Here is a 210,795-nt window from a genome sequence, read left to right as displayed (position 1 = left end):
AGCAGTGGTATCAACGCAGAGTACTGATATCTCGGAACAGAGAGTTCAATAAATATATATATATATATATATATATATATATATATAAGCAGTGGTATCAACGCAGAGTATAGGGTGATCAACCGTTCCAAATTTTCTGGGACATCCCGATTTTTGGCTCTCATTAGAAACGTCTCGAAAGAATCTCAAACGGAACGCTATTTGCCCCGATTTTTCACATAACATAAAATAAATAAATAAAACATAATAATAGATCGTTTTTAATTTTATTTTAAGAATTTTATCAATTTAGTTTTAAATTAATGATTATTTATATTAAACAAGCTGAAAATTAGAAACTTGCACATTGCTTCCATATCATTTTATTTCGCTCGCGAAGCTTAAGCTCCTTAAAGCACAAGCGGGTTTTTAAATATTGACTTCCTCATAGAGGAAAATATCTCAAAATTTGCGAAAGTTAGGATATGACATTTCTCAAAAAATTCAAAATTTTATTAAAAATGAATTTTTTTCACCAATCCTCACTAAATTCAATACCCAACCATCCTTTAATAATACTCTACTCATGTAAAAAAATTTAACACGATATCTCAAAATTTGAATAACTTAAAGCATGTACAGACATTTCTTTAAAAATTCAAAATTTTATAAAAAATGAACCCTTTCACCGATTCTCGTCAAATTCAATACAAACCATTCCTTAATAATAATCTATCCATGTAAAAAAATTTAATCGAATATCTCGAAATTTACGAAAGTTACAACGTGTACGGACATTTCTCAAAAATTCAAAATTTTATAAAAAATGAACCTTTTCACCAATTCTCACCAAATTCAATACTAACCATTTTTTAATAATATTCTATCCATGTAAAAAAATGTAACTAGACATCTCGAAAATTGCGGAAATTAAAGGTTGCACAACACATCGCGTACATACACACATACATTTTTTAGGAATATAATTTTTCGATGTTTTTCAACACTCTGAACACATTGGCATAAAAAAAACTCGACAAAAAATTTTATCACGAAAACAAAACTTCCTCTATGAAGAACCAAAAATAATAGAAGGCTATGTTTTATTGATTGTTTGATATTGAATATGAATAATAAATACAAATCAAAAATAAAAGTCAAAATAGGAGTCAACTCGAGAACCTAATTAAATTAATCAATCTAGGATAAATTAAATACAAAATAAAAAGTCGAAGATTGGTTATAAAACGAAAACTCAATAAAATTGCAATATTATAACTGCATTAATTCGTTTCGTAATTAAAATTATACAAATAAAAAAATCCCGATTTTTTTTTAACGTGTCCCGATTTTTTAAGGTCGATATCCCGAAATTGGTTAATCAAGAGTTTGATCACTCTACATAGACGCAACGGCGGATAACGAGTCCGATAATGTTATCGCGTCACGCATATATATTTGACGGCGTATTTCGACGCGTAGTTCGATCGCCCCGCGTGATTTATCATACGCGATTTATGGTCATTGAAAATTTTACGGCCGACATTTCTCGTAATCTCGCGTGACAGCAGATATATGTGTACGCGAATTACGATACGATCTGTTCTCGAATTTATACAAATGTCTCGGTTATTTAACGCTGACGAGATGGAAGAACGATAGCGTGAAATTGATGACGCAATTATTGAAAGATGCAGAAAATTTTAAATATTTTACTAAAAAAATTAATTTTTTGTATTTTTTTTACATATGGCATTAGGTTTATTGAGTTTACGTAAAATCGCGTGACTAAATTTGACATTTAATATTGTTAGATTACTATCGGCATCGTCTTCGGTAATGTCGGATCAATATATCAATATATTAGGTGTACAACTTTGCTTCCGCCGTTTTCCTATAGATGGCTTTAGCGGTAAGTAGTGGTCGAAATAAATAGATCATAGACGTCATGCGATTAAACTTGGGCATCTGTCAACATAACCCCATAGAAACATTAGTCGATTTGTGTCTGCATCATAAAGTTATTCTCGATTGAAAATGTCAGTTTACGAGCCAAATTCTCGTCATTTGCGGGAGGTTTTAATTTTCTGCTTCAATATGAAGAAACCTGCGGCTGAGGCTCATCGAATGCTCTCAAATACTTATGGTGAAGCCGCTATTAGTGAAAGAACGTGTCGTGAGTGGTTTCAACACTTCAAGAACGGTGATTTTCACGTCGAAGACCGGCATAGCGGTGGAAGAGAGAAGGTTTTCGAAGATGCAGAATTGGAGGCATTACTTAATAAAGACTCGAGTCAAAGTCAAAAAGAATTGGCACGATCATTGGGAGTGACTCAACAAACAATTTCAAAACGCCTCAAAGACATGGGAATGATTTCGGAAAAAAAAACGGCGGAAGCAAAGTTGTACACCTAATAATACGATTAAAATGATAGTGTGTAAAATTTTAAATTATATTAGTACATGTTTGATAAATACACCTTATATAGTATCGAATCAGCATTTAATGTTAAGATATATCGATCTGATGGAAAAAAAGAGATAGCAAATTATTTAAAAACGAGCGAGCAAAATATGCAGCGAGAATAACGAGAGACTAACAATAAGATAAAAGAATATCGACGCGCTAGAAACCGATACTTGGCAGATAACTTATGAAGATATACATTTCAAGAACGAAAGTCGTCTATTCGTGATGTAGCACGCAATTTCGTTAATAAATTATCCGTACGTTGCAAAAATAAAGTGATACATATCGCGCTGACCACGTTTTAAGCAAACTATTATTTAAACAAATATCTAAATCGAAATGTTTAAAAAAAACATATTATCATATCATGCGATTTTTCATATGTTCTCGTTTCTGTATGATATTGTAAATCTAAAATATATAAAAAGATAAGTGTATTATAAAATATTTTATATATATATATATATATATATATATATATATATATATATATGTATGTACAGGGTGTCCTAGTCCACCCCTTCACCCCTTTTCTTTCAAAAACTAAGTATTTTAAATCAATTAGTGCCAAAAAAACAAATAATTATTTCAATAAATACATTATAAATAATTTTCTTAAAAACAATTATTTTTTTATACTAATTGATCTGTCTCATTATTCTGTATATAAAAGTATTACGGTAAGATTATCGAAAACTGAATATTTTACGAAATATTTTATTTTTTATATCAAAATATATCACATTAAAATATAAAATAACTCAAAAAGTACTTAATGAAAAAATACTTTATTATAGTGTTTGGAAAGCTCTCGAGATAGGCTACAAGAATATGTAATGAAAAATAGGGGATTCCATTTAAGAAATTAAAGGTGTCCTTGACTTGACCTTGACGATGCCATCCAAGGTCAAACCAATGACACCATCTTGTGTTCCCCTCAAAACCATACAATTTTTGTTCAAAACGGGGTGTACTAGGACACCCTGTATATATAATATAAAATATTTATATAAATATATAGTATTAATGAGATTTCTAATTTATTTGATCTTTTTATATTATTGTATATTATGTAACTTGTATTATTTCTTGATTGGATATTATATAAATTATCGCTTGCATAATTTATTTACAAAAATTTCAAAACATATGAATAAAAGAGCAAAAAGCGTGACATTATGTAATATTATATATACCAGTGATTACAATATCACGCGTTTTCGTTAAAATGCAGCATTTAAATTTCCTCTGAATAATTCACAAATATAAATTACACGTATCGTAATTTTTTTTTTCTTTTTACGTTAATTTAATAAATTGCAATATACGGGTAAATGTGTTCTTTTGATAGACGTTGCAACGGAACATGAGCTTGTGATATGACATGATAATAGTCCCTGTCTTAACACAATGTTGTTTCATGTAGCTCGATATTAGGGCCGCTTTCAAGGTCCGCTGAAAGTACATAGATGACGTGTAATGAAGGCGCGTTTCCTCGATCGGAAGGAAATTCTTTGCCCGAAGCGAGGAACGACTTGGCATGAATCGAAGGCCGACGGAGGTAAAAAGGGAAAGAGGATTGAATTTCGCTCCCACCTCCAAAGGATAGTTTCGAGGTCGACGGCTGTCGACCGACCCAAGCCGATCAATATAGCTACAGGTGTCCGAAAGTAGTATTTTTATTCCTGAAAAAGACATCATCAATGTGCAGGAAAATGGGCGTATAAGACATTTGGTTCGTGACATTTGGTTAAATTCCTTTATCAAAGTGTATGTAGTCGTATGATTAGTAAATTATAGATGATTAATAAAAAAAAAAATACAATAATTATAAATATTATATGTTGTATAACAATCTTAATTTTAATAATAGATTCTTCGATCAATCATGAAATTTATTTGGTTATATTAAAAATTATAAATGAGCTTTTCTCTCGAGAAGTAATTTTCTGAGATCTAGTTAAATAACGAAAGTTCAATGTTTATCTAAATGCGTATGTTTTACTTTCTCCTGATAATTTTAATTTGAAATTTTTGCTGAGAATAATCAACTGTATCGTATATCGTTACAATAAGCTACATATGTGTGTTGTTTTTCTTCGTAAATAACAAAAGAAAGTAAGAGAAGCAAATGAACTTCAAGCTTGCTTACGATCGCTTTAGCTACAGGTGTTTGAAATTCCGAGCACGCGAGCTCGTTATATACTACGTGCGTTTCGCTTACTCAAAACGATTTCATACGAACTTGTATGAAGAGGGTAGAATCCGTATATAAAGAAAATAGGGAAAGCTAGTTACATTTCGATATTGACACGCGTGTTTTTAACAATCGCAATTTTATATTTGTCTAAATATTTTTTTTTTTCTTTTAATATTAAAACAGAACCACTCTTTATTTTCGTAATACGAAAATTAACTTACATCATATATAACACGGTTCAACGGGAAAAAAAAAAAAAAAATACCGGCTCGTTTCTTATAGATTTTTGACGCTGAACACGAATCCGGTTCCGAAATTCCATCACGTGAGAATTTTGAGAAATTTGCAATTAAAGATGCAAAAAAGGGCTATTTTCACGAACTTTGTCATATTATAGCTACAATATGTGACGTGCTGGAGAAATTTTATTGTAATTAAGATAAAGTATGTTGTTAGGACTTTCAATCCTCAAGAGGAATTTTTGTCGGTTATAATTAATAAAATATCCATAAATAGCTGTCAATTATATTTAAACTTAATAATTTTTTAGATCGCTAAATACGAATTCAATGTCAAAACTATCAAATTCAAAATGATGGCCTATATTATGGCGGATATCAAAACTTAAAAAATATTTAGATTGCAATCTAAACATTTGAATCCACCATTTTGAATTTAACAATTTTGACTAGTTAGTTAATTTGACTTTTAGATTCGTATTCAGCGACCTAAAAAACTCTTAAAAGTTTAAATAATAATTGAAAGCTATTTGATAAATCATCAATGACTCAAGTCACAGCTAACTTCTGCAATACACCCCATATTTAACCATGGATATCTTATTAACCATAGCCGACATCAAAAATTTCTCTTGAGAGTTGAAAATCCTAATAACGTATTTTATTTTGATTGTAATAAAACTTCTTCAGCACGTCACATATTGTAGCTATAATACGACAAAGTTTGTGAAAATAGCCCTTTTTGCAACTTTAATTGCAAATTTCTCAAAATTCTAACGTGATGGAGTAATTTCGAAACCGGATTCGTATTCAGCGTCCAAAAACCTATAAGAAACGACTAGTCCCGTTCCGGTGTTAAAAAAAAAGTCATTTTTTGTTGAACGGTGTAATTATAGATCCGAAATTATATTTAACAATTATATATTGTATAAAGGTGTAGAAGAAGCTGTAATCAAATACGAATATAATGTATTATATCTATTGCAGTTGAATATTGGAAAACGCTTTCCATTTGAATGTTTATTATTTTTCTTTTCTTTATCTTGCTTTATTTAGCTCAGATATTTATTTAATATAACTCTAATCTTCTCTCATATCTTCGGATTAAACTATATGCCTATAGAGATCATCATAAAGGTTGGAGTGACAGTCTTTCATATTTCTATCCTTCAATGATCTGGAAAGAAGAGGTCTCTTCCATCCCTTTGCTCTCTTTATGTAGAAAGAGTGATATGAAAAGGTGTATCCACACAACTACGTGCATCAGGCGCGTCTTCTTTCTATCTTGAGATATTTTTCTCAAGAAGATGCAATAAACATGCAACGGAGTTCTTCTTACCAAACGTGCTCACGTTTATGCACCTGACGCTGCGTAGGAGAAATATATTCAGCTGACGCAGAAAATACAAAATCGATAATATATTTTCAATTCCCAGAAAGAATAAATTGTTCAACAATGTTTCTCTTAATCAATCTTTCATCCATACAGCTCCCTCTTTCCTATCGCTTGTTTCTAACTTTTATAAAATTAACGATACCCACACATTTAATTAGAATAAATTGTTGCTTGAAGAATTTACGAAGTAAATTTCGTGAAAATGCTTTATCTACTTGCAAGCATTTTAACAGCTGATCTCCCCTGACGATAGTTTGTTGAAAACTTTTCTTCAGCCGTCTTTCGTTTTCCGTGTGATTTAACAGTACGGACAGTCACATAAATATCATTTTCTAGCAAGTTGGGGTGCGAGGGAAGGAAAAGGGGGTGGGGGTAAATAACGTTCTCCAAACGAGCCACTATGCGATTTAGGTCGGCCGTTCTCTCTGGTTTACGACAATCCGTGTGGCGTAAATGTGCCCAATTTGCAATTTTCAACGTGTAATCGCATGTATATCGTGATTGATCGCGATGGGATAACGGCCGATAGGAAAATGTGTCCATTTTCGGAGATGAGGCACCATCGACTGTACATATCGATCGACACTCCGAGGGGAATAAGTAATCGTCATGCGCCTTGAAATGCGAAACTGGGACACTAGGTGGCCCTGTTGCATCCTACGCAATAATGCTGTTGACAATAGCGCATCGTCAGGTTAAAGTAGACTCAGACACGCCACTATAACAATTGTTATTATATCCATACACGGAGAAACGAGTATGTTACATAACGTAATGTAATGATACTAAAGCTCACGATCTGATTGCTCGATTTGAAGTATCATAATTTTATGATACAATTTAATGAGACGTATTTCAAAGAGATACATAAACACATTGTTTTTTATTTATCTGTGTTCTTGTTTCTAGAAACATTAATTTTGTATGTTATCATACTAATGTGCACTGATAAAAAAATATAGTTGAAATTATTATAAATTCACTATAATTTATCAGTATATGATTGTATATAGTATATATAATAGTACATGCATATATGGTTGATATTATTAGTGTTATAATAAGATTTGCTATAAAAATAATGATGATGACTGTAAAAATGAGTATCCTGACTATAACTTTTTACCAATGCAATTATAGTCAATTTTATCATCGATTTTATTATCAGTGTAAGAGGAAGAATTAAGAATGTTTAGAAGATACTTTAATAAAAATTATAAAAAATACAGAATACAAAGGAAAAGAATCAAGCTTGGTTAAATCAGTAAGATCAATGATATAATTTGTAAGCTTTTGCGAAAATCATAATGTTTAAAGAATGTCAATATCTTATGATAAGTTTTATTTTAAAGAATAATGGTCAGATTCTTTTTCACTATAATTATTAAGTTTATCATATTTAAATTTGCTTAGAAATATTTTCTGAACATGAAAATATCGTGCAATTAAATTAAGTGAAAATAAAAGTTATGAAAAGATCCCATACAGCACTGAAGCTTGCAACAACATTGCTGCAACATTGTAATATTGCATATTGCAGTTTAATGTTGCAGAAATATTGCAAAAATATTATTTTACAATATAACTTTAGCAATGTTACAGCAACATTCCGAAAATATTACAAAAAAAGTATTCAATAATCGCTAGTTCATTCGTTTACCACTATGCGGCGCATATTGCGCTATCTATTCCGCATTTAATTTTTAGTCATGATGATTATATAAAATTTACAAAGAGCGGCTAGTAAGATTAAAAAGATATAATAACTATTTTTGTTAATTTAAGTCGTATGATATGACCCCAATACAGGGGCTCAGACATTGGACTAAGAATTCTTTTAATAGTTTCCATTCTTATATAAAATCAAAAATTTGATAATAATTTTCTAATATGCAAAAGATACTTCAGATTTCAATAAATCAATTTTGAGATTATATAAAGACAAGAGAGATGTGAAAAAACTCGTTGTATGCGTAAATTCACTACAATCTTTTTGCATCCGGATATCTGAATATTTCGGATACAAAGAAATTGTGAATTTACACAATTGTAAATTGAGTTTTTTTTTATTTCTCTTAGATATTCTCTGTCACTGAAGGAAGTCGAATGTGTATTGAAAAATTTACATTTTATAATTTCGTTATTATTATAATACAGAAAAACTATATACACGCTAGATCCTGACTCTTATAGGCCTAATTTCTTATTATTTTTTTCATATGTTAAGGATATTATGTCGATAAATATACATAAAGCATTATTGCATATATATTATATTGCTATGTTGCTGCAATATTATATTGCAATATTTCTGTAGGCGGACATTTTACTGTTGCTGCAATATCATAACAACGTTGCAGCAACATTTCGCAATGTTTCTGGAATATTGCAATCTTGCAGAAAAATGTTGCTGCAATGTTATTGCAATCTTGCGGTGCTGTATGGGATGGATGATAATTTTGACTTGCAAATTAAATGAAAATAAAGGTTACGAAAATTGATATTTAATTGAAGTTATAACGGATAATTATGATTTGTCCTCCAATAATCCATATTAGACACGAAAGTTGGTAATATTAAAAATTATATACAACGAAAAATTCACGAATTAGTATTAATAAAAATTTCAATAAAACGATTCGTTTTGTCACATTTTATGATCTTATGTAAATATCAATATTTCTTCTTTTTATGTCTGACAAGTTATCGAGATCATCAGATGCGTTTAACTTTTTTCAATCATTCATCAGCCATACTCACTTGTTTCTTTTCGTTCCATTTTAATCCGCCATTTATTTTAATGCCGCGTTCAATAAGCGCTCGTGGTAATTGCATTTTTATTTGATTTAATTCCGGCTGACGCGTAATTAACGTTCTAAGACCCGACTCGTAGCAAAACGAAGGGTAGACGCGCGAAAGGACGTCAGAGAAGAAATGCGTGATCGCGTACGTCCCGGTTCGGGAAACTGGGTCAAACGGTGACCCTCTTGCGGTAAATAACCGGAACGATACACACCCAGCGCGGAAATTACCGACGGTAATTTACCGGGGCGGCCTAACAAACGACAGGCGCGAAATCGCGCAAACCACAATCTTTGCGAATTTAATGAAAAATCCAGAGCGAAAGAGTCAAATGGAAGGCTAACACAAAAACATTGAGCAATGCGTATGGAATGATTGCATTAAGTGATAAATATAAATTACGATCAAATGCTATGTATATTGAAGAAAATCTTTTAAATTTAGAATTACTAATAAAAAAGAATATAATTTTTTGACTCTATTATTAACGATATCGGTGATGCATTTAAAAAAATATATTTAAATGAAAGAATTATTTATATATCTTTAATCAATTTTATATAATTAAAATATTATTTTCATAGTAATTTGATTTTTCAATAATGTTAATACTTTTAAAGAATTATCTATTAAGACATGTTAGCAAAAACAGAAGTTGACATATGTTTCTAAAAGATATAAAATAGTTTAATTAAATATATATTTAATTTAATCTTAGTATCTAAGAACTCGAAAGTATAAGGATTTCGAATATTATATCCATTACGTCAAATGTCAACGGAAAAAGTTATTAATACATATATATATATTTTTTTTTTAAATAATTAGTCAACAAATTATGACGATAAATTATAATTATGAAAATTTTTACCAATTTAAATAGAGCTTTATCTATAGCGTTATAACGCGATTCAGATTATATGATCTCGTCGGGCACCAAATGTCAGACTTAGATCGAAGCTCGTGCGGTAATTTACATAGAATTTCAATTCAAGAATATATATCTATATATACTTGAATATATTATACCGTGCGCATGCGGCTGTATTAATAGAATGGCGTCGTCGCTTTCGCCACTTTTTCCCCAGCGACCCTATAAATTAAACGTCTAGCGCGCGCGATGAACTGGCAAGAAATCTACGAATTTAAGACAAAGAGATAAAGATCTTCCCGATTTTCGCGATTATTTCTTTTCAAAAGCTGCATCGTGATTGGCTGCTTGTCTCTGTAAAGACCATAAAAGAAGTCTCGTACATACAAAATAGAATAATTCATATTTATATAAATGTAAGAAGAATTTATATAAATGTCGAAGATAGCTTCAGAGAGAAATAGGACTTTTTACTCTATTTTGCAATATGCATTCGTGGCAACATTTTTTTCTCTCTTTTCTTTTTAATTCCACGCTGTCTGAACACAAATAATCGTTATGATTTCGCTTTTGAATACAACATTCTTCTCGAAATCAGCGTGCGATTGTCGAACTATGCAATCCGAAAAAGTCCAGTTTCGCTCGATTTAATCGCAACGATTCACGAGCATTCACAAGTTATATGAGTAATATATTTTCTTTTGTTTTTACTTTTTCATTCCGTAAATCCGCAAACATTTTTCAATTGCGTGTGTGTGAACGCGATTATTTATCAAATCTCTCTTATAAAACAGATATTGCTGATAATCGAGAGGCAAATATTAATCAATCGATTATAATGTAAAAATATTCTTGAATTATAAATTTTAATTATGTGTGCAATTTGTTATATTAATATTAATAATATATGAATTTAATGCTACCATACACACAGAGAATATCATAATTTAAAACTGCAACGATACTTCATTCAATGATTATTCATAAAGTTTTACTTATTACATAATTTAGTTTTGCGCTTCTAGATATATTCTACGGTCCGATTAAATCGCAATCAATTTCATTTATCAAGAACGAAATATATACGCGAATGCAGTGAACGAAAAATGAGCAACAGCAGACTTAACATGACGAATTTTTTTAAAAATGCAAAAAGTGACGAATTTAATAAAACCCGGAAAAACGTAGATTGAATCTGTTCAATATGCAAATTTAGTTGACGAGGTTTTGTAGCAAAAACCTAATAGCTCTCTTTAAAAGATGTGTCTGTATACATCGCTCTGGCTATGATTCAAATTCGGGATTTACCTCTATTTCCTAAGAGAACTACATTAACTTAAACCACCACAGGATAATCTCGTTAAACTGTAGGCGCGATTACGATTTGTCTCGCATCTATCAGATATATCTCTTTGAACAACTTATCTTAAAAAAAAGGTTCTGGCGCAATCTGTTTTACTCCAGAAAGGAGTGCGAATGTTGGATTATTAATTATGTTCTTTATCTTTTTTTCGCTTCGATGTAAATTAAATTTTTTTATGTAACAAAAAGAAAGGAAGTCTTACACATTTCACATTAATTCTTATGAATTTTTAAGATAGCCAATTTCCATATTTTTATGTAATTAAAAAGAATTACAGATTCTGAGAATGTAATTATGTAATAGTGAAGCATTCATGCACAAAATGGATTACACTTGCAAATCTCTCAACGTTTAATAAGTACGGAAAAAAATGTTGTCACTTTAAAAAAAATTTTTACATGTATTTCATTTATATTTTAAGTAAAGAAATAAAAAGAGAGAGAGAGAGAGAGAAATTACTTTGTTTCAATATTAAGTTGCCATTATTATGACTGAGCCTTTGTACTGTAATTATATTGTAATCGTTCATCATTAATCATATGTAATATTTCGCCAAATGCTATTACAGTTCGTATGTCAGATATTTTTATTATTTATTAATTCTCATTAGTAGAAAATAGCAAAGCGTGCGTAATACAAAGCAATTACGCCGTGCGAGACGCAAACGCATGATAAACAGTATATTACAAAAATTGATACATCTCGCATTCGCCAAGTATTTCCTGCTATAATAGCGGATCATCATCCGTCCTTTTTATTCCCTTTTTTTTCTTCAAAGTTCATGCCAGCGCAAAGTCGGTATCTCGGTTTTCCAGTGTTAAAGAGGATAAACCAATTACATCATGATTACGCTAATTATTATCAATAAAATTCTATTATCAATAGATTATTATCAATAGAATGCGACAAAAACTTTATTGGTACAGAAATCTAATATTCAGCCTTCGGAGCTCTTGTTATTATATCGTTCAACAAAAATGACTCTTTTTCAAACAACGGAACGAGACAAGTCGTTCCTTATAGGTTGTTGGACGCTGAACATGAATCCGGTTTCGAAATAGCTCCATCACGTTAGGATTTTGAGAAATTTGCAATTAAAGTTGCAAAAAAGGGCTATTTTCATGAATTTTGTCATATTATAACTACAATATGTGACGTGCTGTGTGGAAAAGTTTTATTACAATCAAAATAAAGTATGTTGTTAGGACTTTCAATTCTCAAAAGGAACTTTTGGTGTCGCTTATGGATAATAAGATATCCATGATAGTTAAATATGGGGTGTATTGCAGAAGTTAGCTGTGACTTAGGTCATTGACGATTTACCAAATAGCTTTCAATTATTTAAACTTAAAAGTTTTTTAGATTGCTAAACACGAATTCAATATCAATATTGTCAAATTCAAAATAGTGAAGTCAATATAGCTAATGTCAAAACTTAAAAGATGTTTAGACTGCAATCTAAATATTTTGAGTCCGCCATTTTGAATTTGACAATTTTGACATTCAATTCGTATTCAGCGATCTGAAAAACTCTTAGGTTTAAAAAATAATTGAAAGCTATTTGGTAAATCGTCAATGATTTAAGTCACAGCTAACTTCTGCAATACATCCCATATTTAAACCATGGACATCTTATTAACCGACACCCAAAATTCCTTTTGAAGGTTGAAAGTCCTAACAACATACTTTATTTTGATTGTAATAAAGTTTCTCTAGTACGTCATATGAGAAATCATATGTTTTGGCATTTTCAATTATTTAATTTTTTGATAACACATCAACAAACAAACAAACAAAAAAAAACGGGACTAGTTATTTCTTATAGGTTTTTGGATGCTAGACATGAATCTGGTTCCGAAATTGTTCCATCATGTCAGAATTTTGAAAAGTTTGCAAGTAAAGTTGCAAAAAAGGGCTATTTTCACTACCTTTGTCATATTATAGCTATAATATGTGACATGCTGAAGAACACATAATGGAGAAGTTTTATTGCAATCAAAATAAAATACAATGTTAGGATTTTCAACTCTCAAGAGAAATTTTTGATGTCGGCTATGGTTAATAAGATGTCCATGATTAAATATGGGATGTATTGCAGAAGTTAGCTGTGACTTAGAACTTAGATCATTGACGATTTACCAAATAGTTTTCAATTGTTATTTAAACCTAAGAGTTTTTTTATATCGCTGAATACGAATTCAATGTCAAAATTGTCAAATTCAAAATGGTGGACTCAAATGTTTAGATCGCAATCTAAACATTTTTTAAGATTTGGCATTCGCCATATTGAATTAAATTTCTCCAACACGTCACATGTTATTGCTATAATATGACAAAGTTTGTGAAAATAGCCCTTTTTGCAATTATAATTTCAAATTTCTCAAAATTTTGACGTGATGGAGCAATTTCGGAACCGGATTCGTGTTTAGCGTTAAAAAATCTATAAGAAACGGCTAGTCCCGTTCCGGTCTTCTTCTCTTTGGTTTTATTTTTAAATTGTATTATCAAAGCTCTTGTAAAATTTTCATTAACACACTTTTTCTTCCACAGAATATATACATTCGCTTTCCAAAATGATTAAAATAAGAGATCCAATTTTATATTTTTTATATTGTAAATATTATGAGTATATTTAAAAAACGAAAATAATAAAGATAAAAAATGAACGTAATGATTTCTAGAAAATCCCTGCAGGAGGATGAACAAAGGAGTTAATGAGCGCGTATAATTTTCGCATAGTGAGTTACGAGAGATAGTTTGGCAAACGAGATCGCATATAAAATTTTCGAAGCATCTCTTTGACTGCGTTTGCATTGTAGCGACGTTACACATAGTGCCTTATTTATTTTATGCACGAATAAAACCGCACAATCCGAGCGTGAGCTGGTGCTCGATGACATACGATAAAAAGAGAATTTCGAGACATGCAGTTGACATACTTCCTTTGTAGGATAATCGCCGGAGCGCGTTCAGAAGACAGGTACACAAATCGATATACACATTTCCATCTTCATCCCGGTGTGCATAAACGTTGAAAGACACGTATGAAATGCAAATTTGTGTCTTATATATATCTGATATTAAATATTAAAAAATTTACGATTGTAGAATTAATTGAATTAGTTTGTAAAAATTGTTTTTTGAAAAAATTTATTTATTCGATTAAATATGTGTTGACTAATTAAATATACAGGGTGTCTCATTTTAAAAGTTCCACCCTCATAACTTTTCAGGATCAACGTTTGAAGGAAAACGACTCGGATAAAAGTTATAGGGAACAAGGGGGACTGTCTAATAGTGATCTTGGATTTGACATTAAAGGTCATTTTCAAGGTCATTTGAAGGTCAACTTCCGTTTTTTAAACGGAACCCCCTATTTTTCATTACATATTCTTGTAGCTGACATCGAGAGCTTTCCAAAACACTATAATAAAGTATTTTATTAAGTACTTTTTGAGTTATTTTATATTTTAATATGACATATTTTGATATAAAAAATTAAATATCTCGTAAAATATTTAATTTTTGATAATCTTACCGTAATACTTCTATGTACAGAATAATGAGACAAATCAATTAGTATAAAAAAAAAATTGTTTTTAAGAAAATTATTTACAATGTATTTTTTTAAACAATTTGTTTTTTTTTTGGCACTAATTAATTTGTCTCATTACTTTGTACATAAAAGTATTACGGTAAGATTATCGAAAACTGAATATTTTACGAAATACTTTATTTTTTATATCAAAATATGTCAAATTAAAATATAAAATAACTCAAAAAGTACTTAATGAAAAAATACTTTATTATAGTGTTTTGGAAAGCTCTCAATGTCAGCTACAAGAATACTAAATAAAAAATGGGGGTTTCCATTAAAGATTTTAAAGTTGACCTTCACATAACCTTCAAATGATTTTCCAAGGTCAAATCAATGGTACCATCTTATGGCCCCCTCGAAACCAAACAACTTTTGTCTGAAACATTTTTCTCTTCCGGGCTTGGTTTTTAAGATATTTGCCTGAGGAGATTAAAATGAGACACCCTGTATATATATATGCGCATATTAAAATATAATCTACAATTCATGGTTTTAATTAATTTTTTCTATATATTTCTAAATTTTTAAATACTTAAAATTTTAAATATTTGACGAATAATAAGAGTATACATAGTTTGAGTTTTCAAACAGTATTTATCAAGTTTTATTGACGTAATTCCATAATTTTATCTCGATTAAAACTCAAATACATATTTTCTTAATTAAATTATTCCATAGTAAAATATAAATTCCCTTGTGCAGAAAAATAAAAATCCTCTATCTTGTATCAAAACAAAAAAAATTTTATCCGTCATAATTGAAAAAGTTAGCGCTCTAACGTAGCCGCTCTCGTTATTCTCTCCGTATTCTTTGTTTACACCCATTGGAAGTCATATATAGCGGAAAGTTTATTGCTGATTAGCAATAAAGCTAATTACACATCAGCTTCATTACACGTGGAATTTCTCGTTATCCTAATTAACTCCCACACGCGCAATCAAAATTGATATCTCTCTCGAAAGGATAAAGATAACTATGCGCAACGTATCATCATCATCCTATAAAGAGCCGAGAAGGGAGTGACGGAGGATGCTCGCTTGAATTTTTCATATTCTCATTCGCCACAAAAGACGAAGCGATGATATAACAAAAGGGTACAAGAATTGGAATGTGTGGTTTATTAAGAGGATAAGACGAGCAACGCGAACGTGACTTTCGTTCCTCCGCAATGCTTTCAGAGAAATTGCACGAGACAATGTTCTTTTCCAAATTGATTACGAATTCTCGAGAGGAAAGAAAGGGCTTGTGGAAAGAGTAATGGCGCTGAATATGTAGACGCTGCCGAATATTACCGTCGCCCCTTCACGTGTCGCGAACGTTCGCCGACAGAGATTCGAACAAACGATGAAATTGAACAGCGAATGGGAAAGCGTTCCTCGGCGGCTTTTGACGTTGAAGCAAATCAAATTAATTTACACTCTCGAAACACTGGGGGAGATTGCGCGGGGTTCCTTTAATAAATCCCGTTACTCGCGTCTTTCAGTATCTCGCGTGCCGGATACGCCGACTGATTCGATACAGTTTAGTTTCTCCTACAATTGTCTGCTCAAAGAAGGAGTTTACTCCTCTATACTAAATCTATCGAATTTTGCAATGTTCTATAGTAAGTTTACAATCCGTGCAGCATGTATTTGAAATACATCTTATTATAATTTGATTTATACGGTATACATAACACGTGTATTTGTGTTCGGCGAGTGCTCTAGGTATAGTTATGCTAGTTGCGATCGGAATTCGTGCCCGGAAATTTTCTTACTATTTTCATCATTTTTGTGGAATAAATGTAAAGCCAAATGCAGAGATCGTCGGTGATATTTATACGACTAACTCATAAATATTTATGTAAAATCATATTTTACAATGTAAGTTTCCTTTAGCGATTTCATTTATTTTTCCATGTTCTATATTTTATATATTAATTGATCGAGAAAATTCTTCGAAAGCTTTCACGATTTATAAATTCCAGGACGAATTTGTTTACGTTTATTTCATTTCTAAAAGACACAGTCCTAAATAAGTATTAAAATATCCGTATTTTTTAATTATACGTTATGACATTTGATTTAGGAATTTTAATGACGACATATAAATCAGGATTAATCAACTTTTTAAATCTTTTCAAACGTAAAAAATTGGAATATTTTTTTAATTACATAAGTTGTACAACGAATTGAACGCAAGTGAAAGTCAGGTTCGATGGAAACTTTCTTTAAAAGAAATGTATGTATTTGCGTGAAAACTGGTTGAATTTCGAAGGATGACACTAACCCTGATCTTCTCCCTTACAGAAGAGTTTAAAGATGCGAGAGTATCTTTAGAAGTGAAATTTGCGGCATTGTTTGCCGCTTGACTGACCTCGTTTCGTGTAAATCGCTCTATTCTTTCTGCACTCTTCAGAGATATGCTTGAACGTTATCATCATTGTGATACAACTTTCAAGAAAACTCAACCGCTGTGTCGTTCAGTTTTTTCATAGCCCCGTTTCTTTGAGAATTATTATTTTATGAGCATAAGAACACAGGAGATAAAGAAGCAAGCAATGACCGATAACGTATTGTTTCTCGTAGCGTGAGAGAGAGGAACATATTGTAGCTCCAAATATATATCATAACATTTATAATTATCTAGGAATATTGTTGTGGTGTTCCAGAAATTATTATTTCGAGTTTTTTTATAACATCGTTCAACAAAAAATGAATCTTTTTCGAACATCGGAAAGGGACTAGTCGTTTCTATAGGTTTTTGGACGCTGAACACGAATCAGCTTTGAAATTGCTCCATCATGTTAGGATTTTGAGAAATTTGCAATTAAAGTTGCAAAAAAGGGCTATTTTCATGAATTGTTTCATATTATAGCTACAATATGTGACGTGCTGTGTGGAGAAGTTTTATTACAATCAAAATAAAGTATGTTGTTAGGACTTTCAATTCTCAAAAGGAACTTTTGGTGTCGCTTATGGATAATAAGATATCCATGACAGTTAAATATGGGGTGAAGTTAGCTGTGACTTAGATCATTGACGATTTACCAGATAGCTTTCAATTATATTCATTTAAACTTAAGAGTTTTTTTATATCGCCGAATACGAATTCAATGTCAAAATTGTCAAATTCAAAATGGTAGACTGAACTGTTTAGATCGTAATCTAAATATTTTTTAAGGTTTGGCATTCGCCATATTGAGTTAAATTTCTCCGACACGTCACATAATGTTGCTATAATATGACAAAGTTTGTGAAAATAGCCCTTTTTTGCAATTATAATTTCGTTGCGTGCTGTTTAGCCAAGTATTCTACGTGTTCCAATTATAAGAGTCAATTAACAAAATCAGGACGAAAAATCGTACCGTGTGCCGCAGGCTTTAGTTGTGACTTAGGTTTTTGAAGATTTATCAAGTAACTTTCAATTATATTTATTTAAAGTTAAGAATTTTTCAAATCGCTGAATACAAATTTAATGACAAAATTATCAAATTCAAGATGGCGGAATTAAATGTTTAGATTTTGACATCCGCCATATTGAGTTCACCATTTTGAATTTGGCAATTTTGACATTGGATTCGTGTTCAGCGATCTAAAAAACCCTTAAGTTTAAAAAAATATAATTGAAAGCTATTTGGTAAATCGTTAATAATCTAAGTCACAGTTAATTTCTGCAATATACCTCATATTTAAACATGGATACCCATACAGCACTGAAGCTTGCAACAACATTGCTGCAACATTGTAATATTGCATATTGCAGTTTAATGTTGCAGAAATATTGCAAAGATATTATTTTACAATATAACTTTAGCAATGTTACAGCAACATTCCGAAAATATTACAAAAAAAGTATTCAATAATCGCTAGTTCATTCGTTTACCACTATGCGGCGCATATTGCGCTATCTATTCCGCATTTAATTTTTAGTCATGATGATTATATAAAATTTACAAAGAGCGGCTAGCAAGATTAAAAAGATATAATAACTATTTTTGTTAATTTAAGTCGTATGATATGACCCCAATACAGGGGCTCAGACATTGGACTAAGAATTCTTTTAATAGTTTCCATTCTTATATAAAATCAAAAATTTGATAATAATTTTCTAATATGCAAAAGATACTTCAGATTTCAATAAATCAATTTTGAGATTATATAAAGACAAGAGAGATGTGAAAAAACTCGTTGTATGCGTAAATTCACTACAATCTTTTTGCATCCGGATATCTGAATATTTCGGATACAAAGAAATTGTGAATTTACACAATTGTAAATTGAGTTTTTTCTTATTTCTCTTAGATATTCTCTGTCACTGAAGGAAGTCGAATGTGTATTGAAAAATTTACATTTTATAATTTCGTTATTATTATAATACAGAAAAACTATATACACGCTAGATCCTGACTCTTATAGGTCTAATTTCTTATTATTTTTTTCATATGTTAAGGATATTATGTCGATAAATATACATAAAGCATTATTGCATATATATTATATTGCTATATTGCTGCAATATTATATTGCAATATTTCTGTAGGCGGACATTTTACTGTTGCTGCAATATCATAACAACGTTGCAGCAACATTTCGCAATGTTTCTGCAATGTTGCAATCTTGCAGAAAAATGTTGCTGCAATGTTATTGCAATCTTGCGGTGTTGTATGGGTATCTTATTAACCATAACTGACATTAAAACATTTCTTTTGAGGGTTGAAAGTCCTAACAACATACTTTATTTTAATAAAACTTCTTCAGCACGTCACATATTGTAGCTATAATATGACAAAGTTCGTAAAAATATTTTTCTTTGCAACTTTAATTACAAATTTTTCAAAATTCTGACGTGATAGAGCAATTTCGAAACCAGATTCGTGATCCAAAAACCTGTAAGAAACGACTAGATCCGTTCCGGTGTTTTTTTTTTTTCCCTTGGATTGTGTAATTATACGTTGATAAAACTATTTCTATAAATTAAAACTTGTATATCAGAGATATATAACTCCTTGTTGATACCTTTTGATTAATAGTACAAACATGCGTTTCTCGTAAAGTTTGCACGATTTACACGGCCACTTTTGTTCTTCCAACAATTCGTACTTAAACAGAGATTTTTCCCTGCATGTAATACAATTACATGCAGGGAAAAATCTCTTTGATGATTACTCGGTGGCAAAATTTCAAAAAGTATCACAAGTACATGTGAAACTACACCCGTCTGTCCGTTCAACTTTTTTTTTTGTTCATGCCTCATTGTTACATAAATACTACGATTGTTAATACATACGTTTGTAGTACGGCATTGAACAGTTTAGAATGAAGCAAGCTTATAATTTTTAAAGTTTCCCTTTTAAATGCAAACGCAACGACAAAAAGCATCTAGAATAAACGCTTTGCAGCTTGTCTCATTATTTAAAAATCTATTTCTTTTTGTCCGTTTTAACGCGCAAAGTGACACTTTTAAGCGCGAGCACAATCATGCAAATTAATTCAATTTTCAAAGTAACAGGGAAAAATCCCCAAAAATGTTTCGCAAGAGTTCGATACTTTTGTCGTCGCGAAACAACTCGGATTTAAAAGAATGTTTGTTAGATTTTATATATGCGTCCGTAAATAAGAAAGCTCGCGTTTCCCAAATAAAACATCGTATGCCGACACTTTGTTTCACTTTGGGTAGCAACGAGGCCGATTGCAAATCAAGAAAGTGAAGTGGGAAATATTTCGACGATCTTTCATACTCGCGTTGACGAATGAAACGCGATTCTCGGGCTTGCTTTTTGGATCAATGAGGAATTCTAGTTCGGTAAGATTCATATAAAGTAAAATTACAACTGCTGGGAGATATGAAAATTGCAAGAGCACAATTGAATCTCGATCGCCGGAAACGCCAATTTGCGAGATAAGAAAAGACGCCGCAGAATTATCTTTGTGAGGGTAAACGTGCACGAGGGCTTTGTTGGCATCTTGCCAACAGTTGTGCACTTTGCGTCATGTCAAATTTATTGGTTTTCGATGGCTGTAAAATGGCGACCACGTTAACATGGCTTATTAAAGTTTGCTATTGACTTATTAATAACGAAACCGTTGCTTCAAAAATTCAATAATGTAACTTTAACAATTTAGTTTAGCCGAGCGGGGTTTTAATTAATTTTGTTCAAGATTAGAAGTGTATAAAAGAGAAAATATAATTTTATATTTGACAATTTCATTAAATATCATTTTATTAAAATATGATATCCGATAACTCTTTTCTAGAAATTAATAATTTTATTTTATATAGATTAATTAATGTTATGTTATTTTTGCGACCGTTTACGGATGAACAAATGTGAAATTTCATATTGCGGACACGAAGTTATTAAGCATGCGACAAAAAAGCTCTAATTTTTATCGCAAACACAGGCGCCAACCATTATTCAACAATCAATGCGGTTTGACTGATTTTTCTTCCTTTCCTTTTTACTCGCCGACGATCATTTTCATATGGCCGATTGATTTATAGCGTTGGCTGACATTTTAATTAAACTTGTCGAAACGTTATTTTTCGACTGACGAAAATTGCGTGATAATAAAATTTTCCGCGCGTTTGTGATGAATAATATCAATTATTCATTTCATCTATTATAATTTGTTCTCATCTAAATTATTTCAACATTTCTCTCTCTATCGAAATAGAAAAATCTTTAAATGCCCTTTCGAATATTATTCAACGAGTAAGATGAGAGCCATATATCTGAAAGATACAAGTCAGCGTAATATTTCGTCATAGGAGTCTATCCGTATCGGAAATGATATTGCGCGCTATCGACGCATTTCCTTTTACTAAATCCGTTTCGTTTGTTGAAAGATTCTTGAAAAACAAGCGTTCGCAAGAGGGCGGAGAGCGCGAAGTCGTTATTTCAGCATCGAGAAAGACTTAAGAGGACAAGGCAACAGATTAAAATTATAATATCTTGTCATCATTATAATATTTGTATGTGTACATTGTACAAGTTAGATGACACTCTATAAGTTCGCAAGATTACATAAAGAATCTCCGCTTCTTACATCGTCACAATAAGGATCACAAAAAGCATCATAATAAAAAATGTTGCAAAAAAGATAGAAAATTTCTTATACAATTCTTAGGTATCTCTTTCTCTCTTTCTCTCTCTCTCTTTCTTTGCGTGTTTAAAAATAGCTTTTAATTTTAAATTTAATTATTTATACAAAATTATGTGTCTCGAAAGAGAATTGCAAATATAATCGTATATAGATTGACTGAATATGATAATATTTTGGTCCGATATTAAAATATTGATTTTACATTTTGTGTGTGGGATATTAAAAATAATTATATCTACAATAATTATTCTCTTTCTCTGTTTCTCAAATATAGGATATAGCTGTAGCGAAAATATAAACACGAAATAATTATAATCGGATTTGTATATATGAATGACAGAATTATTTATCAAATTATATTCGTCACATTAAGACAACGAATTTACGCTCGTCATTTAATGCAAAAATAGAATCAATTTTCGAATTACATTTAAAAGACAGACACAACATTCATGTGTACGTCATGTACACACGCTTGCTGTTAATTGTGAAATATCCCGACAGACACAACGTGACGATTTGTCCAACCTGTTACTCTCGGATGCACTTTAGAAGTTTCCAAATTACAGGCAAATTAACGACTGACATCGGACGAATTCGATCGCATTAAGAAGGGCGCAAAGTACGCGGATAAGGGGCGGCTGGAAAGACGAGTAATGCCAGGCTCCGAGTTCAATCTCTCGTCTCTCGTCTCCTACGCGTGTAACTTAATTACGATCGTATATACTGGTCGAAAGTAGAGACTGACGCAAAACAAATCTTCGCTCTAATCTAACAACCGGGGCAACCTGTTACTTGCTGCTCGAAACTCGCCAAGTTATATCAAACTGGCGGCACACGAGATCGACCGCGGAAACCGCCGTGCATCATCCACCGCCTCATCATCTATCGCCTTGTTAATCCAGGCGACTGCGAGATATATACTTCGCAACACTTCCAATCGGTCGCTATCGTGCGACCGCGATCTACTACCGTCAACTTGATTTCCCGACCACGATTTGTCGCGAGACTTGAAAGATTGACTAAAAGTTTTTGCGAACGGTAATCCTACCAAATTATATTAAATTCATACTTTTACAGATGATGGAAGGCGATGGAACATTTCTCATTTTTTTAATTAAGTAATTTTTCGATTTGTTACTCTTGTAACAAGTAAAAAGAATTTTTATGTATTAAGGACAAGGATAAGTTCCTATAAATGAATATGTAATTTTCATAATAATGTGCAAGAGATTTATGTTCATTATAATTACATGCATTATATGAGATTTAAATCTTATATATTTTCTCTTTTCAAAATATATTATAAATTGAAGTAAAAAAAAATATATTTTTTCTTTTTTTTTTTTAATATATTGTAAATTGAAATAAAAAAATATATATATATTTTCTCTTTTTAAAATGTATTATAGATTAAAGTAAAAAAATTGCGTAAGTTCTACTAACTGTTCGCAATTTACGTTGTCAGGTCACCAGCATTCTTCATCGCAATCTTCTAGCATATTTTTTGATTTAATGCAATCTAGATTTACGCTACTGCTAGTCAACCCTAAATCAACCAAACGTATTATATGCCTCGCCATTTTAATAGAAACTATATACAGCCTGCTGGAATCTGTACAACGGAGTCGTGATTAAACGTATACAAATTCATCACGATTTGTAATCAATTAACACACCTGAAAATGGACTTGCAACCAAGAGTTTGTAAGTTAAAGCAATTTGCTGCGAACGATGCTACTTTCGTAAATAGCTTCCTTAGATATATTTCTTTAAATATATCTTCACTGCAATCTACACAAACAGCTGTTACTTGATTTATCCCTAATGTCCCTAGTACACTGTATATAGTATATGCTGTATATTGTTAGTATTTGTATTTGAGAAATCGGCCGTGAAAAACAAGGTGGCCGCAGTGAAAATCGTTTTATATATACAAATACAGTATTTTTGTTTGGCTCGATCACGATCGATCGCTTCTAAGAAGGTCGCTATAACACCAACCTGTTACTTGTCGGCAGCGCGAACCTCCAAGAGGGGAATAAGAGGCGCGTGTGTGCGACCCCTCGAGCGCGCTCGACCCTTCGGCTCCCTTTCGCACGGATGCACGTGCTCTTCCTTCGAGTATTGTCCTGGCAGCGCGCTCACTTTTTCCTCTTCGATAAGAACGTCCAAGCCGTTGGATATACGCGCCGGATACAGCGTCCGGGAGGAGAGACCGATGTCCTGAACGAGCGATATCGCGCGAGTTTGGAGGGAAAATGAACCGGATGTTGTAACACCGCGATACCCCAACGAAGCGACCGTATCGTCGGGCAGGCAGCCCGGCTTGCACTGCCCGGGTCTACCGTTTCTCCCACCGAAGGACCGCCACCGCTACCTCATCCCTTACCCCCGCCCCTTGTCAGTATGCCGCGACAATCTCCCCTTCACCTCTCATCCACCTACCTACCGCATCAGCCGCGTTCTACAGCGAACGAACGAACGAACGAACGCGTCCTTTTCCGAAAAAGCTCACCTCTCGCAACCCCACCTGACACCCCCGCCCCCCTTCTCTTCCTTCCTCCCCCTCACCCTCAGAGTCCGCTCGACGAACAGCTCAGAGCGCAAGCTCGCACCCCTTACTCTCGAGGGTTAGCGGCAACAAGCCTCCGTCTCACGGCCGACCGATGCAGGACGAAGGACGAGACCAAGACATCGCATCAGGGGCGAGCGTGCTTCGTGTCGGTGCGTACGTCGATCTCGACTACTATGTATATCATGTTACGATTCGAGACTCGGTAGTGAATGAATATGATATTAGCTGAATGGGGAGGATAAATATGCGAAGAGAAAGAAGCTAACGCTGCGGGATTAAAGTGGTATAAGAGTAAAAGCGCAGTAAAAGCAGCAAACTTTGGAAAGCTTGAAATTTAAATTGCTATTATAAAATTAATGCATGGTCCATTTGTTGCAAATTTTCTTCTCCCGATGTGGCAAATATATTTAGATGTGATGATTCTTAAATATCCCAAGAGATGTATAGCAGATGCTTGAGAGAAGATGATCATATATAATTTGTTATATCAGTTTTAAACCACCCAGTTATTAATTTTTTTCCTCAATTGACATATCCTCTATTTATTGATGCGAAGTTTTATATGAATTAATATCAACTTGTCACGACGAATCCGACACGTACGTACTTACAATCGATTTTAAACGGTTAATCATACGCAAATGTTCGTTGAAGGATGAATAAATAGGCAGCTCATGGATATAAATCTGCATTATCCCTTAATCCAGGGACTGCGAATATGAAACGATACATAAAGCGGAGGTTGCAGTGAATACATAAAGAGACGGGGCATGTATACATGTATGCAAAGGAGCAAATCAAAGTACACATGGCGAAATTTCGACAACGTTGAGTTGGTTGGCGCACTGAATCTCGTATTCATTATTATCGTCGAATATGATTTATGCAAATCGGCTACGTGAACAAACCACGTAGTTTCCTCGTCGACATGTTTAATCGAAACTGCTGGATTGGCATCGCTGAGTCTTAATTTCACTCATGATAAATGGCGACACGTCTCGTGCGCGTGTGCGCATGCGCGTGTTATATGAGACGAGACGAAATAATGTTCTTGATGCAGCTCGTAAATATTTCTCCTTGAACATAATTCTATCGAAAACGTAAATCTATCGTCCCGCAACACAGTTGTATGGAAAATTATGTACCCTGAAGAACAAAAATAAATATATATTAAGGAATTTCATGTCCCATGAGAATCAGCTGATCGAAAGCAAGCTTGACATATTGAAAAGATAACTTCCTCTTGGTGTGAGTCGAGTTTTCTTCAATTATTTTTAGTTTACATGGTGTAATAATTTTAGTTTATAAAAAACTCAAAAAATATATATATATATATATATATATATATATATATATATATATATATATATATATATAAAAGTAGTTACTCTCTTTTATCTTTTAAGCTCAAAGAAATAGACCGTAACAGATATCAAATTAAATGGTTCAAACCGAACTTTATTGCGGTTGCTTTCAAAAGCTACCTGTGTTAACAAACGAAGAGATATGCATAATTTTTTTATAATGATATGAATATTTTGACATGAAAAAAGTTGTAGCGCTATTTGAAACAAATACAACAATGTATGATATAATGTAAATATTTTACATATTATACGAGTTTTAATTTGAAATATCGCGGGCGACATCTACCTTTTCAATTTCGGTCCTGCAATATGGCTAACTTCGGATTGAGTATTATGACACATGTCAATCTCTAAGTGCCGATTTACAACAGGTGATTTAAGCCCTAAGTCTTAAGAAATTGACCAATCACAATCAAGTATAAGGAGGATACTTGACTGTGTGTAGTCAATTTCTTAAGGCTTTGGGCTTAAATCACCAATTGTAGACCGGCACTTATGCACGAGCCAGAAGTTGGCCATAATGCAGGGCACCAATTGAAAAAATAGACGTCGCTCGCGATATTTCAAGTCGATAAAACTCGTATAATATGTAAAATATTAACATTATATCATACATTGCTAAATTCATTTCAAATAGCGCTTCAACTTTTATTATATCCACATTATTATCCATAAATATCCACGTTGTTATAAAAAAATTATGCCTACCTCTCCGTTCGTTAACACGATAGCTTTTGGTAGTAACCACTATGCTCGCAATAGAGTTTCAGTTTGAACTCTATTTAATTCGATATATTTGTTACGATCTATCTCCTTCAGTTTTTTAAATAATAAAAAGGTATGACCACTTTTGTTAGAACATCCTGTATATACACTCATATATGTACGTATATATCCCTTCTAAACTATAAAATTTTTCAAAATTTGTTTTTCAATGATTAATTTTGTTAGGGAAAAACTCGTCGAAAAATCCATAGTTGAGATGAGTCTTGGTATTCTCTCCATCTGTTCGCGGCATTCTCATTATTTCTCTGAAGACCGCAGAAATAAGTCCTACGAGACGTCACGCCAGCGTCACTACCTAACCTGATCGATTTCGCGCTCGCGGAGAGGAAGTTTCCTGGCGAAGGCTCAGGTCGGGCTCGTGCCTCGCCTGTATCCCTGCCCCTCCATTGTCCTGCAGCCCCCTCCTACCATTCTCTTGCTCGGACTCGGACGCGAGCCGTTCGAAGGGAGTAAGCGGCGAGGAGATTTCGCGATGCGCAGGCGACGTACCGTGTACCGCGCGCGTGTTTCAGGACACTCGGCTTATTATACGGTTGGAGGTGTCAGAGAAGAGGAGAGAGAGAGAGAGAGAGAAAGTTCCGGCATACGGGGAGACGCGGGAGGGCGGGAAGTGGGTGAAATAGAGGAGGATGTCGAACAGTGTCGAACAGTGCGGAAAGTTCCGTGGCGGTGAGATCCAGGTGAGGTTAGAGAAACGCGCTACTCATGATAGAAATAGACCTCCGACGATGATGCTCGTTATCCATTCAGAATAAAAAGTATAACAGGCCTGAACTCCAGTTTCTCTCGCCTCGTAATAATGAGGGGATATACAGCTTTTATTCCTCCATGTTCTCTGTAAAAAGTTTTTTAAAACAGATATTAAAGAAATTTTTTGCGTTTGATTTTACGTTGAAATTCGAAGAGTTTCGCTTGGAGAATCATCCAGAGTTTGCGTAATTTTTAACAAATATGTCGATATTTTAAACAACACACACATTCATGATAGAAACATTGTGAGAAATATTTAATATTATTAATATTTAATATTAATAGAATCTCATGACGCAAAAATGTGTGTTAACAGAATATCACGTTGCGTATATTAAATTTACATTGCTCAATAATGTATATATTAAAAACTATAGAGGTCGAGTGTTTAATATACTAAAAAATATTGCCAATTTTTTCATGCGTGCAATATAAGCACAAACTGTACGAGCAAAAAGCCTCTTCCATATTTTGGGATTCTCGAAATATCAAGTTAAGGGGTCTTCCTAGACACTCCTTTAACATTCTGAAAATAAGACGATTTTTGGAAATTTTTTTAAAGAAAAGTATGAAACATTAATTTTAAATTTTACACGTTTATTAAATAATATTTCAAGTATATCCTGAATTTTTTCAAATGAAAATATTTGTTTGTTTCGAAGTTATAGTAATCCAACCAGAATATCTAAAAAAAAAAAATTCTTGTTCATGGCGAACGCGATTCTAGCCGTTATATTTATCTGAAATAAAAAAAAAACAAAAAGATTCTTAATCTGTATGAGTGTGGCTATCGCGTAAACTAAAATAAAAAAAATATTGAAAAATAAAAAAATGTCAGCGTCTTAAAAAAAAATTTCATTTTTCATCAAAAAATTGATTTGTTTTGCAAGTCGCAAAATTCGAATTTTGCAAATATCGATTTAATTCTGGTTTACACGATAGCCATACTCATACAGAAGAATATTTTTGGTTTTTTTTTTATTTCAAATAACTATAACGACTGGAATCATGTTTGCTACAAACAACAATTTTTCTTTTTTTAAGACATCTTGGTTGGACTATTATAACTCCGAAACAAACAAATATTTTTTTTTGAAAAAATTTCAGGATATATTTAATAAACGTGGAAAATTTAGAATTAATATGTTTTATATTTGTCTTTAGAAAAATTCCTAAAAATCCCCTTTATTTTCAGAGCGTCAAATTAGGAAGACCCCTTAAAACTCAAGCTAGAAGTTGAAACATCGGGCTTGAAACAAAAGAAATAACAATTCACTTTTGCCTCTGTGGATTTTTCTGGAAGTTCTCGCTGACTCTGCGGTACTTGAATATTTACTATTTCAATAATTAGGGAGAAATTGTGTTTTTAACAATTTACATTAACAATGGTGGAATGCAAAGCCATGTCGAGGAATCCTCTTTCATTTCTCGGTGCAACTCACTGAAAAGAATCCGTACTGTGCTTTGACCGTTGATTGTTCTATGAATTCTGGCACCGTCATTAAATTCTTACGATGCAAGAATGTCTTTGAAGCGCTCTGTGAAATACACTAGCATTATTCAACCCGCGAAATGTTGCTGGGAAAGTTAAAGTACAATAGAAACACAAACACGTCGACTCAGTTATCTTACGAAATATATTTTACGGTTCTCGTCCACGTGCTCTTTGTTAATCTCGGGAGAGTAAAAATCGTTTGAAAGGTTTGCTTTATAAAATATGGAGATAAAGAATCTTCTTATATTCTAGTTAAATTAATATTTCAACTTGCAATTATATAGAGATTAGCGGATTAAAAAAGACTGAAGTTAGGATATACATATAATTCTTGTTAAACTGTTTTCAAAAACTTTTAAATGAATCCCTATAACAATAAATGTGTTTCCACATGAGATATAAGTATCGTAAGGATTAAATGAATAGTTTTTATTCTTTTTGCGTTTCAACTTCGCGTACAAAAATATTGTATTAACGGAGAATATTAATAACTGTTCCTATGTATAATATAACGTATCGTACACTTTCTAGCCGAGAAATTACAATGAATTCCTTCAATAGTGGTCCTGAATTAATCTTTTGTGCAACGGGACTTACGCAAAACACACACACACACAGTAGGACAGTTCCATACTCGAATATGCAATGCTTTATGAGCTTTGTATCGAAGAGGCGGAAGCGTGCTCACGCAATGCAGTGGATCTTACAATTGTATCAGAAACACCCAACTACGTGCATTAATACACACAGGACAATTAGAGATATTCATCAAGGAACGAAAGTGGAACATCGATATTCCGATTTCACGCTCCATTCGAGATAATCGATAAACGGACGAACGATCCATGCTGCAGTTGTAGCCGATCGCGATTCATTCATACACATCGCCTGGTTAATTAGAGAAAAAGAAAAGTTCGGGACCAGTTCCGTTTAATTTCTCCTCTCGCTAACTTATGGCAGAAACAATTTTCCCGCTCGCAGAAAAATTTTCTCATTACTCCGATACCACCAATGGCACACACCGGCTTCATCGGTCAAGAGCAAGTACGATTTCATTCGCCAATTTAATAGAAATCTCGATGGTAGCCCAACTTCTAAAGTCGTGTATTATCGAACAAGAAACGAATTGAATTCTTGGAAATTTTTTACTCTCAATATATATAACGATTATATAGTCACCGTGTATCGTCCTCTTCCAACAAAAGTAGTAAAGCGCTCGTGACTGTTACTAGAAAAAAAGAAAATTTTTTTATATAGAGATTAAAATGCGATTCACATCTTTTCATAAAAACATTGGTAATAAAATATTCTTTTTTGCTAATGTTACGTCCTGGCGACTCCACGATTCCTTCCTTTCGCGACGTTACCGTAATGATCATCAGTTGGTGATAAGAATGAATCGTTCAATAAACACAGCATCTTGTGCCATACGTTTCTTTTAAATACTGTCATTTGTCAGATGGAAATCATGCCGGTCTTCTCGAGATAAATAAAAAATAATAGCTACTCCTTGCAGTAGAATTTCCGGCGGAAGAACAAGGAGATAACAAGAAGAGATAATAATTTTCTAACGGACAAGTAAAACTGGATCAATAACGATAAATTCTCCTTGACAAAAGATTTAATAACCACAGCTGCATCAACGTCAATAAAAATAATTATAAGGAAGTAAGACCCTTTTCTAATCAGACCATGTGCGTAAGGGTCCCTCGGAAAAGTTAATGTTTAAGGAATTTTTAACTTGATATTGTGAATTCACCAACCGACGATCAGCACGGGTAAAAATATGAAAGTAGGAGACACCTCCTGCCGAATGAGGACACCGTCACGATTCTAATTCGTTAAAATCTTGAAAAATCCCTACTTTTGCATAATTTTAATTCCTTGAAGTTTTGGAAGATCCCCACTCTTAAAATTAGAATATACCTCCACAAGAGGATTATAAAAAAAGAACTCATAAGACATTCGAAAGATACATTTTTTTACTAACCTCACATTTTTATTCTGCAATCTTCAGTCTAACGCAGTCTTACTCTGTGCTTTTGCACCGTAATTCACGAGTTAGTTACTTGTGCAAGCAATGTCCTCACTCGGCATCATCTCCAGAGCAACCACGAGTCGAACATCGGACTACTGACATGAGACATAGAGCGAAACAATGTCCAAATTCGCCAACCCTGCACTTCTGAATCACTATTAAAAAAATAAGTCTAATTGAATAATTTTTCCTTTCCAATTCATAACTATAATTCAACCGCAGAATGTTTCATTCTTTCAAAATCATTACCCGTTTCGGCAATAATTCCTAGAAAGTTTAATCTTAATCTAACACAATGCGAGCGACTAATTTTATACTTTCGACCATTCTTAATATATACATTTATTGATTTATATATAGATTTTGATTTTATTTTTCTTATTTTATAATTAAATATACTTTTATATTGTATTAACCAGTCGGAACCCTAATGTTAACGATAAAATGTTTGCCTCATCACTCTGGCTAATGTCCTCCATATTAATGTAACACCCGCGAACTAAGATATACATACACGTACACTCATCAAGAAATTATAATCGACAATATTTTATTTTTATTTTTATTAATCATGTATATTTACCATTTACTTTAAAAATATGAATAAATTTATTTTTGTTAATTAAAATCAAAATAACTGTTTATTAACCCCCACTCATTCCTAGTCGAAAGATCGCACTTGGTCCCATCCTGGGGACCATCGTGATTAAAAGAGATTAAATTCTCTTACCGAAAAGGGACCACCAAACGAACGTCTGAATAACCAGCGTAAAGCGACTCAATCGTTTACCTGCTTTTCAAACCTGTCAGTTCGTTCGACCCGATTCCAAACGTCACAAGACGTTTAACTTCGGGATAATAAAAGATAGTTGTTGCGCCCTTTCGTCGACTCATCCTCCCCCGAGACTGGACGTAACACTAAAATAAAATCTGCATCTTATATTTTTAATGCAACATGGATAGTAATCTGCATGAAAAACCGTACGAGATTATGCGGGAAAGTGTCACACATATGTGTATGTACAGGATGCTTCCGCAACATACATATCAGTAAATTGGGTTGCCTATCTGCCTATCGGCAGGGGCATACTGTTTATATCTTATCTGTGTTATTTTATCCAGTGTTGGGAAAGTTACTTTATAAAAGTAACTCGTTACCGTTACCGTTATTTTTTCTAAAAAGTAACTCGTTACCGTTACTCGTTACCAATTTTAAAAAGTAACTCGTTACCGTTACAGTTACTAAAAAGTAACGAGTCGTTACAATTTCCGTTACTTTTTTACAATACAAACTAATAAATTATTTTGCATAAGAAAAACTTTTAAAAAATTGTAAGCAAGATTTCATTCAAGGTTTATTACAAAATAAATGATTAAATTTTATCGAAATTCTTTATTAATTTTTAATAAAATTTGTTGCTCCATAGTATCATCATTTAAATGCCCTCTTTGTGGTGTTAATACAGAGCCACCGATGCTAAACATTCTTTCTACAGATGCACTGCTTGGTAGAGCTGTATTATATTTAATAAAAAGTTTTTTAAGTTTTGGATAGTCGTTTAACATTTCTATATTACAATTATTTGATTTAAAAAACCGTTGCAATTCTTCTTGTTCAGATTCATTTCGCACCGTTTTTTGCTCAAAAATGAAAAAATCATCGTGATCGTCAGATTTTCCAGCTTTTGAAGAATTTTCAGTTGATCGGATTCCCAATAAATCCTCCAAGTAATTTTCAGCACGTTTTCTTTTTTCTCCGGTTAACCAGTTTAACTTAAATTTTGGATGTAAACATGCTGCTATTATTAATTCTTCTGTTTCAAATATTGTACGAAATCTAAAATCAAATATAGTAAATTAAGCGACATTGTTTGTTTTATTGAAATTAATACTTTTGAATCAATAGTTTAAAATAAAATAATATTTTTCAATTAAATCCTTATTTAAAATTAAATAACATATGTATTAATCAAATTAATAAGTTACCTTTTATTTAAACCTTGCTGAATAGCTTCAACTAATGAATGGCAATCTATAAGGTCAGATTTATTGAGATTTTCTAATTTTCGTTGCAAGGTACTTAGAACTGGTAGTAAATGAGAGCTCTGCTTTTCCGAAAAGATAAAGCTCTCATTGGATATCGCGCGTCGCGTCATCGCACTGGTCTGCAAGAGCCATAAGTTGATCAATCACATTCAAGCATTTTTACAACATAATAAGAATGCTAATTGGTCGATTTGCTTACAGCTTTACGGTTAAGATAAAAATTTTATCACGCACAATAGCAAGAATAATATCTTAAATAAATCAAAAAATTTGAAAAAAGTAACGATAAAAGTAACTGTTAAATTCGTTACTCGTTACTGAAAAATGTAACGAAGTTACATTTTCCGTTACAAATAAAATTTGTAACGCCATTACCGTTACGGTTACTGAAAAAAAGTAACTGTAACGGTAACGGCGTTACAAGTAACGCGTTACTCCCAACCCTGATTTTATCTGTGTTATTTTATTTATATTATTAAATATTACAACTATACACTGTACCAGAGTAGTAAAAGCCGACAACTCTTTCCTTAGTTCCATCGGATTTGCATTCCGACTTTATTTTGCAAGCCGAGTTAAGTATGCCCCTGCTGATAAGCAGATAGGCAACCCAACTTACTGATGTGTATGTTGCGGAAGCACCCTATACGTGTGGATGGGTGGCTTTCAAAAATTTAATCAAAAATTCGATTCTGCTACATTCCTTTAATCTTTAATTGTTCAAGTGTAAAATTTGCATGTGTATTTCTGTATAAAGAAACACGATGTATTTTCAGAAATAGTCCGTTTGCATTTGCGCGAATTTAGATGAGAGACATAATTATTATACTTTATTATTGCGCCAATTATAATTATTCTCGTCAATTTTACACGAGCGCAACGTTCCTGCCAACGTTTATTTCGAGAGAATAGAATTTTGTAGTCAAATATTATTCCGACTGTCTCCGAGCTCGTAACTATTTTACTTCGTTAATTCCATAATTATATCAGTATGCGGACGTTATCTCATAACATCATTTCAATTCAGTCGCATATGCAAATTTAGCTACGCGCTGCAAAATGTCACGGTTCGGCTCTCGCTAAACAGTCTTTAATATAGGATATAGGATATAGGAAAAAGTAGGGTAAAACCGAGTACTTTTTTGGATTTATCTTCCTACACAAAATCAGAGAGTGAAATATTTGATTACCAAGGATAACAAGATTTTTTGGGAAAGTCAAAATATCCGTTTTTGCATTATCGGTAGGGTAAAATCGGGTACCTATTTGAAAACATGTAAAACATCGTGATAATTAAATAATTTAATTCATAAAAATTAAAATTTTATTTATATAAATATTAAACTCCATATCTTAAGTAGACAATAAACGGATAATTTTAACTTTTTTCGGATAATTATTTGTCCGATTTCTGAACACTCAATTCAATATCTGAATTTCCTGTATTAGGATTGTATCAGACAAATTAATCTGATAAAAATAGTTATTATATCTTTAATATTACTAACCGCTTTTTGCAAGCTTTATATAACCCAGGGTTGGGAAGTAACGCGTTACTTGTAACGCCGTTACCGTTACAGTTACTTTTTTTCGGTAACTGTAACGGTAATGGCGTTACAAATTTTATTTGTAACGGAAAAAGTAACTTCGTTACATTTTTCAGTAACGAGTAACGAATTTAACAGTTACTTTTATCGTTACTTTTTTAAAATTTTTTGATTTATTTAAGATATTATTCTTGCTATTGTGCGTGATAAAATTTTTATCTTAACCGTAAAGCCGTAAGCAAATCGACCAATTAGCATTCTTATTATGTTGTAAAAATGCTTGAATGTGATTGATCAACTTATGGCTCTTGCAGACCAGTGCGATGACGCGACGCGCGATATCCAATGAGAGCTTTATCTTTTCGGAAAAGCAGAGCTCTCATTTACTACCAGTTCTAAGTACCTTGCAACGAAAATTAGAAAATCTCAATAAATCTGACCTTATAGATTGCCATTCATTAGTTGAAGTTATTCAGCAAGATTTAAATAAAAGGTAACTTATTAATTTGATTAAACATATGTTATTTAATTTTAAATAAGGATTTAATTGAAAAATATTATTTTATTTTAAACTATTGATTCAAAAGTATTAATTTCAATAAAACAAACAATGTCGCTTAATTTACTATATTTGATTTTAAATTTCTTACAATATTTGAAACAAAAGAATTAATAATAGCAGCATGTTTACATCCAAAATTTAAGTTAAACTGGTTAACCGGAGAAAAAAGAAAACGTGCTGAAAATTACTTGGAGGATTTATTGGGAATCCGATCAACTGAAAATTCTTCAAAAGCTGGAAAATCTGACGATCACGATGATTTTTTCATTTTTGAGCAAAAAACGGTGCAAAATGAATCTGAACAAGAAGAATTGCAACGGTTTTTAAAATCAAATAATTGTAATATAGAAATGTTAAACGACTATCCAAAACTTAAAAAACTTTTTATTAAATATAATACAGCTCTACCAAGCAGTGCATCTGTAGAAAGAATGTTTAGCATCGGTGGCTCTGTATTAACACCACAAAGAGGGCATTTAAATGATGATACTATGGAGCAACAAATTTTATTAAAAATTAATAAAGAATTTCGATAAAATTTAATCATTTATTTTGTAATAAACCTTGAATGAAATCTTGCTTACAATTTTTTAAAAGTTTTTCTTATGCAAAATAATTTATTAGTTTGTATTGTAAAAAAGTAACGGAAATTGTAACGACTCGTTACTTTTTAGTAACTGTAACGGTAACGAGTTACTTTTTAGAAAAAATAACGGTAACGGTAACGAGTTACTTTTATAAAGTAACTTTCCCAATCCTGGTATAACCATCGTGATTAAAACTTAAATACCTAAAAAACTTAAATAAGGATAGATAACGCAACGCGCGCCACATAGTGGTAAACGAACGAAGTAGCGATTATCAAAAACTGTTTTTTGTAATGTTTTTGAAATGTTGCTGTAACATTCTCATGAAATATTACAATTCCATATTCCAATAATGTTTCAACAATATTACATTGCAACTTGCAAGATTGTAACATTGCTGCAATGTAATTGCAATGTTCTGTGCTGTATGGGTAATGATTGTTGTCCCGATATCGATCTTCTTTGGCCCGAAAATTTTAAACTTTTTTCGAAATAGAAATATTGTGTGCACGTTGGCACGGTTCATCTCAAAATAATGTTGACATCAATCTACAACTAATAATACGAGTTAGCCAAAGATAATAGCATTTATCACGAAGAAACAGAGGTACCTGGTTTTACCCGCTTACCTGATTTTACCCTACTTCCCCCTATATAAAAGTTTACGTATATAGATTTGAATTAATTTAACACTCGATCAATTTCTTCCGCGCAAAAAGTTGTGATCAATTTTTTCTTTGTTTCTCTTTTCTTCTTTTTTAACAATGCAAATGTTCTGAAAAAATTTCTTTAAGCACGCGCAGATGATAATATTAAGAAAAATAAAAATGATGATAAATATAAACAAGGCACGCGCCTATTAATAAATAAAGAGCCACCAGAGCAGCTTTGCTTTTGCCGGTTATCAGGCAATTTCGACGGAGCGGGGATAATAGCGTCATGCACGTGCCTTCGCACATAAGGGTGCATGAAGTGATTCAATTTCTCGTAGGACCCGTGGTGTACGTTGGAGTTGAAAAAGGGAATATCGGGGATGCTGCATCATCCTCTCGTGTAACGCGTCGCTCATTACGGATGCTTGCATCCACTCGAATCCTGCGTGATAATCCGCGGCCGGATTATCACGAAAATTGAAATAACTATGTGATTACACGGAAAAGAGACCTTTTCTCATTCATCCTCTCCGTCTCTCCCCCCCCCCTTTCTCTCCCACCCCCCCCCCTCTCTCTCTCTCTCTCTTTCTGTGCTAGATGCTAATAACGATGATAAACGTTCGCGTTGCATCTTTCGTACAGCTTCCTCTTCCGACAGCCGCGACGGACATGTCTCCTGTATCTCAGAAGATGAGATATTAAGAAGGCGGAAAGTGGCGGCGCAGCAATTAATGAAGAAATTCTCCTACGCAATAGTAAATCTATTCTCCAGCATTTTTCGTATTCGAGTATCATTGAATTAACATGCGATCTTACGGTACAATAGGAATATATCGACAATTTTGGGAACAAAAGCTAATTAATTTTGTAAATCGAAATGTTTAATTATAGACTAAGCTCTATACTCGAAGTAACAGTCGTTACTTTCAAATCAAGCGTCATTTCAAGGATATTTAATCAAACCTCGAAAAGTGAGTACGTATTTTAGATTTTTTTGCAGCGCAACGAGTTGATAAAGACTTTTAATTTTTTTTACGATATAAATACAATATTATTAACTACTTAAATAATAATGTTCAATTCGAATTTATTTTGTTTCGTAACACATAGATTATAATTAATATTTTGTATTATTTATAAGATATGAGACAAATTTAGAGACAATCTTACGAAATAGGTTTCAAGACTTTATTAATATCTAAACGATTTGTTTTATCGTTTATTTTTTTTATGTATTGTCTCTTAGATTCCTGACATTTTGCCATCTTTAAGTAGATGAGATTGCCTGAAAAATATAACGGTGATTTATAATTAATATTACTCTTTTTTTAAGGCGCTTTCCTAGTTTGATGCTCTGAAAATAAAGGCGATTTTTGGAAATTTAAAAAAAAAAGTATAAAACATATTAATTCTAAACTCTGCACATTTATTAAATAATATTTCAAGTACATCCTGAATTTCTTTCAAACAAAAATATTTGTTTATTTCGGAGTTATAGTAGTCCAACCAGAGTTCCTTTCAAAAAAGATTTCTGTTCGTGGCGAACATGATTCCAACCGTTATCGTCATCTGAAATAAAAAAACCAAAAAGATTCTTAATCTATATGAGTGTGCCTACAGCGTTAACCAGAATAAAAAAAAAATATTGAAAAATAAAAAAATGGCAACGTCTCAAAGGAGAATTTTATTTTTCATCAAAAAATTGATTTGTTTTGCAAGTCGCAAAATTCGAATCTTGCAAATATTGATTTAGTTCTAGTTCACACAATAGCCACACTCATATAGAAGAATCTTTTTGGTTTTTTTATTTCAGATGATTATAACGGCTGGAATCATGTTCGCCACAAACAACAATTTTTTTTTAGACATCCTGGTTGGACTACTATAACTTCGAAACGAAGAAATATTTTACTTTGAAAAACAAATTTAGGAAATATTTAAAATGTTATTTAATAAACTTGCAAAGTTTAGAATTTATATGTTTTATACTTTTCTTTAAAAAAATTCGCCAATAATCGCCTTATTTAGAGCGTCAAACTAAGACCCTTAATTCTTTCGTAAATTGTTTTAATAGACAAATCAAATGAAACAACTCGACATATAAATTTTCTGTAACTTTGTCTTTCATATAACTTATTAATGCAAAATAAGATTCATAGCTCTTACTAAATACTTTTTATATTTCGTCATTTCTTCATTACTATCATCATAATATAAAGACATAGTAGAGCATATTTATTTTCAAGCGTAATATAATACTCTCGAGTTCTGTGACACGTAAATATATAATTAATAAAGTTTATGGAAAAATATATTGCACAAAGAAATCAAATCTTATTTCTTTTTTAAAAAATCCTCCCAATCACCACCAACTAGGTCATACGGCTTATCGAATTATATTGGCTATCGAGCTATTCATAGACGCGACAGAAAATCGCAGAAAACCGAGAACGGACACTCTTACGTCCTTCGAAACACGTGTCGTTCAATTCTAATGTCGATTGAACAGGTGTGCGAAGTTCTCCAAGACAACGGCTCAATTTCTGAAACGAGTTAAGAATAACTTCCATGTTAATAAGTAAAGTACGAAAACTTCTTCGCGTACAGAAATGGTTCGCGTGCTTGTCTCTATCCAGGAAAAGCTAAAGGACTTCCGGGCGCGTGATAATGGAGATTGATTTGACGTAAGCGATACGTGTATTCAAGAAGAAACTATACTACTATGACTATGCTACCGAAGAAACTATACTACTGTAACTGTACTATTAAAACTATACTGTACTATAGAAAAATCATCAACGTTAATTGCGATTAAAAGAAAAGTTAATAATTATTAATGATTAGATCTCTACAAAAGTACAAGCAATAATTGACAAATATTTTGCACATCTTTTTAGCTTGTATTTTAGATTTTTTGACCCATTCAAATTTATTTTTTTTTCGAAACACGTAGATTATAATTAATATTTTGTATTATTTATAAGATATGAGACAAATTTAGAGACAATCTTACGAAATAGGTTTCAAGACTTTATTAATATCTAAACGATTTGTTTTATCGTTTATTTTTTTTTATGTATTGTCTCTTAGATTCCTGACATTTTGCCATCTTTAAGTAGATGAGATTGCCTGAAAAATATAACGGTGATTTATAATTAATATTACTCTTTTTTTAAGGCGCTTTCCTAGTTTGATGCTCTGAAAATAAAGGCGACTTTTGGAAATTTAAAAAAGAAAGTATAAAACATATTAATTCTAAACTTTGCGTGTTTATTAAATAACATTTCAAATATATCCTGAATTTTTTTCAAACAAAATTTTCGTTTGTTTCGGAGTTATAGTAGTCCAATCAGAATGTCTAAAAAAAAATGATGAATATGATTCCGTTATAGTCATCTGAAATAAAAAAACCAAAAAGATTCTTAATCTATAGTTCTTAATCTGGATATGGTTATCGTGTGAATTAGAATTAAATCGATATTTACAAAATTCAAATTTTGCGAATTACAAAACTAACCAATTTTTTGGTGGAAAATGAAATCTTTTTAAGACGCTGCCATTTTTTTATTTTTCAATATTTTTTTTTTTATTCTAGTTCACGCGATAGCCACACTCATACAAATTAAAAATCTTTTTGGTTTTTTTATTTCAAATGACTATAACGATTGGAATTATATTTGCCACAAACAACAATTTTTTCAAAACACCCTGATTGGGCTACTATAAGTCCGAAACAAACAAATATTTTTGTTTGAAAAAAATTCAGTATATATTTGAAATGTTATTTAATAAAAAGTTTAGAATTAATATGTTTTATACTTTTCTTTCAAAAAAATCCCAAAAATCGCCTTTATTTTTACAGCGTCAAATTAAGAAGATCCCTTAATAAGACATTATCCATTCGGTACCTGATGATGTTTAATGCGGAATAAAAAGATTAGGATTTAATGATTACCGATGATAAATTTGGCACACACTAGCTAATGCGTATATCTCAGAAATCTCGTTTAGATTTCGTCTATATATAGAATCTATTTCGTCTATGTATAGAAATGAGATCATACATTATTTGGAGATAAGTCAATATATTTTACGCTATTAACATATTTGTAAATGCCAACGAGAAACACGACAATAATTAAACAATCACTACTAACGTAATTATTGTTATAATTATATCTGATAATAAGTCGTTATATATCAGGGTTGGGAAAGTTACTTTATAAAAGTAACTCGTTACCGTTACCGTTATTTTTTCTAAAAAGTAACTCGTTACCGTTACTCGTTACCAATTTTAAAAAGTAACTCGTTACCGTTACAGTTACTAAAAAGTAACGAATCGTTACAATTTCCGTTACTTTTTTATAATACAAACTAATACATTATTTTGCATAAGAAAAACTTTTAAAAAATTGTAAGCAAGATTTCATTCAAGGTTTATTACAAAATAAATGATTAAATTTTATCGAAATTCTTTATTAATTTTTAATAAAATTTGTTGCTCCATAGTACCATCATTTAAATGCCCTCTTTGTGATGTTAATACAGAGCCACCGATGCTAAACATTCTTTCTACAGATGCACTGCTTGGTAGAGCTGTATTATATTTAATAAAAAGTTTTTTAAGTTTTGGATAGTCGTTTAACATTTCTATATTACAATTATTTGATTTAAAAAACCGTTGCAATTCTTCTTGTTCAGATTCATTTTGTACCGTTTTTTGCTCAAAAATGAAAAAATCATCGTGATCGTCAGATTTTCCAGCTTTTGGAGAATTTTCAGTTGATCGGATTCCCAATAAATCCTCCAAGTAATTTTCAGCACGTTTTCTTTTTTCTCCGGTTAACCAGTTTAACTTAAATTTTGGATGTAAACATGCTGCTATTATTAATTCTTTTGTTTCAAATATTGTAAGAAATCTAAAATCGAATATAGTAAATTAAGCGACATTGTTTGTTTTATTGAAATTAATACTTTTGAATCAATAGTTTAAAATAAAATAATATTTTTCAATTAAATCCTTATTTAAAATTAAATAACATATGTATTAATCAAATTAATAAGTTACTTTTTATTTAAACCTTGCTGAATAGCTTCAACTAATAAATGGCAATCTATAAGGTCAGATTTATTGAGATTTTCTAATTTTCGTTGCAAGGTACTTAGAACTGGTAGTAAACGAGAGCTCTGCTTTTCCGAAAAGATAAAGCTCTCATTGGATATCGTGCGTCGTGTCATCGCACTGGTCTGCAAGAGCCATAAGTTGATCAATCACATTCAAGCATTTTTACAACATAATAAGAATGCTAATTGCTCGATTTGCTTACGGCTTTACGGTTAAGATAAAAATTTTATCACGCACAATAGCAAGAATAATATCTTAAATAAATCAAAAAATTTTAAAAAAGTAACGATAAAAGTAACTGTTAAATTTGTTACTCGTTACCGAAAAATGTAACGAGTTACTTTTTCCGTTACAAATAAAATTTGTAACGCCATTACCGTTACAGTTACCGAAAAAAAGTAACTGTAACGGTAACGGCGTTACAAGTAACGCGTTACTTCCCAACCCTGTTATATATAGACCGATCTCAATTTTAATTAATTTAAATTTAAAATAATATCCTTTCTCGCTCTTTCTTGTACCATACAATAATTGTCTCAAGTATAGTAAATAAATATTTTTTTATTCTTAGTTATCATTCGCTACGTTTAATTAATTCGATAACTATTTTATCTTAACGTGTAAAGATTCGAATTATTTTGAAATACAAAGTGCTGGACTGCGCGACAATTGTTATAATCAATAGGACTTTTCTTATAATCCTGCTCGCGATTCCGTGACATAGGCACACATACAATTTTATCGTCAATGTCGTCGTCAAAACCCGTCAGACGATATCGCGCATTATCATAGATATTGGCCGAGAGCTTTAGCTTAGAGGCTCCGATACGCGTTAACGGTTCTCATAAATAAAAAATATCGTTCCGCCGCCGATGCGATGGAGCGGCATCTTTGCCAGGAGTATCCCGTCGTCTCTTCGGTCGAGAAGCCCCGTATCTCATCTTTTTCTCGTCTTTTCGAAATACCCGGATTCTTCCACTTTTTGCTCGCAACGATCGTACTGCCACTTATTACCTTCTCCATATCGATACTACTTCGACATCGAAAAGGCCGGTTTTTCTTCTTCAATGCAACTTTTCTCTATGGCCTTTATATTTTCCAAGTGCGCATAAGATGTGAACGCGCGATGATTTTCAGATAAAAATATAAAGTTTTTCCTCAACACATCATCATACGATGATAAGATTGTGCAAATAATGTATTGGAAAAAAACGCGTATATATAAGATTGTTAGCTTTATAAAAGATAGGAAAAGCTGCAATATTAATATAAGAGTTCTGTATATATTTAATACAAAAGTTATATTAAATATTACAGCTTTCCCTTCAATAATAAGTATCGATTGGCAACCTGGTTATATTCTGCCCAATCGTAAACGGCTGTCTGTCACATCGCTGTTAGCAGTCTAGATATAATATAGAAGTCTATAGTCACATCGCTGTTAGCAGTTTAATATATACAGGATGTCCCCAATCTAAATGGCAAAACTTCAAGAGCGTATAGGGGAGCGAAAAACTAAGACAAGAAGTCCTTTAGAGGTTTGCTCGTTTTTGCTATTTTAGAGAAGATCACAAAAATTCAATCTTTCATTGTCAGTTGCTCTCTTGAGTTGATTGGCACCGAATAAACTTTCCGCTTCAAGGTTCCTTACATATGTAAACACTTGATGTTATCCTTTACGGTGCCAATCAAGAGAGCAATTAAGAGACCGAATCAGAGATGCAGTCCACCAAATATCACTAGAACAACGTCTAGCTGCAATTAATGAGGTCAGTGCTAGATGTAATGCTTGCATTGCTGCAAGAGGGCAACATCTTGAACAATATCTGCATCAAATAAATGATAACATAGATAAAATGTAAATAAATAAGTAAAAAAACAAAAACTTGTTTTATTTCTTTTTTGTGATTTTCTCTAAAATGGAGCGAAAATGAGCAAACCTCTAAAGGACTTTCCGTCTTAGCTTTTCCGTCCCCTACACGCTTCTGAAGTTTTGCCATTTAAGTTGGGGACTCCCTGTATATAGAAGTCTGTAATCGCGCGCGCGCGTTCAATAATTCCTTCGATTTTTTCTTATTCCTCGATAGTTTGAAAGTCGATCTTTGTGCTATCGTGAAATTGTAATAAAAAAGTGTGAAAGAGAGAGAGAGAGAGAGAGAGAAAAGAGTTTTTAAAAGCGGTACTATATAGGATGCTTCACCAAAAGTAGCCACCCTTTTTTATCTTTTAAACTAAAAGAGATAGATCATAACAAATATATATAAAAAAAAAAAATTAAATGCTGCAAACTAAACTCTATTGTGAGCATAGTCGTTGCTTCCAAAAGCTATTTGTGTTAACGAACGGAGAGGTATGCATAATTTTTTTTTATAATAATGTGAATATTTTAATATGAAAAAAGTTCTAGCGCTGTTTGAAACAAATATAATGATGCATGATTTAATGTAAATATTTTAGATATTACAGGGGTTTTATGGGCTTAAAATATTGAGTGCGATATCTACCTTTTCATTTCGGCCCTGCGATATGGCCAACTTCTGACTCGAAATCATTTGAATTTATGATCAAATGACATATGTCAATCTCTAACGTACGAGTCAGAAGTTGGCCATATCGCAGAGCCGAAAATGAAAAGGTAGACCTCGCCTGCGATATTTTAAACTTTAAACCCATAAAACTCGTATAATATGTAAAATATTTCTATTAAATCATACATTATTGTATTTGTTTCAAACAGCGCTATAACTTTTATTATATCGAAATATCCATATTATTATAAAAAATTATGCATACCTTTCCGTTCGTTAACACAGATAGCTTTTATAAGCAACTACCCATACAGCACCGCAAGATTGCAACAACATTGCAGCAACGTTTTTCTGCAAGATTGCAACATTGCAGAAATATTACGAAATGTTGCTGCAACGTTGTTATGATATTGCAGCAACAGTAAAATGTCCGCCTACAGAAATATTGCAATATAATATTGCAGCAACATAGCAATATAACCCAGTAAGCAATTTGATAACAAATTGTTGCCAAATTGGCATCAAATTCGCTCAAAACTTGGTAACAAATCCAGTGCCATCTGTGTCCGCATTAAGCTTGTGTTTTGGTGACAAAGCTTGTTGACAGCAAATTGACGGCAAAAACCGAGCAAAGCTTGACATGATTTGACGTCAAATTGATGGCAAAAATCGAGCAAGATCTGCGCAAGACAATCTGATAGCAGATTGTCAGCAAAAACCGTACAAATTCTGCAGCTTTTGGCCATTCATATAAACGTATATATTTAAATAGATTTAAAGCCTTAACCCTAAGTAACAAAATGATGATAAGTTTTGGTCATAAAATGACCATTAGATAATTAGACATTATATAAAATCATATATTAATATGTTAAAACATATAGGTAAATTCAAATAACTTAATTTATAAAATTAAAGATCTTTTTGGACAGAAATTGTTTGAATAAGTGAAAATCGAACAATTATCTGTCCGATTTGCCAAAAATCAATTCAATATCTGAATTTCCTGTATAGGAATTATGTCAAAAATTGAACTGATAGAAATATATATATTATAATATTATTAGCATTTTGTAGGCTTTATATACACTCATGACAAGAATTTGAATACGGGTATAGATAATGAATAACGCGCCGCATAGCGATAAGCGACTGAACTATTTTATAATACTTTGTAATAAGCTGCAGATTTTGTTCGGTTTTTGCTGCCAATTTGCCATCAGATTGCGCACTCTAGATCCTGCTCAGTTTTTGCCGACAATCTGATGTCAGTCATGTCAGCAAGCTTTGCTCGGTTTCTGCCGCCAATTTGCTGTGTAGTTATGTTAGCAAGCTTTGCTTGATTCTTGCCGGCAATCTGCCAGCTTAATCAGTAATAACAACTCTTGTACCAAATTTGTAGCCTTTTTGCTGACAATAATTTGTAGCAAGCACTTGGCAATATCTGTTAGAACAGACCTGGCTGACTGGGAATATATATGCAATAATGCTTTATGTATATTTATCAACATAATATCTTTAACATATGAAAAAAATAATAAGAAATTAGGCATATAAGAATCAGGATTTAGTGTGTATATAAATTTTCTGTATTATAATAATAACGATATTATAAATTGTAAATTTTTTGGTACATATTCGACTTCCTTCAGTGACAAAGAATATCTAAGAGAAATAAGAAAAAACTCAATTTGCAATTTTGTAAATTCACAATCTCTGTATCCGAAATATTCAGATATGCAAAAAGATTGTGGTGGATTTACGCATACAAGTTTTTTCACATCTCTCTTGTCTTCATATAATCTCAAAATTTATTTATTAAAATCTGAAGTATCTTTTGCATGTTAAAAAATTATTATCAAATTTTTGATTTTATATAAGAATGAAAACTATTAAAAGAATTCTTAGTCCAATGTCTGATGCCCCTGTGTTGGGGTTATATCATACAATTTAAGATAATAAAAATAGTTATTATATCTTTAATCTCATTAGTTGCTCTTTGTAAACTTTATATAATCATCGTGACTAAAAATTAAATGCGGAATAGATAGCGCAATATGCGCTACATAGCGGTAAACGAATGAACTAGCGATTATCGAATACTTTCTTTGGAATATTTTTGGAATGTTGCTGTAACATTACTAAAGTTATATTGTAAAATAATGTCTTTGTAATATTTCTGCAACATTAAACTACAATATGCAATATTGCAATGTTGCAGCAATGTTGTTGCAAGCTTTATTGCTGTATGGGTACGCTCACAATAGAGTTCAGTTGGTGATCACTTTTGGTGGGACACCCTGTATATAATATGTATTATAAACGAGGTAAAAAATGAGCCACCTTCTCAGCTGTTGTATGAGAATAATTTTGTAGAAAATTTTCGAAAGGAACGAATTACGATTTACTCGATGTTACCCAAATAATCCACGTCTCTACGAATCAAATTGAGTAATAATGAACTGGAAAGGAAAAAATTGAATCAGAAATTCCTAACCTTTTCTCTTTTTCAAAAGCGATATCTGAATAGAATATGTGAACTCTTTACTTATGTTAGCTTCGACAAAACTTTAATAATTCGATTCTACGGGTGGCGCAAACTTCGTTGCGAATCATTCTTCAGGTCAGCCTACGCGTGGGTGATACTAGACTAGTAATAGAAACCCGTTGCACTATATACAGCAATATTTCATCTATCCTAATGGAATAGTATAGGGATTTCGTATTATTCTCCTGACGATAATATAAGTGTGTCCGGTGCGCACGTAATTGGGAATTTTGTACTATATCGATTACATATATGCGTGCACACATAGTCATTGCGGCGCAATTAATTATCCATTTAATAATTTAATTAAGTACATGCGTTATTAATCAATTACTTATTTTAATTAATGACATATTCTCGTCTCTCATCTGTCTCATTCAATATGGTCGCACGAACCGTATTGTTTCTCATATCACGCAATTTTATCACACAACCATTTTGAATTAATATAGTATTCTCCTAACAGACAGCTATAATTTGTCGCGTAAAATATTTCAGTTATAATGAAGATATAATTTGTGCTAATTTATATATTGTCGACTGATCTAACTTGTGATATTGCGATAGATAACACAATAATTTGATTAACGAAAAAGCTTGTTTAATATATATGTCCATATATTTTTAAAATAGTCTTTACAAACTATAATCCTATAATTATAGATCTTGACAAGGTAATTTGAATAAAATTTAATCTATGATACTGTTCAGTAAAAAATGACTTTTTTTTTAACACCGGAACAGGACTAATTGTTTCTTATAGGTTTTTGGACGCTGAACACGAATCCGGTTTTGAAATTGCTCCATCACGTGAGAATTTTTAAAAATTTGCAATTAAAATTGCAAAAAGGACTATTTTCACGAACTTTATCGTATTATAGCTACAATATGTGACGTGCTAAATAAGTCTTATTACGATCAAAATAAAGTATGTTGTTAGGACTTTCAACCCTCAAAAGGAATTTTTGGTGTCGATTATGGTTAATAAGATATCCATGGTTAAATATGGGATGTATTGCAAAAGCTAACTGTAACTTAGGTTATTGAAGATTTACCAAATATCTTTCAATTATTATTAAAATTTAAGAGTTTTTTTACATCGTTAAATACGAATTCAATGTCAAAATTATCAAATTCAAGATGGCAGACTTAAATATTTAGATTGCAATCTAAAGATTTTTTAAGTTTTGATATCCGCCATAGTGAGTCCACCATTTTGAATTTGACAATTTTGACATTGAATTCGTATTCAGCGATCTAAAAAACTCTTAAGTTTGAATAAATATAATTTAAAACTATTTGGTAAAGGTAAATCATCATTGATCTAAGATCTAAGTCATAGCTAACTTCTGCAATACACCTAGATTTCTTATTAATCATAATCGATACCAAAAATTTCTTTTGAGAGTTGAAAGTCCTAACAACATATTTTATTTTGATTGCAATAAAACTTCTTCAGCACATTACTTATTGTAACAATAATATGACAAAGTTCATGAAAATAACCCTTTTCTGCAACTTTAATTGCAAATTTCTCAAAATTCTGACGTGATGGAGAAATTTCGGAACCGGATTCGTATTCAGCGTTCAAAAATCTATAAGAAATGACTAGTCCCAGAGTTTTTTATTTTTTTTTTTTTAACTGTGTAATATATATAACTATTTTTTGCAAAGCAATAGAGAATAGAAACATTGAATTTTTTTTTATGTCAAATTTAAAACTGATTTCTCATAGAAACAGTCAGAGCAGAAAAGGGATTCATGTTGCACTAGATTACAAGTTTCAGAAGAAATTTATAGAAATTTATTTGAAAAAATTTATATGTATGGTTCTGTGTACAAACTTCGACAAATAGTAAATATTATTTGAAATAAATCTCAAAAATTCTGTTCTGATTTACATTTTTTGATAGTCAATTTCAAAAAAGGAATCTACTATACATCACCGAACAATTGTATAAATCTTACATTGAAACCTTGTAATATTGCATGGAAGTTGCGAAATGTTTCTGCAATGTTACTGCAAGTCTACGACAACGTTGAAATGTTCGCACTGAAATATTACAATGTAAGATTCAGAATTGGGAAGTAACGCGTTACTTGTAACGCCGTTACCGTTACAGTTACTTTTTTTCGGTAACTGTAACGGTAATGGCGTTACAAATTTTATTTGTAACGGAAAAAGTAACTTCGTTACATTTTTCGGTAACGAGTAACGAATTTAACAGTTACTTTTATCGTTACTTTTTTCAAATTTTTTGATTTATTTAAGATATTATTCTTGCTATTGTGCGTGATCAAATTTTTATCTTAACCGTAAAGCCGTAAGCAAATCGACCAATTAGCATTCTTATTATGTTGTAAAAATGCTTGAATGTGATTGATCAACTTATGGCTCTTGCAGACCAGTGCGATGACGCGACACGCGATAACCAATGAGAGCTTTATCTTTTCGGAAAAGCAGAGCTCTCATTTACTACCAGTTCTAAGTACCTTGCAACGAAAATTAGAAAATCTCAATAAATCTGACCTTATAGATTGCCATTCATTAGTTGAAGCTATTCAGCAAGGTTTAAATAAAAGGTAACTTATTAATTTAATTAATACATATGTTATTTAATTTTAAATAAGGATTTAATTGAAAAATATTATTTTATTTTAAACTATTGATTCAAAAGTATTAATTTCAATAAAACAAACAATGTCGCTTAATTTACTATATTTGATTTTAAATTTCTTACAATATTTGAAACAAAAGAATTAATAATAGCAGCATGTTTACATCCAAAATTTAAGTTAAACTGGTTAACCGGAGAAAAAAGAAAACGTGCTGAAAATTACTTGGAGGATTTATTGGGAATCCGATCAACTGAAAATTCTTCAAAAGCTGGAAAATCTAACGATCACGATGATTTTTTCATTTTTGAGCAAAAAACGGTGCAAAATGAATCTGAACAAGAAGAATTGCAACGGTTTTTAAAATCAAATAATTGTAATATAGAAATGTTAAACGACTATTCAAAACTTAAAAAACTTTTTATTATATAATACAGCTCTACCAAGCAGTGCATCTGTAGAAAGAATGTTTAGCATCGGTGGCTCTGTATTAACACCACAAAGAGGGCATTTAAATGATGATACTATGGAGCAACAAATTTTATTAAAAATTAATAAAGAATTTCGATAAAATTTAATCATTTATTTTGTAATAAACCTTGAATGAAATCTTGCTTACAATTTTTTAAAAGTTTTTCTTATGCAAAATAAATTATTAGTTTGTATTGTAAAAAAGTAACGGAAATTGTAACGACTCGTTACTTTTTAGTAACTGTAACGGTAACGAGTTACTTTTTAAAATTAGTAACGAGTAACGGTAACGAGTTACTTTTTAGAAAAAATAACGGTAACGGTAACGAGTTACTTTTATAAAGTAACTTTCCCAACCCTGAATATTACAATGTAAGATTACAGTAATGTTACGGTGCAATGTATTTGTAATATTGAAATGCATTGCTACAAATATGCAAAACGCTTCAAATTTAATAGATAAAGTTTGAGAATACATATATAAAGACATCCAAGAGAAATAAGAAAAAAAATTGTGAATTTACGCAATTACAACGAGTTTTTTCTCGTCTCTCGTGGATGTCTTTATATATTCTCCAAGTTTATCTATAAAATTTGAAGCATTTTGCATATTAAAAAATTATTATCAAATTTTTGCTTTTATATAAAAAGAGGAACTATTAAACAATTTTCTGTTATCTAATTAACATCGCTATTTTATAAATTATTTACAAGTTTAAGAAATTGATAATGATTAAAAAATTTAATTCATTAAAATTAAAATTTTATTATATAATATAATTATTATATAATATTATATAATATATTATATAAATATTAAACTCCATATCATAAGTAGACAATAAACGGATAATTTTAACTTTTTTCGGATAATTATTTGTCCGATTTCTGAACACTCAATTCGATATCTGAATTTCCTGTGTTGGGATTGATATCAAACAAATTAAACTGATAAAAATAGTTATATCTTTAATCTTATTAACCGTTCTTTGCAAGTTTTCATGTAATTATCGTGACTGAAACTTAAATGCGGGATAGATAACGTAATGCGCGCCGCATAGCGGTAAACAAACGAACTAATGATTACCGAAAACTGTTGTTGTAATGTTTTTGAAATGTTGCTGTAACATTCTCATAAAATATTACAATTCCATATTCCAATAATGTCTCAACAATATTTCATTGCAACTTGCAAGATTGTAACATTGCTGCAATGAAATAGCAATGTTCTGTGCTGTATGGGAACCGTTAATATACATATCGTAACTAAAAAGGAAGCATCGAATAAATTGTTAAATATCATAAGAATTACTTTGAAATTTTCAGTTTTGTATGCTAAAATAAAAGAGGCATTTTCCATCTAAAAAGCCGAAATTTAATTTCCAACGCCAAACTTTATTACCGAGAAATCGATAATAGCTAGATTGTTCTGTGCAAAGAAATATTCGTTGAATTATTAATACAAAAATCCTCATACATACGCAAATATTATATTTTACGGGCACTCTCTATCTATTGCAATTTCTGACGGGGGAACTTAAGAAAAGCAATACCTATCAACAAGAGAATAGATTGCCCCTCACTTTACTTATTTAACAGGAAAAATCGAAATCAAATCGATCGTACGATCGTGTTATTTTCACATTGTTGATGGATTTTGTCGATTAGGTATATAGATTATAGATATATAGATTCGCCGATTCTACTTCGGAGATTTAATCTTTATTGTCAATTGACCTGAAATAAAGAATAATTGAGAGACACGTAACACGTGCGATCGAGTAAAAATACGTTGGGGATCAATTTTTAAAAGTGTACGTGAGCATTTTATCGATAAGCTTACCTCTGAAAAAATTATGCAAAATTTGCGATATCTAACTATCGAACGATATAGAGAGACTATTATATTCTCTATAAATTATAATTCAATCGTGAATATATATAGCCTGGCATCATATCAAATTTATTGCACGTTACGATATAAAAATTGTTGTCGAATAATCCGGATGTTAATGATACGCCAACAATGGACGTAGAAATCCGATAGAGAATTTGTTATAATTATAGCATTGTCGATGTCGAATTATTGTATATAATTATTATGGAATGATTATGCATATTCTTACAAATACGCGATTACCTATTTTATTCACGAAAAATTAACTACATAAAATATTTTATATATATATACAGGGTGTCCTAGACCACCCGTACACCTCTTTCCTTTCAAGAACTAAGCATTTTAGAGAAAAACGTTTTGAACAAAAATTGTATGATTTTGAGGGGAACACTAGATGGAGTCATTGGTTTGACCTTGGATGGCATCGTTAAGGTCAAGTCAAGGACATCTTTAATTTCTTAAATGAAACCTATTTTTTATTGCATATTCTTATAGCTTATCTCGAGAGCTTTCCAAAACACTATAATAAAGTATTTCTCATTAAGTACTTTTTGAGTTATTTTATATTTTAATCTGACATATTTTGATATAAAAAATTAAATATCTTGTAAAGTTTTCGATAATCATACCGTAATACTTTTATGTACAAAATAATGAGACAAATAATTGTTTAAAAAAATACATTGTAAATAATTTTTTTAAAAACAATAATTTTTTATAATAATTGATTTGTCTCGTTATTCTGTATATAAAAGTATTACGGTAAGATTATCGAGAACTGAATATTTTATGAAATATTTTATTTTTTATATCAAAATATGTCAGATTAAAATATAAAATAACTCAAAAAGTACTTAATGAAAAAATACTGTATTATAGTGTTTTGAAAAGCTCTCGACATAAGCTATAAGAATATGCAATAAAAAATAGGGTGTTCCAGAAATTAAAGATGTCCTTGACTTGACCTTAAGGATGCCATCCAAGGTCAAACCAATGACACCATCTTATGTTCCCCTCAAAATCATACAATTTTTGTTGAAATCGTTTTTCTCTAAAATGCTTAGTTTTTTTAAAAAAAGGGGGTGTACGGGTGGTCTAGGACACCCTGTATACCGAGAATAATCATGATCTCTCTATATATACTTAAGTTTAACAAACTTTTTTTTTTTTTTTTTTTTTTTTTTTTTTTTTTTTTTCCAGGAAATCTTTATGTACTTCAGATGCAATATAAAATCGTATAAAAATACAACGTAAATATAGCAATTTGTTTTTTATCGTGTTTTTTACTATGTCATAAAGATTTGATATAAGCGTATTTCTTTAAAGGGTTTGCTAAAGAAACATAATGGGCTCCTCATATTTAACAGAAAATTTTCAGAATTAATTTACTGAACCGAGTCTTCCCTCTCTTCTCACCACGGTAGATAACAAAATAAGTTATTGCGTCGTATAATAATTGAGTTAAGGAGATTATAACGCAAAATGACTTGCAGAAATAGCACACGCCGTTATTCTTGATAAAAATTTTTTAAGAGGCAACAAAGTCTGAATATTTCTCTGATAAAATTTAAGAGATGCGTAAAACGCGCGGAAATGACATAAGCATGAAAGAGAGAACGAAGAGTGTTTTAGCATCGAATGTCACACGAGAGGAGTGTTCGTAACTCTTCCGTGAAGATCACAAATCAATCAGGAACAAGTGGGGCATCGTGTAAATTAAAACAATCACGCGCTCATAAATCCATTGAAATAGAGATTACTATTCGTGTCGTTTTTGGACCGGACGTGGACGTTAAATTCTCAGAGAATTTACATTGAAACATTGTAATATTGCATGGAAATTGCGAAATGTTTCTGCAATGTTACTGCAAGTCTGCGGCAACGTTGAAATGTCCGCCCTTAGAAATATTACAATGTAATATTACAGTAATGTTACGGTACAATGTATTTGTAATATTGAAATGCGTTGCTACAAATATGCAGAACGCTTTAAATTTGATAGATAAACTTTGAAAATATATAAAGACATCCAAGAGAAATAAGAAAAAAAGATTGTGAATTTACGCAATTACGAGTTTTTTCTCTCTTGGATGTCTGTATATATTCTCGAAGTTTATTTATTAAAATCTGAAATATCGTGCATGTTAAAAAATTATTATCAAATTTTTGGTTTTATATACGAATGGAAACTATTTAACAATTTCCTGTTATCTAATTAACATCGCTATTTTATAAATAATTTACAAGTTTAAGAAAATGGTAATGATTAAATAATTTAATTCATAAAAGTTAAAATTTTACTTATATAGATATTAGACTCTATTTTACATCTTAAGTAGATAATTAACGAATAATTTTAACTTTTTCGGATATTTATGTATCCGATTACTGAACAATCAGTTCAATATCTGAATTCCCTGTGTTGGGATCGTATCAAACAAATTAAACTGATAAAAATAGTTATATCTTTAATCTTATTAACCGTTCTTTGCAAGTTTTCATGTAATTATCGTGACTGAAACTTAAATGCGGGATAGATAACGTAATGCGCGCCGCATAGCGGTAAACAAACGAACTAATGATTACCGAAAACTGTTTTTTGTAATGTTTTTCAAATGATGTTGTAGCATCCTCATGAAATATTACAATTGTATGTTCCAATAATGTCTCAACAATATTACATTGCAACTTGCAAGATTGTAATATTACTGCAATGTAATTGCAATGTTCTGTGCTGTATGGGATCACGTGTATTTTTCAACAATTCTCTTTTATCTTCGAAAAATTAGCATAATATTCGATTATTTATAAAAAATAATAGTTTACTCTAAATAGACAATAAATAGAAACATTCAGATAAAATTCAATTTTAATCAAAATTCTAAAATAATTAACACTTCGATCATTCTCTTTTCAATTAATGTTTAATGCGAGGAATTGGAGACGCAAATGCGTGTATTCGAGTACTCTCGTGAAATATGTCTATTTAATATCGGAGAGTAACGTCAGTTGTTCTCCGGGGGAGTTTAGCGAGATCCAATTGAAAATTTATCCGAGCCATCTAATCCACTCGCGAACTGACTACCGATTGTACGTCGAATTTCAACGGCGGATCGTTCGCAATCTATCGAATTCCACGCGTGCACGTCGTTATTAACGTACCGAGTGAAGTATGTACGTGAGAGCGCATCGCGCACGGGCTGTCAGCCTCCTCTTGAAAAGGAGCAGTCGATCGATCGACGAGCATATTACAGATACAGCTACTGACAGTGAATAGACTATGTATTTTCTATACAATAGCCCATTATATTGCAAGGGAATAAATCTTCTCTAAGCATCGTATCGCTAATCAAATCGATGTATCTTTCTATTTCGATGCTCGATCAAATTGCGATTAACAATAAGTCTTTAAAAGAATGCATGTATTTATATTTATTTAGATGAATATCTATTTAAATAAATATTCGCGAATTATTCCTCTTTTGTGATCAGAAATTTTCGAGTTTTTTTTTTTTTTTTGTTCTTTGTAATAACTATTCTCGACTTAATGATTTTCATATTTAATTATTTCATATTTAATTCGTATTTAATTTGTGCATTAAAATAAATATGATTTAGAATTTTAATACTGTCATTAAATTATAACATTAGTATCTTTTCAGCCTTTCTTTAGATATAAAAGGATTATATTTTGTAACTTAATATTTCTCTAATCTCTTTATAATCTCATTTTTTCTTTTCTATGTAACATTTATTCTAGTTATACATGTATTTTCTTTATCATGTAGTTGATAAATTAATAATTTATAAAAATTGCTATATACTTATTAACATAATGATAATAAAATATAAATAACAATATTAACAATATATTTTTTGATAAATTATAGAAAGAAAATTTCAGAGAAATTTACGTCTAAAAAATTTTTGATTAAATTAACTGTGTATGTAACTTTTTCTATTAATTCTTTCTAATAATTTTATTAATTTATTCTATATAATCATGTAATGATTATATAGAATAAATTAAATGTTCTAAAGCCCGTATCAGACTATGCATTGAAAATTGAAGATTGAAATTTGACAAATGAAAACCAAAGAAACTAAAATTTCCTTGTCCTGATTGGTTAAATTTCAATCTTGAATCTTTGTTCTCAAAATCTTCAATGCGTAGTGTGATACGGGCTTAAGGCGCTCTAAAAATAATTGAACAATTTATTAAAACAATTCACATATGTACGATTTAAAGAAATCAGTTTTATTCATTTTATCTGAAATCAAATTAATATCGAGCGTATGAAACCGACGGAGCTGCTTGAAACTTGAAACTATTTCGTCACATCACGTAATGTTCACAATCATCGCTGTCGCTGCGATAGCAATATAGCATTACGTATAACCTTATTGTGCTTTAGATAGCGAGTAATCTCGCAATGTGTAAAAGAAGTTAAAACAAAGCTTGTTTTTTAATCGTACGTATAAATTGTAGATTATAATCTTATTGTAAAATTCTGGTAGAGCGCAGAACATAATTAATATCTTTAGATAATTGTCATAAATATAGAGTAATTAACAAAAAGTTACACATAGATAACTTAACCTAAAAATATTTTTCTTAGAACTTTCTTTTTCAAATAAAATTTGGAATTATTTGTTTATAATTTATGAAAAAACTGATCGCTGATATCTGAGATCAATTTCTGAAATATATTGCGAATCAATTTAAGTTAATAAATAGAATTTTGTAACAAAAATTTAAGACTTTATAAGTAAAAGAAATCCTTTTTTTTGTCCTGCAGATCTTGCGATCTAGGATTCAATTGGCAAGAAGAGAAATCGATACATTTACCATAATTTATTCAAAAACATTAGTGTCTGGAAATGGGAATGGGTGAATGATTTAAATTGAACATTTTATATGGTGGGTCTTTAGCATAAAAGAAATTAATTATTTTGTCTACAGATAGCCAACTTGAACAAAATCAGAATATGCCAAAAGTTGATTTGTTAAAAGATGCAGGGAAACTCAAATTTATAGATGTAGTATACATGAAACGCCTAGAGGAGCAAAACCTGCAAAGAGCAAAAAGGGTACAGGGATATCGCAAATATAATAATCGCTTGGCTTTTGCCTTAAGCCTTGGAGTCATCGGGATTTATACATATACAATATATTCGGTTAAACAGGAAAAATTCTTAGACGATTTTGAGGAGCCAGAAAAGAATATCGAGAAGCCTGTATAAAATAATTAGTTTTGAATGAAAAACTTTCTAGTTTATTAAAAACTTCACTTTGTATAAGCTTGTATATAATAGAGAGTTTATGAAGCGATATTTTTCTTTTCAAAGATCATATTCTATAATTTATTCATTTATAAGAAAACTGCGTTTTTATTTATAATAAGAAATTAGTATTTGAAAATGTCCACTCCACGATTGCCACCGCTTCCATCTATCCGAGACATATTAAAACTGTACCGATTGAATGCTGTGAAACGTTTGTCTCAAAACTTTCTTATGGATCAAAATTTGACTGATAAAATCATAACAAAATCAGGACATCTCACTGGGAGCCAAGTATTAGAAGTTGGTCCTGGCCCAGGTGGATTAACCCGGTCGATCTTAAAACGGATTCCGAAACGAGTAGTAGTTGTTGAAAAAGATTTAAGATTTAAGCCGACTTTAGAGATGTTAGCGGATTCATTTGAAGCGATTAATGGAAGAATGGACATAATATACGACGATATCAGGAAAACAAACATAGAAAGTTTATTCTCGATGGAAGAAAAGAGAAATTGGGACGAGAAAGCTCCGGATATATATATCATAGGCAATTTACCGTTCAATGTATCGACACCTCTCATAATTAAATGGCTACACGCGATAGCCGAACATCGGGGACCTTGGGCATTTGGTAGAACGAAAATGACATTAACATTTCAAAAAGAAATAGCGGAACGTTTAGTGGCTGATGTCTCAGGCGAACAACGATGCAGACTGTCGGTAATGGCACAAGCTTGGACGTTTCCAATACTTCGTTTTATTATACCTGGTATATAATCGAATGGCTTACTCTCTTCGCTTTTATTTACATAAATTTGTTTTACGAACCTTTATTCTCCTAATTTGTAATTTGCAGGCAAAGCTTTTGTTCCACAGCCAGATGTCGATGTAGGAGTAGTATCGTTTACACCATTGGTCAAACCACGCACGCAACACGATTTTAAACTATTTGAAAAAATAACGAGGCACGTGTTCAGTTTCAGACAGAAGTATAGCATACGATGTATCGAGTAAGTTTGTTTGCTGTCTATATCATTTACCTATTGCGATAATAAACAAAATTAAAACGAATAAAGTTTTTGTCTTATTTTCTGTTTCGCAGGACTTTATTCCCATTGCATTGCCGCAAGGAGTTAGGTCTGATGATGTATAAATTGTCTGACTTGGATCCAAAGCTTAGGCCCACGCAACTTACCGTAAATGACATCGATAGGCTAACGACCGCTTATAAATATCTGGTAGAAAAACATCCGGAAGTCGGTGTATACGAGTATCGCGCGTCTCGCCATTTATTACCGTTAAGTAACACTAAAAACGTTGTAGTAGAGAATTATACGGAGGTGCCGGAAATGAATGTCTAACAGAGATGGTTTATACTCAGAAACACATAAACGCATCATATTTAAATTTTATTAAATCGCAGATTTGTAATGCAGCAGACTAATTTGTTACAATAAATTTCGGTTATAGAATTGTGAAAACTTTTCTGTAAATATACATTTATATACATATACGATACTATGGCTTAGTTATTAAATAAAAATATAGTACAATATACAGTATGCATTTTTTCTAGTGTTAGACATAGTAAAAATGCTGTTAATTATCTTGAAAAAAGAGAATATATATATATATAAAATTGCGAGAGGAAGGGAAAAAAAAGATGTATTCCTTCAGTTTCACAAAAATTCTCAATACTGATTGTACGAGATAATATATATTACGTATCCTCTCGTCTTAGATACTGCTGATTCACGTGAATATTATTCCTCAATATTATTAATTTGCGAACCCTATTACCTCTAATAAAATCTACTCTATTATTGTTTTCATAATGTGCGATATTGGCAAAAAGAATCGCAAATGGAAAATAAAAGATGAATAAGGATTTTAATATTCGTAAATAATTTGCGAGAAGAAAACGTTATATCCAATACACCGGTCGATATCACAGCTACTCGTTCTTTTCTGAAGGATATATAGATAATTATAGATATTAAATAATTTTATGCTTACGCAGAGACATGTATATATGGATACTTAGAATTATTCATTAGGAATCGATAGAATTGTGCGACTCGGTGCCACGTAACATTCTAATTACAGTAACATAGGAAACTCAAGTTTCTTCAACGTACTGTAACAATCGAATGCATGATTATACCTGAATTCGATAATAACTAGACTTACGTGTTGCTCATCGACAGTCGCGTATCGATGAGCCGAGGAAATCCTTTGGTCCAGCGCGCGTTCCCTCTCTCTTTCTCTCCAAGAATTATTATTTATTCATCTGGAGATCATGTACACGAATTCGTATAATCGCTTAAGTTTCGCGCCATTAGAAATACTCCATCTTCAATATAAGCGCGTTCAAGGACGACAAATGCGATAACGTCGCGTGACGTTCACGTTTATTACATCTAAACCTTCGTTAATTTCTTGCTACACCGCAAATCATGATGTTGGGAAGAGCTCCTCGACGTTTACGCCAAGCACCGAGTGACTGTGCGTGAGCCTGTAACGTTCTGCACCATCTCTTCGTTCTCGCGCCGTCTTCTGCCTATAATAACATATAAATTAATTTGCCATTTTCATTCTCATCATTTCATCCATAATTTTTTTCGTAAATATCTTACTTTAAATATAAATGTCTCCTTGGAAGACAATTCCTGTATTTCGAAATAATCTTCGAGATCCGTTTCACAGCACACTATACATTTATCGAGGTATAGCGGCTCCTAAAATGATGATTACAATAAAGAATATAGATTCGCGATTATTAATATCACTGAATGATAACGAGAAAAAATTACAACGTGGAATATATGACTCACACGTAGTAAAGAATATCGTCCAAGTTTTTCTTTGACGAGAAGTAGAGTAGCTTCCTTGATGCCTATTTGCTTCGGAAAGAGCGAGTTGTCATTAAATTCAGGATGCTCGGCGTTCGACTGAAAATGTTTATTGTTTATTATGATAAAGGGGAAAAAATTTTCCCTTTAGTGTACATAAGAGTGTAAAAAACAAAAGAAAAAGAATAAAATAGAGAAAAATAGAGTAAAATAACGACCTAATACAGAAAAATAAGAATTATAAGAGAATTACAAATTTTGAGTTATATACTAGCAGAGACATCAATAATGAAATGTTAATCCGTGTTAAATGAAAGATAATAACGCAATACGTGTTTAAATGGAGTTAAACCCATATGAAAGAAATCCATATGATTCAATAATCCATTAGCTTCCAAACATATTTTATTTAAAGGTTTGAATCTTCCATAAGAAATGCGATGCTGTTCTTTATGAAAAAGTAAATTATTTCTGAGAGGCCTAGCTGGAATATGTAATCTTACATAAGTGCAATAAGTCAGGACAGTCTATGCAGCTATTCATGAATTTAAAAAGGAACAGTCCCAGATAGCACAAGGATGTCCTTAGGACGTCCAAAGGGCATCCAGGACATACATGTAGGATATCCTCAGGATATCCCATTGAAATCCTCAGATCTCCTCTGGATTTCCTGAGGAAGAGTAAATGATAGCCGTATATTAACCTCTGGAAAATCCAGGGAGATCCTGTGGAACATCTTAAGGATTTTTATGTTAGGGATATTTTTCGTATGTTTCAAAGAGCATATTTTAAAATATAAATATAAATTAAAATTATGTTTTGTTATTTACTGCCAATATTAAAAATCTAATATTAAAAATAGTTCACCGTTCTTTAATATTTGAGGCTTTCGTGCTGTACATGAATATTTTAGGTTTGGCTCCCGGGTTTGAGTTGTGTAATATTTTCTAAACAATCCAATATCTGAATTCCCTATGTTGGGATTGCATCAGAAATTGAACTGATAGAAAATAATTACATTTGTAATTTCATGTCAGTTGCTCTTTGCAAGCTTTATATAATTCTCATGACCAAATCTCAAATACGAGTTCGCGTGTTGCATAGCGGTAAACAAATGAACTACCGGTTGAATACTATTGTTTGTAAAGTTTTTGGAATGTTGCGAACAGTAACATTTCTCATGAAATATTAAATAAATAATAATTTTGGATATATGAAAATGTGCGCATCAAATTCAATTATTAATATTAAACGAAATTAACGTTAACAATTAATTGCACATGTATATGTCCTCTGCAAATCCAAAAGACATCCAATATAATAGACAGGGCAGATATATCCTACAGACATCCAGGGGTTATCCAGTGGACATTTATAGGACATTGATACTTAAGATTTCTAAATTATATAAAATAGCCGACACAACTAAAAATAATTATGTATGCATATTAAATTTTTATAAATATATTTATAATAATATCTTAAAACATCCTACAAATGTCCTGAACCGTCCTGGACATATTCAGGATGATCCTGAGGATGTTTTGTGCTGTCTGGGGTATGTCTAAAAAATTTATTCAATTTCCTAAAGCTAGCAGATTAAGTTTATTTAAAATAAAATTATAAGAATAATCATAAGTAGGCTTGAGCAGGCATGGACTTATCAGTAAAAAAGTTAATTTTTCTGAAAAAGCGATGTTGGATGCGCTCAATTAATAGAATATTTATCCTAATAAGGGGCCCAAACAAGGGAGATATATTCCAGCTGTAGTCTGATCAGAGAGCAGAACAATAATTTTACGGTATTTATATTACAATATTAAAGTATTTACAAAAGTGAATAACAAAGCCTAATTTCTTGGAGGCACAGTTCGTGATCATAAGAATATGTTTGTCAAAGAATAAATCAAAACTAAAAACTACTCCAAGATCACGAGTAGAATATCTTTGACAAAGGAGTTCCATTTAAAGAATACTCGTTTAACTAAAAAGTTCTTTTAAATGTGAATTTTATTTATTTTGTATATAAAATTAAGTGTAAGGAATTGATAATATGTTTACCTTGCCGTTTGTGACAAGCATGGCAGTGACAGGTGCGAGTTTGACAGTTCGACCGCGTCTCCAATTATTGTCAGTCGGCTGTGCTACCAGAAGACGCCCTTCGAGAACAAATCTAGCTTCCTCGTGAGCCCATTCCAAAATCTCAACGGCCATCTAGCATAAATTTTATCAATAGTAAACGACTACAAATATCTTACACATATTAATTGTTTTAGAATTTATTAAATATACAAAATAAAATAGAAATTTAATTGCATTACCTTTCTCAACTTGATATTCACCATATCCTGTTCGCCGATGGACCGTCTGCCATTCTGGATAATTGATATTCTCCTCCATAATTTTGTCGACGTAACATCTTTCGCCTCCTATTAATGAAACATATATATCTCTTTTCATGTAACAATTTTTTGCACCATACTACATAATATACTTACAGCATTCATATGTTCCAAATGTAACTCGATATTTGTTTGAGCTTGTTTAAGTCTCTTTTTCGGTTCTTGAATGTCGGGCCGAACAGAAGGCGTTGCTTTGAGCAAACGTGCCAGCAGAAGCGGATATTTTGTAACTCTTTGGACGGGAACCTGAAAAAATAATTGAAAATAAGAATTTCTTTTAATTAGAGAAGTTAATTAAAGAATTAACAGATTGATTAGAACGGATTATATGACGTTACCATTAAAAAGGAATTCAGATTCATTCTTCGCAAAACCGTGTTTTCCATTTGAGATACCCTGAGGAAAATGCGTAAAAGCTCCTTTTCCTTTTCCAAGTTTTGCAACAGTAAACTAGCGCTGCCTTGGCGCGTGCAATAGCTCTCGAAAGCGTGAAGCATCCTTTCCGACTCGAGGAAGATCTTGCCCAGGTCTACCGTCAGAAGATCCTCGTCTCCGGATTCCTACACGATCGAAGAAATCGTATGTAAATGTAGTTGCAGCGTAAAATTTTTCAACACATATGTGTATCTAAAACTAACATAGATTTCCCACGCGATTCTTTACCTGAGCTAGTTCCACGCTGTCCTTTAATTTCTCGGCCAAAACGACATTGTGCTCGAGCAGCTCCTCGACGTTCAGAAAGATCGCCGTCAGTTGCTCCGACGTGAGAAGACCCGCTCTTAACATCGGTCGATGAAACTCCTCGAGTATGATCTGTAGATCTCGGCCATATTTTTGTTCGGTCTCCACGATTTCCGTGATAATCTCTTTCCGCTCGGCGCGCTTCTTCGAGCACTTCCGGCAAACAAAGGGTGCGTAAACCACACCGCTGGAATAGGCAAAGTAGAAATATATCTATATGCGATATATCCGATGGATAATACTATTTGAAAAGAACTTTATCAACATCAAAGGAAAGTAAATGCAATCGAACATGGAGCTCGCGAGCGAATTTGTATGCATAATCCATGATCGCAGATGAAAGTGATTGTCGCATGCAACTTGCCAGACGTAAGCATATCGCATTATCGATTCATCAGACATCTCAACTGCATTCTTCGATAACGAAGAACTTTCGCTCTCGAGCGAATAAAATCGATAGCGGGAGAAAGTTGGGCCCGCTGTCTCTGGCACTTGTCGCGTAATCTAGTCGCACGAATTACATACATCGATAGAAAGAGCGCCGCGTTATCTCACTTTGACACAAGACACAGATACAATCAAAAGGTATAAGAAATAGTGTGCGAGAAAAGAGTCGATTAACCACGGCTTTTGAGAATTAGGCTCGGCGTTAATTCAGAAAGAGGAAGATGTTCCCCGATTAATTTCTCACGGGAAGAGAATCGGTGTTTAAATCGCTATGACGGATGCGGATGGATCGACCGCGAAAGGTCCGCAAGCGTAACAAAACGACATTCGTTCCCCGATCCGCGAGATTGCACCTCCAGGAGGTCGAAATAAGCAAAACAACGTTTTATTCGAAGATTTATACTTTGTTCGGAAGCGAAACGAGCGAATTCCTAATAAACTGAATCTCTCTCACGATCGAAATCCGGCTAGCCGTGGAACCGTTATAGCTTCTCTCCGGATCATCAAGCGCTACCTACGCGAATCCGGCTAAGAGTGATAACAGTTTACGCGGACGTCAAAGTGCGTTAAAAACGAGTTTCAAGAAATGTTCGCGTTCATGTTGCGACTCAAACGGGACGTGAAAAGCTATAAAGACAAGCTAAGTTGAAACGCGAAAGCGCTGTATCCATCAAGATTTCGCTTATTAATGTACATCATTCGCGCGTTAAATAATATATACCGTCGCGCGCGTAACAGAAAAAAGAAGACAAAGATAAGCAGAACCGTTAATCACACACGCGCGATCGTTTCTCGCGAACATATATTTCTCCAATAATTATTTATATAATCCTCGCTGTATAGATTCTTACGGTTTAAAAGCAACATCTTTATACCAGGTACGACGTTTCCAAGTGAATTAGTAGCAACTTTAATTTTTATCCAATAAAGATATACGATTGTTAAGCTGCGTTTTCCCGGGTACATCTGTATAATATTGAAACACTATAACGGTCTCAATCGCCGATTTAAACTCTTGCGATCTACCTATCCGTTATGAGAGGATCCAGTCGCTGCTCGCAATCCTCGCATAGCTTCGCAGTACCCGAGATCACTTGCGGTATTCCACTCAAGAGACTTCTCGGACCGGAAGAGACATTGTTGCCCGTCCTCCAGCGTCTTGCGACACCGCGAGTGCTGCTGGTTTGGCTGCTCTCGGACCCGACCCCGCTATCGGTTCTTTCTATGTCGACCGTTCTCGACTGCAAAAACAAAAAATAAAAAATTCTTACAGATTAGATTAATGAGAAAGATTTGTATATATTAAAGTAGCACACATAATCTAGAAATTTCTGAGATCTTGAAAAGAAAGCTTGTTTGCAGAATTTTATTCGCCGATCAAGAATTACGCTAAACTTACCTTTAACGTCTCAGGCGAGTTCGTCAAAATGATGTTACATTCCTCGCTGCTGTCGGACACATTGGAAATCTGCGAGCTTTTAGAGCTGAGATCGCCCAGGCTTGTCTCTTTCTGCTCGTACAGAGCCTCCAGGTCTCTCTCGGCATCATCTTCCTCGTCCTCGTCCTCATCCTCGTCCTCTTCCGCAGGGCGTGTGCAATCTTTAGAATCCATCAGAAAATTCAAGAGCTCGAACTTTGTGGAGATGTTGTTCTCATCCTCGGGCGACGTCGACATCTTCTTGAAGAAGTCTTCGGGACTCTTGGACAAGTAGGCCTGAGCTAGGTCCTCCGAATTGGATTTCTTGAAAACTTCCTCGGATAAATATGGGCCAAGAAACTGATCCGGTGTGACTTTTTTATAGTATTCGACGTCGCCAAAGTAAATTCTGTCCTTGATGTAATCCTCCGTGGGTGGCGGGCTCAGCGGCAACGGCGGCGGCTCGTCAGGTATCTCCTCGTAGATTGGTTCCTTGATCACTTCGTAAGGATTCTCCTCGAGAAAGAGATTCGTCGAGATAAAGTCGCCGTCCGAGTTCAGACTAGACGATCGCGAATAATTTGCTTCGAGTGTGGACTCGGAGCTCTCATATTCTTTGCTTTTCAACAAGCTTTGCTTCAGAATCTTCAGGATGGCCTGGCCGCTATCCTCGTCGAGGATCTCGCCGTTCTCGCGAGCTTTTCGTAGGGAGTCTTCGAGCAACTTGGAGATCATAGCTTCTTTCGACAAGTCGGACGAATCTTCAACATCTTTGAATCGCGATTTAGATTCCGATCGCGTCACTTTCTCATCGGATGTGTAAAATCTCGAAGACTGATCAGCGTCCGAGGACTTCATCTCAACGCTCAATCTCTTCTGTTTCTCGAAATTCGGCGTCGGCTGTTCCACATATCGACACGGCGAGAAGGTTTCCTCGCTGGACGACGCAGGTGTTTCTTCGTCATTTGTCTTCGAGCTCATCTTGCCATTCTCGACGATGTGATTATCCTTTCCGATCTGTTTGAAACGCGAGTCATCGTTTGCCGACTCCACCACAATATTCGATCTGTAATCCTCGAGTATCACCAGAGTGCGATTCTCCGCAGAGCTCTGGATCTTCGGCGGATTCTCCGAGTTCACGGAGATCACTGTCGGATTGCACACGCTGTCTTCTCCACCGACACTGATGGTCACTTTGTTATCCCGCGCCGGTTCCGCGCTTGTATTCTGATCGCCGTTGATCAGGATGGACGTTCTTCTGGACCCCTTCGAGCTAGAATTCGGGCCAATCTGCAGCCGATGAACTAGCGGCGACGAACGCGGACTCACCGTGATTTTGCAAACGTTGTTCTCGGGCGAGTTGATCTCGATCTTTGAGGATCCATACGAGCTCGCCGAGTTCCACGACGCTGTCGATGCCGACGAAATTGTTCTCCGATGATCTCTAATCGAGTTGATGGAATTCTCATCCGCGCTGGACTCACCGATCTTGAAGCAATTCCTCTGCCTACCGGGTGGCGGAGACCAACTGGTGGGTCTCATCGTACGGAAATGCTCGTTGCTCGGGTCGGAAATATCGCTACGTGCGTCCAAAGGCGGCTCGGCCTCCTTCTCGACATCGTCAACTCTCTTCTTTTCGAGCTCTACCTTAACATTCTTATTCGCTTCGATCTCGCAATCGGACTCCTTAAACTCGCCTGTTTCTGCCTCGATCTCTTCTGTCTTGCCTCTTCTTTCCGGCGGCCTTTCCGCATCTGCGTCCTCGCGTGAAACTGCGCATGTACCGATGGACGACTTGATCTTCTTGCTCAGACTGAACCGCATCGTGTCCGAGAACAGCACGTCACCCGCCGAGACGTCCGGTTTACTGAATGACCGGTCGCTTTGGCTTCGCGTCAAGAGGGATTTTCTCGAGTTCTCTGCGGGCAACGGTCGAGGGGAAATTAATCGGTAAATAAAGCGAGTAATTGAAATGACGGTGTGTTTTAATTTTAACTCTCTCTATAATGCACATGATTTTTCTCGTATAAAAGTCTTTTAATAATTATATTTAAACGGAATACCAAAAAGAAGAAATACCATATTAAATATCATGTTAATATGATCAATATATATGTACTTGTAATGTGTATTCCTTTAAAAAAAAATTTAACAAATTTTTAAAACAAATTTATATTAAGAAAAACTAAAAAAACATTCAAAACTGACAATAAGTAGAAATATTAAAATCAACCTTCACCACAATCGAAACTTCCGATAAAATGTACGAATTGTTCCCTTATCTTTGCTACAGATCAATTTTAGAATTTATTTATAAAGCTGAATCACCATTTGCCACGCTTGCAATAATGATTCTGCGGGACGAGTTGTCTCGAGCTGTAAGAGAGCCACGTATTCTATATAATTTTATGTTCAAATAGTCGGCAATTTATTTTATGTCCAATTTTCGCGCTTTGTGTTGGTAATAGATACATTTCTCGGTTTCGCAAAGCGAGAAATTCCGTTCTTTTCTCACGGATCTGGCAAATCCCAGGAAGGAAAACCGCAGATGTAAAGCATGAAACTGGAATCGGATATGCATGAAAAGTATACTCGGTGATTTGATATTAAGATTTAGCCGGATGCGCGTCTGAAGAAAGCTGATACTCGTTTTTATGCAGATTTATGACATTTATGATATTATTTCATAAAAATAAATTCGCACAGAAAATTCATTCAATTTATTCATTATAATATTATAATTGCTTTATACATCCTGATTAAAAGTAAGAAATTCATGTAAATTAATTATGTTGCTTTCATAAATTATTTTATAAATTAATTATACAAGGTGTCCTAGACCACCCGTACACCCCTTTTCTTTCAAAAACTAAGCATTTTAAAGAAAAACGTTTTGAACAAAAATTGTATGGTTTTGAGGGGAACGTAAGATGGTGTCATTGGTTTGACCTTGGATGGCATCGTTAAGGTCAAGTCAAGGACACCTTTAATTTCTTAAATGGAACACCCTATTTTTTATTGCATATTCTTATAGCTTATGTCGAGAGCTTTTCAAAACACTATAATAAAGTATTTTTTCATTAAGTACTTTTTGAGTTATTTTATCTTTTAATCTGACATATTTTGATATAAAAAATAAAATATTTCATAAAATATTCAGTTCTCGATAATCTTACCGTAATACTTTTATGTACAGAATAACGAGACAAATCAATTAGTATAAAAATAGAATTGTTTTTAAGAAAATTTGTTACAATGTATTTTTTTAAATAATTATTTGTTTTTTTGGCACTAATTGATTTGTCTCATTATTCTGTACATAAAAGTATTACGGTAAGATTATTGAAAACTGAATATTTTACGAAATATTTTATTTTTTATATCAAAATATGCCAGATTAAAATATAAAATAACTCAAAAAGTACTTAATGAAAAAATACTTTATTATAGTGTTTTCGAAAGCTCTCGAGATAAGCTACAAGAATGTGTAATGAAAAATAGGAGGTTCCATTTAAGAAATTAAAGGTGTCCTTGACTTGACCTTAACGATGAAATCAAATAAACAAATCCGAATTATAAAAAAATTTAAGTATCACAAAATAATATAATTTTTAATGTCTTTATAAAAGAAAATAGTTGTAATTAATATTTTTCCTAATTTATGACAAAGCTTTTGATTGTGAATATCCCCTGAAATAAATTGCAAGAAACAAAGAAAACGAGTAATTTGCAGAAAAAAAAGATATATACAGGGTGGGGCATTTATATTGAGACACCTAAATATCTAAAGAACAAAGCAAGATAGAAAGAAAAGTTGTTCGGTTTTAAGGGGGTTGTAAGATGCCATTAGTTTAACCTTGGATGGAGACGCTTCGGAGATTTCAATGTCAATCTTGTTTTATTTTCTTTACACCAATTGATGTCTCTCATTTTTTGAGCTTAAAATATTAAGGTAACATTATTGCAAAATAAATAATTTTATGACATATTTTATAGCTTATATAAAATTATGTCGAAGTAAAGTAATAAAATAAAGTATAAAATATCTCCCCAATAAACACTGTTTTGTAACTTTTACAGAACATTTACAAAACAGCTGTTCGCTGTTGTGGTAACCGTTATGTCCACGATTAAGTAACGTTTAGATGGAAATGTCAGCAACATTATTCTTGTATATCAAACATAATAGATACATGAAATTAAAATGTAATAGATACATAAAATTTATATATGAAATTACATAACTATAACAGAACATAGTAAACACTGTTCTGTAACATTTACATAACATTGACAGAACAGATATGGTAACCATTATGTCAACTTTTAAAACGTAATAGATACATAAAATTTATATATATAAATTACGTAACTGTAACAGAACATAGTAAACACTGTTCTGTAACATTGAGAGAACAGATATGGTAACGATTATGTCAACTTTTAAATGATGTTTAGATGAAAATATCAGCAACATTATGCCTGTATATAATACGTAATAGATACATAAAATTTAGATATAAAATTACGTCATTATAATAGAATTTAGTACACACTGTTCTGTAATATTTATATATTATTTACAGAACACATATTATCTGTTCTAGTAACCATTATGTAATTTACAGGTAACATTTAGATCAAAATGTCACGTATTATATACAGCAACACTATGCTGTATATAATATGTAACAAAATGATAATAACAAATAACAAATATCTAAAATTTAGACATGAAATTAAGTAACTATAATAGAATAGTCTTTTTTCAGTCTAATCATTGATAAATATATATATTAATAATACATATATATTTATCAATGATTAAAATGAAGAAACTATTCTGCTATAGTTGAATATACAGCGCAAAATTATTGATTGGATAAAATTACTAATGGTTGTTTTTTTATTAAAATTAAGAGAATTAACTTATATTATTTATGTTTAGAAAATCGTGTATATATAAAGATATGGATATATATAACAATAAAAACTTGATTTCTTGAACAACTCTTTATTTCCACATATGCTAAATTGTTAAATAAATGAATCTTGTAACAAATTTATGAATAAATCTTTTAACAAATATTATTAATATTTATAAAATTAATTTTTGTTTCAAATTACAATTATAATGATAATTTAAATTATATTACATAATTTTAGATATTTTTTTTAAGAGAAAACTTTAAATATACTAATAGCTAATAATAATTTCAAACTTAAATAACAAATTGCACTTATATTGTATTAATTAATATACTTTGCAAACAATTAGAATCACAAAATTAAAAAGAATCAAATTCACGTATTTTTGCAAAAAAAATGTCATATGGTCGTAGAACTGTTTAAAAAAAGCATTTTAAAGAGAAAATGTTAAGTTTTATTACAATTAATAGAATTGATGAAAAAATTGTTCTCTACGTACTCGCCTATTAAAGTTGAAGTTTTTTTCTACAATTACAAAGCTCATTTTAAAGTAGCACCACTTGTAATAAAATCTGTATAAGAAAAATCGTTAGAAAAATCTCCGTTAGAGCATTGGAAAGTTATGTTTTCTAGCTTTAAAATCTGTTTTAAATATCATTCTGTGATAATTTTTTCGAAAAGTATATCAATTTGAATTTCATCCTTTCTACGCCTTTTTACGCCGAAGTACAATAATTTCCTAATTTTGTTGCAAAATATAGTACACTAATAACAATTAATAATATTATAAATTAATTAAATTTAGAAATATTATAAATTATAAATTTATTATAATAGTAATTAATATGATAAATTTAAACTTCACGGTACACTCGAGTATTCGCGATATTATTTTTTGTTTTAACGCTATACATCAATAAGAAATGAGTTTTTTAGGCTTCTCCCCACATGAAAACTATAATTTTTACATCCATAAACTTTTCATAAACACACTTGTCAAAATCTTTGAGATTCATGTATGATTCGTTAATTATAACACATTTGTTAATAATATAAGTGTGTACCGTTAGAATAAATCTAATTTAAACAAAAATGGAAACGCAATTCGATTTTCATTTGAAAGAAAAACAATAAAGCAATTATACTTTTTGTAATTAAAAAGATTGTTAGATAAACTATTAAATGTATCAACATAATGCATACTTTAATTCTACTAATTCTCCTAAAAGAAGTATTTAACTCAAATAATGACGTTGAGAACTCAAAATGAAAAGAGTGCAGACTATGATTTTAGATTTTAGAACATAAAAATTTAAAAACTTAAGTATTTAACACTAAATCTACCGACAACTTATTTATACCAAATGCAGAAATTTTTAAACTTTGATAACGTTTTGACCGATTGTTTAACCAGTCGTGGTAGGTTTAGTGTTAAAATCATTCAATATAAAAAAAACATTAGTTAAAAAAAATATTTCTTATGTTAATTAAGACTCTAGGCCAATAAAAAAAAGATCATAAGCCGAAAGCTCATAGACTAATAAGAAAAAAGATTATAATGAAAAAATAATAAGCTTTTGAGACATTTAAATAACTTGCGGATTTGCTTCTTCAGAGTCTTTTTGTTGTCTGCTAAGCCTTTGACCACCTTGGCGAAACCATTCTTTCGTGATGTCTTCAAACTCTTTGTTTGTGAATTGATGTTGAGCCAAAATTGTTGCTGAATTATTAAAAAAATTTTACATTAAATTAAATTGCATATTTTATAAATTTATTTATAAATATAAAAATATATTTTACCTTGTATTCCCGTCAATATAAACTTTAAACTACTTATTTTAAAATGATTACGTAGTCCTTTCCAGGATGATACCTTGGCAACTTCATTAGAAAATAAAGTTCGATATATACGAATTAAATTTTCTTTAGCGGACCCTCCGCCTATGCGAGATATATACAGCATCTTTAGAAATAAAACATACCAATAATATAATTTACATTATTCTATTTAAATAAAATTTGCATTTAAATAACTTAATTAAACTTACAAATTTGTTGTACTCATCTGCATTTTCTGATAAATTCTTTTCAAAAGCTATTATTTCATTTATACTCTTAAACGGAAAAGATTTTTGTATATTTGATGTATCCCTGGCAGAGTCTTTAGACTTATGTTGGTTATGTTGTGTTTCTATGTTTTTTAAACGAATATCTATAGTTTGTATGTCTAATGAAATTGTAGTTATAGCTGTACATATTTTTTCAAAATTATCTAAAAAATTAATAATATTGAGTAAACAATGCCATAAAGAGATATTAATAAAATTATAAGATAAAAAGTAAATACAAAACCTTCCATTTTATCTGACATTTCTGACACTAACGTATATACATCCTGCATATCTAGAAATATTAAAAAAGTATTAGATTACTCATAATAAACAATAACTATAATTTAAAAAAAAACCGTTTTATTATAGAGATAATAAAAATGGAATAAAAGAATTAAAATAAAAATTACTTTTGTGAGGTACTATAGTTCCATCAAGAATTTCCATATCAATATTATTAATAATTGTTGAATCCAAAATATTTGAGATTGATTGAATATTTTTGGCTGATTGTGAGACATTGTGGATTGATGGTGGATTTGGTATAATTGAACGTGAGTCATCAGAATCAGATTCAGATTCATTATCATAAACTGTATTTAGTGACCGTTTTGTGCATGACTTCTTTATTTGATTTGTATTATTTTCATCGCTTGAAGAATAATTCGTTGCTCTTTGTCTAGCCTCATCTAATGAATCTTGATTAGGACAAAACCGTAATTTACAAATTACATTATTTTTTTAAAATATTAAAAAAATAATTACATAAATTCTGAAGTAAAATATAAATTACCATAATATCCATGAAATTTGATAGGATAAAGTGTCCATTTAGGATTATTAGTAACAGGTGGAGTCTGTTTCACAATAAACATGTTTATATTTTTTACCGATGGCCATCAGCATTCTGTTAAATTGGAAGAAAGCCATAAAGATGGAACTTCTGATACGATCTCTTCTTCATTATTCCCATCGCTTGGAAAAGTTACGACAGCGAAATTTTTTACCATTATTAATAATCTGTAAAAAAGTAAAACTTGTTAATTAATTTAATATTGTTTTCAATTATATATTCTATCAATATGAGTACTCGCCATAAACATATATCTTGTTGGTGCAGTAAAGGCAAGATCACAGCTTCTTCGTCACATAAAGGCAGTTTTACACATTTTAATTTAATATCAGACAATGGAATAGTAATTAACTCATACTGTGACTCGTTAATTTTTTTAATTCCGATATTTAAAGAGTTGCATGGAATGCGAAAAAATGATTTAATATTTAAATACTTTTTGCCAATAATGTAAATCTGTTTATTTTTAAAATAAATTGTCGTAAGTGAAATCGTTGTACCATCTAACAAAAGATAACAATTATCAGCAGTTCTTGTACTTAGATAGAAACCTTTACATTGAACTGATTTTATTATCTTTTTGCCATTTATAATACGTACTTTTGGTATTGGATAATTCTTTTCTACATTTGTTATATTAAAATTATCTTCTTCTTTACAACGATTGACTAATTGTTCTAATGGCCGACTCGAAGATCTAATTCTTGATTTAATTTTTTGCATGTAATTTTCGAACTTAAACGCACTAAATTTATTTAACACTCCCCATAATTTTACATAATAACACAAATGAATTAAATTATGAACGTTATATGATAAATATTGACGACCATATAATGTGCAATAATTTTCAACAAAATACAATAATAAACTGTGTGCATAATCAAGCAGTTGTACGCAATATTCTTTGCTACATAAAATTCGAATTGCTATGCTCAGACTCAAAAAATGAACATATTTATCACGTGATAATTTTTTAAAAAAGATTATTGGCCCAGTATATAATAATAATTGTCTTAATTCGGTGGCTTTAAAGCGATCAACCTCATCTAATTTCCTTGGCTTTCTAGCAAATTCCTTAGGTAGGAATAATGACATAGATAATAAAGAAGTTGAAGCAAGAGTTATCTGAGTTGCAACCATACGAACATTATGTTTACCTTTAATCCAAAACTGCAACAATTTTTTCATTACTCCTAATAGTACGAGATGCATGTAGTCTAAAGGAAATTGAGTAACCATTCCAATGTTTAAATCTTCAAGATTTGAAGTGATTTTATGGTGTTCTTCTTGTTTTCTTAATTTAAAAGATTCATCTGATCTTAACATTGCATTAATTTCTGGGTACGTTACTCGATTTTCTATGTAATCTCCCTCTTGAATACAATTACCGCATCCAAAATACGCATTATGTCCTTTAGTTCCCTTGATAAACGATTTTGCAGGAGCATCGCAGATAAATACGTTCAATTTCACAGTTATTTTTTTGCCGTATTCTACAATGCCAGTTCGGAAAATTTCTAAACAATCATCCTTAAAATATTTCAAAAAAGTATTGCAACATTTTGGCTTTTCAAAACCATGATAAACACCAATTATAAACGGTTCGGTGTAAATATCTGCAACTATACTACCTAAAATAGGCCAAAATTGACTCCCAGAAGATTTTGTTAAAGGAAGACCATCTATATTCACATTAATATTTATCTGAGATGGTAAATTATTTCGACAATAATGCTTACGAATAGATTTTTTCAAACTATCATCTAAACCTGCATGATAATATTTTCCTGGTGTCATTTCAATAATGTCTACTTGTTTGGGCGTTTGAAATAGAGTTCGAGCATCAATCGGAACATTATGGCCGTATTTTACTAGAATTTTCAGTAAACTACTAATAGCAGAATGACTGACACGATTTTCAATAGCCCATAATCGGATGTCGTTAATAAGTTCTGTTTTACAAAATTCTGTTTTAGAAAATTTATCACTTGAAATACTTAACTGAAGACTATTTTTATCAATACTAATTTCCGAATGTTCAGAAACTAAATCATGATTATTTTCTGTACACTTATGAGTGTTCATTACATTGGAATAATCGATATCAATTTCTTTTAGTACATTTTGCTGCTGAGGTAATTGTTCGATGTTACCTGGCCCATTCGATAAACTTACGATATTATTTTGAATTTCCAAATTTGAATTAATAGTCATTTGGCAGATATTACGAAATTTTTTTAAGAAAATACGTCGCCGCTGCCTTGGCGTTAAAGAATTAATGTCTAGTCTTAATTTTGATTTGGACATAATATAATTTTATAAAGCAATAGGAAATAGATGAATTGCGATTATGTATACGAATATAGGTTTGGGTTTGCCTGATATTATTGTTTATATTATATTTTCCTTTTTCACTGAAACAATATATAGGAAGCTTATATGGAGAATTAAAAATATTTTGACAAATAAAAAATGTTTTAAGACATTTGCAGTTTTTTATCGAAACAAACTAATTCAATAATTAAAATATAATTTATGTAATATTTTAAGGACGCTAATAGAAAATTTCAGAAAAAATGCAATCTATGTTTCTTAAATAGTATTTCATTTATATATGAAAAATTTGATTTCTCACAATTATGGTGAAACAACCTACATAATTTTTTAATGTCTTTTAACGGAAATATTTTTGTAATGTATTTTAGTGTTGTAATTAATTAAACACGAATAATTTTTTTTGTTACGTTGCATGTTATTATAAACTATAAATTATAAATTAAAGTAATTATATAAGCATATTGCACGCATAATATTTACAATTTTTTAAGACCTATAACTTCATTATGTAATAACTTGTAATAATTAATGCTATCATGTTTAAATATTTTATACTTGAATAAAAATCAGTTTACATCAAATTAATTCACGATCAAATACCAAATTGAAAAATTAAGACTCATGCATAGAAAATATTTATTAATTATAAGATTCTATTTCATTTGCAAAAAATTATTATGAAAACAGTCAATAATAAACTTTCAAAATATATGAAGTATTCGAAAAAATATATCTACAGTTTTTTCTAATGCAGATATCTTGTTCAACAATATAAAAGCTATATTTCATAATTGATATCATTTATCATTGGAATTACCATTACGATCATTATAAAAAAATTATAAACCGGAATTTAGTATGCCGCAATGCAATAAAAAATAAAAAATCTATAATTAAGAAATGATGTAACTTTACACTCGAAATATTCAAGCTTCTGATTCAAAAAGTAGTGCAAATAAGAGATTTCTTGTTTTTCTCATTATATGACCGTGCAACAAATATTGTAAAAAAAACATGGGAAAAATAATGTTGCATAAAATAAATCGTACTTACTATAAAAATGCCAAAATATAAAAATAATGAGGCAAAACTAGGTGTATCTTTCGCCGGCACGAGGTCCTTTGTCCTTTGTTAGGCGCACGTGGTTTTCAGTTTTCACGTGGTACGCGATGTATCTTTTGTTCACTGCACAAGAGGAATTCAATCTTTAGCATAGCTTTTTTACCACAAGACAACAATTATCATTTGTTGGCATTAATTATTAAGTTAATATTTATTTCATACTTACCAATATCTCGATACTGTTCACACTTTCAACACAATTTTTTCACACGCACAACTACTGTTTTCGTAGATTTGGCCATATTGAAAAGTAAAGCCTAGCGCGCAGAAGCTTGGGATGCTTTGTACGATGATTGCGCACTAGAGCTGCGTTCGGAAACATTACCCGTGTGCACACGAGCGACGTTCTATCTTTGTTTAACTTTTGGTACATAACAAAGATAGAACGACACTCGTGTGCACACGAGTGATGTTTCCGAACGCAGCCTTGCACGCATAGACATAGTATATCTAGACCGAGCGTTTGCCTTTATTTAAGGAGTGGGGGTAAAGATACACGTAGAAAAGGACATACTCTGTTCCGTGCTCCTTGCGTTCTCTCTCGCTCGCAAGTAGCAGCGACTATGTCTATGCTTGCACGTATACTTAATACGACTAACAATAAGCCAATCACAGACTTACCCCCTAGGGCATGTTCACATAACTTACACAGATGCATAATGTAGAGAAAAATTTACTAATTATGCGTCTTGCACAAAGAACATAAGTAAAAAATTTCAGTAAACGTATATTTACTTAATAATTACATAATATTCTATATGTTATAAATGAACAAAACAAAACTATGACGTATCAGTTATGTCAATAACGTAATGAATCTATAATTGTTACATAGAAATGTTATGTCATTTTGTCGTTACTCTATTATGTAACATTTATGCAATTTGGTGAACATAAATGTGTATACTCTAAAAGTTTCGTGAATGCCACGTAATTTTAACGACATAATTGACACGTTATGTTAAATATACATAACATTTATGTATTTTGGTGAATGTAAATGTATATACTCTAAAAGTTTCATACATGTTACGTAACTCTAATGATATAATTGAAATGTTATGTTAAATACGTAACAATTATGTATTTTGATAAATGTAAATGTGTATACTATAAAAATTTCATAAATGTTACATAACAGAAAAATAGTATACATATATCATTCAAAAAAAGATATCTGGTGCATATTTTAAAATTTTTTTTTTAATATATAATTTTATTTTCCACATTTATAACTCTATATTAAGAAAATATGTTTCAAATACGTTTTTCTCAATGATATTATATGCATTTATCATCTTTTCAGAACACTTAAAAATGTCAACAATGGTATATATTTTTTTATGTGTAATACGATATGGAAATTTTGTTATTACTAGACATTACAAGTGTGCGCTTTGCGTGCGCCACACGCATTTATCGTGTGCGTGTGTGTCTGTGTATTACATATGTGTGTGTGTGTGTGTGTGTGTACATATATTATAATTTAACAACTAAGCTTCGGATAAAATTTTGATAAAGGAAAAATCGTCTTAGAATTAATTCAAGAATACGACATTTTAAGAACTAAAAGTTGTTTTGAATCACCCTGTATACACACAAAAAAAATCAAATGTGGTACACACACAATAAATGTATATGGTGTGCACGGAGCACGCGTTTGTGATGTTGTAGTTCTTCTCTAAAAAAGGCATGATTGATATATTGTTACCGCTTTTAAATTATAAATAAATATATCGCAACTTTCCTCTCTCAAAATCTTTCATTTTCTTGTTTCTGCATAATTCTCTTCCTTTTACGAATTCTTTTTACAAGGTTTTAACAAAAATGTATACATTGACATCAATAAAATAATGTTAATGTTACATGTTTAACATAACGATACACTTATGTCGTTAGAGTTATGTAGCATTTATGAAGTTTTTAGAGTGTACACATTTACATTCACCAAAATACATAATTGGTACGTATTTAACATAACGTTTCAATTATGTCATTAGAGTTACGTAGCATTTATAAAACTTTTAGAGTATACACATTTACATTTCACCAAAATACATAAATGTTACGTATTTATTATAACGTTACAATTACGTCGTTAGAGTTACGTAGCATTTACGAAACTTTTAGAGTATGCACATTTACGTTCACAAAAATACATAAATGTTACGTATTTATTATAACGTTACAATTACGTCGTTAGAGTTACGTAGCATTTACGAAACTTTTAGAGTATGCACATTAACGTTCACAAAACTGTATAAATGTTACGTATTTATTATAACGTTACATTTACGTCGTTAGAGTTACGTAGCATTTACGAAACTTTTAGAGTATGCACATTAACGTTCACAAAACTGTAAAAATATTACATAACAAAGTAACGACAAAATTACATAACAATTCTATGCTACAATTATAGATTTATTATGTTATTGATATAACTGATACGTTATAGTTTCATTTTAATGATCTGTAATATATACATATAGAATATTATATAATTGTTACGGAAATGAGCCCTGCGTGTTTACTGGGTCGTAAACTATTAAACTTTTGGCCATCATATCCCTATAACTTTTTATGCAGAATATCGCAAGATATCGATTTATGTAAAAAAATTGGGATGTTTCTATTTAAAAAAACAATATTGACATTGAAATCTCCGCCTCCACCCAAGATCAAACTAATAGCACCACCTTATGGCCCTCTTAGAACCGAACAACTTAACATAACTTAACTTGTGTCTGAAATATTTCTTTCTATCTTGTTTTATTTTTTAGATATTTAGGTGTCTCGATATAAATGCTCGACCCTGTATGTATATATATATTTCTACAACTTTTAGTAAATAATTTTTAAACGAGTAAATGGATCTAAATCAAATTTTGCACTAATATTTATTAGAGTTTTCTTAATACAGGGTGGCCTATGTAAAGTGTTACAAGTCAATAATTCTAAAAATATTGGTCAAATCAAAAAGTTGTTTATGAGACAATTTCATGTTCCAGAGACGTTTCTATGTAAACATAAAGTCGCCTCCGCTCCCCCTTCAAGAGTGGCGGGGGTTAACTTCATAATTTTAAATGGAAGCTTTTATAAAATGTTACATATTTGGATTGTACGGGAAAAAAATATCTGAATTTTATCTAAAACATTTATTTGAAAAATGCTTCTATCAAAAGTTACAAGCATTCAAATTTTAAAGAAAAGTGCATTCAAACTAATAATAAAACCATAAATTAAATGAAAGACCATAGTTTCTCTATTTTTTTTACTTGATTTAATGTTTAAATTATTGTCCATTCTCATCTAAACACTTATTAATTCTTATTTTATAGGAAATTCCATTTGAAATTATAAAATTATCCCCCGTTTCTATTAAAGGGGGAGCGGGGACAACTTTACGTTTACGTAGTTAGAAAGACCCCACGAATACATAAAATTTTTCGATTCGACAAATATCTTTAAAGTTATTGGCTTTTAATATACTTTAGGCCATCCTGTATATGTGAAAATTTCTATTTCATTCGCAATATTTTTTCCTTGCCAAATTTGTCAATAAATGATTTCAATATATATATGCGATTTTATTTCATAAGATATTAGTAATTTTAAACTTAAATAATTTCTAAACTGTTAAGAAAATTGTGTTCAGGTTTTGTACAGATACTCAGAAAAAATAGTAAAACAGTTTACGAAATTTCCATGCTTTCAATGTTTTGACATATGACCTTCCTTAACTGTATTGATTATCAGCTATCACGACATCGAATCTGACACTGTTGTAAATAATAATAAAATTTATAAAATAAAAAAAATAATAAATAATAAAAAATAAAGAATAGATGCTTCTTATCTTTTAATGTTTTATTTTTGTAATTTTAATATTCACAATCAGTCAAAATTAATATACTCTGACACTAATTAATTAAATAGTCAAAATATAAAATCAAAAATTTTTATCCTCTTTTCTTAAATTGTAAAAAATATAATTTAGATAAAATATTTACATTTTTCTAATAAATATAAATATATAATAAAAATATCGGTATACATATATACGAATATTTTTCGTATATATTTTTCGTATATATTTTTTCGATATTTTATAAAGAAAAATTTTAAACGTATATATAGCTTTTATCATTCTAAATTAAAAATAAAATTATATAAACATTTTGCTGGAAATGCGAGGGTATAATTCGCGATTATTAAAATTCGCTATTGAAAAACACGAAACGCGTTCAAGTTTCAAGCATTTATATAGCAAATAAGGTGTTCTCACAAAAAAAAAAAAACATTTCACCCACTTTTACCGAGTATCTATAGGAAAGTTAAATAATGCAGCAAAGAAAAAAAACTCAGAAGTGGCCAACAAAGAGAGAAAGGTGCGGCAACGCTTAAAAAGAATGTCGTTCTTAAAGATCTTAGACAATGAGACAGCGCTGTTCGACGAAAGAAAAGCGTGAGCTAAATGAATGAAGCGACAAGGTTCCTTGTTCACGCAAGGATTTATGCCGCCGCGCACAAAACGAACGTAAAAGACGTTTCATGATATACGGATCGTGAATCGCTGCTGTGTGAAAAAGGGTTATCGAGTCACTGCCTCCTGTAGTCGGTGCGAAAGAGTGAAAACGTGAGACCTCTCTCTCTCTCTCTCTCTCTCTCTCTCTCTCTCTCTCTCTAAAAAGCATAATTATACGGTTATGGACCGTGCGCGCGGATCAAGGAAACTAACCGATGATTTATGAGACCCGTGGGTAAACAACGACGGCGCGAAGGAGTCAAGGTTCCCAACTCGAGATACTCGATCAGATGCATTTATTACGGGCGCAGCACGTGACTGATGCAGCGCGGAGAATGATCGATAGTTTCTTTGAAAATTCTCCAAATAAATATCAGAAAATATTCTTTTCTTTCGTTTATCTGTATTGTAAGATGAAAATCGAGAGAAAAATATTTGGGGCTCCGCCGAGACTCGATCCATGGATCTTCCAACTCTAGTTAGACAGCCGTGTGTCGCTAGCCTATGAGCCATTTAACGTCCCGAGATCAGAGTATTTTTCTTACGGGTACATATTATATATCTGGATTCCGCTTCAGGAATCTTACAGTATGTGTTTGGTCTTTTCTCTCATTTACTTTCTTTTAACTATTTATAAATAATCTCGCGTAGCCCACATAAAATGCATATTAATTCAATTACAACATGTAATGCATGTACAAATATTAGATCTCTTTTTTTATCCACAATCTACATCTTATTTCAATATTTTTTTCTGAATAATGAAAAGAATTAAGAAAATTCTATTCACATACAATAGGATTATAATATATTGTATGTATGTATATTCAAAAAATTATTAACTACTAATAGAAATAATAATAAAAATAAAATAGCACAGACTTGAATTCCTATGTATTGAAACGTGATCCGAATCAAACAACAGATACGTTTCAACTTAATTACAAGAAGACTGGCAGCATTTATTAATTTACGAAGTGGAAAGAGTGTAGCGAAAGCGTTCCTTTATGTGAATCACCGTCTCATTCAGTTATTATTACATTATACCTGAATTATCGTACGCGCACCCATACAGCACAGAACATTGCAATTACATTGCAGCAATGTTACAATCTTGCAAGTTGCAATGAAATATTGTTGAGACATTATTGGAATATGGAATCGTAATATTTTATGAGAATGTTACAGCAACATTTCAAAAACATTACAAGAGACAATTTTTGATAATCGCTACTTCGTTCGTTTACCACTATGCGGCGCGCGTTGCGTTATCTATCCCATATTTAAGTTTTAATCACGATGGTTATAAAGCTTGCAAAAAGCGGTTAGTAATATTAAAGGTATAATAACTATTTTTATCAGATTAATTTGTCTGATACAATCCCAACACAGGAAATTCAGATATTGAATTGAGTGTTCAGAAATCGGACAAATAATTATCCGAAAAAAATTAAAATTATCAGTTTATTGTCTACTTAAGATATGGAGTTTAATATTTATATAAATAAAATTTTAATTTTTATGAACTAAATTATTTAATCATTATCAATTTCTTAAACTTGTAAATAATTTATAAAATAGCGATGTTAATTAGATAACAGAAAATTGTTTAATAGTTCCCATTTTTATATAAAAGCAAAAATTTGATAATAATTTTTTAATATGCAAAATGCTTCAAATTTAATAGATAAACTTGGAGAATATATAAAGACATCCACGAGAGACGAGAAAAAACTCGTTGTAATTGCGTAAATTCACAATCTTTTTTCTTATCTCTCTTGGATGTTTTTATATGTTCTCAAAGTTTATGTATTAAATTTGAAGCGTTTTGCATATTTGTAGCAATGTATTTAAATATTACAAATATATTGCACCGTAACATTACTGTAGTCTTACATTGAAATATTTCTGAGGGCGGACATTTCAACGTTGCCGCAGGCTTGTAGTAACATTGCAGAAACATTTCGCAACTTCTATGCAATATTACAATGTTTCAATGTAAGATCTATGCAACGTTTTTGCAATCTTTCGGTGCTGTATGGGCAATATAGAATGTGAAACCGATGAAAATAATTCACGATATGTATCGCACGCGTATATGAATCGGATTGTACGGCCGTTCGCGCGTACAGGAGAAATGAACGTAAAAAGATTCACGCCTGGGAAAAGAAATCGGCATTTGGATTTTATAATTCGAACGCGTCGCGCTCGCTCATGCTTGAGCTTAGAAAGTAGAGTGAGAATAGCTAATTAAAACATCGTAATGGGGGAAGACTGGAGATAAACGTACAAAGCAATGAATGGAGATATGTATACTCTATATCCTTGAAATACATAAACATATGTACATCGAATATATTATACGTATAGATTTAAATTTCTTTAAATTTCAAGCAATACAGATATTAATAGCAAAACTTATTTATTCCATAAAATAATTAAAATTTAGAAATATTTCTTTTTAGCTTCTGAATTTAAATTTTAAATTTTAATTATATTTTAAGTTTATATGTAATGCTTATTAAACACTCGTGGATGCAGAAACCTTTTTTGGTAATATCATGTACATAATTAATGATTATTTTCATAAGTTGCGTTCAATGACCTTTCTCTCAAGATTGATGACTTGTATTAAATGCACGTGTACGCGAGCGATAAATATGAAGGCGTATATACTATAAACGAAGAAGAGAGAAACATACATCGTGTCCATAAGGCGTTTCGTCGTCGTGTCGCTTCTCTCTCTCTCTCTCTCTCTCTCTCTCGTCAGCAGTTATCTAACGCCGCGCAGTGCATTTACACCGGAAATACGATCATCGGAAGTCATCATATAGGGAATTTCTTTTATTCTTCGTTACACATTCACATACCGCCGCAAGCATAAAAGTACACGATCACATTTCATGAGCAATCATGAATAGAGATCGGGCACAAGAGGCGTTTACGAAGAAAAAGAAATTTTGCTCCGAAATGCCTTAAGCCTGTATCAGACTATGCATTGAAAATTGAGATTAAAGATTGAAGATTGAAATTTGACCAATCGGAACAAAGAAATTTCAGTTCCTTTTGTTCCGATTAGCCCAATTCCAATCTTCTTTAATCTTCAATCTTCAATTTTCAATACGTAGTCTAATACGGGCTTTATACTATCTATGTCTCTCGCAAATAAAGTTTACTTTTATCGTCTTTTTCCTAAAAAATAAATTATATTTCAAAAGAACCGAGAAAAGGAGAAAGAAAGAAAGAGAGAGAGAGAGAGAGAGAGAGAGAGAGAGAGAGAGAGAGTCATATAAGTTTTCATAATAAAAAAACATAATTTTTTGTACTTATAAAAAACAATTACATATTAGAGAAAGTGTAGATTTTGCAAAAATAGCTTTAAAATATTCTATCTGTCATTCTTATGTCCTTTGCAAGTACCTCTTTTGTTCTTGCATTCAATTTTTTAGAAACTTTCCTGTAAATTATTGGACGATATTTTTTGTGACCAGAAAAAACATTTACGTTAATCAGGATCAACGTATCATGGACGTATCGCGAGCAAATATATCGAAAAACTGCTTCGATCACCGTATCATGTACCAGTATCACGATTGCAAGCTCTATTGCGTCATAATTGCCAGTTTGTTACCACTGCTGCAGCTGCTATTAGTAGGAGCCAACGTAACTTATGACGACTGGCGGAGATCGCGCACGGAATATCAATTAATCGCAACACTAATTAATATGGCGTACATAAAGAGGGGTGCAATGATCGTTAACGCACGCTCGTTTCTATTAATAAAATGGAATCTAACTCTCATTTTTTTCCAAACGAGACCGGTACGGTTAAACGAGCCGCGTTACAAATCGGTCGACGCGGCACGTTTCAACGCCAATCAACCGAGTTAATTCGCATAACTTTTCCGTCAAGTCTTATCTCGCGTCCACGTTGCAGGCTTAATTTATACCGCGAGCTCTACATTCTTAAATCCGTATTGTCATGTTGCAATGTCAGGTCCTTTTCGAAAGAGATACATTTAATCTAATAAAAGATCTCAAAAAAAAATCTACAATTTAAGTTGTAAAAGTGCAGGGTTGGGAAGTAACGCGTTACTTGTAACGCCGTTACCGTTACAGTTTTTTTCAGTAACTGTAACGGTAATGGCGTTACAAATTTTATTTGTAACGGAAAAAGTAACTTCGTTACATTTTTCGGTAACGAGTAACGAATTTAACAGTTACTTTTATCGTTACTTTTTTCAAATTTTTTGATTTATTTAAGATATTATCCTTGCTATTGTGCGTGATAAAATTTTTATCTTAACCGTAAAGCCGTAAGCAAATCGCCCAATTAGCATTCTTATTATGTTGTAAAAATGCTTGAATGTGATTGATCAACTTATAGCTCTTGCAGACCAGTGCGATGACCCGACGCGCGATATCCAATGAGAGCTTTATCTTTTCGGAAAAGCAGAGCTCTCATTTACTACCAGTTCTAAGTACCTTGCAACGAAAATTAGAAAATCTCAATAAATCTGACCTTATAGATTGCCATTCATTAGTTGAAGCTATTCAGCAAGGTTTAAATAAAAGGTAACTTATTAATTTGATTAATACATATGTTATTTAATTTTAAATAAGGATTTAATTGAAAAATATTATTTTATTTTAAACTATTGATTCAAAAGTATTAATTTCAATAAAACAAACAATGTCGTTTAATTTACTATATTTGATTTTAGATTTCTTACAATATTTGAAACAAAAGAATTAATAATAGCAGCATGTTTACATCCAAAATTTAAGTTAAACTGGTTAACCGGAGAAAAAAGAAAACGTGCTGAAAATTACTTGGAGGATTTATTGGGAATCCGATCAACTGAAAATTCTTCAAAAGCTGGAAAATCTGACGATCACGATGATTTTTTCATTTTTGAGCAAAAAACGGTGCAAAATGAATCTGAACAAGAAGAATTGCAACGGTTTTTAAAATTAAATAATTGTAATATAGAAATGTTAAACGACTATCCAAAACTTAAAAAACTTTTTATTAAATATAATACAGCTCTACCAAGCAGTGTATCTGTAGAAAAAATGTTTAGCATCGGTGGCTCTGTATTAACACCACAAAGAGGGCATTTAAATGATGATACTATGGAGCAACAAATTTTATTAGAAATTAATAAAGAATTTCGATAAAATTTAATCATTTATTTTGTCATAAACCTTGAATGAAATCTTGCTTACAATTTTTTAAAAGTTTTTCTTATGCAAAATAAATTATTAGTTTGTATTGTAAAAAAGTAACGGAAATTGTAACGACTCGTTACTTTTTAGTAACTGTAACGGTAACGAGTTACTTTTTAAAATTAGTAACGAGTAACGGTAACGAATTACTTTTTAGAAAAAATAACGGTAACGGTAACGAGTTACTTTTATAAAGTAACTTTCCCAACCCTGTAAAAGTGTATATGCAATAAATAAAAAATATTGTTTGCACATCGAAGGAATTTAATAAACTTTCTAATTCCTACACAGTTGGAAAATGTGTTTTTTTTTTTGTTAAAAAATATGCCGGTTAAAATTTTTATTCTGGATATTTAACATATTCATGTGTTTATTTAACATATTATTGTTAATTGAACTCAATGTTAAATTATTAAAACAATTAAAAACAGGATGAAAATTGTACAAATTAGAAATTTGCACATTGCTTCCTCATCATTTAATTACGCTCACGAAGCTTAAGCTCATTAAAGCAAAAGGATTTTTCAATTTTGGCTTCCTCATAGAGGAAGCTTTCATCGATCCTCATTAAATTCAATACCAATCACTCTTTAATTCTATCCATGTAAAAAAATTTAACCCGATATCTAAATCGATGTGTTATCGATACATTAGATATATTGATATATTATCAATAAATTTAATTTAAATTTTAAATCGATATATTAGATATAATATTTAACCCGATATCAAAATTATATATATATATATATGATCCGTATCATTAGTGACAAAATTTATTTGTTAAAATTTACAGAAAAAAGAAAAATTGATTTTATTCTACAATATAATAGGAGTGAGAATAACTATAAGTCGTCAATAATTTTTTTTCTAAGAAATAAGTTAATTTTATCATTAAATGTAATTATGTTGATTTGACATAAAATTTATTTCAAATTATTATGAAGTTTGAATTCATTTTATATTGAAATATTAACATAATATTACTGTCACCATTTAACACATATCCATATTATGTTAAATAAATACAAAAATTTGCGTGGAGCATTTGAAACGCGCTAAATTCAAGCCAAATTTTCCAACTGTGTAAATAAATCAGATATTTGCTAGAAAAACTGGAAGAATTTATTCGCTCATTTAGAACAAACTCACTGAGAATGACATAACATTTATCAAAATAGCGAAAGAAATTGTCGATAGAAATGAGAGATTGCACATTCAATTAAAAAACTAGTAAATTTCCATAAGATTATATTTCCGACTTTCGAAATTGTTCGCGGTATAATAGCCTCGCGAATCAGCGCCACGTGACGCCTTATTATTGTCAAAAGGATGCTCGCTGCAAGATCTTTTATATACGGGAAAAAAAAATGCTGTTGCTTCAATTAAAGTCTACATCACAGGCTGGATAGTTGTCTGGATAATTTTAATAATCCAGATATTTGGTGCAATAAAAATGCCAGTGTTGTATGAACTATGTATATTTGTTGGCAGCCTGTGACGTAGACTTTAATCGAAGCAACAGCATTTTTTTTCCGTCTATCGTAATTGGACGATACGCGCGTCTTTTCGAAAAAAAATTGGCAATAGGATCAAATCGGATGATCCTTATAGTGTGTGGAATTAATATGTAACTCTATTCTTCCTCCTTTAAGGAGGAATTCGCCAATAAATATGTACACGTCGTTCCATATAAAGATGACCGTCCCTCGCATTGTTTTCGATTGTCTCGTACCTTTCCCACGTGTCCACCTTCACGGCTTCTCCCTCTTTCGAATGCGAAATAATATAAGACCGGAAAGAGTAACGTGTTTTCTTTCACGATGAATATCGCGATAGCAGCATTATTGTAAAAACTTTAAAAAAAAAATTTATTTCGTGATAAAAAGATTATTATTATATATAATATCCTCATTCTTGAAAAATATAAGAGACGATAATTTTGCATCTCTTTATACATTACGTCGCGCCAAAAAATAATCCCCTTATAATCGATTCCTATTCCCAAGTGTCGCAAGAACGAACGCTATAAAAATAGTTCAATATGAATTTTACGATCGACTAATAAATTTCTCCACGATGGTAATTCTCTTAAAAAAGATATCCTTTTATGCGTTTTATGTGCTAGAAAAGATGTAGCATTTTTTGAAACGTGTAACAGCTACTACGTAACTTTGGAACGAGTAGCCAGATTTGGAGCCAGATGATAAATTGTCCAGTCCTGACCTTATACTTTCGAATGCTCCAGTCACAACTTATGAGGCTCTTTTAAGCGATACTTAAAGCAAACAGCCCGAATAATGCTCAGGGTCGTCAGGATCAGCTAACCTTTTTCCTCCTGTCATCGACAAAGTGAGTCTTAAGGAAGGCTACCCGCGAATTTCAGCCGCGCCTTCCAACTAGTATCCGTATTCAACGTTAATTTGCTTTCGTATTAATTTACCAAACTTTACAGGAATATTATATCTATATCCATAAAAAAAATATCTCCATGTTCTTTATGCAATTTCTCGAATTAAATATATTTTTTCGACAAATTCCGCTGCCAAAGAATCGCGATTTCAATGATTCTTGTAAACGTGTGAATCGCAGAACTCAACGATCCTTATAAAAGCCTCGAGGATTAAAATACTGTGCACCGTTAAGAGAAGCCGTAAGTAAACGCGAGCCGTCATCCTTGAACGCGTAATTTTTTTCGAAAGTTCAAGGATAGCTCGATAAGCCGCGTCAACCTCAACGGCCCATTAATCACGCATATTAGCATAATGATCGGAGGGAAGAGAGATCGTAACCGGATGATAACACGATAAGCGTCGACGAACAGCTGATGTAGGATTATCGATGCGCGATAAACGCAGATGTTTACTCGATACGAAACGGCCGCGTCATATTTTTAGATTTCGCAAATGTCCACGTACGAAATTAATCTCTGGACGACCGCATTGAATGAAACATTGTAATATTGCATGGAAATTGCGAAATGTTTCTGCAATGTTACTGCAAGTCTGCGGCAACGTTGAAATGTCCGCCTTTAGAAATATTACAATGTAATACTACAGTAATGTTACGGTGCAATGTATTTGTAATATTGAAATACGTTGCTACAAATATGCAGAACGCTTTAAATTTGACAGATAAACTTTATTATAAAATATATAAAGACATCGAAGAGAAATAAGAAAAAAGGATTGTGAATTTACGCAATTATGAGTTTTTTCTCTCTTGGATGTCTTTATACATTCTCGAAGTTTATTTATTAAAATCTGAAATATCGTGCATATTAAAAAATTATTTTCAAATTTTTGGTTTTATATAGAAATGGAAACTATTTAACAATTTCCTGTTATCTAGTTAACATCGCTATTTTATAAATAATTTACAAGTTTAAGAAAATAGTAATGATTAAATAATTTCATTCATTAAAGTTAAAATTTTACTTATATAGATATTAAACTCTATTTTACATCTTAAGTAGACAATTAACGAATAATTTTAACTTTTTTGGATATTTATGTATCCGATTACTGAACAATCAGCTCAATATCTGAATTCCTTGTGTTGGAATTGTATCGCATAAATTAAACTGATAAAAATAGTTACATCTATAATCTTATTAACCGTTCTTTGCAAGTTTTCATGTAATTATCGTGACTGAAACTTAAATGCGGGATAGATAACGTAATGCGCGCCGCATAGCGGTAAACAAACGAACTAGCGATTACCGAAAACTGTTTTATGTAATGTTTTTGAAATGTTGCTGTAACATTCTCATAAAATATTACAATTATATGTTCCAATAATGTCTCAACAATATTACATTGCAACTTGCAAGATTGTAATATTACTGCAATGTAATTGCAATGTTCTGTGCTGTATGGGTTATAGCTACTAATGTAGCTCTAAAATAACAGACTTTTACATTACTATGAAAATTTTATATGTCCAGAAATAGATTATTTGTTCGGAAAACATCGTAAAACGATTAATCTCTAATATCACGTAACGTCAAAAGATAACAACTAGTAAAAATGTACGATGTAGCATGATAAATGACAATATAATGTTAATCATGAAAAATGCAATAATATTATCGAATATGTACCGGAAAAAAAAAATGATAGGTTTTAATCCTCTCTGTTTGAATCTATGATTCTATCCATGAATCATATATTTTATACAATTATGGATTCTGAGTAAGCATTTCATATATTCCCTGTGCGTCAAATAAAAAAATATGTGTGAAATAAATTCCTCCAAAAATATGCTAAAAAAAATATAGAATGAAGCGCGACAAATTATATTAAATTCTATTGTTATTATTTTGGTCGCATATTTAATATAATATATTATATCTTTTATTATTTTTTATTATATTATATTTATATATTTAATATAATGTTATTAATGCGATTAATCAATATGGTGGCTTATCAAATATTATGATAGAGATGTAGAAAAATAATCCGTTAGCCTCCCGGAATCTCGGATTGGTATATATAAATATGGTTTTAACGAAATGATAACGCATGTGATATAATGTAAGTAATGTAAAATGAAGAATTTTATAATATTTTTTAAATAGTACTTACCTTCGGATTTTAAAATGAGATCCTTCTCGTCCACAGCAATGCACGGTAGACGGTCCTTCAACTCCTCGATCTCGATCTCCAGCTCGGTTTCGTCTTCGAGTCGGACGGTACTCTCATCCAATCTCCTCTCTCCCGATAATGTCTCCTCCTCCTCTCTAGTAACGATCTTCGATGACGGTAAAGAAGTATTGGGCGAGGATCGCTGTACGTTGCTGATTTCGTCCTTTTTGGGCGCAACGGGACGATTGGGCTTCCTAGATGGGACGAATTTGTCTATCTTGATCCTATCGAGACCGGGTGGGGTGGTCTTTTTCATTTCCGGTACGATTCTCGGCTCCTTAAGCCTGATCCTATCCACCTTCGGGTCCCTGATATTCGGGATCGTAATGAATTTGTGTTTCTCCTGCTGTTCCTGCACGATCGGCGCTTCCTCTCGCTCAAATCCGGGATTGCAGATTCGCTGGTCCTTGTTGCAATTGGCGATCCTGCCCATCTTGCTCCACGACAGTCGCGTTGCTTCGGATGGTTTCTCGGGTGCGAATATCATGTTGTCGACTTTGAAGAGCACATTCTTCCTCTTGCTTTCAATCACGCACCCGCGCTTTAGGATGCTCTTCAACGTCTGCCGGGATTCCTTTAGCCTCCTCGGTGGTCTCTTCGGTGATACCTTCGGTATTGGGATTCTGGTGACCTGCGGTGGCGCGTCATCGTCGTCGTCATCATCGTCCGAAATTTTCCTGAATGCCTCATTGAACACTCTGATTCGTTGACCGCCAATCGCCGCCACGGCGCTGCTATTAGGTATCCTCTCGATCGACTTCACCTTCGACGAATCAAACAGGCTGGACATTGTCCTGAGATCGTCTTGCTCCAACGCGTTGTCCGATAAATCGTCGCTTAGATCGTCCTCGTCTCTCTGCTTCTTCAGTAATAGATACGGATTCACATCGCACTCGAGGATGCTCTTCCGCGAATCCGCAGCATTCGTCATCGTTCCTCCTTCCTTCCAATCGTCCTGGCCACTTCTCCTCTGGTTTGCCTCTCTCGGCGGCTTTTGTAAAACTCGGGTCAGTCTCGCGGACGTTGTCGCGACGGAATGAATCCGTGAGTGACTTTCCGAGGTCTCTTGCAGCATCCAATCATCCGAAGACCGGCCGCCAACACCGCTGGAGAAACCGGGTCGCGATTTGCGATCGTCATAGCTCGCAATCGCGCTCGGCTCTTTATCAAACCACTCGGATCTCGACGACGAAGACGACGACGTACCCTCAACCGAGCCCTTCCGCTCCTTCGCGACCGCCCGCAAAATCATGCTCTGGCTCCTGGAATCTCGCTGCGAGGACGATCGATGCGGCGAGATGCTGCGTGCCCGCGATCTCGGTTCCACCAGCCGGTTCCGTCGCATCTGATCGTACGGATCGTCGATCGGAGTCCTCAACACGCCTAGCAAATAGATTTAACCGTTTGTACTCGCGAGAGGAAATCGCTCGGCGGCCCCTGCGATTCGATTTATTACAGCGGCCTAGATCTCTAGATCGAAACGCGAAATATAAAATTTTTGTGACGGCACGCATTTCAATCTTTAATCCATATATATATATATATATATATATATATATATATTATTTCGAAGAATTTTCTACGCGGCAACGCAATATTTCCTCCCGGGAATATATATTTCGGCTTCTAGTCTCGCATTAGACGTTAAGGAATTTTTATTCGAAATTTTTCGAGCGTTTTTAATTCTTCTAGAAAAATTTCTTTATAATTTAACTGACCGCAAATTAATTCAAGAAATAAATATTTCTAATATATGTATTTTACGTAATAGTATTTCAATTTTGTCAAAATCTAAAAATAATTTATTTCCGAATTAAACGTAATAGAAACAAAAGAACCATCGTATACCTAACCTGTGTATACCAAAAATTTTTGCAATCGTTTATTGACTATTTATCTTTACTTTCCATTAATAAAAGTAACGCTATAGTAATCAGCTGATAGATTCGCGTTTACATTTCACGTCGATGGTAGATTGATGCAAAATGGAGCGATCCAATTACCGTTACGAAAACCATTCGAGTGTAAAGTATCAATTGTCTGAGTATCAATTGGCATCGGCTACTTTACATTTCTAAGGATTCGCAAAGTATCGCAGCGCTCAACTCGAATAATAACGGAGAAGGAGCGTACGACATATAGTCTAAAACGATTTAAATGGAAACTAAAGTGCACGGGTATCGCGAGAGCATCATCGGCGAGTAAGATTCAGTTATCTAGCCCCCGGCCGAGAACTTTCTGCGCTTCGTTGTATACACGCTATCTCGAAAAACGCGAACGAGGAGAAAATCTCTCTCTAGTACGAAGCGAGCGTAATTAGAGCGTGAATATCATCGACGGGCAGGAGCTCTTACACTCCGCCCTCACTTACATATTTCACGAACTCGGCCGACGCCCTCGATATACGAAAGTACATTTCATGACAAAATACCATAAATACAAATATTCTTATATATTTTACATTTATCCATTCTTATATTTTTTTTAATTAGAATTAATATTATGTATTAATAAATTATTATTAATATTATGTATTAATATTAAAAACTAATTATTAATATTATTACTATTATTATTATTATTATTACATTATTATTTATTATTAATATTATTTATATTATTATTTTTTTAATATTAATATTATTATTATTAATATTTATATTAATCTTTATTTATAATTTATATTAATATTAAATTAATTATAATTTATACATCTAAAGGCGCGAGGATTATACATATATGCAGGGCGTTCCAGATCAATGAAACTTCAGGGTCTTATACAAAATTGAATTTGGAACAAAGAAGTTCGGATAAACATAGATCCGGAAATATTTCGTTACAAAATTATAGCTAATAAACTGTGTAAATAATTAGTTATGATCAAAATTTAATAAGAATATTTTTATGTTTGCATTTAGAATATTTGCATTACGAATATAGCGTGTACATATCGTAAAGTGTTTTACGTAAAGTTATTTTCTTTTAAACACCTTATCAGAATTAAAGAAAATTGGTTTAATTTAGTTTGTTATTTAATTGTCCATCATATTTATTTCGTTACTATTTTCACATAAATGAAGGGTATTAAAGTTTATTTTTAATAAAGATCATGAAAAAAAATCTAATTTCTCAAAGTTTATTAGCTATAACTTTTTAACGAAATATTTTCATATCTACGTTTATAGGAACTTTTTTCTTTCAAATTCAATTTTCTATAAGACTCTGAAGTTTCTGAAGAAGGTTATTGACTTGATCTAGAACACCCTGTACGTATGAAACGAAAGTTAAACAAGTATGTTCACGAAATATTGTCCGAAAAAAAAACTCAAAGGAAAATCGATAATAAAATTGCGAACGGATTTACTTACCGGCGAGGCTGGGCCTGGATCTCGAGGATACCGGTAACCGGCAGGTTCCGCCGAGGGGCAGACCGGCGACTCGATGGCCGCCGCACTTGCGGCAGCTGCCGAGCTTCCTCGCGGTGCCGGAGAGGAACTCGGGACAGGAACATACCACGAGCAACGGTGCCGCACCCGACGACGACGGCGGCGGTGTCAGGAATGGCCGCGGTTGTTCGGTCCGCGACGATCTCACCGTCCCGTAAAGCCACGGATCACCGCCGTAAATCATCTGGCGGGAGTACACGCTGCCGCCGCTTATAGTTCCCCAACCGCCCTTGCCGGGATCATCCCCGGGATTCTGGTGGTGCTGCCGCGACAGGCCCAGCCGTACGCTCCACGACTTCTTGCCCTTGCTCAAGGTGTCGTAGCTCTGCAATCAGAGTCACGGGAGAGATGATATTAGGTGTACAACTTTGCTTCCGCCATTTTCCTATAGATGGCTTTAGCGGTAAGTAGTGGTCGAAATAAATAGATCATAGACGTCATGCGATTAAACTTGGGCATCTGTCAACATAACCCCATAGAAACATTAGTCGATTTGTGTCTGCATCATAAAGTTATTCTCGATTGAAAATGTCAGTTTACGAGCCAAATTCTCGTCATTTGCGGGAGGTTTTAATTTTCTGCTTCAATATGAAGAAATCTGCGGCTGGGGCTCATCGAATGCTCTCAAATACTTATGGTGAAGCCGCTATTAGTGAAAGAACGTGTCGTGAGTGGTTTCAACGCTTCAAGAACGGTGATTTTCACGTCGAAGACCGGCATAGCGGTGGAAGAGAGAAGGTTTTCGAAGATGCAGAATTGGAGGCATTACTTAATGAAAACTCGAGTCAAAGTCAAAAAGAATTGGCACGATCATTGGGAGTGACTCAACAAGCAATAACCAGTTTTTTACAATAAAGCCTCGAATTTCGGGAAAAAAACGGCGGAAGCAAAGTTGTACACCTAATAATTGAGTGATAATACCAAAATATCTACTCAAAAGTTGTAAAAAAAATTCCCCGAAAATTCCGTGATCTTCCAGATATTTTTATTCAAAAGTCTCGATAAAAAGAATATTTTAAATATTTTTCAGTACTATTTTCTAAAAGAATATTTTTTATTATACAGAGTGGGGCATTTATATCGAGACACCTAAATATCTAAAAAAATAAAGCAAGATAGAAAGAAATGTTTCAGACAAAAGTTGTTCGGTTCTAAGGGGATCATAAGATGGTGCCATTAGTTTGACCTTGGGTGGAGGCGCTTCGGAGATTTCAATGTCAATCTTGTTTTTTTTTAATGGAAACACCCCAATTTTTTTACATAAATCAATTCCTTGCGATATTCTGCATAAAAAGTTATAGGGGTATGATGGCCAAAAGTTTAATAGTTTACGAGATATTTTACACTTTATTTTATTACCTTGCTTCGACACAATTTTACTTAAATTATAAAATATCTCACAAAATTATTTATTTTGCAATAATGTTACCTTAATATTTTAAGCTCAAAAAATGAGAGACATCAATTGGTGTAAAGAAAATAAAATGATACCATCTTATGACCCCCTTCAAACCGAACAACTTTTGTCTGAAACATTTCTTTCTATCTTGCTTTATTTTTTAGATATTTACATGTCTCGATATAAATGCGCCACTCTGTATATGTTTTCTAATATTTTTCACTCATACGAAGGAAAAACACATAAACACTTAAATCTCAAATGCTAGATTTGCGAATTTATTTAAAAAAATTGAACAGCTTTTGTGAGATGAACATTCTTCACTTGCGAAACATTTTCATTTAATATCACTAAAAATTACAATAAAAAATATGAACTGCATATTTTATTAAGACGTTGTCTTGTAACATATAAACAAGGACAGATATATATTTTAATATATTTTAAACGCATAATTCACAAATTGGCTTATTGGCGAATTACTGACTGCTTACAATATAAAAGCGATATTATCGAAAAAAAATTTTTTTTTTTAAATTCCCCAAGTTTGAATAAAATTCCATGAGAATTCCCCGATTTTTCCAGATACAAAAGAAATACCTAAGAATTCCAGGTTTTCTATGTTTTTCCAGAGAATAGATACCCTGAATAATATTGGGTATGCGAGAAGAGTTAGATAGATGTCAAGGACAATATTCTGTAACTTTTTCAGAGTGTACATATTTTTAAAAATTATCACGAAATTTGTAGTATATAATATAGTTGTAAATCTGTAACGTAGTTTTTTTTTTTTTTTTTCGACATGATTATTTCTTTCTCTGCCGGATATAAAATTACAAATCTAATGCGAGAAATGTTTGAATGTACTTGTCGATTTCCCATAATCTTTTATCACAGAAACAAGAACATTATACAAGCGTACTTTCTACCGTAATACTATATTACTCGAGTTACATCGATTGCTCTAACGATACATTACGTTACCACGGAACGTCTAATATATTTTTTTCGACGTGATTATTCGTTTCTTCGGCTGCCGGATGGAATTAGAAAAGTTCCGTCGTAAGAAATCATCCGAATGTGTATTTGCAACGTACGTCGTATGATCCACGACATTCTTTAGGTAATTGGCTATCGGTAATTATGGATGCATCATCCCGCTGACTCTTCGGTTCGATATATCGCGCCAGCTGTAATAACTTCCTGTATAGGAAGAACACGCGAGGGTCCTGAATACAGCCAGAGTTATATTATAGCCCAGACACGAAACAGAGACTTGGCCATTGTTGCCTCTGTCATTGTCCAGGCCATCATTCTTCTTTTCTTCGTGCTCTTTACCGATGGTATGCCGTAGACATGGCATGCATACGACATCGATATTTACGCCCGAAGAAACGAAATTCCGATGCATATCACTGGAAACTGGAGAGGGGGAGGGGGACAATGTGCGCGGGTTTCTAAAAATATATATCTTCTTATGTCAGAGTAACTGAACGATGAAAAAAGATTTATGTTATATTAATAAAGAACAATATAAGAATCTTTTTGCATAAAGCAGCAATCTTTTTACATTCAGATTTGTTAATTGTATTAGTTATAATGTTCATAATTGGAAATGAAATTCCAAATTCGAAGATACATCAACGTATCAATTGCAAATAAATGTATTCGACTGATGCGTGTATTATTGTGGTTAACGATAAATTTAGCCTCTCCAATGTCTTCAATAACACTGTTCAATACCAAATTTGCCTTAAATTCAATCAAGTCATTTCTGATAGAATAAAGTTGTTAAAATAGGCGTTTTTCATACTTTTGCATGAGTTATAGATTTCGATCAAATAGCAAACTGACGTCACAATGATGGTAAATTTTGGTCACAAAATTACCAATTAGATGTCCTAAGTTAGGTCTCATGTAACCCGAAAATGATATGTCACATCCACGGGACGTCATTTTCTGACGTTTGTTTGACGACAAAACTAAGACCAATTACAGTAAAAATATATAATAACACATATTAATATGTTATATATATTATAGGTAAATTTAAATAATTTAACGTATAAAATTAAACATTTTATTTATATGGAAGTTAATTTCTGTTTTATATTTTAAGCAGATTAATAATGAATGATTTTCACTTATTCTAACAGAAATTGTCCGGATAAATTAAAATCGGACATTATCTATCCGATTTTTCAAAAATCAGTTCAATATCCGGAATTTCCCGGTACGGGATTCGTATCAGAAATTAAACTGATAAAAATAATTACAATAGTGTTAGCCGTATTTTGCAGGCTCATGACAAAAATTTGAATACGGGTATAGATAGTGAATAGCGCCGCATAGCGGTAAGCGAATGAACTATAATCCCAATACTAGTTACAAAAGGACTTTATTTGGACGACCATAGGACCTCTTCAAAATACCTCGTCTTTGGCTAGCCTAAGAAATGACATCAATTATTAATCGCCGACGTTATAAACCAAAAATAGACGTCATTATATCGTTTTTTGACGTCACTCTGCTACTTGGGGATGGTATTCCAGAAGACAGCGACAGCTCAAAATGGAACTCAAGACTTGTAATTTCTGATAAAAATGCCAAAAGTTCCAGACAAGGAAGATTTGGCTGAAAAAAATAGTCGAAATATCTATCACGATGTCCTCCAGTATACGTCTTAATCATGAAAGTCGGTATGTATACGTTTGCCTCGTCACTCATCACAAATCACGTATTGAACTTTCAAAATTAAAAATAAAGGATCCAAAATAGCGGATCAAATTTTTGAAAAATCATTCAAGTAGAAGTAGGTATGTGTAGATTTTTGTGGTCGCTGTCACTTAAGACAAAATTAGAGTAGTTTTTGGTACTAGTATTTTAATAACGGACAATTGGAGACATATGATTGGAAGACATTGCGACAAATGATGTTTCTTATGTTTCGACCACTTTTTTTCAGGAAAACCTTTCTTGCCTGGGACTTCTGGCATTTTTATCATAAAATATAAGCGTTGAGCTTCATTTTGAATTATCGCTGTCTTCTAGAGCACGTCCCCATCGAAAGATATAACTCACGCAAAAGTATCAAAAACGCCTGCTTTAGCAACTTTGACTGAGGTTTTTTCAAAAATTTGACGTGATATGCCATTTTTACAGCTAGATTCGTAACCAGCCCAAGAAATCTCAGAAATGATTTGATAGAACTTAAGGCAGAAAAAAGGTCTCATTTTGTCGACCAATGTAATCAACGCGCGACGCGGCTTGTCACAACAACGAAAGGGAATTCTTGCATTGTGCATTAATTTCGCGGAGGAAACACAAAACGTCGCAGCCTTTCATCCTGACGTGTCACTCTCGTCCACGATTTTATCCGCAATGGGAATCGCTTATTGAGAGATTGATGGAGTCGTCGTCACGATGGAATCGTCACTCGTTTCCATTTCCCTTTAACGGCACATACACAGTTCGATCTCAGCTCCCAGCGTCTGCCTTTTGCACCTCTCTTCCACTGCCTCTCAGTGTCGGACACACTGCATTCTCCGAAGAAGGAAGAACAAAGAGAACATTTGCAATGCGAGCTTCGGTAGGTAAGTCGTACAAAAAAAACCACAACGTGGAAGAATAGCTATGGATGGGAAAAAAAACGAAGGAAAAAGGAGAGGGCAAACGCATTTCAGGGAAAGTGAACAATGGTAGAATCGCTCGCGATCGCCAATTTAAATTCGCTTCCCCTTTAGAGAAATCGCAGAGATAACGTCGCGCATGTTCGCGATGTTGAATCTCGCGAGAGAGAAAGAGCCAAAGAGTGAGAAAGATCAAACAACGTGCAGAAGAAAAGAGACATATAAATTAGGTTTCCTGTTTATCGCAAAATGATGATTTAGTATTTCTAAAGAAAATGGAGACATTCTCAATACAAGTTCTCTGCGATAGAAAAAAAAAAAGAAAATTGATATCAATTATAAATTTTCTATCAATTAAATTACAAATGATAATATTTTTATTTTATTCTTAATTTACATTTTAAACGATTTTAATTCTCATTCTAATTCTCCGTTACAAATATAATATTCTTCGTAGTACACGTCTTTATATGTAAGTCTTCAAGAACATAAAAATAAATATTTCTTTCTGTATTTATACAATATTTTCGTCATACAATAATTTATGAATTTTCATCAGCAATAAAATAATGTCCCACAATAAAAACAGAAAAGAAAAGCGAGAAAGTAAAAAATGAGAATTGGAAATTATGAGAAAACCATCGAGGAGAACGACAATAAAGATAAAACCAGTAACAGTATGTTCTAGAAAAGTTAACAATCAACTGAAATCACTATAAATAGCTATTCAAAAATTCTTTCCATTGGAAACGAACTGTGCGACATAAAAACCTCTATATCTTACACTTATCGAAAAACTGTTTTCTTGTTAAAAAAATATGCCGATTAAAATTTTTGTGTTAATATCTAACACATACATATGTTAATTAATGTGTAAATTTAACATATTGCTATTGCGTTGATTGAACTCAAATGTTAAATTATTAAAATAATTGAAAAAAAATGTGTCAAGATAACACAATGTGCACATATTTTTAATTTTACACAATAAATATATACATGTTCCGTATTATTAGTTACAGAATTTATTTATTAAAATATACAGAGAAAAAAAAATTGATTTTATTCTATAATAAGAGTGAGAGTGACTACGAACTCTCAATAACCTTTCTTCTAAGTTAATTTTATCATTAAAAGTATATTAATTTTATACAAAATTTATTTCGAATTAATTATTTACATTAATTTATTTCAAATTAATTATTTATATTAATTATTCAAAGTTTGCAGTAATTTCATGTTGAAATATTAACATAATATTAGTGTCATCATTTAATATATTATATTAGATTAGCACAAAAATTTGTGTGGACCGTTTACAACATGCGATATATGTAAATGTGTACGTGAGATAAAATAACACAATGGAAATATTTTGCCAAGCAACGCCGTACCCTTTACACGTTGTTCGCATATGAAATTTCGCGTTTCGTGCTTCGCAAAAATCGCATACGTCGACATACAAACGAGGAAAAGATCGCTCGCAACGATTAGATCGAAATAGGTTCCCGCGAACGAACGAGAAGGATGCTGTTATCCTTAAGAGTCTTAATTAGATTTTCTTAATAGTGTTGATGTTAGACTCTTGGTTGCTTCTAATCTAATCCATTCAGATCCGTTCACAATTCGCGCTTTATAATTATCCTCTCCGCGCTTATCTCCTGATCTATGCGCATTTACAGTTTCCACTGATAAGTACACATACAGATACAACATACAACATATGTATATTCGGAACAAGGACTACGTCTCGGACGGAGAGAGCGGGACATGTCGATTTGTTCGCGACACGCGCTCTTGGAAACTGAATCTAATCTGCGATCTATCAAGAGTGTCTGAGCGATACTCGTATATTCGGTCTCTTTTTTTTTCTTTATGCAGTTGCAAATGGAAAGATTTGGACAGCAACTAATTTTGCAATTCTGGCTGCGAATGGAAAAAGAAGTTATACAGGGTGTCCTAGACTACCCGTGCACCCCTTTTCTTTCAAAAACTAAGCATTTTAGAGAAAAACGTTTTGAACAAAAATTGTATGGTTTTGAGGGGAACATAAAATGGTGTCATTGGTTTGACCTTGGATGGCATCGTTAAGGTCAAGTCAAGGACACCTTTAATTTCTTAAACGGAACCCCCTATTTTTCATTACACATTCTTGTAGCTTATCTCGAGAGCTTTTCAAAACACTATAATAAAGTATTTTTTCATTTATTACTTTATTTTAATTCATTTATTACTTCATTTATTACTTCATTTAAGTACTTTTAATTCATTTATTACTTCATTTAAGTACTTTTTGAGTTATTTTATATTTTAATCTGACATATTTTGATATAAAAAATTAAATATTTCATAAAATATTCCGTTTTCAATAATCTTACCGTAATACTTTTATGTACAGAATAATGAGACAAATCAATTAGTGCCAAAAAAAAAACTAATTATTAACAAAAATACATTGTAACAAATTTTCTTAAAAACAATTTTTTTTTATACTAATTGACTTGTCTCATTATTCTGTACATAAAAGTATTATGGTAAGATTATCAAAAACTAAATATTTTACAAGATATTTAATTTTTTATATCAAAATATGTCAGATTAAAATACAAAGGAACTCAAAAAGTGCTTAATGAAAAAATACTTTATTATAGTGTTTCGGAAAGCTCTCGACATAAGCTATAAGAATATGCAATAAAAATAGGGGGTTCCATTTAAGAAATTAAAGGTGTCCTTGACTTGACCTTAAAGATGCCATCCAAGGTCAAACCAATGACACCATCTTATGTTCCCCTCAAAATCATACAATTTTTGTTGAAAATGTTTTTCTCTAAAATGCTTAGTTTTTGAAAGAAAAGGGTTGTACGGGTGGTCTAGGACACTCTGTATATTGCGCGTCTTTGAAATGTACATCTACGTCGAAAAAAAGATTACTTATTTCTTAGTATAATTCTTTCCTTTTTAACGTCCTGAGAAACTATTAGATCGAAAAGAAGTCAAATTTTTAATTAAAAGTCACATTTTTCACGAGAAATATATTTTTATATATTTTTTATCTCTTACTTTGACCTAATCTATTTGGTAGTCACATTTGCTGAGATACTGACTAATGATTTCTGCTAGTTTAACCGTCTTTATATGTACAGTCGAACCTCGCTAACTCGAACCTCGTTAACTCGAAAAACCTCTACAATTCGAATTTTTATTCATTCCCTACACAAAACTTGTATAAGTCGAAGAAAAATAAAAGATTAATTCGAAGTAATTTTAAGTACCAATTACCTTAATTCCTCTCTATAACTCGAATTATTTCAAGATATAAAGGTCAATATTATGAATTGACCTCCGTATCTGTGAAAAGAAACAACAATAAGGAGTCTCATCGTCAGTAACGTTGCTAGCAACGCTTCTTGAATAACCCAAATGGTTTGAACGTACGAGTGATATTGATGATAATATGATATATTTTTAATGCCCTTATAAAAATTGAAAACGAATTCCCAAACAGTTAAAGCCATAAAGCAAAGTAAAATCACAGATTTTGTTTACTAAATATAAATTATACATGTATCTCTATAAATAAATATAAATTCACTTCTTTACAAGTTATCAAAATTATTAAAATCTTATTTTGTTATTCTATTTTTAACGATAACTTTGAATTATTTATGTATAATTTCGATGTACATTTTTATGTGCTAAAAATTAAATTCCGTCGAAACCTCTATAAATGGAATTTCTTTTCGCAGCCTCTATAACTCGAAATATACTTGACTCGAAATACTCGATAACTCGAATTATTTGCTGTTCCCTTATGATTCGAGTTAGCGAGGTTCGATTGTATTTGATAATGTCATCTTCAAATTAATATCATTAATGGATTATATGATTGTAAACTAGACAAGTTTTATATAAATTATTTATTCAGAAAATATAAAACGATGCCGAGAGGTCTTTAATTTCGGTAGAACAATAACTTTTCCGAAAGTAACGCGCGTTATTATATTGGTTACATAGAATTCGTAAACTGACAAGTCAAGTACGCACGAATGATACCGAAACTGAACAGAATTTATTAGATTCAAGAATGCGTAAAATTGCGGTAATTAACGAACGCAATCGAAATTACGAAGCGCAAAAGGGTATGAATACACGCAATAAAGTTCAAAATAAGAAAGTCCTCTTTATAAATCTGCTTTATTAATGCCGCTATAATTGTAAAGAAATCTTTCATACATACATAGCTACTTCATATATATATAAATAACTACGTTAACATGCATCTCAGAGAGAGATATATTAGCAAATTTTTATCGAACGATTCTCTATATAAAAAAAAAAAAAAAAATCTTTAATTAATTTATATAACCGGTACAGTACGAAAACGTCGACTTGTCCTTTTTTTTTGACTTGGCAATTATTAGAGCGCAAAATTCACGCTCGCAGCAACAGCAGCTACGAAGCAAGGTACGACGGAATGCACAACGAAGCGCATGAGGTCGGAAAATGGGGCAAGCCTCGAGGGCGAACAGCGAGGTGCACTTTACTTTCTCGTCCATACGGGACTTTCGCAAAAAATCCTGTCGCACAAGCTCACGTAAGAGCCTCGGCCGATCGAAAAACAGAAAGTAAACTAGCGTGTATACGCGATCGCGAGAGCGGCACGTATGCAAGTGTAAAGTAACACACGTAGACGCGGGTCACCACGCCTGCATGTATGTAAGTGGCAGGTGCAGACGAGATGAAAACGGGCGCGGCTCATGAAAATGGTTTTGGATCGAATTAAACGATCCTTATTACGAGAAATTTGGCTCTCACGCGAAAATAGATATTCGAGAATAAAAACAAAAATAATAAATAAAATTAATGAATTTATATGTCTTTTATGTGAGAAATTAATTTTTTTTTTTTTTTCGTTCACGCGTTGTTTGATATTTTGTATACACAATTCATTAATAATTAAATTTTCTTTAGAATCACAAGTATCGCAAGAGTGTAAAGAATATTATTCACAAATTTCCCAAATACCTTTTTTTTTACGATATTCTCATGTCGAGCGATTTATTCCCGCAAAAATCTGTTTACCCAAGCTTTTCGAAAAATATCTCTGAAATGCGCAATACATTGTAGTGCTTAACGATTTCTTATTTATATGAAATAAATATTCATTCGAATGTAGGATCGTATCATGATCTCGTATAATCTAGTTGGATATATATTTCCCTCACGATCACGAGATCTTCGATCGACTGTGATTTATCTTTCTTGTACGATATCTCGCTAGTGTAACAAACATATATAGATCTTTTCATATCGTCAAAGCATCGAGACTACTTCCTTTAAGGACTACCAGCTCAAGTGAGCAACGATCTTTAGATGCGTCTCTCGTGACAGCAGCTCCTCTTCTATGTTAGTCTAAGCAACTCTCGAGAAAATACGAGATGAGATCTCTTCACCGAAACGTATACTCATGTGTACACAAGATTCAACTTTGCGAAACTGATCACTTATTACTTATTGCATACTTTTTATGGAACATTTGAGATACTTAAATACACGATTAATTAGTAAGAATCGAAGAAACAAAAAACTTTAAATAGCAAAACTGAAAATTCTCTCTCTCTCCCATACAGCACCGCAAGATTGCAATAACATTGCAGCAACATTTCTCTGCAAGATTGCAACATTGCAGAAACATTGCGAAATGTTGCTGCAACGTTGTTATGATATTGCAGCAACAGTAAAATGTCTGCCTACAGACATATTGCAATATAATATTGCAGCAACATAGCAATATAATATATATGCAATAATGCTTTATGTATATTTATCGACATAATATTCTTAACATATGAAAAAAATAATAAGAAATTAGGCCTATAAGAGTCAGGATCTAGCGTGTATATAGTTTTTCTGTATTATAATAATAACAAAATTATAAAATGTAAATTTTTCGGTACTCATTCGACTTCCTTCAGTGACAAAGAATATCTAAGAGAAATAAGAAAAAACTCAATTTGCAATTGTGTAAATTCACAATTTCTTTGTACCCGAAATATTCAGATGTCCGGATGCAAAAAGATTGAGGTGAATTTACGCATACAACGAGTTTTTTCACATCTCTCTTGTCTTTATATAATCTCAAAATTTATTTATTAAAATCTGAAGTATCTTTTACATATTAGAAAATTATTATCAAATTTTTGATTTTATATAAGAATGGAAACTATTAAAAGAATTCTTAGTCCAATGTCTGAGCCCCTGTATTAGAGTCATATCATACGACTTAAATTAACAAAAATAGTTATTATATCTTTTTAATCTTACTAGCCGCTCTTTGTAAAGTTTATATAATCATCATGATTAAAAATTAAATGCGGAATAGATAGTGCAATATGCGCCGCATAGTGGTAAACGAATGAACTAGCGATTATTGAATACTTTTTTTGTAATATTTTCGGAATATTGCTGTAACATTGCTAAAGTTATATTGTAAAATAATGTCTTTGCAATATTTCTGCAACATTAAACTGCAATATGCAATATTACAATGTTGCAGCAATGTTGTTGCAAGCTTCAGTGCTGTATGGGCTCTCTCTCTCTCTCTCTTTTAATTTTCTTCTATCTATTTTTCTAGAAATAAGATATTATTGGTCAATTACATATATATACAGGGTGTTTATTTTGTGATCGACTAAATTTTGCGAGAAATGTTTCGTACAAAAATTTTATGATTTCGAGAGAAACATAAGATAGTGCCATTAGTTTGAGCTTGGATAGTCGTTTGAAGATCATATTCTTCAATTTCTTAAATGGAAACCCCCATTTTTCTCAAATCTCGAAAGTAAAGCATTTTTGAGAAAAATGTTTTAAATAAAAGTTGTAGAGTTTTAAATGGCGCATTAAGTAGCAATGTTAGGTGTAATTTTAAATAGCATTGTTAAGGTCGCGTAAAAATCACTTTCGGGCAATACTAATCCTAGCGGTACGCTGTACCTTTCAAGCCTCATAACTCAGAAAATATTTAATGGAAAAGAACTTTATTATAGTGTTTTCAAAAGCTCTCGAGGTAAGCTACACGAATATCTAATGAAAAATGGAGGTTTCTATTTAAGAAATTGAAAGAAACTTTCACATGATCTTCAAACGACTATCCAAGATCAAATCAATGGCACCATCTTATGTCCCCCTCAAAGTCATAAAACTTTTGTACAAAACATTTTTCGCAAAAATTAATCCATCATAAAATAAACAGGGTGGAAAGTTTTTAAATAAACACTCTGTATATATATATGTGTGTGTGTGTAAAAAAAAAAAAAATATTCAGATAAAGATACCAACGGATCGAATTGCTATCAAGCTTTAATGTTTCATATCTAATCGATTATAGAGCGTTAAAGAACCTTAGAAAAGCAATTCGATCCAAATGCGTACTTCTCTTTTTCTTAATTGTAAGACGCAAATATCCAGGATTCCTTTCGCATCGATTTTTCTCTTTGCCAATTCACGATGTTTATCAGCATATTCTGGTGTAAATAACGCACCATATTTAACTTGGTTGAATGAAGGAAATCATGAAATAGGCATTCCTGAAAGAACACGAGATCTCACTCTTGATAAGCTAACGTTAATTCATAAGGTAACACGTTCCGAAAGCATTTCAAAAGAAGAATGAGGGACGTATCACACGATTGCGATGGAAAAACAGCGACCGTTCTTGCAAAAAGAAAAGGTAGATGGAGGTGGAAGAGGGGAAGCGGGGAAAGTGAATAAAACGAGACAGGTGAAAAAGCGCGCTCGCGTGCTTAGTTACTCATCTCCCGAGGTCATCTCGATACAGGCGGTCACGAAGAAAACTCCTCTTTGCTAATGAATACCTGTGATACCTACTGGTCTTTCCCATAATTCATTCGCAAAAATAACGATGCTTTCAAACCGTCTAATCGCAAATAATCTTAATATGTATAAAATATTTATCGATCAATTTAATTATTAAGATATGATCACGACATCTCGTTTTATGTAATATCAACTTTTTTTAAAATTTCGGTCCAACAATCAACAATACAATATAAAAGATACTTTAGTATTTTTTTAGATACTTTTAATAATTTTGTTTTTCGTTCTTCACAAAAATAGGTTCAATGCTAGTTTTTTTTTTTTTTTTTTTTTTTTTATATGCCTTGGATAAATTTAATGACAGTCATTAATGAATCGTATCTTATGTTTTAGCGTCACGAAAAGTCACGTTAAAAAGCGGCCTGCCGGTTGCGTGTCAGCAATTATTTTCCCGGATGAAAACCGCGTCTGTCACGCTCAAGTAAGCGTACATTTCCGACTCGGGACAGTATCGATGTTACCGAGGTAGGCAGGTCGACGACTCACGCGGAGTGAGAAATTATCTATTCCACCTTCACATGATCGACATTATCTTTCCTAAGGTATGGTCGAGAGGCGCGCCCTTCTGCCCCTACCTCTAATATCATCGCCTCCGGCCATGTCAATTGTGCAAAAGGCAATAATCATAATTCCAGTCATAACTGCGGTAACAGTTTTCATTCTGCCCGTTAGGTTAGGTTTTACCACTTCACTTGCGTGGAGAAAAAAAAGATGGCTGCGAGTGTCTCCACTTCATGTCCCGAACAAGTCAAATATTCTATCTCGAAAATATCTTGACTTTGTTACTTAAACTTTTCATCGAGCTCATAAAAGAATAATCTTTGCGATTTGTAAAAGATCTCCGTCCTAAAAACTATCGCGCGTTTTCTTTTCATCTATAAATTTTGCAAATAATTTGAAAAATATCCTTTTTCTTAAAAAGTATCAAGTTGCACATGCTTTTTCAAGTTAGAAATAATTGATGATTCTGGCATATACATCTAGTAAGTTTCAGATAAATTCTTATTCTGCCATCAATCCTTTCTAATTAAAGCTTTAACAAAATTGTTAACTATCAGCGTTAATATAAATCAAAATATCGTACAAAAAAATCGTACAAATTAGAAACTTGCGCATTGCTTCCTCATCATTTTATTTCGCTCACAAAATTCCTCCTCAGAGGAAACGGGTTTTTCAATTTTGGCTTCCTCATAAAGGAAACTTTATCATATTAAAAAATTTAGTCCAATATTTCGAAATTTACTAAAGTTAAAGAGTGCACGAACATTTTTCAAAAAATTCAAAATTTCATAAAAAATGAACTTTTCACCAATCCTCACCAAATTCACAATACCAAGCATCCTTTAATAATACTCTATTCATTTTAAAAATATTAGCCCGATATCTCAAAATTTGCGAAACTTAAAGCATGCACAAACATTTTTCAAAAAATTCAAAATTTTGTAAAAAAATGAACCCTTTCACCGATCCTTATCAAATTCAATACCAACCATCCTCCAATAATACCATATTCATTTAAAAAAATTTAGTCCGATATCTCAAAATTTGCGAAACTTAAACCGTGCACAAACATTCCTCAAAAAATTCAAAATTTTATAAAAAATCATCCCTTTCACCGATCCTCACCAAATTCACAGTACCAAGCATCCTTTAATAATACTCTATTCATTTTAAAAATATTAGCCCGATATCTCAAAATTTGCGAAACTTAAAGCGTGCACAAACATTTTTCAAAAAATTCAAAATTTTGTAAAAAAATGAACCCTTTCACCGATCCTTATCAAATTCAATACCAACCATCCTTCAATAATACCCTATTCATTTAAAAAAATTTAGTCCGATATCTCAAAATTTGCGAAACTTAAACCGTGCACAAACATTTCTCAAAAAATTCAAAATTTTATAAAAAATCAACCCTTTCACCGATCCTCATCAAATTCAATACCAACCATCCTTTAATAATACTATATTCATTTTTAAAAAATATAGCCCGATATTTCAAAATTTGCGAAAGTTAGAGCTTGCACAAACATTTCATACATATATACATACACATACACACATACGGATATTTTTTTTTAATATGATTTTTCGACGTTTTGAAACATTTTGAACACATAGAAAACTGAAAAACAAATTTTGTCACGAAAACAAAACTTCCTCTATGAAAAAGCAAAAGACAAAGTTAAATAATTAAGGAACACATGAAGAGAATGGTAATATTATCACATCGAAATAGTAAAGACGTATGTTCGTTGCGGCTGCGTGTAATTCTGTCACGTTGAGTGCACAAGAGCACGTTTTTCACGCGTCGCGGAGCAAACTGCAGTCTCGAGGATGGCTGATCAATGAAGAAAAAAAATGATGGTCACGAGTACGTTGATCGCGATGCACTTGCACGCGCTGCTGAGTAAATACATTTCTATTAAAAAAAAAAGAGACAAAGATGCGGGTTATGGACTATTTGTTATTAATTATGCAAATTATCGCTCGTCGCAATGCGGACAACCAACGGTTGTGTGTTCCATTTAAATAAAATTTCACGACTGAATCGAACGCAGTAGCGCGCGTTATGCAACCACGGAGAGTATTATGTCCCAGAGGATCTCTACATGATCGCTACGCGCATTTAATAGATTTTCAATATTACTTCAATTTCTTTCCTCGTATAAATCGGTATATATTGTAACGCAAAGGACACTCTGTCAAGGTTTTTGTATAAAACTCTTCAATATTATTAATTATGTATCTCTCTCTAAATATATTAAAAGGATATATTAAATAAAATCTATTACATCTGTATATATTATCTCTCCCAGTGTAAGAGACATTGAATATTAGGCATCAGATGTGCTCCAAAATTACGCGTATCATTTTTCAAGAAAAATAATATGGCAATGTGTGGTCGGAGAGTAATCAGAATAATTCCGAGCAATTAGAACGGATTCTTGACACACTAATGCAACGATTACAGACATTTCTTCAGCAATGTACAGTTTTACGATTTACAAATGCATATATTTGCTTGTTTATTATATTATAGATATTACAGAGATAGTTATGTACGCGCGAGGTGCTATCGCACGCAATCTTCCAGCTAAGCCGGGGTCACGGTAGATGCACCGCGAATGCATCATGCATCATCCTTGTGACTCCACCAGTGCACAACCACAGATCTCCGCGTTGCACAACCACAGATCACTGGCAAAGACTCGACGCGTGTTATTACGACGGCAAGTACCACGTCTCGTGCCTTTCGATACACACAGATCATCCACGTGATACTTTCGTGGCGTAATACAACTCGTATCGGAGATAAATTATAGAAACTGCAGCTTTTATACAGAATGTCTACTCAAATCTTGTAAAAAAATTCCCCGAAAATTCCTTCATCTTCCTGGAATTTTTGTTCAAAATTCCAAGAAAAGAGAATATTTTATAGATCTTTGTTTTATGCAATTTTCTAAAATAACTTTTTTTTATTATATGCATTTTCTAATACATTTCATTTTAAAAATGCGTTTCTCAAAAATTTTTAACTTGCATAACACATTCAATATTTTTCTAAGCATTAAACATATAAACAAAGATAGATAGACTTTTCATGTTTTTCTGGGGAGTGGACACTGTTATAGAAATTTTCTTTTTTGTAACAAAATTATATCTAAACTTTAAATAAAAAATTTTTTCATATATTTTACACAACTATTTTATATAATAATATATAAGCTCGAAAGACTTCCCATACAACACAGAACATTGCAATTACATTGCAGCAATGTTACAATCTTGCAAGTTGCAATGTAATATTGTTGAGACATTATTGAAATATGGAATTGTAATATTTCATGAGAATGTTACAGCAACATTTCAAAAACATTACAAAAAACAATTTTTGATAATCGCTACTTCGTTCGTTTACCACTATGCGGCGCGCGTTGCGTTATCTATCCCGTATTTAAGTTTTAATCACGATGGGGTTATATAAAGCTTGCAAAAAGCGGTTAGTAATATTAAAGGTATAATAACTATTTTTATCAGATTAATTTGTCTGATACAATCCCAACACAGGCAATTCAGATATTGAATTGAGTGTTCAGAAATCAAACAAATAATTATTCGAAAAAGGTTAAAATTATCCGTTTATTATCTACTCAAGATATGGAGTTTAATATTTATATAAATAAAATTTTAATTTTTATGAATTAAATTATTTAATCATTATCAATTTCTTAAACTTGTAAATAATTTATAAAATAGCGATGTTAATTAGATAACAGAAAATTATTTAATAGTTTCCATTTTTATATAAAAGCAAAAATTTGATAATAATTTTTTAATATGCAAAATGCTTCAAATTTAATCTAGATAAACTTGGAGAATATATAAAGACATCCAAGAGAGACGTGAAAAAACTTGTTGTAATTGCGTAAATTCACAATCTTTTTTCTTATCTCTCTTGGATGTTTTTATATGTTCTCAAAGTTTACGTATTAAATTTGAAGCGTTTTGCATATTTGTAGCAATGTACTTAAATATTACAAATACATCGTAACATTACTGTAGTCTTACATTGAAATATTTCTATGGGCAGACATTTCAACGTTGCCGCAGACTTGCAGTAACATTGCAGAAATATTTCGCAACTTCTATGCAATATTGCGATGTTTCAATGTAAGATCTATGCAATCTTTCGGTGCTGTATGTATTTAGTACAATTTCTACATATCTCTGACTTAGAGAGCCTCTAGGAGAGAGAGGCGCCAACCCAACTAGCCTTTTCGTGATTGACTGGCATAATATATTTGGTCATTGCGACGCCAATGCAGAGCAGATGGGATACGAATTCTTGGACCATAGATATCAAATGTTTGAGGTTATATTACGCATTATATTTTTTGTAATATGCGTAATATAACCTTAAACATTTGATATCGTCGGTCCGAGAATTCGTATCCTATCTGCTCTGCATTGGCGTCGCAATGATCAAATCGGCACATATTATGCCAGCCAATCACGAAATGGCTGGTTGGCACCTGTCTTTCCTAGAAGCTTTCTACTCTGACTTATCTATTAAATCTTACTTGAAAAATTAACGTTTAAAATACGCTCTCCGTGATAACCTAAATAAAAAAAATTAATAGACTTATTAATTACAGATATATACTTATCGATAAATTTCTCCTTTTTTTGTAACGACAAAAGAAAAACCCGTCAAAGCGTTATAGCATCGTTCAGATAAACTTTCAATACATGGTACTCGTTACTTACTCTCTTTATATAACGATCGATTTTTAAATATCGTATACGCCGAATTTTTTGTAAAATAAAGTAAAACGCGTGGAATATTCGCGGAAATGATTAAAAGGCGCTTATTCGCTGCGATCGGAGAGAAGAAATACGGGATGGAGCGCGGTTGTTTTTGCGTTAAAATTACGTGAAGAAAAGGAAAGTGACACGCTCGGCGGCCCACGATGGCGGCAAAATTTTCACCTCGCAAAGAACCTGTCGCGGCAGCGGCGGCGATGAACGGGGATGATAAAGATTTAAAAACGATACGCGCCGACGAGTGTGACGACGACACGACATCTATAGAATCTGCGGCGAAAAGATTAGATGAAAGGAAAACACTCGGAGTTCGAATACGTTCATTCGGTCAAACGAATAAATCAACGAAGTTGAATTTCCTTGCCATTTATTGCCATAAATTTACTGTCCCATATAAATGCGCGCGTTAAATTCCTATTTCTGCTCTTAAAAGGAGACAAGAAATTAATTAACTTATGTCTGATGATAATTAACTAATATTTATGAGATCAGCTTGTAATTTGTTAGATTTAAATTCTTATAAATCACGAACTTCTTATCTCATTGTCAGTCTTTTATAACACGCCTGTTAATTATCATTGATATAATTATGTATTTATTAATGCGTCACAGAGATTTATATCTTTTATAAATGTAAGCTATATTCCTAATGTTTCTTTACTCTCGTTTAAAATGATAAAAAAATAGAAAAAGTTATATTAAAATATTTGAAAAGTTAATAATCTTAGAATATAATTAAAGAACTGGTAAAAAAATATATATTAAATATCTAATGTACGTATGTGTCAATAACGTTTTTACGTAATACGCAATACTAGATATCTATATGAGATTGCATTTCAAAGAAATGAAATTATCGAATGAATAGATCAAGTTGCAAGATTAGGTTCAGCTTATGTGACAAAGTATTATTGCTTATTGCTCAACCTTATTACGGCGATATAGTTGCAAAATAAAGACTGTAAAACGTATATGTTTCGCGTGTAATGAGAATATTCATTACAAGCAAAAATTTCTTTTCATTATTAATTATGATATAATGTACATTATTATGTATAAAAATCGAATAAAGTCTCACATTACAATCCATAAAAAATATTGCACATTTTGCAGTATAATTGAAATATAATATCGGACGTTTAGATTGTTTTTTACATAACATCGGCAAACATTTGCGGCTTTTATGGCGACATGCCATCTTGTAGTTTGACAGATATAAAAAAAATGACATTTGGAAATATACGTATATAAAATATGTAAAATTAATTATTTTTTTACTAAAAGGATATCATGAATAAAAAAATAATATATAAAATATATCGGTGTGAATATCTTTGTCTTTAAAAATCAAGAGACTATATATATCATGCTTTGTGAACGCGAGATAAATAAAGTCACGATTGAAGGCAAGAAATTGCGGGGAGAACAAAGAATGTCGAAAGTTTCGCCCGCGCACGCAGTAACGTGGATCAAATATTAACTAAACTAGTTGATTGTAGCTAACAAGAACCAGGAACGCTCGAAGGAGCGTGGAAAGTTGAGCGCCTGTGAGAAATCCCGTATGGTCGAATAGTTATATAAACTATTACCGTCACGCAGCATAGCAGAATGTCACTGAAGTCCTGGATTACAGAATAGCTAACGAGCAATCCGATAGTTTAGCAATACAGGAAAAAGCGATATAACATCTTGAACTGGCAAGTCCTCTCGATGAAAACGCTTTGTCATTGATTCGTTATTTTCACATTGAATGAATTCGTAATAAATTACGATTATCGAATTATATCAATTACATAGTTCAATCAAAAAAAAAAAAAAAAAAAACACCGGAACGGGTTTAGTCGTTTCTTATAAATTTTTGGACGCTGAACACGAATCCGATACCGAAATTGTTCCATCACATCAGAATTTTGAGAAATTTGCGATTAAAGTTGCAGAAAAGGGCTATTTTCATGAACTTTGTCATATTATAGCTATATGTAACGTGCTGAAGAAGTTTTATTGCAATCAAAATAAAATATGTTGTTAGGACTTTCAACACTCAAAAGGAACTTTTGGTATCGGTTATGGTTAATAAGATATCCATGGTTAAATATGTAAAAGTATATTATGAAGGTTAGATGTGACTTAGGTCATTGACGATTTACCAAATAACTTTAATTATTATTTAAGCTTAAGAGTTTTTTAGGTCGCTGAATACGAATCCAATGTCAAAATTGTCAAATTCAAAATAATGGACTCAAATATTTAGATTGCAATCTAAACATTTTTTTTAAGTTTTGACATCAGCCATATTGTCCACTATTTTGAATTTGACATTTGAGTTTTGACATTGAATCCGTATTCAGCGATGTAAAAAACTCTTAAGTTTAAATAAATATAAGTGAAAGCTATTTGGTAAAACGTCAATAATCCAAGTCACAGCTAACTTCTGCAACATAACCTATATTTAACCATGAATATCTTATTAACCAAAAATTCCTTTTGGGAGTTGAAAGTCCTAACAACATACTTTATTTTGATTGTAACAAAACTTCTCTAGCACATCATATATTGTAGCTATAATATGACAAAGTTCATGAAAATAGCCCTTTTTTGTATCTTTAATTGCAAATTTCTCAAAATTCTGACGTGATGGAGCAATTTCGAAACCGGATTCGTGTTCAGCGTCCAAAAACCTATAAGAAACGACTAGTCCCGTTCCGGTGTTCGAAAAAAAAAAAACATTTTTCGTTAAACGATGTTATCGGACAGGCATTGCCGTCTGTTTTCGAATGTTACTTTCCGAACACAGTGATGAGCACATAATGTAAATGCGAAATGAGGAGCATCCTCTCTTTAACTCTCGATACAAGAGAGAGAAGAATACTCTTTAATGGTCCTCTAACGTATCTGACATGAGAGGAAGCGCGCCGAACAGCTGTTGCTAAAATAACATATTACGAAATACGTTGTACATAAATATATTTTATTATCAGAGCGATGTCCCATCATTTCTTACGATCTTGGTTATCCAATTAGATCTTGCGTTTCTCGCGATAAGAGCGTTCACATAACGCGTCGAGGGAAATTTGTAGCCGAATTGAACATAAATTACAGTGCAGCGTTGTCACCTAAATGTTTTCGCGGTTACTTAAAATTTATTTTTAGACAGCCTCCGTCTCGTAAACAAGACAGTTGGTTTGATATGTGAGGTGCGTGAGTGTGTATGTGTACGGTGATTTATGCATCATGTACGTAAAATTTATTTCTCTCTTACCCTGGCGAATAATTCGATTCGCGTATCATTCTCCTCGACGGGCAGCCTTCTGCCGTATAAGCGTGCGAGATTACTTAAGAGATTGCGCAAATTTATCCCCATTCGTAACGAATCCCCGATGTCGATGCAATGGAAAGTAATAATACTTACATGCGCCAAGTAATAATAAATCCGCTATATTACTTATAAGTTCGCCGCTTTAAATCGGTGCGAGTAAATATAACCGAGTCTCTACGCAAATTTTCTTTGTTTAAATTCGTCATCTTTACGACGATCATTTAAGCGTTTTACACGTATCGCACAAATTCTAAACATCATATACGACAAATTTCGAGATTTCTGATTACGTCCTATCGTACGATGACTGACAAATCTTATACATTATAATATAATACACATTGATCGAAGGATATATAGGAGATATATTTCAAAAATTGTTTAGGCTTTTTTAAGAGTTGCATTTACATCGTCAAGTGTATATGTCGTAGCCAGATTACATAATCGTTTTATAAAACGTGTAGGAATTTTATAAAGTGCGGCCACATTCTCAAATCATAGTTGAAATATTTTACAATCGGGCTAAGAATTTCAGTCATTTTATAAACAGCACGTTTTTGTCGACCTTATTTTATGTTGATAAAATAAGGTGTACAACTTTGCTTCCGCCGTTTTTTTCCGAAATTTGAGGCTTTATTGTAAAAAACTGGTTATATATTTATGATTCAAAGTATTGTCCACTCCCAATGATCGTGCCAATTCTTTTTGACTTTGAATCGAGTCTTCATTAAGTAATGCCTCCAATTCTGCATCTTCGAAAACCTTCTCTCTTCCACCGCTATGCCGGTCTTCGACGTGAAAATCACCGTTCTTGAAGCGTTGAAACCACTCACGACACGTTCTTTCACTAATAGCGGCTTCACCATAAGTATTTGAGAGCATTCGATGAGCCTCAGCCGCAGATTTCTTCATATTGAAGCAGAAAATTAAAACCTCCCGCAAATGACGAGAATTTGGCTCGTAAACTGACATTTTCAATCGAGAATAACTTTATGATGCAGACACAAATCGACTAATGTTTCTATGGGGTTATGTTGACAGATGCCCAAGTTTATTGCATGACGTCTATGATCTATTATCTATTTATTTCGACCACTACTACGTACCGCTAAAGCCATCTATAGGAAAACAGCGGAAGCAAAGTTGCACACCTATAGTCATAATAAATGTGTTCTTTCTTACTTTTTTCACACTTATATTTCTTTTTATTACTTGTTTGAACATTATTTTATTATCTGTTGAAACATTATTTTCTTTTCGAGAATTTTATTTATGTTATTTTTATAAAACCTTGTATATTAATTGTAATAAATGCAACAAGTATTCATAAATACAATAAGTAATAAATACAAGTGTTCATACAAGCTTTTTCTTATTTAGAAATGCATATAATTATTTATTAATATTATAACATAATCACCTATTAATTTTTTATAAATGACTGTTCTACAAAGACAGTTCATAAAATTTGACAATGTGGCGGGTCGCTTATTAGCGTTTTATAAAAAGATTACAATTGTAAAATATTACATTTTCAACCATGATTTAAGAATGTGGCCGCACTTTGTAAAATGCCTAGACATTTTATAAAACGACAGATTATGTAATCTAGCATATACATATTGCTTTATTCGCGCTAGATCGGCAATCGAAAAATCAGTAGTTTTACTGTACAATAAAAAAAAAGAAATCTCATTCCTGAAAGAGACTGCAAATCAACAGGAAAAAAAGAAAGTCAATCTTGTCGCTGCACGCTATACGGACTTGTCATGATCAATTGCGCAATTAAATAGCAATTTCAAACATGGCGGTCTATCGGTTCGTTGCTCGACATGTTGATCGCATTATTAAAAGAAGCCGAATATTTTTAATGTTTAACAACATGCTGCTTGAGAAAAAAGGGAAAGTCATAGAACTTGTTAAAAAAATATATGTTTGTAAATTGTATAAAATTGCATTAATTAGAAATAATTTGCGAAGAATATACATTCGTGACTATGTATCCTTCATATCAACCGACACTTTGTTGTCGATTGAACCGGTCGACATTCGAGACAGCAGACAACCTCATCTTGAGAAAAGACATAACGTATCATCGCGATCAAGTCGACACGAGTACCAAGTATTCGATGTCATAATCGCCGGCGACTGGTTTTACGGTAAAATCAGGTAAGCCATTGTCCAAGTGACAGAAAAATTATATCTCATTATGACAGTTGTCCTTCACGAAACGTTCTCTGTTTCAGAGTTTCTGGTTTTATGCCGCACCAGTTTTTGCCTCTTCGGATTTTCCTCTTTCGTCACATATCGTATTATGTATCAAGTTCGTATATAATTGGAATATAAATCGTGCAACGAATTTTCAGACCATCAACACGCACATCATAAAATAAAAAAATAAGTATCTTGCACGATAATGATAGTAACGACGACGAAAGAAAGAGGAAAGAGAATAATAATCATCGAAATACCTAACTAGTTTTGTTTCCTAGGACAGATATTCTTGGTTTTTCATTTTACATAATTTTCTTTTTTTTACAGATATATAATTTATTACAAAAAATAATGTGTTAAATAATTGTTATTACTTTCTTTTAACATTTGAGAAATTCTTTATACAACGTCCGATGCTGGTATTATAAATAACCGATAGCTTTCTAACAATTCTGACATTTCTTATAATCAAAAACTGAGATTAGTATAGAGAAAAATTCTTATTTAGTTAAACAATCGTTTAAAGATTCAGCTGTTTTCTTAATGGAAATAAACATGAAGCAAATATCACAAACTCGACCGTAAATTTTGTCCAAGTGTGTCTCCCCACAATGTAGAAATATAGAAATTCAAACCGCAAAGCCATAAGTTTTTCAACTGTCAACGATAGTCCGACAGATTTTCTATCGAAGCGGATGTTTAAGCGACGCTTCAAATGCCATTCTCTATCATCGTAAAATGTCCATATCATTTAAACGTATTGATTCGCGATTGATAGAGAAACTCATTGAGATACAAATGAAAAATTAATTGTTTATCAATGAATGATAATAAATTAAACCAGCAAAGTGTCACATCGTTATGCAGTGTGCTTGCGATTAACAAGCGTAACGTACATCGTAACATGGTTATTTCTTACAGCGACTTGTTCTAAGAGTAAAACGTGTTTATTTATATCTTTAGATTTCTCTTCACTGACAAGTTTCGCAGAGGAATAAAATGTTAATGCGATTGTATATACGTATTTAATGGAAAAATTTGTTATCAGAATTGAAAGAGAGAATATATATAAGAAGAAAGGAAGAAAGAATTTTTCTGCATTTTCAATCATCTCTGATTCTTTTATATTGATAGATTTTTACAAGCTTTACTCATATAAAATAAAGTTAAACAAAAATATATAGTATTAAATAAATAAATTGCTTTATTCATAATTTATGATTACACAAAAAATTTTTATAAAAAATTAACAATATGAATATTTTAAATATAAAATGGAAATTGATGATTGAAACGTGCTAGATTTGTGAATTATTATTTATACTGACGTTTATCAGCATCGCTGAAAAATAATATGATACGCGAGAGAGGAAACGGAAAGAATAAAGGCAGAAAGAAAGTGAAGGTATAAAAAAGTTTGCGATCCAAGAGATAGCCAACAACCACGTCACGTTCATTCATCCCCACATTACGCAAGCAGTTTATACCCAGTAATTAATCCATCTGAGTATGCACTTTCCCTATTTTGACACGCCAGCACGGCTTACCGTTCTTTCTCCGTTCATGTAAACATCCGTTAAATGATCAATTTGCTTTTTGCAAGCGACAAAAACTCTAATACGCCACACGATATTCGTTTTTCTTCTAAATACATACCATATAAGTGCTTTGTATCCAAGAAATTATACGTAGTATTATCGTTATGTAAAGACATTCTTGCGAGCTGTACATATAAAGTATATTGAAAAGAACTATTGACAGCCTTTCCTCCATTCGAGGAAACGGAACGAAGGACATTTGAACTTTATTTTGCTTCAATTAGGCAATTAAATTATGCGGAGAAATGCAATATCATAGAAAAGTTTTCCTGATTGCATGCTCATCTTCTTGTGTCCAGTACATTATATTGCATATCGTCATCATAAGAGTGTTTTAATGTTTCATGAAGTATCTTGAAACAAGATGAAAATTGTGCAAATTAGAAACTTGTATATTGCTTCTTCATCATTTTATTTCGCTCACAAAGCTTAAACTCCTTAAAGCAAGCGGGTTTTTTAATTTTAGCTTCTTCATAGAGGAAGATATCTCAAAATTTACGAAAGTTAGGACATGTACAGATATCTCTCAAAAAATTCAAAATTTTATAAAAAATGAATTCTTTCATCGATCCTCACTAAATTCAATACCAACCATCTTTTAATAATACTCTATCCATGTAAAAAAAAATTTAACCCGATATCTCAAAATTTGCGAAAGTTACAACGTGTACAGACATTTCTCAAAAATTCAAAAATTTATAAAAAATTAATTTTTTCACCGATCCTCACTAAATTCAATACCAACCATCTTTTAATAATACTCTATCCATGTAAAAAAAAATTTAACCCGATATCTCAAAATTTGCGAAAGTTACAACGTGTACAGACATTTCTCAAAAATTCAAAAATTTATAAAAAATTAATTTTTTCACCGATTCTCACCAAATTCGATACCAATCATTCTTTAATAATATTCTATCCATATAAAAAAATTTCATCCGATATCTCAAAATTTGTGAAAGTTATAACGTGTACAGACATTTCTCAAAAATTCAAAATTTTATAAAAAATTAATTTTTTCACCGATCCTCACTAAATTCAATACCAACCATCTTTTAATAATACTCTATCCATGTAAAAAAAATTTAACCCGATATCTCAAAATTTGCGAAAGTTACAACGTGTACAGACATTTCTCAAAAATTCAAAAATTTATAAAAAATTAATTTTTTCACCGATTCTCACCAAATTCGATACCAATCATTCTTTAATAATATTCTATCCATATAAAAAAATTTCATCCGATATCTCAAAATTTGTGAAAGTTATAACGTGTACAGACATTTCTCAAAAATTCAAAATTTTATAAAAAATTAATTTTTTCACCGATTCTCACCAAATTCGATACCAATCATTCTTTAATAATATTCTATCCATATAAAAAAATTTCATCCGATATCTCAAAATTTGTGAAAGTTATAACGTGTACAGACATTTCTCAAAAATTCAAAATTTTATAAAAAATTAATTTTTTCACCGATTCTCACCAAATTCGATACCAATCATTCTTTAATAATATTCTATCCATGTAAAAAAATTTAATCCGAGATCTCAAAGTTTGCGAAAGTTACAACGTGCACAGACATTTTTCCAAAATTCAAAATTTTATAAAAAATGAATTTTTTCACCGATTCTCACCAAATTCGATACGAGCCATTCTTTAATAATATTCTATTCATGTAAAAAAATTTAATCCGAGATCTCAAAGTTTGCGAAAGTTACAACGTGCACAGACATTTTTCAAAAATTCGAAATTTTATAAAAAATGAATTTTTTCACCGATTCTCACCAAATTCGATACCAATCATTCTTTAATAATATTCTATCCATGTAAAAAAATTTAATCCGAGATCTCAAAGTTTGCGAAAGTTACAACGTGCACAGACATTTTTCAAAAATTCGAAATTTTATAAAAAATGAATTTTTTCACCGATTCTCACCAAATTCGATACCAGCCATTCTTTAATAATATTCTATTCATGTAAAAAAATTTAATCCGAGATCTCAAAGTTTGCGAAAGTTACAACGTGCACAGACATTTTTCAAAAAATTCAAAATTTTATAAAAAATGAATTTTTTCACCGATTCTCACCAAATGCAATATCAACCATTCTTTAATAATATTCTACCCATGTAAAAAAATTTAACCCGATATCTCAAAATTTGCGAAAGTTACAACGTGTACAGACATTTCTTAAAAATTCAAAATTTTATAAAAAATGAATTTTTTCACCGATTCTCACCAAATTCGATATCAACCATTCTTTAATAATATTCTATCCACATAAAAAAATTTAATCCAATATCTCAAAATTTGCGAAAGTTATAATGTGTACAGACATTTCTCAAAAATTCAAAATTTTATAAAAAATGAATTTTTTCACCGTTTCTCACTCTTTCAAATTTGATACCAACCAGTCTTTAATAATATTCTATCCATGTAAAAAAATTAAACTCGATATCTCAAAAATTGCGGTAGAAGTCATACAAACATTGCAACATACATATATGGTATACATATATACATACATACATTTCTTTAAGAGTATAATTTTACGACGTTTTGGAACATTCTAAACAAATTGGCATAAAAAACTCGAAAAAAGAAAACAAAACTTTCTTTATGAGAAAACAAGAAGAATCAATGCTCTTTTCTTGTTCGAAAAAACGAAAAGAGGAGCTCTCAGCTTCAAGTCAAGCTACGATTAGTGAAATGCAAGATACCAGAAAAGCTCTCCTTGAGAATCTCTCAACTCGATGCCGCGCTAGCTCGGCATCTCGTAATAACCGACCGCGGATGAGGTTCCACAGATTGAGGTTCCACGATTTCAACCTCGGTTTTATCCCGTTACGTAAAACGCCCGCGTAAGAGGCGTCTCGCATCCGACACGCTCTCCCGCGCATCGGCATCGACCGGCTCTATAAATCGGATGTATCGGCGGATGGATTTTTTCCGACTCACCTTGCCGGAAGCTGGCGAACCCGACGTCGGGCTCAGGCCCTGTTGCAGATGATACATCTGAGGAGTGAGCATAGACGGTGGTGAGCCGAGGCTACCCGGGGCGACAGCTACGCTCGTCATAGTCATTTCCCGCGAAGGTCGCAGACCTCAGTGTCTTCGTAGCATCAGGAGTTCGCGCCCTTCTGCTCCTCGCGCAATCTCGCATCCTCAGCTCCTAGCGAATCTGTAACCGATAATGGAGCGATTGACTTCTTTAGATGGATCTAATAGAAATAATACGTACCATGTCTCAATGAAAAAAAAATTTTACTACAACAGAGTCACACGTAGACGAAGACAATCTTTCCTTATTAAATTGTGAATTGGAAACATCCAAGCAATTTCAATAAAAAAAACTGTGACTTCAATGTAAGACAGAATAAATAAAATAAATTTATTTTAAATGAATTTATTTAAAATGAATTTATATAAAATAATATTTATATAATTTATAAAATACATCACTGTCTTACAATATTTTAATATCGACTTTTATAAGAAAATTTTTTTATACGCTCAATATCAATATTTTTGCTGATATTTATAGGAAATATATTTGAGAGATAAGCAAGTAGTTTCTCTGCTCTCTATGTAATATTTAACCCGGTTATGTTTCATAAAGAGAAGTTAAGCTATATTTAGCCATGATGCTGATATTAATTGCATTATCTCTGTAGCGAAATCTACGTTTCAGCGGCAAAAAGAATGATGAGTACGGATTCGACGTTAGCAAAACGGCGGCATTTCCTTGCATAATCACCGCGATAGATTACGTAACCTGACAATAGTACCGTGCAATTTCACTTCTCCCTTGAGAGATCACGATTGTGCAATTTTCGTCGCGCCAGACGAGATATTTGGCCGACGAGATATAATATCTCGCCAGCTAGAAAACATTAATCGCCGTGATTAATAATTTCGTCGAAGTTATCGAGATCACAAGCATCGAGTAAGGACAAATATATTTCGCAGATTTTATGTCTGTTTAAGTATCAAATAAAATTTTTCGATGACATTTATTTTCCATAGTATTTAGTACGTTTTCGTCAAATCGCCGGGATTCATGACGTGATATTTTGTTCATGGATTTGTCGCACGATATCTTTATTTAGACGATGCAATTGCTACTTATCTCGTTATTATTTACAACAATTATATATTAATTTTATTATATAAAATTTTATATAATTTATATAATTTCTTATTTTATTATATATAATTTTAATTACACATTAATTATGTATTAATTTTAAATTTTTATTCATATTACAATTATAATCATATTTAAATTTTATATTTTGTAACATAAATATTTAAATAATATTTTTATGAGTATATTAAACGGAACCAATCAGAAGGAACCAATACGTAACGTCTTTAATGCAAATCACAAATGTGAAAGCCAGATATAAAATGCAAACTCAGTCTTAATTATGTAATATAACATTTATAATACGTCAAATTAAAATTCGGTATTTATGTAAAGAAATACCATTATGTAAGCAAATGTATTATTGAGCTTCGAATATTCTCCATTATTATTCCATCTGAAAATTTCTTTCGTCAACCGTCCAAGATCCATCCGAAAAACCAAACATAGAAAAAGACAGATCTACCAATCAATTAGAGACGGCAGAAAATTTTATAAATAATGCATTTAGCTAATTATATTAACTTCATATACATGTATGGAGAATATTTTATCACGTTGACTTAGAGAAATATATTTAACACGAGTAGATCGAATACATGTTTTAAATGCAAGAAGGCACGTATCGCGTGAATCTCATTGAACATACGCACGTTCGTCGTTGGACGAAGCAAAATTAAAATAGATAAACCGCTCGAATATTTCTCACCTAACATCTGTGACTAACAGTCGATGCAAACGAGTCCCACAAATTAATTCCATGAACGAGGGAACGTGATGTACGAGTGACTCGGTAGCACTTAATTAACAGAGCGAGAGACTTATCTTATAAATGGAGCAAAGGTAACTGTTTGAAAAAGAAAAGAAACAAACGCGACTGCGAACATCTAACGATGAATTGTATTGTAATGCGCGCTACCGCTTCAGCGGTAAAGCCACATCATTTTTAGACGACGAAATTATGAGAAATCATTATTTTATTATTTTGTTTGATTGAATAATTATTTCAACAAGTGTAAACTAGGATTTATTTTTTATTAAAAATTGTATCAGAATCAAAACGATCGTTATCGATTAATTATTACCTTGCTTATTAACAGAACACAGATTTCAAATTTTTGTATGACTTTCCTGATTTTTGTGACATTAATTACAGAAGCTCGTAAATTATTTTTTATTAAGTGTCTTGCTCGAAGCATATTCGTACGCACGGAGCTTTAATAAAGACAGTCTACAGCGAAGCCACATTTTTTCATGTCAATGCAGCATCATCAGCTGCTCATATATCAGCGAGCACATGTAGTAACCAGGGTTGGGAAGTAACGCGTTACTTGTAACGCCGTTACCGTTACAGTTACTTTTTTTCGGTAACTGTAACGGTAATGGCGTTACAAATTTTATTTGTAACGGAAAAAGTAACTTCGTTACATTTTTCGGTAACGAGTAACGAATTTAACAGTTACTTTTATCGTTACTTTTTTCAAATTTTTTGATTTATTTAAGATATTATTCTTGCTATTGTGCGTGATAAAATTTTTATCTTAACCGTAAAGCCGTAAGCAAATCGACCAATTAGCATTCTTATTATGTTGTAAAAATGCTTGAATGTGATTGATCAACTTATGGCTCTTGCAGACCAGTGCGATGACGCGACGCGCGATATCCAATGAGAGCTTTATCTTTTCGGAAAAGCAGAGCTCTCATTTACTACCAGTTCTAAGTACCTTGCAACGAAAATTAGAAAATCTCAATAAATCTGACCTTATAGATTGCCATTCATTAGTTGAAGCTATTCAGCAAGGTTTAAATAAAAGGTAACTTATTAATTTGATTAATACATATGTTATTTAATTTTAAATAAGGATTTAATTGAAAAATATTATTTTATTTTAAACTATTGATTCAAAAGTATTAATTTCAATAAAACAAACAATGTCGCTTAATTTACTATATTTGATTTTAGATTTCTTACAATATTTGAAACAAAAGAATTAATAATAGCAGCATGTTTACATCCAAAATTTAAGTTAAACTGGTTAACCGGAGAAAAAAGAAAACGTGCTGAAAATTACTTGGAGGATTTATTGGGAATCCGATCAACTGAAAATTCTTCAAAAGCTGGAAAATCTGACGATCACGATGATTTTTTCATTTTTGAGCAAAAAACGGTGCAAAATGAATCTGAACAAGAAGAATTGCAACGGTTTTTAAAATCAAATAATTGTAATATAGAAATGTTAAACGACTATCCAAAACTTAAAAAACTTTTTATTAAATATAATACAGCTCTACCAAGCAGTGCATCTGTAGAAAGAATGTTTAGCATCGGTGGCTCTGTATTAACACCACAAAGAGGGCATTTAAATGATGATACTATGGAGCAACAAATTTTATTAAAAATTAATAAAGAATTTCGATAAAATTTAATCATTTATTTTGTAATAAACCTTGAATGAAATCTTGCTTACAATTTTTTAAAAGTTTTTCTTATGCAAAATAATTTATTAGTTTGTATTGTAAAAAAGTAACGGAAATTGTAACGACTCGTTACTTTTTAGTAACTGTAACGGTAACGAGTTACTTTTTAAAATTAGTAACGAGTAACGGTAACGAGTTACTTTTTAGAAAAAATAACGGTAACGGTAACGAGTTACTTTTATAAAGTAACTTTCCCAACCCTGGTAGTAACTAACTAAGACAAGCGCAAAAATCGTCTACTGAAGCTATTTTTGCACGGGAAGAAACAACCACGAGTGATTCATTAAGGTCATACCAGAAAAAAACGCGAGGCGAATAGCACGAGACAGCATCGATTTATCACATAACACGTTTTATATAACAATTGTAAACCCCCCACCCCACTCTTAAATTTTCTGGTCGATAGACGCGAAACTTAAGATTAACAAACTAGACTAGTCTAACTCATTAATTCTTCATCGGTCGTGTGGCGAAGCTGATCATAATTAATGCATAGAGTTGTACTTGCAATTAGCCCTATACTCATAATTAAAACAAGACAAGGCAATTTTTTTTATGAAACTATTAATATCTATAACTACTAATATTGTTTATATTTACACTGTATGTTATTAATATTTACGAGTTAAAGATTAGCAAGAGATTGAAGATACATAAAAAGCAATCTATGATGCCGTTAAACGATTGAACTGTCATGTCAGTAATTAATTTTTATTTTATTTTTTTTATTTTTCTAATATTCTTCTTGAATTTAAATACAGGCTCATAATATTTATGTATACGGACGTTACACATTATTCAAGAGGCATGAATCGCGTTTCATGAATTGCAAAATTAGGAACGAACAAAGAGGAGCGCCGACTCCATAACAGGGAGTGTACGACTCGCCGAAAGACAATGATCAGGCATTCGCTTTCGTAATGATACGGTACGTCTACGATCTAACACTGAAACAACGAGAGAAAGAGAGAGAGAGAGAAAGAGAGAGAGAGAGCGAAATGGACGTTGCAAAAGAAACTAAATAATATCGAACTATCATCGGGACTTGAAAATCGACAGCGATACTCCCTGTCCCAGTCTTGCTCCCTTTTTATTTACTTTTCGTCTACGAAAAGCAGCTTGTATTCCGTAATTATACGTTGCAAAATAAAATTAAAAGAAAATAACGATCCAACAGATAGAGTGTACGATGACGGAATTTGAATTCAGGGTATCGATCCTTCTTACGTAAAAATTTAAAAATTGTTACAAAGCTACACAACATGAAAAATTAAAAGGAACGAGAGATTTGATTGATTTAATTTTTCGCTCAATTATAAGTAGATTCCACTTTAACTGACAATTTGTGTAAATCAAAATTTAATTCTCATAATATGTAATCGAAAATCATAAAAAATTGCGAAGGAAACAATATAAATTATTATTAAGCTCTCGATAAGAACAAACTAACTCGGAAGATATATTCGTCGATGAAAAAATGAAAGTAATAATGAAACATCTCCTATATGTATATATATATATATTTCGATGGATAATGACATTGCGATCATGCGTGGCAGCGTAACCAGCGACAGGATGGCGATGATGATGATGATGATGATGTAATCCACCGTGAAACCGAAAGACCGCGCGTTTCCTCCATCGTGTAGGTTACAAAGCCAAAGCACATGTATTAGCATTGGCTCGTTATGTGCACAATTCGTTGTACATCGTCGATAAATCGCCGCGATGAAAAGTAATAGCCGAGGAAATCGCGCATAACGGACAATTATGTAGTTACCATAGTAGTACAGCAATACGCGGTTTTACCCCAAAACTTCGAATTAATCGGCGTTATGTGATTTCTCACGATGCACGAATACGAGTTTATGTAATGAGATCATTTTCAGATGGTGGTAATCGAATTTTAAATATATCTTTAACGAATCTTGAGTCAATAAACCCAAGTAAAATCGATAGATTCTAGGAACTCAGAAAGTGATACAAAAAAAATCGCACAAAAGGAATACGTAAATTTTGATACAATTTAGTATTATTCATTGAGGGAGGAAACCAGTGTAAAAAAAAAGCTATTTTTAAGATTTTTTTTTCCGCGTTATTATTATCACAAGGTACATAATTTGAACTACTTTTTGTGAAATTTTCGTTAAAAAATATTAATATATTTAGCTACAATAGCCAATAGTATGAGACGCCTTAAAAAAAAACGAGCGCACGCGTAGCGAACAAAAAAAAAACAAATGTTTTCTTAAAATATAAGACAATAGCCTTAGTTGCACATATGGATTTAAAAATAAATAATTTGTTACAAAATGGCAGACTTTGAAGAAAAAAGTTTCAAAATCGGTGTGATATTGATCTCTGTTTTTTAACATGATAAAAAAAAATAAATAATTCAATCTAAAATTCCACACGTGCAACTGAAGCTACTGTCTTATATTTTAAGAAAAGACTCTTTTTTTCCAGAACTTTCGTTGCCCTTTTTAAGGCTTTTTTTTTTAAGGCGGCTCACGCTATTAGCTATTGTAGCTATAAATATTAATATTTTTTAATAAAAATTTCACAAAAGGTAATTCAAATGATGTACTATGTGATGTTAATAACGCGACTCGAAAAAAAAAATTATTTACCAAAAAAAGAATTCTTAGAAATAACCTTTTTTTTAGCCGTTACACTGGCTTTTCCCCTTAATAAAATCTTTATCCTATTAATAGTAATAAGAAACAAAAAATCAAACGTCCTAGAACTATAAATTGTATTATTTAATATAAAAAATGTACACGGTCGTGTAAATTTAGAAATAATGCTTCGTCATATGAGCATCTTCCAACCTTATCGTATGCACGTTAATTACGTCCTTCATCGGACTAATTGTCGACGCAAATTGTAATGGGATAAAAATCCGTCAACCTTTCACCTAATGATATGCCGGCTTACACATGTAATGTGCAATGCGTCATACAGAATTTAAAATATTGAAAGAAATAATCATTTATCATTTATATAGAAATTAATATAAAAGATCATAATGCATAATAAAAAATATATATTATATAATCGCTAATTACTTACTATACTGATTTAAAATAATAGAAAAGGAAGTTATTATATAAAGTGATTATCACTTTTATTATTACAGGATATAATAATAATCATTATTATTACTTTTATTATTATTTTTAGAAAAGATTGAGAAAGCAATGATATCTCGTCCTTCGGCGCTTTCCATAAGGAAGATTTGCAGATTACGAAAGTACGATAAAAGTCTCTGTACGACTCATCTTCCGGAAGAAACGCGTGAGACACGGCATACCGTTAATGTAGGTTAACACACCTCTCGAAGGACGACGTGAATGCATACTCCGAGTACTGTTAATCCGTTCTCCGATTTGCCTCTCATCATCATGCAGCGTCGCGGTGTTCAATGATTTTTACTTAAGCAATGTCGCGTCGCGCATTCTGAGGCGCAACCAGTATTCGAGATGCCAATATTTGTGGCTGTAGTGACATATACGCGGATGCTGGAGAACTATGAACCTATATCGAAAGCGAATCAATCTCATATTGAACATATTATTGACTAAAAAAAAAAAAAAAGAAACCAGTGAATAAATTTGATATTGACTAAACTGTAACGTATATGAATCCTTCAATTATAACATAAAGAATTATAATAAATTTATATTTATGATTATACATATAATAAACAAATTTTTTGTAATCTTTGCACATTTAGTCTGGATATAAATCCAGCCTACATATATATTTAATGTAATTAAACATGAAATATAAATGAAATGCGAGTGGCAAATTCTTCGGAAATAAGTTAAATGTGACATAAGTAAAAAATTGTAAGCAAGACGCGTATAAATTTTCTCTGTAAAGTAATTTTAAAAATCCTTGTCTAATTAAATCAAAAATAAGTTTGAATTGAATTCACAGAAATTAGTTTGAAGAGTTTATTTTGAAGTATTCTAATTCCGGTTTTAGCGTTTTTACAGTTGATTATATCTTTTTAATATAATATGATCAACACAAAGACATAGATTTCTAAAATAAGATTGATCGAGGTAATTGTGACAGTGGGACGAATGTGAAATCGTAATATTCTCTAGTGATAAAATTTTAAGTCATTATCTCTTTAATATTTATGATAATTATCGAGTTAATAATTCTTAATTTCATGAATTTTTAATAAGTTAAGCGTTAAGAAACATTGTAGATTTTATTTCATAGATACATATTATCTCAATGTTTGCAAAATATATACAAATACTATCATATTATATAAATAAATAGATAATAGAAAGCAACTGCTGCTTCTCTTATTTGCTTAATGACATCGCATACTCTTTGAAAATCTAGAATAAATATATATATATATATATATTGCGTCTGTAATATTTCTTTCAATTTATAAAATCACTCCAACATCAAATAAAATATAATTTATATGTAGAGTGACACACGCGTATTCTGTAAAGAACATTTTAAAGAAATACGAGCAAGAAGCATCGGCATGACAAAGCGAATCGGAAAGATGAAAGCCAACGCAAATGCCGAGACACATTAACTTTCCCATGTACCATGGTCAACGACCGTTGAATGATGTCCAAGTATGGCTAACTGATTATCAAATAGAAAATTTTTCAAGATCGCAAAAATTCTCTTATTCAATAACCGATTAACGACGTCATCAGCCATAAACCATCAGAAAGCCAATGTATGTATCCTAACATATGTTAAAGCTTTGTTTTCATGAATGCCGGATTGCGGATGATCCTATAGGTATAGGTGATTGTTTGGCCGAATCGATAACGGTTCTCGCGAGGAACGGTTATCAACGCCGATCGCAAGATCGGCAACGGAGAGAAGATGAAGCCGAAGAGATAACGCTCAGGTTCATCAAAAACTAGTAATGGAAATCGCCTTCTACAGAAGTCCTCACGGGACGAGAGACGGCGATCCCGAGGTTGATCTCCAGGGCGGAGTCACATGACGTGAGTTCACGCGAAGCGTGAAATTGCCACGATCGGCACGCGTACATCGAGCAAAAAGAACGCGAATAATGATCTTCTGTTCTCTCTGCCGTAGATTTATCTCGCTCGAGAGTCGCGCCTCGATGCTCACCGTGACGGGGTATTCCTTCAGCTGTGCTGCAAAATATTGCAGCACAGCATCCTCCGTTGCCAGTCGATGATCTTTGCAACGGCGCGTAACTCCGGTCAACGTTAGAAAGGAAATTTGGAAAGCGAGAAATCAGTACTTTTGTTATCTTCCTTGACATACAAAATCAATTTCGCACGCGCGTAAGTTTCTTAAGATTGTATAGTATCTATTTAGATTTCTCCTCGTAATTACTATCAGTTTGAATCAAACTTTTTCGCAAACACGTAGAGGTGATTAATCAATTATGATTAAAAATCTGGATAATCACAGAAGCATGTAAGAGAAAAAGAACAATAATTTCATTATCTGATAATAAAATCGGATAGGAAAAAATAAACGTATCCGCGAGCGATAGTAACAGTGTATATATACTTGCGACACATTTTACGAGTAAAGTAGAAACTTATCAAAGGTAAAATATCACGGTAACAACGCTTACGGCCATATTTACAGCAAATGACGATACAGCGATAAGTCAACGAGATGCAGGATTTACAAAGTGAGACACGAGTGCAACATCAATGCCACGCGACCCTTATTTCGAAAAGGTGGTTGGGAAAGTATCTGATAAACACGATACCGCGGATCTCTATCCACCGACAAGTCGGCGCGACCGCTCGATTGAGACGGTGTCGGTTGCGAAAGGCGCGAGAGAGCGGCGTAAATGAAAATAATGCACCACGGAACCGGCGGCGGAATAGGATGAATGAACGGTAAATACAATATAACATGTTACTTCTGGCGCAGCGCCAAGAGGATAAAAGGAAATCATTATGAAGAAAGAGTAAGGACAGTTATCTACCTAGATTGGAAATGGTCACGAAAAATGTTCCGTATGTGGCCAGGTTTGCCGAATGGAATAACTTGGACCAATTCGTCGCCATATTGAGTATTCCTACATATATAGTGTTATGTTTAATTGTATTAGTGATCAGTAAATGTGTCATCCAACACATTTACTGATCACTAATACAATTAAACATAACACTATATATGTAGGAATACTCAATATGGCGACGAATTGGTCCAAGTTATTCCATTTGGCAAACCTGGCCAAATACGGAACATTTTTCGTGATCATTTCCAATCTAGGTAGATAACTCTCCTTACTCTTTACTAATTACTACCACAACTAAACGTAACATTATACGGTATACGAATATTCAAGATGGCGACAAAATTATTCCATTTGGCAAACCTGGCCACATAAGAAACATTTTTCGTGACCAACTTTTTTCTTTTCTACACTATCGAGATAACTCTCCTTACTCTTCCTTCATGGAAATCATGGACCGATGGGGGCGGTAATATCTGGAGCCCCCGAAGCGTGAAATTGCCACGTATCGGCACGCGTTACGATACGTGCGGAACAAGTGACCGGCGGAAAGATATGACAGCGAGAGAGAGAGAGAGAGAGAGAGAGAGAGAGAGAGAGAGAGAGAGAGATCCAGTTTGGAGAGATCTCTCGGTTTCTGGTATTCGAAAAAACTCTGTAAGCACTTTTATATTCTCTACAGGATGTTTAAAAAAAAATTGTAAAATCTTTTAAAGGGATTTAATAATAAGTCCCAAAATAAGTTTAAAAGTCTTGATAAACGTAGGTCTGCAAATAAGCCGTTTTTCAGATATTTGCAATATCTCATTTGAGACCTTATTTAAGGGGTTATTTAAAAAAATCTGGTGTATGCAGAGCCAATCAATAACTTGAAACAATTACAACATCGTATATAAGAAGCTTACGTCACAATCAGGATGAATCCAGTGTGTTTGAAAGAATACGAGATTCTTTTTTACGAAGATGCAAGGTTTGCATAGACGAGGAAGGAGGTCATTTTGAGCATCTCCCTAATAAGATAAAGTTAAACACGAGCTGTGTTATTTTTTTGCATAAATTATAATAAAAATAAAAATTTGAAACAAAAATTAAAATTATAAAAATATAAAAAAATAATAATATCAGAAATAAAAAAAATATATATATAGAAATATTTCAAAAACGGCTCATTTGTGAACCCACGTTTATTAAGATTTTTCGATTTGTTTTTGCGTATGCTAATCCCCTTAAAATATTTTACTCTTTTTCAAACATCCTATATATTAGTGATAAAAAAAAATTGAATAAAATTATGATAAACTTTGAAAAGTAAGTAGCAGAAAAAAAAACTGACAAGATTTTTTTGAGAAAACTTCGGTTATTTCAGTCTTTCGGTAATTTGTTTATTGGTCTATTTATTTTATCTACTTCTATTTATTCTGTGCGTTTCTTTTTTCTTTTTTTCTCCCTCGGCTTTTAAATTACGCGATTCTTAAAAATACTGTGCAATTCCTAATGAAAAATCAGATGCTGGACAACAAAATTAAAATTACGAAAGGGAAGAGAATAGATTTCTAACGAAAAATGCCGGGCAACGAAACAGGATTACGATAATAAAGAGGGACAAACTGGAGATGAACATCTTCTGCCTATGACAAGGACGTTCACCGGGAGAAGAAACGCGGATCCTTCGCATTATCTGCTGTCATTCGTTGACGGAGCGCGGAAATAAGAGACGAGCGAAGAAGAATTTATTTGCCGAGTCCGCTGCGGTCGCGAAGATATAGCGAATGACGCGTTATAATTACGGACGGTGATTGCATTTCTGATTGACCGCCGCGAATCTTCTAACGTCGTAATATAAATGATTATCCCGCCGGACATGCGCTATTAGAGTGATGGATGAGCAATTTGTTGTTGTATAATACGAAATTAATTTTTAAGGATTTTTAATTAGACGATTATCAATTAGACTTTTCTCGATTTGATTTGAAAATATTATAAAACTTACATAAAAACCATATTTAATTGTTATTTTTATTAGCATTAATATTTATTCTTCATAATTCATTTTTTATATTATTTGTAATATTAGTAATAAATATTTTTTATATCTTCAGAAATGTATATAATCGACCGTAAGATTAAAAAGTATATCTAGTTCTATAAATATATGTTGTCCTACATAGTTTTACAATTTTTATATTTATATTATTTGAATCATCGTTATTAATTTGATCGAAAAGCTAAGTAGTTTGGCTTAATTTAAACGCGTAATTCGAAATGATACCAATCATAATAATTACTAGGTAAGAAGTTATTGCAGGAGATCACAATATTACATATAACGGGACTAATTTTACTACTGACCCAGTAATAGTTCGATAGGATGATAGGAAAGGAAAATCGAGCGGAACGAGAGGTTATGGATTTCAACGGAAGTAGGTTAGGCGCAGGAGAACAAGGACCGGACACACAAAGCAAGATGAACGGGACGCAAAAATGAAATGAAATTTTATGGCATCTCACGTGAATCAGTCCGAGCTTCACCACAGCGCTGACCCACTTACGGTTCCCTATCATGGATCTTCGATCACTTTCATACCGAGCCAATCCAACCAACTAACAACCCGTCTCGGATCCTAGGTCAGTGAGTGTTCCTTACGTCCCTTTTTCAATGTATTAAAGTTTCAATGCTTCTCACATTAAATTAAATTAATTTAATAAAATTTTAAATTATTTCTTGATATTTATTTCAATGCAATTAAATCAATTTAATTATGACAAGAATCAAATTTATTTTAACAATAATCAATAGTTAACGGCAAAAGCTTGTATAAAAATGAAAGAAAGAAAAGTCCTGCTATATTATAATTAAAAATTTGAAAGAAAATTTCTATTCTATTTTGAAACTCGATTTCACTCCGACGAGGATACATTTCTAGATCTCGCAAAGATGCAGCGAAACGGACAATTCATGTTACAGTTCGAGTATTCGAAACAATCGAAGATCCAGAAACAATCAGCGGACGATAACCCCCGATAATCTAGGAAACTTTCGTCTCGATCCAATCCTCGATACGATTTCACCATTTTCGCCACGCTAGCCGTCTCATCGATCTTAAGAAATATATCGGAGCAAAACATTTTTGAGAGACAAACATGTTTGTCGAGCACAGTTCTGTGCCCAAATCAAATATTATTAACGTTGCCTTACTTGAAAATGACACGCTAAATTTTCTTATCATTTATCATGTAAAATAGCGTCATTAATAATTTATGCATCGTTGCGTAACGACGATACCGTTATACCAAGATACTTCAGATAATATTCGCAAAGCGTACACACAATCCTGTACACTGTATATTTTTCCGACTCATTATGCCCGATGTAAAATTATCCGTCAAAAGTCATTTGTGTGCTACGAACGTCATATATGTATATACAGGGTGTCCTATAACAGGGCTATCTAATAGTGATCTTGGATTTGACATTAAAGGTCATTTTCAAGGTCATTTGAAGGTCAACTTCCGTTTTTTAAACGGAACCCCCTATTTTTCATTACATATTCTTGTAGCTTATCTCGAGAGCTTTCTAAAACACTATAATAAAGTATTTTTTTATTAAGTACTTTTTAAGTTATTTTATATTTTAATCTGACATATTTTGATATAAAAAATTAAATATCTCGTAAAATATTTTGTTTTCGATAATCTTACCGTAATACTTCTATGTACAGAATAATGAGACAAATCAATTAGTATAAAAAATAATTGTTTTTAAAAAAATTATTTACAATATATTTTTTTAAACAATTATTTGTTTCTTTTGGCACTAATTGATTTGTCTCATTATTCTGTACATAAAAGTATTGCGATAAGATTATCAAAAACTAAATATTTTACAAGATATTTAATTTTTTACATCAAAATATGTCAAATTAAAATATAAAATAACTCAAAAAGTACTTAATGAAAAAATACTTTATTATAGTGTTTTGGAAAGCTCTTGAGACAAGTTACAAGAATATGTAATGAAAAATAGGGGGATCCATTTAAAAAATGGTAGTTAACCTTTAAATGACCTTAAAAATGACCTTTAATGTCAAATCCGAGGTCACTATTAGATAGCCCCCTTTGTTCCCTACTTACTTTTATCCGAGTCGTTTTCCTTCAAACGTTGATCCTGAAAAGTTATAAGGGTGGAACTTTTAAAATGGGACACCCTGTATATTAAGATTCCCGTATCCGTACTTGACAGTTACCGTTGAATAAGATCGCCTGATTATGTCTTACATTTGTTCCATATAGTAAGTGTGTGTATATAACGTTACGTCCGCTGAGAGAATCGAGACGACCGCATTTAACGTTAAACACCGGAAACGAATACGGCCTTAATGCGTACGGTGAGATGGTTTTTAGCGTACGGTAACTACGTTGGACACAGGTCCTGTTACTAGAGTATCCATAACGCGTGAGGTCGCACGAACGTGAATAAAAATTAGGATGCGTTAATAACGTTCCTCGACACGGGTTTCTTTCCAAGAAGAACCGATCGTCGCGGTCGCGTTTATGTCCCGCTCCTCGAGAAAGAGAGAGAGAGAGAGAGAGAGAGAGAGAATATACAGTTTATAGGCCGTACATTGTGTACATATGTATAGTGTATACATATGTATAGTTTATGTTGCACGCGAGCGCTAGTCGTTGTTAAGCGTACACGAGACTCGTCGCGGACTAAACTGAATAAAATACAATTTACTGTACGCTGGTGATGTACCGTCAGAATGAAATAATTACTCAAGCGACGCAACCGCCGAGACAACCGTAGGTCGGTTAGCGGAATATCATTCGCTGAAATTAATCCACCGCTAATGGCCGGTTACGACAACGCGCAAAGTTACTCGATAATTAAGCTTTTCGATATCATCCTGTTAGAAAAAAATTTCGTAAGATATTTATATAAATTTCGCACATTTATATTTTTTTCCTCTCTCAAACTATTGTATATGTATATTAAAAATGTAATCTAGTAGCTCTTTGTATTTGTTGTTTCTTTTTATTTCCGATAAGAGAATTAGACATATGTATCTTGGTGGTATCGAAAAAGAATTAAAATGAAAAAAAAAAAAAGAGAGAAACAATTTATCCCGTTTTATTTTATAAAATGCAAAGGATAAATAAATAATGATTTATTCATCCTCTGTGTTTTGTAAAACATATCATGGTAGCGGAAATGTAAATTTTATACTTCGCATGTTAAATATTTTTTCGTACGTTATATTCCAGGATATAATTTATCACTAATGAATGTTAATGATTTTTTTTTAAAGTTAATTTCCACATAAATCGAGCAAAATTCAACGTACATTTCCGGAGAGATCTTTGCTGTCTTTCAGATAGATTCTTGTCCCATTCCCGTCAAGGTTGAACTAATTAGCAACCAAGCTCCATCCACTATTGATTCCCCTAACGAGTCTCTTATTACGAAAAAATTCAAAGACCTTATTTGGCACGTGTTTATATCATACAGCGACGCGTGGCGATTGGTCTTGCTCGAGTGACCGCCTTATGACGAGGAAGTTCGTGGATCTTATTTACCATACGCTGCTCTTTCCTCGCTGCTTTTACCTTTTCTCGCGACGTCAGGAGAAAAAGAAACGAAAGAACGAACGAACGAACGAACGAGTTTCTTTGCTCGTGAAACTCAAGCCGCTCTCTCATGTATCTAAAAATCCAGCGTCGGATATCTCAGGTGTCTTCGTGTCATCTTTGTGACGTTAAAATAATTAGGAATGCCAGTATACCAAGAACACGTGTCTCTTTGCTTGAGATGTTCTCGGACACTTTCGTAAATTTTTGAGATTTATCTTCTAATATGTTTTGGTTTCACATTAAAGCGATTTCATATTAAAACTCTCTCTCTCTTTCTCTTTCTCTCTCTCTTTAAGGACTACCGCATAGCTTTTTCATAAAAAAAAAAACATAACGTAGTGATGCTTTTGCTACGATTTTCTTTATGCGTTGACTGAAGTTTAAAATTACATGTAAATCTAAGTTTATGGTCAGTACTTAACGTAACGTAACGTATTACAAAAAAGTTTGTGCAGTGGCCCTAAAAGCCATCACACACAGAATTCCGTAAGAACATAAGATTGACCAATCTCAATCGAATATTGGACTTTCCGTAAAAGTGGAGGGGTTACGAAGAGCCAAATACTCGATTGGAATTGATCGATTTTCTTAAGCTTACGTCCTTACGGAATTTTGTGTGTGATGACTTTTAAGGTTATCACAAATTTCCGTAAAGACATAAGACGTAAGCGCAAGAAAATTGACCAATCCCAATCGAGTATTGGGCTTTCCGTAAAAGGGGTTACGGAGAGCCAAATACTCGATTGGAATTGATCGATTTTCTTAAGCTTACGTCCTTACAGAATTTTGTGTGTGATGACTTTTAAGGTTATCACAAAATTCCATAAGGACATAAGACGTAAGTGCAAGAAAATTGACCAATCCCAATCGAGTATTGGACTGTCCGTAAAAGTGGAGGGGTTACGGAGAACCAAATACTCGATTGGAATTGATCGATTTTCTTACGCTTACGTCTTTACGGAATTTTGTGTGTGATGACTTTTAAGGTTATCACAAAATTCCGTAAGGACAAAAGACGTAAGCGCAAGAAAATTGACCAATCCCAATCGAGTATTGAGTTTTCCGTAAAAGTGGAGGGGTTACGGAGAGCCAAATACTCGATTGAGATTGATCGATTTTCTTATGCTTACGTCTTACATCCTTACGAAATTTTGTGTGTGATAACCTTAACTCTCCAAACTAAATATTAAATATATTCTCATTAATAATAGCTATTCTTTTATTTTGCTATTCAACTCGCTTCAATGTATTCAGCAAGTTTTAATCAACGATAAAGAGTGAAAGTCGTAAAATGAAATATTTTTCATAATAAAGAATTTAAAAAATACAATTATATTAGTTCTTTTCTTTCTCTACCGTCGTAAAGCCGCGTACAAAAAGACATGCAATCGCTTTGCGTCGCACCCAGGTGTAGTCCGGTCATTATGCGCAATGTAGGTAGACGGCTTTCCTCGCTTCATGAAAGTGGCCTCTCTTCGGTGATTACGTACGATACGCGTAAAACATTCCTCGTAAACAGCCTCAAGGTCCCTCTCCTCCTTCCCTTGGCTACCATTCGATCTCCTCCTTTCTTTCAACCAGGGTTGGATAAGTTAATTTTTTTTTTGACTAAGTTAAATTTAAAATTAATAGCCTAAAAATTCACTTTACGTTAAAGATTTTTTTTTTTTAATTAAAAAATATAATAGTTAAAAAATTATTAACTTATTAAAGTTAAAAGTTAATTCACTACTCCAATAGCGAATCGACACATTGACAAATTGTACAACAAATGAAATATTCGCATTACAATCAACCATTTTCACATGATTTTAAAATTGATAAATTATTTTAACTTGTATAAAAAAGTTGATAAATTAACGTTAATACATTTAAAAATAATTAATTTAAGTTAAAAATTAATACGTTTAAAATTAACTAACAATAAGTTAAGTTAAAAGTTATTAATTTTTCAACTTTTTAACTTAACTTTTAAATGTTTAACTAGTTATTATCCAACTCTGCTTTCAACCATCCTTCTTCATCCATCTTCGTAACTCTTCACTTTGGACCGCCAAAAATCTTTTCATAATATTTCCATAGGACGACGTACGAGGCTTTTATTACGTACATCCATTAAGAGTACTCGATTAATAATTCACCGATGTATTTAATAATTATTTTTGAATAAAATTGATGATTCATATATGTGATATAAAAAAAATAATATAAAATTCTTTAATTTAACTTTGATGTAACTTACACATATATATTGTATATTCTTAGCTTAGGTAGAATAAAATTCTTAGTAGATATTTTTATGGTCTATAATTCTCTCAAAATTAATATTGTCGCAATTAATCGAGTTAAAAATATAAGGTTATTATCGTTGCTGGCTTTAGAAAAAGAAATCAAATAATTCGAAAGTATTTTCTCTCGTCGATAATAGCGAAGTGATAGTATCCTCTCGCAAGCCAGACTCAAGAATGCGTTCAGTGAATGGGACACCTATCTTGAAAGAAGCGGCGACAGAGAGTGCATAAATGCCACGCAAGCGGATCGATTCTCGACTCGATCGTATCCGCTGGTTGACGGAGAGGCGATGATGACGGGACTGGATCCGCACGATACGAGATCGGTATCGAGATCGAAGGCACGGCGCAGCCGCGTGCGTGCAATCGCATTAATGCCATGCAAATTACTATGGAATCTCTTTTTCGATAGCCACGAAAAAGATCTCGTCTCTATTCTCAACCCTACATTTCCATGGAATGTCGATGATATCGACGTCTCTCCTCCCGTAACCCATGCGAAATTCGAATTAATCTCCTTAAGGTGGCATACCCGTTTGAAACTTCGAAAAATGAATATATCATTTTAGATTTTTTTGCAGCGCAAAAATTTGATAAAAATATTTAATTTTTTTGCAATATTAATACAATATTATTAACCAGTCAAATAAAAATTTTCAGTCTAAAAATTTTTTTTTTTTTTTAAGTTATGCAAATATTTACAGATTTATGTTTTCATGCACGATGTACATGAAAACTCGGGCTACGTTCGACGGATTGACTTCAAATTTTGCGAATTTCTAATAAGATTCCGCATCTTCCACCACTTTTTTTAATCCGATTCCCCAGATTTTTTATAAAAAAAGATAGATTTTTTTTTCCAAAAAAGCCAAAACTTTTTTCGATACGTCGCCATTTTTTATTTTTTGAAATTTTGAAAAAATACTTGGATAGCAAATAGCTATTACAATGTTTAATGAGAATAACTTGGATTTTTGACTTCAGATATGATCTACGAACGTTTTCACGCACACCGTGCAGTCACCTAATTTGGAGGAACTCCGCAAATATTCCCATAACCTCCAAAAAAAAATTTTTTTTATGCTAAGAATTTTGTTTTAAATAGTTGATAATATTGTATTAATATCATAAAAATTTTTTTTTTTTTAAATTATGCAAATATTTGCAGATTTGTTTTCATGCACGATGTACATGAAAACTCGGACTATGTTCGACGGATTGACTTCAAATTTTGCGAATTTCTACTAAGATTCCGCATCTGCCACCGCTTTTTTAATCCGATTCCCCAGATTTTTTATAAAAAAAGATGGTTTTTTTTCCAAAAAAGCCAAAACTTTTTTTGATACGCCGCCATTTTTTATTTTTTGAAATTTTGAAAAAATGTTTGGATAGCAAATAGCTATTACAATGTTTAATGAGAATAACTTGGATTTTTGACTTCAGATATGATCTACGAACGTTTTCACGCACACCATGCAGTCACCTAAAATTTGGAGGAGCTCCGCAAATATTCCCATAACTTCCAAAAAAAAAATTTTTTTTATGCTAAAAATTTTTTTTTAAGTAGTTAATAATACTGCATTAATATCGTAAAAAAAATTGAAAATTTTTATCAACTCGTTGCGCTGCAAAAAAAAATGTAGAAAATGTACTCATTCTTCGAGGTTTCATACGTATGCCCCTTTAAGTGGAATATAAAATTTCGAGTAATTTAAAAAACGAAATTATTAAATAAAATAGTAAATTTATTAAAAAGTCTATTTTGATAAATTTATATCCAAATCATATAATTGTTAATAATAAGTCTGAATAAAACAAATTACAATTTTTGAATTCTTATCTAGATTAGATAATGATTTCATTCTAAGAGTAACATTATTTCGTTTAAATAGGCCTTTTATGTTCGAAATGCGATGATATCTACGTTTCGTGATTTTCCTCGCATGAGAAAGTAAAACTATTCGAGATTATCCTGGTAAATCGACCGCTTTGGCCATGTCTTCGTTTCGTATCGGCGATTTGCGTTTTTCCACGACCCAGTTAGCCATCGGTTATGGTTTCGAATCAATTAATTATTGCGTGTCCGAAGAGACGTACCGTCACGCTCTCGCATAGACGCCAAGCGTAGCGTCCTGACAAGCGAATCCGAGGGCTGGTTTCGATAGGAATTTATCGCGAGTATCATCATCATGGCACCATCCAGCACGCATCGCGTAAAGTGACACCTGCTCTCGTGGTATTCGTAAACGTCGAGTAATACGGAGTCACATAATTTATAAATACAGTGTATTCCGACACCAAAAACACTTGAATATTTATTGTACCATACTGTGCTACGACAATATCGTTTTCACTTAAAGGAGAGACGCGATTCTCCCGAGAATAATCGGGCTGTATCTGTATATATTTGCGATCGAAACGACAAGAAATTAAATTATGTTATTTTGCGAATTGGAGATATAATAATAAAATAAATTCTATTCCGAAAATGCAATCGCGCATTCAATATTTATACGTCGAAATCCAACGTGTTAATACGAAAGCGGCGTAGGTGCCCGTCTCGGATGCGAGAGAGGCACCTACGCTTGAATAAATTATTAAAATGTGATAGCATCAGAATATATTTCTTATATTTTGATGCAATTGTTAATATTACATATAATTAAACAAAATAATGCAGAAAATCACAAAGATAAAATATGCACGATAAAATATTACGATATTAATAACATCGCGACAAACTCTTATCATGAAGATATCATTAATTGCCAAATTGTCGCAAAGATATATATTTTAAGGATGTAACGTAACGCGATGAAATTTGGGAATATGTAAACCAGCCTTCGAAATCCAATGTGTTGCAAAAATGGCCTTGATGCGAGAGAGTCACCCACGCTCGAATAAATGATTAAAAAGCTAAAAAAAACACGATATTGCGACACAAGCAGTTTTACAATCCTTCATCATCTGTTACCAAAATAACAGTAGTTTCTGCGTATCTATATTTTTTATTAAAATTATATCGTCGCACATAATATAAATAGTATATCAAAAAAAAAAATTAAAAAATAATATAACGCAAAATTATCTTCATATTCTACATGTACAAAACCAAAATGAAATACATCAATAATAATTTAATTTAATATAAAAAAAACAGTCTATAAACAGATTAATCTTTTCACTGTAGAGATTCTTCCATTCGTAGATTAATTTATATTATATATACGTAATAATTCATAGAGTTATACATGTAGCATTCTGAGTCCGTGTCTTAAAATTATAGAAACGGTAAACTTTGTCTCTTGTCTTTTTTCTCTGTCCTATAATTTCTTTTTTTGTCTTTATTTAAAATTTATAAGAGAAAGAGGGATGTAAAGTTTCTTTAAGACATTTTCTCTAATCGTAAGATAGCATTTTAAATATTGCATTTCAAATTGTGTGCGAATAAATATATAAAAATCTCTCTAATTTCAATTATACGCAAGTGTATATATATATATATATATAGTATATACAGGGTGTCCTTAATTTAAATGGCAAAACTTCAAGAGCGTGTAGAGGACCGAAAAACTAAGACAAGAAGTCCTTTAGACGTTTACTCGGTTTTGCTCCATTTTAGAGAAAATCGCAAAAATTCAATCTCTCATTGTCAGTTGCTCTCTTGAGTTGATTGGCACCAAATAAACTTTCTGCTTCAAACTTCTTTATATCTGTAAACACTTGATGTTATCCTTTGCCGGTGCCAATCAATTCAAGAGAGCAATTAAGAGACCGAATAATAGATGCGGTGCATCAAATATCACTAGAACAATGTCTAGTTGCAATTAATGAGGTCAGTGCTAGATGTAACGCTTGCATTGCTGCAAGAGGGCACCATTTTGAACAATATCTGCATTAAATAGATGATAACATAAATAAAATGTAAATAAATAAGTAAAAAAACGAAAACTTGTTTTGTTTCTTTTCTTGTGATTTTCTCCAAAATGGAGTAAAACCGAGCAAACCTTTAAAGGACTTTCTGTCTTAGCTTTTCGGTCCCCTACACGCTCCTAAAGTTTTGCCATTTAAATTGGGGACATCCTGTATATGTATATATATATATATATATATATATATATATATACACATTTAACGTAATTATATATAATTTTACATATAAGTATAAATTACATATACATTATATGCAAAGTTACGGTTCATATATTCATCCGGTCTAGATTTATCATTATCCGTTTCTAGGCTAATTTACCATAGTCTTATTAAATGGCGTCGCACAATTTTGCTGTTGTGATACCAGATCTTGCTTTCCTTGTGATGGAGCTACCTTCTGTGGCAAACTTAATTAGCTGATTCAACATTGTTTAATGCCACACAATACCTGTCAAAATGGCGATTCTTCGATGATCTTTGAACAGAGGAAAATCGCGTTATTAAGCGGAATGATTAAGCGGAAAATCTTATCGTACGATATATTTTTCTCATGAGCACTTATGACGATTAAGCATCCATTATTCCGTTGGATTTTTATTTACGATCGTATTCGCGGGTGGGGCGCACGTGTTGGAGTTTTAAGGTTGAGGAAGTGCTCGATCGCGGATAACTTTTCATAATGCGTCACTCGTTTTAATTATTAGAAAACAGCACGCGTAATAACTAACGATAATTATAAATCAGAATAATTGGCGTTACGATATCGTTTCCATCGCATATCCCGTAAGCGTGGAATTCATCGAATTCCTCGTTATACAGGGTAGCCCCGAATGTTCCAGCTAGACTTTAAGGTCTTATAGGAAATTTAATTCTGAACAAAAGATTTCCTATAAACATGGATCGAAAAATGCTTCCTTAAGAAGTTATCGCTCAAAAACCTCCGATGCAAAGGAAGAGCAAAAGGTGAAAAGAAAATGAAATAAAAAGAAAATGAAACTTAATAAATTTCATAAAAAAAACGATAAAAATAAAAAATAAAAATCTTTTTCTTTTATGAAAATAAAATTAATTTTTTTATACTAAAATAGCACGTAATAGTAGAAAATGAGTACGTAAATAAGAGGTGAAAAAATTAATTGTTCTCAAAATGTCCCCCCTCCTAGCTCCAATACACTTTCGAGTAATGACCGATCTAGTCGCTTTACGGATTTCCTCCTGATTCAACTTTAATCGATCTAACAATAAGTAACAAAAGCACTTTTTGTACGTTTGAAACTGGTTATATCAAAATCTATGGAGCGTACAACAATCATTTTGATCTCATTTGAAAGATAATTTAATTTTCTACAATTTTTGTTTTGGTACTTTTTGTTAAAAGACGCACATTTTCCATGATATTTGGAAAAATGTGTAAAATAATCACGATTTCAGAGGTTTTCGAGCGATAACTTCTTAAAAAAGCATTTTTCGACCCATGTTTATAAAAAATTTTTTGTTCAGAATTAAATTTCCTATAAGATCATAAAGCTCGGAATAGCGTAGTGTATATTCACCGTAAGATCGTAAGCGAATGGCGAAATTATTCAATCAAAAATTCCACATGTGCAACTGAAGCTATTATCTTATAATTTTTTTTTTCAAGACAGCTCACATTATTGACTATTGTAGCTATAAATATTAATATTTTTTAATGAAAATTTCACCAAAAGTGGTTCCAATTATATACTTTGTGATGTTAATAACGTAATTTGAAGAAAAACAAATTATTTACCAGAAAAAAATTCTTAAAAATAGCCATGTTACACTGGTTTCCCCCCCTTAGGCTACGTTCGGAAACATCATCCGTGTGCACACGAGTATCGTTTCATCTTTGTTATTTACTAGAAGTTGAACAAAGATTGAACGATGTTCGAGTGCTGTTTCCGAACGTACCGCGAATAGAGAGGACAGTGACTTCCTTATTCAAAAGAGCATATTATAAACTCGCTTGCGCGTTCCCGATCATGATCATTTCTTTTTGATAGATCTCTTATCTTGACGCGTGAGCGAATTGCCATGATATTTTCTTGATATCGGGCAGCTGTGTATAAAATTTGCTCGATAGACACGTCAATAAAATAAGTAAAAGTACTGACGATAAAGATATATAGTTAACGGAGGATACGCAACGGTTATTGATGTTTCTAGTATCTTATTTTGATTGACGTTTTGCTTGACGGCACAATATGTGTATAAAGTTTGATAAACGGTATATGTATATAAATTAATCTACGAACGGTGTAATTATGCAAATCAGATTAATTCCTCATTTCTGGATTAAAAAAAGGACACGTTTCGCGCGTGCACGAGGTTGTGTAAGCGGCACTGTGCCAGAACGCGAACATCGACTTTTGCTACCAGTCGATTATTAAATGGGTAGCCAAGCCGTATCGTACGCAACGCTGCCTAGTAATCGGAAAACGAAGACAATAGCTGCCACACCGTATACAGCGGATAAGGTTAACAGCCTCCACACCGAGACTACACAAGTGTCTTTTACATGATAGTCACCTGCCGTGTAACACGTGTGTAGAAGAACATAATTCTGTTCGATGTTAGATAACATCCGCGACAATAATGTGAGGGCTCGTATGATTTTCTTAGACTCATGCTTAGAGAAATATAGATAGACACTTGTTTCATTATACGAGATGTGATACTACATTGGGAATATTTTTTTTAAAGATACTTTTATCCCGAAAAATTGTGTGGAAGAAAATCATAAATTATACGCCTCTTGAAATATTATTTCTCCAAAGAGGTACAAAAAACATATTCCAGATGCTAATGTCAAATGAAAGAATTATTATGGATGTATATATATATATATATATATATATATATATATATATATATATATATATATATTTAATTAGAATTAATGACTCTCTCAAACTAGGTTCCATCATCACTTTGCCACGCTACTAGCTCGTATTATTCTATTTTCAACAGATTACGACTACATATGCTGCTTAATCTATAGATTATCTTGTGACTCTGTTCAACTTGACACATCAGCCAGGCGTTAAAGTCTCTCTTCTTCTCACGACTACACATTACAATCAAACAGTAACGGTGGCTGATGTACAGGGACAAATAATTAATTGGTGCAAAAGGTAAGAGAACGAGTTCGCCGACTTGGAAAAGCGATTGAAGCGAGACGGGGCATTTCCTCCTCCCGACAACGAGATTCAAACCGGTCATACCGCCATTTTCCCCAAGTTTTTACCGGCACGGCCAACGGTTTGTTCGGCACAAACGGGTCAGCCAGGTCACCCTGCTTCCTTCTCAAGTTTACTGAAAGCCTTCTCGATGACGTCGGAAAGAAACACAACAATTCTAATAATAACTGGTTCCGGTATTCAACATAATGACGCGGCGAGAATTTGCGCGAGTATTTCATAGCGATGAGTTCGATAGGAATTCATTAATTAAAGGAGGTAAACCGGACCACTGGATTAACGGAAAGCTTATTTTTAGAACGACAGTCTACAATGAAATAAAATCAACATTCAAATTAACTTAATATTTAAATCCAAGTAAAAAGTTTACCATGTTATATTGACTTGAACTTCTGCTTTGATATAATCGCTCTAACAGTTGCCAAAAACGGTATTTTGTAAAATATATAATACATAAAATTAAACTAAATAGAAGTATCTATCGTATATATCCCAAAAATAATATATATCTCCGCCTAATTTCAAATATTGGATGATTGCATAAGTTCGTGCCCGATTTTCATAGATGGCATTAAGTTACTGCATGGCGGAGTTCTATTGTTTTAGTGTGGTAATTGTTGCTTACACCGAATAGATGACGTTGTCTTATGTCAATTTAGCGTCAGACATTGTTCAGATAAGTCCATTTGTGCATAAGAGAAATCATTAAGAATGGAGAACGAAAGGTGCATTTGCGGCATGTAATGCTATATGAATTTCGGAAAGGCGTGAGTGTTGGGATTGCACAAAAAAATATTCAAAGCGTTTATTTGGACCGCGCTCTTGCTCTCCGAACAGTCAAAAAGTGGTTTGGCAGATTTCGAAATGGTGATTTCAACATGGAGGATCAACCTCGCTCTGGACGACCTTCTGGCATTGATGATGACATTGTGCATGCCTTAGTGGAAAGAAACCCAAGGATTACAACTGAGGATATTGCTGAGAGGCTGAACATGGATAATTCAACCGCTTTCCGTCATTTAAAAAAGCTTGGATACATTTCCAAGCTTGATACGTGGGTGCCGCATCTCCTGACTGAAAGGAATAAGCTGCAGGAAAACTGCAGGAGTTGCAATGGGAAATTTTGCAGCATCCGCCATATTCTCCAGATATTGCGCCTTCAGATTTTTATCTGTTCCGGTCTTTGCAGAATAGTTTAAATGGCAAGAATCTCAATTCCGAGGAAGCTGTCGAAAATCACCTAACTAACATTTTTCAAGAAAAACCAAGTTCTTTCTTCAAAAATGGAATCGACAAGCTTATAGATCGTTGGAAAACCATTGTAAAAAAGAATGGAGACTATATAATTGATTAATAAAAGTGTTATCTCTAAAATATAATCTATTGAAGTTTATATTTAAATCGGGCACGAACTTATGCAATCATCCAATATATGGTATTTATATAATACATGATTTCGAGTATTATTAATATGTCCAATAAAACATACATATTGTCAGGATATCTTTCTTTCTGCGTCTATTAATACTAATGATCTACTTATAAAAAAATCCTCTGCAGTACCTCTTCAAGTACCATTGGCGTAAAGAAGACACGACGTTCATCAGCTATCGCGAGTACTGCACAACGATGTAACTTAGCTAGTATTTTCTTAGAACCGTCGTTCCGATATAGGCTCAAGAAGTTTGTGTACCACATTCCGATCTGCACCACCTAGACCGGTATTAATTACCTAAGTCGATAAGCAAGGTGACAAGCTGCGTACCGGCGACGGATGTCGCATTACGGGACTTTTCTACCGTCGCGCAGTAGAAAGGAGTTTTGTGTGTGTGTGTGTGTGTGTGTGTGATCGCGCCGGCATAAAAGGAGATATCTAGCGATTACGTGGACATTCGTTCAGATTAATCTCTCCGCTCGCCGCGTCGAGTGAAGCCAGTAGCACGCACCAGCTGCCGAGAAATTGTGCTCGTGGATAAAGGACGAGTACCTCGCCACACATGATCCTCAAAGCAGCGAATTTTTCATGCTTGAACCGCATTCTTCGCGTACTTTGACCCCGTGTAGTTTTCTTTAACGTGTGTATCGTAAGCTACGAGCGACAAGCCTCTTAGGGCATAATTCAAATCATACAATATATCATCCAGCGCTTTGAATGAATGTATTAAATGTTACTCAACGTATAACGATTATTTAACGATTACGATAATTCGAAAATTATTTTTTGGCATGAAATAATTTTTTTATCGCAATCTGATTTTTCGCGGAAATTCTGGACCGCCTTCTTCGAATACAATAAATAAGAGACATACACTCTTTAAATAAAGAATATTTTAAAAAAAATATATCATTTAAGTATTATATTTATGTATATAATCACTTGTTTTTTTTAAGTATGAAATTAATAAAGAGAAATTAAATTAATACATAAGGGAAAATAATGAACATGTGCATGCATTCTTAATAAAATTTAGAATAGTTGGTTTTTTCTCGAAAATTTTCCCATTATATTTTTGACGTTCCTCTAATTTATTGGAGTCACATTATTTTTCAATGGTTTCACCCTGTTTGCGTTTAGATAAAGGAACAAATATAACCGTGCGATCATCAAAGTCTCCATAAGGTCGGTTTCCATAAACGATTTTTGGTGAGTGAGTTAGTCACGAGGAGCACATTCGTCTGTTTGTTTTCCTATTGACACACTTTACAAGTGTGGCGTAATACGGCACGTCCAGGGATGCTCAATCCGATCGTGCATTATTTTTCGATGGGTCACCGAGTTAATCCACGATAGCGAGCCCAGCTTAGTAACCATCGATCGAGCCTCTCTGATCGGCTAACGGTCGCTAACATAGCTTGCGTTGAATCGCAACATCGGTTCCCATACAGCACAGAACATTGCCATTACATTGCAGCAATGTTACAATCTTGCAAATTGCAATGTAATATTGTTGAGACATTATTGGAATATGGAATTGTAATATTTTATGAGAATGTTACAGCAACATTTCAAAAACATTACAAAAGACAGTTTTTGATAATCGCTACTTCGTTCGTTTACCACTATGCGGCGCGTATTGCGTTATCTATCCCATATTTAAGTTTTAATCACGATGGTTATAATATAAAGCTTGCAAAAAGCGGTTAGTAATATTAAAGGTATAATAACTATTTTTATCAGATTAATTTGTCTGATATCAATCCCAACACAGGAAATTCAGATATTGAATTGAGTGTTCAGAAATCGGACAAATAATTATCCGAAAAAAGTTAAAATTATCCGTTTATTGTCTACTTAAGATATGGAGTTTAATATTTATATAAATAAAATTTTAATTTTTATGAATTAAATTATTTAATCATTATCAATTTCTTAAACTTGTAAATAATTTATAAAATAACGATGTTAATTAGATAACAGAAAATTGTTTAATAGTTCCCAGTTTTATATAAAAGCAAAAATTTGATAATAATTTTTTAATATGCAAAATGCTTCAAATTTAATAGATAAACTTGGAGAATATATAAAGACATCCACGAGAGACGAGAAAAAACTCGTTGTAATTGCGTAAATTCACAATCTTTTTTCTTATCTCTCTTGGATGTTTTTATATGTTCTCAAAGTTTACGTATTAAATTTGAAGCGTTTTGCATATTTGTGGCAATGTATTTAAATATTACAAATACATTGCACTGTAACATTACTGTAGTCTTACATTGAAATATTTCTGACATTTCAACGTTGCCGCAGGCTAGCAGTAATATTGCAGAAACATTTCGCAACTTCTATGCAATATTACAATGTTTCAATGTAAGATCTATGCAACGTTTTTGCAATCTTTCGGTGCTGTATGGGTTCTGTTAAACTCGAAATCGTCGCTATCCGTCATCGGCACCAAAATACAGTCAAGGCGAAAAACAACAAGGACGCACTTGTCAACATGTATTAGCCCTATTGTCTTCGCAAGATGATGAAAAAGGATTTTCGCACACTCTTGTGGAGAGGAAACCGAAAGAACAACGGACGTGACGACCTATTATCGGTGGAATCAGCTATTGTAATCGATGCTCGTTCTTTCTATGTAACACGCTGTTGCACTTCATGCCCTTCACGAGTTTTCGCATCGCAAGATTGCGAGAAAACACGCATACAATCTTTACTTAAGAAAATGTATGTGAATGTTGTAAAAGTATAATTTATATCTACAATTCAATTATTATTTCTCTTTATAAAATGTATAATATCAAATTATGTTACTTAATAAGACTTTGTAATAATTCGTTTATAATTTTGTGATAAAATGTCCTTGTATTTCATCGAGTTAGTACAATTATGCCGTTGTAATTTTTAATTATAAATAACATGTTAAGAATCGATAACTTTTTAATCAATCGGCACACATTCAATTTTCCTCGCCTATTCGTCTATTTTAAATAATTATTAAATACATAATAAGGCGGAAGTCTGCACTTGCTTCTCTACGCTTATCACTTAACGCACCAGATGATAACTGTGAAAGTGCGCGATTATAATCACAGGCGCTTACTTTGCTAGACCAGAATAGGCCAGATACAAACTGTGGCCACGCGGTGAAAGGATCAGGATTTGCATACTTGCTTACACGACCATGTTATACGCGCAGTTATGCACAGACTTCTTAGATTAGATAAAATGGTGAACAAGTACTTCAAGTATGTATCAAAATTTGAGTAACGCACAAACAGGTAAAATAGAGTTTCAAAATTATTCAAAGAAGAATAGAAATTTATATATATTTTCAAAAAAAGTATCTCTACAAAAAATAAATTAATAAAAATATTATATAGGAAATCTTTACTGAATATTTTTGCCTGTATTGATGTCAAATATCAGGCAAGAAATCATATAAGACAAGATCCCTCGTTAAGAAAGTAGAGAAAATTTTTTTGTTTTTCCATTTTCGTCTGTTCGTGTTACTTACAATCTCCCTTGCTATAGTGTGGCATTTTTATGGGATTCGTGTGCGGCGTGAGATTCGGGCGCGACATCGGCAGGAGGACGAATTAACGAATGATATATTCGTAACCTGTTTCCATTTACTCGCGGCATGCTAACGGCACGGACGATCGTCATGAATAACGATTTACCTCTCTGTAGAAGAGGTGGGACGTACATACGTTTTCGCACGGATTTCTATACGAAAGTGGCGTAATCGTTTCTTCGGACATAATCGCGCGAGTCTGAAACGATTTATTTTCATTGCATCAAGGCCGCTCATTGTTTGCGACTATAGTGAATTTACACATTTATCATCCAATTAAAGACAATGGGAAAGTTCGCTTTTTGCTAAACGCAATTTTTTTAAATTATTACTTAAAGACAAGTTATCATATTTCGAATGATTCATTAGTCTATCGATATTAGATTTCAGATTGCAAATTGATTATTTATAATAATACTATATAACATCCCTCTTATTTTACTTTAACAAAATCGTGACAAAATAAAAAATTTGTGTGATATAATGGATATAAAATTTATATGTGCGAACATTGAATCTGCCATCATTTTTAAAAGAATTTTTTTTTTTTTTTATCAATCATCTTCACAATTTTTTTTTTTTTTTTCTTTTCAGGTTCACTTTCCATGATATACAGGTTATTTCTTAAGTAAGTACACAAACTTGAAGAAAATATTCCTTGGCTTATTTTAAGAAGAAAAGGTCGTACAAACATGTGTCCTAAACTGCTTCGTTTTAATGTATGTAATAATATGTAATGAATATATAAAATGTAATAATAAAAAAAAATGTAATAATATGTAATAAAAAGTATGTGATAATATCACATTAATATCACACATACGTAAATTTGAATAAAATATCTTTGAATCTTTTCCACATTTTCGAAATTTTCATTTTCTTTCCGCAACTTTGACACTTTATATTTTGCAAACAAAGCAGTTTAGCATACGTGTTTATTTTTCTTCTTAAAATAAGCCAAGGAATATTTTCTTCCTCTGAAGAAATACCCTGTATAAGTGTTTTCATCGCTATATCAACTTTTTAATAGAAAATCTATCCGACTAAAAATTAAATCATTATTTTCTTCTCTCTCTTCATATGTTACCTAAATGTATATGTCAAAATATACAAAAAAAGAAAAAAAAATTGAAGATTCCTCGAGCGATAATAATATACGATATAAATGTGCTTTACCGATGGAAAGAATTTATTATGTCAGTCATGCGTCGAGACACGCTCATCGTGACTTGTTCGAGCGCCATCGAACAAGTGACCTTAACAGAATAACGTGCGCGCCCATTATTACGTGGCGAAGCGGTATATATATTATCTGCGCATGTCTCGGGGTGCATCGGGATACAAAAGGTTACTAGGCTTTATATTATGCAACTACGCGCGTCGTCACTCCTCCATCCCGGAACGTGATCTTCATCGAAATAAAATCTCTAGAGCAAATACCGAAAATAATAAATATTTGATTTTAATATCGATTCAAAAATTTAACATTAAGTTTATGAACATTTCAATTTTTTTTTAACCATTGACATATTATTAAAATAAATTATTAAACATTCCGGTTAATTTGGAATATGAAGCAGCACAAAAACGTTGTAATATCCGCTATAAATTATTAATTCTGCAGTTTCTTAAAATTTGTCTATGATATATGCCAAAATATATTAAATATTAAATCAATGTCATTTATAGAGAGGTAATATCCTAATAGATGTAAAAAATTTATAATTTTGCATACTTTAAAAAACATACATTAAAAAATAACTTTAATAATTTCAGAAATAGTAATAGAAAAAATTAATAATGTTAATAAAGTACAAATAGTTGAAAATAATAATAAATGCTAAAAATTATTCATTGTCAGTGTGTTTACTCGAAACGATCTACGAAGTTTTAAATTCCGGTTACGCAAGAGAGACGACGCAAACCACAAACCCATGGCCACGATAGAGTCAAATTAATTCAGAAGACTTCCCCCACGTTTTTATTCGCGAGGCAGTTAATAACCTCGAACGACAAGTTTTTAGATCATAGCTTGTATGAAGGAGCGACCAGCATGCTTGAAGAACGAAGACTAACTTCTCAAGTCTCATTCTCTTCATCTGTCCTCTTTCGTTATTTCACCGTTTGCTACTTGCATTTTTTCTTTCTTTTTCAATTATCAATTTTTTTCATCTCGCAAAAAATCGCGCTCTTATATTTCCTGCCACATATATCTACCTCCTTAAAGATGGTAAACGTGTCAGAATGGAAAATTTTCGTGTCCTCGAACGATATACGTCAATTCCTCGTTAACGAGACGATAATTGGCACATATTCAGCCGCAAAAATAACATTAATTGAGTAACAGTGTTTATGTATTTTCAGTCGTACAATGTCAATTTTATTTTATAAGCATTATGCTTGATTTAAACACCATATTATTATCTATAATTAATATTATTTTTGACAACTTTATTTTATTTTACGCATTCGTCTGATTACTGACCATTTATGTAATTACCTAATTTAAATTTCTTTCTCACTAATTATTTGCGCTGTGGATGATTCAATGAAGGGATCCAAAACGTTCGCTTTTACAGCAATAATTGTTAACTAATTACAATAAAGTACGCGCGTTAAAAATTGCGTTGATAATAATGTAATTCGTACATGCTATTTTTAATTTATATGTATTAATTTTTTAATGAGCCCATACATTTATTAGTAATATATTTACATTGTATTTTGCGTAACATAAATTTCTGATATAAAAAATCATACAGTTATAAAAAAAATTTGTAAATAAATGTAATATAATTTACAAACGTAAAAAAGTGATATAAAATTGCATATTTTCTATTTAACAAATTACATAAAAAGAATTTTTTTATTCCGACTTTCTGTTTACCTTCTTTCTTCTCGTGCTTCATCTCGTCTCACTAGATTGTTAGTTTTAGCTTTCTTTATGAAGATAAAGCGATAAACGCACTAAATAATTTCCTATTTCACTTAGTACATCAAATTAGTAAATGGAGAACATCGGAAAGCGACGACGATAAGGATTTCCGTTTTTACCTCATTTTTTTGCAAAAACAGTTTTTACCGCTGTCACTAGCAAATGTCGTTTCGATACTTTTTCTTTTAGAGAATTTATTCCGCGTGGTATATGTTCGAAATAAAAAAACAAATGTAATCAAGTTTCGATTCTAATCGGATTTTATTCCGGATATACTTGATTTGTCTTAAGTAAATTAATAATTATTGCAAAATTCCAAACTTTTATATCAACAAAATAAGCACTGAATAGATTATTAATGCTACGGATACACGTTATACTTTTTATATCGACTTTATCATCTACATTGAATTAATCCACAAATTCGTATTTCTTTTGCATTTTTCATATTATCAATTACACCGTTCAACAAAAAAATAACTTTTTTTTAATATCGAAACGGGATTACTCGTTTCTTATAGATTTTTGGACATTGAACACGAATCCGGTTTCGAAATTGCTCCATTACGTCAGAATTTTGAGAAATTTGCAACTAAAGTTGCAGAAAGAGCTATTTTCATGAACTGTCATATTATAGTTACAATATGTGACGTGATGGAGAAGTTTTATTACAGACAAAATAAAGTATGTTGTTAGGACTTTTAGAAAGGAATTTTTGATGTCGGTTATGGTTACTAAGATATCCATGGTTAAATATGGGATGTATTGTAAAAGTTAAGATGCCTTTACATGGCAGCGTCAAGCGTCGAGCGTTAAGCGTCTGCGCAGAATATTGTTACCCAGAACTATATTTATTTCATTTATCTTATTATACAATATAATAAATATATGTGTGTGTGTGTATTATTATTATCAATCAAAAATATATTGTAAAACATTACTACTCTGGCAGTGTAAATTAAAATAAAATAAAAATATGCAAATGCAGCAAGAGATGGTTGAAATAAATCAGACACAAAAAGAGATTCGCAAATGACAAAATGACACAGTTTGAAAAACTATTGTTAAAAATAGGAAATGATTTCAAGAAGCAGTAAGTTATAAACATGCAGAAAAAAAAATTATGAAAATTACATCCCTTAATCCTTGATTAGATTTCAATATTCTGCTAGGGGATAGTAACGTTTTATATATTTTCGCCATTGAATTCGTATTCAGCGATCTAAAAAACTCTTAAATTTAAATAAATATAATCAAAAAAGGTATTTGGTAAATCGTCAATGACCTAAGTCACAGCTAACTTCTGTAATACACCTCATATTTAATCATGGATATCTTATTAACCATAACCGACACCAAAAGTTTCTTTTGAGGATTGAAAGTCCAAAAACATACTTTATTTTGATTGCGATAAAACTTCTCCAGCACGTCACATGTTGCAGCTATAATATGACAAAGTTGGTGAAAATATATATCTTTTTTGGAACTTTAATTGCAAATTTCTCAAAATTCTGACAGGGAACAATTCCGGAACTGGATTCGTGTTCAGCGTTCAAGAACCTCTAAGAAACGATTAACTCGTAATCGTATAATATAAAATATGAATTTTTTTCAACTGTGTTCGCGTGATCAAAGATTCCCATTTTTGCAACATCTGTCTTTCTCATCTCTTTTCCCCTCTTGTGACTGATGGTCGCGTTATAGCGACGTCGTGTATGTCAATGCACATTCCTGCGTTTTTGTAAACCTGTTCTCTGTCGATTCTTTGAAGCTTCGATCGCCATTTGTTTCGTGTCGCGGTCCGAAAATTTTCACTTTTATGATACGGAAGCGGGGAATGATCGTGGAAAGAGGAAGAGAGGAGACCAGAGAGAAATTCAAAATGCAAAAAAAATTGGGTAAAGGGAGAAAAAAGCCTCGTGTGACTTTGAGAAGAAAACAGCCGCACAAACTTGATACTTGCATTTATCTCGAAGATGATAAAAATAAGAAACGCTCACCTAACGGTCACAGTATCTTCACCACAACAAACCGGACAATGAATTTTTAAATTTTTAATCAACGTGATCATGCATTCAATATTTCACCGATATTTCAACGCGTCATCGTAGCTCATTTTAGAAAATAATGAGAAACGTAAAAGAAATATCTAATGGAAACCTACATATGATCAAGTGTATGAGAAGTGAAAGTTATACATTTGGATGAATTTTGATTGGTATCTAAAATCATATGTATATAATAAGATACCATTAAATTTTTATCATTAAAAAATGTTTGCTATACACGTTCTTTTTAAAAGACTCTACTATCTATCTATGACCCCGAGCCAAACGTCTCCGCAATAACTCTAATTAAACAGTAGGAAAGGTGGAAAACCTACATAAATATATTCATCGTTTCGAAAGTGTTAGGTATCTACCGGTTCGAGCGAGTGCGCGCCGAAGAAAGTCGTCGGATACGGAAACGGTTATGCAGCGATACACAATTTTCGGCGGTGGTTGTCGCTTCTGTTTGCTTCCGGCCAGGAATTCAGCCTCGGCTCGCCGCCAAACAAAAGCCTTGTCCATCACGCTGGGGCAGTCGAGCGTGAAACCAGAACTTTAATTCACGAATTCCGGTGCGAGTACCGCGGTGGCTGCGTGCACGAGAAACAAAGACAGATAGAGGGGAGAAGCGCGAGCGCTCTTACCTCTCTCGTCTGTGTTTACTTTCTACGAGAGACAATCGAAGGGAATCTCTTCCCGGGATGCTTTCACGATTGTCTTCCGCCACTGCTGTTCTCACCGGTGGCTCCCGGTGGTTTCGGAGAGTCGTCAATCGTGTTAATTATACCGACATACAGATCGCGCTGCTCGCGCACATGCGTGTGCGGCTTAATTTCGACCGCGGCGAAAGTGTTTTTAACCTCGATTGTGAAAGTGTGCATCCAGATGCACAAGCCACCACCATCGGGAGATGCGTGTGAGATTGTCCCCTCTCCCCTTTCAAATTTTTATAGCCCCAGATCGCACGGGCTCGTTTCGCTCGCAAGAAGAATTTACGCGCCTCCGTAGAGGTCGTCCCGGTTATATCGTTAACCTTGAAATCTGATTGGCTAGTCCTCAACGATCGTAGCCACCTACGTTTCAGATTGCAATCTAAAATCGTCTCTCTGCCCGTTCAGAACGTGCAAAAATATAGCCCACTAAAATATAACAAAAACTAACCAACAGGATATATGCTGTCTAATATTCTCATGGCTATTGGTTTTTTAAAAAATGATAAAAAAAATATGTCACCTTTCTCCTCCTCTTTATTGTAAAAAAAATATCATAGAACTATTAGTTGATGCAAAATATAAATGACCCGATGAAAATATTAATAATCATAGATAAATAATTTAAATTTTAAATATCCCAAAGGAAGAACACTTTTAACCAAACACATAAATAGATTAATAAATAAATAATATTAAAAATAATGAGAGAGAAATCTCTCATAAAGTCACTGATATCATCAAAGGAAAAACACAGAGCCACTCAAGTTTCAAGTACTTAAAACATTTATAAAGATTTGTAAATGTACTGAAAAAACTGAATAATTTTCGTAAGATAAACATCTTTCTCTTGCATATCATTTTCACTTTTCATCATTAAAAATTATAATAAAAGATATGTACTATATATTCAATATTTTGTTAAGATATTAAATATAAACAAAGACAGATATATATTTATAATATATTTTAAACGCATAATTCACAATTTGGCTGATCAACAGATTGCCAATTGGTTACAGTATCAGAGCAAAATTATTAAGGAGAGAATTTTTCTAAAAACTCCCTGAGTCCTAATAAAATTACATGAGAATTCCCTAATTTTTTCAGATACAAAAATTCTCTGAGAAAATTCCAAATTTCCCATATTTTTCCAAGGAGCAGGCATCCTGAAAGATAACATCCTGATAAAAAAAAATGAACTTTCCGTTAAATAAAGAAAAATAATGTCGCGTGCTATAATGTCGATTAAAGCACCCCATACAGCACCGAAAAATTGCAAAAACATTGCATAGATCTTACATTGAAATTTTGTAATATTGCATAGAAGTTGCGAAATGTTTCTGCAATGTTACTGCAAGCCTGCGGCAACGTTGAAATGTCCGCCCTCAGAAATATTTCAATGTAAGACTACAGTAATGTTACGGTGCAATGTATGTGTAATATTTAAATACATTGCTACAAATATGCAAAACGCTTCAAATTTAATACGTAAACTTTGAGAACATATAAAAACATCCAAGAGAGATAAGAAAAAAGATTGTGAATTTACGCAATTACAACGAGTTTTTTCTCGTCTCTCGTAGATATCTTTATATATTCTCCAAGTTTATCTATTAAATTTGAAGCATTTTGCATATTAAAAAATTATTATCAAATTTTTGCTTTTATATAAAAATGGGAACTATTAAACAATTTTCTGTTATCTAATTAACATCGCTATTTTATAAATTATTTACAAGTTTAAGAAATTGATAATGATTAAATAATTTAATTCATAAAAATTAAAATTTTATTTATATAAATATTAAACTCCATATCTTGAGTAGATAATAAACGGATAATTTTAACCTTTTTCGAATAATTATTTGTTCGATTTCTGAACACTCAATTCAATATCTGAATTTCCTGTGTTGGGATTGTATCAGACAAATTAATCTGATAAAAATAGTTATTATACCTTTAATATTACTAACCGCTTTTTGCAAGCTTTATATAACCCCATCGTGATTAAAACTTAAATACGGAATAGATAACGCAACGCGCGCCGCATAGTGGTAAACGAACGAAGTAGCGATTATCAAAAATTGTTTTTTGTAATGTTTTTGAAATGTTGCTGTAACATTCTCATGAAATATTACAATTCCATATTCCAATAATGTCTCAACAATATTTCATTGCAACTTGCAAGATTGTAACATTGCTGCAATGTAATTGCAATGTTCTGTGCTGTATGGGACGTGACAGCAATGCGATATGAACAAATGAGGCGCGGCTGTCAGTAGAATATAATACCAGCTAGAGAGAAATCCTTTTCTACTGGTTCGCCGCAACATCTTTCATTTCGCAAGATTCTCTTCACGACCATTTTTATCTAAACTGCATCGTTCCCTTCTTGATTCTATTTTGTGGTCAGGACTGAAGAGAGTCGAGGAAAAACGACAAGATACAACTCGTGGTTGTTTCGTGACGGATTATACAATGGAAAAGGGATCGGTTTCAACTCGTCTGCATAAGTGATATTTTTGTCTATGTCGTAATGTCCTTATATATCCTGATATCATCAATGATTTAATTCGCATTTGATTTTATTATCAACATAAAAGCTGTACGTTAAATTAAAGATTAATCGTTTATATTAAATTTCAAAATTAACAATTTATACAATTAAATTGCGTTGTTAAAAACAAATTTAAAAATTACGTATATTTAGATATTCGCTTCCAGTTGTTGTGTTTTGATTTTAACAAGACAATTAGCTTTCAACTGATAAATTAATGTTTATGTATTTTGCCCATGATTAACGATGACATTTAAATTTTTTTGCAACGAGAATAAAGATTCAAACTTACATCTCGACAGTAGTCGCATCCTCTTTCATTTATCGATATACGCGCTAATGGATATAAAAGCGTATTACAAATTGACATCATCACCGAGCCGGGATTATTTTCGCTGATTACCGATGACTGCTATAAATATGTACGACGAATACTATTTGTAAATCTATGCGCCGCACGAAACATTCAAACGACGCAAACTTAGAACAAACGTATATCTGATATTCGAACAAAGTATCGTCCAAACAGTATCAATTCTCTTCCTTCCTGGTTTATTCATGTACGTATTAACATAGAGAACGAAGGGCTCCCTATGAGCGATACCATACCGGTATATTATGCATTCTCCGGTGGTCAGTGATAATCCGGAATGATACATCACGTCGCGGGCGTAAAACACGAATTACTAACGAAATCCGGTTCGCTTTCACAGAAACGTGGGACACACGACGTTGTTGTCGATAAACATTCGCAAATGCGTTCATAATCATAACAAAAATAAAAAAATTGCAATCCGGATCGATGCTCGACATATGAAGTTACCAAGGTATGCACAGTATGTATTGCTAATTCTAGAGTTGATTTTTCCTGAATGAAAATGTCAAATAAGATTATTATTCAATGCAACTTTCTAATTCTCAACATTATGTATCTCCGCAATTAAGTCACAAATTAAAATTCTGATAAAGGAAAGTCCACGTAAAATTAAACGAGGAATATAATTTTTTCAATTTATTTGCTTTCTTCCTTATCTTTCGCGAATAAAAAAAAAATTTATATATATATATACAATATATATTTTTGTTTTCTTAAATTTTTATTAATTATTCTAAAATTAGATTTTAAATTTACAAATATTTCAAAAATTTTGTGAAAAATATATCAATTTCGAATTGACCAAAAAGTGTTGCGAAACAATTCTTTCAAAATAACTCAAAAAGTACTTAATGAAAAAATACTTTATTATAGTGTTTTGGAAAGCTCTCGAGGTAAGCTACAAGAATATGTAATAAAAAATAGAGGATTCTGCTTAAGAAATTAAAAGTGTCCTTGACTTGACCTTAACGATGTCATCCAAGGTCAAACCAATGACACCATCTTATGTTCCCCTCAAAACCATACAATTTTTGTTGAAAACGTTTTTCTCTAAAATGCTTAGTTTTTGAAAGAAAAGGGGTGTATGGGTGGTCTAGGACACCCTGTATAAAACATCATGTTTAACTGGTATTTGATATTTTTGTTTGATATTTAATTATATAAATTACACTTTCAGAGTAATAAATTAACTACGCGCATTGAGTTAATAAAGAATAGTACAAGATGTAAGATTTTGTAGCCGACATATTGTGACGCCTTCGCGGAGAAATCAAGCCGCGCGAAGCCATACGTCCGGTCAACGAACGCTTATTAATCCAATAATCTGCTGCGTAATCCAACATCGTTTATTAATCGCTATCTAGTCTAATCGCAAAAGAATCGAGCATCGTGTGCCCGTACTCGCGAGCACTAATGAGCTTCCCCCGAAGACAAGGAGAAACATATATCTAATGAGTGTCCGCCGCGCGTGATAATAAATCGCTCGCTCGCGAAAAAAAAAAAGGTCTCCATGCAAATCGATCGACACTCCTTTTCTGTTCCTGTTTTCCTGTGCGCGATCGATCGAACTCCGCCAAAGCGTTCCAATCCAATAAATAAGAACGGAACAACCGCCGCGATATATAATCTTTGTCAGTCATGCGAGTCCCCCCCGTTCGATCGACGCGATCGGCGACAATTCGTTCTGACCGGCTATTTTACTCGCAATCGATTGAGAAAACGACTCCTTTTTGACGAAACATTCGAAATTTGCATATCTGCCGTCCAGTCATCCTATTGACCCGTAACTCTAACGTAATAATCGATTGCGAATTCGTGAAAAACACGAGGGAATATCCAGAAATTTGCAAGTAAATATCGAATCCCGTTCAAAATTCGTACAAAATCGAAACATTAAAATTTATGCAATTATTTATGTATAATATGGATAATAAATATCATTCTCCTTTTTCTTATATTATAAAATTTATGTAATTATTTATGTATAATATGGATAATAGATATCGCTCTCCTTTTTTTTATATTGATGTCCAGCGAGAGAAATAGTGCTTATATATATTTCAATTGTATTATACGTTATATATATATATTTTTTTTTATTTATTGTAAAGCTGTATTTTTAATATATTAAGAAATATATATTATATGTTTAATTCTTTAACTTTGAATGCCGTATATTTGTATACCCTCACTATTATTTCGTTAATTCGTCTTGTTGTTTTAAGCCAATTAATATGGAAGTAATAAAACAGAATAATATGTCAGGATATCATAATTTTAATTTTTATATATTTTTATCTTATTTATTAATCTATAATTGTAGAAAATCTATAATAATAGTTATATAAAAATCGTTTCGCAAATGCCGCAGCTAAGATGTTACATTACCGTAAAATGAATTCAATGGTAACGCTCAAGAAAATCGCATTTTTACATTAACATATCATATCGTTTGAGCAAAAAAATATATGCGCATGAAAATAGCACGAATTATCTTCTCTGAAAGCAAATTATCTCGATAACAACTCAAAGCAATATGCTCTTTGAAACTAAAATAATATTGCTTAGAAAAAGATGAATCTAGAGTCCAGTTAGAATAATTATATTCATTAAATATAAAAAACAACCGCATAATTGAACATCATAGATCTCATTATCGAATTTATATATCTTGTCTACGATCATATTTCCTGAAATAAAGACTTAAATTCAAGCTCTATATTTTCAAGAGCGTGTATATATATATATATATATGTGTGTGTGTGTGTGTGTGTGTGTGTACATACATTTTAATTGCTTTATAATTAATATTTTGTTGTTAATAAAATACCAAAATATGCGAGAGTTTACTCTTTATATGTTAAACCAATTCTCATGTATTTTTGCCTCCTGAACATGAATATGAAACTTAAAAATGGCGATCGGACTCGCAAATCGAAGAAAAACGCGGAAATCCAACCAAAAAAGGTAAACCTTTGGAAAACCCATCTATATATGAAATAATGGATAAGAGTATCCGATTCTTATGCATTTTTGCTTCTTGAACATGAATACGAAACTTAAAAATGATGGTCGGACCCGCGACTCGCAAGTCGAAGAGAAACGCAAAAATCCAATCAAACGCGAAAATCCAACCCATGTCCGAGGGATGCATTTTTATTAGTAATAATTCATCCCTGGGATATAGGTTTGGGATAGATTATATCTTCCGGAAGTGGAGCCCTTCCGTAGGGGGGGGGGGGGGGGGGACGGAACTCACTGTGTCCACGCATATAAAAATACATAAGAATTGGGTATTCTTACCCATTATTTCAAATGGGTGAGTTTTCCGAAGGTTTATCTTAATCTGTGTTAATTTATTCACATACACACAGTTCAAGAGAAAGAGAGAGAGAGAGAGAGAATGAATCTATAAAATATATTTATTTATATAATTTTCTTTTATTAGTTTAACTTAAATTTCGATACATCAATAGAAATAAAGAATAAATATAAATATATCAAGTATATAAGAATAAATAGTAGAAAATATTTTTTTGCTGCTATTACTATTCTATTATTGTATCGCATTACGAATTTTTATATAATCGTCGAAAAAAATTTCTAGCCTTCCGTTTTTTTCTAGTATTTTTCTCTTATACATAAATCTGATATTCGCACACACGCAAATTTATTACCTTGAAAAATATCAATTTTATATGTTAAAAATATTTTTTGCAAGCAGTTTTTTCAAAGCATTAATGCGACATGTAGGTAAAATGTCTCGCATCGCTACTTGCCCATTCGAATATCGCGAATGATATTAGCGCGTTATATTAATTAAAATAAATTAAAATAACGAGAAGTCACGTGACACATCAACATTTATTAACAACTGTTATATATGTCAATGCAAAGAAAAATTTCCGAAGTACAAATTACAAGAAAATATATTTCCTTTTTACAATTTTTATTGTAAAGCTAGGACGTAATGATATTTTTAGAATATTTATTACTATAAAAATTGCTAATTATGCATTCGTTTGATTGTTTTTAACGATTATGCAAAATATTTGAATAATTATAATATTCCTTTATAAAATATAATACGTGTATAATGTTATTAAACAAAGATATCTTCCTCTCTCTCATGATTTTTCTTATACATATGTTGGTATGTTTTACGATTAAAAATTACAAAATTACAAAAATTATATTGCTCCAATATTTATAGCACGCTATTGTTTACATACCATGGCCTTGTCATTCACATGGCGCGACATTCCGGAGTGGGGCGAGATACCCCGTGTTCCGCAGGGATTGAATAAAACTTAACTTTTATAACACTTATTTTATATTTTAAAAAAGTTTTGAAGAAAGATATATTTTTTAAAAGGAGGAATATAGAAGAAAAAGCAGGTTATAATTTTTCATATCTGTTTTATTTTACGAGCAATATGTAAGAAGAAATTTGAAAAAAGAAAAATATAAATAAACAATAATCAACGTATTATTCCAAATTATTTTCATTAATATTCGTTCCCATGCCACTGCTTGATCATGTAAAGGATCTTTTACTTTTTCAAAGCAGAATAAAAGTTTCTGTTTATCTGTAACCTTTTTTCTACTTCCGAACAAAAATTAAGGTTCTCGGTTTATTTAAAATTTCATGAATAAAAATTTTAATTTTGAAACATTTTATATCTTGTTTTTTCGAAAGAAAAAAAATATAAGTAAAAAAAATTACTGTTATTTCATAAATAATTGTAAATTTTTACAGTTTCGTTTATACCTCTCTGGTGTTTCGTCCATCATTATATTATCTCTCGAGCGCAACAAGTACTATTACGAGATACCAAACGCGATACATACACACATTCCCTACCGAATAAATTAATTATCAAGCCGCACGATTAATTAATTCCCTGACGACTCGTTGACAACTCATAAGCGAGTTACCGAAGCGATGGCTATTTATCAAAGTAAATACTTTCTCGCATGATATATTCATTTAAAATGGGAATCAAAACGGCAGAGAATTATTATTTTAATGCGCAAATATTATTATTTTAATCTAATTATATTTATGAGCCATGTATTCGTCTTAAGCTAGCTTCAGACTATACGCGTATTCGCAATTCGCGATTCGTACTTCGCGATTCGTGAACGGTATAAAGAAATCTGATTGGTTGAATTTGAATCATCCATCCACACTATTCGCGAATTGTAAACGAATCGCGAATACGCGCATACTCTGGCGCTAACTTCACGCGGCCCACCTTGAAAGGTTAATCCCCTCGCGTGATTTTTCAGCGTCGCAGCTTCTCACATGCTAGATGCAATAGGATAAAATATATTACATTTATACGTGTATTGAAATATTATTATTAAGCGCATTCAATTTTTCTAGCACGGTTTATTAAGATTAAACGCGATTAAAAATTCATAAGAATTATTATAGAATTAATGAAGTAATGGGGTAGTCTTTAATAAATTATTTAGATCCGCTATATCAATTTTCTATAATCGCTTTTTTTCAGTTATTTTTAATGAAATAGAGGAAAAAATATTTCAGCAATTTTTCTTTGCTATTTAAAAGTTAATGTTTTGAAATTCACAAAATTTTAATTAATCTTCGATCTGTAATATCCATCTAAAAAATCCGAATGTTCTTTTTCGCCTTCTAAAAAAAAATCCATTTATGTGTTCAAATTAATAAATGTGTATTGTATGTTAATGAAGAGAATCTCTACGGAAATAAATAAACATAAAGAATTAAATATCGCTTCAATTGATTTTTATATCAGAAAAAAATGTAAAATTCTTGTTACAACTTAATACTTAAAAAAAGGGAAAAGCTTAAAAAAAAAGACTTAAAAGAGGAAAAAGAAAACAACAATAGCCGCAATTTTTGCAATGGAACCTTCAGAAATATCTCGATTGAAAAAAGAGAATTAAAACAGCAGGGAAAAATTAACTTAAAATAGAATATTTTCGTACACTTTCATAAATTTATGATAAAGTTGTGTCACACACTACGAACCGTAACAAAGACGAGCGGAAACCGGATGTGTCGGCGATAAAATCGATATCTCTTGTAGAAAAATAATGACCCACAAATTTAACGACTGTAATAGAAGTTCATTTACGAGTTCATTTATCGAGCCCAATCAAGTAGTTTCGAGTAACTTTCTCATCGCGGTTTGATATAAAAATAGTTGTTTAAAAAAATTTACATTCGCGATGTTTACCGCTGAAACCCTCTGTTCTCGTTCCTTTGTCAGGACATAATTATATTAAATCTATATCCACGGAAATTGAATTTTGTCATAGACCGTTAAATGCCTTTAAGATCGACGTAACGGCAAAAAATAATTCGCTACCGTATACAGAGTGTTCCAAAAAAAATTTTTTGAATTAGGTATTAGTTTTTCATTAGAATATTTAATTTGATATAATTAAAATATTTAATTAAGTCAAATATTTTTAATCTCAAATAATATATATTTTAATTAATGAATTACTATAATAATTCTTCTGTGATAAGTTTTTACTTGTCAATTTAATCGTTAAACAATATGTTTAAAATTTTCATAGAAAAACTTCGACTGAAAATTACGCGTAAAATAAAATCTTGCTTCGCGTTTTGTTATTAATATGTGTACATCCTTTTGGGACACGCTGTATAACACGGGAACGAGCGTTAGGGATCCGTGAAATAACTTTAATTAACCGAAATGGTATATAATCCTCTCGTATAGCATAACATCTTCTTCGACTTTGACGATCCCCGTTGTCGATATTGTATTTACAAAAGAGGTTCTACTATATCTCCGAGATAAAGCATCATTCGTAATACAATTATTAATCTATTTTAAGCGATATAAAACACGATACCGTTACTTAACATGAAAAAAGATTACGGGAAAAATACAGTTTGAACGCTCGAATGATGAGCATCTTGTTAATCGGAAATTGGGATAATCAAGGATAATAGTTCTATTATTTGCGAGGAGTTCCATCGTATGCAGATGATAATTCTATTATTAAATGAATCACTTTTGCTAAAAAAAGTTCACGCCAAAGATTTCGAAATTATTCTGTGCAAAGTGCCTCAAGTGTAATATAATATATTTATCGTTTTCCCATTAATCTCTTATATACTTTAAATCTCGATGTAAGATTTCATCAATTGAAACAAGTAGAAAAAATGTTGTTAATATCGATTTGAATAAATTATGAGTTGACAAGTAATAATTTATCTTAGTCCGACACTGCTATTATAATAAAATTTACAATGCTGATAAGATTGCTAACATCTTTGAAAATTAGTGTAAAAAATCCTAGTAAAGTACCTTTGTAACTGAGTAATACACATACGCAATTAATAATATTACTTAATAACATAATTTCTTACCAAGTTAATTTTATTTACTTTCAACTAAAACACAATACTTTATATATAATTTTTACCGAAATTATGATCAAATAAATCTATAATATAATTTTTCTTTTTTTAGTTTTATCAGATATCGAATTTATTAACAACTCGAGTAAATCGAAAAAAAAAAAAACAAATTTTCATATATTTTTAATTTTTATAAAATTTGATATTTTGAAAAATATACCTGCAATAGCTGCAGAAGAAGACATCTTTGTTTTTTAAATAGTATGTGGATAGAATTTAAATAGTATGTGGATTTTATCTACAATTTTAATAATATACACTACAGGGTGTCCCCAATTTAAATGGGGATATGCGGTGGAAACGATATCGTAACGCCAATTATTCTGATTTATAATTATCGTTAGTTATTACACGTGCTGTTTTCTAATGATTAAAACGAGTGACGCATTATGAAAAGTTATCCGCGATCGAGCACTTCCTCAACCTTAAAACTCCAACACGTGCGCCCCATCCGCGAATACGATCGTAAATAAAAATCCAACGGAATAATGGATGCTTAATCGTCATAAGTGCTCATGAGAAAAATATATCGTACGATAAGATTTTCCGCTTAATCATTCCGCTTAATAACGCGATTTTCCTCTGTTCAAAGATCATCGAAGAATCGCCATTTTGACAGGTATTGTGTGGCATTAAACAATGTTGAATCAGCTAATTAAGTTTGCCACAGAAGGTAGCTCCATCACAAGGAAAGCAAGATCTGGTATCACAACAGCAAAACTTTGCGACGCCATTTAATAAGACTATGGTAAATTAGCCTAGAAACGGATAATGATAAATCTAGACCGGATGAATATATGAACCGTAACTTTGCATATAATGTATATGTAATTTATACTTATATGTAAAATTATATATAATTACGTTAAATGTGTATATATATATATATATATATATATATATATATATATATATATATATATATACATATACAGGATGTCCCCAATTTAAATAGCAAAACTTTAGGAGCGTGTAGGGGACCGAAAAGCTAAGACAGAAAGTCCTTCAGAGGTTTGCTCGGTTTTGCTCCATTTTGAAGAAAATCACAAAAAAAGAAACAAAACAAGTTTTCGTTTTTTTACTTATTTATTTACATTTTATTTATGTTATCATCTATTTAATGCAGATATTGTTCAAAATGGTGCCCTCTTGCAGCAATGCAAGCGTTACATCTAGCACTGACCTCATTAATTGCAACTAGACATTGTTCTAGTGATATTTGATGCATTGCATCTATGATTCGGTCTCTTAATTGCTCTCTTGAATTGATTGGCACCGGCAAAGGATAACATCAAGTGTTTACAGATATAAGGAAGTTTGAAGCAGAAAGTTTATTCGGTGCCAATCAACTCAAGAGAGCAACTGACAATGAGAGATTGAATTTTTGCGATTTTCTCTAAAATGGAGCAAAAACGAGCAAACCTGTAAAGAACTTCTTGTCTTAGTTTTTCGGTCCCCTACGCGCTCTTGAAGTTTTGCCATTTAAATTGGGGACACCCTGTATACATATTCTTCAACATACATACATTTCGTAGACGTATTTCACTTTATACACTTGTTAATGTACGATGATTTTAATTTTAAGAATAATAAGCATTAGAAAAATTTATATGTATATACTATAATATACACATATATATATCGCGTTATAAAAAATATTTGAAATATTTAAAGCTTCTAACTAATGGAGTATTTAAAAAAAAAAATTTAATTTTTATAAATATAAAAATATTCCAAATATTTAATTTTCAAATATTTAAAGTCTCAATTAAAATAAGTGTCTAAAAGAATATTTTAATTTTTATAACTAAAAATATTCCAGGCATTTAATTTTCATATATCTAAAATCTCGATTAAAATAGATATGTAAAAAAAAAATATTTAATTTTTACAACTAGAAATATTCCAAGCATTTATAATTTTCAAATATTCAAGATCTCAAGTCTCTGTAAAATCTTTCGTGTCAATCATCATGCGCGCTCCGAAAAGAAGCGCGCATTCAAACCCGAGGACAACGATTCTTCCTATAACAAAGCTACGATACGTTCTACAATCGCGGAGAGCAACGATCCGTGGATCTAAAGTCGAGAGGCGAGACAAAAGTCACTTACCCCGTAACGGCACCTTAATCCATCCGGTATCATATCCAGGGTGTCATGGCACACAATCGAAGAGAGAAACGAGAATGCAAAAACTCTTCACCAGTAAAAGCGCGATGCTAAGCGGAACTCGGGATTTATATATATCGGGGACTATAAAACCTAACGCGTATTCGCGATCTCCGTGTACTCGTGTCACCGCGCAATCGCACACACGTGTCGTTCCCGTTCAACACTTCCGTTCGCGTGCGAATATGATCGCCGGAACTGTCTCTGCGTGTACCTTTTTTTTTCGCTCCCTTTCTGTTCTCCGTTTCTTCCGGTTTTCTTCTCGTCTTCGAAAGCCCGAAATTCAAGAGATCTCGCGAGGGAGCGAGATGAAGCGGACGGAGCCGACAAACACAACGAACCGAGCCGGCCGAACGTCAGCGGCCAAGTGAGAGACTAGCGACACCGCCGCGCGAGTCTCGTGACGTCACAGATCCCCCACTCCTTCTTGCCATTCCACGGCAAGCGCGTCGACGCGCGCGCGAGAAAGGGGCCCGTCTCGCGGACCCCTTCTCTCTGACTGGCGGGCCCCTTCTCTCCGTCTCGGCGATGCCCTTCTTCTTCCTCGCGAGGTGCCAACGCAGGAGGAGCGTAAACTCCTCCGATGATAGCGCTAACTATCGGCCTCGACGTTTTCGTCGGCCAAATTCTTGACTCTTTTTCGTCGGTCGCACGGTCCCGAAATGGTCAACTATCGTGACCGTTCTCGCGGATTCAACCAATCGATGTGCTCCGATTTTTTGAGACCAACACGAGCTCGGATTCCAAATCCACGAGTAGAAAAAAAAATTTAATTGTTAATATTTCGCTCGCAACCTTGTGCGTAGATAATAGAGCGCTCTGGCATACTTCGATGCTTATCGTTTTACGTAGACAAAGACTTTCTTTATGATCTGTATATCTGACTCAAGATTGAGATCATTCAACATAAAATTGAAATCTGTTGTCTTTTCGAAATAGGTCATGTGTCGTATTATGTACGCTTATACATTTTATATTATGCCTAAAATTAAAATCATTGCACATTAAAAAATCTATAAAGTAAGGTATGTCTATAAAATGTATACAAGGGAGAATAGGTTTATATCTTATTAAAATTTCTGATATCACAACATATAATTTAAATTGTAAAAGCAACATTATCTCCTTTTGCTATAAATCATGTATTTAAATGTCAAAGTTTATAAAAATTGAAATAAATGTATAAAAAAAAAATAAAAAAATTTTTTTTTTTTAATTTACTCGAAATATATTATTAATATAAATTTAATATAAAATGTTATATTAATCCAAGAGAGACCAAAAACATATATCCTTTGAGTTACAAATACACATTCAATATTATAAAATATGTATACAGGGTGGCACCAAACGTTTCAGCCAGACTTTGAGATCTTATAGGAAATTTAATTCTGAACAAAAAATTTCCTATAAACACGAGTCGAAAAATGCTTTCTTAAAAAGTTATCGCTCAAAAACCTCTGAAATCGTGATTATTTTACACATTTTTCCAAATATCATGGAAAATGTGCGTCTTTTAACAAAAAGTACTGAAACAAAAATTGTAGAAAATTAAATTATCTTTCAAATGAGATCAAAATGATTGTTGTACGTTCCATAGATTTTGATATAACCAGTTTTAAACGTACAAAACGTGCTTTTGTTACTTATTGTTAGATCGATTAAAGTTGAATCAGGAGGAAATCCGTAAAGCGACTAGATCGGTCATTACTCGAAAGTGTATTGGGGGGGGGGGATTTTGAGAACATTTAATTTTTTCACGTCTTTATTCATTTTCTGCTATTACGTGCTATTTTAGTTTAAAAAAATGTATTTTATTTTCATAAAAGAAAAAGATTTTTATTTTTATTTTTTTTTTTTTTTTTTCAAGAAATTTATTAAGCTTTATTTTCTTTTTATTTCATTTTCTTTCCACCTTCTGCTCTTCCTTTGCATCGGCTGTTTTTGAACGATAACTTCTTAAGGAAGCATTTTTCGACCCATGTTTATAGGAAATTTTTTGTTCAGAATTAAATTTCCTATAAGATCTCAAAGTCTGGCTGGAACGTTCGGTGTCGTCCTGTATAAAAATACGAAAGTTTAAAACATTTTGATACACGAGGCAATATAATAGAAACTCGTCGAGACAAATTGGAAAAAAAAGCGTTAATGAACAGTCTTTGTTTCTAAAAAAAGACCGTACAACCCCAAATTCGCTCGTCACATTAATCCACGTATCGCTACTTATTACGTGAGAGATTCGCTCCGAATTATATTCCGGATAGTTAGATGCATTCTCTCCTCTCATCGCTCGAAATCGATCGAGCGCGACACCCGTTACATGGAATCGTTCGCGAGCGTTTCTTTCGAGCGGGACACAAAGCGAAGAGCGAACACTTTCACGCGGAGGCCGAGTTTGTAAATATCATGGCCATATTTTCTATCCGCTCGTCCCCCTACACGCCATTCGCTCGTATACAGTAAGGAACAAACGCCTGCTCCGCTCGCGCGTTATTACGCGTTCTTGCCCCCTTACTTATTCCGTTGCTGCTTTAATCTCTCGTCGCGATACGACATTAGATAGACGCGGCCCTTCTCGGATCCATAATCATTGCGTACAGACGCCTCGGCATTCCTATGCATCTTGATTATCCTTTATTATGGCAGCTTCCATGTGCTCGAACTTCGTTAACATACTATCGCGAATTGCGATAGAGGATTATATCATTTTTGTCGAAAAAAAAAAAAATTATAATGATAATATCAGAGGTAAGCGTGAAATTCAAGTTTCCATTCTTCTTTAAAATTATATTTAGAAAAAAAAATATATATATATAATTCTTTTTTTTATAAAATATACATTTTTTAAAGATATATAAGAATATTTTCATTAAATATATACTTATTTAACTTTTTTAATTAAAATATATTTATATAGATTTTTATTTTCAATAATTTGAAAAATAATATTTAATATAATTTCTATAAAATAAAATAATTTTTATTTTCAATAATTTAAAAAATAATACTATTTTCTGCAGATTAAATTTAAAAAATAACACTATTTTATAAATACATATAATAGTTTTTCATAACTGGCGCGTCCACTTGGCGCCTTCTTCTTATCTTTTTTAAAAAAGTAAGTTTTTAGTAAGCTTTTAAGGATATGATAAACGTAAATAATGAACCTAGTTGAAGAAAATTGAAGAGATACGCCGTGTATTACCATATACAGTTTCTTTTCTAGATTTCAAAGTGAAAAAAAAAATGTTATAAGATTTTTACGTCGCTCGGAGGATGATATATTCTATTTTATGAAGGTTGAATTCGATTGCCAATTTGACCGACTTAGACGAAAGCTGCGAATTCGCGAAAGCCCACGCAATGGCCGACTTGATATCGCTTAATTCGTAGCCACGCGGTCGTCGTTATCCCGAATTTCTCCACGTTAGGTCTACAAGTTGATAGATGCCGTTTTTAACGTATGCCTCAATAACTAGATGAACGATGATGAGATCGGTGAGAGCAAAACGTCGCTCTTGTAAAAAAAGAAAGCACAGAATTTCTAACAAAGAAAAGCATCGGAGTAACAACTGGATGAAGCGATATCCCTTGAATCTTCATTGAAGACAAATACTATTAATTTGTAAGAGCTCAATAAATCACTTTCCATGGCATTTGCACATTGGAAATATAATACTTTCTTAAAAAGAAAATGGCGAAAAAATGGGAAAAGTAATTCACACGAAAAGAATTTGCTTCGCATTCGTAACAAGAAAATAAGCTTCTCGTGTAGAGAAAAGGTAAAACTATGCTATGGGTAGTTACTCTTCAGTGTTCACACGATAAAACAGATAAATTCATTCTTAGCTGGAAGCAGATAATGGAAAGCAAGAAACGTAAGCAGCACAAAAGGAATTTGTTTCACATATATAAGAAACAAACGGATTTCTCGGATAAGAAAAATAATGTTATTAATATTAAATTGCCTTAAAGAGGTCTTCCTAGTTTGATACTCTGAAAATAAGGCGATTTTTGGGGAATTTTTTTTTAAAGAGAAGTATGAAACATATTAATTCTAAACTTTGCACGTTTATTAAATAACATTTCAAGTAAATCCGGAATTTTTTTCAAACAAAAATATTTGTTTGTTTCGGAGTTATAGCAGCCAATCAGGATGTCCCAAAAAAAATTGTTGCTCGTGGTGAACATGATTCCAGCAGTTAGTCATCTAAAATAAAAAAAAAAAAAAAGATTCTTAATTTGTATAAGTACTGAACTAGAATAAAAAAAAAATATTGAAAAATAAAAAAATGGCAGCGTCTCGAAAGAAAATTTCATTTTTCACCGAAAGATTGGTTAGTTTTGTAAGTCGCAAAATTTGAATTTTGCAAATATCGATTTAATTCTAGTTTACACGATAACCACACTCATACAGATTAAGAATCTTTTTAGTTTTTCTCTGACTATAATGGTTACAATCATGGTCGCCATTTTTTTTTTTTTTTTTTTTACACACCTAACCTAACCCGATTGGACTACTATAACTCCGAAACAAACAAATATTTTTGTTTGAAAAAAATTCAAGATATATTTGAAATGTTATTTAATAAACGTGCAAAGTTTAGAATTGATATGTTTTATATTTTTCTTTAAAAAAATTTCCAAAAATCGCCTTTACTTTCGGACCATCAAACTAAGAAAACCCCTTAATTGGCCATTTTTGCATCATCTCGAGGAGTGTGACACGCGTGTTTTAGGTAAACACGATATGTTATTTCAAAGTCACTGTATTACAGCGGCATGATCTGCTGCACGAGATAACGGCGGCGGCAGCTAAATGAGCACACTTCTCATGCTTTTCTTTTTTTAAACTTCTATTCTTCAGCATAAACATAATCGCTTTCAATCCAGAAGATTTCACTGGCTGCGACGCCGCAAGACAACGACCTCGCGTTTAAGACCGCGTTTAAAACTCACTCGGGAAGTAACAACTATTATTAAGTATTTATAATAATAATAACAGTAATAGGCTTTAAGGTAAGAACGACTAAATAGAAAAACTGGCAGATAAGAATCTAGGCGCGGGTATCGGTGCGCGAATTTATTAGTGTTAAATTTTATTAATTATTGTGGATTAAAAATATACGTTTCAGACCGTTTTTTGGTTCATCCTCAGCATTGATGTAAAAGATTATATAAAGATTAAATTGGAATTTTAAAACTTAACATACACAACATTTGCAGTTGCAGTTAAATTTCAAATAATATTTAGAATGAGAGAAGGCTCATTAAAATCACACAAATCGACTAATGTTTCTATGGGGTTATGTTGACAGATGCCCAAGTTTATTGCATGACGTCTATGATCTATTTATTTCGACCACTACTTACCGCTAAAGCCATCTATAGGAAAACGGCGGAAGCAAAATCGTACACCTAATATATATATATATATATATTGTATATGTATATATATATATATTACGCTTCAATCAATATTTGTTCGTAATTATTTCGATGTGTAGATATAAAAACGTGTAATCGTTCAGATAATCTCGAATAAACTTATAGATATTTTTTCTATATTAATAAAATTTAATTAAATTATAATTACAATATTATTTTTAATACTAACGTTATTACAAATGAATACATTATCCGTACGTAATTATATTACAGGTTTGTACTTATTACACAAGTACAAACTGTACAAATTACAAGTACATACGATGATTAGACGTTTTAATAATATTTAATAAATAATATAAATAAACAATAACATAAGTCACGGCCTCTACGCGAGCTTATTATATTGTTTCAAATTGACGAAGTTAGTCAAAAGTTAGACAAAATTTGTGGGAATTTTTTCGACGCCGAACTTGTGTCGCTTCAGCCATCGAAAAATTACATTAACGATTTAGTGGCCGTGACTTATGTTATTGTTTATTTAAATCTAACGAGCCTAATATAAATAAATTTAATAATATTATAATTATGTAATATAATTATATACTATAATTTTAATAATTATTATTTTCGAATTTTCATACAATAATACGACTTTATAAAAAAATTCTTGCATTTTATAATTAAAAACTGTTTATCCATAGATGAAAATCTGCAGGCTGCACGTATCTGCGACGGTAATCGAATATCTGTAAAATTCAAGAGTTTATCTTCGAAGTAACTGTATATACGTATAGGTAGACGCGCTTTGATATTTCATCTCGAATAATAGCGAAGGGAAGTAAAGCCGCGAAGAGAGAAAAACGTTGGGAATAATTAAGTGAGTCGTCGACTGGCACGACCGTAAGTCCGTGATCTTGAGGTAGTATTCTTATGTCGTGGGAGTACTTCACATAGTTAGCATCGCGGAAGAATACAAGCGAGAGGATGCTAGCAGGCAGAAACGAAATCGCGTAGGAAGAAAAAAAAGGGGGTGGAGGGGGGGAGAGAGAGACGAGCGGCAACGACATAATTAATGATTTCTCCGTGGTACTTATAACGTTTTCACTGATCTCGAGTCTTTAATTTTGTATCGAGACACTTTTCTCTTTTGCATAATGAAAATTCACGACACGCGACGACGTTTGCCTCGGTGTGTTACTTAAAACGTTTAATTCCGCCTGATAAGTTTTGTCGGAAGTAACAGCGAAAAGAAACAGAGCTTTATTGCGTTATCAAATATAAAGACGAAATATCTGCATTTTTCTTTTTTTGCCTTTTTATCCCTCTTTCTTATTTCTCTCTTTCCTTTCATACTTTTCATTTTCGCGAGTAACTTCGAAAATCCCTCGGTATCGGTAAGATACGAATTGTAAGAATAGCTTTACGATGATATTAACAATGAGTATTATCAAATTATCTTTATAATGATTATCGTGTAAAATGATTTCAACATTAGATCACGAATGAAGCTTTGAAGGCAGATATATCGCCTGCCAAGCGCCTCGCCTGGCCACCTGCGAGCTTAATTGCACCAGAAAAGGTGTCGGTCGGCACTTTCTCTCGCGCAGCGAACGAGAAAGAAAAGAATAATAAAACGCGCATAATAAAATGCAAACTCCAATTCCAGTTACACGTGGACGTGGGTGCGCGAACTGCTCGCGTGTGGAATACGTTTGAATGGAAATTGTCGTTCTGTTGCTTGGTAGCTTCGTGTGAGGCAAAAAATTCGCATATCTTCCAATTCCTAGCTTCCTCGAGATTGCGTCAATTATTTACCCAGATCGATATATTAAACTGTAGTATATAAATCTATTTACTTTTGTAATATTTATAACATAATATTTATTCTTTATATATTCCCTATTTTTATATATTCCTTATCAAAGATTATTTTTCTCATATTTCTTATATCTCTCAATATAATTTTATACAGTATTATTACTATTGCACATTTAAATAAAAGCAGAACATTATTGTATACTGTATTACATGTATGTAAAGATATATCGATACATCATCTGTTTATTTTTATTCCTCATTTTTATATATTCTTAATTAAAGATTCTGTTTTTTATATTTCGATATAATTTTATACGATATTATTATTATTATTATTATTATTGTACATTGACGTAGATACATTTAGTGTATATATATATATATATATATATATATATATATATATATATATATATATATATATATATACACACACAATATATACAGGGTATCCCATTTTAAAAGTTCCCTCATAACTTTTCAGGATCAACGTTTGAAGGAAAACGACTCGGATAAAAATCGTAGGGAACAAAGGGGGCTATCTAATAGTGACCTTGGATTTGACATTAAAGGTCATTTCCAAGGTCATTTGAAGGTCAACTTCCGTTTCTTAAATGGAACTCTCTATTTTTCATTACATATTCTTGTAGCTTATCTCGAGAACTTTCCAAAACACTATAAGAAAGTATTTTTTTATTAAGTACTTTTTAAGTTATTTTATATTTTAATCTGACATATCTTGATGTAGAAAACAAAATATTTCGTAAAATATTCAGTTTTCGATAATCTTACCGTAATACTTTTAGGTACGGAATAATGAGACAAATCAATTAGTATAAAAAAATAATTGTTTTTAAGAAAATTATTTACAATGTATCTTTTTAAACAATTATTTGTTTTTTTTGGCACTAATTGATTTGTCTCATTATGCTGTACATAAAAGTATTACGGTAAGATTGTCGAAAACTAAACATTTCACGAGATATTTAATTTTTTTAATCAAAATATATCAGATTAGAATATAAAATAACCCCAAAAATATTTAATGAAAAAATACTTTATTATAGTGTTTTGAAAAGCTCTCGAGGTAAGTTACAAGAATATGTAATGAAAAATAGGGGGTTCCATTTAAAAAACGGAAGTTGACCTTCAAATGACCTTGAAAATGACCTTTAATGTCAAATCCAAGGTCACTATTAGATAGCCCCCTTTGTTCCCTACGACTTTTATTCGAGTCGTTTTCCTTCAAACGTTGATCCTGAAAAGTTATGAGGGTGGAACTTTTAAAATGGTACACCCTGTATATATAGTGCAATAATATTCTACTTTTATCAAAATTAAATATACAATAATAATAATATCATATAAAATTTTAGCAAAATATAAAAAATATAAAAACTTTAATTAAGAAAAAAATAAATAAAAGACTCTTTAATTAAAAATATAAAAATGAGGAATATAAAATAAATGGATAAATAATGGCGCCATATATTTTTACATACATGCCTCCAATAAAAAACGTTTTTATAATAAACTTGGTGAGAGAGAGAGAGAGAGAGAGAGAGGAAGTCGACAGAAATTTAAAGGCCGATCGATGGAAAGCTTCGTCGAGCCGGTAGCCGGAGATGACCCTAATTTGTATGTCGCCCGCGAGAGACTTTTCCTTCCTGTGATACACGTGTCGACGGTACGTTGCCGGAGGCGAGAAAGAGAGAGAGGAAAGAGACCGGAATCGATCTCTCGACCGCGTAGCATTGTGTCCCACGCAGAAATGCGTTCGTTAAAGCCGTTCGAAATGTGCCGGACGTTTGCCGCGACGTTGCATCGCATAACCACATATGCAAAGTTCAGGAAGAGAGCATGTCCCGGCTATGTTTATCCTATGATTCAGCGCTACTCGGCCGGATCGTAGACCGTGCGTTTCACGCAGACCAAAGCACGAGTGATAGATTCGCGCGTCCTCGAGACAAACAAATGTTATGCAAAGCACTCTGTCATTTATTTTTTTCCATCTGCGAGCATGCGATATCAAAGAGTAGCTGCATTCTTAACGCTTTTAATCACGAATGTAATATTTTATTTATGTAAATTTTTATTTACGAATGTAATATTTATTTATTAGACAGTCTTCTAAAGCTGCATACTTTTCAGATTTTTATCTCATTCTTTGCTACAAGAGAATCGCATTTTTGAAATTTTATTTCTTTACTGTGACTTTGTTTATCTTTTTTCGCAGATATTTGAGAGATCTTCTTAGTTCGACGCTCTGAAAATAAAAGCGATTTTGAGGAATTTTTTTTAAAGAAAAATATAAAATATATTAATTCTAAACTTTGCACGGTTCATTAAATAACATTTCAAATATATCCTGAATTTTTTTCAAACAAAAATATTTATTTGTTTCGGAGTTATAGTAGTCCAATCAGGTTAGGTCAGGTGTGCCTAAAAAAAAAAAAAAAAAAAAATGGCGAACATGATTTCAACCATTATAGTCAGAAAAAAATCAAAAAGATTCTTAATCTGTATGAGTGTGGTTATCGTGTATAACTAGAATTAAATCGATATTTGCAAAATGCAAATTTTGCGACTTACAAACATAACCAATTTTTGGGGTTTTTTTTTTAATGCTGCTATTTTTTTATTTTTCAATATTTTTTTTATTCTAGTTCACACTCATACAAATTAAGAATCTCTTTGGTTTTTTTATTTCAGATGATTAACTGCTGGAATCATATTCGCCACGAACAACAATTAACAACCTGGTTGGACTACTATAATTCCGAAAGAAAAAAATATTTTTGTTTGAAAAAAATTCCGGATATACTTGAAATGTTATTTAATGAACGTGCAAAGTTTAGAATTAATATGTTTTATACTTTTCTTTTAAAAAAATTCCCCCATAAATCGCCTTATTTTCAGAGTGGCAAACTAGAGGGGAAGATCCCTTAAATTACTCTTACATTCTTTAATTTCCGCTTTCTGCAATTGAAAATTCAGGATTCAAATAATTTTCACGGTTAGGATCACGATCAGCTGTCTTCTTAAAATAACACGACTAAACTTATCTCGCAAATTTTATGTCTAAACATTCCATTTAAATTTTACTAAATAAATACACGTGAATAATGTATTCCAGATATCCTATGTGATAAATGTCAAACGTGAACTCTCGCATGATGTTACTCGTTACAAAGTCCGGGTCGATGCCGTCACTGGGAGCTGGTTTTGCGCGGGAAGGAAGACAGTCAGGCCTTAAGAGAAGTCCTATGACTTCCTCTGACCGGTCGCCGCGCCGATGCGGCTTATATAAAGCATAGGATAATGAAACGTTCAATGCGCTGCATGATATAAGAGGGTTTATGCACGGCGACGATGGATCTCTCGCATTCGACTCTGATCCATATTATAAAATAAAGGTGGGTGTAACGTGTGTAACGGTATGCTATAGCCGCACCGCACCACCCACATTCCATGGGATTGCTCAACGTTTCGTATATGGTCGCAGCCTAAGGGCGAGGGTGAGAGAGAGAGAGAAGGGAAATCCTAGCGCTCCCAATCGCGATATCCTCTCGTTGATGAGACCGATCGTTTCTGGTGAGGAAACCTTCCGATAATACGACATGCGATACGAGTTCTCACGGGGTTTCTTTTCCGTTCCCATTTTAAAGTAATATAAAATATAAAATTGTGTAACATACTTTTCAGAAGAATTATTTGTACAATAATTTAATTTTCCCGGAAGCGTTTGATTATCAATAAGAGTAGAAAGAAAAATAAGTATATGATATATACGAAACTTTGTATATAAAAGTTGGAATTACAATCATTTTCTGGAGTTTATAATTGATAAAATAATATAGGGAAGAGAGTAATCTTGAAAAAGTATTTTATATCGCGCGGAAAAGGTGATTGCACGTTAAACGCACCGATTTCATTAACGATAAGTATACACAGCCAATGACGAGTATCCGAGATTGCCTAAAGCTATATCTTTTACTGTTTTTACTATTTGTCTACAGGTTATCATCATGGATGAGAGTTCGTCGATTGCTTTACGTAAGACACCGAATATGGATGGCCGACTATCTTTTTCGATTATGAAAGATTGGGAAACGTGTGACATAAGACGTGTCATTAATCTCTTTTATTATATGGATATGCATCTTCTCAACTTTGAAACTTTTTTATAAGAGGATATTTTTAAAAAAAGAAAGAAGATATATAGAAGACATATTTATATGATGCTAATAATTGAACAAGAAACTTGGTGACCGATTGTTTAATCGCACCAAAATATACAACCATTTTTAATTCTATTTAAATACAATTCTCTTATACATTTATATATATATATATATATATAGGGTTGTTTAAGGTCGTTTTTCTCAAAAACGAAACCTCGTATGAAAAAAATATTAAAAATTATTCTACCTTTTTTATTTATTTTTTCATATAAATCATATAAGATAAAATAATAATTTGGAATTATTATTTTATAAAATTATATATTATTTCTCTTATAATTATGTAAGAAGTAAGTATTGTAAATTATATATATATATATATATATATATATATATATATATATATATATATAATTTTAATACATATACATATATAGAGGCTGTCCCATTTTAAAAGTTCCACCCTCATAACTTTTCAGGATCAACGTTTGAAGGAAAACGATTTGGATGAAGATTGTAGGGAACAAAGGGGGTATCTAACAGTGACCTTGGATTTGACATTAAAGGTCATTTTCAAAGTCATTTGAAGGTTAACTTCCGTTTTCAAACGGAACCCCCTATTTTTCATTACATATTTTTGTAGCTTATCTCGAGAACTTTCCAAAACACTACAATAAAGTATTTTTTCATTAAGTACTTTTTAAGGTATTTTATATTTTAATCTGACATATTTTGATACAAAAATTAAAATATTTCGTAAAATATTCAATTTTCGATAATCTTACCGTAATACTTTTATGTACAGCATAATGAGACAAATCAATTAGTGCCAAAAAAAAACAAATAATTGTTTAAAAAGATACATTGTAAATAATTTTCTTGAAAACAATTATTTTTTATACCAATTGATTTGTCTCATCATTCTGTATATAGAAGTATTAAGGTAAAATCATCGAAAACTAAATATTTTACGAGATATCTTTATTTAACTTCAGCTTAACGCCAAGAAGTGGACTTGGTTTACACAATACCTATAACTCACATACCTTTTTCATTCTCTCATACATACCCTTATAACTACCTTATATTCCTATTTTTTCTTATAACCTTCTCCTTCTCCTTCCAAATTTTCCTTAATAACCTTCTTTTCGCATCATCTAACACATCGTTTCACAATTTTTCCTCTACTTCATTCTCATCCTTACCTATTTCTATAAACCAACTTTTAGTTACATCACAATCTTTAAAATAATGACTTATACAATCTTCGCCTATACCGCAAAATACACAGGCATACGCTTCCTCTCCTAACCAATATTTATGTCTATCCTCCATGTTTCCGCACCTTAACCTTAATAAAGCCCTTACGCTATTTTACGAGATATCTAATTTTTTATATATCAAAATATGTCAGATTAAAATATAAAATAACTTAAAAGGTACTTAATAAAAAAATACTTTATTCTAGTGTTTTGGAAAGCTCTCGAGATAAGTTACAAGGATATGTAATGAAAAATAGGGGGTTCCGTTTAAAAAACAGAAGTTGACTTTCAAATAACCTTGAAAATGACCTTTAATGACAGATCCAGGGTCACTATTAGATAGCTCCCTTTGTTCCCCGTAACTTTTATCCGAGTCGTTTTCCTTCAAACGTTGATTCTGAAAAGTTATGAGGGTGGAACTTTTAAAATGCGACACCCTGTATAATTATAATATATAATAATATTATATATATATATATATATATATATATATATATATATAATTTACAATATATTTATTTCTTACATAATTATAAAAAGAAATAACATACAATTTAAATAAATAATATCAAATTATTGTTTTTCATAAATTTATCTGCCAATTTTCTTTGACAAGACACTCGTGTAGAATTAGTCTGACCACATTGCAGTTTACCGAGCATGGAAAAGCCACGATACTTTCTATTTGGAACCCCGAACGCAATACAATTTCACTCGCTCCTCGGTGTTCAGCTCCGCCCACAAGAACTTATTGTTAGCACAATTGGCAGCCTCTCACCGGCGACGACTGGCGTCGAGGGTTAAAATAAAAAAAAAATAATAAAAATAAACATTCTCGACGGCAAACGCAAGGGAGTGGAGAGAAACCGGCGTGTAGGAAATAGTTCCGGGTTCGCGGCTCTTGTGGGACGACGTTGGTCACGCGATTCACGCGCTCGGCTAATAATTAGCGGAAAGGCGTAAGAGTTGCCTGGACCCTCGTCAGGAAGTTGCACATAGGATAGACGTGTCATTAACGAACCTATGCGGATTAAGTCTTATCTAGTCACTGACAGCTAACGATTGGTTTTCCACGCACATTCTACGTAAAATAAAATTAAAACAATAGTAAAATTGACAAATTCATTATCATCTGTTATTATCAAAAGTATTGTATCAAATTAGAAAGATTATATTCTTCATTATATTTTATTATAGAAATGAAATATGACGAGAGAGGAAATATATACATATTTGATTCTGCATGTTTTATGTAAATGAAAATCATGTGTAATATTCCGCATATGGTTGAACATTATCAACAAGACATTATCAACAAGTACAAAGAAATATGTAAAAAATAGTTTTTGCCACAGCAATTTAAACAAAAATGATAACATATATTTCAAATTTAGAAAATCAACGAAATTAAATCTGAAGAATTATAGTTTTTCGAATTTTTATCCGCATATTGGAATCGTTATATTAAAGAATCTTCCTAGCTTGACATTCTGAAAATAAGGCAATTTTAAGGAATTTTTTTTTTAAAGAAAAGTATAAAACATTAATTCTAAACTTTGCTCATTTATTAAATAACATTTCAAATATATCCTGAATTCTTTTCAAACCAAAATATATGTTCGTTTCAGAGTTATAGCAGTTAATATATTTTGTATTTTTCTTTTAAAAAATTCCCGAAAATCGTCTTTATTTTCAAAGTGTTCAACTAGGAAGTCTCCTTAAAGTTGAAATTTTTAATTCAAAAATCTCAAAAATTTTCGTCGAAGACAACTCTCATGCAAATTGAATAATTTCTTAAGTTTTCAATCATCGTATCGAATTCAATTAAATCCATCGCATGTAATTGGAAAATTTATCCACAGATGTCCTAGACCAGGGTGTCCTAGACCACCCGTACATTCTTTTTCTTTCAAAAACTAAGCATTTTAGAGAAAAACGTTTTCAACAAAAATTGTATGGTTTTGAGGGGAACATAAGATGGTGTCATTGGTTTGACCTTGGACGGCATCGTTAAGGTTAAGTCAAAGATACTTTCAATTTCTTAAATGAAACTCCCTATTTTTTATTACATATTCTTATAGCTTATGTCGAGAGCTTTCCGAAACACTATATTAAAGTATTTATTCATTAAGTACTTTTTGAGTTATTTTGTATTTTAATCTGACATATTTTGATATAAAAAATTAAATATCTTGTAAAATATGTAGTTTTCGATAATTTTACCGTAATACTTTTATGTACAGAATAATGAGACAAATCAATTAGTATAAAAAATAATTGTTTTTAAGAAAATTATTTACAATGTATTTTTTTAAACAATTTGTTTCTTTTTTTTTGCATCTGATGATCAAATGATCTTTCTCTTACCTTTTTTAACTAATTCACATTGAATAATAATTCGTTTTGTTCTTTTTCTCTCAGCGTTGTTCTCTGCGCGCATATATTTATTTAGTTTTAAATACTAAAAGTGTAAAAAAATACACAGCTATAGATAAGGACAAATATAAGTTTTAAAAGACTCACTGTGTGGTTGTGCTACTGCCATCTGTCGTGGATACAGAAGGAAAGTTGAGTAGAAAAGGTAGACTGGTTGCTAAAGCATTTCACGCCATCTGTAATAATATATTGAGACTTCGTTTATAATAAAAAGTGATTATCAACGATCGTAAAGGCAGAGAATTTTTTTTTTCTGTAATCTCTTTTCTTCTCTATATATGTATAATTTAATTCTGAAATAACTTTATTCAATATCGGCAATAAAACCATCAAAATTCATATCATCAGACATCCTAATCTGGTAAAAGAAAAAGTTGAATCTATCCAGAATAATATTTATATACTTTTTTAATTTATCAAACGTGACACGCCGCCAATATTTTCTTTTTTAAATAGCAATGTTTAATGAATAAATATTTTGTTATATTTCTGGTATATATATATTTTATTATAAAATATTTAAAATATCTCATTTAACGAATACAACAATTTCAAAATTTAATTTTTCCCCTAAAAATTTTTTTTTTTATATGTGTGTATATCTTATTAATTATATATATATAAACTTAATAAATATATATTTTAAATATTTTAATAATATTTTAAATTATATATTTAATTAGATAGTTAAACTCTCAGTTCACATTCGATATCTACGAATATAGGAAATACAGAAAAAAAATAAACTTTAGAAGGTTGTTGTTTGCTATGTGAATTTTGAATATTAAATGATTGCAATGGCAAAACTTTACTAGAGTGTCTTAAATTCTTATCATATCGCTTGATACAACAGAGACCGCGTCATTGCTAAATAATCTGATATTGCGAGTGTAGTAACGCAAATAAAAATCCAGCTTAAAGAAGCTTAAGGAGGGCATAAACCAGCAATGACATAATATATGGGTCGTATATTTTAGCGACAATTATCGTATCCAATAACAATCTTACGCTAAGTCTTTTAAACAACCGTTAATGGCGTTAAGTGAAACAATTTAAACATCGAGTAATAATGAGTCCGCCGTTATTAGCGACAATTATTTAATCGTTTTTCAATCAAGCTAATCGATAAATTAAAAACAGGATGTACGCTTTAAACTAGCCTGCTAGAAAAGAAATCAAAGAACAAATGAAAGGAGACGAGATTTAGAATAATGGATTTTCCAGTTTCTCTGATTTTAGTGTAGCAATTTTTTTCGAAGCATTATATATCTTCTTAAACATTTTTATAAAATATTTTTCATATTTTTCGATATATACAGGGTGTAACAGAGCACACATCAGCAGTTTCTTTTTGTTTTTTTTTTTTAGGAAACAACGCATTTTCGTAAAAAATGTTTAATGCAAAAGTTGTAGAGCTCTAAATGGCGTATTGTATAATAATATTAGTATGACCTTGAATAGCACGGTCAAGGTCATATAAAAATTATTTTAAATTTTTCAAACAGAACTCTCTATTTTTTATTACATACTCTTGTAGCTTACCTCGATTCCAAAATACTATAATAAAGTATTTTTTCATTAAGTTTTTGAGTTTATTTTATATTTTAATCTGACATATTTTGATATGAAAAATAAAATATTTCGTAAAATATTCAATTTTTGATAATCTTACCGTAATACTTTTATGTACAGAATAATTAGCGCAAAAAAAGACAAATAATTATTTAAAAAAGATACATTGTAAATAATTTTCTTAAAAACAATTTTTTTTTTATACTAATTGATCTGTCTCATTATTCTGTACCTAAAAGTATTACGGTAATATTATCGAAAACTAAATATTTTACGAGATATTAAATTTTTTATATCAAAATATGTCAGATTAAAATATAAAATAACTCAAAAAGTACTTAATAAAAAAATACTTTATTATAGTGTTTTGGAAAGCTCTCGAGATAAGCTACAAGAATATATAATAAAAAATAGGGGATTCCGTTTAAAAGATTCAAAGTGATTTTAATATGACCTTGACGATGCTATTCAAGGTCATACTAATATTATTATATAATACGCCGATTAAAGCTCTATAATTTTTACATGAAACATTTTTCACGAAAATGCGTCGTTTCCTCAAAAAAAAAACTGCCGATACAAGCACTCTGTTACATCCTGTATATAATAATTTTCAAAATTCTTGTTCAATATTTTTGTCTTGCTTCAAGGAACAGTCAAGAAATCAAGAATAATATTTCCATCGTTTCCACGAAAACATTTTAACTAATAAGTCGAAAGAGATCTACATTATCAGATACGAGGAAAGTTCCGTTGCACGAAATATCCTAAAACAAGTAAACAGACCTTGAAGACAGTCTATATGATAGAATCAGTTTGATCAAGATCAGGGTCGCGTTTTCGTTAAACATTAGCATGGAAGATTCTATTGCTTGTTAGTAATTCTTTTTGTTCCTATTTACGGCCCACTTATATCCGACTCGCGCATTAATAGACACGAAAAATTCGTATAGTAAAAATGCTTACAAAATTTATGATGATATTGTTTAAATTAATAATAAGTATATACACAAATAGTAAATATATACACAAACGTAGGATGTCTCCCTATACAGCACAGAACATTGCAGCAACATTGCAACAATATTGCAACATTGTAGCAACATTGCGACAATGTTGCAATGTTGCTGCAATATTGCTGCAATGTTCTGTGCTGTATGGATCTTTAATAGAATTAATAGCTTGCTTTTCTCATTCTTCCTACTAATAATACATTTTTATTCGTTTAGTCAGTAATGCTCGAGATATGATGATGTTCAATGTTTGTATATTCGGATATTATCGGATAGTCGACTGTACGAACACCTGAGCAATATTATAAATTACAAACAGGTATGTATAAATTTTAACCTCGACGCGGTTTCTCATAATTTAAATATTTTTCTCTAATCCATTAAATTTTACTCATACTGGAAATAACTGGTTGTAGTTATCGTGAGATTATATGACCTTGTTTTTTTTTTTTTTTTTTTTTTTTTTTTCCCACGAAGAACAGACTATAGATTCTTTGATTACTTTCCTCTAATACCTCGCTGAATGTACATAATAAAACAAGCAATATTTTCTTTTTCCAGCACAAGTTTAATTTTTTTACGGTTAAAAAAAAATTTATTCGAGTCATTTTCTCTCAAAATTCATATTTTAAAAATATTTATCTAAAAGTTTATATGCACATAATACTTATAAAGGTTTTAAAACTTTTCTTATATGTATCTATTAATCATTTTCTAATTACGAATATCATGATAACTATTAACTATTCTATATATATACAGGGTGGGGCATTTATATCGAGACACGTAAATATCTAAAAAATAAAGCAAGTTAGAAAGAAATGTTTCAGACAAAAGTTGTTCGGTTCTAAGGGGGTCATAAGATGGCGCCATTAGTTTGACGTTGGATGGAGGCGCTTCGGAGATTTCAATGTCAATCTTGTTTTTTTAAACGGAAACACCCCATTTTTTTTACATAAATCGATTCCTTGCGATATTCCGCATAAAAAGTTATAGAGGTACGATGGCCAAAAGTTTAATAGTTTACGAGATATTTTATACTTTATTTTATTACTTTATTTCGACGTAATTTTACACAAACTATGAAATATCTCATAAAATTATTTATCTTGCAATAATGTTACCTGAATATTTTAAGCTCAAAAAATGAGAGACGTCAATTGGAGAAAATAAAACAAGATTGACATTGAAATCTCCGAAGCACCTCCACCCAACGTCAAACTAAAATGGCACCATCTTATGACCTTCTTAGAACCAAACAACTTTTGTCTGAAACATTTCTTTCGATCTTGCTTTATTTTTAGATATTTAGGGGTGTCTCAATATAAATGCCCCATCCTGTATATATATATAGTGTATTTGAATTAGCTACCGCTTTGAGAAGGAATCGCTCTTGAACACATGAAAGCGACTAATATATTAGTAATTATATGCAATAGAAATGATTGTAAAAGCAAACATCAATTATTATAATGCATGTAAATCAAGATTCCATTTATTGCACGTCAAAATTTTTGCTTTACGTCGTTTTAAAATATACACGCGCGCGCGCGCGCGCACACACACACACACACATGTATGTGTGTCCGTATGCGTGTATGTTTTAAAACGATGTGAAAAAAAATTTTGTTGGCGTACAATAAATGGGATCTTGATCTTCATTCGTTATAATAATAAATATATTGCCTTTACAATAATTTCTATTGCATATAATTACTAATATATAAATATATATATATATATATATATATATATATATATATATAATATAAATATATAAATAAATAGTATAGTATAAATAGAATAAAATAATAAACGTTAAAAAAATTCAGACTTAAAAAATTTGTAAATAAAAAATAGAGTTACTCTGTTCAGGACTTTTTACACTATTTTTTTCTTAAATATTTAAACCTTATTTGTTGAGCTAAAAAAAAATCTATACGCAACGTTAAACACAAAATTCTATGTAAAATGATCTCATTGATTATGGGAATTTATTTTATTTTTTTTTATATTATGCGTATGTAAATTCTTTAATTGTCAGTGTATAGAAATTAATGTACGCAATATAGATATATATACATATGGATTAATAAAATATATATACACAGGCATATGTCATAATATTCTTTTAATTTGAATAATATATACGGATCAAATTTTTATCTTGCCTTGAACAAATGCGAAGCGAATATTTCACGAGGAAAATAAAATACGACGACGGGATGACCGTTGATTCGCGGATAAAAGACATTTATCCGGTTTAGAAGTAATTGCATATCTCAAATCTCTCGGTTATCCTAGCGTGGAAGGCTATTGTTGAATTTGCGCTTGAAAATGATCGCAACGCCTGAGCTGCAACGAATACGTCAGGTCGACAACCCACGGTATTTTCGTTATCAGAATATATTCGGAGACACGCTGAACGATAAGACAATTCCATCAATTATTAGGCGTGGAATTTTTTCAATTAACTTTTTTATAATCAGACACGATCTCTTTCGAACGTGCATTTACACGAGAGAGATTTGAACGTCTTTGTTTTCTCCTGGACCGAGATGGCGGAAAGTGCGATCTCCCTCCGCGACGATGAAACCCCGACCTTCTGATACTCCGCTAACGAGTCGGATGTGTTTAGGGTCAATTTGTCTATTATCTCGTTGTCAGTTTTATTTATTACACTTCTAACGTCTCTCACGACGCGGTACGTATACGTGAGACTCTTCCACCAGGCTGAGATTTCTCGGTGCAAGTTAATCAACTCTGATTTCTCTCGACTGCGCTCGCTTTAAAGTCGTCGACGTACTCACGCACTTTGCGTGACCAACACTCGCAGATCGACGCACTCTTTCTTGTAGCCATTTGTTTGCACAACAAAAGCTTGGAACTAAATTGCACTATATCTCTAAGCTGATAGCTAATCCGTAGAAATATTGAATTTATTTTCTATGTGCCTTTTCCTTTGGATATAATTCTCAATATAATGTTAGTATTCTAAATCTCTGGATTAAATTAAAAATTATTTTCTACATATACAGGGTGTCCTAGACCACCCCTACACCCCTTTCCTTTCAAAAACTAAGTATTTTAGAGAAAAACGTTTTGAACAAAAATTGTATGGTTTTGAGGGGAACATAAGATGGTGTCATTGGTTTGACCTTGGATGGCATCGTTAAGGTCAAGTCAAGGACACCTTTAATTTCTTAAATGAAACCCTCTATTTTTCGTTACATATTCTTGTAGCTTATCTCAAGAGCTTTCCAAAACACTATAATAAAGTATTTTTTTATTAAATACACCGAGAAAAAAAAATTGTTAACTTGAATAAATTCGTCCAACACTAATTACTATTTCTTTAATTGAAATATTTTAATATTTTAAGTCAAATACGACATATTAAATAATTAAATCTAACATGAGGTATATTTGATTTAAATAGTTAAATATTTCAATTAAAGAAATACAAAGAAATAGTAATTAGTTGGACGAATTTAGTTAAATTAACAACTTTTTTTTCTCAGTGTACTTTTTGAGTTATTTTATATTTTAATCTGACATATTTTGATATAAAAAAGAAAATATTCGTAAAATATTGAGATTTTCGATAATCTTACCGTAATACTTTTATGTACAGAATAATGAGATAAATCAATTAGTGTCAAAAAAAAAGAACAACAATTGTAAATAATTTTCTTAAAAACAATTATTTTTTTATACTAATTGTTATGTCTCGTTATTCTGTACATAAAAGTATTACGGTAAGATTATCGAAAACTGAATATTTTACGAAATATTTTATTTTTTATATCAAAATATGTCAGATTAAAATATAAAATAACTTAAAAAATACTTAATAAAAAATACTTTATTATAGTGTTTTGGAAAGCTCTCGACATAAGCTATAATAATATGCGATAAAAAATAGGGGGTTCTATTTAAGAAATTAAAGGTGTCCTTGACTTGACCCACCCAAGGTCAAACCAATGACACCATCTTACGTTCCTCTTAAAACCATACAATTTTTGTTGAAAACGTTTTTCTCTAAAATGCTTAGTCTTTGAAAGAAGAGGGGTGTATGGGTGGTCTAGGACATCTTGTATATCAGAATTTTCAAATAGTTGATAAATCAATATTTTAATTTTTTTAATCTTTTAATTATAACACGCTATCAATATATCATTATTCTCTCTAAATGATATATAATTACATTTTTTTTTTTCTATTATTTTTGCTATACTATTAACGTACTCTTAGAAAAAAATTTAAAATTATAAGTAAACTACATTATTACTATATTATATATTCTCACATAATTCTTATTACACAAGAATTCTTTCTCAAAATTTTCTTCAAAATGTCTCTTTCCTTTGGACAAAATTTTCCTTCGGAGACTATATACTCGATTTTAACGAACAAGCTTCCACTATCGAGCGGCACCCTCGATTGATACGCAACTGCATGTGTGGGTGGAGGAAAAGCATGGTAGCACGACCGGTGTACGGGGAGAGTGAAGCTGATGTGCCAGTCGTGAGCGCGATTCCGTCGCGCCGCGTACTTGAGGAGCCGCGTGCGGCGAAGAAGCGGCTGAACCTGTAGGGTGAAAAGGAGCCGACGAAAAAGAAGAGAGGGAGCCGACGAAAAAGAAGAGAGGATCCTCTCCTGTCGAGGGTGATCGTCGCGTCGGGACGCAAAATCGTTCAGTCCGTCCACGTCCGCTATCGGGGACGCTACCGGAAGACCGGTTTTCCCGCGCGATCGCCCCTTCCTGCCTTCTGCAGGAGAAACGAAACGGAACTTCTTCCTCTTCTCTTGTCGCCGAACGAGAGAGACGCGTCTTCCGCATGTGCGCGATTTCTCAAAAATCTCAATCAACCACCTCGCGAATCTAGATTGATTGCAAATGCTGGGAATCCCCCGCTGAACGAACCTGTGCATAGTTTTCGTCTCGATTAATCTTCAAGGAGACAAAATTGTCGGTAAGGATGAATGATGTAATTAATCAATGATTTAAGCACGAGGTCATATCCATTCTGTTCCAGTTTCTTTAACATGTAAGTTTAAAATGCAGGAAGCTCATCCTCGTTTACGAAACTGCATGAATTCTCACGTGCTTCCCGTATACGTAACGAGCAAAGTATTACGTATATATCATACGTCGAGACTTCGTAAAGAGAAGAAATATTTTTCTGCATGTGTGTGTGTGTGTATGATACATACAGATTAAACCTCGTATCTTTCGACTTAATGAAAGATGATCTTAATTACTAGTAATCTGCGATAAAGTATCAAATCGTGACAAATAATACTTCATAAAACGCTTCCACGACTTAGAATTCAACGTATACATAATTTAATTTAATTCTCTTCTTTTATCATATAAAATATTTTAAAAAAAGAAATATCTTAAAGACACATAATATTTAATTAATTTAACAATCCCGCCCGAACGCATGGACAATGCGAGCTTGCTAGTGGATGCATACGAAATCTGCAGCTCGTTAAGTAACAGCTTGCTTTATGTGACACTATTATGGTATTCGTGACGGCCGTGCCGTCAGACATACGCTCTTGTGCCTTTTTTTCTCGTAGTGCTAATTAATACACACTTTGTATTATCATTGAACGGTCTACCTTTATTTATTTTGCATAAATTTCATGTCGATCGCAACGCAGATGACATTTCCTTCATAACGGCGTGCTTTACCGATGACATCTACAAAAGCAGCTGTCAAAAAACAGCTGTAAATTAGATCTCTCCAGCAATGTGTTGGAAAAAATATCTGAGAAAAATAGAATCACACGTTATGTGATTAATAAATAATTTAGATAAATTATATTTTCAATTTTTAATATTTCGCGTAACATTGAAAGCTCTAGTAATAATCTGAAAAATATCATTGACCAAAAATATACATAATATTCGCAGGAAATACGAAAAATAAAATGTTTTTTTTATTAATCTTCTCATTCACTTCGTGCCAATGCAAACATGACGAACATCGCACATTGACAAATGTGAAATACTTTATGAAAATTAAAAATGAAATTAACTTAAGATTAACGATATCGATAAATTTTCTACATTTCTTTTTTTATTACTGTCATTATAGCTATCAATTTAATCATTTCCATAATGTATACTATTGGTCGAGAGAACAAGCCAGATAATTTTCTAAAAAGAGAAACTCGAGAGGATGTTAATGTTTCAGCAATAAATCACGTGCCTGAATCATCAATCTTATCAATCATCCATTAATCGATTCCTTTCACGATTTTCGTGTAGCCTATTCCGTAGTTACACGATCGACTTCCTCCATGCAAATCGCCACTTTTGTCCAAACAATGACGTCGCGCGTCACGACACGACGACGTCTTTCCCGGATCGTATAAAAGCCCGCGGACTACAAGAGCTCGGCACGTGGTATGAATCATTTGCTGTACTACATACGTGACTAACACACGAGAGATAGTCTTTTCAACGAAAGAGCTTATAGATCAACGCCGTCTATGTTCGCGGACTAACTATATTGTCCATCCGACTATGTATTATCTAACAGATGATCGTCGCCGCGATCCATTTTTTATTCATGTTACATTAAGGGGTCTTCCTAGTTTGACGCTCTAAAAATAAAGGCAATTTTTGGAAATTTTTTAAAAGAAAAGTATAAAACATATCAATTCTAAACTTTGCACGTTTATTAAGTAACATTTCAAGTGTATCCTGAATTTTTTTCAAACAAAAATATTCGTCTGTTTCGGAGTTATAGTAGTCCAATCGGGTTAGGTTAGGTGTGTCTCAAAAAAGAAAAAAAAATGGCGAACATGATTCCAATAACTATTATAGTCATAAAAAAACCAAAAAGATTCTTAATCTGTATGAGTGTGGTTATCGTGTGAACTGGAATTAAATCGATATTTGCGAAATTCAAATTTTGCAACTTACAAAACTAATCAATTTTTTAGTGAAAAACAAAATTTTTTTTGAGACGCTGCCATTTTTTTATTTTTCAATATTTTCTTTTATTCTAGTTCACACTCATACAGATTAAGAATTTTTTGGTTTTTTTATGACTATAATGGTTGGAATCATGTTCGCCATTTTTTTTTTTGAGACACACCTAACCTAATCCGATTGGACTACTATAACTCCGAAACAAACAAATATTTTTGTTTGAAAAAAATTCAGGATATACTTGAAATGTTATTTAATAAATATGCAAAGTTTAGAATTAATACGTTTTATACTTAAAAAGAAAAAAATTCTCAAAAATCGTCCTATTTTCAGAGTGTCAAACTAGAAAGATCCCTTAATGCACAAACATGTGCTGCGCTCATATGTAAACTACATTAAACCTTTTTTATCGCGAAGAAATGAAAATTCGAATGTGATTTCCGGCACGCTCGCGAAGCAGCGTCTTTGTGCTTTTCGCGTGGCATTACTCCGAACGAAAAGCGTGGACACTTTATGATGACCCAGTCGTCGGTTTTGCTCGATATATCGATCTTCCGACGACGAAAGAAAGAAAGTGAGGAGCCGCCCCGGTAAACACGGCTACGCCGTGAATATCAGAAGTCGCGAAAGTGCGAGTTCGTCAACGCGAATAGGATCCTCTACTACAATCTTCAAGCGAGCTCTTTCAACGTGTTTTTGTAATAGGGACACACTCGCAGAATGGAGCGAAATCAAAGGATTGTTCCCCAAAAGTTTTCGAACTTGATTTCTTGAAGCCATGTACGTGAAAAAAAAATAGAATCGAAGTATAATACCGGTAAAACGCTCGCAATAATAACTCATCGTCCACCGTGTGTATGTTCCGTCACGCATCGTTTATAAATGAACACACCCGTGTTCTATTATTTGCTACAATACCCTATCGATTCGACTCAACGACCCCTTTCTTACATGGAAAAGCACGCGCTACATGAAAACCACCCTGTGAATATTAATTGCCGGAATAGAGAAGCTCGCGTAAGAGCTCTATTACTAAAAAATTTCTGTTTATCAAAAGAATTGATATTACCCTGTGAAAGCTTCCGCCCATTCTCTGACAGCCGCGTAAAGATTCACGTAAAAACTGCACAGAATTTCTATTTTATTGGTTATCGGAGAAATTAAAATTTTTCAAACACCCCATTACGTTTTGCCACATTCGATTAGTCGCGCTCAAGTATCGTTATATATAAATAGTTCAAAGTCGGCTGCTGGAAAGAACATCCCACTGATTTCCCTAACGTAAGAACAACATAAATCTATATGCACTCAAATACAGAATATCGGTATTAAAGTGTCTTAAAATTAGACCGATAAACTTCAGGTGATTATAAACCAAAACAAACCAATTTTCAATAAAGCCGTGTCCACAAATGAATCATTTCCCATACAGCACAGAACATTACAGCAATATTGCAGCAACATTGCAACATTGCCGCAATGTTGCTACAATGTTGCAATATTGTTGCAATGTTGCTGCAATGTTCTGTGCTGTATGGGTTTTGGCACTAGAGAAAGAAAAAGACAAGCAAGAGCAAAAATTTTTGAAAAAAAAAAATTTTTTTTTTTATTTTATTAATATTTATTGTAGATCAAATAGAGATGTTTTTACCACGAAACTTTTATATAGAACATTTTTTGATATCCCGAATAATTTTCGAAATATATCGAGAAAAATAAAAAGCCGCTCTACATATGAGGGGAGATTTTAATATTTATTATAGATTAATATACATTGTATAGATTAATATTTATTATAGATTAAATAGAGATGTTTTTACCATGAAACTTTTATATAAAACATTTTTTAATATCCCGAATAATTTTCGAAATATATCGAAAAAAATAAAAAGCCGCTCTACATACGAGGGGTGATTTTATTCCTTAGAACCGTTTTTAGATCGCAACTGGAAATTTCTGAATTTATTTATTACCTCTCCCCCACCCCCTCCACCCCCACATATATGTGCGCTTTATAAAAATCAGAATTTTCGGTTCGCGAGGTCCCCCGGTTAGTTCTTTGATTTTAATGTCCTTTATAACCAGCTGAAATTTGTCGGTCTAATTTTGGGACACCCTGTATATTCGCTAAAATACATATAGCTTCTCTTATCGAATTATACACGTATATTATATATCTGCATAACGATTATCATGAATTATCGAAGAATTTCCAATATATTTTGTCGTTATTTTTATAAGATCTTCTATCCAAAGTTTATCTTTTCGTTGTCCGCCGAGAAATCAAAATGATTCCTACCCCATTTCACTAATATAATATCGATTTGTTTCAGAATGTCGGATGATCATTCGAAAAAAAAAACCACGTTCTTTTTAAACGAGATACCAGAAACATTCCATTTGGGAAAGAATCCAAGGAACGTTTAAAAAAAAAAAATAACGTTTCGACGAAAAAGAAGAGGAAGCAAGAGTGGTTGGCGGCTTAGAAGGTTCGTCATATGGGGAGGAAAGGAGCGAAGGAACGTCAGAGCGTGGCGCGCGAGACGGGATCGCAATGAAAGTCAATAAACCGTGATGAGTAACAGAGAGTATAGTGGTCGGAGTGGCATTAATAAATTAGTGTCTACTTGCTGCTACAAGCAACAGCAGCGGCAGCAGTAGCAGGAGTCCGGTGGAGGAAGAGGACGCGTGGAGGAGGAAGAGGAGGCGGCGGAGGAGGCGCGGATCTCGAGTGCGTGCGTGCGTGCGTGCGTGCGTGAGGTGTGTGTGCGAATACACGTGATCGGGCGGCCGTGTCGATGCGGGGATTTGGCCAGTGTGTCAGTGTGAAAGAAGACAATTGACTCGCAACCGCCGTTCGTCGGACGGTGCTCGGCAGAGGCCCTCTGACGTCACATCCGGCTTGTACGAGCCGCGATCTCATCTGGACCACGGGCACGCGAAGGTACGCAGATTCGTGCACTCGACACGCAGCTCAAAGCCCGCTAGAGCTTAAGAAGCTCGGATAAGAATAGGAGATACCCTTTTCTCTCTCTCTCTCTCTCCCCTCCCTTCCCCCTCACCCCTCAATCACCGAACATCTCGAAATTTTAGGATCATATCGCTAAACATTAACAAGAACGAATATTAATCTCGATTAATCATTAATCATTTTCGCTTATACTTATTCCCTAAATTTTTCGAGATCTTTTTACAATCATTATTCGATTAACGCGAATTCTAATGCCAAGCTGATTAAATTCTTTCCTATTTAATTACAGTCAGACAAATTGGGAAAAATAGATTTAGTTTAGGAGAATTAATTCCTAGACTAAATTAAATCTCTAGATGTTTAGGCGATTATATTTTATCTGTAGATTAAATAAAATTATTATTAAATAAAAAAAAATTGCCCCAAACGAACTAACCCATATAGCACAGAACATTACAATTACATTGCAGTAATATTACAATCTTGCAAGTTGCAATGTAATATTGTTGGGATATTATTGGAACATATAATTGTAATATTTTATGAGAATGTTACAGCAACATTTCAAAAACATTACAAAAAACAGTTTTTGGTAATCGCTAGTTCGTTTGTTTACCGCTATGCGGCGCGCGTTGCGTTATCTATCCCGCATTTCAGTTTCAATCACGATGATTGCATAAAGTTTGCAAAGAGCGGCTAATAAGATTAAAGATATAACTATTTTTATCAGTTTAATTTATCCGATACAATCCCAACACAGGGAATTCAGATATTGAACTGATTGTTCAGTAATCGGATACATAAATATCCAAAAAAGTTAAAATTATTCGTTAATTGTCTACTTAAGATGTAAAATAGAGTCTAATATCTATATAAGTAAAATTTTAACTTTTATGAATGAAATTATTTAATCATTACTATTTTCTTAAACTTGTAAATTATTTATAAAATAGCGATGTTAACTAGATAACAGGAAATTGTTAAATAGTTTCCATTCCTATATAAAACCAAAAATTTAATAATAATTTTTTAATATGCACGATATTTCAGATTTTAATAAATAAATTTCGAGAATATATAAAGACATCCAAGAGAGAAAAAACTCGTAATTGCGTAAATTCACAATCTTTTTTTCTTATTTCTCTTGGATGTCTTTATATATTTTCAAAGTTTATCTATCAAATTTAAAGCGTTCTGCATATTTGTAGCAACGCATTTCAATATTACAAATACATCGTAACTTTGCATCGTAACATTACTGTAATATTACATTGTAATATTTCTAAGGGCGGACATTTCAACGTTGTCGCAGACTTGCAGTAACATTGCAGAAACATTTCGCAATTTCCATGCAATATTACAATGTTTCAATGCAAGGTCTATGCAACGTTTCTGCAATCTTTCGGTGCTGTATGGGAAATTTATGATCGTCGCATAAATTCGGGATAAACATTATTATACTAATACAATTATGCGCAAACACGTTATAAAATGATCGAATAAATATTAATGAGCCAACGATGGAAGCTAAATTATTAAACACACGTAGATTGACACGCGATGCGTACAATGTACATATCGAATTTGTGTCAATATGCATAATGGAACTAGCAGCCTAAATGAACCAGATTACAATAGTAACATTCGATTCGATTGGAAAATATTAAAAAGATTATTAAAAAGAAATCTTATTAAAAAGAGATCTATCATATGAATATTTCTCATATAAAAGATTTAGAAAAGAAAACATTAAATAATTTCTTCAATACATAATTCAGTCATATTAATTGAGTTATAAATAAAAAGATAAATACATTTTTTATTCTCTATACTTATAACACAAATTTTAATAAAAAAAATTAATTATAAAAATTAATTCTGACGTTAATAATACCGAAAATATTTGTGCTCATAATATGCGAGAAATGCAAATATACATCATTACAATAATTTGAATATACACATATGTAGCGTGTATGCGTTCGCGAAGAGATGTAATACATTGCAATTAATTAATATTTCACATTAATATTATGACCTTCCGGCATTTTCTTATAACGTGCAAAAGAATAAAATTGTGTGCACTAATCGCGCGCGGTTCGGATGTCGCGAACCAGTGATATCTTCGTAATCACATGAGTGTGAGATTCTTCGCCGTGGCATGAAATTTCAGACTTACAATAGACACGTCTCCTAATTAACTAGGGCGTCGCACAAAACGAGCATCGCACCGTGAGAAAGAAAGAGAGGAGAAATGAGCCCCACATGGTGGTCATCGTGAATCGTAACGATATTATGAATCAAAATACGACAAATAAAGAAAACGATTTTTTTTTTTTCTATATTTTTTCGTATCATCATACGCAATGTAATCGCAACCGCACTCTATTCCCTTAATCCTCGTTATCTATCAAGGTCGTCTCGTCATATTCGTCTCGCTTCGATGAACGTGGAAATTTGAACTCGTAGATGCGCTAACGACAGAATAAATTGCGATGCCGAGGAAAAGGATGCGATGGTTCGCGAACGAAGGCAATTCGTAAAACGCAAAGAGCATTCACCAAGAGAAATATGCGTTTCCGAAGAATCTTCATTCAGCGAGGGAACCGGTGTAACGGCTAAAGAGAAGGTTATTTTTAAGGATCTTATTTTCTGGTAAATAATTGTTTTTTTTTGTTTTTTTTTTTTCAAATTGCGTTATTAACATCTCACAAAGTACATAATTTGAACTATCTTTTGTGAAATTTTGGTTAAAAAATATTAATATTTATAGCTACAATAACCAATAGTGTGAGCCGTGTGAAAAAATAAGCGCTCACGTAGTAGGCTAACGGAAGCTCTGAAATAAAAACAAATGTCTTCTTAAAATATAAGACAATAGCTTCAGTTGCACGTATGGATTTTCGATTTAATAATTTGTTCTTTTGTAATATTAAAAAACGGAGGTAAATATCTCACCGATTTTGGAATTTTCTTCTTCAAAAATCCGCCATTTTGTAATTTTTTTTTTAATCCACACGTGCAACTAAAACTGTTGTCTTATATTTTAAGAAAATTTTTTTTTTCTTTTTTTTTTCAGAGCTTTCATTGGCCCGCTACGCGTGCGCCCGCCTTTATTTAAGGCGGCTTACATGATTGGTTATTGTAGCTATAAATACTAATATTTTTTAACGAAAACTTCGCGAAAGATAGTTCAAATTGTGTACTTTGTGAGATGTTAATAACGCAATATGAAAAAAAAAAAAAATTTATTTACCAGAAAAAAAATCTTTAAAACTAGCCCTTTCTTTTTTTAGCCGTTACACTAGTTTCCCCTCTTAAGGACGAGCAAATTCGACGGGAAGCATCGACCAGCGATTCATTACCGAGCGACGCGAGTCTTTCTTTCGTCTTATTGTTAGATCAAATTCAATTTACCCCGTAAAAAAGATAATTGTAAGAGCTTACGATAGCTCCTCTCGCGAGGATGTTCGAGGAAACGGGCAATGTTTGCGGTCGGATTACGCATCGTGTAGCGTATTATATGGCATCGTAAATTAACACTTTATTTCATCTCGCGCGCTTATGTTAATGCCTTATTATCAGAGAGAGAAAGAGAGAGAAAGGGGGTTTAATATATCGCGTTACGATTAAATAAAGAAGATCCATTCGAGGTAGCGCGTATACACTTTGACTTCTGGGTACTTAGGATGCAAATGAAAGATACCTCTTTCAGGAGACGAAAAATGAAAGATCATATCGAAATCCATCACCGGTCGCTTAACGACCGGTCGCATGGGATGCGCTACTCGTTGCATCATTCATAGGAGTTTCCCGATCCGGTACCGGTGTCGCGACGCGAGGGGGAAGTCATAAATCAGGCAACTGTAATCGCAAAAATGTATCTACGGGCTCGTATTAAGATAGGCTTAACCGAGAACACAACCGGAAGGACGAACGGTTTCAAGCGCTTTATGGAAGAGAGAGCGTGGGTGTCCAGTCCACGTGGCCTGAATCGTAAAAGCGTTTTTCTAAAGCGCGCGAGATAAGCGAGAGGCTTTCATGGAAACGCATCTTCGACTTGATCCTAATCGGCTTGTGACAATTAATCAATCGTATCGCGCTTAAAGCGAAAAAAGACATCGCATAAGCAACGCAATGAGCGTTTTACATTGTCGTTTTATTTAAAAAAAAAATGCAAAGAATGATTCAAAACTCGCGTAATTCGAAGTTAATTAGCCTCATTCTTGTATTTCGCAATATTTCGAATTTTGCACCTAAAGTGAGACGTTGATAATGTTTTTTTTTTAATCTTATACTATCTAAAAAGACTCTGTGCTATCGTAAAAACGCGATCGAACCGTATGCTCTTAAGTTCAATGTTGTAAATTTAGTTAGAGCAGCTTATACCAGAGAGTTGTAACAATTAGAAGCAACATGTTATTCATTAACAGATTAATGATCAGAGAAATATTAATAAGTGCACGTGTACGTATTGCTATATATAATGATTAAGTACCCATACAGCACCGCAAGATTGCAACAACATTGCAGCAACATTTTTCTGCAAGATTGCAACATTGCAGAAACATTACGAAATGTTGCTGCAACGTTGTTATGATATTGCAGTAACAGTAAAATGTCCGCCTACAGAAATATTGCATTATAATATTACAGCAACATAGCAACATATTGTAATATATATGCAATAATGCTTTATGTATATTTATCGACATAATATCTTTAATATATGAAAAAATAATAAGAAATTAGGCATATAAGAATCAGGATTTAGTGTGTATATAGATTTTCTGTATTATAATAATAACGAAATTATAAATTGTAATATTTTCGGTACACATTCGACTTCCTTCAGTGACAAAGAATATCTAAGAGAAATAAGAAAAAACTCAATTTGCAATTTTGTAAATTCACAATCTCTTTGTATCCGGAATATTCAGATATGCAAAAAGATTGTGGTGGATTTACGCATACAAGTTTTTTCACATCTCTCTTGTCTTCATATAATCTCAAAATTTATTTATTAAAATCTGAAGTATCTTTTGCATGTTAAAAAATTATTATCAAATTTTTGATTTTATATAAGAATGGAAACTATTAAAAGAATTCTTAGTCCAATGTCTGAGTCCCCTGTGTTGGGGTTATATCATACAATTTAAGTTAATAAAATTAGTTATTATATCTTTAATCTTATTAGTCGCTCTTTGTAAACTTTATATAATCATCGTGACTAAAAATTAAATGCGATAGCGCAATATGCGCTGCATAGCGGTAAACGAATGAACTAGCGATTATCGAATACTTTCTTTAGAATATTTTTGGAATGTTGCTGTAACATTACTAAAGTTATATTGTAAAATAATGTCTTTGTAATATTTCTGCAACATTAAACTACAATATGCAATATTGCAATATTGCAGCAATGTTGTTGCAAGCTTTAGTGCTGTATGGGTATATATTTAATTATTTTTTTTGCCAATATTATAAAAATTAAAGTCTCTGTCTAAAAATATAAGACCAAAAAAATAAGCGCGTTTTAAGAATGCGTTATTCCCCCCCAAATAATATTCAGTAATAATCTGATAATTAAATTTATATAAAAAGCTGTTACTAATATATTTTATTGAACGCGAAAGATTTTTTAGAATGGAGACTTTGAATTATTCTTTCAGCGAATGAGGAACGATGATCTACTGCGACAAGAGGATCCTCGGGATCCTTGTCTTGCTCAATGTAATGGTAAAAATTTTGGCGAATCAGACGAATTCGCCAAAAACGGACATGGTAGAGGAAACAGAAGTTTTAACTACGATCAAAAAGATCCTACCCGAAAGGTGTCTAGCCAGGATGGAACCAGGACCTTGCACGCACTTTGTCCATAAATGGTACTTCAATAAGACCGAAGGGAAATGTCGACCGTTTCCTTACGGCGGTTGCAAAGGAAATGACAATCGTTATAACTCGGAAGACGAGTGCCTTTATTACTGCGTCGGTGGTACCGATCGTAAGTCCTGGAAACTTATCATTTTTTCAAAAACTTATTTATTAAGAGAAAGTATAAAATGTTTATAAAAATCAAAAGACAAAGATATTAGAATAGAAAAAAAAATGTTGAAATGTGATAAAAAAGAAATTTAAATTGAGAAAATTAAAACTAAGAAACTAAACGATAAGCACGTCTATCTATATGTATATATGTAAAATTGCGAAATTATATTGTTTTTGTAAATTATTTAATATATCTGGGCATTTTTAATTAAAAATGAGGTAACTAGACATGTGTTTCAATATAAAATTTTTTACATAAATAAAATTTATGCACGAATAAAGATAATATTCATGACAGAAATTCGGAAAATTGTTATAAGTTTTTATCGAGATTTTTATTTCTGTTTATTTGATTATAATAATTTACTTTTTAAGATACGCTACCGCCTTACCTCGTGACGAAGGGTAATGTATTTGTCACAACGAGCGCCACAATAACAAATAGTCCACCCTCGACAACTTCCACAACCAGTATATCCACTTCCAGTACACCACGACCAACCTTTACACCTCCGAAACCGACGAAAGCACCGGTACCGAGGCATCAACGAGGCAAGGTAAAGCCATCGTTAAATCGTATAAATACTTCGTACACACACATATGTTTTATATAAATTAAGAAAATATTATTTCCACCATATCTTTCTACCGCAGGAATTAACTTTTATGGAATCTGGCCACGAGAAGACGTTCATGTTTGCGCAAAGCAATACTTTCATTCAGCTCGATGGTTCTGGTATCACAACTTTTCAATTAAGGTAAACAAGAGAATCTTAATTACTTATTTATTAATTAATTATTTTTTATTTATTGTTTATTATTTATTATTCATTTATTAATCTTGAACATTATTTTTCAATCCATGCAACAAAATATATCTTAACGTATCGCATTTTTAATATGCTTGTAATCACTATTATATAATATGTTTTAACAGATTATGCCGCGAGATATCCTTTAAGTTTCGCACCAAGCTTCCGCACGGTTTGCTAGTTTATCACAGTGTCAAAAATCGTCCGCAAGGCCTCGTCCCTTACGCACTTTACGTGATAGTGGAAAAGGGCCAATTGAAGGTTGTTCATGTGTTCGGCAAACAATCGACCAGCTTGACAGTCGGTGAAGGTCTTAACAGAGACGAATGGCACAGCGTTCTCGTGAGAATCGATGTGCACGGAGCAAAGTTAATCGCTAGAGTCGATGATAAGAGAGCCGAGACCGCTTTAAAGGTTCTTGAACGTGTTGTTAATTACGGGGTATCCGAAGACTTGGCCTCGGTCGTTCTAATCGGAGGTGAGGAAGATCCTCGCGAAACCCACTCAAAACCCATATAACACCGCAAGATTGCAACAACATTGCAGCAACATTTTTCTGCAAGATTGCAACATTGCAGAAACATTACGACATGTTGCTGCAACGTTGTTATGATATTGCAACAACAGTAAAATGTGCGCCTACAGAAATATTGCAATATAATATTACAGCAACATAGCAATATATTGTAATATATATGCAATAATGCTTTATGTATATTTATCGACATAATATCTTTAACATATGAAAAAAATAATAAGAAATTAGGCATATAAGAATCAGGATTTAGTGTGTATATAGATTTTCTGTATTATAATAATAACGAAATTATAAATTGTAAATTTTTCGGTACACATTCGACTTCCTTCAGTAACAGAGAATATCTAACAGAAATAAGAAAAAACTCAATTTGCAATTTTGTAAATTCACAATCTCTTTGTATCCGAAATATTCAGATATGCAAAAAGATTGTGGTGGATTTACGCATACAAGTTTTTTCACATCTCTCTTGTCTTCATATAATCTCAAAATTTATTTATTAAAATCTGAAATATCTTTTGCATGTTAAAAAATTATTATCAAATTTTTGATTTTATATAAGAATGGAAACTATTAAAAGAATTCTTAGTCCAATGTCTGAGTCCCCTGTGTTGGGGTTATATCATACAATTTAAGCTAATAAAATTAGTTATTATATCTTTAATCTTATTAGTCGCTCTTTGTAAGCTTTATATAATCATCGTGACTAAAAATTAAATGCGATAGCGCAATATGCGCCGCATAGGGGTAAACGAATGAACTAGCGATTATCGAATACTTTCTTTGGAATATTTTTGGAATGTTGCTGTAACATTACTAAAGTTATATTGTAAAATAATGTCTTTGTAATATTTCTGCAACATTAAACTACAATATGCAATATTGCAATATTGCAGCAATGTTGTTGCAAGCTTTAGTGCTGTATGGGAAATTACTATTTCGTATTTTTATCATCTTATCTCCACTTTGACACAGGATTGAGCTCCGAAGAACGATTACACGGAGTGAAATATATAATAGAGTCGTTTGTTGGTTGCATCAGGGATATGGTTTTGAGTTCCGGAAAATCCGCCAGCGATTTGCTGCCCATTCGACCGTTGATCGCGACGAAGCATGAGAACGTTAAGGAAGGCTGTATCGATAAGTATGTCTCTCTTTAAAATCTCTGAGGCAATTGAGACGGCTCGATATTGCGATTATATCTCAAATTTCAAAATTTAGGTGCAGGACACGAGAAAACTTGTGCTTCGTCTCAGATCAATGCGTAAATCATTATAATAGTTTGACATGCGACTGTTTCGGAACGAAATACGAGGGCGAACGTTGCGACGTGTATAGTACGTAAAGTATAATTGAATTTGATATGAATACTTTTTGCGAAAATATTCAAATTTTATTATTTATATTCATAACTTAAATAATAAATTATTCGATTTTTTTAATTTGATATTTCAAACATTTTATAATTACATAGTTCAATAAAAAAAAAAAATACCGGAACGGGACTAGTCGTTTCTCATAGATTTTTAGACACTGAACAGGAATCCGGTTCCGAAATTACTCCATCACGTCAGAATTTTGAGAAATTTTGCAATTAAAGTTGCAAGAAGGGCTATTTTCACGAACCTGATCATATTATAAGATCGTTGACGATTTACCAAATAGCTTTCAATTATATTTATTTTAAGACTTAAGACTTTTTTAGATCGCTAAATACGAATTCAATATCAAAATTGTCAAATTCAAAATGGTGGACTCAATATGGTGGATATCGAAACTTAAAAAAATGTTTAGATTGCAATCTAAACATTTGAGTCCATCATTTTGAATTTGACAATTTTGACATTGGATTCGTATTCAGTGACCTAAAAAACTCTTAAGTTTAAATAATAATTGAACCTAAGTCACTAATAATTGACCTAAGTCACAGCTAACTGCAATATTTAACCTAACTCCATATTTAACCATATTTAATGGATATCTTATTATAAGATAATATTATAAGATAAAGACAATAAATAAAAAATAATTAATTAATAAATAATAAATAAATAATTAATAATTAATAATTAATAAATAATTAAGATTCTCTTGTTTACCTCAATTGAAAAGTTGTGATACCAGAACCATCGAGCTGGATGAAAGTATTGCTTTGCGCAAATATGAACATCTTCTCGGATAACCTAACCATAACCGACACCAAAAATTCCTTTTGAGGGTTAGAAATCCTAACAATATACTTTATTTTGATTGTAATAAAACTTCTCCACACACACACACACACACACACACACATATACACAGCACGTCACATATTGTAGCTATAATATGACAAAGTTCATGAAAACAGTCCTTTTTTGCAACTTTAATTGCAAATTTTTCAAAATTCTGACCCGATGGAGCAATTTCGAAACCGGATTCATGTTCAACGTCCAAAAACGTATAAAAAAAAACGACTAATCCCATTCCAATGTCCGAAAAAAAGACATTTTTTGTTGAACAATGTTGTCAATACATTAAGTAATCTGCTAGCATTAAAAAAAATACTTGAAGTGAAGAAAAACAAACAAAGATATAATAATTTTAAGAAAGTCTCTATAATTATGAAGAATAAGCTATTATCATACAAAAGAATTCAGTTTTATCTTTATAGAAATGATAGATAAACTACATTTGTCTATTGAAAAAAAAATAAAGATAGGGTCTTTATGTGCGCCTAAAAGGATTCGACTATTTTAATATGAAGCTAATGGAATTCGAAATATAACATCATTTTTCAGCCGCGACGATACTGACGCTAAGAGGCTCCTCGTACGTGTCTTTCCGTGTGTATGATTGGAAGGATCGTGTTCATTCGTCTGTCAACAGGATCAGCCTCGCTTTTAAGGTATTTTATTCTCGGGTGCTTATTGTAATAGGACCTTCCTTTTCCTTGTCGTGGGTTCATTGATTCATTATAGCGAGATGTGTATCTTTTTGACGAAGTCGTGAGGTTCGCGCTTTTTGTATCTTTACGAACAGCTGCTTTTACTTACGGATCAATTTCTATGACGGAAAAATTTACAGTGGAAATTCTTGGAGACAGTATCGAGTTCCATTTCTCAAATTGTACCGCAGCGAAATTTCATTGTACAAACACAATGAAATTTCTCCCACACTGAATATTCAATTAGTATTACTGAATAATCTCTCTCTGTGTGCATACTGGGAAGATTAGAATTAAAAAATCATAATCAAGATTTTTACAATAACAGATTTTTATTTCCTAGTAAAAATCTTTCTCTATTTCCTTAATTTTTTATACTTTATTTTTTTCGAATAAAGATTAATAAAAAAATTAATAAAAATTTATGAACGTTAAAAAGAAAAATCTTTTTTAACAAAATCTTCTACATCATATTTATATTAACAAAATTTGTTCAAATAAACATAGCCGTGGAATACGTATAAACTTCGCAATAAACAAATTTTTTTTTTTTTTTTTTGCAAATATAGTCTCGAAAATATTTAAAAAAAATAAATGTATGAATGTTGTCAAGCAAGAAATTTGTTTTTAGACAAGATGGGACGATTCAGCCCTGTTTTACGCTTCTGGCGAGATCGATGGCACACAGCATTACGTTGCAGCTTCCATTATAAACGGATCGGTTTACGTTGAACTTGATTTCGGACACAAGTCAAAGATCTCCACTATGCTAGGCGATTACGTCACGTCTGACCATTGGAACAATTTGACTATATTTCATAACGGATCCCTCGTCTTCGTTAGCTTAGACGACGAGGTGAAGGTGCTGGAAGTACCGGGAGAAAATTACAATATGATTATTGATCCGGAGATATACATTGGTGGCGGTCCAGAGCTTCACAAGAAGAAGGGTCTTCTGTCACACAATAATTTCGCAGGTCTGCACGAAATTATCCACGGTACCTGATATCATAAAATCCCACCTTGCGTTTAATCAATACAATTTTATATTTTCTCAGGTTCCTTGAAGTATGTGTTCTTTAACGATAAGTCGATTATATATGAACTGAAGCGCTCCAATCCTATGGTGCACTATATCGGTGTCTTGGAACCCGAATACTATGAAGCCAATGTCGAAGTCATCCCGATCACGTATCCTTTCGCGGGAAGTCATATCTGGTGGCCTGTCGAACGAACCGATTCGCTCAAGTTAAACTTTGACTTTAAGAGTTCAAAGCCAAGCGGGATCGTTGCATCGGGTGATATAAAAAGCAGTCGCGGTGTTGGCTACTGGGAGGTATGATTATATATTTTTTTCTTTTTTCTTCTTCTTTAGTTTTATTCACTTATTCAATCTATATATTATGATAAATAATATTTTTTCGTGTATTTTTTATAGCTACGTCAAGTCAATGACGAAATTCGTTTCCAATTAGTACCTGTTATGACTGAGAATATTACAGTGATAACTTCGGTAAAATTTCCGCCTTACAATACTTCTTGGCACGCGGTCGAACTTAATTACACAAAAGGCGAGCTCAGCATCCTGGTCGATTACAAGAATAAGCAGAGTAAACTCTTCGCTTTGACGTTCGAGTTGGGTGATAAAGTTATTATAGGAAGCGGTAAAAACAATGCCGGTAAATTTTTCTTTTTTTAGTATGATAAGTCTCTAAAAGATTATATAAAACATAATAAAATTTTTAAATCGGCAATTTAGGTCTGGTAGGATGTATGCGCGAGATACAAGTGAATAATCAAAGAATCGAACCTAGATACGTGATCAACACCGAGAGAGTAAGCGGAGAAGTCGCTTTAGATAATTGTCAGTTTGTGGATCCGTGTAAGAGACCGAACACTTGTGAACATGGCGGTAAATGCTCGGTCAAAGAAGACAGGATCACGTGTGATTGCGCAGATACTGGATACATGGGGAAAAACTGTCATTTTGGTGAGACGAATTATTCGCGATAATTAATTCACGCAACCAAAATTAACGCCGGTTTACAACAAAATAATATGTCAGTTTTCACATGCATAAAAATATAAATCGAAATATTAAAAAATATATTTTATGCGATTCTCCCCTATATAAAAAAATTGATTTGATTTATAATATAATTATATTGTATATCATACGAAGGAAATAAAAGGCAATCAAGAGCCAGCGCGATAATTTGTGCGTATATGTTTTATTACAATCAAATTACATTGATACTTTCCACTACGTGATAGACAAAATTACAAAAAGCGTACGATTCGGTCTCCTTTTTTTTGGCCATCCTCAGCACAATTACAAAGTAGAATATATTATATCAAAATCGTGACAATAATAATATGCAGAATAAGAGTAAGCCATCTATATTGTCAGATGGTAAATATTATATGACGTAATTTCGGATAATTTATCGGATAGTCTCTTTCTGTCTCGAAATTACATTATATAACATTTAGCATTTGACAACATGGGTGACTCACTCACTGTTCTGCGTATTATTACTGTCACAGTACTCTTGCGTTGATACCACTGCTT

General features: G+C 32.2%; 7 protein-coding genes across 19 annotated transcripts in view; 3 read left to right on the top strand and 4 right to left on the bottom strand.

Annotated features, from left to right (window-relative positions):
* Fife (regulating synaptic membrane exocytosis protein fife) overlaps window positions 1-24,347 on the bottom strand; it is a 281,898-nt gene extending 257,551 nt beyond the window's left edge. For all 5 annotated transcript variants that reach the window (XM_070304866.1, XM_070304868.1, XM_070304869.1 and 2 more), the window contains exon 1: window positions 24,008-24,347. The gene's annotated coding sequence lies outside the window, so the exon portion shown is untranslated. The remainder of the gene's footprint in view (window positions 1-24,007) is intronic.
* A 31,637-nt stretch (window positions 24,348-55,984) lies between these two features.
* On the top strand, window positions 55,985-56,850 carry LOC138938026 (cytochrome c oxidase assembly factor 3, mitochondrial-like). 2 transcript variants are annotated; one of them, XM_070304718.1, is made up of 3 exons: window positions 55,985-56,072; window positions 56,400-56,491; window positions 56,564-56,850. In XM_070304718.1, the coding sequence occupies exons 2-3, from the start codon at window positions 56,482-56,484 to the stop codon at window positions 56,842-56,844; spliced, it is 291 nt and encodes a 96-aa protein (XP_070160819.1). In that variant the 5' UTR covers window positions 55,985-56,072; window positions 56,400-56,481; the 3' UTR covers window positions 56,845-56,850. The 2 variants fall into 2 exon arrangements, with proteins under 2 accessions (XP_070160819.1, XP_070160820.1); XM_070304719.1 differs by lacking the exon at window positions 56,400-56,491 and having other exon boundaries at window positions 56,004-56,072.
* A 167-nt stretch (window positions 56,851-57,017) lies between these two features.
* On the top strand, window positions 57,018-58,523 carry Mttfb1 (mitochondrial transcription factor B1). The gene is made up of 3 exons (XM_070304716.1): window positions 57,018-57,652; window positions 57,740-57,893; window positions 57,986-58,523. Exons 1-3 carry the CDS (start codon window positions 57,022-57,024, stop codon window positions 58,242-58,244), a joined length of 1,044 nt encoding a protein of 347 aa, XP_070160817.1. The 5' UTR covers window positions 57,018-57,021; the 3' UTR covers window positions 58,245-58,523.
* Window positions 58,330-170,654, bottom strand: Rhogef64c (Rho guanine nucleotide exchange factor at 64C). Its single transcript, XM_070304715.1, has 14 exons — window positions 170,244-170,654; window positions 122,292-122,514; window positions 93,872-94,274; window positions 90,444-91,886; window positions 64,725-66,661; window positions 64,352-64,566; window positions 62,801-63,065; window positions 62,476-62,697; window positions 62,234-62,383; window positions 62,057-62,164; window positions 61,797-61,949; window positions 59,718-59,834; window positions 59,520-59,621; window positions 58,330-59,443 (listed from the first exon to the last, which is right to left on the bottom strand). Exons 2-14 carry the CDS (start codon window positions 122,415-122,417, stop codon window positions 59,315-59,317), a joined length of 5,370 nt encoding a protein of 1,789 aa, XP_070160816.1. The 5' UTR covers window positions 122,418-122,514; window positions 170,244-170,654; the 3' UTR covers window positions 58,330-59,314.
* On the bottom strand, window positions 69,961-72,657 carry LOC138938025 (uncharacterized). The gene is made up of 6 exons (XM_070304717.1): window positions 72,576-72,657; window positions 72,193-72,480; window positions 72,024-72,074; window positions 71,720-71,943; window positions 71,472-71,634; window positions 69,961-71,391 (listed from the first exon to the last, which is right to left on the bottom strand). Exons 1-6 carry the CDS (start codon window positions 72,655-72,657, stop codon window positions 71,258-71,260), a joined length of 942 nt encoding a protein of 313 aa, XP_070160818.1. The 3' UTR covers window positions 69,961-71,257.
* Window positions 72,682-76,874, bottom strand: LOC138938178 (uncharacterized). Its single transcript, XM_070304980.1, has 4 exons — window positions 76,264-76,874; window positions 76,029-76,160; window positions 73,144-75,052; window positions 72,682-72,802 (listed from the first exon to the last, which is right to left on the bottom strand). Exons 3-4 carry the CDS (start codon window positions 74,943-74,945, stop codon window positions 72,682-72,684), a joined length of 1,923 nt encoding a protein of 640 aa, XP_070161081.1. The 5' UTR covers window positions 74,946-75,052; window positions 76,029-76,160; window positions 76,264-76,874.
* Window positions 170,655-192,515: 21,861 nt separating the features above from the next.
* Window positions 192,516-210,795, top strand: part of Axo (axotactin) — a 36,323-nt gene continuing 18,043 nt past the window's right edge. For 7 of the 8 annotated variants that reach the window (XR_011447701.1, XM_070305429.1, XM_070305427.1 and 4 more), the window contains exons 1-13: window positions 192,516-192,952; window positions 197,262-197,872; window positions 203,572-203,903; window positions 204,323-204,504; window positions 204,602-204,705; window positions 204,885-205,237; window positions 206,273-206,441; window positions 206,519-206,634; window positions 208,078-208,184; window positions 208,855-209,200; window positions 209,282-209,559; window positions 209,662-209,902; window positions 209,983-210,213. Coding sequence is in view for 7 of the 8 variants with exons in the window: in XM_070305429.1 (XP_070161530.1) it covers window positions 203,585-203,903; window positions 204,323-204,504; window positions 204,602-204,705; window positions 204,885-205,237; window positions 206,273-206,441; window positions 206,519-206,634; window positions 208,078-208,184; window positions 208,855-209,200; window positions 209,282-209,559; window positions 209,662-209,902; window positions 209,983-210,213 (2,446 nt within the window). In the remaining variant the exon portion in view is untranslated. Of the gene's footprint in view, window positions 192,953-194,324; window positions 194,398-197,261; window positions 197,873-203,571; window positions 203,904-204,322; window positions 204,505-204,601; window positions 204,706-204,884; window positions 205,238-206,272; window positions 206,442-206,518; window positions 206,635-208,077; window positions 208,185-208,854; window positions 209,201-209,281; window positions 209,560-209,661; window positions 209,903-209,982; window positions 210,214-210,795 lie in introns of those variants that run through there. The other variant, XM_070305424.1, reaches the window with a different exon arrangement.

This window comes from Polyergus mexicanus, unplaced genomic scaffold (genome assembly GCF_030449975.1).
Source record: "Polyergus mexicanus isolate NDT 795.1 unplaced genomic scaffold, iyPolMexi1.0 SCAF_12, whole genome shotgun sequence".
Taxonomy (NCBI): Eukaryota; Metazoa; Arthropoda; class Insecta; order Hymenoptera; family Formicidae; genus Polyergus; species Polyergus mexicanus.
The sequence above is the reverse complement of the archived record's forward strand: the minus strand, read 5'-3'. Positions and strand labels throughout refer to the sequence as shown.

Excerpts from the sequence above, each read along its gene's own strand:
- LOC138938178 (XM_070304980.1), bottom strand. The coding sequence starts at position 74,945 with ATGTCCAAATCAAAATTAAGACTAGACATTAATTCTTTAACGCCAAGG. Across the intron at positions 72,803-73,143 it reads GCTGATAATTGTTATCTTTT|ATTATTAATAATGGTAAAAA; the intron begins GTTAGATGGTAC and ends ACTTTTTTACAG.
- Mttfb1 (XM_070304716.1), top strand. The coding sequence starts at position 57,022 with ATGTCCACTCCACGATTGCCACCGCTTCCATCTATCCGAGACATATTA. Across the intron at positions 57,653-57,739 it reads ACTTCGTTTTATTATACCTG|GCAAAGCTTTTGTTCCACAG; the intron begins GTATATAATCGA and ends TGTAATTTGCAG. Across the intron at positions 57,894-57,985 it reads TATAGCATACGATGTATCGA|GACTTTATTCCCATTGCATT; the intron begins GTAAGTTTGTTT and ends TCTGTTTCGCAG.
- LOC138938025 (XM_070304717.1), bottom strand. The coding sequence starts at position 72,657 with ATGTTTATTGTGAAACAGACTCCACCTGTTACTAATAATCCTAAATGG. Across the intron at positions 72,075-72,192 it reads AACTATAGTACCTCACAAAA|ATATGCAGGATGTATATACG; the intron begins GTAATTTTTATT and ends TAATATTTCTAG. Across the intron at positions 71,635-71,719 it reads CAGATGAGTACAACAAATTT|ATGCTGTATATATCTCGCAT; the intron begins GTAAGTTTAATT and ends TTATTTCTAAAG.
- Rhogef64c (XM_070304715.1), bottom strand. The coding sequence starts at position 122,417 with ATGACTATGACGAGCGTAGCTGTCGCCCCGGGTAGCCTCGGCTCACCA. Across the intron at positions 91,887-93,871 it reads ATCCAGGCCCAGCCTCGCCG|GCGTGTTGAGGACTCCGATC; the intron begins GTAAGTAAATCC and ends TCTATTTGCTAG. Across the intron at positions 64,567-64,724 it reads ACTCGCCTGAGACGTTAAAG|TCGAGAACGGTCGACATAGA; the intron begins GTAAGTTTAGCG and ends TTGTTTTTGCAG.